The 214,678-nt window shown below is 37.1% G+C and overlaps 1 protein-coding gene across 3 annotated transcripts; it reads right to left on the bottom strand.

The window, feature by feature from the left end:
- Positions 1-1,422: 1,422 nt before the first annotated feature.
- On the bottom strand, positions 1,423-169,355 carry PTPRZ1 (protein tyrosine phosphatase receptor type Z1). Of its 3 annotated transcripts, XM_068549373.1 has the most exons (31): positions 168,942-169,355; positions 117,470-117,535; positions 82,382-82,561; positions 80,084-80,235; positions 76,711-76,806; positions 76,173-76,239; positions 69,195-69,352; positions 68,877-69,027; positions 59,590-59,774; positions 58,243-58,369; positions 51,888-51,934; positions 46,697-47,696; positions 39,068-39,212; positions 32,608-32,699; positions 29,540-29,625; positions 26,962-26,982; positions 26,697-26,793; positions 24,055-24,137; positions 22,588-22,722; positions 21,899-22,033; positions 20,911-21,074; positions 19,168-19,303; positions 17,238-17,384; positions 14,127-14,220; positions 13,730-13,803; positions 11,510-11,638; positions 10,911-11,057; positions 9,158-9,300; positions 8,223-8,358; positions 1,691-1,777; positions 1,423-1,498 (listed from the first exon to the last, which is right to left on the bottom strand). In XM_068549373.1, exons 1-31 carry the CDS (start codon positions 168,997-168,999, stop codon positions 1,490-1,492), a joined length of 4,347 nt encoding a protein of 1,448 aa, XP_068405474.1. In that variant the 5' UTR covers positions 169,000-169,355; the 3' UTR covers positions 1,423-1,489. The 3 variants fall into 3 exon arrangements, with proteins under 3 accessions (XP_068405474.1, XP_068405475.1, XP_068405473.1); XM_068549374.1 differs by lacking the exons at positions 1,423-1,498; positions 1,691-1,777 and adding an exon at positions 5,965-6,622 and having other exon boundaries at positions 44,132-47,696; XM_068549372.1 differs by lacking the exons at positions 1,423-1,498; positions 1,691-1,777 and adding an exon at positions 5,965-6,622.
- Between the last annotated feature and the right edge of the window lie 45,323 nt (positions 169,356-214,678).

The raw sequence follows: 214,678 nt of genomic DNA, 5'->3' as shown, positions 1-214,678 counted from the left end.
GAACCCACTGAGATAACATAATAACTAGTTTGGGCTTTAACTGAGTGATAAAGGGGGTATGATTGAAGGGGGGGTGTCTAACGTTAGTGCTAGAAAAGGAAACGTCAGTAAGCTTGAGTAAAGATATACAGAGTGAAACACTGCATTGGCTCTCAGTAACAAGTTTTCTACCAGAAATTTCAATAGTAAAGGTGGTGGTGGTAGGATCTGGGTATGGATGGGTAGATTATACTGGACTTAGAAGCATATGGCCCCTGAGCTACAGTTTGTGAATCCCTGGTGTAACCAGTTTGGTAGACTTAATGCTCACATCTTCCGGGTCTTTCTGCCTTTTTTTGGCTTCCTCCAGATAATGCTGATATTTATATTTCCAGCTTTCCTCATCCTAGACTCATGAGACACTTAGAAGTTTCTCTGAGAAGCGGTGTGATTGGTTCTACAACATACTAGCTGTTTCCTTTTCCATAAACTGAGGACAACAGTAATTCACAGCATGGTTATAAAGTTTCTGAGAGAATGTAAGAGAAAAGCCTGAAACCTAGTAGATGTTCAAAAACGCTAGTTTTTTATTCTGCAATAACTCTTTTGCAATAACATTTTTGTTTGAAGTTTATGTTAAAGATAATGCAATTCTACCTTTGAGGTTTTTTCAATCTTTTGGATACACTTGGAAGACTCCTCAGGATCCATGCTTCTCAAACAAGCCATTGAGATATCTGCTCCATAAGGAGAATTGTAAAGTGATTGTAGGGAAGAAAGGGCCAAAATTATCATCTGGCCAGGCTTCTGACTTTACAGAAGAGAAAATATGCCTCACAAAGTTAAATGAAGTGAATAAGAAGTGTTCTGGTTACTCTCACGGTGGAACCAGCTACCTCAAAATGTAATGGCTTAAAACAACAGTTATCTATTTGTCCGTCAAGCTGCAATTTGGGCATGGCTCAGTGGGAACAACTTGTCTGTGTCCCCCACAGTCTCACTTGGCTGGGAGATGGGGGATCCACTTAAAGACAGCTTGTTCCCATGCTTGCAAGTTGGTTCTAGCTCAGGTGGGGCAGTGGACCAGGACCTTGGTTTCTTTCCACATGTATCTTCCATGCGTGGGTTTGTCAAAGGATAGTGGTGCTCTTCTAAGAGTGAACATCCAAGGGAATAAGGCAGATGCTGTGTTGCCTTTTATGGCTTAACCTCAGAAATCACGTAGCATCACTCATTGTAGTCACAAGTCCATCCAGATTCAAGGCAAGGGACCATAGATCCACCTGTCACTGGGATAAGTTTCAACAAGTCACATGTGGGCTGAAAGCTGTTGTTGAGCTATTTTTGGAAAATACAATCTGCCACAGGAAGGCACCCCTGAAGGAGAGTGGCATGTAGGTGGATTCTGTGAATATACAGTAAATGACCCCAGTTATCAATTTTTCCTCATTGGCCTTAGTTATTTTCTAACCATTTCATTTTTTTTCTCCAGGTGGTTCTTTGAACATTTTTATGTATCCTGTGAGATTAGAACGAGACATACTGTATAAACAAAATGTGGAATGTTTTTCATTTACTCTCTAAAAAGCCCAAGAAATGTGCTTTTAACTTCCCAAGTCCTTTAAAACACTTACCTGAAGTAAAGGTGCTATAAGAGACTTCTTTAATAGCTTTCGTTAGGAACCTTAATGCTATAGTTTTCAATACATACCTTCATTAAACAAGTTAGCAGCAAGGAAAAAATTACTTGCATCGGTTCATTTCTCCACGTGGATAATTCAGAGCTAAAGCAACTCCCCTAGGATTGAAGGAAGATAATAGGAATCTGAGAAAGTCATGTCCAAAGCTTCAGAGGAAAGGCTTACAAATTAGCATATTCGGGAAGTTTTTCAAAGGTCAGGCTGTGCGTCTTGAGCTGCTTCGAATGCGTCCCAGGTGACAGGCTGATTAGGAGTTTGTTATTGTGTACGTAACAAGAAGTTTCAATCTCACACACAGTTTTTCTTACTCCCACTTCCAAATCTTATTTTTTCTTTTTAAAAATGATTACCTTAAAAAACTTGTTAACTTTAATGCCAAGGATGTCCAGATTTTTTTATATATATGTAAATTTATTTATTTTTAAAAAAAATTTTTGGCTGCGTTGGGTCTTCGTTGCTGCACGCGGGCTTTCTCTAGTTGCGGCGAGCAGGGGCCACTCTTCATTGCAGTGCCCGGGCTTCTCATCGTGGTGGCTTCTCTTGTTGCAGAGCACAGGCTCTAGGCGCGCGGGCTCAGTAGTTGTAGCACGTGGGCTCAGTAGTTGTGGTCCACAGGCTTAGTTGCTCCGCGGCATGTGGGATCTTCCCGGACCAGGGCTCGAACCCGTGTCCCCTGTGTTGGCAGGCGGATTCTTAACCACTGCGCCACCAGGGAAGTCCCGGATGTCCGGATTTTTAAAACCAGTGTAGTGTGTTTCATTTATATGCCTTAACATTTAATACCACCTACTCTAACGCACCAATATTGTACTAAGGAGGAGGAACCCTCTAACATACAAGAATATTTTGCAATTAGCCAGTGAGTGGATGATAATCAATCATGATTTATAATAATAAAAGTGTTTTTGTTTATTTTGACAAATGTGTATATTTTTCCCACTTTCCCTAAAAAGTTCATTTTAATTCAATAAATACTTAGTATTTCTGATTCTACGTGCTATTTATGAATGGAATTCAATTCTAAGAAACTAAAATGTATCTGCTTATAAAGGGTTCTTATTTTCTAAGTTTTGTCTATTAAAGTCATTTTAGACGCTAACAAAGTAGGGGCTTTCAGATGAGAAATGTGAAAATTAAGTAAGAGCCCTATGGTGTAACATTGAGTAGAACATGCACATATTAAATATTTGTATTAATTTGATATGGAGATGCAGCTGCCATAAATTCTCAGGTAGTATCAGACTGAGAACTATGATGGACTATATACAGTTCCGGTGCATTTAGCTAAATAGATGGATCATGCTTGTCTTTAATACCTCTCTGCAGATTGCAGAACCGCTCTACGTGACTTAATATTGGAGATAAAGTCTGTATAGAACACCATTTTTCAATTGGGCTAATTTACAAAGGTGCTACAGAAAAAGAAAATGGGTCAAAATTGATACGTTTATTGTATGTTGAGGAACACTACCAATAGAGTGGCAGGTTTCCCAGGATCATTAAAGAGCTTTTTTGTCCTAGGTAAAACAAAACAAAACAACCCCAATTCATTCATTAATTCACTCCTTATTCATTCATTTATCTAAAATGTAGTGAGTGTTTTTAATGTGCCCAGTCCTGTTCTAGGTGTGGAAATACAGAGGTTTACAAGAGCCAAAGCTCCTCTCCTCATGGAGCTTAGATACTAATGGGGTGGGGGTGGGGGGGGACAGACAACAAATATAAAATATGTCAGGAAGCAAAATGCGCTCCGGAGAAAAAGCAGGGTAAGGAGATGGGAGGTGTACAACTCTTGGAAAGCCAAAGGGTATTAAGACACATAAAAATATTCATACAATCTTCTCGCCAACTGGCACTTACATGAATTGGTACTAAGGAAACATCCTAAATGTGGTAAAAGGCTTTTACATACAGAAATGTTTACCATAGTTTTGTACTTTAGGAAGAATCTGAAAAGAGCCTAAACAGCTGACATCACGAAAATGATCACAAGAGCCCCGGTACATCATGAGGGCAGGTTCCTCCACCCTGGTACCACCGACATGCTGTGCTGTACGATTCTTCGTCGCGAGGGCTGTCCTGTGCATTTCGGAACGTTTAGCAGCATTTCTAGCTTCTGCCCAGTAAGTGCCAACAGCACATCCCCTTCAGATGCGAAAACCAAAAATGTCTCCAGACACTGCCAAATGTCCCCTGGGGCGCAATACTATCCCTGTTTGAAAACCACTATACAAGATAGAATATTATACAGTAACAATGATAGGTTTATAAATTATGTGTAATAAAAATGCCTACGTAACAACATGAAAGGCAGCATAAAAATATATTCATAACAAGGCCACAATTATGTAATAAAACAATGTGTGGATAAAAGCTGTGAATGCAATAAAACTATATGAAATTTTGGTAAAGGATGTAAATAATTGGGTAAGACTTACGAGGCTTCATTTATTTTCACTTCTCATAATTGATTATTGTCTCAGAGTTAAGCTTCATAAGATGAGGAAAGATGGCTATATCTGACAGGATTGTCTTTTTTATTGGTTTCAGGGTATTTTTATTAGAATTTGTCCATAAAATATTTGATTATCATACCTGCATTTGCAACATTACTTTCTCTTGGAAGAGACTCTACAAGGCACCTCACTAATTAAAAAAAACCATGACGGAAAAAAAATTCTATATCCCCTCAAAGGCCATTTGTTCCTGGGACAAAGGCAAATGGAAAAATAGAAAAAATAATTGTGACATGGACTCCTTGTTCAGATTAGACTTTGTGGGTTATGGGGAAACAAAACTGTAAAACAAGAGGACTAGGAGACAAGGCTAGAACAGCAACCAAGGAATCAAAATTAACCTTCTGGCCTTCCTCCCTGGGAGGGTGAGAAAGAAGCATGTTAATTTTTTTATACCCTGTAGGTCAGTACTTATCAATATTTTGTGATTTGTGACATTATTTGTTGGAATTTTTTTCTATTTCATAACTCTTCATGACTATTGCTTTAAAAGGAAAGTTAAAAAAGTAGAAACTTATAAATTTTGATTCTATTTTAAGGATTTGGTGAAATTTTCCTGATATTGCTTGAGGAAACTGGAGGCTCTCTGAATTGTTGTTGCTAAGGACCAGTGGTTCTCAAACTTTAACTTGCATTAGATTGCTGAGTTCCAACCTCAGAGTTTCTGATATTTTAGATCTGGGATGGAAATCCAGGATTTGCATTTCTAACAAGTTCCTGGGTTCTTCTGATGCTGCTGGTCTGGGAACCATACTCTGAGAACCACTGGTTTCAACAGAACTTCTCCTGGCCTCTTGCTGTAGGCACTGACCTGGGCGTTTCTTGGGGACTGGTGCCTCCTTTCCGGGCAGTGTTCTAAAACACTCCTGGCTGAGGCAGGGGACTGCTTCCAGTATCAGAGCAGGCTTGTTACCCATGATTCCGTGTTTTCCTGCCCTTCACCTCCACATAGCTCTTAAATCCTGACAATAGGATTGTCACCTAGGACGTCTTACCTTCTTCCACTCTGGGAGTTAGGACCTCCTGGTCCTTGTCCATTCACCCACTTGGCTCCCAAACCAGCTTTTAGCTTCTCCCTGGCTGGCAAATCTGCCTGTTTCTAACTCCCAGCTTGGTTCTAAACCAGTTTCCCAACATTTCTTGGTGCATCATGCCCTCAGCTTCTGAGTAACATTTTCATAGCTCCCCTAAACCAAAGGAAATACATAATGGTTCTGTTTATTAAGTAGTTAGAGCCAGATAATTTAATAGTAGTAATTGTGTAGTGTCAGTACACATTGCTGTGTTGTCCTCAAAAATGGTCAATTTTGTGAGTTTCCTGTGTGCCCTAAGGCACGGTTTGGGAATCAGCTCTATACACTGTCCCATCCCATCAACCTTCTTTCATGTCCATAATCTCAGAGGGAGCATGTCCACAATTTTCTGCTACACATGCCTCAGCACTCCACAAGCAAACACAAATTGATGGCAATATTTACATTTATTTTTGCAATGTCTTGGATAAAAACCATTTAAACAATGTCAGGTAAGGTGTTATTCTCATAAAAACATCTTCTTTCAGAACAAATGTATTTTTATTTTCCATAAAAGTTAAAATTACATGCTAAAACAGAGTTAATCACAACACAAAAGAATATCAGACGACTCACAGAGTAAGACCAGATGATGGGTTGCAACGTTAAACTAAACAATTACACAGAACTAGAAAACTGACTCAGTAGTGAAATATAAAAGTCTACAATTATAAATATAAATTTGGTCCATGGAGATGCTAGAGCAGTATTTACAGTAAGTATCAGATTATTTCTACTTTAGGTGAATACTGTGGTTGTAAGATGTTGAATATCATAGGGGACAGAGTGTTTTATTTACAGTAGACTATATTAAAAGTTGTATTTCTAGCAAACCTGATGATTGCTACAAATACAGCTACAAATTTGACACTAAAAACAAACATGTTTTCTGTAGTTGGGAATTCCTAACATCTATAAGTTGAGATTCTCTGTTAAAGTCAACATGAAAAAAGCGATACCACGATTCCATTCTTAGAAATACGGTAAATTTCAATCATTTTAGTTCCAGCACAGTAAGGGAATCACAGCAAGTTTTGCAAAAAGGCACACATTGTTAATGATGTAAACTTGGCAGCAGAATCCTATGTCATGGTAGTTACTGTCAGGTGGCGTGAAGTAAACAGGTAACAGACGAACTGGACTAATTTTCCTGTCTCATTTTAGAAAGAGGAAAGCGAGGCCAAGATGTGGACTCTTCTCACCCTTTTCCCTGTTAAACTAAAGACCCTAAGCTCTCGGCTCTATTTCCGTCAGGCAGCGCTGCGCCATTACTGTCCGGAGAGGTGGACGGATTCTCTTCCTGTCTCGTGCTCACAAGGCTGAGGACTGCTTTGTAGAGACACCGATACTGTTCCTGGAGAACAGAGGACGGGAGGTCGGAAACAGGAAGCTCACTGAAGACGTACGTTTGTAAAAAGAAGCAAGGTTTTCAGTCACCCTTTGCCACTGCCGTAGAAAGGCGTTGTGTTAAGGGCTCTGTTATAATCAGCAGAGGTACACCGTCCACGTTAATGTCCCTTTCTGATGAAATGTTAAGTGGCTCTATAATTAGCCAACATTCACTGACCGAGAACACTGGCCCGCTACATTTGCCAGTGGCAAACACTCCATTCTGATTCATTTACTTCATGGAATCAGAAGGTGATGTGATAAGGTTCCGACACTGATTTATCAACTTGTGTGTAAACCCTTTGGCACTAGGCTCCCGTAACCCACTACGTTGCTCACTTTCCTTTCTCCTTTCGTTACAAAACCTGTTGGGTTTGTCTACTTATGAAGAGGTCTCAGGACTGCATTGTCAGCCCAGGAGCTCATGAGGAATGCAGGCCTTTCACAAGACCCACTGTTTACCAAGTATGCTTCACACTCTACCAGCCCGACGGGTCTTATGTCCTGCCTGGTGAGAAGGACAGTGTGTGCCTGTGTACCCTGCTGTGGTCTCACGGTAGAGACACACAGAAGAATAAAGTAGTTGTTCTCTTACAGATGCCAGCTTGGGGATGGTGAGGTGGGGGAAGGTAGTTGCAAAGAACACGAGAACAAGTGGCTGGCTCCACAGCAGAAAATCATTAGGACCGCACGCCTCATTAAATGCACTTGTGAAACTTGGGTACAAGTTTAGTCCGCCGAAAGCAATTTCACACGAGACAAGCTTGATACAACTCAACTCTCCTGAACGAGACTTTCCATAAGGGCTCCTCGGAAGTGCATGTGCACAAGGGTTACCTTACTCTCTGGCCAGCTGGTCTGGGCTAGAGCTTTGAAGATGGACTCTTTATAAGGCCCTTACACATATCCAGGCCAGGAAGCTGGAAGTGAGCCTATGACTTCTGCATCCACCTAAGCTTCTCCCACTGGGGCATGTGCACAAAGTTCCCTATTGTCTTTCTGGCCCTTGTTTCTATAATTAAAAAACTTCCAAATTACTCTCAGAGTTGAGACTTATCTTTCCAGATGTGCTATGCTCTTTCTGGATTGTACGAGTGTCTCTCTCTCTCTCTCTCTTTTTAAAACTACCCCCAGAATTACCTGCCTCTTAAGTTCAGAAAATGAATTTGCCTTGAGAGAAAGGTGAACAGCTGAAGTCTATCTTCCGACTCTTCTTTGAGGTTATGTAGAACCCTAACCCCGGGAAAATAACTATTTATTTTGTTGGATATATCAGATTAGTTGGTGCTTCTACGGAGGATATTTTTCAGAATTACAGTAAGTCTTGCAAAAAGGTACACAATGAGATTTAAAAATTTTGATCCATCAATTTTCTGGAAAATAAACTTTAAATGCTTATTGTTCCAGTTCTATGGATTGCAAACTGAACATAATTCAGCTTGAAAACTACATGCTAATATTATCAATGTGATCTTTTTTGATACAGGACAAAACGATTGTGGTAGCCTCTAGAAAGTAACTTGTGCTCTAATGAGAAAAGTTTGGTTCGCTGCTTTATTACTTACAATGTCAGCAAAGACTCCTGGCCTCATCAAATTGATCATCTTGGCTACCTGGTAAACATCCACTGAATTTTCTTTTTCTAGTTGGTGCATGAGGGTTGTCAGAGCACAGAGAGTTCCTGCTGTCACTCCTCCATGCCTGGAAACAAATGGAAGGGACAAAGACTCCATTCAGATGCATCAGATGTTCCCATTTGGAACTCACAGAGCACATGGCCTTGATAATTCTGCAGTAAGAACACTGAAATTTCTAATAAATTGTCTCATTACTTTGTAGTGCATGGAACTGTGGTTTACTTCTAATCACTGGGGAGTGTTCATGATATTAGTAATGAGACACTTTATAGAAGTTCAATATTTGGTGATACATTTCTTATTTGTATACTGTGGAAGGGGTTGGCAGTAAATCAAAATGATCTGACTGAGGTTATAATATATATTATGTAATATTATCATATGCATCATATATAATATGTATTGATATATAACATGATTCCAGCATATGCATTTTTTATTTGTTCACAACTGAAACTTGGAAAGACCTATTGGATAAAAATTCCTGTTTCTGGTAAATAAAAAATATATCAATTTTACTCCTATCCCAGGAAGCCAACGGCTGAGAGACGCCTCGCTGGTTAGCACCTGAAAATTCAGGTTCTAAAACACTGACTCATTCACACAAAGTGTTCTTAGTGTAGAGTGCAACAGCAGACGCTTGTGATCGTGCACACATTTTCTGCCTTCAACAGGAGCTCCCAGAGAAGCGGAAAAAAACCCCAAAACTATTCTGTGTTAACCCTGTCCATGAGAAGCAGATAATCCACCCTGGCTGAACAATTCACGATTGGTCCAAAGTACTAGGTTAGTACAAAGACAACAGAAATATACATACACACAGAGAATGTCAGGTGTGAATTGATTTAAAGTGTGGAACTTACTCATCATGAACAATCATGGGTCCATCCCTGGTGGCAGCTTCTTCTTTGATCATACTTATAAGTTCAAAAGTTTTACTAATGGGGCTATCTGGATTTGGCCATTTGGGACACTGAAAATGCCGCACTTCAAGTACATAATCATCCTATAAGAAGAGATAAAAATTACTGTTTCAGAAAGTGTCATATTGGTTGGTGAGTAGATGAATTGAGGAAAATCAGGACTTATAGGGAGGCAATAAAACCAAAAAACACGCTGAGTGAGCAGCAGTAGTTGCAGCCTGTCCTCCATCATGGAAGGGAGAAACTGCCGCAACACCACATTTGCCATGTACAGAGGTGATCTCTTTTTTATTCAGAAATAAAACCTTGTTGGTGGGCTTATCTTGCCAATCAAATCATGAACAAAGATGTATCTGTGCCGATAAATTTAAACTTACAAAAAGAAATCTTCAGTTTTAAAATTCGTTTTAAAAATAGCATAGACTTCTTCCTTTAAAAATTGTGAATCACTATATCGTACACCTGTAACTCATATAATATTGTACATCAACTATACTTAAATTTAAAAAAAAGAAAAAAGAAAAAAATAGCATAGACTTCTTCAAATACCAGCATTACTCAGGTTTAACTAAGGGAAGAATAAGATTGCTTGACACGGTGTGGGAAATACGGAGGATGGAGACGCGGTTTCCACTGCAGTCCCAGTTCTGATCTTTGCTTATTAAGTGACCAAACTAGGTTGTGTGACTTTAAGTCTCTTAAACCTCTGATCCCCAGTTTCCCAAAGTGGCTTATACATATATAGAAATTTGATTTATGACTGAACTGGTATTGTTGATCTATAAATGATGCTGGAACAATGGTTATTCACACAAAAATAATAAAATTGGACCCTTGACTCACAAAATATAAAACATCAGTTTCAGGTAGGACTATAAAACATTTAGAAAACAATGTATTTGCATTATCAATTTTATAAGTTTTGGTCAAATATTCTAGCGAATACTCAATCTTCTTATGTACCCTATATGTTTTACCAGTTTCAGAATTAGGGTAAAGTGAAACATTTAAACCATCTAAAACATGATTTATTTTTTTTCTGATTGAGAAAGTCCTCTGAATTTCACATGCTTTACTCATCATTATTAGCATCTTTCAGTCTTTCACAGGAGATGTGCAATAATTTATGAACTGTGCTGTAATCATAGAAATAGTTATTGACAAAGAATTCAAATTGGTGCCTTGTAGATAATCAGGAGTCTAGTAAGGCAACCCTAGTTCATTGCACTGCATGTTTTCAAAGCAGTTCTTCACTTAACAACCCTCTGTACATCAGTAGAGAGCAGTAAGCTTATTTTGGTAGGTAATATTTTCCCCGTTTTACTTAGGAGAATACAAGGTAAGGACTTGCCTTAAAACATGAGAATTAGGATTAATGAAATTATTTTTTTACTCTCTTTATTTTCAACTTAACTTCCATCAGCAACTGCTTTGGAGTAAAAGAGAAATCTTTGACTTCTTGTGTGTGTAGAAGTCGGGGATGGTGGAGTTTAGTGATGGCTAATTGTTTAATGATTCTATAAGATTTTGAAAATGAAAATGACGAGTGAGGTAAAATTTATTATTTGGGTCATCTGTCTCAATTTGTAAGAAATCAGATTCCTTCTTTTTATTTCTAGGAGAGATTCTTCAATTGGCATATATTTAACATGTGCTTAAGATGAAAAGTTTGTCATTTAAACTAAGTCCATACCTGGGTAGCTTCTAAGATAAAATCTTGCATTATAAGTTTTTCTTCGTTAGACAGACATTTGTGTTCTTCAGCCATAAGAGTGACCTTAAAACTCTCACAATTTATAGGCTCATCCTTATTTGGCCAGTAAACAAATTCATCTTCTGCCTGGAGGATTAAAAACCAAAGAAGATTCTAGATTTTAATAAAATGTTTAAGTCAGGCTGTGAAACGAAATTAACTGGTTGCCATAGACAACTCAACTCAAATTTTTCTTTGAATCTCAAAATTTACTCTTAAAATATCCTAACGAGTTTAATTTAAAAAAATGTAAATAGAAACATATGGACTGACTTCCTTCATGATTGCAATTCTAATTTCCTTAAGCAGCGTAATAAATACTTAAGTTGATTTCAACCTACTTTTATTTAAAACTGTCATTCAACAATTTCAGACCTGGGATACTGCATCCAAACCAGGTCCAATAATAGACAAGGTGCAACTTCAATATTAGTTTATTGGTTGAAAAAAAATACATTCTTTGTATGCTGGACTCCTGGTGGTTGTGACTTGATACCTACCCTGTAAAGAACATGCCAAGAATGACCTGAGGGACTTACCATGTTTTGACCATCTGGAAGCATAACGACCAGCTGGGCATTATGGTCCCATATCATCCTCCAGAAATCCTTGATGGTATGGAGAAGGGGATGCTGGGTGATGATGAATTCATTGCTCTGATAATAACCCTACAAAACCAAAGAGAAGATAGACAGAGCCTTGGCATATGACTTTAAACATTCAAAAAACATTTATAGATTAATGGGTACTGCCTTTTTATTTGTAGGTTGTGTCTATAAATAATAATGTGATTATTATAGCCAATGTTACAGACACCTCCTATATGCCAGGTATAGCACTAAACATTTTCTTCCTTTATTCCTCACAGTAGTACTATGAGAAAGGGAACGTGATCTTCATTTTATAGGCGATTAAACTGAAGCTTAAGAAATTAAGTGCTGTGCCCAAGCTTACCCAGCTATCACCTCTAGGAGGAGACAACAAAAATGGCTTCTGGACTATGTCTCTTACACTAGATAGAACGGAAATGTAGAGATTTTATATTTCTTACTTTTCACAAGTCCCAATGGCAGAGCGCTGAATTTCACACCTACTGGCAACCGGATACCTTTACACCCTGGCTGCCACTACAGGAGAGGAGCCGGGGGGCACCTTGCAAATGTTGCTGCAGAAACCTGAAAGCTGGCGCCATTGAATTAATCATGATTTCCACGTTACTGCTTACCAAAATCATGGCTCAGTTAGCCCCTTCTGCAATGGAATCTCTCAGATCGCATTCTTATCTCCCACGGGCTCATTTGAAGTATGGAATATTTTCATTTTTTATTTTTTAAGCTTTATCTTCATTTATTCGTCAAGTAGAATTCTACTCAATTTACTTTGTTTTGGTTACAATCTTGTTTGAGAAGCAGAAAACTTTAAAGTTCATATATTCGGATTTGAATGAACAGGTTGTACATAATTAAATGTTTTTCTGGTTAATTGTAGATTCTTTGGATGGGAAGAGACCTTGAGAGGGCCTCTAGTTTATCCTGCAACTTCAGTCACTATCCCACTTAAGTCATTCCAGGTAGATAAATATTCATCCTATTTTGTAAATCTTCAGACATAATGTGGCAAGTTTTGTAGGTAATATTTTCCAGCATTTAATTATTTTCTTGACAAGAACAGTCTGTCTTCTATCTAACCAGCACACAATGCAATATTTATATTTGTTCTCTTAACCCATTCTCGATTTTCGAGTAAAAATATCTGCTTCCTGAAACTTGGAAAGATCTATTGGATAAAATGCCCCCTCTGCTCAGCCAGGGTGGATTATCTGCTTCTCGTGGACAGGATTAGCACAGAATAGTTTTGGGGTTTTTTTCCGCTTCTCTGGGAGCTCCTGTTGAAGGCAGAAAATGTGTGCACGATCACAAGCATCTGCTGTTGCATTCTACACTAAGAACACTTTGTGTGAATGAGTCAGTGTTTTAGAACCTGAATTTTCAGGCGCTAACCAGCGAGGCGTCTCTCAGCCATTGGCTTCCTGGGATAGGAGTAAAACTGATATTTTAAAATAGGGGTATTAAGATGCCCCTATTTTAAGTGTGGCATGCTTTTAGATGCCACCTCCACACATCTCCCTGTTTCTTGCATGGATATACCTTAGTATTTTCTAGATAAACAGAACAGTGATTTTGGCACGGGGATTAGGACCCTTTCATCTGAAGGCAAACTCTGTGATTGATTGACCTAAAATGGAAATGAAGGTCACACAACAGCTACTAAAGCACTCATCCCTCTGATAGTAGATCTAAATGCAGAAAGAAAGTATTGTACCTTTAGAAATCCAAGTCCCCAAATGAGCCCGGTTTGCAGGGTGAGAACCACGCTGCAAACCTGGAGTGGTAATGTGAACGAGACTGGACTTTGCTAAAGCTGGTGTATCCCGGGTATGCAGGGAATCTGCTTTGGTGAATGAAATGGAGCTGCTTAGACGGGCGAGTGGAAGTTTTGTATCTGCTCATGGTGAGTTTGGTTCCCACATCTACTCGTTGTCTTGATTAAGGGTTCTCCAGTCCCAGCACACATAAAAACATCAAGGAATGCTGTGATTCCATTGCTGCTGTGGGCTGTGAGCCTGCAGTCATCAGATACGACTCATGTCCACCCGTGGTGCCTCCCGTATCTGTCAGTCACTGCTTTGGGCAGCCCACTCTGGTTTTGATTCTGATAACACAAGCTGCAGCAGTCTCCCCAGGGGCTCTCTGACTTACCATGATGTAGGAGGCATTGATGTAGTCTGTGCCTTCCCCACTCACGGATGAAATGCCAACCCTGGATCTTTCCACTGGGAATACAGAACATTCATCATAAACAAGTAAGCTCTTAGCACTGTATCTCCTCCCCGCCCCTGCAAATGGCAAAACATAGCTGCATTTTGCAAGTTGAGTGTCTTTGACTTTTAGGCTAGTTTTTCTATGTATTTTGCACTTCTAGACGAAGACTTCAAGGTTTAAGAGTCCTTGTTAACTTATATTGTCTGGCATGATTAGAAAAATATGAGTGTATTGTTTTTGTTCCAAGATGTACAAATATTGTCAAATTATCTACAAGGCTTCTATTATTTAAAAAGTTGGGGTTTTTTTTCTTCCAAAATTCAACATAGCTTACCAGGGATTATGGAAGACGTTCTGTTCTTTTCTCTGTTGCATTGCTTTAGGGCTGTGGAATAGTCACTCTGCTGTATATTTGATTGACTCAGGAGCTGAGAAAGGGTGTCAAGGAAAAATACAGATTATTTCATTTAAGCCCCTCAAATAAACACACACACACACACACACACACACACACACACACTCAGATACACAGGAGACTCAACAAAGATAAGATACTGAATATAAATATATCTGACTTATTTTCCAAGAATTCCTTGAATTAAACTTGTTCTGGGGGACTCCCTGGTACATCTATGTTCTATATTCTATACCAGGAGGGTTGGAATAAGCAGAGAACACTTGACGTCTAGTTTGACTTTCAGCATTAGGAGCCTTCCTCTACGGTGTGGGCCCTCCATTTTCTCTACTTAAATCTCACACTGCAGCTGGGAGATAAATTGCATGTGAGTGTGTATGTATGTGTGTGTGTACATATATATGCATATGGTTGGATTTTATTCATTATTTTAGTACTCAGTCACACGAATTATCCACTTGCTATTTATCTATTCCCCAGTTAGTGAATGTTTGGGTTATTTCCAATGTTTTGCTATGTCAAACTTTGTAGCAATGAATATCCTTTGTATATTTCTTAATGTGCACAGGTGAGGGTTTCTATAAGGAATTAGGAGTCACTGGTGTTTAATTTTTGACAGGCTAACAGATGAAAAAAGTGTATCCCGGTTTTGATTTGCATTTCCTTACTTATTGTGAAATTGTTGATTTTGGTTACTTCTTCTTTGATGACTGCCTTTTCATATTTCTACTTCATTGCCATTTACTAAGTTGTAGGGGGTTTTGACTATGAAATGTAAATCTACAGTCTGCTAAGAAAGTTGCAAATGTCTTTGTTCTCTTTAATCACACAGACATTTACAGCCAATTCAGTTTTTCCTTAAGATTTCTGTAATTTAACATTTTAATTTAAGAAGTCCTTCTCTACCCTGAAGTTCTCAAGAGATATTTTCCAATATTTTCTTATAATAGTTATAAAAATTTGTTTTCATCTTTAGATATTTAATCCATCTTGAATAATTTCAGTGTTTGAGGTGTGGTGGTAGGGACCTAACAGTACTTGTTTCTACATGGAGATTGTCCTAATATCATTCATTGATTAATCCATCTTTCCTTACCAATTTGTAATGTCATATCTGTCATATAACAATTTCCATACGCACATGGCTCCTCTAGTTCATTTGTCTGTTTTTCAATATTAATTATTATATTTGCATAAAAATTATTATATTTGCATAAAAAGTCTTTCATATACAGTACAACAAATTTCTATTCTTTATTTTTCAGTATTGTTTTAGTGTTTTCAATTCTTTACTTTTTTTTTTAAATAAATTTTTATTTATTTATTTTTGGCTGCATTGGGTCTTCGTTCCGGTGCACGGGCTTCTCATCGTGGTGGCTTCTCTTGTTGCAGAGCATGGGCTCTAGGTGCATGGGCTTCAGTAGTTGTGGCACTCGGGCTCAGTAGTTGTGGCTTGCGGGCTGTAGAGCGCAGGCTCAGTAGTTGTGGCCCACAGGCTTAGTTGCTCCGCAGCATGTGGGATCTTCCCGGACCAGGGCTCAAACCTGTGTCCCCTGCATTGGCAGGTGGATTCTTAACCACTGTGCCACCGGGAAAGTCCTGATTCTTTACTTTTCAATGTTGAGGTGGGTTTCTGATAAATATTTGTTGAATAAATAGACGTGCAATTCATTTCAAGGACATTTTTCTATGGGTAAACTTGAATAAATACCTTTTCTTTTAGGACAGTATATACACCCCCCTTCCAAATTTCCCTAGTTAGGATGTTAACAGGAAACAGAGTCAAATGTCTCTGTTTTTAATTAGATTCTGATCTCATAACTGATATTTCCATTTTGATCCTGAATTATCCAGTATAAGCGATATCAATTCTTTTATTAATTTAATTGTGTAGGGGGTAAATCATATTTAAATAAGAAAATGGGTAATAGATGTATATTTTTAACTTAGAAAAAAGCCATCCTAGCAACATCATGTTAATGCTTTATATTTATTATCTGTTTCTGGAAGCCGTACTGTGCACTTTTTCTTCCTTAAAGTGTTCCTTTATGACTCACATAAGCTTGGCTGAATAAAACATTTATGCTTTCCTGTCTGCAAGTTCTAGGTTCAGCTTCCACCCCTCATCTGCCTCTTACTCCTCCCAAAGCACAAAAGGTGCTGAACGAGAAGGTAAAAAGTCAGAGGGAACTCATGACTACCTCTTCTATGTTATAAGCTGCGGAAAAGAAAGAGAAAAAACTTCAATCTGGAGGTTTGCTAACTCTCCTGGGTTTTTCCAGGGCCTTCTGAATTCTTCCTAGACATTCCTTTTCAGCAATTGGCCCTGTTTCTCTAGCAACCCTGCGAAGTAAGAGGTTAGTATAGAAATAATGGGGAACAAAATAACAGAGCCTTCATTCCTCTGGAAGATGACAGCTCTGCAAATCCCCCTATCTCCGCAGGCAGGTCTGGTAACAACTGCTTTCTGAATTCTTTGCTGACTGGTTTCTGGAAGTCAGAGAGCTAAGCTGTGAGAGGTAGAACACTGAACAAAGCATGCTCCCCTGTCTAGCTGACTGCCTCGTGACAGGGTGGGTGGGAGAAACTGGGGTTGAAGAAGCTATTCTTGTGGGGTGGCCTATTCTAGTCTGGGGGCTTCAAGTGAGACCGACTCTTCCAAAAAGCAGCACAAACAGCCCGAGCCACGGCACTCGTGGTTAAGTGGGCTGGTTTTCTCAAAGCGAGAAGAGCACTTACACTGTCTGTGTTAGAAGTTCTGCCTGTTCCTTCTGTTCTGTTCTGTGCCCTCCTTTCCTGGACCACGTCTGCATTTCTAGGGTTTCTGAGAACTTTCCCTCTCGCTACTCAAAATTAAGGTTCTTGAACTTTGCCAAGTGGCTTTGTTGCCTGTTGTAAAGGACACAACAAAGCCACTGGGCCAACAGAGCACTCAGCCTGTCCACACGGCTTTGTCCACTCAAATGAGGAGATGCAGGAACATTCCAACCTGTGGTGACACCCAAGAGAGGGGCTTCCGAGAGAACTTACCTTGAATTGTTTGTCTAGCTTTGTTTTGCCTGTTGGTCCAGGAATGAGGAGCCCGTTAACATAGGCGTGGATGTGGCTGTCCGGGACCTCAGTTTCTTTACTAAGTATCGCCTCGACCAGCGCGTCATGAATGAAGACATACTGTTCCTGGCAAAGCAATGACAAACAGGGATATCACCTCAGGTTTTCCTTATAGGTATTGAGGTACAAAAGTAGTATCTTCCACTGATGGACAAAAAGCGTTTTACAAAATGGAAGGGAGGACCCACAGAGATTGCTTACCAGTCCTGGCAGGAAGTCAGATGGAGGAAAAGGTGGTCATCCAGAAACAATACAACTCTTTCCATCCCTCACCTCTTTATTTCTTGTGCATTGGCGTTTAGGGAAGGAGATCACTGGAAGATTTGGGGAGGCAAAGCAATGCCCTCTCTGCTCATCCTTCAAACCTGAGACCCTCTTCCACATTTTGCACTGGCTTCTCTACTTCTGATGGGTCTTCCCCTCCTGCCCATTCTAATTCTCCTTTTAGCCGGTCATATATAACTTAGCACAATTATCTATACAGTTTTTAATAGTTATCTTCTATTTCATGTATGGGACTCTTCCCTCGTCTTATCTGACTAGAATGTCATTTCCTTGACGGAATGAAGTTTGGTTGGTTTGGTGTGGAAGCCCCCTCAGTCATATGTTTCTTATTGCTTTCAAGCTGCCATACATAGTTTTCAATTTAAATCCATTTTTATTTAGAAATAGTGAAAATAAAATACAGGTATGCAGAGTTTGTCCCGTGTCATATATGGGTAAATGATCTGGGCTTAAAAAAGGGAATAATTTGAGCATAATTCATACTATTTAAATATGAGAATGAATCCATTCATTCATTACATGCAGGAAAAGCTTGAGGATTCTGCAAGAGGAGATGAGGGTTGACTGATCTACTTACTCTTTTTCTGAATCTTGCCTGTGGCCAGCGTCATTTTAAAGACATTCCCCACTTGGTCATAAAATAGACAAAATTTAGCTGGTCCATCCATGACTTATGTGCAAGTACCTGGTGTTATAGTTTGAATTGTGCACGCCTCCCGCCCCCGCAGAAGATATGCTGAAACCCTAACCTTGCAGTACCTCAGAATGTGACCTTATTTGTAAATAGAGTAGATGCAGATGTAGTTAGTTAAGATGAGGTAGGGACTGGTGTCCTTATAAGAAGAGGGAAGTTTGGACACAGACACGGACACAGAGGGAAGACAGGTGTGTGAAGAAGGAGGCAGTTAGGCTGCCAAATCCAGGGAAATATGAGGCTAACAGAAGCTTCAAGAGACAGGGAAGGATCCTGCCCTAGAGGATTCGGAGGGAGCATGGCCTTGCCTACCCCTTGATTTTGGACTTCTATCCTCCAGAAGTAGGGGACAACACGTTTCTGGGTTTTTTTTGTTTTTTTTTTTAAGATAGATGCTTTTTTTTTTTTAATTAATTAATTAATTTATTTATTTTGGCTGTGTTGGGTCTTCGTTTCTGTGCGAGGGCTTTCTCTAGTTGCGGTGAGCGGGGGCCACTCTTCATTGCGGTGCGCGGGCCTCTCACTATCGCGGCCTCTCTTGTTGCGGAGCACGGACTCCAGATGCGCAGGCTCAGTAATTGTGGCTCACGGGCCCAGTTGCTCCGCGGCATGTGGGATCTTCCCAGACCAGGGCTCGAACCCGTGTCCCCTGCATTGGCAGGCAGACTCTCAACCACTGCGCCACCAGGGAAGCCCGTTTCTGTTGTTTTAAGCCACCCGGTTTGTAGCACTTTATTACAGGGAGCCCCATGGGACTAACGCACCTGGTAGTGCGTTAATAATACACCTGGTAATACAAACTCTGGTCTATCCAGCATTTTAGGGACATTTCCAACCCTTAGATAAAGGAAATTATCCTTTTTATCATACCTCGGTTTGCACCAAGTAGTTTCTTTGTGAACGAATGTGTTTTAAAAAGCCGAATATGTTGACGGTTCCTTCGTGTTGAATTTGCTGCAGCATACTGTCTAGCACGATATATGTGCCTGTTCTTCCAACGCCAGCACTGAAGAGCACACAGAGAAAGAGACTTCAGTGTCAACATAAAATACATTTGACGATTGGTCACTCCTGGCTGTCTTGTAAACTAATATCCTTCTCCAAGCAAATGAGCCACTTAGTAAGTAATTCAGCAGTCCAAGACAGTAAGCAGCTTAGGAGTTAAGCATAATGCTTCAAATAACAAAGTTTTCTTTTTTCTTTCTTGCTTACAGGTCAAACTCCAAAGCAATCTGATTATTCCTGTTGGAGATTTTTTATTTTCAATTACAGTTATTATTCGTTATACGTTATACAGTGGAAATATTATGTATCAGAGTATAGCAAATAGACATTTAATTTGAGAAGAATGAAAGCATCGGCCTCACCAGACTCTGAAAAGACAAGGTCTCTGGGTCTGTATCGTCAGGTAAACATGTTTGTAAAGGTTTCCGCGTTAATGGAAAAAAAGAGTTTGCGAAGGCTTTCAGCTGAAAATGTCATTTCAGTGAGATGGTGAGGAATAAAGAATAACTTCAGTCATTTCTAAAGGGCCATTATCTAACGACTTCTTCAAAGCCTCTACTGGAGGGACAGAATTCAGAGACAGGGATTCTTTTCAAATGCTCTGACGAGTAGGAAGTACTACAGTGAAGAATTAGCACCCGCTCTGCACAAGGCTCTGGGCCTTTTCCATTCGCTAGGAAACAATCCCTGACCTTCACAGCTATTTTTCCTGCATCTTCCTGTTTCCCTCAGCTTATCGTCAGGCTCACAGATAAAAAACTCAAGATAGGTCTCTCAAACTTTGAGGATAACTCCTGAGATAGGTAATTAGAATGTGTGAGATACTCTGCATATCAAAGGAAAACAGTTTTTTCTGTAAAAACACAGACGCTGCTTTGACAAAAATACTCCACATAGAAATGAATTTGACTTTTGTGGTCATAAAGCTTGGCACAGAAGTCAGCACGCAGTAAACAGTAACTGCTATTTTTGTTTTAACTGAAAAATATTAAATTAAAGCCTCTAACACATTTTTCTTTTTCTCTGAAACATCATTATTTCTATTCACTCACCCAGTCTTGGAAATTAAAGTACCTGGGCAACGATGAATTGATTACACGTTCAATAGGATATATTAGACAGAACTCAGGAAAATGAGAACGGGGTTTTGACCCCAAACTGTTTAAAAACAACTTAAAATATTTTGCAAAATTCCCCATACTTTGTGCACTTTGGTTTTTCTAAAGTAAACCTGGCGTATTAAGTCTACAATAGACTATTAACTCCTAGGAACAGGGGTTGTGTCTTAAGCATTTTTATCCCACGACATTATGTTGTAATAAATGCTTGTTTAATGACAAAACGTTGTTCTGCCTGCTTCACGCAGTTAATAAGCTGAAATCCAATTAACCAATCAAACAGAATATTATACATCATAGAAATACCTGGTGCTTTGGAATATTCAGCAATCCAATTCTGAGTCTGGCATACTCACTTCCCAGTAACCAACGTTTCATGCCCCTCAGCTTGTGAAATCATTCCCACTTTGGCAAAGCCTTTGTTCCACTGATTCCCTCTTTGTTAGCATAAGCAATTCTATGGGTGTGGAAACCCGGCGCTGAGACTCACCTGCAATGGACAACAACAGGCCCTACTGCGTGGCGCTTGGCACGGGACGCCTTTCTCACAAAGGTCAGTACGGGCAGCGAGTACTCTGGCACTCCCATGTCAGGCCACTGAGTGTAGTGGTACTGGGTGACCACGCGCCCACTGGGTCTTCCTTTCTGGGAACCCTGGAAGAGACCAGACAGCTAATCAGCTAAGTATAGGAACATGCACACACGGGGTCCTTAAACATCATCTCTGGATTCATAGCTTGATGTTGGTGGTTCATAACGAAGCTAAAAAAGTACACTGTCATTTGTGATGGTTAATTTTATGTGTCAACTTGGCTAGGCTAGGGTGGCCAGTAGTTTGGTCAAACACCTGTCACACCAGATGTTACTGTCAAGGTATTTTTTAGATGTGATTGACATTTAAGTCAGTAAGACTTCCAGTAAGCTGGATTATCCTCCATAATGTCAGTTGAAGGCCTTAAGAGAGAAGACTGAGGTTTCCTGAAGAGGAAGGTATTCTCCTAAAGACTGCAACGTAGAAATCTTGCCTGAATTTCCAGCCTGGAGTCAATTCTTAAAACACCCTCTCTCTCTCTTTAAAAAAAAAAAAATATATCTATATACACACACACATACATATATATCTACATACAGATATATGTTTTTCTAAGGAACCCTGACTTATAACTTGCTCTTTTTCTTTTCCTCCCCTTTTTCAGTCTCCACTATTTTCAGTTGGATGTGCAGTTATCACATGGGGCAGGAACTTTTGTTCCTGTATCACTGCAACCATTGGCACCATGACCAATGTGGTGCTAAAGCCACATCTGGCATTAAGAGACTTGGAAGAAACTTTTGGGATTGAGGTGTAGCTGTGATAAGAACTCTTAATGCCTTTAATTATTTGTATTTTTACCCTGTTTCGGTTATACCACCTGTTTTCTTAAAAAAGGATCGAGATGTATTACTCAATTGATGATAGCCATCATTTGTGGGCTCACCTTTTTGATCTTTGTGTTTCTTAGAGTAAAAGTCCTCACAGTGTAATATGCAAGCATCTGAACACTCTTTTGAGTGACCAGAAAGTTCCCATACTCTTCATTCCCATCAGCAGGCCAGTACTGGTCACATTTTCTCTGCAAAAGAGAAAGTCAAGATGCTCTTTTCATATTTCAAATGCTTAGTGTAAGTCATCCCTGAAATCAGTAAAGATTTGATACCGTGACTCCCTCATTCTTCTAAACATGTTCTTTCCGTTCTCAGTGATTGCAGATTTGTTGTAGAGGAGAGCAGAGAGAGAATTACAGGGCTGAAAGAGACTTGAGATGACCAGATGCAAACTCCCCCCTTTCAGATGAGGAAAGTGAGGCCAGATGTACTGAGTTGCTATAAAGCCAGGACTAGAATCCAGCTCCCATGAGTTAAAATCTACTTCACTCTGCATCGCTTTTCAATGAACCTCATTTGCTTTTTCTTACGGAATGAAGAATGCATTTAAATAGCAGGTAGCTTGAGTTACAGTGAAACTTTTTGACCTTTAGCAGTTTGCCTTTAGCTGTCATACTTACTTGAAAGGAATCCTGATTAGCTTCCCTGACTTTTGCTGCTTCCTAATGCTGACTCTATCAAAAGCAACTTAAAGCATTTCTAATCACTATCTCGGGGATGGCATAATAGATGACCTTCATACCCTTCCTTTCTCCACAAGGTTTGTTATCATGACAATAACTTCCACATTATGCTCCCATATCATTCTCCAGAAATCTTCAGCTGTAGATTTCAGTGGGCCTTGGGCAGCAATGTAAGCTTTTGGTCTGTTGTAGCCCTGAAGAAACAAATGACAAATGTTTCTTACTAACAAATTTGTATGCCATTTTTAGCTGTTCAGTTCCTAAGATCAGGAGATTTTTGCTATAAAAGAAAACCATAAAAAAAAAACTTCCAAAGCTAGAGAAACTTACTAGTACTAGCAAAGACAGCAACTCTTCTTTAGTTCTAATTTTTGTAAAAAAAAGAGTTCTTTTTGCACTGACACAACCACTATTCTCTGCACCTCTAGTCTAAGTGCATTTAATCCAAGTCTGTTTACTGTGCTTAACATCTGGTGCTTAATTGTGCTGCTTTGAAATATGTTTGACGCATTAGGGCTCAGTTGTCTATAGTAGTCAGGAAACCTTTGGTGTTTCCTCCTTACCCTCTCCTTGGTGGCACTGAGCAATGCTAATCATTAATAGCTATCCTTCACTTATTACCCACCGTTGGCCAAGATAGTTTACAAACATTAACCTTAACCCTTAATTTATATGCAAAATGGAAGCATCATCCCTGATTTGGAGATAGGAAACTGAAGTTCAGAGGAGTTAAGTGGCTTTCCGAGCTTCCACAGTTAGCCAATGGCAGAGCTGGGATTCAAAACCAGTTCTAACTCCAAAGCTCATATTCAATCTGACATACACACTTCCTGCTATGGAAGCCTGAAGTGGTTGCCTACAACAAACCTACGGTATACTTATATTTGGTACTCACTTCTTTGAATTAACTGTTCCAAACAGCATAAACCTGAAGGCAGCTAGACTGCAAGGTCAGTGTCAGGAAAATAACTGAGTTCCATTGGCATTCAACTGACCACAGGAAGAAAACCAGTAAGTTAGTCAGTGGTCTACAGTCCCTGGAGATCTCCAGTAAGTTTCACAAAGCTGGGTATCCTGTGAAGGGCCCAAGGTTATAAAGCCTGGTAACTGGTTTAGAAATCATGTGTTTGCCTTTTAGCCAGTACTACCCTGAGAATTTTTCAGTCAAAGTTTATCTATCAGCTGCTATCTACATAGTAATGTGCTAGGAGCTATGGGACATTCCAAATAAGCGCTGATCCTACCCCTCTTATTTAAGGAGCTATAGAACTATCAGAATATATACATCCTACCTTGAATGTAATTTCTCAGCCTGAATTCCCTCTCTCACCCAGGAGATAAACCAAGTACAATAGCTTGAATGCCATTCAATCTGAAAACCTTTAGCTACGGGATCTCTTACTACTAATTTGTATTTTTTATTATCTTTCATGTAATACTTATTACTATTCTATGTACAATACCATGGTATAATAAATTCATAGTTTAACATAATTTTCATAAAATTTCAGTTGAAACATGCTTACATCAACATAATTGGCATTGATGTAATCAGTCAGTTTGCCATCCTTTTCAGCAAGTTGTGCAAGCTTAACCCTACTATGATCATCTGTAATTAAAAAAAAGAAAATATTTCACTATAGCATGAACTGCTTTTCAGCATAAAGTTCATTTATATTTACATAATAATTTATCAAATACAATTAAAATCAGTGCAAACATCATTGACTTTAGTCAGCTTTTGGAGGATACAGAGATGACAAAAACAAAGATAAATACAACAAAATCCTCTTTCAAGGCTTCCAATGTGCAAGGTGAGAATGGACATATACACAGAGAGGAATGTTCCGGTGTCAAGAGAGAGGTGCAGAGTCCTAGAGGGACACGAAGACAGAAACTGTATTGGTTTGGGATGAAAATAAACCTTTTCATAGAGGTTGAATCCTGAAGTTGGCATCTTAGATGGGTTTCTAAAGGCGGATACTGGGGCTGTGAACACCGCAGAGCCAGTGAAGGGGAGAGAAGAGTGACGGGGGTGTCGGAAAGCTCAGGAAGGATGGCAGCATGCATGTTCTGAACAGGAGGTTGATGGCAGAAGAAGAAGTAGAGAAGGAAGCAGAAGGGGTCTAGAAAGTTTCCGTGAATGGTTAGAGCAAACAGCTCTTTCAAGGGAAGACCTCAAAGAGGAACTATTGCAAAGGGAGGCAGGGCAACAACTGCCCCAGAACGGAGGACAAGGATCCTGTACTGTCAGTGAAGAGGGGATGAAAACCGTGGTAACTTATACATGGTGCACGGTCATAATTAAAAGTGTTGAAATGAGGCATTTGGGATTAAATTCAGTTCTACAGAGAAACTATATCTGGAGGAACTGCATAATAACGAAAGTGTCACTAGAAGGACACTTGGTGATTTCACTGGGCAGACTATTGTTTTTTCAAGGATGAAGAAATGAATACAGACCAAACTATGACAAGTTAAAGAGACGTTCTGGGATAATAATACTTTGGTGACATCAGCAGCTCGCAAAGATGCAGGAAATGTAGGCAGAAATAGACGTGTGGCCATGGAAAGATGGGTTTGGATGCCAGGCTACTTTTGCATTTTGGTTTTCGGATTTTCAGAAGGGTATTACTGGGTAAGTTTTCTGGGTTGCTTTTCTTCATCTCAAAGTAGGACTGTCATTACCTCTATCTTGCCAGGTTATTTCAGGGATGGAATGAAATGACGAATTCACAGTGCCAGGCACATAGTAGGTGTTCAACAAATGTTAACCTCTATCTGCTTCTTAATTAGCTGGTGGGTATTTTCTATTTAGCTTGTAGAGAGAATGGTCTAGCAACCACTTCACCCTGTCCAAGAAGCAACTGAGTTTTTATGTGCAGCAGGATAGCTGCTTCTGTTGAGAAAGACAAACATGAAGCAGAACTTTCTATCAAAATGGAAAGACTGGTGTAGACCTTGTGGGAAAAAAAGACAGCATCCATGCAAACTACTTAGAACTGTGATCGTAAAAATTCCCATTCCAGAAACTAGAATGGAACCAGAATTTAAATAACCAAGCTGGTAATACCATGTTCACATGAATCTAGGAAGGCCCACTGAATATATAAGAAAGGATATAAGTTGAAGTTTTGGGGAAGAATGAAGATGAATTTCAAGAAATGGAGGGGGCTATAAAGGAAAATAAAAGGGAACAGATGTAAATGAGAGGTGCTGCAATAAGACGGAAGAAACATGCTAATTTCATACCAAAAAAATAGGTAAACTTGTCCTAAAGAAAAGAGCCAGAAAGCTGCTCATGGAGGAGAAAAAGAGAGGTCAGCTAAGGTAGTAAAGGGAGAGAAGAAATAAAAAGAATGAATCCAATTAACCCTTTATCAGACCCCAGGGGAGAATGGCAAGAGAGGAGGGAAAAGGGTAGAAGGAAAAAATAGAGTCTAAAGAAAATCCCATTTCATTAGTAAATTCACATCAAGTAGGGGGATCTCAAGTGAAAATAGGACTGTGGAATATAAATAATGACAGAAAACCATAAGAACAGATTTACAGGCCATGGGGTCTGAAGAAAGGACTGGATTAAAATATGAGTTTAGGGCTTCCCTGGTGGCGCAGTGGTTGAGAATCTGCCTGCTAATGCAGGGGACACGGGTTCGAGCCCTGGTCTGGGAAGATTCCACATGCCGCAGAGCGACTAGGCCCGTGAGCCACAACTACTGAGCCTGCGCATCTGGAGCCTGTGCTCCGCAACAAGAGAGGCCGCGACAGTGAGAGGCCCGCGCACCGCGATGAAGAGTGGGCCCCGCTTGCCGCAGCTAGAGAAAGCCCTCGCACAGAAACGAAGACCCAACACAGCCAATAAATAAATAAATAAATAAAATAAATTAAAAAAAAAAAAAAAAAAAAAGAAACAGATGTCATTAATTGCAGAATGTATTTAAACTGGAGTGGTAATACACTCCGTATTATCTAACGCAAGTAATTGCAGAATGTATTTAAACTGGAGTGGTAATACACTCCGTATTATCTAACGCAAGTCTCATCCCCTGATGCAAAGGTCCTGAAACAGCTACACCGAGGTCTGCTGTCAGAGGACTTCAGGACATTGAACTAAAAGCACCGCAACGACAATGACAACAAGTCAGAGTTGAGTGAAGGATATACTTACAGGCAACAATATTTATGTATCGGTTCTTGTGCTTATTGTCAGGGTGATTGGAGCTGTCTGCTGTGATACCTAAATCAACAGTACAGCTCTGCACCTCCTGTAAAGAAATTGTACGCATAACGTTTTAACACACATCCTTTCTTCAAAGTGCCTTAAAATATACTACAGAAGACAAAACAAACAAAACAATCTATCCAAAAAATTTTTTTTTACATGTTACAACTATTTCTTGGCTAAAAGAAAATGCAGTGAAATAATGCCTTACCTGGTAAAACTCTTTCAGTGTCTAATGAGGGAATGAATGCCAAAAAAGTAAAGAAATCAAATTCCACAGCACACGACAAATGAGAAAAGAAAGTGTTCATATTAGGTTTACAATGGAAAACCATGATCATGCAATAAATACATTTGTCAAATACTAACAAAACAGAATGTTTCAAACAGTTGCATGCAAATCAAAACTTCTAACAGTTTGGAACCTTAACATTATGTAAAAGGAAAAAAATAACACTTTTAAAAGGGGACAGTGGTATAATAGTATGATGAATTTTAAAAATGCTGATGAGAAAAACCACATACTTGATGACACATTTTAACATACTAGTCAGATTTACTAATATTCAAATATAATTGTATTTGATCATGATAGAACTATTGAAAACTGAATTAGTAGTACATTTTTTTTGTTTGTTTATTTTGAGTAATTTTAAAGAGTAAACAGTTTCCTATTAGGTGGTCTGTAGAGCTGTCAAAACATTAGAAATCTCCTGAAATTTTTTTTTATCATATATACTATGTCTTTTGAAACAAAATTTAGATAGTACTACTTTCTACATATTTAATTAGTAGACCTCTTTTTAATTAAAATAAAACTTCAATGGGTAGAGAAAAATTACTTCTGCCATTTCTCTTTTAAAATGAATTAAAATCCTTCCCAGGGATGTCTTCTATCTAAATATATTAGTTTGGAATTTACAATTATTTAGTACATATTAAGATAATAACATGAAAGCTTTATAATTTTTGAGAACGTATATAACTTAAATATAAATCTGATTCATCAGCAAAATGGCTCAGCCTTTCACTAAACAAGCTTTTAAGGCCTCTTCTGGAGCAAGTCATTCTGACTCTAGATTTAAAAACAATTTAATATATGAACCACTGAAAAGGTGTAGCATTATTAGTTATTCAGCTAACTATTAAGTTAATGAAAAGTTTTCTTCAATCAGACTGTGAGTTAAAAAGCAATGGAATTAAGAAAATACTTTTTGAGTAACAATGTGAGGTTATTTTATTAATTTAATCATTATGAACTGCTTAATAATATTCAAAATGATTTTATAGCTGTGAAAACTGTGAATCTGCCTTTGTATATATGCTTATCAGCAACTTTTACAATAAACTGTCTATTTTTCCTTATGGCTTTTAACATCTGGAAGATTAGACACACCCTTAGCATTTTCTCCCTTTTGCAACTATGATTTTGTTTGATGGATGCCTGACAGTTTCTACAAGTCAATACTGCACCACCCAGTAACCTCTATTATGGTAGGAAAAAATAATTTGATGTTTTAAAAATATAATTCTTCATATTATTTCACTTTACTTAGTAGTCACTTCACACTGCTTTCTTATTCAATGTAGCTATGACTTAGACTTCTTTTAAGATTAAATTAGCTGATTCCTACTGTTTTTAATTTAGTGAAAACGTATATTTCATTTCTCTTTCCTTTGGTTTCTTAAAGCTTTCTGATCTCTGGCATTTTGCTTCCGTAAATACGTTCTTGTTGATCTGATTCGTGGGGAGCAGTTTCTGCGTATATTAGGGACGGTGGTATATCCTCTGATCAGGATCAGACCTCAAAGGGCTTCAAAGAGGGAGGTCAACTGAGCACTTGGGGCTGAGGTGAGGAGGCAAAAGCAATGTGATGCTTCCTGAAGGGGAGAGGCTGGGGAAGGGGTGGGGATCCCTCGATTTCTAGAATGGAAAGGACATGAGTGTTAGGTTTGAATCCCAACCCTGCTATTTATTAGTTGCTAATTAACTTCTGTGGAAGTTGATTTCATCAGCAATATGAATAGAAATAAAAACAAATGACTTCCAGAGTTGGGTGAAGGTTGAATGTAGAAGCATCTAGTACAATGATCGGCATATTAGGGAGTGCTCAATAAGAGTAACTTTGTGTTTTGTGGTTAGTATTGTTAACTGTTGGTTTCTGGCACCCTATTTTGAAAAAGCTCCTTAACTGACAGTTCAGTGGGCCATGATAAATTTGCAGTAAATTTCTCTGCCCCTACCATCTAAGAGTGTTTTACAGAATAATACTAGAAAAATTTTCACTGATTGTGAAGTTCAAATGTTTTTTAGAAATGCATATTTTCTTCAGAAGATGGGGTTTTACCTTGTATAATATTTATTATGTCTTGTATAATAAGTGCTTCTGCATTTACACTGTTGTAATCCTTACAATTAAGAGCTTGTATGTACTTTGGCTGAAAATTATGAAATTTACTAGTTTACTATAATTTATATAATTTAGGAAATTAAAAGGAATCAGTGTTACTAATTCAGATTAAAAAAAGAATACTAGCGCTCTGATTTTATGGGAGAGAATTAACAATGTTTTTGTTTTTTCACTATTACAACTTGAATTTTAAAATGGAAAACCAATTTTCTAAATTGTATGATAACCATAACACATATCCTAAACACATAATTGATTATGGAACTAATAATCTTGCTAGAAGTGAAAATGGTTTCAATGTCAAGAAATAGCCTATTGCTGAATTTTAAAAATTTACTATTTTCCATATTATTTAAAATAGACATATTAAAATCATACCTCAAATTCTTCAGTAAACCCACTACTTGCATGTAAGTCTGCAACATGCTTTGGAAAGTGCTTTACTGGAATTGCTCCAACATCATCTAAGTGAATAAAAAAAAATCAGGTTGGAAAGGATAATTCAACAGAAATAAATGTGCCTCTCATTTATAGAGATTTATAAAGAGCCTTCTTCTAAAACAACTTCAAAGTTCACCTATTCCTATAATCCTGACTGAATCTATGTTCAAAGAAACATTCAGCAACAATTACCAATTTTCTCTGTATTTACTTTCAATCATAACCTGCATTTTAGAATTCTGATTTGATCAGGAACCTCTTTTCCTTTCATACTCTAAAGAGAAACTTAATTTTCAATGTTAAGTTATAAATAATACCACAGCCTCACTTCTTATCAATGGAATGCATCTCTTTATGGATAACTTTCTTTAACATGAGTGGGAGTTGCCTGCAAATTCTGGGAAAAAAATGCAGAAATAATATATTTTCAATTTTACCCTGGACTAAACATAATATATAGTGCAATTTCAGTTTTATAAAATTGTACAGTTTAATGCCTCTCCGTTAAATAGTCAGATGTTTACATTTGAAAACATTTTTTTCCTTCTTTCTATAAACAATAGAAAACATTTATATGCAGACTATTCATTAAGGATAATGTCAAAAACCTTTGGGACTTTTAATCTGTAAAATTTCAAGAATTCTAACTTGAAAATATGCTATGTAGACAAAGTCATTGGATCTGTTAACTAATTGTGAAGGGGCCAAATTATTTTACCTGGTTCTGTTTTTTTCTTTTTTTTTCCTGGAAAGACTTTCTTAGATTAAACATATTACTAGTTCACAGTGTGCAATTTCACAATTTCCTTCCTCTGACAAGGAAACATCAAACACATTTCACTAGAACCAGTTATTTACATCAACAGATGTTCAGCATCTAGGCCATTTAATATTTTTAAGCTTCAGTTACCAAGAATTTGTTGATTTAAAAAAAATTAGAATCCATCTGTTCTCTTTTAGATGAGTATACCTGAATACTAAAATTGAATTAGCGAGTTAACCTTAAGAAACACTAGACAAAGGTGTAATTCCACCTTCACACCTACAGAAGGATCTTGCCTAGAAGTAGCTTTTATAATTAGACAAGAAAACAGAAATAATTTGTCACATTTAAATCGTTAGTTCTCCTAGTAAAGCTTCGTCAAAACCACGGATATTATCCTGCACAGCTAACCTCTTTCCACAAGCAAACTGACTACTTCTCATTTGCCATCATGTCTTTTGGTAATTCTTTCACGAATTGGTCTGCAAGTAAAAGGAGGAGATGCCCTTGATCACCATTCTTCTAAAAAGTAGAACAGGGAATTCTGGATTTCCTGGACAACCTGATTTTGGATTATTTTATTTATTGTTAATAATAAACTGTGTTGGACTTTGGATAATGGTATAGTTAATTTGCATACCCACACTGACAGGATATGTAGAAGAGGTATGTCTGAAAGTGAAGGGAACTAAACACAACAGATAACCAAGATCAATTGGTCTCAAAATTCGAAATATGTTAATGAGAAATTGTGCTGTACTAAAAGAAATAGAAAGAATTTTAATATAAACTAGAAAAACAAAACAGTGGTGGTTAAAGACACAGAACTGATAGAGTTGATAAAAGAGGTAAAAGAGCAAAACACTTCTCATTCCTATGCCTGTTGCAAATTACAAGGAAAATGCTTCCCTTCTTTTTGTTTTTTAAATCGTGAGACTTCAGAAGATAACTTCATGTAGAATTTGGGCCTCAAGCAATAACATATGGCATCTCAGACAATTTAAAAAGAGGCTTCTGTACAAAGATGTAGAGTGGAATGTTTCCATTTGCTTTCCCTGGTTTGGTGACTCTCCATGTCCTTGTCTCGTCCTCTGTCCTCCAGTTCTGCTTCCTTAATTCGCACATTTCTAGAAAACTTTTTTTTTTTATTGTTACCACTTTTCATTCTGAAATGTTATAAAATGTTAATTCAGTAAGTGTCTGTGACCTTAGTGACAGTGTGAACTCTAGGGTCAGTAAGGGTCTTAAAATGACCCTGGTTAATTCTTGAATATTGTTAACTAGGTAAGTTCTGCTAAAACAGTTGATGTTTTCCCAGGGATACAACTGACATTTTTACTTAAAGTATTTCCGGCAACCACACATTCTTTGTGCTCATGTTTTTCTTGTACCCTCACCACTTTAAAATTTCTTTTTTTTCCCGTAATGTAGTTAAGAAACCTTTTCACACATACACTCAGATAATCAGAAGGGAACTAAGCTTTATCCTTATTTCTGTGGTTTTTGTCCTGTCCATCCTTACTGCAATGATTTAGTCTGACTTTTGTTGTTTAGGTTTCCATTGAAGGAATGCAAATGACTGAAAGTCAGCATTATTCCTTACTGATATTTTATTGCTATAAATATTTATGTTCTTTAACATATAACATCTGAACAACTATAAATTATTTTGCCACATCACCTGTATGGTTAAGACTGTTCAAAACATTTTTTTAATTAATTACTTAAAAAAAATTAATTAATTTATTTATTGGCTGCGTTGGGTCTTCGTTGCTGTGCACGGGCTTTCTCTAGTTGCGGCGAGTGGGGGCTACTCTTCATTGCGGTGCGCGGGCTTCTCATTGCAGTGGCTTCTCTTGTTGCAGAGCACGGGCTCTAGGCGTGCGGGCTCAGTAGTTGTGGCTCACAGGCTCTAGAGCACAGGCTCAGCAGTTGTGGTGCACAGGCTTAGTTGCTCCGAGGCATGTGGGATCTTCCTGGACCAGGGCTCGAACCCGTGTCCCCTGCATTGGCAGGTGGATTCTTAACCATTGCGCCACCAGGGAAGTCCCAAGAGTGTTCAGAATTAACAAGAACAAGTTATAAACCTGAATGCCTGATACATAATATTTTGGGCAACACAAACATTTACTAATCTACATTACAGCCATTTGCAAAGTACTCCAATAAGGAAAAACCTTCCAACATCATGCTTTTCATTTAACATCTACCAGCTACTCAGGGTCACACTTTAAGCTATTACCTGAAATTGGAAAGATAGGTGTTGGAGGTGTGGATATTACTCGAGGGGATGTACTGTCCTCTAAGTAAAAGTGTGCAGTCTGGAAACATTTCCTGAAAAGAAGAGAAAGCAATTTATACTACTAGCTGGCATGGTCAGCAAGACAACTTCCGAGATGCTTAAAGATTATGACAGAAATCTCCAGAGTTAAAACATAAGTGGAAATCATCTACTTATCACCTACTTTTACAAAACACAGTTATTAGAGAATTTTATAGCCTCCAAATTTATCTCAGCTTTACCTGTACCAGATGAAGAAGAGTGAGCAGATATCAGACATGGTATAAGCAGAGATGACACTTGAACTTGGCAGTTGGTGCCAAGGAGTAGGACACCTCCATGCCCTAGTTACTCTTCCACTGTTGCCGTATACCAGGATGTCCTGCCATCTTGGACAGGACCAGAGTGGACAAGAAAGCCTGTCCAAAGCTATTTTCACTCAATATTTAAGGGACCATGCCGTTCTGAGGATATTCAGCTGCTAGCAAAAGGCAGCAAGCTGTGGCCATGTAGAAATGAAATTCTACTGTGGTAACATTTTGATGAAAAAAGAAGGCAGCTTTATATTATAAGTATGATAATGCAGTAATAACAAAACGAAGTGAGGAAATAGTGAGCATATAACCAAAAACGGGTGATTTTCTCGCCAACAGATGCTAGCCTTGATGAGAGTTTTGAGAATGAATATATTTGGAATCAATGACAACCATGACCTAAAATGTCACCTGAATCTATTTTCATTCAGATAATAAGAGTAACATCTCTCACTACAAACAATTGAGAAGAGCAAAGAACCAACTGCTGCTGTAAACTAATGCAAACTATCCTTAATTTAAAATTTTTTAAAATTAATACTGCTAATGACACTCTTTGATGTGGGTCATTTAATTTATTTGAAGCATTACTCATGAGTGGTTAAGTTTAAATGGAAAGATCTGTTTGAGTGAAAATGCCATCTCATTTTCCATTTAAAAGATCCAAGCAACAGGATATTTATCCTAATGAGCTTTAACATAACATTTGTTCTTACATGACACACTTCAATTTGTGATATTTTTTTCAATAATCATTTTCCTGCATAGAATTCTTCAGTGGCTTCCCACTGGAATTAGAATGATATTCCATTATTTCAGCAAGGGCTGTAAGACCCTCTGCCACCTGGTCCCCTCGCACCCCAGCAGTTTCACCTCCTATAACTCCTTCCTGCACCCACTAGGCTCTAGCCCACCGGTCCTTTCTTTCTCCTTCTAAGAAACCCTACCAGGATCATCTCAGGGCCCTGGTTCTGGATGTCCCCTCTGGCCACTTGCCTCTTTCCCATCATTTATGCATTGGCTAAAATGCCACATCCTCTGACAGTCCTTCTCTGACCACCTGAGCTAAAAGTACCAGCCCTGCCAGCCAAGTCACTATTCTTCCCCCTTTTGTTTGCTTTATGGCACTTATCACTATCTGAAATACTTTATTTATATATTTGTTTATTCATGTTTCATAATTTTAGTTGGTCCTCCCTCACCAGAATGTAAGCCCCCAAAGGGCAAGGTACTTTGTCTTAAGGCATTGTTAGTCCTCAGTGCTAAGAATAATGTCTGGCATGCTGTAGGTGCCCTGAAATATTTGCTCAGTGAATTCACTGCTATAATTATGAATAGTACAAAATTATATAATGTCACAAGCCAAAAAAAAAAAAAAAATTCAAAGGTGACGATATGCATAGCAAAAAACTAGCCCTCTGCTGTGATGGTATAACCTTTAATAATCAAGCTTGTGAGACCATAGATAACTGACAGAACACAGGAATGTCTTCAACAGAGAAGAGGTGATGTAGGAGGAAGAAGAGTGGAGGTAGAATCAACTGCAATGTGGGGTCAAAGGGACCCTGAGCGAGGTTCATATCCTGGAAAGTGGAAAGAGCATGGCAGACTAATGAGAAATGGGAAAGATGAGGTCACAGGTCTCATGATAAAGAAACTGTCCTACTGAAAGTCCACATTTGAGCAGAATTGACACCAGACTGGAGCAGGAACTACAGGGAAAGCGTGGCTTACCTGTGTAACCACAGATGCAGTATTTTCTGACACACTGATACGAAAACACTGGATTTGATACACCTGCTTTTAAGATCACTGAATTAAAACCTCCTTGATTCCTCTAAAATATGGTTACACAAGCCGGTTGAAAGGGTTTCTATTTATTTTTCAATGAATCTTAAAGTTGTAAAACACCTTAAGGGACCTAGTGCAATATCACAGCTGACACAAGAGTCCCTTCCCTAGCATCTCTGACATATTAAAAAGACCCAGTTTGAATACCTTCAGTGACAAGGAGCTTACTTCTTTATGAACCATCTTTAGTTACTAGACATTTCTTGTACTAACTCAAAACTCATTCCCTTGTAAGTATCTCCAAATGGTACCCAAAGAGGAGACCCTCCTGTTCCAATGTTATGCCTCCTACTGTTGATATTTTTTTTGTATTGAGCCCCAAATCTATCTCCCTGTTACTTTGACGTATTGGCTCTCGGTCTGTGCCTTACAGATTTTTAGATTATAGTACCCCAAATCTTTTAATACCTAAACCCTACCTATCTGTGGTCCAAACCTTTTTTGACTTTTCCCCTTGAAGTTTATATCCAATAACACAAACATGTTGTAGATCATTGAACATGTCTTTTCCTGCTCTAACTCAGTATTTCTCCTCCCTGCTTTAAACATGGTTCTCCTTCTGACCAAAATGCCTCAGTCACTAATGTGCCATGCAAACACTTCCTTTTTAAAGACAACTCAGTGGTTTCTTCTTTGTGAAACAGCCTCTCATTTCCTAAGCAGACTCTTGCACTCCAGTTTCTGTTTCTACTGTACCCAACGCAAATCTCCATTCACACTCACCTTAAGACTGCTTTGAAAAGCATGCTTAATTAATCCAAGGATGACCTTCACTTCCTGGACATTATTCTCCATTATTTTATTTTAAATATTTTAATTAATTGCTGGTTATAGTATTTTGCAGTATATTTGTTGTGTGCTTTTATCCTCATTATGTTTTTTTTTTAAAGATGGGGCCATATCTTTTGATTTATGTAGACTCAATTTTTAATACAATGCCAGGAGTACAATAGGTATTAAGTGCTGAATGATTAGATGGATTTCCAGTAGTAAGTAAATTCCACCAACCATAAAGTATTCGGCTGCATCCTAGACTCTCTTGCCTACCTGAGCCTCAAATGAGATTAACCTAAAATTTCAAAACATTTGGGAGGGAGAGGTGGAATACATAGCTAGAGAAAAATGAATGGATAGACGGACGGATGGATGGATAGAGGATGTGTCTGAGAGAATGGGAAGAAGGTAGCATCTCTTAGAATAGGAAAAGGTAAATTAAAACATATTAGTATAGTGGTTTAACATGTTGCTAATATTCATCGTAGTATCTGGGTATATACCAGCTCTATACTTTTGAGCTATGTAATCAAACATTCGTTGGTTTTAGAAAATAAGTGGTCTTGTAATGTTACTTGCATTAATAAGTAACAAAAGAATCTTATAAATCATACCAATAATCTTAAAAGTGGGAAAAATTAAAATTAAAATAGTACAGGATAAATTCTGGATGAAGATCATCCGTACATGGCTTAGGTACACTGTATAGTACAGTCTTACCTAGGAAGTGACATTCCACTTAAAAGGCAGCATGGTACTGGGAGGCCTCCGTTCTGGGTTGGTAGCTACTAGTGACCCACAAATTTAAATTTAAGATCAAGAGAGAATTCATATTGCTTCTCTTCCCACTCTCCCCAGCCAGAACAAGTGTTGTCTATGGAGAGTTCTGTTCTATATAGCTTTTGATGGAGTGCTGTTTTGTTGAATATAGCCTTGGTATTTTTCAGATTCTAACTATTAAAAAAGCTCTCCAAAATTTACCCTTTGTTGTCTTTAAAAAGAACTTTTTGAAAATATTCCTTATGGAAGTAATTTCGCATTTTAAAAGTTACGATTTGGCTCACATAAATTATACCTTAAAACATCTGGAAAATAATTTCAAGGCATATTATTTAATGTATGACAAGACTCAATATCTATGGTCCATCTGTTCTGTATCAGCAGTGAATGTCTTCACGTCCATGTGCTAAGTGTTGATAACTATGTCTCCTGCTAATTATCACTCAGCCATGAGGAAAAAAAGTGATGACTGTTTTAAACTTATAGACATAGGTCCTATCAATCAATGTTAATCTGATTATTTAGTTTACACCTTTTCATCACAGTATTTAGAATTAAAAGCTAGAAATGTGTAATTATGATTCCATTTTTTTTGGATCCTTATACAAATATGAAACAACATTCATCATGCTGTATTCATCACAGAGACCCTAAAGAAAGTCTGACTGCAATCTTAAAGATGATCTTTCTCCCCAAATGGTAAAAAGAGGAAAGTTTCATTCCTAGATGGGAAGTGACTTGCCCAAGGCCATATAGCAAATGTCAGGAAGAACTGGGAAAGGGATCCAGATTTATCACCTCTGATTTGTTCTGTCTTCCTGCTACGACATGCTTCTTCTCAAGGTTTACACAAAACATGAGAGACCGAGTTAGATAAATTAGACAAAAGAGAGGATTTATTATACCACTTTGCGACTATTTTTTCTCCTAAAGAATTAGGTCAGAAAAGTGTTTTAATATATAAACTGGAAAAACGTATAAGGACCATACACCTATTAGGACTCTTGTTGGTACGCCATTCGATTTTTAAACCTTTCTACAGGCTGTAGTTTCCACAAAGGTCGAAAATGTTTCCATGTTGGATAGTGAAATCATACTGCTCACAAATGCAGCTACACTGGAATTTGAATAATTCACACAAACCTTGAAGAATGCACTAACATTGTCATTTTGTAATTCAGCAAATAATACCCCTGGTGTATTCGTGTTACTGATCTAAAAAGTTGTATTTGGAAGTGAATCAACTTCAAATGGTTGTGAGTTGGACAGATATGTGAAATTTGTAAATGGGTAAGTAAGAGTAACAAATCTTATCAGGACATTTGATAGTTAGATATAAAATATATACATAAAACCCTAAGAGTGCTCATATTTTAAACTAACACTCTGTACTCAAGTTACGTAAGACCCTGCCTGGAATGCCCTTCTCCTTTAGCTCCTCTTTCTGAATCCTATTCAGCTCAAGCCTGACATTTTACATTTACCCTGCCCATTCTGGCTTATCAAGATCCCTTTTTCTCTGACCTCTCTTAGCATCAGAGATTTCAGCTGCCATGCATACACTTTTGTGTAATTTTTTATAAATTTTGCATGGAAAATTCTTTCTCCTCAATAAGCATAAATTTCTTGACAGTGGTGATTCTCATTCATTCATTCATTCCTTCTTTTATACTTTCCCATAGTAGTTCGCAGAGTACTAGGCACATGGGAAACAGTCAATAAACATACTAAATATTTTTGAATAAACTGAGAGAATATATTTTGGAATAAAACAAAGAGTGGTGATATGAACTTACAGACAGAGGTTGCTAAAAAAAAAAGAAATTGATTATAAATCTTCTGGACAAAATTCTCTTTTAAAACAAAAGTATAAAGTACTAAGCTATAGCCTTTCTTAGTTTACAGATATGATTCCTTATATCATCATAAAGTCCTTGTTTTCCAACAGACACAGTTATAACAGTTATACTGATTTACATTGTGTCCCTAGTAAATTTATTACTTTGCAGTGTGTTCTGCTTGCTGTAGGATGGGAAGCTTACAGTGGGTACAATTTTCCTTGCCCTTTAAAGGTTTCAACAGATTATTGATAAGAATGAAGCTGTATCTCATCCTCAAGGCAAATTATAATGAATTTAAAAATCCCATCCATCTTAATATAGTCATTTACTTTATTTTCAAATTATATTTAGACTTTAATGCTTAATTTTTATTTTTGTGTATGGGTTACCATTTTTTGTATTAGTATGCAATTGATATGTATCTTGTACAAAATCTGCTGCTATAAAAGTATATTTCACTATATCAAAAACTATGTTTTCTAAAATAATAACTTTTAAAGTTATAACAGCTGGAGCATTTAACTGAGAAGCTTAGATTTATATTAAATGCTATGATAATGTTTGAATGCTAATTAGATTAATATGAAAGTGCAACTGTCAAAATACTGTATTAAATATTAACTGAAGCCAAAGTTCCTCCATTTCGCCTTTAATTGTTTGACAGAAGCATGAAGAACAGTCAAATCTGTTATTATTATGTCTTTGGATTCACAAATTCACCTTACTCATAGTTACCTGGAGAAATTAATGGTAGCTCTCAAGTAAAGGGAATTTTGCATATGCTTTGAAAAGCATTCAGGTAAAACACAGGCAAAATCTGAGCTTTATGAAATGCATATCCAAAATAAACACTCAACTTACCTCCAGTAGATGAGAATACCCACAAGAACCACTAGACAGATAAAAGTCAGGGCTGACACGATCACAAGGGGTATAACTGCCTTCTTCTCGGATTCCAACCCCTCAGCTAGACCAATACGAGACTCATGGCTACTATTACTGGCCTCTGTAGTCGGAGAAAATTGAGAAAGTTGATATTTAAGCTTAAGGAAAAGCGCAACATTTTTCAACCGAATAACTGCAATCTTCATTGCTGTTTGCTTACCTTTAAAATTTCGACTCTATGAGACAACAAATGTCTATGATCATAAGCTAATTTAAGTAACACAAAGCTTAAAAAGTAAGGCAGGCTATCCAGTTGCAAAATAAGTGAGTCATGGGAATGAAATATACAGTGTGGGGAATTCAGTCAATAACTATGTAATATCCTTGTATGGTGACAGATCGTAAGTAGACTTATTGTGGTGATCAGTTTGAAATGTACAGAAATATCAAATCACTATGTTGTGTAACAGGGACTAGCATAGTGTTATAGATCAATTATACTTCAAAAACAAACTAATAAACTCACAAAAAAAGAGAAAAATAAAGTAAGTCAGCCTATCAGAGCTGAAGAACTATAATATCCCAACAAAGACTGGCACCCTGGAAGAGGTGCCATGGCAAGAAGTACAATATTGCCTTGAAAAGCTTATTAAAAGGGAAATGAAAATATTAAAATAAGAAAACTATTCAGTTTTTAAATAAAATGATCAAGAAAAACAGTGCTACTTACTGAATCACCACATATAATCTTGATTTCCCAAAATTAATTGTAATGGAAATATTTTTAATCCCACAGTTAGGTAAATAATTAGGAGCAACTAATAATTTCAGGAAGAGAGACTCTTAGGATAACCCTCCTTACATTAGGATAACCCTTCAATCCAGCAAACTATTTAACATTTAAACGTAGGTTGCTTTTAAGATGTTATTTTGAATGCCCTTCTTACCAACTGTTTTTATCAAAAATAAAAATACTATTGCATGTAAATTGAAGAAATGCACAGGTCTAAGAAATTCTTTTTAAATATGCAAGTGTAAATTATGAAAAAGTCTAAATTCTGTCCTTTGGTTAATTTTAAAAGATGGCAAATAACTATTTTTGTGACCAGTCAGGTACATTATTATTCTAGCATTTTCAAAATCACTGCAACTGAAGCTATCATTCTAAGTTGTTAAAAAAAATCTTCAGAACTGCAGGGTGTCAGTGGCCAGTCACAATTCTTCCCTTTTACTTTGAGGTGTGTGCAGTGCGAAACCAAGATGATTGAACATTAGAACCATTCTACCAGGATGATATGCTGACACTGCTACAAAGTAACAGCCCTTATCCTGTCTACCTGTAGAACTTCTGGAATAACTAAGTTTAAGCTCCTCATCAGAGTCTACATTGCCTCCTATACATTTGGTATGTTTGGTGCTTTTATATCAAGTATCTTACTCTTAGTGATATGAGACAACAACAATCTATTTAACTGAAAATATTATCAATTTAGTTGAAAATATTTGAGAATAAATTTGAGAGTCACGAATTCATAAATATAGCATTGAAATATATCTAACTGGAGAGAACTTAAGAGTTAAAATGACAGCTTCCTTCTGTAAGGAGAGATGATGCAGAAAGGGTCAAGAATTTAATCCACTCATATAGGAAATGCATCTATAAGTGACAACCAAATGTCCCAAGATGTTTGTTTTTATAACTATGGAAGGATTTGCTAGAAAAAAGCAGAATTCAGAGTTGTGACTAGAAATAATAAAGCTGTATAAAAAGTGGGAATATTGTAAGTCAACTGATCCCTGAGCTGTAGTTAACGTTCTTGTGAGAGAAGGCTGAACTTTACCTTTTATTATGTTAATCATATGCTCTGGTCATTACATATTGTAGGGAGACTCATCTAGAAGCCTAAATAACCTGACGGTGAATGTATCGGTATTTTTAAAAGAAATTTAGGAAGGCATCTTGCTTTATACACAACCGTCTTTACATTGTTTCTATTGTAATTATTGTTACCTAAGTAGAAAGTTTGTGGTTAACAAAGGAAATAAGCCACTTAGCAAAGTCCCTGGTACCTAGAAATTACAAATGGAGGTTAGTATTATTGTCTATTTCAGTCATACTTGAAGTGTGTCCCCCAGAATAGTGGCATCGGCATCACCTGGAACTTGTTAGAAATGCACGTTTTCGGCCCCTCTCCAACCATCCCAAATCTACGGAATCAGAAACTCTGCGGGTAAGACCCAGCAATCTGTGTTTTAACAAGTCCTCTGGGTGATTCTGATCCACATTAAAGTTTGAGAACCAATGATGTACATTAACTTACATACAAAGTGAGGTTATATAATTATACTGGTCTTCAATGACCACAAATATTCACTGCAGTATGTATATAGGTGTATGTGTATATATATATATATATATGTATCTAGATACATCCATATCTCATTTATATTGATGTATGTGCATACATATATATGAGATATGTCTGATCAAATATGTGATACATATGTAAGATATATAACACATAAAATATATAACAAATTACCACATATATATCATACACTCTATATACACGCATTATACACACACACATGCACACACACAGAGTCCTGTATATAGACTTCTCTCATAAGTTCTCTGGGATGTCTGATTTTAAAACAAACCTTTTAATTAGGGAGTTAGAATGATAAATCCATGGTAATTACATATAATGAAACTTAGATATTTTATATAAGATCAGATACCACATGAAAGTAGACAATCCACTGGCTGCTTTGTATATACTATAATGAGGAACAACTAGTTATACTGATTTTTATATTCATTAGTTGACACTAAATATCTTTTTGGATATGGCTCCGTAGTGTATATGAGCTACCTAAATGATATGACAAAAATGCGCTAATAGACAATTAGAAAAAAAGAACTAAGATTAATATTTTAAAATTCACTTTGAGAATAAAACAGTAGGATTTTGGTATTACAAATTAAGCATTATACATATTTTATTGTTCTCAATCATGAAAACGTAGTCCCTAAGAGACAGACACCAATGACACATGTTTCCAGTCTCAGTTTTTTATTAACTCCCTATGTGACCTAGATCAAGCAATCTAGTACCTTTGGGACTCAGTTTATGCAATCATAAATTGCAGATACTAATATCTGCCTTATCTATATTACTTTGATAAGCATGTCTTGTAAATTATTCTACATTCTAGAAGTAGGTAATAAAATGATAAGTTTCAGAATTAGTCTATATGCATTTGATAAAGAGGCATATTCAATTATTGGATAAGACAGACTACATATGATTTTTTTACAGATATGTTTTAAAAATAGGCAAGAGTTTCCCCCTAATCCTGTATGATCTTATTTACTTCATTAATTATGTTACTTGCTGCTGTTAGATGTTATATTTGTATTTTCTCCTCATCAGTGGGAGAACATACTCAAATTAAATAAATCTAGTTAGTGCATTGAAGAGAAATTGCTAAGTTTTAGTCAATAATTTAAGGTTTGGCATTTTACAGTACATATAGTTTTTCCATAACAGCATAATCTAGCAAGAACATACAGATGATGTCACTACCTAAAAAGAAAGAAAAATGGATGGATTCCTGATTTTTTTTTCTAAATAAATCTAATAAAAATTAAAAAAACACAAGAACTATATTTGAAGCCAGATAACAATTCATATACATGGCAACACTAATGAAATATGGTGATTCACGAATTCCTTACTCATTTTCACATAACAGAATGTAAGTGTTTAAACTGGAACAAAGTGTTAAACAGGTATCAAGTCAGAATGTAGAAAAACTTCTCTATCAAAGTGTACAAACTTTTAATTGCTGCTGCACCGAAGGAAAAGTAGATAACTAATTCAAAGGACGGAAATAACAAAGAGGAAAACTATACTAGTGAGATTGTTGTCTATGTTCTGGATTTTAAATACCTACTTTTATGCAATAAGAGTGCAAGATTTACTTTAGCTTATCTTTTGACCTACTGTTGAGATTTAAATATTTTCATTGTTGATTTAAAAAATGCCTTAAAATGTAATAAAAGCAAATTATAAAACTCTTATGATCAATGCAATGAAATTATCTAGTATTTCATATTCTTAATGGTTTTGAATTTCCCCTTTTCTCCCCCAGTGGCATCTAAAGCAAACATCTGTATTTTATATGCTGCAAGTAATCTGCTAGAAGAAACATCTGGCTGATAAATTAATTTGCATAAAATACATTAACAAATGAAATGCATTTCTACAGAAAATGTTCTAGTGTTGTACATCTTGTCATACAATACCTATACATACTATGCATATTAATGGCCATTATTTAACTTCTTAGAAAGGTGTATAACAGCAAGTATAAAGTAGAATGTATTTTGTTAGTTCACACTGCCCTCTTTAGGCAACATTAAGGTAATCAAACAAAGACAATTTTTAAAAATTAAAATCTTAAAAAAAAAATCTTACCATTAACTCTCAAAACTTAGCAACAGAACATTTTTTAGAGCCCCCAAGCCGATGTGGATGTGCAATTATCTAATTCCTTTCCACTGGGTGGGTCAGAGAGAGGTGGTACATATATCGTATTATTATGAGTTTATAATTCGTTTTATAATTCAACAGAATTAGTTGACAACTTATTTTAGAATATGAGTAAACATTAAAATTAAAATCATCTAAAACACACTCCAATCTATCATTTAAAAAGCAGTGTACTGAAAATGTATTATGCACACAATAATTGGTCTCACATGTAATAGGTATCTTGCAGAATACGAAAAATTGACAATAGATAAAATCACCTTATCTATTTTGGAGAGTGTTAACTTAAGGATCAAAACACGTTGAGTATGCATTTGAAATAATGAATAAAATCATACTTTAAAAACTGTAAATTGATTTGTGAATATCTTGATTTTAAAAAATGATGGCCATTTTACCAAATTTCTCTTCCCATGATTTTTCTATTTTTTGAGGCAGAAGGCCACCACACCTCAATCTATCCCTTGGATCCATAACTAACCTGCCTCTGAAATGCTGAATACTTCTGAGTGCCTGCTAGTAACAGGCGGTGTTGAGGACTGTGGGGATCCAGGAGTTATTTCTGAGTCACCTGCTTCCAGGACCCCATCACCATCTTTTTCATTAATATCTGGAAAACTGAAATCTGTGGAAGTCTCGTTATCATTAAGGCTATCTGAGGTACCTTGCCCTGATCCACTCTCTTCATCACTTGTAGGAACTGCCCAAGCTTTAGATTCTGGGCTGAAAGGAAGCAGGGCATTACCAGTCTGAATGTCATTTTCCTGTTTTCCATTATTGCGCTTGTGGGGTGGCACATGTGTTGGTGGTGATTTATCAGGACTTCTGTCCATATCAGTCTGACTGTCTGATATTACACCTGTGACTTTATTTCCTTCTTCAGAATTCTCAGACAGTGAGTATGAGACTGGGTTATTCTGATCCACAAGACTGTTTTCCTGGGTGTCTGAATCATTCATTACCTTTTCCTGTGATTCTCTATAGGAGGAGCACGACATACAGTTATTTATGGCTAAGCCATCTCTATCTCTGCCATCATAATCATCATCATCATAATCATCAGTATCACCACCGTCACCACCACCCACTAAATCAGCATCAGATCTGGCACTTTGAGTCAGCTCAGAAGTTGTTCTAGAAGGAAACAGCAACTTGGTTGTGGTTACAGAACGATCTTTGTTGGGAGAAATAACTGAAATGGAAACATACGCGTTTCCTAAAGGGACAGAATGATCAGCAGTTACAACTGTATCAGAAACAACTGTTGGGATACCAGCCAATACCTCATCAGACATAGAACCCTTGGCAGAGGTGAAGACTTCATCAGAGTAAACAAGCTTATTTACAAGCGTATCTGGTGGTGCATCAACTGATAAAACAGGAGTAGCAAATGCATGCCTTCCTTCTGGGGGGGCGGCCTGGTTAAGCTCCAAATTGGCAGTTTGGAATGACTCATCGTTACTGTACAATGAAGGTACCGCTTGCTGGGAACTTTCGCTTTTAAGCAAAACTGGTTCAAAATATTTCTCACTTGCGTAAGAAATGGTTAAACCTTGAAGTGAAGCAGCGTGCATATTAGAAGTAGGTGATACATCAGAGACTGGTACAGATGTAGCGTGCAGTGTGTTTTCCCTTGAAGTGGAATTTGATGCCATGAGATGCAATATTGTAGAACTAATGTGATCAACCTTGGGGGTTTCAACCAATATTGGATCACTAGGCACAGCTGGAAGAGCAGTTTTAAGCAACGTGTCAACATCAGAAGCCTGAAAGGAAGGTTGCAGCAATACTTCAGTATTAAAAGAAGCTGAGGGCTCATGAAATAAGAGCTGAGTTGAAGGAGATAACATTTCACTAGAAGCAGGGTCAGAGGATGCTGGCTCTGAGTTTGCACTAAGCACAGGTTTAAGCGAAGTATCACCAAATGCTTGAGATACAGCGAGTGAAGACTGAACTGGAAAGTTATTTTCTGGAACTTGACTAATCTCATGAGCAAAAACCTTAGTAGCAGTAAAAGCAAGAAGCCCTGGGAGGATGCCCTTTGTGCTAGAAGTGCAAACAGGGGATTCTTGTAAAGACGCATTCAATTTATTTACATTATCATACAGGTCGGGCATGACTGTGCTTTCAGAAGGGTAAATCAGCTCACTGAAAGAAGAAATGTGTGGTTCCGTCTCATTTCCATTTATTATGTCACTTTTAGAAAGCAGCTTGTTATTATCCCCAAACATAGATGTAAATTCAGCTACAGAAACAGGTGAAGACACGTTAAGGGCTGTCAGATCATCTGTGTCAGATAAAAGAAATTCACTATCAGAGGAGGCTCCAGACCACTCCCCATCACCAGAGAGGCCATGAGTAGGCTGCAGCAACGGTGCACTTGGGGTTACTAAGGGAGACTCAGGCATCGGTACGTGGTTAGGGCTGCCAAGTAAGGAACCCTGAACAGACTCATGCACAGGTACTGCAGAACTGTAAGAAACACTGAAGAGGTATTGGGAGCCCTCGTCATTAGTTAAGGCATAAGAAGGTTCAGGCCCTGAAGAACGTGCATGCATCATGACATCACTGCTGGACGGTTCAGCTTGAGAAAACATAAGCGTTTTATAAAGCACACCAGGTTCACTACCACCGAATTCCAAGGTCTCTGAGGCAGCATGAGTAGTGGTCTGATGTGACACCACATCAGAATATGGAGCAAGGCTGGGCTCTAATAGCAAATCACCCCCAGCCACTGGCAGAGAAGCATGCAGGGACACCTTATCACTCTCAAGAGCTGAAGTAACTTGTGGAAGGATTTGAGAAGCATGGTGAAACAATTCACTACCGAAGGAAGCAGAGGAAAATGGAAGCAAAGGCGCATCATCATAGGAAGACAGGATGGATTCAAATGACACACCGACACTGGGAAATACAGGCGTAGCATGCAAGGCCGAATCACTACTTGAAGCAGCAGGGGTAGTGTTGAGGATCTGATTGTCAAGCAACAAAGGGGTGACTAGAGGAAAGACTTCACTACTGTAGGAAGGTTGGAGAGGTGTCTCACCATTGTATACTGGTTGAGTTGTCTGCGGGTGTACCAGGTTGACGGTGGGGACCGAATCATGTTGTCCAGAGGATGGAGTAAAAGCATGAGGTGTTACCTCAGTTGGGAAGTAAGCAAAGGTAGAATAATGTGGCATTTCCACATCTGTGACCAAGGGACCCTGTGACGCCAGTGGGCCTGGAGGAGAGGACTCAGTTGTCTTCTGAGATTCGTCAATATCCATCTCGGTGTAATTAGTCTGGAGAAAGCTCCCTCTACCTGATCCAGCATCGGGCAGTGTTGTCACATCTGTAGTACTAGGAAACCACACATTTCCATCAACGGAAGGATCCTTTAGAGATTCTTCCGAACCTGAGGAGGCTGAATCTTCTGAAGCATTTCTCGTAGATTCTGGTATAAGGACATCGTATGTGACTGCCTCTGGGATTTCTGAAGAAAACACATAGCCATGGGATATGCTCTCAGAAACGAATGGCACAGCGGAAGTTGCAGGACTGGAGCCTGAAGAATCATCGGCTTCCGTACTGAGCTTGAAATTGGTCAATAAACTCTCTTCCCCACTGATATCAGTAGATACCTCTTGAGATTCCGTTACAGAAATTGTATTTGAATATTCCACAGTCCCAGACAAGTTCATCTGTGGAAATCTGAGAACAGTTTTAGAGCCATCACTTAAAGAGGCTGAAGTGCCTGCCAGAGTGAGAGATGGTAGCTGGGTCGCAGTCTGTGAAGTCAAAGGAACATCTTTTTCTGGGTCTAATTCAGTGACTGGTTGGGAAGTGGAATCTAAGGGTGTGTTGGGAATATCACCCTTTCCAGAGAATTCGCTTCCTCTTGCTGGGGACTGGTTAGTCTTGGCCTCATTGTATTTCGTCGCTACTTGGTTGTAGTTTGTTGTGGTAGGAATCTGGGGTTCCTTTCTCCTGATTTGGTTTGTGGTACCGTCTCTACCAGGATTCACAACAGTGTCTTCTTCAGTGTTCTTTCCCTCTTCTTCCTCCTTTGAAAAACAAATAAGATTTAATGGGATATAAGGAAATAAGAGAAAAATGAAATCTTAATAATATCTTATACTGCATTATGTTGTGAATCTTCACTTGTGGGATTTTGGGAACTTCTCATAAAGCACCACCCCGTAGAAGCCATGACTCTATCCTATAACCATTATTATCCACCCTTGAGGGAGAGTAACTAAACTTAATGAAAACATCTTATTTATGGCTACTTTATTTTATTTTTATTTTATTTGATTTGATTTGATGAAAGGAAGTAAATTAATAAATACTACAACTTTGAAAAGAAGACACATTGTAGTGGTATTTACTTACTGAGAGTGTTATTTAACACAGTATTTATTTTCTTGTGTTTATATTTCTCTGTTCAGTTCATCTGGCAACAAGCTAAACAGCAATTAGCTTCTTGTATTGTGAAATGGCAATGAAACAACTTACTTCAAAGACAAAAGTAGCTGTATATTCAGAATATTTCATTGTATATATTAAGGATAAATCACAATTTTTAAGCCATCATAAGAGGAAGGTTTAGGACTGGAAGAGGTTTTTCGTTTTGTTTATTATTTTGTTTTAAATACTTTTCCCTGAGAATTTCATCTTAGACGGAGGCAGACATTTTAAAGACAACTTGTCAAAATATGGTTCTAGTACTGGTCATTAAATTTCGTGTTTCCTTTAGAAACACTATTCAGGTGACCCAGTCTTTCATGAACACTTAATCACTATAATGGCCCAGGAGTTATCTGGCTAGAGGTCAACCAAAACCCGTGCTTTCTTTTTTTTTTTAAACTGTGCATTTTATAAAACATCTAATCATATGTTTAGAAAACTAAATTGCCAAACGTATCAAGATATGATATTTTTTGTCCACATGGGACATGATTTTGTAAGTTTGTTAGCACTGCCATCTATTAGACCTCTTAAGGCCATGTGCCTTAAAAAAAGAAAAAAGCTACCGAGTACAAATTAGTCACTGAGAACGTGACCAATATCAGGAGAAAGAATCTGAACCTTTAACCACGTGTGCTCATGAGCTTTTGTCTCATACACACAGAAAGAGGCACTGTATGAAACACAAGCTTTCAAGCTTAATGTCTGCATCATTATCCAGAGCTTAATTATTTAGTTGGTTTTAAGTATTTTTTTTAATTTTAAGGCACATGTGACAACCCTGAGAAGTGAGTCATTAAAAATGGATATTCTCTTAGATTCCCCAGATACATTTCCTCACTAGTGGTATTTCCTGATAAAATTTTGCATTCTGTTTGATGCCTTGTTCACAAGGACAACCAGGAGATTTTACCAAATAATTTCCTGAATAAATATTCCCCTAATCTTCAAGCCCAAAAACTTCATGTAAAAGGAAATAAGAATAGTTTGCCTTGACTCGCTCTTGGTGAAAGATACTCTTCTTTCCTTAGAAGTTCTCACAAACATTTGTTTTATAATCTGATCCAGAGTTTCTCTGAGGATCAATGTTAAACTTAGCAATATGGAGTTTCTGAACTCTTCCTCATTTTTGCAAATCTGGATATTTGCCTAGTTTTCTGGTATCACTCCACACTCTTACCCTTTATCAAGACATTCAAACTTTTTTTCTGCTCTATTCCAATCTCCATTTCCTTCTCTCCTCATTCTCAGCAGATGGCTTTCCTGGTTATAGAGAAAGTAGAAGCCACTAGACAAAAACATACCTCTTCCTAATGTTAAAACATCAAAAACCGGGACCAACAAAATCCACCCCTGCCCCTCTCATCCTGTTGTAACTGAAGAGATGTTCCCCTTCCTTTCTATTTCCTACACTTGTGTTCTAATCCATTCTCTATCATCTTCTCGGGAACTGAATACAACTATTTCCCTCAATTTTGTATTTTAAATTTTTTGCTTTCTTGAATGGATCATTCTCATCAGCTTTAAACTCAGATCTCTATTTAAAAGGAACATAAAGAAAAATCTCTAATTCAACGTCTAGTATTCATTTTACCTCTCCCCTTCTCTTCACAGTAAAGTTCCCAAAACACATGTCATCTATCTTCTCTATATGATCTGACAATTTCTATCAAATCCCACAATAACATTGCTTCTCTTCCTCTTTTCTTAGATTCCCACACAAACCTCCTTTATCATCCTCCTATCACAAGCTATGTAGATGTCTATAAAACTGTTCTTAAAACATAATGCCACTCACCTTTTCTTCTATTCGATCATTTGGAAAAAAAACTATACACACATTAAACACACATATCCCTTTCATTGCTTTCTTTTCTAGCAGATTTTAGACTGTGAGGTTCAGATACCTCTTAGAATCTGATGAAAGTAATGGACCTTTCATTAATCCCACCCAACTAAGTCTTGTACATCTCTATGAGGTCATATTATCTCATGTCAACATTTCAAGAAGAATATATGATTCATGTTCTATGATTACTTTATACATATCTGAAACCACAAATATTTTAATGGACACTGTTTCCTATAACTTCTTATGGAGTTATTGTGAATCTCTCTTTCACTATGGTTTTGATCTGGATCACACCTGTTATCCTTCACAACTTCTATTAAAATTTTTTTATTGTAAAGCCTTGATTGTGCTGGAGATACTTTGTCTTTCAAAGTCATGCATTCCTATTGGAAGAGAATTTGAGGAACATCTCCCAAACTATTCATTTCCATATTCAAGCTTAGAACCACCATCGATACATTCCAGATGTTTGCCAACCTCTATCATTCATTCCTGCATGACTCGATGAAAGTGAATAGTGTTATGAACTGTGTTTGTGTCCCCCCTAAATTCACATGTTGAAACCCTACACCCCAAAAGTGATGGTCTTAGGAGGTGGGGCCTTTGGGAGGTCATTAGTATTAGATGAGGTCATAAGGTGGAACCCTCATGAATGGGATTAGTGCCCTTATATTAAGAGTCATGAAAGATTGCTTCTTCTGCTCTGCTCTCCACCATGTGAAGACACAACAAGAAGTCTGTAGTCAACAATCCAGAAGGGGCTCTCATCAGAACCCGGCAGTGCTGGTGCCCTGATCTCAGACTCCCAGGTTCCAGAACTGTGAGAAATAAATGTTTGCTGTTTACAAGCCACTTAGTTCATGGTATTTTGTTATAGCAGCCCAAACTGACTAAGACACAAACCAATGATTGTAAAGATAATTTCTTTTTCTTGCCTTTGACTTGATTCTGGTAATCATTTCTAGGTATATTTATATCCACATGCATGTGCACACGTGTGTGCATGCAAACACACACAGACACACAGAGGTATCCTTAGCTGAGTTCTGTGAACTCTTGATGAAATGCGGACTGGTCATTTTGGTAAAATAGTCCTTTGTAAGAGAGAACTGCCATAAGATAAATAAATTATTGAGGTAATTATATCTGTGAAAACACAACTTAATTGCTATTTATTACGAGACAGTAGAATTAGTTTTCACAAGTTACCAGCTCATACATACATATGCACTTATGGACAAATTCATACTATCATTAACAATAGAACCTGGCTTTAACATCTAGTCTCAGTTATAATGAATAGCACATTTGGGCTTAGGATGAAATATTGAATATAAGCACAAACAGTCATTTTCTCTCTATTTCAAAAATTAAGACAATGTTAAAGTTTATAAATATCCTTAGATGCCCATTTACTTAAAGAACCTTGTGTTAACAACAGACATTTATAATATAAGTAGTCCAAACAAAAATAATCAAATTAAATGGGCAAAAGAATATATACAATTTATACTTTGACTCATATTTATTATCAATCTGTCAATCATTGGTTAAGTTAGTTAAAAATAAGCTGTACCAATATTAAGGATTGCTTAAATATTATTTTAGTCTTTTAGAAACATTTGAACATGAAAAAATTCCAATTTGTGGCTATAGTTCACAGCTGTCATTATTTTTAAAGTTCACTGTTTTTCTAATTATCAACAAACCTTTTCTATCTCCTTTTAAAAATTATACCAATTAAAGTCTTCCAACTTCTTCATAAAAAAATCATGTATATTAATTACATGTCTATCTACAAAGCTCAGCAACTAATCCCACAAACAATGAATAATGCAACATGAACTTTTTATTAATGCAACGTCTGAAACCTAACCGGTAATTCAAACCAGACTTTTTAACTTTAAAGCACTTGAATAAAAAGTAGCTATGATACCTTAATTATTTCTTCAGTTCCAATTAATTCAGGAAAGAGGTCAAGTTCTACAAAATTGAAAACAAAATTATTAACATTTTTATTCAACTATTTCAGCCTTATGGGTCAACCGTTGGATGGAAAGAGGGAAAAGGGGAAAAAAAGACTGTTAGTTTGGAAAATACAGAATTGCCCAAAATAAAAATTTTGAATTTCAGTTTTCAAGACTACTGAATGTTACATAACACAACACTACATAAACGTACAGGAAACTGCACTCAAAACCTTCATCTCTATCCTCCAACTCCAACTCCCTTCCCTATTCTCACCCTAACTGCGATTGAAGCTAAGAAGGGAGAAGGGGACAGTGAGGCTGATATTACTGGGTGTAAAGAAACCCAAGTAATTTTTCATCAGTGTATGTAGACTTTCATTCTTAGCTGATAAAAGCTTTCATTCTTGCTGATAAAAGCATAGTTGGGAAAATGCTAGGGGAGAATTGACGGATTTGTTTTCTTATTCAACTACTTATTCCTCAAGGTCCACTTCTGACTGAAGATCAAGTAGGTCTTTTTATTCTTCAGATTTGGGCTCATTCGTATTTGTACACAGGGTACTGCACCAGGTAAAAGGAAGAATGTTTTCCAGCAGGTCCAGCCTGGATTGGCAGCAGGAAGGACTGACCGGGGTTAGCCCCACACCTTCTTCCCAGGGATACTCAACTAATGCCATCTATGCGAGGAATATAATGACCAGGATCATTTAAGTCTGATTTTCCCAATTGGCTAGAATCAGCATATTTCTAGTCCTTGGCTATCTCAATCCTAAAACAAGACCCGTCAGTAAATGTTAGGAAAGATAAGGAGCTGGTTCCCTCTCTCCAACAAGGAATGTAGCCCCACTGCCAAATTACTGAGGAGCTCGAGGACCACTTTTCCTCACTCTTCATCCAAGCTGCATCAGGAAGATGGGAGACAGGGTAACTGGGAGGGCTTGAGCATTATTACAAAGATGCCCTTCTTATGCCTATTATTTTAGAGAATCTCATTCCATCTCCAAAGTTTATGCTCTTCACTATCCTAAAGCTGCTTATATTCTATTTTTTATGCCTCTATAGATCCTCAAAGGAAATGCATAGTCTATAGAATTTTCAAAGGCATAACTGAACGAACATTAAATATTTATCAAATCCAGGCCTGTTTTACAATATAGACTTTCTTGAGTTTATTTTTATGATAAAATTTCTAGGTATTAAGAAATGTAAAACTATAAAATATAGTTATGTGCCTGAATTCTATGTAGACGAGAACTCAAGTAAAACATAGAAGTAAGCAAGCCCAGGCCCCATGAAGATTTAGATAAAATAAATACTCTTGACTATTTATTTTAAAGTTACTTACCCTGAATAATTTTCGATGCTATAAAAATGAAAATATTCATGGGAAACAATCATAGTCTTAAATCTTAACTCTCAATTATTATTTTTTTCTTGTTAAAAGAAGGAATTTGAAAACTTTCATTTGGATCATGAGTGTTCTCCTTTTTCTATTTTTGTCTCTGTGAAACCCTTTCCCACCCTGTTTTTCATGCTCTTTATTCTTTATATTTTTAAATTAAAGCGATTTCAATAGTCTGAAACTGTGTCTCTATAACCTCCAAGGAAACCAAGATATGTGAATTTTAAAATCGGTTGCAACTAAACTGTGAGAGAGAAATAAAAACAACCTTTAATATGATTTTCTAAAAACTACAATTAGAGAAGTTCATGCATGTAAAAATCTCCCATTTCAGCATGTGAACAATACATAATTTTATTGAAAATGTTTTTATATGGAGTCACTCCTTTTCATGTACTTTTAAAATACTTTAACATTAATAAGGGCAAATCATAATCAAATGCTCGTTAAGTGATATGTATATTATACAGTAGATTTTTCTCTGTTAAGAGGCTACCGAAAAACATCTCAGCGAGAGTCCATTCTCTTCAACGTTCTTACAGAAGTGTTTTTAAAAACTGGTCTAACTTCACCTAACTTTATACTTTTAATGAGCAAAGGTAATTCTCTTATTTATTGTCAGGGTTGGGGTGGGGTGTATATAATTATTACATTGAGGACTGATTTTCTTTTCTTTCAGTACTCTCTGTGTGTATTGCATTTGATTAATTTTTATCGTTTGACCAGAGCACAACTTAACTGTATAGATTATGTTTCGTATTAAGTTAAAATACATAATTCTACTCAATCATATCCTCTAACGAGTATCAGGATCAGTGAGTTCTACTCTAACTGGCTTTGCTGTTTACCGCAATAAGAAGTAAGAAGTTTCCTTTGGGCCCCTTCAGGCCCTAGGGGCAGAACCTATGGGTCCAAGCAGCCCTTCGATCCTTCTTTATTTCATGGCACACTCATGGGTGAATACCCCAAGTATGGGTGCCTTCGTGTTGGTACGTAAAAACCCACTTTGAAGGATCTTCATTTTGGTTTCCTACTAGACTCAGATCATTTGAACTGACCGAAATTCTGGGGTTGCCCAGGAACACGTTAATAGCCCTGCCCAAAATAATCTAGAAGTCTTTTGCTGAGCCTCTTCAGAACAATTTTGAAATAAGATAATTTTGAAAGGTTGTTTCTATCTCCCTGGAGAATCCAAGCCATACTCCTGGGTCTGAGAGCTCATAGCACTCAAGGTCTAGCGCTGCTGATTGGCACAAGGTCTCAGAATGGGTACACTTTGGCCTGCTGTTTTCTTGCAAATAATAACTAATGTTTTAGTGGCCACTGGTCTGACTCAGGCACTGACTCAGGCACATATATTAAACAGTTCAAAAATTATATTGGTTTACAGAATCTTTTCACCTCATCAAAAGAGACTCCATGAAGGATACAAAAAGTCCAGTAGTGAAGATTGTCAATATATTTTTTTGACTGAACACTTAAAATTCACATTTACGTGATAATAGAACAAAACCTATTGGTTCGTTCTGGTTTTGTTTTGAGGCACATGCAATGTTAGATCTTCTAAAAGAGCATGTTAGTCACACATTAACATGCCATAACACAAAAAAGCAACACTGATGTAGGTTGGCAAGCAAGGCTTATTTAATTGTTTGAAGGTTTTAAGCCAAGTTTCATAGTGCAAAAAGGCAAAAGCAATGTAAACTGCAATCTCTTTAAAGTGTGATTTCAAAATATCATTATATAATAACTCCTGTAGTGTAGTATGGTACAGGCTGAATAAGGACAATGTATAGTGATTTAACAAAGACAATTGTTATACAAATGAAAAGCACACAAAACAGGAAAATGTGTTGATCTAATTCACCATGCATTTAAATTTAACACATACAATTATCAAGGCCCTAAAACATGTACTTAAATAATGTCCTCTATAACTATATCATAATTAGATCTACATTATAGAAACGAGCATAATTATTTTAGTTACAACCAAAAAAAAAAGAAAAATTTCTAAAAAAGTTTTTAAAAAGAATATCCATTTTGTTTAACCTTAAAAAGATTTCCTCGACAAATTTAAATTGTTTCTGAACATGAGTTTATGCATTTATCTTAAAATAGAGATTTATAATAAATTTAATGGACACTAACTTATGGTGATACTGTTGTACATAACAACAAATGTAATTAAAATGCACAAGTGATAAATTAATCAAATTAGCCAAAGTTAAATGCACAATTTGGAAGATTGAGTTTTCCTTCACAGATATTGATTAGAATATTTAAAATCTGTGACTGAAGGAATGAGGGCAATTATAAGTGATCTCCTTCATTCCTTTTAAACAAAAGTAACAAACAGTACAGTATTTAGGAAACAGCTTATCCAAAATAATAGAATAATTCAATAGCGTACATTACAATGTTACTAAGGTAATGAAACAACATGATTAACAGGATGAAATGGTACTAATAAAAACCATGAAATAAGTAGCAAACTCAAAAGCCACTTGCACCTATATTAGCCACATAAAACATAAAATTTACAAATCTTGTAGGTACTATCACACTAAACCACAGGACAGTACTGCTGTCAAGACTTTTACTGTGATATATTTACCATAGAAACAATCTTTAAGGTAATGTAATTTCAATAATGAACTGAAAATATATGGGCTGAAATGCCATTGTAGTCTTCACAATCAGAAAGAATGAGTTCTAAGAAAGTACTAATATTTTCTTTATAAAAATAGGAAGAGCCCAAACTTTGGGTAAATTGGTTTTTGACAAAGGACTTTTTGGTAGAAATAACTAAAGAATAAACTAAGTTTTTAACCCTTGGCTTTTAAGAGTAATATCATAGTAAAATATCAAATCAAATACCATCTTTTACCAAAACATGTACAAAATGCTCTAAGGGACTGGGATATCCATGGAGATTAAATGATGTGTCCAAGCTAGCACCTCATTAGTTCAATGGTGTCCCGATCCTTTGAACAAATAGAAATTAAGTTATAATACGTATTATTTTGTACAAATGGTGTAAGTGCTACAAATGATGCAAGTACGTTATACTTTGTGCCAGTATAGACTCAGTCTAAAAGGATCACTCAGAAATCACTTCTGTAGAAAATAGACATTTGATCTGTTTTTCCATATGCAATAAGCTTCTCTCTCAAAAATAAAAAACAAAAAAATTCAGAAAGTCTAAACTTTTAGCATAGTGGCTAGAGTAAGAAAGTGTACAACATAAATAGCTAAAATTATTTTTTGTAAACTCCTGGGAAATTGTTTTATGTTCAGAAATTAGAGTGGTATAATCAAACCAAGATAGTAAAGTTAAGTGAATGTATTCAATATAATTCATATCCTAAAATACACAATAGTATTAGAGGAGATTCTTATATACCACATTTAAACAATTCACATATGATGTTGGCCAACATGGTCAATGGCGCACTGCTACAGATGTCATTTTGGGCGTGGATCAATATGGGGAACTTTGGTGAAGGATGACATTCAATGGAGGAGCATGATATGGTACAGTGAAACCACGGTCAGTTAATTTGATACTCACCTTTCAATAAGACTTAGAGCTCACATTCCATTAAAAAAAACCCCGATTTTGAAAAATAATGCTAAATAAAAGCAATAGGAAAGATGGTTATACCCAGGACATGAGGCAGATCATAAGAAATATTATTAAATAATGATTTTGCCATCATGAAAGTAGTAATATTCATTAGCCATCAATGCTCTAACTTGGGAAATATCTTGGCAAGTTTTGTAGCCTGTGGTTTGGAAGGATCCATAATCTAACATCGAATGCTCTGACATATATTCTTTAACTTAAAAGTTCAACTAATGAGAACAACTATGATGAGGTAATCAATGAATGAGCTTGTAATAGATTAAAGCCCTGCTATGGCATATAGACCACAAAGGCAAATCAACAGACATCAGTTTTCCTTCCATATGTAAAAGTGAAATATGCTACAATTAATATCACTTGTAACCATCGCCATTAAAAACTTGTGAAAATTTCAGTGAGTAGCCTCATGATAGGGATGACCAAAGAATATTTATATTTATGTATGTATGTATGTTTGCATATATTTATGAACATGCATGTGCATGATGTGTATGTGTATATATATATATGCGTACACATATATGTACATATATAATTCCATTCTATCACTTTAAAAATGCTTATACTAACAAAAGGAAGGCTTTAATTTAGTTATGTAAATTTGGAAATTGTCAAATTATGACGGTCAGCACTTCATTCAATTATTGCATATGCCCTTGAGATCAAAGATTTTCCTGTAATACTTAGAGAAGATGCATGCAAATGAAATACAATTAGAAACAACTTTTTTGTTTGCTTTTAGGGAATAATACTGGCAAATCTAAGAGGAAAGCTCCCCCTCCCCCACCAAATTATAAAAAGTGGATTAAAATATCTAAGATAAACTTTTGAGATGCTTTGTATAGATATTTCAAAGTACCTCACATGATCCTTGAATCACGTATATACTTACTACAAAATGCTTTGGGGGCTGAAAGAGGAAATAAACACAAATGAAACAAACTCTTTATTTTCCAAAATCAAAGTCTTTATACTTACTTAGCTATTTTCATTTGGTGGCCAGTACAGACATTACCATAGGTTTTGCTGTTCTTATTTTACAAATAGAAAACTTCAGTATTAAAAATAAATTTACTTATTGTGCTGCACCATATCTGCTGAATGAAAAATGAGTTCCATGCTTTACAAAATTACCTGATGATCCAGACTAAAAAGGAAATCATTTTGCCTTTTGGCCAAAAGAATATAAAGTCAGAGAGAAAGCACCAATGCATTCAGAAATTAAACTAGCCTCGTTTATTTAGATAAGGCATATCAGGGGGTCACTTACCAGGGTCATCGGAAGGCATGTCCACAATCAGCTGGTCGCTGTATTTTCCATATAAGCCATTAGTGCATATGGCTACTATTTGAAGAACATAACTCATATTGGGTAGTAAATTATTAAGAATAGCACCCTAGAAGAAAGGTGGCAGTAATTATACAAATGTATTATTCTCATAGGAGTACTAACATACTAGACATCGGTCCTTAGAAAAGATTTTCTCATTTGTCAACAGAAAAATTTATATTTTATTAACCTGAGAAAAAATTCTACGCAATGCTGTTAAGTTGAACTTGTGATATTTGTGAATTAGGGAGATACTGGAAAACTACACTATTTTTTTCTTTTTACAAATCAGATCTAGTATTAGAAAATTTCATATTTTAAATATTTATTTAAAATTTCTATGTAAATAGAATTATTATCTTCTTCACATCATTATGAAGTGAAAAATAGTATATTCTCATAAATTCCACAACTTTCTCAATTCATAGTGTCTTTGTTCTAGACATCTGAATTAAAAAGTTGTTACAAATCTCATTATTTTGTTTATATGATATTCAACACCAGCTTTTGTTTAAATGCAGGTTCCTAGGGCTTGAGTGACACCCCAGTGAGTGTCTGTATTCAGAGTTCAATGTCTTGGACCTATACTGGGGGCTTTCTTGAGGGGTTTTCTCAGCTATACCCCAATGCCTCCCTACCAGGGCAAAGTTTAATACTGAGATGTTCAGGTCACAGAAGGAATCTGTACTTTATTTTCTTTAATTCTTGTGCATGGGTGGGGAGCAAGAGGACGTGGATCCTTTCCTAAGGATTACCTGCCTCATGTCCCAGAAGTTCTATCTCAATTGACTTCACATCTGTTACTTGGAAATTTGATGCAAAGAAAAGGACTTTCAAGACGCCTACTCTATTCCCTACTCTATTTCCCTTGTGCTGCTTCAGTATGATGGGGAAACAACATACGACGGTATCGGAGCACTGACATTCCAGGCCCAATTCTTTCCCCAACGGTGAGAGCATAAAGTATTTAACTGTTCTTTGAGTCCTTTTCTTTGTAAAGAGAGGCTGCACTAGATGATCTCCAGTTCTAAGTCTTCCATAAGTGTCTACTCCACAATGTTGCTGTTGGCAAAGTTGTGGTCTCCATGTAATTCAAAACATTAGTAAGAACCTAGTGTCAACCACTGTAAGTTCTGACATAGTTAAAATAGCTTCTGTGCCCCCTTCACCCCACTAGAGAGCTTCATACAAAGTCTAAAGTCACGAAAGGCAACAATATACAATCATTTTAAGTTCTTACCCTAAAAATTAAACTACAATACACGAAACAACTGATTTTATAGTTACCAAGTCTTGATAGCCATCTGTCAAAAACTCATGCTTGGTTTGGTCTTCTCCCTCTAACTGCTGGTACAGAACTGCGAACTTCTCAATCATGGTATCATAAACTACTCGAGGTCTCTCCCACGTAACAAGAAGGCTGGTATAATTCTCTGGGTCAGCTTGAACATTTTCTGGTTCTGAACTACAAACTTCAGAGAAAAAAAAAAGTACAGTTATTGATACACCTGTCACCCTCTAGGATTTCAACAAGTGAAACATATTCTATGAACATTTTTGTTGTATTTTAATAAAGGGTAAAAAGTTACACTTTCCCACTGTGGCACTTTTGTTCATGCCATTTCCTGTATCTGGGATACTTCTTCCTTCCTTCTGTGAATGAAAAATATTGCCTGCTGTATTAGTAAACAAAGGATGTTGCAGCCATCAAGCCATCACATTACAGCTGCCCCAACAGTGCACCCTGAGGACACTCAGGATGACAATGTACAGGAAACTGACCCGATAGCTGAGGTGCATATCAAAGGAATGATTTCAGTGAGCCCAGACTCGTGCATCTTCCGATACATAGAAAAATGCTAAATTCCTTAACTTGAGATAGCTGGTTTTCTTTAATTAATGGTAGGTAATCTTTTGATGTTCTGACTACCTGGTCCTTGTTGCAAAAACTCCTATATATCCTGGCTCCCCCTTTGCCTCTTCGGAGCAGTCCCTCAGAGTGATCTGAGAGTCCTGTCTCCTGGGCTTGAAGTGCTCAGAATGTCTGCCGAATAAAACATAACGCTCAACTTTTAGGTTGTGCATTTTTTTTTCAGTCAACACCTCCTATCTCTATCTGTTGACGTCTGATCTTCCCACTCGGGAAATGTCTTGATCAAGCGCAACCTTCTCTGTTATGCACGCTTTGATCTCTGTTGAAGTGATCTCTGTCATTTTCAATTGTCTGTTTTGTTTTACCACTATTATTTCATTGCATGATTGCCTGTTCTATTATATATATTTTTTCCGAATGGGTCTTAACTTCTTTAGTAGATTATAAACATAAGAACCAGAGCTTCATATTTCTGTATTGCCCAGAACACTGTCTTGAATATATCTGGCATACTGATTCATTTTCAAAAATAAAGGAACAAAGGATATCTTCAAGTTTATGGTGTCTTTATTACACTTGTTGGGTACCTGACAAATATGCTTAGCTCAGGATGAGGAGAATTTCAATGATAAAAGATGGTCTATTATCAGACGTTTTATTGTTTGAAAATCCTTAAAATAATTAAAAATTCCCTATCACAGAAAACCAGAGAAGAACAACTAAAACTATTATTTCAATATTTTTCAGACCTGCTGACAAAAATCCCACTTTGGCATCATAAATAGGTTAAGCAATTAATTTCAGGGAATTAGAGGATTTGTTTGTCTCAGCTGAAAAAATATATTGAAACTCATTCAGGGACTTCTTAAAATGAATTGAAGCCCATGCTGGGAATCATGCCAAAAATGTAGTCCCATCAGAAAGAATACTCTGATACTTTCTGAAATACATTCATAATGTGATAATTTGGACTAACTGTGAGGATAAAAGTTACAAAATTCATGATACTGTGCTAATAAAGCAAAGTAATGAATATAATCTCTTCATAGGCCAGAGAGATTTGCAAAAGAGAGGGAGAGAAAGGTCTCTAAGGCCAAAGATTATGCTCGCAGAGCATATTATGCTCACATACTATGCTCACAGAATCCAGGCTTTGCTTTAAAGGGATACCAGAAGTTACACACCACTAGACGAGACCACGCGGTTTACTTAAGTCAACCAATCATCACTGCTACCAAAACTATTTCCAGGACCCAAAGAAAACATGCAAGCAGCAGAATATGACCAAAAAGCCTTTTTGTCTCTATCCGTCTGTAGTTTTTCTCGTGAACACGGGAGGGCACCCAAAACTAACAATTGACCTTATAAATTGAAACAAATTTTATTACAGTACTTAATAATAGATATTTTGGCATATGTATGCTATGCTAGCAATGGTATATGAATGATTCAGAGAAACATAAATATATATAAACATAAACATAAATATATATACACATATACTCTTTAAATCAATATATGAATAACTTTATATGAGTTAGAGACAGAAGTTTTCACTGTTAAAACTGCATACTATTTTTTGTTTATCGAGGATGTAGGGTGGGGTGTTCCTTTGGGAATAAGAGGACAATTCCTCCGTTATCAAAAAACGCGAATTCAGAATAAGAAAATGTATTCTAATTCAGGTCTAGACTCCATCATCGTTACTCTATCTAGTGACAATTCTACTAGTGTCCGCCAGATGGCAGAAGACCACCAAATCATCTCAGAAGTGAGCTGCTAACATACACTATACAGGTGGAGGAACAGGATTGCCTCAGCCTAGATTCTGATGAATCCCAAGTCTGTTTTTAAAAGACGGAAAGTGATTCTGGACAATATCATTTGCAGATTTTGTTCAAAAATCACTCCCACTTTGTATAGAGTGAGAATGGTTTAAAGTGAACTATCTCTTCCTCAAAGATGAAACTATCTTAAAATGCATCACAGTTTTATGCATGTACACAAAACATAAAACTCTGAGAAACTGAGAAAAACATAAAATTATTAGCTGCAAAATACCCAAAGGACTACTTCCTAAATAGTGCAAGCAATTTTGGTCAGACGTCTATGTTTATCTTGCCTTAATAGCAGAAATCAGTGGGTACTTCAAATAGTAGAAATCAGTGGGTACTTCATCAGCATTAATATAAAGTAGGACTCTGAAAAGAAATTCACATTCCTTGCCACCAGGCTTTTATTCCTTTGCTTTCTTCTTTATATTTCTGTAAAAGCTTATTAGTAATTTGTTTGTTTAAATTTACATTGTAATTAGAAATTTATTTTTAAAACACTCCTTTTGCTTATCAATAATCATAGCTTAGTAATATGTTATAAAGCTGCCACTGAATCTTATCTTTAGATGCTGAAATACAGAATTTTATGGAAAAAAAGATATATACTTTAGAATGTATTCAAGAGAAGGACCAGTACTTCTGTATATAGTCTATGACCATGCCAAAGGATTGCCCTTCTATAAGGTAGGACGGGATCTTTTAAATAACAATCTAGTTAATTTTATATACACTACTTGGTGTTCAGACATAAAGCTGCGTAATGACTATGGAATAAGTTGTTAATTGGCACTAAATTTTCTAAGTTTTCATTATATTTTGTATTGAAAATAGTTTATCTCATTAGAAGGACATACACTCCATAAAGCGCATTATCTGGATTGAAAATCAAGAAGTGTCTTCCAGATCAACATATATTCAGACACCAAATACAAGCTACCAATAAATGTAATAAAATAGTAACAAAAATATAATTTCCTTGATTATGGCGAGTTCAGAACTACAATATGTTGAGGTCCCATTTCCTTCCTTAGGAATGAATCGCATGCGTTGGTTCCTTTCTACAAGCTACATGTGATCTGGATCACAGTGACTGATCCTTTAAGGAACACTGGCCAAGAAGGAGAATCGGGTTTCTGCAAGCTTGTGGCTCTGAGCCAGGCTGTGACAAATCTGGAGTCCACGTCGAGTCACATAGAATACAAGTAAGCGCTTCAGTTCACATGCAAGGGATCCTCACATATAAAGAATGAGAATGTGGTCTCCATTTTAAGGGATTGGTAAGTGCTCTTACTTAAAAACTTATTTTTTTAAAATTTTATTTTATTTATTTTTAAATTTTATTTATTTATTATTTATTTATTTATGGCTGTGTTGGGTCTTCGTTTCTGTGCGAGGGCTTTCTCTAGTTGCGGCAAGCGGGGGCCACTCTTCATCGCGGTGCGCGGGCCCCTCACTATCGTGGCCTCTCTTGTTGCGGAGCACAGGCTCCAGACGCGCAGGCTCAGTAGTTGTGGCTCACGGGCCTAGTTGCTCCGCGGCATGTAGGATCTTCCCAGACCAGGGCTCGAACCCATGTCCCCTGCATTGGCAGGCAGATTCTCGACCACTGCGCCACCAGGGAAGCCCCAAAAACTTATTTTTAACATTCACTTCTCATCTACTTGGTTCCAGGTACTCTTGTACATACAAATAAAGATGGTGCCATCCTTGCCTATAGGAAACTCATTCCTCTAATCCTTAAATTTAGTAAGGTATTAAATGTAATGGGTGCTTTTAGTTTCCAAATCCTAGGCTCCATTTACAGAGGAATGCAAAATAAACTTAAAAATTCTGCCATTTAGACCAAATTAGGTTGTGCTTTTCAAAAGTACACGTTTTTATCACTAAAAGTTGTAAAAGCTTCACAAATTTAGCTCACACGAAGTCCTTTACCTTCTCATCACTTAAATGAATGGATATGGAGAGTGAATACCTCCTACATAGGAATGCCAATGCCTTGCAGAGCAAGTTGCAAAAGATTAACAGGCAAAGCGCTGAGTGTCATGAGGAAAAAGGAAAAAAAGTGGGAAAAGAAAAGGAAATAAAGGAAGGAAAAGCACAAAGGAGGAGAACATGACAACTCTTTTCCCTATGACATGTCTCGTGATCACGAAAGTCAGTGCCGATGGTCGAGGGGAGGAGATAGGAGTTTCCTTCTGCCTTTGCTGTTCTATATGCCCACCCTGGGAGAAGGGACACATGCCCTAAGGGAGAAGGCCCAGTCTCACCTCCACGGATTATGAGTAAAAATGTAGATGGAAGTGAAAAGACAGCGTGGTGATTCTTGGGGAGTGGCAGAGAAAATGTCACTATGTTTTTACCCAGTATTTCCCATTGTTTGAGGTTTGGTACAGTTTAACACAGCCCATGGCAAAAGTACTTCCGTGAATGCACACTGATAAATCCACCACATCCTTGCTTGAGGTTTATGAGCCTCATTTTAAAAAGTATTGAGACAGGTAGTTTGATGACTACCACGTGAGGAACTTGAAGACTGACAGACTCAGAAGACAATCAATATTAAGGTTGTGATTTCCCCTCACGGAGTAGCAGATCTTAATAAAACGAATGTAAAGATTGCCGCAAGTGTTAAAAATAACTAGAAATGATCTATCACTGCTTTGCACTTCTCAATGATTATATGCCATTCCCTTTAGATAAATAACCAAAAGAAATTTTTCGAATTCTACCTAATTCAGTCAATCTTCTCTAGGAACACACAGCAACTTCGTCAACAGTTCAATTTGTAACATATAATCTTCCAAGAAGTAAATAATCTCCATGTCACTTTTCTGCAGATAGTTAGAGCACAGAGTTAATGTACATGTGACCTTAATGAATGCTATTTACAACTACTGACCTTCAAGAAGGTAGGTCTACTGATGCATAATGCATCATGACATTTTTCAGGAAATTACAGAAAACTTCTCATAGCTCAAATACAACATTAAGCTATGAAGGCACTCTTTTCATGCTACCCTGCCTTGAAAAGCATTTTATATTGTATGGTTTTTTTAAAAAAAAGTTTGCATTAAATAATATTACAATACTAGCAAATGAGATTTAAAGTGCATTTATAATTCTACTTAACAAACAAAAGCCTTAAACATGGAAAACTTGAATAGCACGCCATGCTTGTGAGAGCTTGCCCTCTTCTATATATACAAATATATAAATGCATACACACACATATATACATGAGTGTATACATACACACAAACACATACACTACAGTAATAGGAGCTATGGGTCTGGAGCATATTATGTTCAAGGGAATGGACTGCTTTGCAAACTTTAGTTTATTGAAACCTCACAACAACCCTACAAGGTGGCCATTTTGAACTCACATTTTATAGGTGAAGAAACTGAGCTCAGAGAAATTAAATAACTTGACAATTTTTATATAACGAATAAGTATTTGCACTGCGGTTTGAAACCAGAGGTCGACTGGGCTTTGAAAGCCCCAGCTCTTTCCTACTGTGCTTCAGGAGGGCCCTGCTTCTAGGTGGAGAGCCTTGCTAGTGGGATAAGGGGGCAGCAGGGAGGTATCTGTTGCCTGGAAGGCAGGGGACAAAGCTGGACTTCACCTCCTCTGCACGCACGTGATGCTTGTATGGTTACTGACACATATTTCTCATTAACTAAGAGACAGCTTTTACTAACTCCTTCAAGATCAGATGGTTCCATTAAATTTTGTGATTCTTAGAAGAGCCACCGCCCATTCCATGAAGCCAAAAATAAATGCCTTTTAATAAATGGCAACGCTACGTAAAAATGCAAAAACAGAGGACTGAAGTTCTGGTAAAATATGGATTCACTCACAAACATTGAGTGCGTTTTCCTATGAATGCAAAAATGAATAAGGCTTGATTTCTACCCTCAAGAAGTTTGCATGGATATGCAGACGTCTCATGGTTTTTGAAATTACTTGTAATGTATTGATATTTTGCAAAATATGTTTTTCTACAATGCATTTACCAAGAGCAGAATTCTGACACTTTTCATGCCACCTCTTACTTTTCTCTTGGTCAAAATGAGGATGTTCGATATTTATAATAGCAAAATATATAAATATAATCTGAATGTCCCAAACTGAGAAACTGATTTAATAAGTTGCTATGACTATACAATGGAAGAGTACATAAAATTAAGAATGTGATTAATGATATATTTACATCATTAAGTAAAGCAAAATCAATAAACAGATAAGTGTGGTACAGCCTGACTTTTGTGAGATATAATAATATAGTTTTAATTTAAGAGATAGACCTAGAAGGATATTCCTCAAAATCCTCATAGCAGTTATCTCTGGGTAATGACAGTATAAGGCATTTTTATTGTCTTCTGTGTGCTTATCTATATTTTCTCCTTTTTTACAATGCTCATGTAATAAAAACATTTTCAGATTAAATTTAATAAAGATTAAATCCTGAAAATACATGCAATCCTCAATTCTTATTTTCAAATTCAGTTCGAGAAAGTAGAAGGGCGATAGTGTATCCATTAAGGGAAAAAAAAAATCACAGGAATATGCACATGGAAAATACGTGCTTGGTGAATGCAAATACTCATAATGGAAAAAGCAAGAATTCAATTGTTCTAGTTTTTGAAAAGAGCCAATACTATTTTTAAAAAAGTTTCATGTCATTAAAGTCATCAGTTTTTATTATAAAATTATGTAAGCATAAATTATGTTCCCTTATAAAGCATAGTGGAGAGAGCTTCGAAAGTCTTTAGAATTAGGAAGACCTGGGTTCAAATACTGACTCCAGCCTTTTACAGTTCCATGAACTTGGGTGAGCCACTTAATATCAGCTTCCCAAACTATAAAATGAGGAAAATACGGCCAACGCTTGGTTGAATACACTGGTCTATTACTGTTTTTGTTATTATTATTTTTAGCCTTCATCACTTAACTGTGAAAAACAACAATGATCTACATTAAAACGGAACTACATAAGGGTTTACACGTTAAACGATGCAAGAGGCACCCACTGAGCACAACCTGCCATATTTTTATTATATATGCAAATGGATTTTTTCAGTCATTTGGTGACTATTTGATGAATGAGAGCTTTACTTTAGCCCAGCAAAGGAGGTAAAGTGATAAAAGACTTAGTTACTTCCTTCTTGGAGCTCAGATGGTGGTGGGGGACAGATAAGTAAACAGACAATATCATACAATGGCAACTGCTAGGAAGTGTGGTTGCCCAGCGTATAGGAGCTCCTGGGCACATTGCACACCTCCAGACGAGCATCATTCATCTTGTACCCTATGGGCACGGCACCTTCACGAGGGCACAGTCCTGTGCCCCCGGGCCAGAGCCAGGCTTGGTAGGGGTGGAGGTAGAGTCAGAGTTGGCTCCCCAGTGGAGGCAATGGTCTACCTGAGTCTTGAAGAACACAGAGGAGACCAGCAGGGAAGAACACGCGACCTGGGAGAGTGTGGTCTGCCGTCTTCAGGGACCTCACAGAGGTCAGGATGAGGGAAGGAAGCTGGCCAGGGAGGGGTAAGCACTAAGGCCAGTAAGTGCTGAATAGGACCTACCATGTAATGACAAACTGTTTGGATTTTATTCTAAAAGCAATGGGAGCCACTGAAGGGTTTTAATAAAATATAATTAATAAAAGTACATGACCAAAAAATCGTATTTATTTACTTTGTGATTTGGTCATTTGCATTTCGGTAAAGGAAATGGGTAAATCTGTTTCTTTTTTCTAATCAACTGTGTATTATTTACCAGACAGGAAGTATTAGTATTTACTATTTTTGGTAGAAACATAATTAAATTTCCTCACTTTGGGGCAATTTAATTTGAAACAATGTCACATTAAATGCAGCTATTCATCACTGTTGTCTTGTGCTCTGTTGTTATTGTTGCTGTTAAAGGATAAACAATTCCCACAAATATCACATTGAAACAATAAAAGCATGCTGTTTTAATGCCCAACCTTCAAAAGCAGACGATTATTGAATTAATATTATACACGGCCAAAAATTCATTGCAGGACGGGGATCAAAGAAGACCATGTACTTGGAAAGGTATTCAGTCCCCAAAGCAAAGGCCACTTCAACTCTTTCTTTCATGAACCAGTGCACCCTCAGCGTGAACTGAAAAGAACAAGTCCGTAGATGCAACTGATTGTGTCCTCTGGACACTTTCAAAGGCTTCTGACTGCTGTGTCAGCTTCAAAAGACTCAAGAGACTTTCCCTCCTCTCCATCGCCTGGGCTTGACAAGGACAAACTTCTTTTCGTTCAAAGAAAGAAACTGGGGGAAAGACTCCCTTTTTATTCATTAATAATTCAGTGCCTTTGGTTTCAATCCTTACTAGGTACTAGGCTTCTCTGGGAGCTGCCAACACAAGGATGAGTACTTATTTAAAACCCAAATCACACATCAAGACTCAGGTCAAATGCGGTTCTCCCACGGAGATTCCCTAGTCATTGCAACCAGAAGTGATCTCCCCAAGCTCTGAACACCTCACGCCTTATTCATCCCTCTCTTATAGCTGTTAGCTCAGGCAAATGACACAAAGAATGTGGAGGTGTGTATGTGACTTTGCCACCTATTACTATGTATTTTAGAAAAATTACTTTCCTTACTGAATCTCAGTGTCTCTTGTCTGCAAAACGGGGTTATTCAGGTTGGAAAGAACAGATATTTTTAATTGCCATTTTATAAAAACGGCAACTGAGATTCAGAGAAGTTAAAGTGCTTACCTAAAGCTACAAGGCTATAAGCAAAATATTTCCAAAAATCAAAGGCTTGTATATTTCCCACTATACCACAATTACCTCCTACAAAATTATATTTCAATACACACCTGCCTCATGAATCTCTTCCTTTCCAGTATATGAGGAAAACACCTGCCTGGAGAACTTGTACTGTTGTTCTCGAAAATTATTTTGTAAGTAGTCCATCAGCATGACATAACCAGACTGCTGCATTGTAAGAACTTCACAAAAAACAGCCAGCTGGAAAGAAGATAATTTAACATATAATAACACATAATTTAACTGTGTATCTGCTTCAAAGGCATATCGGCAAATGCTTTAAAACAGATATTCTATAGTAAAGCTTAGAAAACAATTCTTTCAAAATTGCTTCAAATTACTTCATTTGTTTGAATTTCCAAGATTACCTGGCTTTCAGAGATGCTAACTGTATCTTTAAAAACAACCCAATCAACGGTGTCTGTGCAGGGAGGAGATGTCAGGGAGCCATTGTAAGTGTAATACTTGTCAGTTGAGTTTGGCAGAAGGTTCAGCAATGTGAACGGATCCAACACAGCCTGTTTCCCTACAAAGGAATCACACACATCTCAGCTGAAATCCCAACAGTGGAACTTAGCTGCTCAAAGCCCCTATGAAACAAAGACATATGCTTTGGTATGTATTTAATCAGAACTGAAATTTTAAGAACATTTTAGATTTATTTCAAAAATGGTGATAAAACTGGCATACTCTAAATTTTCTTGCATATATCCCTACATAGTGCTAGGTGCTTTATCATTACATGGGCAAGATGCTGGAGAGATTATTTTTACATATGAAAGATATTCAGAAATCATATGGCCATCTGAATAGATACAGTAAAACCATTTGATAGGATTTAATACCAATTTGTGGAAAAGAAAAACAAAACCTTATTCTGATGAAGATTATCTTCAAAACTCTATAATAAACATCATATTTAAAAATGACTTATTGAAAGTTTTTCCCTTAGTGATAAAGAATGAGACAAGGAATCCTTCTACAATACCACCATTTTTATCTAACATTGAACTGGAGGACTGGGACCATTTATTTACTTTATTTATTTACAATAATGTAAGAAAAAGAAAAAAAGAGTCATGAAGATTGGGCAGGAAAAAATGATGTCATCATAATTTTCAAATAACCTAATTGAGCATGTGAGATATTGAAAATAATTTATAAACTATTAGAACTAATAAGTGTGTTTAGCAAAGTCACTGCATGCAACACCAATATATAAAACTTAATTGTACTTCTATTTACTGGTAACAAACAATAGAAAATGAAATTTCAAACAATATAACATGATAGCAACAAATATCAAATACAAGTAAATCTAACAAGTGATGTGTAAAACATCTACACTGAAAATTTAAAAACTTTGAGAGAATTAGATAAAACCTTAAAATGGTGGGAAATATCACGTTAATGGGACGATTCAGTATTGTGAAGATGTTAATTTTCCCCAAGTTGTTTTATGGAGTCAATGACATCTTAATCAAAATTCCAGATGGGTTGGTGTTGGGGTGTGTGTGTGTGTGTTTGTGTGTGTATTAATTGACATTCTATTTTTAAAATTTAAATGGAACCGCAAAAAAAGTTAAGACAATCTTGAGCAATAACAGAGGTAGGGATACCAAGTAGGAAGACCTACTATATAAGGCCATAGAAATCATGATAGAGAGATATTTATGCAAAGATGGAGAACTATGGAAGAAAATAGAGAGTCCAGACACACACATATATGGTTACTTGATTTACGACAGAAAAATTACTATGTAATGAATGATTAACCTTTTCAATACGCACTGCTGTGTCAATTGGATATCCTTATGGAAAAACATGAATCTTTATTCCCTACTTCACACCATGAGCACAAATCAGTTCTAAATAGAGTGTGGATCTAGATGTGAACAGACTAATAAGGCTTTTAGAGGAAAACATAGAAAATTATCTCCATAACCTTAGGGTAGGTTGAGATTGCTTAAATAGCATGCAAAAAGCGTTATTCACAAAGGGAAAAATGATGTACATGATACTCAAGATCTATTTATCAATAGTCACCATTAAGAGAGTAAAAAGGCAGTACAAAGAGTAGAAAATATATTTCAGATTTTATATATATAATAAAAATATTGATTTATTCCTGCTATATGTACAAAGATATATAACTTGTATCGAGAATACAGAATTCCTACAAAAAATTGGTAGACCTTTCCTAAGTGTTCCATCTAGCCTTAGAACCTTGAAACAACCCAGCTAAATCTGTCTCCTTGAAGAGTCCCATTTTTGATCTTGCATCTTTCCAACAGCACTTACCAATGGCACTGCCTTGGCCATTTTGTTCTTTGTGTACCAGTCCTCACTCATATGGGCAGCAATCTGCTTACCAGTGAGATCTGTGTTTAACTTACTTTAACTTATCTGTATTTAACTACCCAGTCCAGTACATGTCCTCTGCTCTGTCTTGTAGATTTAGGTCATTAAGAAATAGTCCCTGACGCCAATTTAATCTAGCCTAAGTGAGATGGTACAGTACAGAGTAGCAGTATATGAATTATCTGGGGAGCACTAAAAAAAAAAAATCAATGTCCCAGACCCCACCCTAAGCTGTTTTAGTTTAAATCTCTAGTAGTGGGACCTGAGCATCTATATTTATTTTTAGGCTATAATTTTAGGTGCGTCTACATTTTTAAAAAAACCGTCCCCAGGTGATTCAAACATGCAGCCAGAGTTGAAAACCTTAAGTAGAGTAAAGCCTTTGCAAGATTTTAGTCTTCTTGAACCCCATATTCCTCATTACGAAATGAAATAACTGGACCGGATGATTTTTTTTTTTAACATCTTTACTGGAGTATAATTGCTTTACAATGTTGTGTTAGTTTCTGCTGTATAACAAAGTGCATCAGCTATACATATACATATATCCCCATATCCCCTCCCTCTTGTGTCTCCCTCCCACCCTACCTATCCCACCCCTCTAGGTGGTCACAAAGCACGGAGCTGATCTCCCTGTGCTATGCGGCTGCTTCCCACTAGCTATCTATTTTACATTTTGGACCAGATGATCTTAATAGTGCATTACAGCTCTAAATGAAATGAAGATTGGACATATCCAGAAAGCCTCAAGGAAAAAAATTATTTCCATTTAAAAGTTAGTTATTGAATGTTACTTTTTTCTGCAATACAGAAACTTCTTCAGGAAGAAAGAAGCCTGCTAATAAAGTTATAGATAACTGCTTCCTGTCTGCATTTAAGACTAAATCTTAGAAGTAAAAACCTATTGACAGAATTGATAGTGTCATGTAGATACAACCTAAATCGTTTTAATCCATTAGAAAATTCAAGTTACATTAGGTTTAATGGGTTAATTGGTAACTTCTAAAAGTATGTCTTCCTCTTCTCCAATGTCAAGACAAGATTATTTAGAATTCAGACTCAGATTCAAGTTCTCAGAAACTAAGGAAACTATTTTGAATACGTGAATATTTTTCTATTTTCAGATTTATGTTTCTGATATCTAGAAAATCTGTGATTAAATAACCTCTTTTTTAATCACCAATGGACTACAATTCTTCCTTTTTCTGATGAAAAAACTTATCTTACAAATGTTCCGTGGAAATGTGGACCTACAGAATACTAACTAAGTAAGGAGCCAGAAATTGACTCCCTGCTAAATTAGGTGGGAAATTAAACAACACCAGGAGACCTAGAAGCCAGAAAAGGAAAAACAGAAGATATGAATAGGGATGGTGAAATAGATAATTTTCGTGAAATTGGAGAAGAAATTAAAGGGGAAATAATTAAGAGCAAGGGAAAGAATCAGAAGAAAGTTTTCAATTCCTCCTTCCCTCATCCCAGTATAGAATCCATTCTTCCTTCCTCTGCACTACAATACCACTTATCTAGTCTCTGTTATGGACACGTTAACTATTTCGTACCTTATTTTTTTTGTTACTTGCGTACATGTCCTAAGTTTCTTTCTGCTATCACAAGACTTTACAATTACAGTAGTATTTTCCAATTGCACCATCATCTTATGAGAAAAGTGGACTAAAGTGGGTTTTTTGTGGCTTGCAGAAACATGCACCTCATCTGAATAACCTCACTATTGCTAACATAAGAGAGAATCACACCTGAGCCAACACTGCTCTATTTGTGATCAGTCATTCACTCAGTGATCCTCTTCCTTTGAACATGAATTAATGGTTAACAAACCAATCAGATCCTCCTTCGTGGGAGGCTGATAGTAGGAGGTGGAAAGATGAGGAGGGTGAGAGACAAGGAGATAAAGACAAAGACCATGGTCAGGCCCAATGCAAGGAAAGAACCATTAAGTACTTAAAACCAACTCTTATCACTTAGGACAATGAGACTTAGGATGGGGCCACATCAACATTGTCATATATACACCAGAATATTACTCAGCCATAAAAAGAAACGAAATTGAGTTATTTGTAATGAGGTGGATGGAGTTAGAGTCTGTCATACAGAGTGAAGTAAGTCAGAAAGAGAAAAACAAATACAGTATGCTATCACATATATATGGAATCTAAGGAAAAAAAAAAAAAAAGGTCATGAAGAACCTAGTGGCAACACGGGAATAAAGACACAGACCTACTAGAGAATGGACTTGAGGATATGGGGAGGGGGAGGGGTAAGCTGGGACAAAGTTAGAGAGTGGCATGGACATATATACATTACCAAACGTAAAATAGATAGCTAGTGGGAAGCAACCGCATAGCACAGGGAGATCAGCTCGGTGCTTTGTGACCACCTGGAGGGGTGGGATGGGGAGGGTGGGAGGGAGGGAGATGCAAGAGGGAAGAGATATGGGAACATATGTATATGTATAACTGATTCACTTTGTTATAAAGCAGAAACTAACACACCATTGTAAAGCAATTATACTTCAATAAAGATGTTAAAAAAAAAAAAGAGCTTTACAGCAAAAAAAAAAAAAAGGATTTTTCAATATACAAATTCCTGGCCTGCATTTGTGATTAGGAAAGCACCACAAATCATTCTGATGAGAGCTCCCATTTGAGAATCACTGATGATTTACCTGGGGTGTGTCTCCTTCTTGCAACTTGAAGGATTTCGACTAACAGTTTTTCCTTTTGTGGGCTCTGCCTGGGGAATATTAATGCCTTATCTCTGATTGCTGCAACCGCACCCCCTCTCTCACCACTCCACGTGAGAGCAAGGTCTAACATAGAGTAGGTGTGATGGAAGGAAGGAAAAGAAAAAAAGGTAAGAAAGAGGGAAGGAAAGAGAAATGGGTTTGTCTCTTAGAGAGAAATATAGGAAATGAGCGACCAGCCCACACTGTAACAAGGCAAACTTTATAATCTGAATGATGGTTGAACAGTGTTGATTTTTTGTGTCACTCACATTATATGGAGAATATGTGGCAGGATTTTAGCTGCATATTCTCCATATAATGTGAGTTTAGCTGCAGTTCCTGAGTCACTGTCTAAAGACGAGCACTGCCTTCAAGTTCCCAGCAGCAATGGCTGGCAGCCAATGTTGGGAAGCCTACCGTTTATGGGGCACCAGGGGATTTTTCTAGACTCTGAAATAGGACTAAATTTAATCCAAGAACTCTCAAACATTTAACTTTGGAAGGACTTAACTTATTTAGTTTGGACAGATCATATCTCACAACCATTCAAATCAAATTGACAGGTGTTTCATATGTGCTCTGAAACATGTAACTAATATAAATCTCTACAATATATTAGAACAAACTTTTTGGACAGACAGGTTCTAAATCCTGGCTCTACCACTTACCAACTGTATGGGCTTAGGTGTCCTTGCTGAGTACATGGAAATATTAAGTATCTAGTAGACGGGCTGATAGGCATGGAGGATTTTTTTTTTTTTGGTAAAAGAGGAGAGAAGAAGTTGGTGCTTGGGTAGAGAGAGAGAGAAGATAGATAGAGGGCAGACTAGTATGTGTTTCCAGCCAGCCCAGGAGACCATTTGTTCTGCTTCTGAACTAAGAGTCAGGACAGAGGCAGAATGCTGTTAGGGAACCCATATCCCCAGGGAGGGTACTAGGTGACAGCAGGCTCTGATGAAGCATCCCGCTCAATGGCTTATAGACAGTAGATATTAAAAAGAAACTTTAGTCCAAGAACATGAGCAAATTGGTTCTTAAGATCATACTACACCTTCCTAGAGACCCCCAGAAACAACTGACGAGGCCTCAAGAGATTGGCCAAAGTGCCACAGTTGCACAATCAGGACTAACAACCAGTGTTAGTATCACTTTTGTGGTCGCCACAGGCTGGTGCAAGGCCTGGGAACATTCAGGTTCATATTTTACATCATTTTAAGTTTAGGAATTCAAACTAGCTGCCTTCTTGCAGTCTGCATAGACTCCACTTTCTGACTAAATGAGGGAAAAATTAAGTGTGGCTTGTGGCATTCAATGTTGAATTCTGCAATCTAGGTGGATGGAGGGAGATAACTAACAGCTTTATGCCATTTGATTGCACCTTTCAAAAAAAAAAAAAAAAAAAGAAAGCTGCACTGCAGGAGCTCACATATGCCTGACTTCTGAAAAGTTTGGTCAATTCAAGTTCTCACAGATAATTGACAAAGATGAATCAACCCTAGGCCAGATTTCTGCTTTCAAGAAAAGGATCTATGTGAGTTGTGTTTCTGATTTCAAATTTTGCAGCTTCCCAGAGAGGAATAATCCTCCTTTATTGATAACTCAGGACAACATTAATACTCTGCTTAATAAAAATAAAACAACAATAACAACAGGTTTGCTGTCTCTTGCCAATGTTGTCAAAAGCATTTGCTGTGACAAATTACATGATCCGTGAGATAGCAGGCAGAACAATATAAAAGTATAGTGAACCTTGTTCTATGTAAGCATTCACCTTCCCAAAATCTTATCTCATCATATTGGTAAAGCAAAGGACTTATCAAGGAAACCACCAGGGAATACATTTGAACTTGAGTAACAATTCCCTTTTCACTTTAAAAAATAAAATTTTTATAAAATTAACTGGTTTCAGATTATAGAGTCTTTTACAGATGTACAATGCAGAGACAGAATAAAAATACGTTTAAATGCATAATGTGATTAGATTATTTTCAATAAAAGAATTAGAAAACTTCCAACTTCCTACTTACATTAACGTTTTATGATTTTATGTGACAAAAATTTCTGATAAATTGTTCTTTAGTGAGAAACGTATAAATTGTCAAGTGTAAGATGTGAGAGATTGCTCCTCTTTACAAATGTCTGCCCTTCTTCCTTGGAACAAGTGATTTTTATAACATTGTAAAAATTCATATGCATCCAAAGTAAATCTGGAAGAAAGACATTTCTCCAAACAGCTTACCGAAACGACTAACACTCTCAACTCCATCAATAATTGCTTTGTAATCCAAATTTTCTTCTATTCCAACCTGTGAAAGAAGAATGATGTTCTAAAAATTGCATAAAATATTTGACTAATTATTCAATAAAATGTAAAGATTAGTAAATTCTATTTTAAGTATTCAAAAGTAATGTCCTAAATGCACACTTTTTTTTTCACAGCAAGTTAAGAATAAACCAAACAAAAACCAGATAATTTTCCATTAAGAAAAGGACATTTAAAAATGTTACGATTCACAGTTACTGCTGTATCATGCTGATGCTTTGCAAATAAGCAAATCTTGTAGTGTACGAGTGCACAGATTTGCTCCAGCTGGAAGTGACATATCCAATTGACAAATACAAGAGTCCCCTTTTAAACACACCAGCCAAGAGGTTGTTCTCTTTGAAAATGATCACCAGTTATCATTCCACTTATGAGCCCTTCGATTTGTTAAAAGTTGTGTTTTGATATTCCCCATGATTGAAAAGTTAGTGCTAAATCTCTGTATAATGATTACCTCAAATAAAATGGATAAAGCTCTTAACTTCCCTTTTCCTTTAACGGCTTCCTCAAAACTTGAAAATCGGTCCGCATCAAAGCAGTAGATTTGCATCTATAAATGTAACAAAGATGGCTTTATTACATACAAAGACTTCACAAAAAAGTCAGCAAAAAGACAATAAAATAATTTATCAGTTCATTAAATTCTATTTAAAAAATTCTATAAACTATATAATTCTATATTTTGTGAATTTTCAAAATATTTTATCAATTATATGTATACACAACTATCACTTATCCTTCAATGAAGAAAGAAATACAAAGTTGGACAGATCTAGCTCTGAAATTACCACTTTGTGATTACCAGGGGACACTGAATAATTTACTAGAGCAATTATCAAATGTAATAAATTATCAAATGTTATTTTCACTATTTTGATGGAATTCTTTCAAATATGGTTTCATTCTTTCCTGAATGGACATGCCTCTCTTGATGGTCTGAGCTACCAGTTTTGGACATTATTGTATTGTGCTCTACTAATAGTGAAACTCTCAAGAACTCTCTGCTTCTACCTTAAAAATACCAAAGGAGTCATAAATTCCGTATTTTAAGTCTCTCCCCGCTGGTGCGAGGCTATCCCTTGTTCTTTTCTACTTCAGTCCACACATCTATCTATAACAGCCTCCACTCTCACTTATAAGCTGGTGCTCCTAGTGTCGTGGGCTTGGAAATTTGATAACTCAGGTAGTTTAGACATATAATTAAGGGAAGAGCAGAAAGTCTGAAAAGATTAATGTGTGGTTAGGGCTATGGATCAGAGAAATAGCAGGTGTGAAGCAGAGGAAGGCAGTGGCTCCTGCCTTGGGTGGTCACCAAAACCTTTTCAGAGAGAGGATTTCAAGTTGACCCCTGAAGCATGAGTGGCTTTAAAGCTGACAGATGAAAAAGCAGAAGAGATGAATGTGTGTTCAGGTCAGAGGGACCGGCTAGGAAAAGGCCTACAGGCAAGAAAGTATGAGAAGTGTGGGAAATGGAAAGTAGTTTGTTAGAAGTTCAGTTGAGCACACGTGAGAGGAGAAGAGAGATATGAGGCTGGAGAAGTAGGCAGGGGACACACAGGCAGTCCCAGCAGTTTGGGCTGGAGGGCAATAGAAGTCCTTGATGGGAAGGGGGCAGGGCTGGGGAGAAGGGGGGAGAGAGAAGGGATTAAGACTGGAGAGAAACTAGCTGCAGGGACTTAGATACTCAAGTAAGAGACAAAGGTGGTTTGAACCTTTTTCTGACCTCCCACATCATTTAGGGGCAGAACTAAGGAGCCGATTATAGGATGTGAGAGGCCAGAAAGAAAGAGCAGGTCAAGCACACCCCCCAGTTTCCCTGCTTGCACAATTACGTGAAGAGTGTTTTGAAAAACAAACAAGACGGAATTCCCTGGCGGTCCAATGGTTAGGATTCCGGGCTTTCACTGCCATGGGCCCAGGTTCAATCCCTGGTCAGGGAACCAAGATCCCGCTAAGCCACGTGGCACGGCCAAAAAATAAAAATAAATAAAATAAATAAATAAAATAAAAACCATGAATGTTTAAAAAAAAAAAAATAAAAAGCAAACAACAAACAAATGACATCTCTGAGAGGCAACTTGAGGGGCTTTTAAATAAGAAAAATACATGAGGTTTGGTACACAGATTCTATATAATTTATTTTGCTGAATCACAGCTTTTGTTATTGTTAGAGTTTTCCTTGATTTTCACCTTTGTTCTAAGTAGTACTGTGAGAGAGCTAAACTCTCAGAATTGAGAATGTTATGTGTTTAATGAGTTAACTTTCGTATTTTTAACAAACCAAATTTGATAAATATGCTTTTCTTTAAGGATATTTAAAAAATTATGTCATAAACTTGAATGTGCTTATCCACATTAAAATATTTTTAATCCTTTATGAAATAACTAATTTATCTTATTTTTATTCTCAATAACTATTTTGGATTATAAAAGTAATACAGATTTATTACAGGTAATATTGAAAATATGGCAACTTTAAAGGAGAAAAGAAAAGGCACCTATAATCCCATCACCCAGAGAAAATCACTACTAATGTTTTCTTGGTTTCCTTCAATTATTTTTACAATAGCAATAATTCAATCTTTCATTTAATCCTCATAATAACTTTACAGAGATGTGCTACTACTATTATGTCAATTTCACAGACCAGAAACAGAAGCTTAGGGAAATTAAATAATTTTAACAATGTCATGTCATATAGCTACTAACTAGATGGTGAAGCCAGTATTCAAGCCTCGTCCGTTTGACTCAGACTGTACTCTCAGCCACTAATTAGTTTCATGTTTTACAAAATTTGGAATAATAATACTGTGTATACGGGTTCAAGCCCTGGTCGGGGAAGATCCCACATGCCACGGAGCTACTAAGCCCGTGCGCCACAATTACTGAGCCTGCGCTCTAGAGCCCGCGAGCCACAACTACTGAAGCCCTCGCGCCTATAGCCCATGCTCCACAGTAAGAGAAGCCACCGCCGTGAGAAGCCTGCACACCACAACTAAGAGTAGCCCCCGCTCGCCGCAACTAGAGAAAGCCCGCGCGCAGCAAGACCCAATGCAGCCAAAAATAAATAAATAATTAATTAATTCAAAAAAAAATACTGTGTATACTATTTTACATTCCACTTTTTAAAAGCACTTATGATGAACTTTTTTTGTGTAAATCGTTGAAAAACATGATTTTTACAAGATCTATAATAATCTATCATAATGTATTTAATCATTTCCTTTTGTTTCAATTTTTATTATTGTAAATAAGTCTTTGCACATAAATTTTTGAGTATGTCCTTAATTATTCTTCAGACTAAATTGCTACAAATTGAAATGTGAATATTGAGAATAAAACATTTAAAGTTCTTGATAAAAACAAGTGAACTGCTTCCCAGAAAGTCTACCAATTTATACTTTCTCCAGACATGTATGAAAGTGTTTACATATTTCACTGCACACACACTATTTATTATAATTATATTTATTTTGCCAGTTTTAAATCTGAAAATTTTCTCATTTTAATTTGAAGCTTTTTGATTCTCCAGTATGTTGATAAAATTTTCCCCTTTTATTCCTACTGGGCTATGGAAAGAATTTCATTCATTCACTCATCAGTATTTATTGATCATCTATAATGTGACACTCTGCATTACCAGGACGTGGAAAATCAAATATGGGTCTTATTGAGTTTAGGCTAGTGAGGAAGGCAGATATTAACCAAGTAAACAAAATATAGCTGTATAAATTATAAAGTTGATTACAAATGAATCAAATTGTATGCTAAATAAAATCCCAATGATTTAGAAAGTGAAACAGTAACTAGTGGAACTATTGACTTACCTCCAGTGGAAATTTTTGTCCTTCTAAACTATGTTCTGATCCATCAGATGACATATTGCATCTTCCCCAGTGAAAAGTTATCTTGCTTGCTTTGAACACCGTTTCTGAAACTCCTCCACTGAGACGGTAGTCATTAGTGAGATTAATTTCCACTTAAAAAAAACAATAAAATTGCATCTAAGTTTCTGAGAATCAAAATTGCAAATTTAACTAAATTTTCATCTATTAAAGTACATTAATAAAATCATTTATTTGATAAATTTTAAAAAAAAGTTACCATTTTGGAAGCTGAACTTTGTAACTCTGCATAGTATACTTAACGTATCCTATTGCCACAAACGTAAAATAAACCTAAGACCTTAACTGCTATACAGCACTAAAAGCAGGAGACAGGCAGTCCACCTGCCCTGTCTGTTTGGTGTTCCACGATTTGTTTGTTTGGTGTCCAAAGCCCTGCTCCCCTAACGCATCAGATGGTAGCGAGGGGACAGTTAAAGGGAGAAGGAACAGAGGAGTGGAAAGAGGAAGTCTTTTCCTGGGGGTACCCCCAACCTTCTCAAGGTCAGCCTGTTTCTACTCTTTAACAGGCTGCTGCTTTTGTCCCATCTCCTTATGCCTCCAAGAGTCACTCCAGGCTTCATCAAGCTTCAGAACTTCTGTCCTAGACTGTGGCAAGGAAGGCAGGAGACCCATTCCTATTGAAGGGGTTTAAGCCATCTCATGTTTGAACCCTCGGTTGCAAGTCTCAGAATCTTAAACTCTCCTGTTTCAGTTCCGTAGCAGATACTATCTGACTGTACTTTAGGAGTCATCTGGAGATTAATGATTCTCTAGAGACCCTAATGCAAGATTTCAATGTCTCTCTATCAGATTTAAATAGTCTTTGTTCTATCATGCAGAAACCACTGCTGGCATTAGGAACAGAATCCAACACATTGGCCAGTATAAAGTCTGCCAAATAAAACATAATTCTTAACTTTTAGGCTGTGCTTTTTTTTCCAGTGGACACCAACCAGCTAGAGATATAAACTTTCATGAATAATAACAATAGCAACAAACACAATAACAATAATGGTCAACATTTATCACTTACGACATGCCATGCATTACACTACTTTACATGTATTAAATATCTGATCCTCAAACAACCCTAGGAAGAAGATACCATTACAATCCTTATTTAACAGATAAGGAAATTGAGTCACAGAGAGGTGAAGTAACTTGCTCAAGGTTCCACACTGTGCTTTAAATGGCCAGTAGTGAACCTAAAAAGTGTGGCTCTAAAGATCAAGTGCTTTACCACATTCTCCTAAGAAAAATAAAGCAGAGATTACATGCTTCACTGCTTTGTAACATCCTTTAAAACTGGTAATTAAAATGTCAAGATTTGGGACAATATACTATTATGTATTAAATTAATAATATATTATAACATGTAATAATTTTTCAAATTATTCATTCAGCAAATACTTACTGAGTGCTTATTATTTATCAGGCACTGATGTTGAAAATTCCTACCCTCACGGGACTTAAATTACCACATTCAAATAATTACATTACCAAAATATGGAAAATAGAGAAAAATACCACAAATGATAAAACCACCCCAACATAGCTACTATTATAGTGAATATTTTTTCTAATCTTTTTCCTATATTTGTTTTTACATAACTTCCTGATGTACATACGATTTCATTTAACATATAAGATCAGAATAACAATACTGTTCACTTTTATAAACTAGTTTGTCTATCTGTTGTTTACTGGAATTTTTTATGGTATTATATTTTGCATACTAAGAAAAAAAACTTAGAGAGTGCTTCCTAAGGATGGTACATAATTTTAAACTTTCTAATAGAAGGGCTAGTAATTTCTTAAAATTCAGTTAGAGTAGATTGCTTTTTTCACATCCAAATATTGAATATAGCACAAGGCTGAGCAGACAAGGTCAAATAAAATGCCCAAGAAAAAGAAATCCTGATTGACTAAGTGATTAACCAGTGACAGAGTTATTAAATTACAATAGCTATATATTATGTTATCTTTATCAGCTCTTCCAGTGGAGGCATCTTTATTGTTATATTACTGGAGAACATGATATTATGACTTTGGTCATTTAACTTTTTGTACACATTTTCAGAAGGTCTAAACTTCCAATTTTCTATTTGACTTCTTCTACTTATAGTTTCTATCCAGTTCAGAATACATCATTGAAAGGAAAATAAAAGGAAAATAACCTAAACATACTCTAGGTCTGATAAACATACTAACGTCAGAAACAAAATGCAAATATTTTACCTGTTTTCCCAGTGTTATGAATGAATGTGTTTTCCAAAGATGTTTTATCCCAACCCTGAAATTTAAGTTTCTTAAGATTCACATTTACTTGTGTAAGATCTTCATCAATATTGATAGGAGATTGTTTGGGGCTATTACATGTTGGATATTTCTTGCCCCAATTTTTTTGATTCAATGCTCCTAGGGGGAAAAAAATGTAAGAAGTTAGTTTTTAAATTACTATGCAAAAGCTAAATTTTATATTTATAAAGTAGTTAATATGTTACATAAAAATAGACACAATAGTAGGGAAAATTGGGACATCTTTAAACCAATTCTTAAAATAATTACAGTTGGCCCTCTGTATTCACAGGCTTCACTTCTGCAGATTCAACCAATCTCAGAGCAAAAACATTTGGGAAAAATAATTCCAGAACGTTCCATAAAGGAAACTTGAATTTGCCAAGCGCTGGCAACTATTTACGTAGCATTTACGTTGTATATACAACTATTTACATAGCATTTACATTGCATATACAACTATCTACATAGCATTTACATTGTATATACAACTATTTACATAGCATTTACATTGTATTAGGTATTATAAATAATCTAGAGATAATTTGAAGAATATGGGAGGATGTTTGTAGGTTATATGCAAATACTACACCATTTTATATAAAGGACTTGAGCATCACAGATTTTGGTATCCGAGGGAATCCTGGAACCAATCCTTCTCCAATACTGAGAAACAACTGTATGCCTAGATTTAGATTCTGGGTTTTAATATGATACATTATAAGAAGATGCTTATAGAACAAGTGCAGGGTTCAACAATGGCCTTGTTTAGCCATCACGCTCTTCCAAATCAACAGAAAACCTACTTGTCCTATCAGATGGTTAGTCTTAGCTCAGGGTTCCAGATTGAAGCATGTCCAGATGAGAGGAGTTAAGTTCTGACTTCCTTAGTACTCTCCACGGCGATGGGGTGGGGGGAGGCCCCTTTAGACTTTCTCTTATCCCTGCGTTGAACGATTTGGTTCAATTTCCATCTGCTCAGGGCTTATTTATAAAAATGTAATCACCAGGCTCTCCTTGAAATATCTCCTTCATTCCCCTCTCCCCCCTCCCCCTTTTTTTTCCTGGTTATAAAACCTAACTGATTTTATGGTTTAACAATAGAAAAAATAAAACAGGGCTTTCTCTAAAGATTTTTGCTTACAGTGAAGTGAATTTTCATCTGTTCCACAGAATGAATAGTCCTCTAAACCCAAATTGCCCTATGTTGCCTTTATTTCACCACTACCTGAAACCACAAACCATCTCTCATAACTTATTTCACTGGACATTAACTTAGCTAAGCACCCAAGCAGTGCTAACAATGGGTATGTTTTATTTAATGTTCATCAATTAAAATATATGCAATGTTGTGGGTCCAAGTCTCAACCTTTTCTCTGGCTAAACTCTAGCATTTCTGCCGCCATTCCATGAAAGAGCAGGTAGCCACACCGTTTTCAGCTCCTATCCTTTCAAATGCTTTTCTTTCAGAACATGAGTATGGGTAAGGCCAAGATTTCACATGGTTGATGTTCAGAGAAATTATAAGAAAACATACACTCTGTACAACTCTAGTCTATGCCATCTTCTTTTTGTGATAAGGGAATCAGTGAGGATCGACTTACATGCAAGCTCTCATGATGTGATAGAGCTAATTTTGCATAATTGAACCCAGGAAAGAAATAATAATTAGTCGCACCATGAAACTGCCTATATAGCCAGGGAAAATTTGGTAATTCATCTCCTAGTGAGGCATCCACCAGAATCAATAATAGGTGCTGAAAACTTATTTTATTTTAAAATCTAGCTCTCTTTTTAGAGAGCGCTTGAATACAATATGCTTGAAATATGCAGAGTGATGCACATTTTTGCTTCTGGGAACAGCTTTAACAATTTGAGTAATAATACGTTAATTTCACTGTAAAGAACACTGGCGTGGGGACAAGAAAACACTGCTTGTTTTACTAGTGTCAGTGCAAGAGAAGCAGAGAAAGAAATTGCAGTACGAATCAATAAAGCTCTTTTTATTGCTTACATTTTTTCAAACAGTACAATAAATTCTGAGCACACTTAGGAAGAGTCTCATAGTTGTGGTGCATAGAAACACAAAGTTTTAAGTCTCTAGAGCACTGAATATGATTTATAACCTGTTTTGTCCACAGCATTTAGTGCTCATCTCTACTTGGATTCTAACTTAGCGTATCCACAACTGAACACTGGATTTCAGCCCTACAAGTGCCTCCTATGATCACTGCCATCCCCTAAACACAGAAGTCATCTTGGTGCCTCTGTTTCCTCCTCAGCAAGTCCTTTTGCGTCTACCTTCAAAATATGTCCTTAATCAGATCATTTCTCATCTCCACTGTTAGCACCCTTAGCCCAAGCCACCGTCATCGCTGGCCTGTAAGTCTTGCTGTTCCACATGCAGCAACACCATCACCTAGGAGATTGTCAGGAGAGTCAGGCCTCCACTGTAGCCTTACCAAGTCAGAATCTACAATTTAACCCAATCCCCAGGAGATTCACACACATGTTAAATTTTGAGAAGCAACGGCTTAGACATCTCCAGCGCCTTCTAATTAGTCTCCAGCTTCTTCTCTTGCCCCTTTCACAATTTTGTTCCCCACTTACCTGGTAGGCAGGATTCCGAGATGACCCCCCAAATTCCCACACCCAGTTGTACACACCCTGTACAATCTCCTCCACTTGAGGGTGGGCAGGACCTCTGAATATGATGGGATAGTCATTTCCTTGATTAGGTGACACTGGACAACAAAGGTGATGGGGGTGATTATGTCATGTTATAGAAGGCTCTGTCTCAGCAAATTGGAAAAAGAGAGAGAGAGATTCAAAGTGTGAGAGATTCTCCTGCTGCCTTTGAAGAAGTAAGCTGCCAGGCTGTGCGAGGGGTGCACGGCTAGGAACTGAGAGCGGCCCCTAGCATCTGAGAGGGCTTCCCCAGCCCCACCCCGGCAGGCTGACGGCCAGCAAAATCAAAGAATAAACCAATCACAAAGAGGCAAATACTGTATGATTCCATTTAGATGAGTTAGCTGAAGTAGTCAAATGCATAGGGAGAGAGATAGCAGAATGGTGGTTGCCGGGAGATGAGGGGAGGAGGGAAAGGGGAGTTGGTTCATGGGTATAGGATTTCTGATTTGCAAGATGAGAAATTTCTGGAGATCTGTTTCACAACGATGTGAGTATACTTAACCCTACTGAACTGTACACGTAAAAAGGGTTAAGATGAAAAATTTTATGTGATGAGTTTTTTTTTTTTTATCACAATAGAAAAAATGGTTAAGGTGCTAAAAACAAACAAACAAACAAACAAAAAACTGGGGACCTGGACCTCAATCTTGGAACCACAAGGAAGTGAATTCTGCCAACAACCTGCACAAGCTTGGAACGGGACCCTGGGCTGCAAATGAGAACACAGCCCAGCTGGCACCTTGATGTTAGATGTGTGAGACCCTGAGCAGAGAGCCTGGCTAAGTAGGCCCTCCTCTCTGACTCATGACCCATGTCTAATGTGAGATAAGAAATATGGGTTGTTTTAAGCCACTAAATCTGTAGAAATTTGTTGTGTGCCATAAGAAAACGAATGCAATCTGTAGTTAAAGTCATCTTTTAAAGCACCTATCAGATTGCATGCAACCCCTTGGCTCAGGTCCTTCCAATACCGTTTCATCTTAGAATAAAATATAGACTATTTCCCAGGGCTGACAGATCCTATATGATGTCACCACTCACATCCACTCTGATCTCACTTCCTACCACTCTGTGGTGATCACTCTATTCTAGCCACACTGGCTTCTTTTCTGTTCCTTAAGCATGCAAAGCCTTGAAGCTTACCACTTCCACTTGCTGCTACTCTTTCTGGAATCTTCTGCCCCAACTGTCTGCAAGGCTTGCTCCAATCAGGTCTCTGCTCAAATGCATCTCATTGGAGAGAGGCTTTCTCTGAACAATCTGTATAAAATACACGTCCCTCCCTCAGTCATTCTCAATCACCTCTCCTTACTTTATTTTTCTCCTCCTAAGATACTACTTATGTTTATTTGTTTATTGTTTCCACACTCTAGTGTCTAGAAAAAAAGCCTGGCACATAGTAGGTATTCAATAAACATTTGTTGAATGACTGAAACAGACAAAAAATGATGATGTCTTTCATTTTATGAGTCTGAGCTCACAGGGGTCTAACATAGGATGAAAACAAGAAAAAAGAAAGAAGGAAAACTGACCGCCTAAAGAAACATTTCTAAACTCAACTGCAGATCACATCTGACTGTTTGTTATATGGCAATTTTGTTGAGTAGTCCCCACTAAACTTCTGCTGAAGGATATAAAGAAAGATCTCGTGTCCAAATTGTATGTTGTCTGACCTTGTACAACACAATGATCCTGAGTCACTGGATCTCTGAAGCGTATGAGTGTAGACTCAGTTTAAAATACCTACTAGATCATGATGTCAAGTACGGTATAGGTTCAGGAAGCCTCCTTAATTTCTGTGATTAACAGGCAACATAGAAGAACCAGAATAGGCAAAAGGAAATTTTTTAGTGAAAAGGCTGTAAAACAGAAAAAGTCCAGAAAAATAAGACCTTGATGTTCTTTTTGCAGTGAACTCTAAAAACAGGATGCTTCAAACCATCATAAGTAGAGAAAGTAAGTTAATAAAGTGTTAAGATTGCACACAAGGACGAAACATAAATCAAAGAAGCATTAAATATACTTTAGCTGTTTTTAATAATGAACCATTAGGTTAACCTTACGCTTAAACATTATTTTTAAAATTCTCAAATTAATGTTTTTAATTTTGCAGTTGGAGACCTCAGTCCATGTCGTAATAAAAACCAGGATGACATACCCAAGAGTGCAGGTGTACAGAATTCATTAGAACTATATTGTATCACTTGAGTGTTATTAACAAATGTTGAGAAGGAAGAAATTAGGATATGCATTGTAGTTGCAGCAGAAGATTATCAGGGTAATTTACCCATCAGGAGGACTGCAGAGTACTAAACATCAGCTCTAGAGAATTAAAATAAATTATTCATTCACGTATTCATCCATTCTTTAATCCATTTATTGACTCACCTGAACTAGTACCACTCCTATAAATTTCCTGTGCTCACCTGTATTGGAGCACTTCACAGACTGTATGCTGTTTGTCAGCTTAGCTATCGCATCTGTATCTTATTGCCAAACTCTGAGTCTGGCACATAGTAGAAACAAATTAAATGCTTGGAAAATAGGCTTTGAACACCAAGTGAATGTATTCAATATTTACATCCTGTGCACTCTTGATTCCAAGCAGAATGGAAAGTGATTGTAGGCTCTGTAGGAGATGTGCATGAGTTCAAGTTTGTTTGCTTGCTTGTTTATTCTTGCATCCCAGAAGGTTGGGGGCACGTTCAAGAAAAAGTAGACAAATGCCTAAAGGAGTAGATGGGAAGAAAGAAGGTAAACGTGGATATCAAAGCACACAATGCAGGCCTTGAGGGATGGGTAGAATCTTGACAGGCAGAGGGGAACTGAGAGCATGTCTGGTTGAGCGATGAGCCTGAGCAAACTCATAGCAGCAGAGAAGTGCGGGCAATGCTCAGAGAGAAGCAAGCAGTCCAGCTCGGCCCTGTGAGCAGAGAGTGAATGCCGAGGATTTCTACAGAGGGAGATGAAAAGGCAGACCGTGATCAGACATACCTGGGGAGGCCAGTGGGAGGCACTGAGGCTTTGGAAGGCTAAGGAGCTTACTGCTGCCTTATCAGAGAGGTTGAGCTGGCAGGAATGCAGGATGAGCAGGGAGAGGGAGGTTGCATAATTAGTGGACATTTCCCTTGGCATCTTCTATTTGTCTTCATCTGATTTGTACATAATCCCTGTGCAATGGACTGAATGTTTATGTCCCTCCAAAATTCGTATGTTAGAATCCTAATCCCCAATGTGATGCCATTTGGTGGTGGGGCCTTTAGGAGGTGATTAGGTCATAAGGGCTCTGACTAACACAAAGGATTAATGCCTTTATGAAAGAGATGCCAGAGAGATCCCTCGCCCCTTCTGAAATGTCAGGTTACAGTGAAAAAATAATGGTCTAGGAAGCAGCCCTCACTAGATACAAAATCTGCTGGTGCCTTGATCTTGGACTTCCAGTCTTCAGAACTGTGAGAAATAAACTTCCGTTGTTTATAAGCCACTAGTCTATGGTATTTTGTTATAGCAGCCTGAATGGCTAAGGTACCTTGTATTTATTTGAACTCCAATATGTCTGTTTCTTATTTGTATCGTAATTCCGGAACCTTTCTTAGAACCTGGCACTTAAGCATTAAATAAACATTTCCTAAATGAATAAATACTTCAATAAAATATCTACAGTTACCTACACTTCAATATCTTTGTACTACACACCTTCTAAATAGGAACACATTCTAAAAAACATTCTGTGTAGGGAAGTATTTATTACTCCACCAGTCTCTAACATAAAGATATCAACTGAGGAAAACTAAAGTTTAAAATAAAGAAGGCATGAGTAAAAAAAAATACCAATGAAGATTTTTAATATTTGAAGAAAAAAGTGAGAAAATGATGAAAATGAAAGTCAAAGAAAAAATCATTCTTCCTCTCTCTTCTTTGCATGATTCCTGTTGAGTCTTACCTTCCAATATCAGAAAAATGGATAAAATAATTATAATACAGTGTAAGGTATTCAGCAGACATCCACTGAAAATTCATTTAAATATGATCTTTTTTTTTTTTTTTTTTTTTTTTTAATTTATTTTTGGCTGTGTTGGGTCTTCGTTTCTGTGCGAGGGCTTCCTCTAGCTGCAGCAAGCGGGGGCCATTCCTCATCGCGGTGCGTGGGCCTCTCACTATCGCGGCCCCTCTAGTTGCGGAGCACAGGCTCCAGACGCGCAGGCTCAGTAGTTGTGGCTCACGGGCCCAGTTGCTCCGCGGCAGGTGGGATCTTCCCAGACCAGGGCTCGAACCCGTGTCCCCTGCATTGGCAGGCAGACTCCCAACCACTGCGCCACCAGGGAAGCCCTAAATATGATTTTAACGTCCCACTAACACACCACTGTAAAGCAATTATACTCCAATAAAGATGTTAAAAAAAAATCCCAATATTTATTTTTCAAGGTTATCATAAGTTACTGATATTTAACAAGCTTTGAATAACAGTAGACTTAGAACTGATTCTTTAAAGGCCAAGATATCGTTAAGAAAAATACATACTGCTTTTAATCTTAATGAATTTCTTGTCTAGTCCAGGTTTTGATGTAAGAAAATGTTTGTGTCTCTACACATTTACATATAAAAATATTATTATTATTAAGAGGCAAAAATAAATGTAATACTGGAATGTAGACTGTAGTAATGATTGTGGCATTAATTGCAAGTAATTGCTTTGAATAAACTCCACTCAAGATTCCATATACCATAAATCAAAGCTTTATAAATTACTCTGGACTTGTTTTATATGTGCTAACAAATATACCAAAAGCCAAAATTTATGTCACTGAAATAGCATAAAGCTATCAGCAGTGAAATGTCTTGGATTCAAATTTCAGTTTATTCAAATACAAAAATGAAACAAATCAGTGTTATTTTCAATAAAAGTATAGCATATAACTTAGTACTCCAGCAAACTGTATATATATACTTAAGTATACACTTTTCAGATAAGGCAACCAGCTGCTTGAGAAAGGGAGCTTCCTCAAAGATTAGAAAATAAACCCCTGAAGTACTGAATAACAGTCATTGAGTGATTTTATGTCACACCAGTAAGTGTCATCACATAATTTGAAAGCAAAGGAAGACAGATGTCTGAGGTAACTTTCTAGGTTGAGAACAAGAATGAGGATGTATTTTTACACGCACAAATCAGTGTGCCTGCTTATGGTTTTGGTTGAACAGAGGTTTTAGGAGCTAGAGAGAGCAAAGCAGTTGGCGAATATAGATAATGGCTGCTATTAAAACTGCGCTGAAAGTAGATCAAATGCAAACAATTTCAGCACGGGAAGCTGTTTAGTCAAGACTGCATTTTCCTTTATTATCTGTCCTAATGGGACACTCACATCAGGGCAGCAGAAAGTCTTTGCAAGCCTGGCAGATATATATATCCAATTGACAGAGGGTTACAAATGTCAGGGAAGGTAGTTATCAACTGATTCAGGAAAATACAAGCACAGAACTTCCTTAAGCACTATGATATTGAAAAACATTATTAATTGAAGTTCAGTATAAATAGAGAGAAAGAGCGATCAGAAACTTACTTCAAAGTTCCTGTTTAAAATTTTATGACTTGGGGCTTCCCTGGTGGCGCAGTAGTTGGGAGTCCACCTGCCAGTGCAGGGGCGTGGGTTCGAGCCCTGGTCCAGGAAGATCCCACATGCTGCGGAGCAACTGGGCCCGTGCGCCACAACTACTGAGCCTGCGCTCTAGAGCCCGCGAGCCACAACTGCTGAAGCCGGCTCGCCTGGAGCCTGTGCTCCACAGCAAGGGGGGCCGCCGCGGTGAGAGGCCCACGCCACAGCAGGGAGTGGCCCCCACTCGCTGCAGCTGGAGAGGGCCTGCGTGCAGCGGCGAAGACCCAACGCAGCCAAAAAAAATAAATTAATTAAATAAATTAAAAAAAAAAAACGTTTAAAAAAAATTTATGACTTTTTCAAGTTGGAAAAATCCGAGGTAAACAAATAAAAACCTTAGAAAAACAATAACAATAAAAATTACTGCTCTACAATGCAATAAACAACTTAAGTTTTTACAGACCACGGGGAAAACAAAAATAAAAACACAAGATGAAGAAGATCTAAGGACACCGACATAGTAAAAAACTATTACTCTGAAGATAAGTAATTACAACCTGATAATATGCGGTGGGTACAAATGAAATCAATGAGCAGAACAAGTAGACTGGTACTCCTAATGGTTCACAATTAACCAGTGCTTTAATCAGAAAATGAAAGGAATCCTATAGAGAAGTATAGAAGAATTGAATCAAGGCAGGGAATTTGGGGGGTACAAACTAACACAATAGAATTGAAGACTAAAAGTAGGACGTCACTTCAAAGGATTTAGGACTGTTCAAATGATTTTTATTTGAAAGTGAGAAAGGGATATAGGCAAAGGATGACTCCCAAGATCCTGACTGGAGTATACCTGGGAGTATCATGGTACCTGTTATGTTGATAGAGAGAATGGATAGAAAGAAAGACTTTGCATCTGGCTGTGAGCCTACAGACTGAGATTTCCATGGAGGTTCAACTTGCAGTGCAACAGAGAACAGTGACAGTGGTGGTGACAGTGACACCACCATCATATCTGCACTCAAAGCTTATAGCCCACATACTTATTATCAGTATGAGGCATAACAGAGGCTCTGTTTCCTATCTTTGCTGGGAGGACCAGGGATTCAGAGTTGAAGACTGAGACACAGATATAACTGAGATCTTTCTATAGGTAATAGGACTTCTGATAATTTTCCTACAGTGTTGTTTATTGTTTCGGTTAAAGAACGCGCTGCCTATAAGACCAAAGTTTCTGGTTTAATTCCTAAATAGAACTATCAGTTCCTCCTTTCTTGGTACACTTATCACAAAATACTGTAAAATCAGATCACCTAGATGCATTCTACTGGCCACATGCAAGGACTAGCAAGGAAGCTGTGAGTGAGTATCACAAATCCATTGCTGCAGCTAAGAATACTAACTTTTATATTATCTTCAGATCCCATCAAAACTTAATTCCATTAAATACAGCTTTTACCTGTTCATTTATTCATTCCTTCATCAAATATTTATGGAGTGCCTAGTGTGAAACAGAATAAAAGTCTAGTACAAAAGGACCTAGAGACTGTCATACAGAGTGAAGTAAGTCAGAAAGAGAAAAACAAATACCGTATGCTAACACATATATATGGAATCTAAAAAAAAAAAAGAGAGAGAGAAAAAAGGTTCTGAAGAACCTAGGGGCAAGACGGGAATAAAGATGCATACCTACTAGAGAATGGACTTGAGGATACGGGGAGGGGGATGGGTAAGCTGGAACAAAGTGAAAGAGTGGCATGGACATATATACACTACCAAACGTAAAATAGATAGCTAGTGGGAAGCAGCCGCATAGCACAGGGAGATCAGCTTGGGGCTTTGTGACCACCTAGAGGGGTGGGATAGGGAGGGTGGGAGGGAGGGAGATGCAAGAGGGAAGAAATATGGGGACATATGTATATGTATAACTGATTCACTTTGTTATAAAGCAGAAACTAACACACCATTGTAAAGCAATTATACTCCAATAAAGATGTTAAAAAAAAAAAAAAGATTCAAAGACAAAAAAAAACAGCATCCCTCATCAAGGAACTCAGGCTCTACTGAGGACCCCAAGACATAGCAACTGTTAATTATAATACAGTCTATTAAGGATAAAAGCAGAGATATGCATGGAATATTTCAGGGACATAAAAGAGTTGTATCTAACCCAGATGGGGCAAGAGATAAAGAAGGCTTCCTGAATGACAAGATGCCTGAGATAAGTCTGCAGTGATGGGCAAGTATTACCAAATTAAAGGTGGGGAAGATATCTAGGGCTGAAAGTACCCAAGAAGAGAGAAAGGCATGAGCACAGAAGAGAGAAAGAATGGTTATCTGAGAAGAACAGCCGGAAGTTTTATGTGCTGATACGTAAAAGGCAAGGCAGAGAGGAGAGAGGAATGGGTAGGGGTGAGCGGACGCTGAGGCTCTGAATGCCACGACAAAGGGTTTGAACTTTTCTAGGAGGCTATTGAAGGGATTTAAGTTGCAGGTGGCAGAGTCATATTTAAGTTTCATGCAGGTAACTACGGTTACTGAGTTGAGGAGGACAAAACTGATTTTAGGTCAGTTAAAAGTTTGAGCAACAGTTTAGCTGAAGAATAGTAAGGATCGAAACTAGGGGAGAGAGAAGCAGGGAGAAAGAGGGAGAGAGGGATTTGAGAAAAAGGAAAAAACTCAGGGCCAGGGAGTTGATTAGCGGTAGGAGTTAGCAAGAAGGGGTAGTGAACGGTTGCTTTAATGACTCTGGCTTGGGTGGCTGAGGATGGCAGTGCTAGCAGTCAAGAGGCAAGAGTTTCTATTCCCCCAGGGGACTGCTTGCCAAGTCATTCTCTCCCATGTTATCCGCCATGGCCACTGTGCAACCAGGCATTAGTTTCAGGGGAGGGAGAGCCACAGTTTTCTATGGTCTACACTACAGACTTGATAATCCCGGGGAATAGCATGAAGATGGCCTAACTGAACTCTTCTGTGGGTCAGAGCTCTGCCATGGATGTCACTAAAGTGACACCATTGATTCCAGGCCCTCACAGAGCATGGTGGCTGGTTTCAGGGAACTAAAATCACATAAAAATTTTAGACTGGGCTTCCCTGGTGGCGCAGTGGTTGGGAATCCGCCTGCCAATGCAGGGGACATGGGTTCGAGCCCTGGTCCGGGAAGATCCCACATGCCGCGGAGCACCTAGGCCCGTGAGCCACAACTACTGAGCCCACATGCCACAACTGCTGAGCCCGCACGCCTAGAGCTGGTGCTCTACAACAAGAGAAGCCACCGCAATGAGAAGCCCGTGCACCGCAACGAAGAGTAGCCCCCGCTCGCCGCAACTAGAGAAAGCCCGCGCAAAGCAACGAAGACCCAACTCAGCCAAAAAAAAAAAAAAATTTTAGACTGATGATTCCATACATGAGAAATTTATCTTCACCTTACTCCCTTTGTTTGCAAAGTGCCAATAAAACATTGGTCTCACCAAAAGCAACATAAAGAATAATTTAATGGTAGCAGATGCCTTAAACATGTATATTGCTGAATAATAATAAACATTATGTGACATCAGTGATCATTCTGATTGCTCTTTATAACAAAATACAACCAGAAATGTTTCTTAAAATAATAGAAAGGGTTAGAATTGAAAAAAAATCCCCCAAAGAATTGAAGGTCAGTTTGCCTTTTGCATAAATCTACCTTTGCTCAGTCTTCCTGTTATATCACGGTCCTTCCAAACAAGGTAAATGTTCTATAGACAGACACGCATATGGCTACTACTTGAGGGAAATAATGATAACGAAAATCTATTTTTTCACGAACAATTTGAAATAAACTGTCCGATGAAAACTAACAGAACCTGTGAAATATAAAAGAAATAGATGATGAAACATTATTACCCAAATTTAAAGCCTAAAATGAGAAAATAAAAAGTGTTTAAGTGATAATGAAGACAAATTTCTACTTAAAGATAGTAAATTTAATGCTTGGTTTAAAAAATCTTAAAGTTGACTCATGAATTATAATAAATTGTTTTAATGTTGCAATAAACAGCTTGTGAGAACAACATAGTCTACTGCTGCGTCTCTAGCCTTTCTGCTTTCTGAATCTCCACTTATTTTTTAATTAGTCTCAAGTCAGGAAACTCTTGAACACAGACAAGTCTGAACACTGGTTTTTTCATTTTTTTTCTAGTTTATTTTTTAGTGATGTTTAAATGTAAGAGTTTTTGAACATGAGTAATTCCAGTATGTGACAATTTATAAATCAGATAAAATGAGGTGGTAATCAATTTACACTACAAAGAGATTTAGTGCAATAGTCCATTAAACTAGCAAGTGCCTCTACTCTTTATGAATATACATAAAAGGCTAAAGGCTTTAAGCTAAAATGGCTAGAGGCTTTAAACTCAAATGTTACAAGCCTCTGCCAAAGGACTATCAATCCCAAATAAAGAAAAAATATTAAAATTGTCATGCAAGTCAATTATATTTGATTTTTAATAAATCAATTCTTCAAGGCTTTATCATGTATGCAAAATAAGGATACATTTGCATGGATTCAAAGGTATCTTAACTTGTGTCTACCTTGTGTCCAGATCAGTGAAAGTTTCTGTAACAGTCTTTTCAGTAACTATAGATATAAGTAGGTTCTCTTCTTGGACGAGCAGGTTCCCTGCCCCTGCATGATTAAACAAAGATGGTGTGACAGGAAGCTGGCGCAAAGGAAGCGAAGCAGGCAGAGAAGGGAGACCCCTTGAGTAGTTACAGAAAGCTTGGAGAGAGCTTAGGGCTTCCACAGGTGGCAGAACTTGAGGGGATGAAGCAGCAAGGCTGGCTTTTAAGCCAACATAGCTGGATCTTTGAAAAGTTGGCAGGCTCCAGCTGACATCTGTTTTAGACATCTTCAACTAATTAATACTGAAGAATGCCAAAATTAAGAACAAGGTAAAAGTCAACAATGCATGTGCAGAACAGCAAATTCCTCTGTTTGCTCTGGTTTAGTTAATGTGGTATCCATGCCTTTGCATACACCATTAACAAATAATAAACACCACATTTCTAAAAGGTGTTCAAGACAGTCAAATTAGGAAAACGCTTCAAATAAGTCACTCATTTTCACTGCCCCTAAACAAAGTTTAAAAAATTATGCTAATAATACCAAAAGGTAATGCAAACAAAGTTTTTTTTTTTTTTTCTTCATTGGTAGATAGCTGAGGTTGTAATCATCTCAACTCCAAGAAGTCAGTGTTATCTTTTGTTTAAGAAATCTATCCCAAATGTTGGGAGTTTCAAAGAAGCTGACCCTAGACCATATCTCTGTAAAGATCGACATATTGGCTTAGCACAAAATATTTATTTTCAACGAATTCACTGTGATTCTGTTTGGTAGATCTCTAGAACAACAAATGGAGAAAATGTTCCAAATCTAAGATGTAATTCCATCATAACTCATTATGGTTTTCATTGAATCGCTTGGATTTTATAATCTTCTAAGTCACAAATATATTTTATGAATTAGTCTTCTGATTTCATGTTCAAAGAGCACATGTCAATGACCTGGATGGGTAACTGGAAAGTGAACGCTGGCCACAAACATGTTATGTTTCTAAATCCAACTTCGACTTTCTGATCTATTCTCTGGACGTGTAGGGGTCTACTACTGGTTGTCTCTGTTATTCTTTTTTTTTTTTTTTGGCAACACTTCTAGATCTGAAAACACAAATATAAGTTTTTCTTCAGTGAGTCTAGGGTCCAGAAGGAGAAGACATATGGATAAACAAATCAGTGCAATGAGAATTAAAGGTAATTTAATAAAGACATGTTTACATGGTCAATTCCCTGGGGTGATATGATTTGGTTTTGAAATGTAGAAAGCTGAGTACCTGTTCACTAAGACAGGATTACTCCTGCTTTCTAGCCTAAGCCAGATTACTAGTTCCCTTGAAACTAGAGAAGAAAATGGGGTTTTGGTATTTAATTGCAACCCTGCTGTCTGGGATCTTACTTTGCTTCTTCACCTATATCTGGTATCGGGGTTCTATGCTGTGCTCTGCCAAGTCTGACTCTCCTGGCTTCTGACTATAGCTTATCCACCATAGAATCTTAGGAATGGGAAAACCCACCCTGGTTCAATTATCCAATCATTGCTTGAATCCTCTATACAACACGCTTAATAATAGGTTTTTCTGCCTAGGCTTAAATATCTCTGACGTTAGAGTCTATTTATCTCTCCCAGCATAGCTTATTCCATTTGGATTGTTTTCAATGTTAGAAAGTCATTTCCTCTTTCAAAATAAGTTCCTTTCCAAAAGTAATTTCTCTCCAAATTTTATCTACTTGGGGTCATGTGAAATGTGTAGTTATTTTTCCTCAGGATGTCCCTCTAAATATATTAACACTGATACTGTAGTCTCCTGAGCCTTACCTTTTTCATGATAGGGTCACACTTGCTTCATATATATCAAGACTCTTTACCAACCAGAGGGTCTTCTTCCAGAGTCTCTACTTTGTCTACATTCTTTGTAAAGCCTGGCATCTATAGCAGGGCACAACATTCTTTAAGCAATGAAATATGGAAATACAGATGAGTTTTCTAAGCTATAAAAGATAACTAAAACTTTATCATGATAATAACAACAGTAATTTACATTTGTATGGTGCTTTCTTTGGGAAATAGCATGAGAATAATGTTGGAACCATGGGTTCTGAAGTCAGACTTCCTGGGTGAAAATCGTGTCCTCACCACTATCAGATGACTAATTTTATAGGTAGGACTCTTCACCTCTCTGTTCCTCACTATTACCACTTGAAAATATGGTTCATATTAGGATAAGCCTCACAGAATTAAGTACTATGAGGAGTAAATGAGCTAGTACAGGGAAAACCATCAGCACAGTGTTTAACACAAAATAACGGGTTACGTACTCTCTTCATTTTATTACCACACTTCACTCTTTCTCTCAATCACACTACTCTTTTTTTTTTGTCTCAGTGCCTTTGCACTTACTGTGCCCTTGCTTGAAAAGCTGACCCGCCTCCTCTTCACTGGCTGTCTTCTCTTCCTTCACATCTCAGCTGAAATGTCCCCCTCTTGGAAAGGCCCTCCCACTTCTCCTAAACTATTGCCTATCACATCACTCTGTTTATTCTTTTGACAATACTTCTCACACTCTGCCATTATCTTGTTTAGTTATTTGTTTTTCTTTCCCTAATAGAATGGAAGCTTAATCAGAGCAAGTACCTTATCTGGTCTGTCAACTGTTATATTTACAGAGACTAGTAGTGAATAAATAAATTAATGAGTATCACCTACAATTATTCTTGTTATTGTATTTATTAGCATTTATCATTTCTCTTAGTTCTCATGAGTGCTCTCTGAAGCAGGCAGATCAATGAATTCACATTTTTGGAATAACTAAAATGTATAGCAATATGTATTTCACAAATGTAAGGGGAAACAGGGCCACTAAAATTAATAAATCCACTAAAACTCTCCAAACATTTCTAAGCAGCTGCAGAGAATTCAGTTCAGTGGAGCATGAAACTCCATTTCCTGTGCCCCAGTTTGCCATATTAGGAAATTTCAATATGTGTATTAAAAGGAAACACTTATTTAGGACCCAGAATGGTAATGTTGCCATGACATATCTATTTAGTTTAGTCTGGATTTCGCCTCGCAAACAAAATTCTAATAGAGGCTAAGTAACAGAATCTTAAAGAGTTACAAAACAAATTTTCACTGCAACATCCTACTTTCATTTATTTCAGTTAGAATTCCTGGCAGACTTGAACAAAGGGACGCTCACATGAAATGATGTATTTCTGAGGGCCCTGTATTATTTTCTAACCCAAATTATTTCTATACAAAAATCGTTAAACTCGATGTAGAATTACCAATTGAATTTTCAGTTAAAACTAGAGGTAATTCAGTAGTTGAAACTAGTGTAATCACATTTCTGCTCTGGTAGGCGTATATGTGTGGGCTCTGTGATATTATCTTTCCCTTTTTTTCTATTAAACAATTAAAACTTCCATGTATTCTCAATGTAAAGAGCAACACATACAGCTATAGAGTAAAATAGTAAAAGACTCCATATTAAGCTTCTTCACCTTTTATTCCTCTTTTAAAAAGTTAAGTCTTGTTAACTAGTTGGTGTATACAGTTATCCCCCAGTATCCATGGGGGATTGATTCCAGGACCTCCTGGAATACTGAAACTGATGGATGCTTAAGTCCCTTACATAAAATGATGTAATATTTGCATATAACCAATGCACATCCTCCCATACATTTAAAATCGTATCTAGATTACTCAGGATACTGAATACAATGTAAATGTCATGTAAACAGTTGTTAGTACAATGTAAATGCTATGTAAATAGTTGCCAGCACCTGGGCAAATCCAAGTTTTGCTTTTTGGAACTTTCTGGAATTTGTTTTCTGAATATTTTCAATCTACGGTTGGTTGAATCCAACATTCATATGTGACATTCTCCTTGTATCAGTAGGTCTCTGATTCCCTGTGCCAGGCCATCATCTGAGTGGATGCCTTCTTCATCTCAATTAACACCTGACACTCTGCCTTGGTAAGTCCGCCTTTGGTTGACCATTCCACTGGCACAAACATTTATTTTGCTTGGCCTCTCCTAATGGCTTAAAGACTGAAACATTCAGGAAGAAATGAAATGAAAGGGAAATGAAGGGAAGAGGAAGAAGAGAGGAAGTGCTCCAGTTCTTTGTCTATGCATTTGCATTTGTACGTATGTGCATATATCTGGAATCATTTTTCTTCTTATCTTTCTACATAAATGAGAATCATGTTACACATGTGGGTATGACTTTCTTGTTGTCTCTAAACAATAATGTCTTGGAGGTCATTCAATATCAATGTATCTAATTCTGCCACATTTTAAAAAGTGGCTGGATGATATTCCACAGCATGGATGTACTATAACTTATTTACACACACACATACTTGCATGCACACACACACACACTCACACACTCACACACACACGTATAGCTATTCACTCTCCTATTCCTGGACAATAAGGTTGATTCCAATTTTCTTTATTACAACCAAAGCTTCAATTAACATATTTGTACACCTATGTTTTTAATCTCACTATAGAAATCTCATCCTATTAAAACAGAGTGACAAATTTTAAAGAAACTATAATGCAGTCATAACTTCTTTGATTTATGGCTTCTAGAAAGCTGTTAAAGCATGAAATAACAAGCAAAATGTTCTTTTCTAATGAAAATGAAACTATTCTTTTATCTGCTGTGATTTGAAGGACATAAAAAGGCTTGCTGACCAAAATTATCTCCCTTACAGACTGACACAGTGCCTGCAGTTCTCATGAAATTATTCTTTTGAGGATACAACCTATAAAGGCAGTGTGATAGGTAAACACGGTCCCTGAGAGGGCTCCTGTGAACTCATTTATTCCTATTACTGTCTCGCAGTGCAGTTCATTAGATCAGGAAAACAATATTTGAGAACAAGTACTTAGAGATGAAGTTGTCAAGGACAGACAGCTACACGTTAGACTTCAGATGAAAGGTTGATAAACAGAAGAGAAAATGACTGGAAAATTCCTAAGAATGGGGCGCTACCTGAAAGGCAGGTCCTGTTGGGAAAAAAAAAGATGGCGCTCAGGGTTGTGGTTGGAGTTACGTGGGCAATGGCTGAGAACCAGGGCTGCTTGGGAGAAAGCACGCCCAAGGAGCAGTTGCAGAGACCCACTTTGAGTCAAAGCACACCTCCTCCATAGTCTCTTAGGGAATGGAGAAAAATCACAAGTTTGAAATTTTATTTATTTATTTGAGAATGAGAAATACATTTAAAAAAAATTTTATTGGAGTATAGTTGCTTTATAATGTTGTGTTAGTTTCTGCTGCACAGCAAAGCGGATCAGTTATACATATACAAAAGTTGCACTTTGCTTTCATTGGTTAACCATAACTGGTTTATTTTTTAAATGATCATTCTTCTATTTTAACAGCTTTGTTATATAAAAATAAGAAATTATGAAATCAAAGAGAATAAATATAGTTGACTAACCATGGATAAAATATAATTATAATCTGGTATTCTTCAGTAATGTTACTTGAATGAAAACTTCACATTATCAGTTTTGTTAGTGCAGTGCAGTCATAAGTCATTTTAGAAACATTAGGGTGCTAATCCCAATATAATATATAAGAATATGTCATACATCATATCATATACATTATATAATATACAAGCAGATGTCATACATCATATATATATATGATATATAAGCAGTTGTGTTAAGTAATATTTAATGAGTGCTGTGATATCATTCTGTTGAGATCTGAAAGTAATACAAGATTTTTAATTAGATGAAATTATGCCCTTGGCAAGGCAATTCTGTTAAGTAACTCTAAATATGTTTAAAAGTAGAGACATCTCCATTCTTGAAAAATAATTTTACTTCAATTTTATCTCTTCTTTTTACAAGAAAAATTGTATAGAAAAATATTAATCATTATGTGCTCTTATAAAATCCAACACCCTTTAAGAATGACTTAACCAAGGCAACCAGGCTATCACAGTTGTAGGGCAAAAATAAAAGCATCGTCTTACTCTAAATTCCATCAGCTAATGAGGGGTGGGGTGAGAATCAGTAAGTAACAAAGTTAGCGAGACACAGGCAGGTAAGAGGCAAGAAACTGACCTGTGTGTCAGATTATAGGGATTGAGGCAGACATACAAGGAGACTAGGGTTAGCAAGGATGAACATCTAAAAAACGGAATGAGGTTTAAGCAGGTTAGACTAGGCTCTTCACAATCAAAGTAAGGGGATCATGTTTCCTTGGCAGGCTGGCAACAGACTCTTAAAGGAGTAGAAGGCCAAGCCAGTATATGTATCCAGAGCGCTGGTAAGTGGTAAGTGAGGTATGCAAGATGGGCCTGGCTGTGCTGATGCTGAGGGCTGAGACTGCAGGCTGAAGGTTTGGGAACCCTTCAAGAATAATGCCATCTGTCTCACTAGGTCCCTTTAGTCTTTCAGTGGCCCCTTATCCCCCAAAGTTGATTTGGCTTGTAAAGATAAACCTGATTCTCCCATTTCTCAGAGGTCCTAGGAGTTCTATATGGGAAATACTGAGTTATCTACTAGGACCTGGGGACTCTTTTGTCTTGAAGAACCTGAGTCCTACAGACTACCACTCAGGGTTAATCCCCATTTTACTCTGCTGGGTTAAGGTGGTCTTTCAGTGTGTAACCATTTTACTATATCCCAACTCTACTAAGAGAATACCCTTAAAACTTGGGGACAGCACCATTTCTAAAGGAGACTCTGTGGAACTTTTCTGTACCTTGTTATGTTCAGTCTCTTTTCCAAGAAATGATTGCGAGCCATGGCAGCTGATTTTAGGATTAGTGTAGAACACTCATTAGTGTAGAAACAGCGCCTACATTCCACAGGCTCCCAGGAGGGAGGCTTTGAATTCCCTGTCAGACCCATATTCTCTCTCATCATGTCCTTTGGGCTATAGGCCTTAGAATCCAGAAGAAGTTCCATTAGAACTACTATGACAGGGGCCATCACTACACACAGGAATATGGGGGTTGGGGATTGAAAACATCCTCACATTGCTGAACAGTGGCTCTTTACTGTTGAATAGTTCCTTAGGTTTTTGTAGGTAGACACACTAGGTCCTTTCCCCATTTCTGTGACTAGGATGAAAAGTCTTATTGCAAATTCAGGACCTTCAACAAGCACTGCCCACTCATAATCAGACTGGAGTCCGAGTGTTCCTCAGGCTTCTCTGTCACTAATGACCTAGATTCCTGATCAACATCTAATAGTACATGCACGGTGGGTGGGATGCAGAACTTTTAATGAGTGAAGGAGATGTCATAATCAGGGCATGGTCCCTACTGAATTCTATTCTGAAGGTACTTGACTAGGCTTAATGATAAGAATTTGACCAAAATGACAAGCTGCTTCTTCCAAACTTTTGAGAAAATGACCCTGTCACTAAGTCTAACATTCTTCTCAGGGTTCTGGAGAAGAAGGTGTCTTTAACCTCGGAGGGATATTCCATGGCTAACAAGGGAGAGAGAATTTCTTCTCCCTGCAATGGACATGGATTGAGATGTTATGCTTGACACACTGCCACCAGGGTGTGGATGAAGGGAGGTCCAGAACGCAAAGGAGGAGTAGATATGGCTGGTTGCAGATATCAGTAAGAACTAGGTTGTGTTCAGTAGTTTTTTAGGAGTTCCCAACATTGACCATGTCGCTACTAGGCAGGGCTTAATTGGGACTTTTCATATCACCTGGAGGTATACTGTGAATCCTCCCAAGCCAAAGGGCAAAACTGAGTCAAAAGGAAATTTAAAAAAATGTTTCCCCAAACTTTCAATTTAAAAAATTTATGAAAAATTAATATTTACTTAAAATAAGACAATGTCTTGGCCTTACAAATTTTGTAGTTATTTATTTACTTGAATAAATATAATCCCTATAATTTTGGAAAGTCTCCAGAGGATAATAAACTAAAATGACTGTACTCAGTGTTCATGACCATACTTATGCAGCATAACTTAACAGGTCACTAGGAGTCATTTCCTTTACCTACAGATGTTTGTTTTCTGCTGCCAGATAAGAAGTGCTCATTTAAAAGGTGTTGAATGAATGAATAAGTGAATGAAGTGATTATCCAACAAGTTCAGGCTCTATCATCCACTGTAAGATTTTCAAATAAGTTTTCTACTAGAATAATGAGATCTGACAGATGTTTTTTTTCTCAATTTCTACATACAGCTATTAAAACTTTCAAAAATATCTCCCAGGGTGAGAGACTAAATTCCAAGCAAAATGCAGCCCAGTGATGGAAAATATGATTTGTATGTGTAGTAGTAAAATAACTTATCCTGTGGAGTTGACATTAGTGACTTGAAAAGTGACAAATACATGAGTTACTTAACTCCAAACAGCTACTGAAGAAAGGAATGAATAACAATGTTTACTTAAAAAAAAAAATCCGGAAAAATTTCAATCCTATTTTTCAACTTGTGAAGGTAGCACTAAATTACATTACCAACAGCCAAAAAATTTAGGAGGAAATTGTCATTAACAGTAATAGTTTAGGAGAACTGCAAGACTGGAATTTGGATACTAAAAAGAAAAGAAAAAAGAATCAAGGAACTAATAATACCATTTGGATAGCATTAGAACACAGGCTCTTTTGGAACCAGGTCAATAAAAAATGATTCTTGAAAGGTTATGAAAAAGAACTTTCCTTGGCAATTGCTAGAGATAAATGTGTCTACAGTAATTCAAGGTAAAGATAGCTTGCAGCCAGACTCACTAGTGAGGGATTCCCACTGGACTCACCCAGGCCAAGAACTTCCTGATGTACGTAATGATGCCCTACCTAATACCTAAACCAACAAATTAATGGAAGTTGTGTTAAAAACTGTTCAAAAGTTTACCTTCTCTCTTTACTGATGCAGATAGCAGGTTTTGAAAATAACATTTACAATGTTATTATATGTTAAATAGAAGCAATAATAATATTTTTTCATGTCAATATACTACATCCAGAGAACTAAAGCACTTCCATGTGGGTAAATGTATTCACACATAGGCTTTCTCTTTTTTACTCTATCATTCATTCATTCCCCAAATTAAGGCAATATAAGTAGAGACTGATCTAGATTCTGGACACTGCAAGATGAGGTTCCCCAGACTAACAGCAGCAGAATCACCTGAAAGGTGTTAGGTATTAAATTTACCGCCTCCACCTCAGATTTACTGAATCAGAAATTCTCGAAGTCAGACCCAGCAATCCTACTTTAGTAAGATTTATTTAGTAATATTTAGGTAATTCTGATGCACGCTAAAGTTTAGGAAACACTGATTTAGATTATAAGCTCTCTATTTAATGCTCTTGTTACGCTTTATCATTATACTTGCTCCTTTGGCAAATTCATTTTCAAATAAGGAGCAAAATATAAAAGCTTAGGAAAAATCCAATTAAGAAAATGGAATTCTTGGGCTTCCCTGGTGGCGCAGTGGTTGAGAATCTGCCTGCCAATGCAGGGGACATGGGTTCGAGCCCTGGTCTGGGAAGATCCCACATGCCACGGAGCAACTAGGCCCGTGAGCCACAATTACTGAGCCTGCGTGTCTGGAGCCTGTGCTCCGCAGCAAGAGAGGCCGCGATAATGACAGGCCCGCGCACCGCGATGAAGAGTGGTCCCCACTTGCTGCAACTAGGGAAAGCCCTCGCACAGAAACGAAGACCCAACACAGCCATAAATAAATAAAATAAATAAATAAAATTAAAAAAAAAAAAGAAAATGGAATTCCATACTAATCCAGTATTTTATTATTTTTTAATGTTATTTAAATGCGAAGGAATTTCACAGTCACAAAAGTTATTTTTAGTTGATGGATCATCACATACTGTGAGCAAAAATACACTAATCAACTGTGATAATTCAGCATGAACCTTAACATTATTAAACATATAATAAATAACTTCAGTGATAACCGATAACATACAACCCTCCCAAGATGTGTGAATTTCAACGTCTTGTTATCTATTCTAACGTAGTCCAAATATGGTGAAAAACTTGTGTGTGTGTGTGTATACACACACACACACACACACACACACATTATATATATATATAATTGACAAAGTTTAATAGTTATCTGACCAGTAGGTGCTTGCTGTTGAATTGCTTAACATTAGGAAATTGGAAGGTGACGAGACTATTTAATGCCAAATATTAATTAGCATCAGATAAATATAGTTCCTTAGATCTCTGTGGTATCTAATCTATATAAACATCTTGCAGTGATAACCCATAAATGATTAAACAAAGGTCAGACACATTAGAGGAATTTGCATCATAAGCCCGAACTTAATTTTCTACTCAGTTTACTTTTAAAAATGTTGATGGGATAAAAAAAAGTCAATAAGACTTGGACTTTAAATCAAATCTTCTTCCTTGTGCTGAAGAAGCATAAAAAAGCAATCTCAATCACCATAAATGAAAGGCATAGAACAGTTATTATAATTTACCAAAACATGTACTTTGGGGGGGGGGGGTAAAGGATCATAATTAAAAGTCACAGAATCTTCTCCCCAAATCTACTCTGAAGCCACATAAACATATCCCGAACTGGCTTTCCTCACTATCTCCACAGAAATTAAAGATGTAACTATTCTGCTAAAAGGAAACCATAGACGCTGCACTCTGAAGATGAACTGTTCTCCTTTCAAAAGAGAATGAACTCTTTCATGTCAATAGAGGCTCACTTAGAAAATGGGGAATTGGAATGGGGGATCCTTTGATCTACAGGTCAGCAACAATGTGCAAAAGAACGTGAGCTCCAATAGGGTGACTTCTCTAAAGCACATTCTGAGAGCATATCAAGGCTACAGGTTCCCTGCATAATTGTTCTGACTTTTTAAAAAACTATACTTTCTGGTAAATGATGTAGAAAATGTGACTGAGCTGGCAGTGATTCAGACAGTCAACTATGGGAAATTGATTCTCACTGAGCTAGGATAACGATCCCGATTGTGAAACGAATGCAGAGGGAATATACTGCACTACAAGAGAGAAGAAAATCAAGTTGTGTGAGACTTTAAGTGCACTCAATGGAATCCTGGCTAGATCGAGTCTGGGTGAAATGCAGGTGTATAATGATATGGCCATCTTTCTAAGAGAACAGTATCCATTTCCACACTAATTACAATTTATTACCTACTTTTTAAGGATATAGATGACTACTATAGTATTTTCAACTTTATTGATCAGTAAAGAAGTTCACCTGCTACAGCCAAGTAGGAAGAGACCCAGATAAGAGGCCCTCAGATACATAAACCATTAGATCATTATATGAAGTAAGGAAATACGCAGAAGCAGAAGACTTTCCGTGACGCAAAACAACTTGTTAATCACACATAGAATAAAAATTAATTTAAATAAATTTATATTATATTAAATAGATGTTTAAGCCCCGTTTGGTTATAAAACAAATACATATCTAGTGTAGACAAGCTAGAAGATATGGACAAGCAGAGATGAAAATAAAAGGCACCCACAATTCCACTTTTCAATAAAAAGACACATGCATAAAGCAAAAAGACCATACCAAACACGATGGCTTTGGAACCAGCATTTTTTATATCTACACGATAATTAAAAACTCTAACAGCTTTGTGTTGTAACCCACATCACTGAAACAAATGACTGAGATGTGGCCATAAGGAGTCTCAGGAAGAGCCCTGGGAGTCAAGACCCAGGTTCAAGTTTCCAGTCTGCTGCTCAGCTTGTGACTCTGGGCAAGTGACTTCATCTCTCTTTCTCCATTTGTAAAATGAAAACACTATCATGTCTCAGCTTTATTCATTCATGGCATAAATACTTGCAGGGTACAGACCACGTGCCACACTATGCGAAAGGAAAGATGAATAAAACACGGGACCTGCCACGTCCTTGTGTTATGTGCAACAAAGACGAGGGCACAGGGATCTGCACTGGCCTGGGGGCAGCAGGAATCAGGAAGGCCTCACTTCTTAAAGGAGGTGCAGAGGTTTGGAATTCTGGTAAAACAGTGAAGAATGATTAGAATCAGAGAGACCTGCTTTTGAAAATGCTGGCACAGCAGAAGGCAGGGGGAAAGATAATTATGGGGGGCGGAACAGGATAGGTGGGCTGAAACGAATCACGAAAGTCACTCTATGCCACACTAAAGAGTCCATTTTTCATTTTGTAAGTGATGGGGAGCAACCGAAGGGATTCAAACAGGAGAATAATATAATCACATCTGTACTTCAGAAAGAGAACAGTGTGATGGATGTTAACCTGGTACAAAACAAGTCCTGAGTGTTATGGAAAATGGATCTGACTTTAATACCTTTATTAAGCACTTTATATGTACTGGGCACTGTTCTAAGTGCTATGAATATACCGACTCATTTAATCATTGCTGCGCACTTTGAGGTAGGTACCATTATTAGCTCTTTTGACAGATGAGGAAATAAAAGAGGCAGAGCCTATGAAGCCCATGCTGAAGCTAAGCAGTTAGATAGTCTGACCCCAGACCCTGTTACTTATCAGACAAAATAGCAAAGGAAACCCCACTAAAACCTGCTTCCTTAGACTATGACGAGGTTCATCATCTTTATCTCAGCTTGCACTCCCTGTGAAGTCATGTGACATGGTTAGTCCCGTCTCCTTGACACCCTCTCTCATTTGGATTCTGTAAAACCCTCTCCCTCCCCCTGCCTTCCTAACATCCCCCTCTTTTGGTCTCTTTCACTAGTTCCAGTTCCCTTAGTTTACTAACTAAAACAGTGATGAAAAATCATGCCTAACATCCCTTAGTACAAATAGGTCAATAACTAAAAATTTAAGTTATTGCCAATCAAAGTATGCTATAAATTTTATTATCTAGAATTTTGGATAGGATAGCAGTTAAACCAGAATTAATTCATGGGGCCCTAAGAATGTTCTCATCACATTCCTAGTTTTCTGTCCAGAGAGGAAGAGTACTAGAGAGGCTTGGGCATAGCGATTTCGATTTCTCTCTCACCCACAGCTTAGCACGGCCGCTCTCTTTGCCTGGAACAATCTTCCACCCATGTTGGCTTAGTTAGCTCCTACTTATGCTTTATCTCAATTTAAAGGCCCTTTCTCTCGCTCTCGGGAGCCTCCCCTGAACCCCTTAAGCTATGTAGGGGCCACAGACCTGTGTCACCACAGTCTACTACTGGGGCATTTGTCACACTTTGTAATCTGTCGTTGGCATGTGATTGCTTCTGCATCCCCGGAACCTGGGAAAGTGTCTGGCTCATGTCATACATCCAGTAAGTACTGGTTCATTAAACTAATGATCTCAAAACTTTAAATTTCGCTTTGTCGAGGAGTATATAATAACATCCAGGTAGAAGGCAAGTCAAGAAGTGATAAGAACTCAACTCCTTCACATTCTAACACAGATTAACTGAACCTCAGAATCTCCTCAAGGATATATGGGGCGCTATAGGCATGGGTGCAACTTTGGGGGTTTTAGAAAAGAAAACTCTATGTTATTTATGAAAAAAGTGCTGCAAGCAGCTCTTACTTCATAGAGATACTCATGAAATATGAAAGGAAACACACATGTAAAAAAGCTAGATTAGCCATTAGTAGCTTAGAGATAATCCAGTTCGGCAGGTGCCAACTTTTGAATGTGCTTTGATGCTGATTCTGGGTGGCTCTGCTATTGTTTCAGTTTCCAGGTGGCAAAGAGCTATAAAATACAGCTTTTCTTGTTTTCCAGTTCTTTAAGATTTATAGCTATTTTCTATAAATTCCAGCTATCATATACATTTCTATATAAATTTATTTAAATTTTATATATATATTTAAGATATTTACATAAATATATTTATAGGTAAAATATTTATAAATACAATACATTTATATTATATTTATATTGTGCTTATACATACTTATATTCATAAACATAAATACATTTATATATTTATACATAAATAAATCTGCACTTACATATAAATCATATATATATATATGATTTTTCTTAAATGAACGTGTGTTGTTTTTATAATGAGAAATAAGTGATTTTCATTTTGGGGGAAACCATATACCAGACCGTTACTCTTGATACTCATCAAGATAATGGCTCATTGACTTTGTCACTGGGGGAAATAACAGGAGCAGAGAAATGATCAGAAAGGCATCTACAGTCTTATCACACTCAGTCTCCTCAGCCCGGGTACGGTCTCCTCTTTCTCAAAAAGTTGTCATCAAAAATTAATCTGGGGCTTCCCTGGTGGCGCAGTTGTTGAGAATCTGCCTGCCAATGCAGGGGACACGGGTTCGAGCCCTGGTCTGGGAGGATCCCACATGCCGCGGAGCAACTGGGCCCGTGTGCCACAACTACTGAGCCTGCGCGTCTGGAGCCTGTGCTCCGCAACAAGAGAGGCCGCGATAGTGAAGAGGCCCGCGCACCGCGATGAAGAGTGGCCCCCGCTCGCCGCAACTAGAGAAAACCCTCACACAGAAACGGAGACCCAACACAGCCAAAAAAAAATAAAATTAATCTGTTAAATTAGAGCTGGATAGCATCTTCTAAGGGACTAAAGTTTAGCCTAGGTAGACAAGAATCTGATTTTAAGTTCAAGGTTGCTGCTCCTTCCTAGAGACTGTCAATCACCTCCCTGGCTATGGGCAGCTGCTGGATGGGACTGGATGCCTGCACTTCGGCTGGCTTGCCTGTGAGTCTGCCTGGGAACTCCCAGGGTGGTCTTCTCATTTCGGGCTCTTTGAGAAGAAGGCCACAGTGGAGTTGCTTGAGCTCTTTGTTTCCAGGACAGGGCACACAGGCATTTAAGAGTGAGGGGGCCTCTGGGTGGGGAGCAGCCCCGCAAACAGGCGGGAGCATCACAGGGAACCTGGAAGCTGGTCCCACTGATGCCAGGCTCCACTCTGCACTCAACCTCTGCTGCCAGGTTTCTTCCTCAGTCACGATAATTATTTCTCAGGGGCTCCCGACTGCCTCTCTCAGTCCTGGCTTCCTTCAAGCCCACCTCCCTAGGTTATTAGATACTACTCCGAATCTACCTCTAAATAGGGTTCAAGTTCGCTTCCCTCCCCATGGAACCCTAGGTATATACAGTTTGAGGAATGAATCTGGGCAGCTGTTAAGTGTCCCAGAATATTCTGTGGTAGTTAAGATGGTCCCTGCACAGTCTATAACAGTTTGGAGGCTGGTTTGCCAGAAGCCACAAAGAACCTCCAAGATCCTCTGCATTCCAGCCAAGAAAAGTCCTAGCTCTGGCCCAAAGCATCTCTTACCTGAACAAAACATACTACATGGTTAAAACAGAGACCTGTATTCATAGGTAGCAGGATAGAGAGATAGCCATATACATTCAATATACATTCAATGGATAAAGGGGAAGAAAATCAGTCCTAAACATATCTGAATATATTTCAAAATAATTTTTTGTATCAATAATTCTCTGCTTCAGTTAATAAGAAATCTTTCTGAATAGAAGAAATGAGTCATTTACATATTCTTCATCTTTTTGCTCTTTGAAAATCCTCGGTTTAAAGAGTCAGAGTTACCACACAGAAAACAGGAAACTAGGTAAATAAGCCTTGCACTCAGCCTTTACTGATTCATAAAATAAGAAGGTGACATAGGTCAACTTAAAATAATTGCAATGGTATTTTGCCTAAATGTTGAAAATATTTACATGAGTTCTGTGTGATTACACAAACTGTGGTCTGATCTTAGATTTTTTTTTTTTTAATTAATCATGTAATATTCTCTCTCGGTGTTTGTTTTTTTTTTTGCTGAAAGATGAATTTTATGAACCAGGGCACTTCAGAGTAAACACAGAAAGTGAGATAAAGGAGGTCCAGAAAAGGGAGGGAGAACAGTACACCCAGCCACTAAGCCCAGACATTTGAGCACAGACAGAAGGAGAAACAGCCAGATGTTCTCATCTTGAGCTGCTAAGGGACTTGTCCAATCCATTCAAGACTACCAAGTATAGTCAGCAGGGGTGGTTATGAGGCTGGCCTAGAGAATCTGTGCAATTTTAACTTTACTCACAGGGGAACACTACTGGCATATTGTTTTACTCTTAGATACATTCAGCAATGATTATTTAATTGTAATGCTAATCTGTAGCCACACCCTTATTTTTTCAGTTCTATACTAAAGTGATAGTTGCAGAAAAATAAATTCTAAGTTTTAGATTATTTAACTGAACCTATTCAGCCTTTACAATGAGGCATGCTCTACTCATCACATTTAGCATAGGGAAAGTCTGCTCAGTCATACATTTTAGCTAAACTTTTAAAAATGTACAATGACAGGAAATACCTGTCTATAATATGCATTTAAACAAACCCTTCTAATCCTCTTGTGAGATTATCAGATACACCCCGACTTGTTTAATCTGTTTGCGCTCAAGTTAAGACACTGTCATAATAATCACTTGGATTTGTAGCATAACTGCTCAAAGAGATTTCCTACAACAATGTGGAACACTGATTTGATTCATGCACAATCAGGTAGGGCATTGTTAAAAACTATTTACTGAAAGAAAACTGAAATACAGAGCAGTTAAACAGCCTGGTCAGTCTGAATGTTAGTGATGACCAGACAGCCTGACTCTACATGCCCTCGTGCTCTGATTAGATGTCTGTGGCATCCTCTCACTGCAGCTTAGCAGGGACTCTACATTCTTACTGGTGAAAATGCAAAGCTGTGGTCCTTTTCCAACTACCTTGTCCTTCTTAGCTAAAACTAAGAGAAGCAAGTTGAAAACCTTTTGTTTCAATATAGGTGTTTAAACAACTAGCGAAATACGAATAGCATACAATAAGATGTGATAGTCTCCTGCCTCCTATGGCCCTCCATAGTCCCGTTCTTCAGGGGTAACCACTGACAACAGGGTGGTGTGTATCTTTCCAGGCCTCTCTTCTATGCCCATATAAACATATAATATTTTACAAAAATGAGGTAATTCTATACATGGAGTTCTAGAACTTGCCTTTTCACTCAAGTTGGAAATGAGAAATGAACAGTCTGTTTAAGATAAGGAGTGATGATTCAGAGGAAAACATAATATGTTAAAAATGTTTTCAGATTCTAGATGTAAAGAGAGGGCTGGATGAGCCAGAAATCAGTCATTATTCAAGGTAGATTTAAATTTTCTTTCTGAGTTACCTTTGGCCTACTTTCTCCTAGGTTAAGAGAAGTAAAATTATTAAACCTAACTATGGTCCAAAAATAAATGCCAAACATCAAACCAGACAATACACAACCTTATATTATGGTTCTTTTGTTTTCCATAAGTAGCATCTTCTAGTCTATATACGTGTTGGAAATACTGTTTAGACAGGATACTCTATTTAAGGAAGCAGAAATCAATTCAGCATTCAGAGACTTCCTCCTTCTGAGGTATTCAGTCAAGTGTCTAATTGTGACTCCTGTGTGGTCTTTCTAACTTGTACCCAATGCAACCCTTTAACTAAAACTTTAAAGGTGTCTGGGTTTAAGAACACTTGAGAATATGTCAATACAAAATTTTCAATTTCAAGTTGTCTTAAGGTATGGTGAAAAAGAACCAACAGAATATTTTTTTTTAATTTCCAGGAAATAAAGACTACATTTCAATAGTGACTACTTCTAGGAACGGAGCAGTGAAAGTCCATTCATTTCTGATGATCTCATCATTGCTTGAAGGTGAAAAGGTCTAACAACTCAAACAGAAGGAAGATCTTAATCTCATGTGATCATTATGGGCTATGTGTTCATGATATTAAAAAAAAAAAAAAAAAGACCAAATGACTTAGTTTGGTTTTTTTTTGCATTGAATTGTCTTTGTTCAGGCATTGTTATAGAAAATTTAAGGTTAACAGAAAGAAACCTTATGTGAAACCTTCAGAAGAAACCTTTATGAAACCCTTACATGAAATGAAGTTACTAAGGAAAGAACTGGATTTTAGTGCTGACATTCCCAGATTTACAATTCATTCTTTCATTGCAGAGTGACAAACGAACTTTGCTCACCTTCTTGTAATAACTTTAAAAATGGGACTGGTGAATATATTTACCAACCCTGCCATTTCTCAACATAATTACAGAATATATCCTGAATAGAAAAGTTGTTTATGACCTATGTTAAAAAAAACACAGCTGAAAGAGTAATACCTTCTCCTCCCCTTCCACCCTCTATTTCTCCACCCATTTGGTAGCCAGCAGGGATTTTTATTGTTTCTTCACATATCACAATTGTGTAATCTTTCTTAAACAACCTTAGCTTAAATGATTCCATTTAAATCATGTTTGATGTGCCATATGATATTTTTAAATGGCTTATGGTGAAGCAGTGAGCTCTCTTACAGACAGATGTTATGATGTTCTTAGTAATTTTTATGAATAGAATTCTATATATACAAACATTCAACGGTAGGTCTTCTCTTCTGAGATTGCAGCTAATCTGACAAGCAGCTCAACAAGATAAGCTGCTGTGAACAAAACTAGGACTATGTGTGGTCAAAACCAATTTACTTCAGCCATTCATCAATTACTTAAATTTAAGAATCTTAAAATTAATTTATCCTGAAATTTTACACAGTTAGCACATATAGTTTTTCATTTTCCAGGCGGAATAATAATCATAGAAATTGAAAAGACTACCAACCTTTATCTACATTTGAGGTAATATACTTAATAGTGAATAATCCACATTTAAAATGCTTGGCTTTGGTGTGATTTGCTTGGGAGAGATATGTTTATTTAGATAAAGGCTTTAGTTTGTTTTCTTTTTGACGCTCTAGGAGTTCAGACAAAATAATCAATCCACACTCAGCTTGAGCGAAGCAGCTATAAAATGTCCTCAGCTGAAACTCTTTCTAATCTCTTCCTAGGATCCTCTGGTAAGCTTCCACCCTCAACCTCAACTCTGGAACATTCCCTTTTGAGACCTACCACCCCTCCTCCCATAGCAAATGACACTTTTTAATGAATCTATCCCTTTGATCACCAGACTGTCTCTTAAAGGAGCTAAAGCCAATAGGCCTTAAGTTATGACCAGGATGATGCAACTGGATTATAAAGCAAAGAACTGTGCATGGTTTATGCATAGATCCATCCATGAAAGCCTGGCCACTCTTCAGGTGCCACGTCTACATGCAATTAGCCCATTAAAAGAAAGAGCTCTGTGGCTGCCTCCTAAGATAACAATATATGCATGGTGGTATTTGCCAGAAGCTACTGGTAAAACTGCCATCTTCTTGTCTTCTCCTGCCCTGAGGAGGCACCTTCAGGAACCTCAAGGACCTCAGGCTGCTGGAAACAGGCAGCATTACCCCTCATACACCTGCCCTTGCTTGGGGTGATGAGAACTGTAACCCTCTCTCTCCCTAGGCTACAGGTCCTCCATTTTCTGATTCTAGGTTTAGGGAGAATGAAGGATGCATTAAAGCTTGTTTTTCATTTGTAAATATATGAGTTCTCTGTTTAAAAGTTCATCAGTTAAAGTAAAATAACCTGCTTTTAGTTCCCCCTCAAACCAGGAAGGTAGATGTTAACAAAACTAAACCAGCTGATTTTTATTCTATGAACATCTTTATGTATCAAGTTTTCTACAACAGTTATATATTATTTCTTTGTTCTTGTTTAAGGATTGTTTTATTGTTAATATTTATAGCTCTAGTATTATTTTAATAAGGTCAGACTAAAGGAAAGTATTTTTTCTCTTATGTTTACATCCTTAAATACTTAAAAAATACCTTAAATATAATATAAAGATACTTAAAAGATACCTTTTACTCAAAATAACTTAGTTTAAAATCCTTACGTTGTATGAGTTATGTATATAATAGAGAAAAATTGGTCCAGCACCTGGAATTAAATCCAGAGAAACCAGGACACAAATTTATTCAAGTAGAATGTAACACACACTTTTACTGAAAACAAAAGTGAAATTGTTTAGGGTAAATAAATGGATTGTTCATTTTTTATAGTACTTACTCAGGTGTACCATTCTTATTCACTTAACCATTACTTCAGGTAGTACTTATTTACCATATGTCCTCCCAAAATCCTAACCTAAACCCTGTTATTTGGGGTAATTTAAGAAATTAAGTAATCAGATAAAAGCAAATTAAAAATGGAATTTTACTTTTTGTCAAACAAGTTGATCAGATTTTTAGAATTAGTGTGAGTAAAAATGTGGGGAAATGGATAAATTAACACAATTTTCTAAAATTTGACCATATTTATTTGACCATATATATTAATATTAAAAACAGTAGGCACTTTGATCCAACAACTCTCTTTTTGTTAAAGTCCATTTTTTTCTGAAAAAAAATTGCTCAAGTAAATAGAATTTGAGGATGTTCATTACATTAAGTACATAAGAGCAAAACATAAACAAAATTTTTAAAAAAGAATAATTACTTTAAATAATTAAAAGTGGACTAGAGTTATGGAGAATCTTTGTTTTTATATATTTCTCAAGATTAAAAAAATTAAAAATAATAAGGCAGAATTCGTTAGATATATAGGTCATAATTATAAATGGGTAAATTAAGAGCAAGTCTTTCTATACAATATCATACAGAACAACCACATGTCCATCTGCACAGTAATCCACAGGCTAGATATGCCTTAATTTGTTCAATTTTTCCTGCTTTGATGGATATCTTGATGATTTTCCATGTTCTAATTTAACTTATTTCATAGAAAAGGTGATACAAATGACTAATAAAAATTAAAATCCTGACTTCAGCAGTAATCAAACAGAACAAATTAAAACAAAATGTCATTTTTTAAACATGTCAAATTGGTGAAGATTTTCAAAATGACAGTCATTAAATCCTGGTTTATTCAGCGGGGTAGTCACTTACCTATACTATATGTAAGCATATATATGTTCTCTAGAAAGCAATTAGGTCATGTGTATCAATAATTTTGAAAGCATTTATTTTCTTCTACTCAGTAATGGTATATCAAGGATTCTCTAATAAAAAATGATAAAAATATAGACATATCTATTCATCTATTTGCCACCATTTCTTTAAACAGTGAATAGCTTGAATTGGATGATTAAAAATGAAACATTTATTCAATGGACTATTAAGTACCAGGATCAACAGGAATTGTCACTGCTCAAAACTAATTTCCAGAATAAATTGGATGCAAAACTCTATGTAAAAAATATATAAACATAATATAATAAAAACTGGCCTGAAAAGAATATACCAAATTTTCTAGTGGATGTAACTGGTGGGAGTAAAAAGTGATTTCTATGTTCTTCTTTGTGTTTGAATTTTTTTTTTTTTTTAAGTTTCTACTTCTAAAGTAAGAATAAAAAAAGAAAGAAAATGCATGCCTTGCTACAAAATTCATCATGCTTCTGCCCTTCATCTATAAAATAAAGTCCAAATTGGCTAGGCTCTTGTTGAAGCCCTTTTAATTTGATCCCGACTTATCAACCCAATCTTATTTCTAATGAGTACCCAACTCTACTACTCAGCTTTATCTCAGATGGTCATGAGGCATGTCATGTTCCCTCTAGGTTCCATCCAGGCTCATCTGATCAGGCCTAGAGCTTCTCTTCTTTCCTAACGTTTCTGATCAGGATTTCTGGATGTAACTATTTTAAGCCAACTTCAGCTACACATGATGCTCAAAGCCACGTCTGGTAATCATACAAAATCACGTTAGACCCTGATTCCAATTAACTCAGCACAGTAATTCAAAAGGAAACCACTTTTGAAAGCAAGATTCCCGTCAATATTTGTTAATATTGATCATAACAACAACTGTGATCATAACATTTATTGAGAATTTTCTATTTACAAGGAGTCTCTGTGCCAACTCCATTTATCTCATTTAATGCTCAGAAAAACCCTCCATTTCTCAGATGAAAAAACTGAACCTCAATTAGGTTATGCATTTTTCCCTAGGAGACATAGCTATAGTGCGGATCTGAGATTCAAATCTAGCTCTGTCTGAGATCAATATACTCTACACTACCAACTTGCTAATGGAAAATCACTAGAAATCACTTTGCATATGATATATTTTTAGTGATTAATTGCATACCCATGTAGCTTAGTTAAAATGATGTGTGGAGCTACAAAGTTTTCTTTTACATATAAAAACAGATACAAAAACAATAAAATTTTCCACTGAATTTCATTATATTCTAATATATTTACCTGTATAGGACCAGCCAATCTCTTCAACAAGTTTTCTCTGTTGTCTGTAGTATCCATAAGCCCAATCTACAACCAAGAAAAACCAATTGATCAATGCATAGAAAAATATATGTGTGCAAATTTAAAAAAATATAAGATGCCCAAAGCATCATTCATACCATAAATGGTCCTTGATTACTCTCTTCTATGTCACCTTCCCAATGTCTCCTCCCAATTCCAACTGCCACCATTATAGACTCCACTGTCCATGCTCTGGTAATTAGTGTGAGTTTTAGCAGGGCACATTTAAAAACTGCTAAAGTTCGGACAGAGACGAAGAAAATATTCTGTGAAAAGCAGGAGCAACCCAGAGGGTTTCATTCCAAAGTGAGACTGGGGTCAGAAAGGACAGCTTGTCCTATCTTCGGACTTTTCTTACCATTCCCTAAGTTGAATACTTGAAATCCTATAGATTAGAGATACTTTTAAGGTTACAACCCAAGTTTTATCTGTAAATGCTTCTAGGAGACCCAGAGGTTACCACGTTTTCAAAATTTACTTCCCTACAATGCAAAACAAAATTAGCTGCCTTGAAGAAATGGAAATTTAAATGTGTGTGTGTATGTTGGCGGTGTAGGTGAATTTGTGTCTTGGAGGAACAGAGATGCCTGATGCCTGATGAGGTAATACAGTGGGAAGCCTGGAGTACCATAAAAGCAGTGGATGCCTCATGACCTAGAGATAGAGGCTCTACATCTTGAACATGGGACAAGGGGTACAGAAAAGAAAATGGATGGAAGGCAAAGTCTCACTCCACACAATTCAAAATTTTGGCTGGGGTCATTCCTGTACCCAAGAAGCAGGTATGTTATGATTCGTCCTCCTCCTTCCCGTGCCATCGTGCTATTGTCCCCTTTATCCCAGCCTGTGTTAACCCTCGTACCCCATTTCAGCTACACTGTGGGCAAAATAAATCTTTGTGAACTAGGTTTGGAACCTGATCAGTGTTGCCAAAACTATTTCTGCAGAAAAGGCTACAGGAGTTCCCTGGTGGCCTAGTGGTTAGAAATCCCGGCTTTCACTGCTGTGGCCCGAGTTCAGTCCCTGCTTGGGAACTGAGATCCTGCAAGCTGCATGACGTGGCCAAAAAAAAAAGAAAAAAGAAAGAGAAGAAAAGGCTACAAATAGCTAGTTTACAAATGAGCGTGTGGAACATTACTTATTCATAAATTGGGGTTCTGTCAATATAGCTCTCATTTGAATGTGAGGATTTATTTATACCATACCATACCATATACATATATACATATTATATAGATAGATAGATAGATAGATCTTTCTCATCAGCTGGGAAGACAGACTCTATTTCCTCTTATTCCCTCTACACAGGTGTGTTTTTCTTTATTGACAGCTCCCAATTTCAAGGAGGCAAATACCTCAAGGACATTTCAGAAATTATTTTTCTCTCCCATGTTATATACAATCTGATTAGTAGAACATGGTAATACACACTAAAATATTTTATAAAAACTTAAAAGCAGGCCAGCTTCCAGAAATACACATTCTGAATCCACAGATTATTCAAAATCAAAACCTAGCTTGGAGAAAACAAAAAAAATTGTTTTAAAAATTTCATTACCCATAAATATAGGTAAATATTCTTCTACTGGCCGTGGAGCACATTTCAACAAATATTTGTTTTTATAATAGCTTTACTGAAATGTGATTTACACATCTTACAATTCACCCATGAAATTTAATGGCATTTAGTATATTCACAGAGTTGTGCAATCATCACTACAAACAATTTTAGAACATCTTCATTATCCCAAAAAGAAACCCCATACCCTTTAGCTGCCACCCCCTACCTCATCTCTACCTTCACTAAACTACTTTATAGATTTGGATATTCTAGATATTTTTAAAAACAGGATCACACGATACATGGCCTTTTGTGACTGGCTTCTTTAACTTTGCATAATTAACCTTTCCATGTTGTAGGCTGTATCAGTACTTCATTCCTTTTTATTGTCTAATAGTACTCTATTGTACGGTGACCAAGATGGCCTTAAAGTTCCCCTCAGCTTGACTAAACTTTAGACAGACTACTTCCTAGCTCTAGGCTCTTGACCTCCCTTTTCTTCCAGCATTCAGTTTAGAAAACTTATAAATTTTCTCTCTATTCCTTTAAGATGTAAATCTTTTTTATTAGCCACATGCCAATTTTACAACTAGGACTGTACTTCTCAAGAATATGGGAATTGTCTCTCTGAAATGTAACCATTGAAGGAAATAAGCACCCTTATCTCCCATTTTCTGTGGGAGGGTAGGAGCCTAACTTCCAGAGAGGCGTCTTGCTCCAAGTTGCAAAAACTACCTCCTGTCATAATGATATGAGCTTATTTTTCCTTTGAATAGAGACAATTAGCAAATGCAGATGGCCTATGACTTCCTCTCATGTCCTGCATTACTTTTACACCGGGGCTCAACCTAGCTCGTAAAAAACCTTACCCCCTCTGCCTCATCAGAGTTGAGCTCAGACTTGATTCTGCCTTCTCTCCCCTATTGCAATAGCCATGGAGAAAGTTTTCCTTGCCTGTTTAATTTTGTATGCTGTAATTTTTGTTTTGACGCTGGCTATGCCACATTTCTTTTAACCATTCATCAACTGAGGGATAGTTGGGTTGTATCCTCTTTGGGGCTATCATGAATAATGCTGCTTTGAATATTCATGCATATATTTGCTTTTCTACTTAAAAAATAATCATTAGGTTCATAATTTATTTTTTAAATAGAGTTGTACCATAAAATGCTAGTCATTCATAATTTATTTTTTAAATAGAGTTGTACCATAAAATGGTAGTCATTTAAGGTTAAATTCTGGGGACAAGTGTTTTTTCATGATCCAGGAATATATACAATTAGGGCCTCAAAGGTCATTTGATCCAGACTTTAACAGACTACAAAAAAACAATTCTTGTTTTAGAGATAAGGTAATTTTTCCCAAGGAAATGTAAGTGGTTTGTACAGGCAGAAAGTGACAAAAACGGAATCAATAATCCATGGCTTCTGCCTCGTACTCACTAAGTCTTCCACAATATCAAGGATTCCTAACAATCCTGAGCTATTGGTTACTCTCTTAAGTGCTCTGCCTGAGTAGGAACCTCTTCAAGAGAAACAAAATAAAACAAAACAATACACTGGGGTTGAACTTTACCAGCAGGAATTACTTAGACAAATAAATTAGAGCGAATTGGGACTTCCCTGGGGTCTAGTGATTAAGATTTCGCCTTCCAATGCAGGGGGTGAGGGTTCGATCTCTGGTCGGAGAGCTAATATCCCACATGCCATGGGGCCAAAAAAACCAAAACATAAGAAAAACGGAAGGAATAGTGTAACAAATTCAACACAGATTTTTTAAATGGTCCACATCAAAAAAAAAAAAAATTATAGAGAATTGACTGTATACCTAATCTGACCTGACCATCAGTTGGAATTTTCCTCTGAAACTTTGCACTGACCACAGGGAAAAGATTTTTTGTCATCTTTTATGTTTTGAATATAAATATTTTTAAAATGTAAAGACATTTTTGTCACATAAGTGCATTTTGATGATTTCAGAAGATCAAATACCACACAAAACTTACATTGAACAAGTATTCTGTTGAAACAGATAAAACAGTAAGCTCTTGTTTTAATGATTCAGGCTAAAGGATGACAGCAAAGTATCAGCAGATTTAGCTCTCCTTGTAGGGCTTTATTGTTACACAATCAGCATTTGTGCTTGGTTTTTAATTACTTACGTTAAGAAAGCTTTTTTCAATACAAGATTCCCAGGTGTTGGTAGCTCTCTTCAGTTCCTTTTTGTATTGTTCCCTTAATTATTACTTCAAATAATCCGTTACACATTCATATGCTAATTTCATAGTCCTTGGGCGTGAGAGAGTACCCCACTTTTAAAATTCTACTTAGAGATCTGATAGATGAGATGTGATAGCTCCAATGAACAAGAAAAAAAGAATCTAGGTTCGCTTTTTTTGTTGCATTATATACTTTGAAAACCAGTAAATCCTATATAAAGTAGAATCTATCAAAGTGCTTACACATTTTAAAATCAATTAAAATAATGAAATATAGAATTTTTTTGTTTCTGTGTATTTTAGTTTCTTTAGTTTTTATATTTTGTTTCTCTCTGTTCAAAAGTATCTTCCAGGTCTGCTTTGGTGTGAGTGTTTTGTAGGGATAAAACTAAGAAATAAATTTCAGGAATGAATTGTACACATGATACACAATAAGAACATATACATCAGTATACCTTTTTAAAAGGTAACTCTAAAATTTGTCCTGAAAAATTATTCTTCATGAAGTGGCTACCAAAGTTGAGAGAAATTTGGTTTATACTATTTTAGGTAACCTTAAATGTCTCTGTTTCAATCTATTCCATCCTGTACTTACCTTGAGCACCTACTTATTTGCAAACATGTATATGCCACATATTCCTTTATTTTTCTTTACACTCAAATGGAAACCAAAGTTTTGATAACTACCACATGGATGATGTAGATAAATTTAGCATTTTTTGCTCATGCTTTTTAAACCAAAAAAAAAAAAATCATGTTGCTCATTTTCCACTAAAAATATCATTATAAATATTTTGAATTATACAAATGCCTCTGATTTTGCCCTAAATGCCTAAAGAAAGTCTCTGCTTTATGTTGATCAACAATTCATCACCTGTATTCTACCATATAATCTAGCAGCAGTGCTCTGACAAAATACACACACACACACACACACACACACACACACACATATTTTAATGCTATTAAGAGGCCAAATATATGACAGAGAAGAAATAGAGTGGTCCTCAGAAAAAGAAACTTCAGGTAGAAAATAGCCACAGTTATAAATTTGAAGACTGGGATCCTAAAACTAGATTTCTCAAAGTAGACTTTTCCAAGATAAATGATACTTGCATATTTCACATCCTTTAAAAATATCACTAAGGAAATTCAGAGGAGGGGAAAAGGAAGTCAGTTGATGGAAGAAATCTGGAAAGGCAGAGAAGAAGGAATAGAATTATAGATGAATCTTTAAAGTCTTTGAGTATAGACTTTGATTGAGGGAAGACTTGGGGAGAAGGTCTAAAATGTCTCAGGTAGAGGAAGGGCATTGGGCAAATCATGGAACCAAAGAATTGGGAAGCCAGTTGGGCTCTCCTATAGGGTCTGTGTAGGTCACTAGGGATTTACTAGGGACTTGGTTATGGCTCTCCATGATACAAGGGTCACATCAATTTTCACTTTTTGTTTTCATCCTATTCTCTCCTCTTATCTAGATTTCTTTTAAAAGCGGAAAAGAGATAATCTGCTGAGCTGACTGAAAAATTGTTGAATACATTTTGTATACTGAGCATATAAAGAAAAATAGTAAATAAATAAACCCACAAACAAACAAATATTTCTAATTGAAGTGAAAGAGGTGGCGGGGAGTGAGAGAAGAAAGGTAAGTGGCTGGTGACCACTTAGAGAAGAACCTGGAAAACCCTGGAAACAGACTAGTATTATCAGAGTGATTATTACCATCCCCTAAATCATTTGGCAGTCAGACATGCATAAGGCTGAAGTGGCAGTGATAAAAAAGGTTGATGGTTACAGTAGTCATAACTATCAATTACTGAAAACAAAATAATAGCAGTCCCCTCTCAGAGAAGAAAAAAATAAAATCAGAAATGAGTTCCTTTAAGGAGAGAATCAGCTTTTGATTAATGAACACCTGTGAACACATCATCTGGCTACAAAAGTCCTTTATTTCTTCAGATACTCTATTGTAAATATCTTTGTTTGATAAGAAAGCTGAGTTTATGACCCAAGTGATCTAAACCAAAACCTTGATTAGCCAACTGAGGCAAACTTTCCAAGTAAAATGAAATCTGCCCATGAGTATAGTATAGAGTCTATCATATCATAATATCATACATGGCAGGTTTTATCTGTGCATTTTCCTGTCATTCAGTGTTTGCTGTCAAATTGTGTTAGCACATACCCTATCTTTACCTATCTGGAATATAAACTTGTATCCAGTATATATGCAAAGACATTTGTGAAACATAATTTAGTTAATTATGGTAATTCAGATAATAGGCTTGTTTAGGATATATTTATAGTTCAAACACTGTACTTACTGTTAATCACTTCAGATGTAACTTTAAAAAACACACATATATTATTTTCCCCCAAACCATTTGTCTTCCAATTTCAACTGCTTTCCAGGGTTAGAAAAAAAGAATACCATTAGTTTTCTCCTCTCTGCAGAGGTTTAAAAATGCAAGTACTTTTTACAATTTCAAAACTTAAATTGCAACTTATCACCAAATAGGAGGGCACATGAATTCATACAGTTAAAGATAGGAATTCTGGAAAAATGAGTTATTAGAGTACAGGTGACCTCTTTATTTAATGATAAGGTTAAAGAGATGAAAAAGTAGATCCTTGAGGCACTATACTAAAAAAAATCGAATGGTAAAACTGTAAAAGGAGATGGAAAGATTGAACATAATGGATAAGGTAAAGAACAGAGGGAGCCATTTCTTTCATATGCTTGTTTTGGAGGTCAGACATCCAATGAAATACATATTTCTCATAGGACTTAGGGAAGAGTTTGGAGGTGAGCAATTAGATCTTATTGTTCCTTAGACACTGAGGACTGTGTATGCTTTCCCAGAGAGAGTTTGTACCTTGGCAATATGTCTACCAAATCTATTCAATGAAAGCTCAAAATATTCACAGGCTTGTCTTGGAAAGTCACCAGAGTATTTTCTTACACTTAGATAAACGCGTTTAATCTAATGTGAATAAAGTTGAGGTATTTACTGTTGAAAACATATTCATAATTTTATCTTTACCACATAAGTAATAATACCTGTTTCAGATAGCTTAAAAAAATAAAGATAAGAAAAATAATTTTAAAAATCACCTATAATCCCATCTCCTACAGAAACTAGTATTTACAATTTCGTGCATGTATGTTTTTCTAGGCATTATACTATGCAATATAATAATTTTATACTTTACATTAATTGAATTACACTATTTCATTATTTGGTGACTTGCTTTTTCTACATAATAATAAATCACTTCCCAAGTAATAAATATGGTTTTATAGCACCATAATAGTTCACCTGAAGCATTCTTCTACTTTATGGATATTAAAATAAAAAGTTGTTTTAGCTTTGGAAAATTTATTCCTTGGGCTTAAATGACATGAGTGATGAAATTAAGCTACTTTGAACTATCTGTATAAAATAAAATCTGTAGGAAATTAACTGTCACTTTTTCTCCCCTGTCAATCTTCTTCTACAACACCAAGAAAACACTAAAATGGAAGAAACTCATTGTTAGTGTACAGTGCTACAAACATTATAGCTACCTTGTTTCCATAACAGTGAATTTATTCTGCCTTAAGAGAAAAACTCAATTGTTGATGGAACAGTGATAATGGGAGCAGAGATAGAAATAACATGTGTAAAAATAACTAATAGAAGAAGCTAAAAATAATATTAAAAGTGGGAAAAGAACCAAATCTGTATAAGAAAAGCATATGAAAGTGGGAAGAAAGCATGGAATTCATCAAATTACAAAATATAATGTGTTTATTATACTTGTGTTATGTATTATTATTATGCCATTATATACTTTCATATTATTATCTGTACAATAATAATGTGTTATTATTCAACAATCTAAATAATGGTTCTGTTGTGAAGTCTTATGCCCGTGCGCTCTTACTGAAATCAGGTGTAGAGCAAGAACGCCTGCTATGTTGCCTTAGGATTAGGATTGGTCGGGAAATTCTGGACAATTGACATCTTAAAATAGCCAAGTAGAGAATACAATGGGATTCCATTCACATCTACCATGGAAAGCATAAAACACCAAAAATTGCATAAAGAGATGAACTATTATTAATATAAAAAATGTGAATAAATTAAGAGACCTACTACATTGTTAAATGGGAACATTGAATTTGGGTAAATTATCAGCTGTTTCCATATTAATAAACAGTTCAGGTCTCAATGGGGTATTTTTAACTGACAAATTATTCTAAAGTTCATTTAGAAATATAAAGGGAAAATAATAATTGATAAGAAAAAGGGAGAAATAATGGGGGCTTGGTTAACCAGTTACTAAAAGATAAATTGACAGGCTGATCAATCGAACAAAGCATATGGCACTAAAATTGGACTCAGTATAGATACAAGTTTAATTCATGACAAAGAAACATCAGATAAGAAAAGTATGAAAGTTCAACCCATATTGGGAACACTGGCTTTTTGGAAAAAGAAGTTAAATCACACTTCACACATAGACCAAAATACATTTCAAGTGGATTAAAGAATGATTTAAAAAGGTTATATAAAAACTATAAAAAAAAGTGAGTGAATATTTAATTTATTATAAGATGGGGAAGGCCTTTCTATGCAGGAAAAAATAAATCATAAAGAAATAGTCACAGTTTTGATTATATAACATTCAAAACTTGCACAGAAAAATGTTTAGTGAAATGCAAATTACAAATATTAAGCTATTGGTAACTGCTAAAACACATTGAACAAATATAATGATATATTTCAAACATATAGAATTCTTACAAATCAATAAAGGCAAATATATGAACAGAGAAGTTTTTAAAATGCAAAAATAATAAAGCTATAAAGAACTATTAGACTTCAGTAGGTATAAAAGAAACAGAAATTAAAATAACACCGAGATATCATTTTTCCAGCTAAAAAATTGTCAAAGGTATATTATTTTAATTTTTTAAATATTCAATGATGCCCAAAATATCTTAAGATATTCTTTTATGTACAGGTGGAAGTATGAACTAGTATAAACTTCACGGAAAGTAAGCTGGCAAGAGTTAACAAGATTCTTAAAATACTTCATATTCTTTGAGACAGTAATTCCATTCCAAGGAATATATTTTCAAAGATTAACAGAGATGAGAACAAAGTGCCATGTACCAAGATGTTTACAGCACTGAAACTAACAGTGAACAATTGGAAAATATGTTAATGTTCAAAAAGTGGGGGAAATTTAAATGTTCATAATGTGAAATGATGTGAATCCATTAAAATTAAGTTTCAAAAAAATTTATTGATGTGAAGAAATGTACATGGTATAAAACATTATCAAGTTATGATGCAATTTTGAGAATATCACATAATATCCAGAAATGTAAATTTCCTCATGTGTTGCCATTGGGAGTGATTTTTACTTTTTTATATGTTCTTATGCTTTCCATGTATTTTATGAGTTTGTATGAGTGAATATTTTAAAAATTTAAAGTGTATATGCACTTCTGAAACAGTATCTCTGATTCTACAGCCAAATAGGTTAGAGACAAATATATAACTATGCTTTGAAGACTGGGTAAAAAAAAGGCTTGAAACCCATTTTTCACTGCTTATTTTGGATTTTACAGTAAAATCTTCTCCTTACTCACAAGAGCCTGCATGCATTAGCTAGTGTTAACCTCATGTTTAAGTTAAGTTTAGGAAATCATAGCCAAGTCTACACATGGCAAGCAATCTGAGCACTTCAGCTACCAAGAAAACTAAAAACAAGAGCCATAGCAAAATAGCAATGCAGTAACTCACAGATCATCTTATTGGCCATAATGATCACGTTGACTGGATCATTTATTTTTGGGTAGACCTTGAAACAGCCTTATTTTAATTTGTGTCTTACTTCTAATAATACCTTTCGCTTAGATTAAATTATGTCCAAACATAAGAATCTATCCATTAAGTGGGAAAATCTGGCAACTTGGAGATGGCAACCTCTTCAGAAATAGGTGTGGATCTTATGTTAAAACTGCTGCCAGTGTGTTGACTGATTCACCATGTAGTTATGTCTGGGCAAGGCAGAAAGATTTTCTTGACTTCTTTCCAGAATATTGACTAAAAATTCATTTTTGTCATGTTTTTCATTTTTTACTTTTTCCTAGAAAAATGGAAAGCTTTTATTCATGAGAAGCATATTCATTACAATAAAAGACAAATACTTTCAATGGATTTTTAATGATTGAAAATATTTTTGATATTTAAAATATTTTTGATATTATAATGATTTAAAATATTTTTGTCAATATATTTTATAAACTTAGTAAGTCACATTAAGTCTGCTTAGGCTTGGGCAATATTTCAAAAAGAAACCACAGTGAGCACACTGTAGACCTACCTAATTTAAACTATAAACATATATCAATATTTTGTGCCTCTTTTCACTAATTCTTAGGGTTAGAAATATAGGCTTTCCCTTTGAGTCCTGACCTTGGAAGAGTCACATGTCTTTGCTTGTATTTCTACAATTGTAAAATAGAAAAAGGTATCTCCTGTTTATTAACAAGGATGCTACAACAAAAGATATGGCATATATTAAACCATTTTGAGTTCTTTGTAAAAAATGTGTTTTCAACTCACATCATTTCCTGAATTTATTTTTCAAGTATTTAGTTTTTCCTTTCAATAGTGAAGCAAAAAAAAAAAAAAAAAAAAAAAGTGATATATCATGAGCACAGCATGATAGCATGTGCTTGTTCAGTCACAAAATTATTCATTTGTTTACTGTTGCTGTTTGATTTTTAGCCTAAAGTATTCTTTAGTCTTAAAGATAAGTATGGACACAGTGCAGATGGAAAATACAAAACCCTGTATTCAAATGTTGAACTGAGTCCCACAAGAACAATGTGAACACTGAAAAACATAATATTTACTTTTAATTAAACTTAAAGGGGCTATCCTTATCTAATTTCCTAGCTATATTCCAAAATGAATATATTTTAAAAAGCAGGATTTTTAGAACATTCATGCTTTCTTTGTTTCAGAAGGACTTACGGGGGTTTAAGATCATTATTTATGTAAAAGTTCGCATTGTTTACATTTTAAAGAAGTTCCTCATTTTAGAGCCGCTTTCCCCACTAGCAGTTTTAAAGAATTAAATGCTTTGATGACATCCTTAATTAGTTGGCTTTCAATTGTTAACAAGCACCTACCAATATTAGTCACTGATTTTGCTCTTAATTGTATAAAAATGATGACATCTATTGTTTTATTGGTACAGATGTTTCATTGCCACCGGGCTACCAAGAGATAATTATCATTCATCATCTTATCTTGCTCTGTTATAAAATGTATTTGAAGTAAGTGGAAACTGCTCAAACCTTATTGGCTCAATTGATTGGAACAGTACAGTCCATCTGGCTAGCAGAATCGTTTGATTTGATTTCTTCTGCCTGATACTTTTATGCATCCCGCCTCCCCAGCTCTATTCCCCCCACAATGCCTCTACTCTTTGCAAAGCACCCCAGTTGTACTCTCTTATCTTTCTACTGTAGATGTATACATTCTCCATGGAACTTGGTGGCTCCGTAATGCTCATTCTGTGAACCCACATCAGTTCAATCATCAATCACAACACACTTATCTTCAAGTCTTGCGTTGGTGTCTGATCCTGACCAAAGACAGCAGTGGGTCTTACTGGCCCACTGTTGCAAAAGTTTTTCCTAACTTCTGCCTGAAACTTGAAAGCTCTCTGCAGTGGCAGATGCTCAAAGATGCTCATTTAGGTTGCCTAGATAAGCCAGGTTTATTGCACTCAGAGGAAGAGTACCTAAAAAGCATTCCTGTTCAGTACATAATTAATAGCCTTAGAGAACAGTGCTCATTAGTTACTTTTTACACACAATCACAAACGGTTGGCCAGGGGTTGGATATATTTATTTTGGAATAGTTAACTCAGTTGGAACAAATATGTTTTCTCTCCAGGTTTATCGTTCTGTTTGCGAGGATGTCAAGAGACTGAACAAGGTAATGCAGTGTTTTCAACCTGGATTGCAACCAGGATTCTGCTGGCATTTTCCCCTTGAGTTACTGGGCCACTGGGACACCTCAAGATAATTAACATATTCCTGCAGTGTCTAATATGACAGTGGTGATGGTTAAATGCAAAAGAGCACCTTACAGCAGACCAAGGGTAGCATCTTTGAAACTCAAGGGAAAAGAAAAGGTGTTTTTTTATGAAAGGATTTAGGCCTTGCGCTTTATATATAATATATCATGAAGACATAAGATATTGAGATAGAACTTATGTTTTCTTTAATATCTTTTTAAACGTCTAAGTGACTTCACACTTTTCTGAAGTTTATGCTTTTCCCACTGATTTCATTAATGGCAAATATTTTTGGTGGAAAATGTTTAACTGATAATCTATCATACGTCTAGCCAAAACCATGTTGATTTAACCTTGGAAATACAATCTCATAATACCCATTTGGTGCTCAAATAAATGCTATTTTATTGATGTTTTGAGTTCTACAATAAAAGAACAAAGGAGTGACTGAACAGATCTATGATTAAAAGAAATGCTAAAATCAGCCCTCCAAGTATACTCTTAAATATAAAAATAGTGAACTTTAGATTAAAAATAATGCTCTTCTCTTTTCCCATATTTATTCTTTAAATGGTCATACTGACTGAACAGAGATTACAGGACGAAAAGGCAAGGGCTAGATGCTTAGAGATGTTATGTCTTTATATTTAGCACTAAGATCTCACTAAAAGAGTTCATATTCATGTTATATGGTTTACAGCTACTTGCCTCCTACAGTGGCTCAACTTCTCCAGTCAAGGGTGCTGCTCACAAAAAAAGGAAAGCTAATTTTGATTTGTGATACTTTGAAAGGCTGTGTATCATAATGGGAAGAGACTGGAACTAGAGACGGAGATGACGGAGACAGAAGAGCTAGGAATGTAAATCCTGGCTTTTAAACTTCCAGTTGTAGACCTTTAGGAGACTCCTTTGCCCCCTCAGAGCCTCAGTTCCTCTATTTGAAAAATAAGTCCCTCCTATACTGGTGAGGGGATTTGGGGTCCAATGAATTAATTCATTTGAATGTGTTTATAAACACAAGCAATTATGCTTTCATCTGGGAAGAAAACTGAAGCTGATTTACACATTCTTTTATAGAATGAACAGTGGTTATTTAATGCATTGTGTAGGACAGGAACTTTCTCTATCCATTCTGTTATGTTCCATGTGAGACATTACCCAATTAACATTGCTTAAAATGCCTGTTGGATTGCTTACTAGCTCTCTGGGCGAGTCAATGCTTCTTTCTAAGTTTCAATTCCCATATCTACAGAGTGGGTATAACAATCACTATCAACACATGCTTAGGATAAAGCACACATAGCTATTAGTCTATAAATATATATATCACATTTAGAGTTTCATCCTGCTATTGTTTTTTTTCAAACTTCAGCAATTTCACTGATTCTTTATCTTCTTTGCAAAACAACAAACTTAATTTGCCAACAAATGGGGAGTGGCAAGTCATTTTACATGAAGATCTTTTCAGAAATACATCCACTGAATTTCAATACAAGGAGAAGTACACATTTTCTACCTATATTTTATAGTCAGTTTTACTCAATAACATACTTAATCTAATTGAAAAGATCCAGAGGAGAACTAGGCTATCAATAATATACAAATTTTAATTTAATTTAACTGAAATTGATTCATTTAAAAAGCTGAATAGCTACAGAAATAGCTTCAAAGCCAATGAGTACATAGAATTCCCTTATATTACATTAGCAATATCCAAAGTTCAGATTTTGGCATCTTCAACATACGTGAAACTATCATGAATCCAGATGAAAGTAAGTCACAAAAACTATGTCACAGTAATGGACCTAATATAGACAACTGGGTCTAATGTAAAGAAGAAAATCTGAGGCAAGAAATTCAAATACCATCAAAAAGTTTCAGTAGATAGTTGAGGAAGTTGACCAAACCACCGTTAAAAATCAGAAAGACAACCTCAAAAATAGTAATGACTTATTAATGATGTGAAAAATGGCTCTCATTCTTCAATAGTGTTTTAAAAAATTATTTCCGATAAGAATACTGATATAACATTTAAAAAGCTAAATTATATGAAAAATATTTTCAGTAAGGTAGAAAAACCCATTTATATTTTTTAGATTTCATCAAAATACTGGGGAGATTTTAAAATAAATAATTTGTGCTTCAAAGGATGTATTTTAGTTACTTGAAGAATTCAGTTCTGCGGAATGCCCTTGCATCACAATGGTGCCAAATGGAATGTTCGAGTAGAATTCATTTAACAGTCAGTGGCTTCACATTAAACTCCATGCACTAGGGATGCACAATGTAAAACAGGGCCTCTTCAGGGAGGTCACAAACTAGAAGCATAATGCCTCAAGTGCTTTAACATGTCATTCAAGGTCACTGGCAAGCTAAGAAAATACTAACTACTGAAATACACATTATTTTAAACTACCTTTTTTTTAACCCCAGGAAAAATATCTTACAGAAACTGACAACCCTTTTAATTTTAACTGATATCTATGTACCTCCAACTAACTGAGATGTTTTGCTTCATGTAATCTTTAAATGAAAGAAATGTTTCTTGTGAGGGTAGAATTCCCAGAATCCTCTCTGGTGTCAGAGTGAGGAGCATTGCTAGACTTTTCCCAAGAAGATCCCAGCTAGAACCTTAAGGCTCTGCACTCACTTTCTACCTGAACACCCCTAGGCAGTACAGTAGCTGGGGGACGCACTGTTCCCCCCTGAGCAGGGATAGCCTGCTGATTTGGGGTGGTGTTCCATGCCCGGGGAGTAGGTGGTAATGCCATGCCCTGCCATGGCTTTCCCATCTCACACAGAGCCCCTGTCAGTCAGCAAGAGCATGCGTGCAGTATATTGAGATGCCCTAGTGAGCCTTGCTCATCTATCGCTCCTCAGAGGGAGAAAGCCCACCCCCATTTCCCTGGCACGTCCAACAAGAATTAATGTAGTTTAATCAGCCTCTTGTACAATGCCATCCTTAATTCCCAGTCCACCACATTATTTACGGGAAACCTAGCAGTGCTTTTGGATGTAACCAGAAAACCCTGGAACGTTTTCATCTGTAAAACCAGCCTGGCACATGAGTGAATAAATGAATGAAAGATATAAACCTCATACTGTGTTCCGCTCCATACTCAGGAGAGGTATAGCAAGTATCCACTAAAAACTCTTCAAGAAGAAAAAGCACTGAGGATTTTATTACATGGTCTTCAACAATCTTTTATGTTCTGATTTTAATCGTATTTTTCATTTTGTTCTTTAAAATACCAGTGACCACTAAGGACATTTCAGAAAAAAAAGATTAATAGATGATTTACGATTTTAATGAACTTGATTCTTCGCATTCAAGGCACATCTTGAGGATTTTTCACAAAAACAATTGATCCTTTTCATGGCTTAATGCCACTGTAACTTCCTGCACACAGCCAGCAGATTGCCATGGACACACATTTGATGCCTTTCACACTCTCTAGTCGCCAGGAGTTTACATTTGGGTACAAGAAGAGCGAGCAGTGGGATATTTTCTATGCATGAAGCTTACTTAGGACCTGAAACAATATGCACTTCTTATGTAAGTGATGATACAAATCACTACCAGAAATTTATAGTATGCTAAAAAATTTTCTACACAAATAAAAAAAGTCATGCTTTAAAAATTCAGATAACATCAAGCAACCACAAACCGATGATTTAAGACAGTGGTAAACACATATGCTTTCACAGAGGTGTAACAAACCACAGCTAAGAAAAGCAATGCCAGGTTTTTGCTTCTCTGGAAATAGGTGCCGTATATAGAGGTAAAGAGGATAAGTATGCAATTTAAAAAATATAGTCAGTGGAGTTGGATAATTCCAGGCAACAGTTCCAGTTTTCCCCAGAAACTAAGTTGGATTATTTTTGCCTGAACTTTATGAATGATTTCCTGAATTGTTTATTTAATCTGTCTGTGTAAGTACATTAGGAATTCTTTTGGTTAAATATTAAATAATTTGAAATTCCTCTCAATCTTATTCTATTGTACTGACAGTACTCAATTAAAAAGAAATGAGAGAAAACTTTCTCCCATATCAGTCGTCTAAGATAAGAGAATCGTCCCAATCTCTTTGTAAGCAACCCCAAGGTAAACTTTCATTTTACACACTATCGGTTGGTTGGTTTATGATATTTATAAAATTAGCACAGGTTAAATGTAGCATCATTTTATCATCATTTTATCAAATACATACTTGCTAAATAAACGAATTAATTCAAAGATTGTAAACATGAAATGTAAAAACATCTAGAGATATGCCAAATTTGGGGTACCACATAAGAGCTGAGCAGATGAATATCGGACACACCTGTCACCCACTAGAGGCACCACAGCACGAAGGGTGGGAAGCCCCGCCCTGCCACCCTCCAGCAACTCCCTCCCCAGAGCCTTTGCTCAGCATTTCCCTGCCTGGATATCTCTCCTCATTCCCTTCTCTGCCTCCTTACCACGCTCAGTCCTTCTCATCCTTCATGTGATATCCTAACACCACTTCTTCAAAGAAGTCCTTTCCATTATGACTCTTACATATTCTTTCTCACAAGTATAACTGAGTATTAAGTTGTGTAATAATTTTTTGATATTTGTTTACTACGTGAGGCTCCGAACTCCTTGAGAATTGGAAATGTGTCTATCTTGTTCTGCTGTGTACTCAGCACTAACCTAGGCACACCGTAGGTATTCAATGAATATTCACTGAGTGAATAAACTACAAATTTAGGATTTAAAATCTCAGAGGACTCTTCCCTGCCACGTTCAATTTATTTATCCTTCTCTGGTAATCAACATTTTCCAGACCGGTGATTGTGCTAAATCTCTGCATTTATTGTTAGGAGCTGACTCAACATTCTGCCACTGCCGAGAAAACAGAAGCCACTGCACAGGAAGATTTGCAAGTCCCCTCCGCTCCACCTTTTAATCACCTTTTATCTTCACTCATAGACCTCTTTCAACCCTTGTGTCTCATACAGAAAGTGTTTCCACATGTTCCGCTCCTCTGACCTCCTCCAGGATTTCTTGGGGTTCAATTTCTCTCTCTACACTGGATTGCGTTCTTAGGCTCTTGCAACTCACTCAAGCCTGCTAATCTAAAACTTCCCCTTTCTTTGACCCATCTTTACCAAATGCACTAAGCATTTCTGCATCCATACATTCTTCTACGTATGGCAGCTGTCATTCTCCTTCAGTGAATATAGGCTTGTCTGACTCCCTTCTGTCCGGGGTTCATTTTATCTTCATTTTTATTTTTTATTCTTTTTTAACATCTTTATTGGAGTGTAATTCCTTTACAATGGTGTGTTAGTTTCTGCTTTATAACAAAGTGAATCAGCTATACATATACATATATCTCCATATCTCCTCCCTCTTGCGTCTCCCTCCCACCCCTCTAGGTGGTCACAAGGCACCAAGCTGCTCTCCCTGTGCTATGTGGCTGCTTCCCACTAGCTATCTATCTTACATTTGGTAGTGTGTATATGTCCATGCCACTCTCTCACTTCGTACCAGCTTACCCTTCCCCCTCCCCGTGTCCTCAAGTCCATTCTCTATGTCTGCGTCTTTGATCCTGCCCTGCCCCAAGGTTCTTCAGAACCATTTTTTTTTTTTTTTAGATTCCATATATATGTGTTAGCATATAGTATTTGTTTTTCTCTTTCTGACTTACTTCACTCTGTATGACAGTCTCTAGGTCCATCCACCTCACTACAAATAACTCTATTTCATTTCTTTTTATGGCTGAGTAATATGCCATTGTATATATGTGCCACATCTTCTTTATCCATTCATCTGTTGATGGACACTTAGGTTGCTTCCATGTCCTGGCTATTGTAAACAGAGCTGCAATGAACACTGTGGTACACGACGCTTTTTGAATTATGGTTTTCTCAGGGCATATGCCCAGTAGTGGGATTGCTGGGTCGTATGGTAGTTCTATTTTTAGTTTTTTAAGGAACCTCCATACTGTTCTCCATAGTGGCTGTATCAATTTACATTCCCACCAACAGTGCAAGAGGGTTCCCTTTTCTCCACACCCTCTCCAGCATTTATTGTTTCTAGATTTTTTGATGATGGCCATTCTGACTGGTGTGAGGTGATACCTCATTGTAGTTTTGATTTGCATTTCTCTGATGATTAATGATGTTGAGCATCCTTTCATGTGTTTGTTGGCAATCTGTATATCTTCTTTGGAGAACTGTCTATTTAGGTCTTCTGCCCATTTTTGGATTGGGTTGTTTGTTTTTTTGATATTGAGCTGCATGAGTTGCTTGTAAATTTTGGAGATTAATCCTTTGTCAGTTGCTTCATTTGCAAATATTTTCTCCCATTCTGAGGGTTGTCTTTTCGTCTCATTTATGGTTTCCTTTGCTGTGCAAAAGCTTTTAAGTTTCATTAGGTCCCATTTGTTTATTTTTGTTTTTATTTCCATTTCTCTAGGAGGTGGGTCAAAAAGGATCTTGCTGTGATTTATGTCATAGAGTGTTCTGCCTATGTTTTCTTCTAAGAGCTTTATAGTGTCTGGCCTTACATTTAGGTCTTTAATCCCTTTTGAGTTTATTTTTGTGTATGGTGTTAGGGAGTATTCTAATTTCATTCTTTTATATGTAGCTGTCCCAGGGTTCATTTTAAGAGCAGAAACCAGTAAATCCTTAGATCCTCTCTAGTACAAGGCACAGAATAAGTGCTCAATACATATTTAACACAAAAATGAATAAAAAGGGTCAATAAATACAGGGTGATACAAGACAGTGCTAAACACATTATCAACTTTATAAAAATCTCTTGTTTTGGTTTTCCATACTTGACTGCTCTAAAACAACAGTGGATATGGAAACAATATTGATAATGAAATGCAAACTTTGCCTTGTCATTATTTTCATATAAGATGGATACAGCTCAAAATAAATATATGAAATATATTTCAAACTCTCTCCTGAATGGTTTTTTAAAAAATCTAATACTTCTATCAATTACTAGATTTTTAATTATACATTAGCCCTTTATGGGTAAAAGAATCTGAGTTTTCATACTACTGGAAAATATTTCATCATAATTTTCTATTTTGAATACAACAGGGAAGCTGATGTTTCCTTTTTCATAACAACTCGACTTTTATGAACAACTCCTGAATAGAACTTTTATGAATTTAAATTAAATTCTTAATTCTTAAATTAGAATATTTCATAGACAAGACAGTGATGGTTTGAGTCTGGGTGGAGACAAGGTAAGTGGAGAGAAATGCCATTTTAAAAGAATCTTGTTTTCATACTATGAATGTAAAATCTTCTATTATCTCTCTAAATATATTAATTACATATTTAATAAAATTTCACTCAACTTTCTGCTTTGTCTCAGTTTCTTCCAAGTTTCTTTTTTATGCTTGTTCATTTGTTTTGATCACTGTCATGCTGGAGACTTTGCTTTAATATCTGGTCATCCTCAACTGACCCTTCTTATTTATGAGTAACACACAAAAATACAGAGCAGATCTATTTAGTGAGTGGAGTTTGTCAAATGATGTGTTTCACTATAGGGTGATAATAAGATAAATTTTTCATTGTAGAGTTCCAAATACTCAGATCTGTTTTCTACATGCTTTTGGCATTCTGGGGCCAGGACACAGGAATGCACCTGAAGGCCTCACATCTGACACTCAGACTGTCTGTTAATTCCCCTATTTTTACCCCCACGATTCATCCTTATCTCTGCTATGCCTGGGTCTCTAAGGCAAGATGTAAAGGACAAGATGAAAGTTTAATTTGAAAATAGAAGAGCAAGCAAACTGATTCAAAAATAACCTTAGCACACATACACAATATATACATAGAACAATCAGATACGTCACAACAATACTAAAGCCTAAACATGTCTGCAGATACCCAGCAAATCCTAAATAAATTTCCATGAAATCCTCAGGCACCAATGAATATTCTATGAAAAATTTAACACTATAGATTTTTTTTTCCATGTACAAAAATAATTCTCTCTGTATTTACAGTTTGCCAATTCTTATCCAAGATATCTGACATTTATTTCAAAAAGATTAGTAGCGCTACCACTGCAGTGTCATACATGATGTTGTTCTAGCCTGAAAACTGCTTACTGGGAACATTTTTAGGTTCTAAATGGTTATTTGGTGACCTATTTTAAAACCACAATTCATTCAAGTTTCTAATTTTTAAGAGGAGGATACCTAAAGTGTGGTTACTTGTAAGTAAAGGAGAGTAGGGATACAGAGAAAATCATTACAGAGGTATAAGATCCATTCCAGAGCACAGGAGCTGTAAGACTGGAGAGTACCAACATCTGAAGCCCCACAGGAAGGCTGGGTAAAAAATAAATATGATGCAGAAACTAAAATACAACACAGACAAAAAGAAACATAAATGTTGGATGCATCAGCATTCTTAAAAGGAAGATAAAAAACAGAACACTAACTAAGAAATACAGATGTTGTGCAGTTGATATTCTTTTCTAACACAACTGAAGCACACATTTGATAAAATTTGCTATTTCTGATGCACAAATTCAGCTGTTGAAGTAGTTGAACTAGATAGACATGCAGTTGAATATCAGGGGGCTAAACATATAAGGTTGTGATTACATTGTCAGATAATAACTAGCTAACCAACAATACATTTCACCAAAACGCTGAAGAGAAATTACTCATAATTGTTTTATAGGCAAATGATTAACCATTCCTAATTTAAAACGTGGTGTCTGTCCTCTTCCTCTACACTTACTTGACAACAGTTGACACATTTGGTTAGAGCTTGACGTGACCAAGAGCAAAGTCATTGGTTCAATTCTCACATCAGCTATTAATGTCTCCCTGTTCTGTACTTGAAGATTGAATATCCAAATTTGGTTATCATTTTGTGATTGGGCAGACACATGAGTAGATGAATCCATTTAAACTAAGAACATATAATCTTCAAATGATGACTCAGTTTTATTTCATTACATATTTGAAAAAGAAAAGTACATGACATTTAATTACCTTTAATCTTGTGAAGTTTATAGGTTGAAAAGTTAATATATTTGAGACAAATTAGATTGTGACAATGTGCTAATTGATATATTTTAAAAACAGCTTGACCTCAGGCCTTTCCACAGATTTTAATGTATAAACACTCAAAATCATGAGAGAATTGAGGCTATATTCTAATCACTTAAATACTCTCTTAAACCTATGATTAAAAAAAAAAAAAGCACGTGAAAAGTTAGACAGATATTGAGATCCCTCTTTAATGTATGGTCCTGGTCCGTCACCAACAAAATGTAAAAACATTCAGCATCTACATGCCTCCTAATAAAATTATGGGAGACTTCAAGTTTTCATTCATAAAGTATCTGTTCTTAGTTGTCCAGCCAGATGTAATAATGGAAAATAAATGCCTTGGAGTTATTTTCCACATTTAATTCATTTTGAATACATGTAAGCTGTTTCTTATGATGTGAAGTTCTTTAGTACAAGATTTTTAAGAAACATGCCACTCTGTTTAAAAATTATTTTTAGACCTGTCGCTGTACATTTAATAATGGCAAAACAGTATCATTCCAGTTTTTATTGATGTGATATTTGTAAATAAAATTGTATAACCTGTTTTATTCTTACTTTCATCCTTTTATTGAATAGTCACATTATTAATTATCAGTGAAATTGAACCCCTGTGAATAGTGTTTATTTAGGTAATATTTAGATAAAATATTCACAAATAAGAGACATTTAAGTTTTAAATTCTAATATCTGCACTACAGCATTAAAATTGGGAAATCATTAATAGAAATAGAGTCACAGATGTAGAAAACAAACTTATGGTTACCAAGGGGGAAGGGGGGGAGGGATAAACTGGAAGATTGGGATTGACATATAACACTACTATATATAAAATAGATAACTAATAAGAACCTACTGTATAGCACAGGGAACTCTACTCAATACTCTGTAATGACCTATAGGGGAAAAGCATCTAAAAAAGAGTGGATATATGTATATGTATAACTGGTTCACTTTGCTGTGCAGCAGAAACTAACGCAACATTGTAAATCAACTATACTCCAATAAAAATTAATTTTAAAAGACAAATAAAATAAAACTGGGAAATCATTTTGGGGAAAATCTCTCTGCAAACATAATACAGAAGTATGCCATTACACATTACATCAAATTGTCATCCTAAAAATGTGGAAACAATATTCTCTATGCATACTACATATAACTCAAGTTTAACTTCCAAAAGTATGGATTATATACTTCATTTTTTAATAGTGAGTAAAACCTGCAAATTCACTACTTTTATTGATATCAGGAAATGAAGAAAATGCAAGCTACTCTCTCAATGATGTCCAGCCAGTGAATGTCTTTGATGTGCTTTGACAAGTGTAGTCAAAACCCTCTGCTACTTCCCATGCCCCACCCAACACCTCCCCTTGAAACGGAGGGAAAAAGCCAACCACCTAAAACAGCTTCAAACCAAACTCATTTTTTGAAAACTCGATACTAAGTCAGGCATCCAACAAACAATAACAATGTTCAACTGAATTATAATTCTTTGTAAGCCAAGAAGCTTAATTTGAACTATGGAAGCCCACCTCATGACACTGTACCTAAAATATTGAACTAAATTTCAGACTGCTGAGATAGAGACTGGATTGAACAAAATGGACAACAGTTTAATAAAAAAATAAAATTCCTTTTATTTAACCTCCAGTGCATTAGTAAGAAGACAATCCACTTAATTTTATAAGTAAACTGCTATTAAGTATAAAAATAACCATGTTGTACATCATCAGGGATTGATTAATACTCATCCACATGCTGCCTTAAATCTGAAATTTATGTTTTGAATCCAAAGGTTCACAAGACAGAAAACATTCCAGATGTAATCTTTCAAGCTCTGATATAGTACTTAGTCAATCACAGACCCTGTGCTTTTAGAATAACTGCTTCCTTTAAATAGAGGAAGAGCCTTGTTTAAACTGCTATTACCAGGCTAACTTCTAAGACCAGAGATTCATCAATAGATGTTTACTAAAAAAATGTACCACTGAAACATTACAGTCAGGATAAGAGTATTATCATATAGACAGATAACCATAACTTTTTTTTGTGGTGTCTTATGTAGCCAAGGTCCTTGTGCCCTTTGTGTAGCAGAGGCAATTGAAATAGGAAGGAAACCACTTACACTATGATCAGCACCTCTCGTAAATCTGGCTAAAAATCTAGGAGAGGGATACAACAGGGTGATGGAAAAAGAATAAAAGGGAGAGGTAGTGATAAAATAATTAGGAGAACTACCAGAAAAATAATGCAGATTTACTTGTGGTAGGACCACATAGAAAAGCTAATGTATTTTCAAAACAGGTCTTAATGTGAATTCATATCACAGATCCTTGTTTTTCTTCACACTTTGTGTGTGTGTGTGTGTGTGTATAAAGACTAGAACAAAGAAATCGCCGCATACATTGAATATATTTATTTGCAACTCTCAGCAAAACCTTAGATTTAAATCTTATGGCTGTCAATTTTCACTTCTTTTTTTTTTTATTTTATTTATTTTTGGCTGCATTGGGTCTTTGTTGCTGCTTGCAGGCTTTCCCTAGTTGCAGCGAGCGGGGGCTACTCTTTGTTGCGGTGTGCGGGTTTCTCATTGCAGTGGCTTCTATTGTTGCAGATCACGGGCTCTAGGCGTGCGGGCTTCAGTAGTTGTGGCACACAGGCTCAGTAGTTGTGGCTCTCCGGCTCTAGAGCGCAGGCTCAGTAGTTGTGGCGCACGGGCTTAGTTGCTCCACGGCATGTGGGATCTTCCTGAACCAGGGCTCAAACCCGTGTCCCCTGCATTGGCAGGCAGATTCTTAACCACTGCACCACCAGGGAAATCCAATTTCCACTTCTTGCAGAAAGCCCAGACCTTCCTGAATGATTATTATGGCTTAATCCCATATTTACATGACTTTGTTGTAGGCTTAAGTCAGGGAGTGGGGAGAAGCACCCTTACCATAGGGCACTGTATGGGGCAGATGTCCTTGATAAGTCACCCTACGTCTCGTCTCTCTCATCCAGGACTCTCCTCACAAAGGCTAGGAAGTACTGTGAGGGATGCCGGGGTGATGGCTGACTGTGGTAGAATTTGTTCTCTTCGTAAGTCCTGGGGAGGGTGCTGCCTCCAATTGTCGGAGGTTTTCCATAGAACATGGAACTCTTAGGTACTTTGGTTTTCATCCCAAGACAAGTATCAGCAATTCCAAGGCAAAAGGAAAAGTCCTCCTCATCACCATATTGCAGAATTAAATTATCTATAATTTCTTTGGTTAAATTAACATGTAAAGCATATCCTGAGGTTCAAATCAGTAAAAGAACATTAAGAGTTTTAAAGGTAGAGATAGATCTACATAAATATAGTTCATTAAAAATCTTTAAATACACTGAATAACTTTAGTAAATAGCAAAAATGAACATTTTTTGAATCTGTCAAAGTCAAAGTAAGAAATCACCTATAATTATTAGGTCCATATAAAAACTGAACTATGATAGATTATGTATGTAGTTACTTTTCCAGGTAATTGAGCAAAATTGTGCTTGCATTTATTAAAGTATCACTGACAAAAAAGTTATATTTCTATCCAGAGTCATATTCTCATTATTTTTAGAAACCAAACCATAAATTCTGGAAACTACAGAAGTTATTCTTTCAAATTCTAGAAACTCTGGAAACTATCCTTTCAAACTTATTGTACAAAATTATCTGAGTGTCTTCTGATTATAGGCCCATTCAAATTTTATTAATAAAGAATTAAAATACATTTCCTGCTTCATGGGAATGGTGACACAGAGCTAAGACTATTTATTGTGTCAAAATGGAATAATCAAAATGTTAAAACTCAAAATAATTATTATATCAATTATGGTCATCTAAGAACATGAAATCAGCACATGAAGAAAAATACGATACACAGCTGATGTTCTCTAAATATCAGTTAAAAAAAATGAATGAATATATGATAAATGAAATAAGCAGAGGAAATTAAATCCAAGGATTTGCTAAAAGTTAATCTGAATATATACAGGACTGTGTCTAAATCACAAAAAAACAGTAGGTGTTTGCACCTTAAGAGTTTGAAAAAAGAAAAAAAAATGAAATTCAAGGGAAAGACCTCCTTTGAATATAAAATACTTTTTTCTGTATTATTCTGCTAAATAAGTATGCCTTGGAGCTTTCACTGACAGATCTCCAAATACTTTCCCATTGTGGTTGGGCAGGTGTTTAGCAAGAATGTGTGCTGATCTTCCACTTCCTTCCGGAGTAGGGGACAAGGGGATTGGAGGGCCAAGGGAGGGTAAGCCGTTTTTCAGGTATCCCACTCAAGAGGCTGATAGCCAGTTGAGGACACCCCACCCAGAAGGAAGAGATTGTGGGGTGGATCTCTGGTGGTGGCGAGGTCTGAGATGGGCAGAAGACGACAGTCTGGAGCCAGGTCTCCCTCGTCAGGGATCTGTGCCTTGGGGAATGTGTCTGGGGCTCACGCAAAGAGAACAACCATGTGCCCCCAAAGAGACTGAGCTTTTGGACCCTCCCACGGAGGGTATTATCAGAGGGTGAGCAATGACCAGAGTAAGCTCTTCTTTTACTTTCCTGCATGACTCTCAAATGAGAGGAGTGTTTAAGAGGGAGGAGGGAAGGAGCCAAATGGCAGACTAAGTTTCTACACTGCAAGCTCCTAAGGCCTGAGCTAAGGGATGGGTAAAAGATGAGGTCTAAGTTGTCTGAGATTGATTTTTTAAACAGAACTGGACTTTTAAAAACCAAGAGCGACCAAAAAGTTGCAGAATCTGCCAAGGATGCCATTCCATGATGAAAAAGTGGAATTTGACATCACCTGATTGGACACTGACTGAGTCAGTGCTCCTCAATAGTTGTAATTTTACTCAAAAATGAACAACAGGACCCTTGTTTTTCTTTCACTTGCCTTAAAATCTAGTAATCTTTAACCATGCGAAGCAGAGAAATCAAGTGCTTTAACAACAGAAGTCTATAATAAAATTAGACTCTACCATTTATCATTGTTAAGAAATGAACATGACAGTAGCTTTTTAAATAAATAAATTATATTGTTATTGATAAGTTGCAACTAGAGAATTCCCAGTGAATTCATACCTAGCAGGAAAAATATGCATTTTTATCAAATTAAATAAATTAATTTTTGCAATCAACATACAATACAGTATATGATACTTAGCCACAAAGAGCAGTTGCCTGATGTTAACTACGGGATGCTATAGTAATTAGCACTGCATTAGCACCAAGCCTGTACAACAGCAGTATCCTATGGGGGCAAGGGACGGGACAGGCTTGTTCTCCTCTGTGTTGCCACAACTCAGCCAGCACCTGGCACATAATAAGTGCTCTGTATTGAGTGAATGTTAGAGCATTCAAGATACAGAATTTGTGGTAGGCAGCTGTCACCTCTGGTTTTTCTTTCTCCTACGTTAATAAGGAAGTTTGCTGATTTTCTACATTTTTCTACATAGCTACAGAATCCTGAGGAAATACAGAAAACAATATTCTAAGGTTTTTGCTTCAAGTGGGCATAAAAGAAGAATATTACAAATAAACCTTCAGAAGTGAACGAGATAAAGAAATTAATAATAACCTTTTTATGATACTGGATTATAATAGGTAAAAGAAAATTCTGGATAACAAATACTGGAACTAAAGAATCTTTTGTGCTCTGGTATGCATTTATGGAATAACTCCTAAAATCACTTCAGTAAATAGAGTCAAAGGCTAAATAATCAAAATTTTCTAAGAACATTCTCCTGCAATAAAATGTCAAATGTAAAATGTTAAAAATAATTAAATTCTGGTTTGACTTGTGAAATATTTCCTTCATCAAATTTTAGAATATACTAACCTATAAAATCATTTTTTGGTAACTATATAATTCCATAATATTCACTGAATCTTTTTTTTAAAGTGATCTATGTTTTTTCTTATATCCGGGAATAAATATACAGAAAAAATTTTAAGGCCTCATTGTTCTGTTTCCCCAACTAACCATTTTAACAAAACACATCTTTTTTGCAATAATATTTACCTAAATTTAACTTTTATTACATTACTCAGGAACTTTATATCACATTGCCTGAGTCCTATTTTTAGTTTTATTTTCTCACTTTGAGTAGGTTGTGAATATGAAAATGAGATTACTGGCACACATGTCTTTGCCTGAATTATGGAAGGGACTTCTTAAAATATTGCTCTCTGCTACTACTTTCATTCTCAAGAAAGAGACACCATTAATCAGAATCTAAGGGCATTCACGGTGGTAACTACCAGAAACAGAGACTTGGGTACACACACAGGGGCAAATACTACTGAGATCCTCCCTTTTCTTTGGGCTCAGACACTTTAATGCAAGTTATTCTACTTACCAAGTATATGACATTGGGCAAATTTTTTGACCTCTCCATACTCCATTTCATTTGTAAAGTGGATGTAACAAACCTTATGGGGTTGTTGTTAGAGCTAAATTACATGAAAAAGAGACAACACTTATCAGTGCTTAGGACGCAGGTCATGTACAAGAAACAGTGGTCATCATGCCCCATACAGACTTCACAGGTAGGGATTTCACCATCTTCATTTTGTACCCAAACACCGATCACAGTGCCTATCAAAACTTACACAAACAACTTCTGGCTCCAGGTACATCCTACGTCTTCGACAAATGTAAAGATTTAAAGCAGACAGAGAGAGGTATTTGAGTGAATTGGGGCAATATGACTTACTCTAATTTATATCCCAGAATGAACCAATACAGCAAGGCTATTTGGTTGTTTTTTTTCTACAAAGAGATACAGGCCCTCAAGATCTTTTTGCCAATTCAACAACACTTATATGATCTATGGTAAGCTAGCCTTTGGCATCAAAGAGGTCACAGACTAGAATGGGAGAAGAAATGTATAAACAATTACCATACAATGGATGCAGGCAATGACAGAGACACCAGAACAATCTGGTTTCATGGAAGAGAGAGTGGCCCTCTGGAGCAGTAAGAAAGGCATCAGAGATAAGGTGATGCTTGTATTCTGTCCTGAAGGGTGAGAGGCCTCTCCTGGGTTGACGGGCGTCCTAAGTTGCCAGGGCTTTGACCTTGGCTCATAGTTATAACTATGTCCTTGGCATCTAGTTTCAGTTCACCCTTTCTATTTAGCCCCTCTGTGGTCATGTTTCTTACTTCTTTCCAGCTCCCAAACTTGACCTCTCCATCCTGAAAACCAAAAATGATTCTTGACACCTGTATCTCAGGTTTCAATACCTGCTCTGTGTCCTGTTCTGCCTCAGTCAACGGCTGACTCAACTCTGCTCAGACTTTGGTCATGAGAGTATCTACTGACTGGGTCAGAATATTCTTCAGGAAATGGATCTGGGTCTCTTCCAAGAGCAACGAAGGCCCCAACACTTGCCCACTGAGAACACAGTTATCGCTTCTGCTACCCATCTAGATCCTGAGTTACAAATGATAATTCCAGAATTTGCCTGTACTTTAAAAACTCTCTGTTATCCGAGACCCCAAGCTTGGTCTTCAACAATCTATAAAGGCACCCTCAATCTGTACACTCCATGCAACCCTGCCTCAGGGGACCTAGCAAGCTCCAGCTGAAAGCTGCCCCAAAGTCCCAGCCTGGCCTGCACAGGCTGTAGAGCCTTCCAATCAGATCTGGTCCTGGCGCAGGCCTGAGGTCTGGTCTCCTGTCCACAGCCACCCACCCTGTCCGAGCCTCAGCTCTAACTTTCAAGAGGTCCAGGATCCACGCTTTCTCAGGAGGGAGAGAGTCTGAAAGAAACTAGGTAAAATTCCTAAATGATCATTCTGTTAAATGAAATCTGAGCTTTCAGTAACTTTAAAGATAAAAAAAAAAAAAAAACTTCTGATAACATAAAAAACAAGATATGAACTTGTACAGATGGCAGAATTTATCTTTCATATATTCAGAGTGTTACATGAAAAAATATTAAGACTATAATGAAGGGAGAAAGATGCAGAAAATGTATTTGAGAGATCTGGAAAGCATATATGAATACATCTCCAAGGATTAGAAGTTAGAGACATTTTGAGTCATAGCTGAAAATAAATTAATCGATTTGAATTGGGACGTGAACGGCAATGCCTAGTAGGATTGGCAAAGAAGAGGAAGTAAATAGAGACAGGCTCCCATAACTTTTGTTTCAGTCCAGTATGAGCTGTTAGTACTTTTGGAGCTAAGAAATTTTTAATATCCTGGGACTTTAATGCTAAGACAAGCTGAGACAGAGAGAGAGAGAGAGAGAGAGAGAGAAGAAAACGATGGTAGGTTTCTAATTTAGGAAAGTTTTAAATATAGCAATAATCTGAGTCTTTATGATAATAAATAAACAGAAGCATTAGATAGAATTTGCTGGGTTCTCTATGTAGTGTCACCTCATATCAATTCCTCATGCACTCCCATCATTAACTATTCTGTTTTATGCCTTCTTTTACTTCTCACAAACACACTCTGCGTTAGTTTTCCCCTGAAGTTAATCAACCTGAACTGCTTACTAAGAGCTCCCCTGCACTCTTTGGTAGCTTACAAGTATAGGAAAAACTTCTCTTTGTAGCAAGATGTACTTATTGTTAGGGTGGCATCCACCTTGTTCTGGTGTCTAAATCAGCAAAGCATTCAGCAGCACTTCTTGGGCAGAATTCTCAGTTTACTCACATTCAAGATTATTCCTTCATCTATTCAAAGTGTAGTAATATAAATGAATTTTCCACTATCCTTGCAGGAAACAACAGCACTGTTTGTTTTTTTGTAAATCTGTAGGGGTTGACAGCCAACTTCAGCTTCTCATGCTCTAGAAGTACTATTTGAATATAACAGATGATACCTATTATGTTTATACTATAGTTACCCAAAACAGCAGATGAAAGACTTCCAAGAAATTCTTTTAATAGCAGAGACACCTTCTGAATTGCATGCTACAACACTGTTTTTAGACTGGGGAAATATCTATGTCCTACTTCTTTTGGATTCTTTTATACTGCCACCATACATAGGACATGAGAAAGACCATCCAATTTTTTTTTTCCATTTATTTATTTTTGGCTGCGTTGGTTCTTTGTTGCATGGGCTTTCTCTAGTTGCAGCGAGCGGGGGCTACTCTTCGTTGTGGTGCACAGGCTTCTCATTGCAGTGACTTCTCTTGTTGTGGAGCACGGGCTCTAGGCACGTGGGCTTCAGTAGTTGTGGCACACGGGCTCAGTAGTTGTGACTGGCGGGCTCTAGAGCACAGGCTCAGGAGTTGTGGCTCATGGGTTTAGTTGCTCCCTGGCATGTGGGATCTTCCCAGACCAGGGCTCGAACCCATGTGCCCTGCACTGGCAGGTGGATTCTTAACCACTGCGCCACCAGGGAAGCCCTGACCATCCAATTCTTCCATGGTTAGAAGAGATCTTCCCGGAAGAGAATTCAGTGAGTGTGGTGAGATTTACGAAGGCTGCACATATTCTTGGATATCTTCAAAGGCTTATACGGTTTATTGTTTCAGCACCAGAAGGGGTCATACCTCTCGCTATACATTTTCAGGTTATCACTTTCTGCTACGACAGCTTGAACTATACCACCAATGGATGTGACTTCCCTACTTTACTGGGAAAAATTCCTCTTCTTCTTCTCTTTCCTCCTCCACCACTTCCTCCTCCTCTTTGCCATCTTCTTTACTTAAATTAGGTCAGCCAATAGACCATTATGACATCATCAGTTTTTAGAGAAAATAATGAGTGCTCAAAACCCTAGTTAAACGACTGAATGAGAATGAATACAGGAAACGGATAACTGCATTATATACCATCATGCTCCTTGGTATTTCTGGCTACCACAATCACTTAGTGTTTCTTGATCACCTGCTCTCTTTGCCTATGGAGAGTAAATGTATCCACTGCATGCTGCTTTGGGAGAGACGCACAGAAAGTTGCTGTGCACAGGAAGACCATGGCTCAGGTTTCCCTCTTAGTGGGGAAAGTGAAGAAGACTTTCCAGCTGGTGAAAGGGAACCCTCTTGCACTGTTGATGGGAATGTAAATTGATACAGCCACTATGGAGAACAGTATGGAGGTTCCTTAAAAAACTAAAAATGGAACTACCATATGACCCAGCAATCCCACTACTGGGCATACACCCTGAGGAAACCATAATTCAAAAAGAGTCATGTACCACAATGCTCACTGCAGCTCTATTTACAATAGCCAGGACATGGAAGCAACCTAAGTGTCCATCAATAGATGAATGGGATAAAGAAGATGTGGCACATATATACAATGGAATATTACTCAGCCATAAAAAGAAATGAAATTGAGTTATTTGTAGGGAGGTGGATGGACCTAGAGACTGTCATACAGAGTGAAGTAAGTCAGAAAGAGGAAAACAAATACTGTATGCTAACACATATATATGGAATCTAAAAAGGAAAATAAAAGGTTCTGAAGAACCTAGGGGCAGGACAGGAATAAAGACACAGACATAGAGAATGGACTTGAGGACACGGGGAGGGGGAAGGGTAAGCTGGGACGAAGTGAGAGAGTGGCATGGACATATATACACTACCAAATGTAAAATAGATAGCTAGTGGGAAGCAGCCGCATAGCACAGGGAGAGCAGCTTGGTGCCCTGTGACCACCTAGAGGGGTGGGATAGGGAGGGTGGGAGGGAGGGAGATGCAAGAGGGAGGAGTTATGGGGATATATGTATACTACAGCTGATTTACTTTGTTATAAAGCAGAAACTAACACACCATTGTAAAGCAATTATACTCCGATAAAGATGTTAAAAAAAAAAAAAGTTTGAGGATAATGCCATCTTCCTCCCCATGTTATTGTTCAGAAAACCAAGCTAGCAGATGGCTCCTAAAGGGAAAAAATGAAACCAAAATTGTCATGTCCTTTAAGTAATGAAGGAGTACAGTAGTTTAAGAAACCAAATAGAGGCTGATAAAATCAGATTGTAAACCACTCAGGAGGCTCATAGTGAGAATGTGCTCAAGGGCAGGGGGAAGGGATTAAGGATTAGGGAAAAGTTTGCCACAGGCTAAATTTGCAAAGAGAAAGGTGATCCTGGACCTGGAATTATTACCACCTTTATTTTGGGACAAATCCCAAATGCCTTATCAGAAAGATTGGATTGTTTTCTTAAAAGGCACTGCACGAAATTTATATCTATATCTATTTGTACTTATAGATATAGACACACATGCACATGAGAAATGCTTGGAGAATTCTGAAATATATCAGGCAGAATGAGTTGCCCTTTAAACGGTGAAATAGGAAAGCCAAATTTAAAACTTGTGAAAGAGTCACGTTAAGTACTACGGTTACAAGTACATGCTTTTAATGTATTTAATTATTTTGACTATGGAGAGAAAACTGATACATTCTGTAGGTCTAATGTCTCAACCAACGAGAAGTCTGTGTCCTTTTCTTTTACCAGGCAGGCGCTGCATTTTGAAGAAACCAAGATATTGCTCCACTCCCAGCACGCCTGCCTTTTTTTCTTCTAGCCATTAAATATGTCAATTCTGGCCGAAAAAAGTTGCCTTGGGTGAAATGTTCCACTCTTTTCTCAGTAACACTCAATGCCGTAATATTAAAAAGCAGAGCCCACGTATTTTGTAAGAAAAAAGGTTGTGACCAAATAATTTTATGTCCATCCAGGTTGTCTTTCCCAGGTGAAGAAGAAAAAGACTTTTAATTTGTCTTGATACAGAAAATGGGTCACGTAAGTATGCTTTAAGCAAGTACTTCAAGGAGTAACCCAGCCAAGAATGATAAAATTCTGGCATAACACAACATACTATAAACTCTAAAGCATAAAAAGTTATCCATATATATCTTAAACAGCTGGTTGCTGAACTAATTATGAATCTCCAAAGAAAAATGTAAAAAATAATAACAATGACAACGTTCTCTATTTAAAATAACAAACCTTGGCGCGAGGGGAGGAGGGAAATAGGTGAGGAAGATTAAGCGGTACAAACTTCCAATTACAAAATAAATGAGTCAGAGGCACGAAATGTACAGCATGGGGAATATTTTCAATAATTATGTAATATCTTTGTATAGTGACAGATAGTAACTAGATTTATCATGATGATCATTTTGATAGAGAAGTATCGAATCACTGTGTTATATACCAGAAATTAACATACTGTCAATTATATTTCATAAACAACCAAACAAATGAACTCACAGAAAAAGAGGTCAGATTTGTGGTTACCGGAAGGGGGTAGTTGGGGGGACAGGGAATTGGAGGAAGGCAGTCAAAAGGTACAAACTTCCAGTTATAAGACAAATAAGCACTAGGGATGTAATGTACAACATGATAAATTGAATTTACGCTGCTGTACTGTATTTATGAAAGTTGTTAAGAGGGTAAATCCTGAGAGTTCTCATCACAAGGGAAAAATATGTTTATCTATTTCTTTAATTCTACATCTTATATGAGATGACGGATGCTCAGTAAACTTACTGTGGTCATCATTTCATGATGTATGTAAGTCAAATCACTGTGCTGTACACCTTAAACTTATGCAGTGCTGCATCTCAATTATCTCTCAATACAACTGGAAGAAAAAAAAAAAAATAACCAATCTGTATTTGCAATACCAAGTAACTGGAGAAGCTGGAGGAAGCTGGTTGGTGGACGGTAATGCATTTCATGTCTGCTGTAGTGAAGGACTCAAAGACACAGCTTCCTTCTCAACAATTAGAGAGAAAAGAAAGCTTTAAAACATTCTATTAGTTAATGATAAGAAAAATCAGAAACATGGCCAAAAAGTAAATAAATGCAAAGACTAGACAGTGCATAAAGCAAAAACCAGAGAGTATGTAAAACAACTAGGATGCATATTTATGAAATCATAAAACAAGATGCAGGAAAGATGTTGAAAAAATACGCTGATTTCAGATGCCAAAAATTGACTATACAATGTTTCAAGGATCATTTAATGAAGAGTTACATGAAACGTCAAAATTAAAAGGACAGCTTAAGATAGTCACGGCAATGCAAACTAAGGAAAGACATAAACTAGAATTCAAAGAAAATCAAACTAAAAATGCAAAAAAGGGGTTGTTTTATTTATTCATTCATTCAAGAAATATTTACTGAGCACCAACTATGTGTCAATCAGTGTGCTGGGGACTAGGCTAGAGAGTGAACATGCACACAAACCCACATAGGGCTTATTTCTAATGGGGAGAGTCAGAAATCACATAATTTAAAAGCACATGTAAGTGATAAGCATAATGAGAAAATTGGGAGATGAAGGGCATTTGGGGGTGGGAGGTGGTTACAATTTCACAATGGTGTGTCCAGGAAAGTCCTCAATAAAAAGGTAACACTAAGCAAAACCAAAGGAGGTAAGGTGGTGGGTCATAAAGAGTTATAAAAGAAGGGCATTTCAAACAGAGGGAATGGCAAGAACACAGCGTGGAGGAGAACGTGCGAGGAACAGCAGCGCACCGAGGTCAGTGAGGCTAGAACAGAAGGAACAGGGGAAGTGAGGGCCAGAGGAGGCAATTAGAGAAGTAAGAGGAGGCCAGATCATTCAGGGCTTCAGGATAACTGTAGTGATTTTGCTTTTCATTCTGCGAGAAACAGGAAATTGGGGGAATGACATGATCTGACTTGTATTTGCACAAATGAGTTGGGAAGCTGGTGCAATAATCCAAGTAAGAGATGATGAAGGCTTGAATGGATGGTGGCAGTGGTTGGAGATGATAAAGAGAAGATAATCCAGGAGAAGTTTGCTGAGAAGTCGAATGCAGGTTGTGAGAGAGAAGGAAGAATCAAAGATGACTTCAAGATTTTTGGCCTGAGCAACTGGAGGGGTGAAGTTGTCATTTACTGAGATGAAGAAAGTGCAAGTTAGGAACTGAAGTGGGAGCAAGAGTGGGACACATCAAGTTGGAGAGATGTATTAAATATATAAGTGGGCAGTTGGGTATACAACTCTGGAGTTCAGGTAAGAGTTCTGGTTTAGACCTATAAATTTGGGAGTCACCCGGGTAGAGAATATAGGGATGAGATAGGCAAGTAGCGTAGCCAGAAAAAAGAAGCATCCCAAGGAATGAGTCTTGAAGACTCCAGTTTTTAGAGGTTGGAGATGTAAACGAACCATCAAATGTGATTGAGATCACCAGTGAAGTAGGTGGTCAATGAGATATCCAAGCGTGGTGTTACAGAAGTCAAGTGAACAAAGCTTCGCCAGAAAGACGAAGTGGTAACTGTCAAAAGCTGCTTGGAGGCCAACAAAATGAGGGCCAAGACCACTGACTATTAGAGGTAGCAATGTTGAGGGTGCTAGTATAATTGATGAGGACAGTTTTGTTTTGAGTGGTGGAAACGGAATCCTGTTTAGAGTGGGTTCAGGAGTAAACGGGAGGAGAGCAAATGGAGATGGAAACACTTTACAAAGGTTTAGCTGGAAGGAAGAAGTGGGACAGAAGCCAAGAGACATTTTTTTAATGGCAGAGCTAACAGCATGCTAAGAAACACCCATCATTTGAACCACATTTACTGATTAATTTGTATTATCATATGTGAAGCTAACAATTTGAAAGAAAACACCAATGATTTAATTATGAATGGATAGAACGCCAGAAACAAAATTCTGCTGCTAAAAATGTGACCTTTAGCTGTAAGCATTTGCACAGAGCCTTGCTTCAGGATGGAAGTTCTTCCAAATCACTCAGAGAACTCTTATCTACATTTTCTAATATCATATTGCCCCTTCTGCTTTTGCACAGAAGATAACTTCTTATCAAAAGCTTCTGAAGTCACAGTAAGCTTTTCCAAAAACACAGACTACTCTTTATGACTAATATTGCCTCCAAAGAACCATAACCATAATGGCTGAATTTTGTGCGAGGATTCTCATACCGAACGTTTAACTCAGGTCTCATTTTAAATAACTAAAATAATTAAAGCCTCTTTAAACAACAGGATGGAAATAGTGCATCCCTTAAAAATTAATGTTAAATCCACACAATTCTTCTCTGTGCTCAGAATTTTAAAAATTCAACAAATTAATTCACTCCTTATATAATTGTGTTTTAAAACCTGATTTTTCCAAAGTAAGTCTCACAGGAGCCTTAATCATTGCTTACAGCTATTTGTCAGTTCTTCATCAGATCAAATACTGCTGCTTCCAGCTATTATATAATAATAGTTTTTTAAACTTCTAATAACCTAGTTAATATTCTATCAAGCATCACTATTTATTTAAACAAGTCCTCTGTTTTTTTTCAGTGTCTTTTAATTAAACATCTGAATATTATAATTATTTTCCTCAGACATTGTTTTCTCTTAATTTTGTATTTCTTAAATTTTAATGATTACATTTTATCCTGGACACAGTAAAACATACATTTTGAAATAATCTCTTAAATCATCTATTATTCAATGTTAGTACAATTCACCCTAAGTTAAAACTAACTGTTTTTCAGTATAAGTGATTATGTATCTTAGTGGGTCCTTTGCCTACTCTAACCAGGATAAGTTTTCCTGAATTAGATTTTCTTATCATTGCTGTTTGCAATTGGGAAGTTAAAGAACTCTGCAAATAATTTCTATGTGCCTGTTAGCCTCATAAATATTTAAACTATTTTTATTGAGCAGAACACTAACTTCTATAGTATTTCACTAAACATTTGCCCCATCTCGACAGACTTTTGTTTTTAGCAATCTGTTTTTTTTCATAATCTCTTTGTGTTTCCATGTCTTCTTGCGGACTCTCCAGCTATGTCGTAAACAAGGTCAGCAGCCCAAAGAAAAGATACTCTGATTCTTGTCACAAAATGTAGTTTTAGAATGTCCCTCATAGCCCCTCGAGCAGGGCCAGGCATAATTCTGCTATTCTCACATTTTTAAAGACTTTCAGGTATCAAGAATACTGGCTTTTCTTTTCCAAGAAAAATAGCTTTAACTCTACAAATCTAAAACTTAGGCTGCTCAAAAATTTTAAAGCACTGGAGCCATGATAAAATGTTGACAATACAGCTATTGACAGCAACAGGTAACCAGTGGCTGTAAAATATACAGTGTTTTCTCCAGGCTTGAATCAAACAGGATCTCACATATCTCAGATCTTGTTCTTGGTTTAAAAAAAAAAAAAAAAAAAAAAAAAGATAAAAAGAACTGAGGGAAATGCTTTTGGCTGAAACTGCCTGGGGTGTTGGAGGGATGAGAAGGTGTTAGCAAGAGGGATCTGGTATCTTTTTGTTTCATGAAAACCCTAGCTTGACAGGAAATACAGGGAAAACTTAGCCATAGAAATGGTGCATCCGCTGTGCAGGCCAACAAGTATATTCTCCCACCGCTACTTAGAATAAAGAAACTTATAGTTCTCTTTCTGTCCTGTTTCTGGCCACAGTCATCTTTCTTCCCTTTTTCTGCATTCACTATTGTACTCTATTCCAATCACTTAATTTTCTTTCTTAAAAGTCTGAATGCCAAGAGTAAAAAGCCCTTAGGAAGTTGTCCATGATCGTTTGCCAATTCAGTTCAAAATCTATATAGACTCTTGGACCTGTTAAAACGAGAATGTGATTTGATTGACCTACTTTTAGTTTAGTTTTTTTTTTTTTTTAAATAAGAGGGATTGAGTGAATTTGAGAGTGAATTGAATTCTAATTCTGAATGCTGGGAATGTGATCCCAAGTTTCTTACCCTGCCGAGGAGTGCACTGAATGAGTTGAGGTGGTGGCAATATTTCCATTGGACTAGACAGATTCTGTTGTATTTTCTGTTTTTAGAGTGACTGCTTTGGAAGGAATTTCACTCAATGACTTATGCCGCAAGTATTTACTGAGCACCTACTATACGGGCCAGGGGTCTTTAGAGTCTTGAGACCAGACTCCTTCAAGGGAGGGAGCTATGGAAACAACTGAAATACAGTATGAGTGATGTGTCCCCCTGTCTGGCTGAGAACAGTAATGTGTCAGAGAAGGCTTCACAGCGGAGATGAAAGATAACTAGGAATGCAAGGGGGCACAAGTCACCAAAGAAAAAGGAAAAACATGAGCCAAAATGAAGGAGAACAGGTGAGGAAGTTCAGGACAAGCTGGACAGGGAGCCTGAGTTCAGGTTTTGAAGCACCCTGCATGCCCTGGTAAGGACATCACGTGACATCAGGAGTTACATGAACCTATGGGTCCTTCCCAAAAAGGAGTAGGAGCGACTCAAAATTTGATCTATCATTTCCTCAATGGTTTCCAGTGATGGAGACCCTCATTCCTGTATTGTGTTTCATCACTGAAGTCAGATTCAGGAGAATTTCTTTCTGAGAATTACAGAAACACAGTCTGTTCAAAGGAAAATCTTTCTCCTAAGATGCAAGTCCCTACAAGCATGCCAGTATCCATTCTACAAACTTGCAAAAGGCCTTTTTAACATTGGCCTTCAACAAAGCAATGATTTATGTCAAGTAAGTAATGACTGTAGTGTGCTTATTGAACTGTATACATTTTGGCAAGAGAGCAGGTTGGTGAGGATCTCCTAAATTAATAGGAGATGCATTTGTTGCTATTTTCATGGCTCGTGTGTGTGTGTGTGTGCGCGTGCCTGAGAGAGAGAGATTTAATATAGTGGAACTTTCCAGATGTGTTTTGATCAACTAATATGTGTTTGGGATTCATAAGTGATGGAGCAAGAACATATGCAATATGCAAAAAACTTTTCATTCTTTATTATTGAATACCATATAAGAATCTTGAGAAGTTTAATCAGTGGCAACTTAAACTCCAGGCTACAAAGTCCTAAGTGAGATTATGTGAACATATTTTCTCATTGGCACTTGCATAGTCTGGCATATGTAGCAGAATGTAGCAGAATGCAATAAACAAGCATAATTACTTCCACACAGAAAAGTCTATATCAATCTTTTCTTGATGACCTACTTTCAGTGAGTTTTCTCCAGTAATGCAATCACCCAAACAAATCTCCAGCAGACTGTGTACTACAGTGTCAAAGCCTCACATTGAAAAAAGTCAGCACTCCCCATGTATTTAAAAGGGAAAACTCACTACGTGGAAGTACACGTTCTCTGCCAGTATTCAGAGAAGACCCAACCCATCTCACAGTGAAAGGGTTTATATGCCGTTATCATTAGCAGAGAGATTATTTGGCTAAATGTTTTCTTATCTTCACTTGCCTGAATGCCATTGTGTCTAATATAACTTAATCTCTCATCATGTTTGTAAAAACTAACAGTTGTTTTATTTTTTCAAATAGACACTGTAAAATTCTAATTTTAAAATGTGGAGATGTGGGGGGGCGAGGAGAGGGGGGAGAGGAGAAACCAGCCACCTTGAAAAGCTCCCACCAGTAGAGAACGGGAATACTTTCATACGGATGTTTAATTGTTTTGGAAGGGGGTGGAGGGGTTGGTGTAAAATTCTGAATACATTATTGAGGAACAAAGAAGCGTCTTGTGTGTTCTTGACTTCTGCCGAGAATACTAAATAGCTAAAATATAATGAAAAGTTAGGAAGAAAATAAGTTGCAATCACAGGCAAGAGAGAAGCATTATGGGATATTCTCTTGTGAGACAGATGATACCCAGATTGTGCTGTACTGTAAAGGATTTAAGGGCAATATGTACTAGCCATACTGGCTAATTAAAAATGATTTCATTCTTTGTGCTTCTTTCCAGGAATCCGTTTTGCAGATAGCATTGCTATCTATGTCCAAAATTCTTGCCCCATTCTGATAGACTTTTAGCCAAGAATCATATGCATATCAACTCATTCTTTGAAATTTTAGCACCAAGAGTTTACCTTTGTCACAAAATAGCAGCTGTCACCACCAAAAATTTAGCCTCAAATTGGGACAGACTTAACTATGGAAATTATGTGACATTTTCTTAGCAGTAAGTACGTGTTAAACAGAACATACAAGAAGAGTGTTTTAACCTGCACGTTTTGTCCACATATTTTGCTATTTACACTATCATTTTGAATGTGGTAGGGTAGAATATTGAAGGGGACACAAACGATGCTTAAATTACTGAATGAAACAGTGAACACTCCATGTTCAAAAAGAAGAACTGCTGCTCATATGCTCACAGAGACATTTTTTAAATGAATTCACATCTTTATTTTGTCTCTTTTTTTATGACTTTCCACAGACTTAAAATCTGATTTATACAATCTAACATGTATTTCATTATTCTCTATTCTGGTATGCTCCCACCAGGGTTCATTTTATATCTGTAACCAGATTAACTCCTCAAAGAGAAAAACTATTAAAGTCAAGCACAGTGATAAGCACACAGTGGCTGTTCAATGAGGACCTGGTGAAATGAGTTCCATTGATCTCAACCGGACTCAACCCCTTTGGCGAAGAACAGCACTGTATTCAGGTCACAGGAAAAGGCAGACCTTCTTCCTCTCCTTTCTTTATGCTGGAGGCAGGAAAAGTCAGGCTGAAAATATCCAGGACAATTCCCATCATTAAACTTAATGATTTTCCCATAGGATGTAATCTTTTAATGCTCAAAATAAGGCAATATCAGTTTTGAGAAGCAGGAATACATGAATATATATATATGTATACTTATTTATTTATTGTGTATATATATGCATATATACACAATATATAATATATGCATATTACATATATTTATATATAAAGTACTTATATAAATATATTTTCTATATATGCGTATTACATGTTATTTTCCCACTCTGAAAACCATCGAAGGAAACTTGACCATAACCAAGTATTACTCATGAAGAATTCATTCAGTCATACTTCTTAAATACAAAAGTCTTGCATCCAACTCATATAGCATAATATAGCTATGTTTCTTCATTACACAAGAAAATGTGCTTACATTTCTACCCTTGACAGCTGCCACTTTATCCCTTTCTGAAACTTAATGATTCATTAATTTACAACTTTGTGCATCCTTAATATATCGTAAGAGACAAACAGATAAAATCCTATTGTATTTTTCATGAATTAAAAGAAAAAGCTTGCTAAAATCAATTTTAAAACAAATTCTGGGAAGCCTATTCTTTGGATCATCTTCCATTGCACTGTTTTTATGTAAAACACAAGCTGCAAGCAATATACAAAGATATTTATTAGCTTATGTGGTAGGAATATGATAGCCTTCAAGCAATCTGAAATCATGGATATTAAGAAAGCCTACTTATTGGCAGACAGCTGACTGAAATGTCCAATATACCTGTGCTCATTTTAAAAAGGACAAATATAAGGGTTTACAAGGTGAATGAAGTAAAGAGTTTTGATAAGACTTGATAAAATTAACCTGACACTGTGAATATACTCAAATCCTTCCTATCCTTAAGAAAACAAAAAAGCTTTTTTTAAGAGTTGTGACTATGATCTCTACTAAAATCGATAAAGATAGATCATTTTAAGCAGCACCATTTCTTCTTATTACTTCTCAAGGCACTGAGTTAATCAGTTCAGAGGAAATGTTCACCGTCAATTCCTATGTCTTGAGGTAACAAATTTGGAGTTCTACCATTCAATACATAAGCAGTCTTCATGCTACCTTCCTCTATTTCTCTCTCTTCTTTTCTTCCCTTCTAATTATCAAATTCTGTATGTATTTGCTGCCTCCACTTTTCCTTCCTGGATATTCCTCTGACTCTATACGGTTCTTGCTACATCTTCACCTTCCCAGGGAGGGCGTTCCCTTGAGGACCACCAATGACTCACTCTCCAGAGAATGGCACCAAGTCCTAGCAATTATACCAATTACACTTATATCATATGAGGCAATGTATTTGAAAATACTTTTAAACATTAAAGTACTATTTAAAGAGGATGGTATTATTATACCTCCAAATGATCTATCAAATTTCCACTTTGACACAGTGTAATAGCCTTTTAACTGAGCTTCCTGATTCCCGGTCTCACTCTGCTCCAATCCATCCTACACTCTGATACACTGGAGTTACCGTCTTAAAGTAGAGAGATCTACTCGAGTCATTCCACTGCTCAAAACCCTCCACTAGCTCCCCATAATATACTGGATGAATTCCAAACTCCAAACCCTTCAATTAGCCATTGGAAATCCTACCTACTATTTGAAACTTTTCCACTAATACAAACCCCTCCTAATTTTTTTCTTCCCTCTAAACACCACATTTTCAATCTTATTCCTTGCTTCTGTGTATGCCATCTTTTTTGCCCCTAATACCCTTCCCCTCAACAGTGGCCCTTGAAGACCTGCCCTCCTCCATCCAGGGTCTCCATCCAACCCATCTCCTCTTAGAAATGTTCCCAGAGGTGAATTTAGCCTACTCACAACTCATGCTTTCATATTCTGCAAACTCTGCCATGTATGAGAGCTACTTATGTATGGTTCTTTCTCTCTTGCAAAGGCTTAGCAGACCACTAGAGGAATATTCTCTCTAGGAGAATATTTATCACAAACAAGGTGCTCAATAAAGAGTCAGTGACTTGTGTGCTTGTGTTCTCACCATTTAATGATTAAGAATATTAAAATAGTTGTTTGGGCCATCCAAAAAAGTTCTTTGTTAACTTTTAAGCGGAGCTATTAGTGCTTTTCAAATACAGTAAAAACAAATAGCCGACACCTGGTCAATAATGAAAATGTAATCTTAAAAACACACACACAAAATAAATTGCTGAAATGAAAAAATACAGCTAAATCTTGTATCTACTACATAACAGAAAATAATAACTATGACTAGAACAAATTATGCATGGAGAAAGAAAATAAACAAGACAAGGGAACAGTAAGAATATGTATCGTTGACAAAACGAAAGATATTATGTGCCCATGTCCTGATAAATGCACCTGTGTCTCCCATCTCAGAGTGGTTCAGTAATCCTCCCATCTGCTGATAGACTTGAATCTTTGGACCAACTCCAAGACTGTCTGGCCTCCTGAAGTTCCTCTGGCTTTCAAAGACTATGAGGTCAACCATTATAGTCCATACTCCTCCTTCTAGGGTTACTCTGAAACTGAAACTGCCTTAAGAAGAGGAGAGAGGGATGGGACGTTTTCCAGGGCCTTTGTCCTGTGGTACTAGCTTTGTTTGAGAATGGCATGAAACTTGCCAATATATCTACCTTAAGAAAAATGAACTAAGATTAGTAGTATCACAAGGTTAACCTAGATCTGTCGTTTTAAATGCTGGCTGTACTCTGTAATCACCTGGGGAGTTTTAAGAAAACGTTCACGTCTGGGGCCCACACCCACACATGTACTTGATCCAGGGTAGGGCCCAGACATCGGTATGTTTTAAAAGTTCCCCTGTTATATAGTCAGCTCAGGCTGCTATAAAAGCAATACCATAGACTGGTTGGCTTAAACATTTATTCTCACAGTTTTAGAGACTGAGAAGTCCAAGATCCAGGGGCTAGCAGATTTGGTTCCTGGAGAAAGCGCTCTTCCTGGTTTACAGACATCTGCCTTCTCTCTGTGTTTTCACATCAGAAAAGAAAGAAATAGAGTTCTGGTCTCTCTTTCTCTTCTTCTAAGGACATTAATCCCATCAAGGGGATTCCACTTTCATGACTTCATCTAAAACTAATTACCTCCCCAAGGTCCCACCTCTAAGTACCATCACATTGGGGGTTAGGACTTCAACATAGGAATGTTGGGGGGATACATTCAACCTACAACACTAGATAATTTCAAAGTGCAGCCAGGATTGAGAACCACTGACCGAGATCAATGGTTATCAACCTAATTTCACACTGAAACAAACATGACAAGGGTATCACGTGTGCAAAACACACCAGTGGGCAGACCAAGATTCTGCACAATTCTGTGTGCCAGGTGAGATGCCAGCCTTATTACCCTATTCAAGAAAATGTGTCAGAATGCAAGGGCAAAAACGTCATTACAGAAATATTTTTAATCTGATGACCAGGTGACTGAAAACTTTGAGAAAATCCAGAAAGTTCCTTATATCTGGCCAGCATTTTGTTATTCCAAGCACACAAGCAGGACTCTGGTGGTGACCAGGATCTCTGCAAAAAGAGGTCATTTTAAACAGCAACATTTTCTTTTATTCCTACGCAAGGTACTGAGTTAACCAGTTCAGAGGAAAGGTCTAGTATCAAGACCCATCTTTAAGTAAATATGTTAGAGCTCTAGACATCAAGAAATAAGCAGTTAGTCAGTGACAGTGAAAGAACAGAAAAATTATGGAGTAGATGGGGAAGGCAGAGAAAAAGAAGGATAGAATGATGCTCCAAGAATAGAAAGGTACCTGTGGACATTGTTATGAATATTTTAACAGAAAATCCTTCTTTCTTACTAATTAATAAATTATTCTTTCCAAATGTATAAAGACTATATTTCCAAGGAATCTGTAAAAAATTTATCTTTTGTCAATGTGTACATAAATTAATGCATGCTTATTGAATGAAACCAGAAAGTTCACATTAACCAGGACTCTGAATAATCACATTTACTCTAATATCTGCATAAGTATCAGAAGCAAAAAAAAAGATAATCTGCCCATTTTAACACATTAGAATTTTTAGGCAGAAAGATATGTTAACACATACTTTTAAAATTATGTTAACTACAAAGCTCCCCAAATTATATTAACACATCAAAAATATTTTAAAATAATGGTATCAAATAGTGTCAATCTTCTTCCTATCATAATCTTCATCACAATCTTCTTCCTATCATAATCTTCATCACAATGCTGAGCAATTTTGAATTTTTTTTTAAATCTTAAACTCGTGATTAAAGGAAGTGAGGTGAAAAGGAAATAGAAACCAATAAAAGAAAGGAAGGTGAGTGAGAAGAAAATAAAGCAAAGATCCTAATCGAAGAGCAAATCTTGTTTCTGTTTTTAACTCCTGTGAAAATTTCTAACTCATCCCCTGCCCTGTTCCATCTGAATTTAACTAAATTCAAATATTTGCTGAACATCCGCTATGTGCAGGGCTGAGCCACATGCAGTACCTCATCTCTGAGATTAATGATAAAACTTCAGACAAATTCCAAAAGCATGAATATCCACATAATGTAACTGCACTTCCTGTCATTTATCTGCTTTCCAGAACTGACTTGGGCCACCACCTCTTATGGCCAGCTTGACTACAGAGCACTTAATACAACATGATGGCTTTTGATTGACAAAAAATACTGCCTTCGTGGTATCAAGATACTTCATTTATCATTACTGACCATCTCCCACGCCCACTGCCCTCTTCTCCCTAACAGGGAAGCATGCTTGCATGTGCACGTGCACTTATATACACACATACACGCTGGCTTAATGCCCTGCCCCCGGGACATATCCAAGCTTCATGGCTGCCAACTCATCTAGAATTAAATGTTCACTGAAAACTGCTCCTGCCACTACACATGCAGTAGCTATCATGGGGACTATATTTTTCATGCACAGATAGGATCTAGGTGATGCTTAGGTGCATTTCTGGGAGAATCAAAGAAAGCAAAGGTCTGGTGCCAGAAGTGGCATTAAAGATGGATGGCTAGAGGTCAGTGGTGACCTAACTCTCGAATTGAGATTAGAATCAAAAGAAGGAAAGGCCAGAATAAACTGGCTGATCGCAACAGCAAAAACCTACTGCTATCTAAGAAGCTTCACAGTACTGTATTAAAGATTTATTAAGCACCTACTATAGGTGGTAAGTCCAAGAATGCTAAGTCCAAGGTTGAATGAAATACATACAGTCTTTGCCCTCAAGGAGCTCGTCTAACTGGGGAGAGAGAGAGAGACATTGCAAAGCAACACAGTGAATGCTAGAACAGGTACAGAAAATGAGTTGTGGGAGCTCTCACTCCTGGACCAGCAGCTAATCTCATCCATTCAACCCCAGTCTCTAAAGGCCACGAAGTGGCCATTTAACTTTCTTCATCTTTTGCTGCTCTACCTCAGGCCACCAGAACGTCTCTGTGATCTCTGCATGGCTGACACAACACAGGCCAAAAATAACCAACATACATCGATACTTCAAATAATTTTAATGACTCTAGGAGTCTTTTTAGTTGAGTTGACTTCTCATCAATACTATCAATCAATACTTTATCAGCTTTTGATTCTAAAACAGCACTTTTTAATAGGCTTTCTGCAGTGATATAAATGTTCTATGTGTGCACTGCCCCATGCAGCAGCCACTAGTCACATGTGCCGACTGAGCACTTGAAATATGGCTGGTGTGAATGAGGAACTGAATCAATGTATTAAATAAATCTGAAATTAAATAGCCACATATGCCTAGTGGCCGTGGCACTGCACAGCACAGTTCTAAAATATAAGTGTTTTAAGACTGTGCCATATGATCAAATAATTTTTCTCTTAATTCCTATACATATGTTATACATGCCTCTGAAGAATTAAAAACACAGATAAAAACTGGTTTCCTTCTGTAACCTGTGGTTGCTGCCAGGAATTACTCCCAACAAGACACTAAAAGTTAAAGCACAATCGAAACGTAAATATGTCATGTTTAAATTGGTTCTGACTTTTACCAATGGCCTTCTTGATGAAGTGGGGAACATTTAAAAATATTTAAAAGTTAAGATATTTAACACATTAAGAGATATTTGGGAAAGACTGTTATTTTCAACTAGTTCTAAAAGAAGAAAACATCTTCCAAGTGAGATTTAAAGGAGGTTTCAATGTGGGGATTGATTCAGAGCAGCTGGAATGTAGGTATCATGAGTATCAGGACTCTGTATGTTGATGCACTGCTTAATTATTAGTGCCTAGCAGATGCTGCGCACTTAGGAACCTGTAATGGAAGAGTAGTTAAAATAGTACGGATGGGAACATTCTGTATCTGGGTCATGGTGGTTGTTACCTGACTATATGTATTTGTCAAAACTTCCCAGATGGTACACTAGAAAAGATAAATTATGCCTTAATTTTTTTAAAAAAGAAAAGGGGGAAAAAAGTAATATGGGAGCACATGGGAAAAATCATGAATGGATATCTGCAAGAAAGCAAATGGGAACGTGAAATGTAGCGTCACATCTCATGTGAAACGAGCTAGTATATTCCAAACAGCAAATTCATCTCCCAGGAATGAAAGGAGGAAAAGGCTCAGGCTTGAGAGTCAGAAGGAACATATAGACTGAAAACAGGCTGTGCGATGTTAGGTAAGTCGTCTAACTTCTCTGTGCCTCAGTTCCCTCGCTGAAACATGTGTAAAATGAAACACCTATCTGAAACAGTTTTGGGGAGAATGAAATGAGAAAATGTACATAAAATGTCCTGCAGTGGGTCTGCACCTGGCAAGCACTGAGTAGATGGTAAATGGAAACAAAACACAAGCTAATCTTCTTAATCAAGGCCTTCCTCTGAGGTCCTCTGGTCCTGAATGAGGGGGTTCCATTTCCATACTCCAGTCTAAACAGTTGGCAAATGAGTGGTCAAGCAACGCTACCGGGTTAGACAAAACTCAAATCTCCTTGGAGTCAGGGGAATGAGGAAATGCAGTGCATGCTTCCAGAAAAACCTGAAGTTTTGCCAGAAGCAAAATTCTCACAAGAAATTTTCAGCAAGTTCCCAAATGTCTCATGCAGACATGACAGCATAAATGAATTCATCAATGAAATGATTTATCCTGGCAAACTTCCCTGAGTGGAAGCAGCTATAGTCTACATAAAAAGGAGAGAGAGATGAAATAAAGAAAATTCCTATTCTGCAAATCAAAAGTAATTAATTTTCTGAATGGAGACTAGTTATTATTTGGGGGAAAAAGGCATGAATATTTTCTATTCCTGGTTACAATTTGTCTTTGGAAGGTAAACAGACCAAGCTGAGAGTCACAACATACTGGATTCTACTGATTCCGTACTCAAGATAAATTAAGCAATTAATTCTTGCAGAGGAATTGGGTATAATTTGTAGTTAATGTGTCCTTTAAAGCAATAATACATGACTTAAAAGTTCAGAATTTGATTCATTACAAATTTAACAGTAATATTTAAACATACTAGTTCAGCGTACCTTGCATGACTATAACTCAATTCAAAGATCGTGAAATTGACATATACACTAATATGTATAAAATGGATAACTAATAAGAACCTGCTTATAAAAAAGTAAATAAAATAAAATTCAAAATTTCAAAAAAAAAAAAAAAAGATCCTGAATTCTCATTAGTTGAAAGAAACTATTCCTCCTTAAAAGCTCTTAAAACACCTACCTCTCCTCTATGACTCATAGTTAAGCCTCCTTACAGGAAGCCACTGCAGATTTTCCCATTACCTGTTCAGTGGGTCACAATTAAATAATAACTAGAGTTATACAGTCATTACATTAGTTCTCCACCTAGTAGAAAACCTCTCAATTATTTTAGAGAAGGTTCAAATTCTCTTGGAGTCCTCTTTATTTTCTGCCTCTCTGATTAAGAATCTCCTTCAGCTGAATAACATTAAATGTTGTGTTCCTCATGTGATTTTTAAAATTAATATTAAGTCAGGTATCAGAAATCAAGTCCATGGTAAAAACTTGTTAATAATCCGGAAACTTTACTGACATTTAAATGTCAAACTAGCTCAGCAGTTGTCAAAATGTGGGCCTAGACCAGCAGCATCTGCATATCCTGGGAATTTGTTAGACACTGAGATCCTCAGCCCCACCCCAGAACTACTGAATCAAAACTCTTCAGGGTGGACCCCACAATCTGTGCTTTAACAAGCCTTCCTGGTGCCTCTGACGTATCCTAAAGTTTAAGAACTGTGATCTAGCTAATTCTGGCAAAAACATTTGAGGCCTCAGGCTAATCTTGATATGATGATCCAAATGGATGAACTCACAGATAGATTTAACCCCCTCCCCCAAAAAACCCATAATGTTCCTCTTTAGTTTCCAGTGATCCCTAGCAGTAATGTGGAAAGGAAGAATTTGTTTCACTCCAAATAATCGAATGAGGATTTTTGTGTTTGGAGAGTTACTTGAAAGAAGCAATTGGTCCCTATGTCCAGTTCAAAATCATCAGGACATTTTGGACACAAAAAGTGATAAGGTCATTATGACATTGCTAACGATGAACACCTTAGTGAATTCTACACCTTGTTTCTGGATAATGGTAAGGATGGCAGCCTAACATTCAAATTGTATCAGAGCTGTCACCCTGCACACTAAGTCTCAGTGGGCGGACCTTTCCTGAGCATCCATTATATGTGCCAGCTCAACTCACTGGCTCCAAAGACACTGAGAATGAGTAGTAAACACATTCACAAATACAACAGTAGATGTTGAGAGTAAAATAATTGAAGTGGAGACTGAATTTTTCATTGGTAGATAATGTGCCTCAGTTTTTCAAAATGTCCTATCTGAGATCAGGTATTCATTCCATCTGAGGTAGCCAAGGCCCCTAGGTCAGTCTGCAGGCAACAAAGTAAAAGGCCAACTGTGTTAAAATGGGAAGGGATACAAAAGTATTCACCTGCCAGTCTCAAAAAACCCACATTCTGAGTTCTAATACAAGCTCACATTCAATATCATCACATAAACTTGCGATGCTCTTAAACAATTCATTTAATCCTTTCCAGTTAAATGTTACATCATCAAAACATTAAAGAAAATGTCCAATAAACTGAAATCTATAAACCCCAAGCAACAGGCTACTAACAATGCTTTATTGAGAAAAGCCTTTGCAAAACATGGTGTATTGAAATGGAATAGCATTCCGTCCAAAAGGAATGAAGTACTGATACATGCTACAACATGGATGAATCTTGAAAACATTATGCTACGTGAATGAAGCCAGACACCAGAGGCTACGTATCATACGATTCTATTTATATAAATGCTCAGAATAGACACATCTATAGAAAAAGAAAGTAGACTAGTGATTGCCAGGGCTAGGGTCAGAGAGAATGAGGAATGACTGTTCATGGAGTTTCTTTTGGGGGTGATTAAAATGTCCTATCATTAGATAGTGGTGATGGTTCCACAACTTTGTGAATATACTAAAACCCACCGAACTGAACAATTTAAAAAGATGAATTGTATGCCATGCAAATTATATCTTAATTTTAAAACTTCACAATATACTCAGGGAATGTGGTTTAGGTGGCATGCAAATCAGTATCCTCTGGTTTATTTTTATACTACAGTGAGATTTTCTTTAAATAATAATCTAAGTACCAGGAGGACCTGGCTTTGCTATTAAAACAGATCTATAACAGAGACATAAATTCAACAGGTATGTATTTGATGACCACAGTACTTTTAAAAAATGTCTTCCCCTCTCCAGAATCAATTGTTTGGTTTTAGAGAAAACCAGGACCAGATTCCTCGCAAGTCGTAAATGTCAACCGTGTGCATCACACCACCCCTGAGCACTTTCATAAAGCTTTTAGAATTTAAATTATGTGCATATATCTGGCAGGCTACTGGCAATTATCACCATATAGCAATGCAATGCCCATTAGTTACAACACAGAAATGATTTCTTTTTGTAAAGGTTACTGTGCCAAAAGCAGCACCATCTACTGGATAAAAATATAAGTTAATATCTACTTTATTATGAACAATCTATTAGGATCCTCTAACTGTAAAGAGTATAAAATATGTGCGCTCACAAACGGAGGTACATTTTCTAACTTTCGGGTTAATGGCTCCAAACCTATTGTATGCCATCATAATAGAACATCTTCATGAAAGAAAAAAAGACATTTCTTTAATAGAATACAAAAATCCAGTCTTACAATCCTTCCAGAAAATGCCCGGAACACTTGAATCTGCATCCCAGGTAAAGATTCTAACTGGCTCTTTCAGAAGACAGTTTCAGTATTAAATGTGTAACCTGGAAAGTGGTGGGTAAAAGATGAATCCTTGAATACCTATATCAACCTGCAGCTCTCCTCTGACTTTGGCAGCAGGGGCAGAATGTTGACAGAATTTTTGATTGAAACTTTTTTTTTTTAAGTAACTGCCCAGACTTGAATGTGACTAAATTAAAAGTACTGAAAACACTGAAAAGTCAGGTTGGTGCCTGTTCCTGTTACTACCTTTCGGGCGTGTGTGTGTGTGTGTGTGTGTGTGTGTGTGTGTGTGTGTTTAATTCGCATCAGACACGTGTATTCCTCATTCAAGCCCATAAATATCCGTAGCATGAACTAAACAGCAAGAATGCGATACAATACGTAGCCCCGCACCAAGGGTGCATTTATCTTTTTATGGATATCTAAAAGGCTCTTTTCCACACTTCGCAAAGAGGAGGAGAAGAGCTGCGAGGACAAGAGGCGTGACGGGCAAGCCCCCCTCTCCTGGCCGCGTGAGCAGCGTCCCCGCGGGCAGGTGAACTGTGGCGGAGGTGCGAGGTGGGGAGGGGGCGCGTTCTCGTCGTGCCGCCGCGACACGGTGGGCTCCCCAGTCCGCCGTCCCTCTTGCCTCCTTGCTAGATGGCGGCGCGGCAGCAAGTACCGAAAGCTCTGAAATCCCCCCACCCGTGTCCCAAACGATCCCACAGGGGAAACCCCGCCGAGGTCTTAACACTCACCCAGGCGGCAAACACAGAGGAGCTGAATACAGGCGAGAAAGCGCTTTAGGATTCGCATTTCCAGACGGTCCGGGGGCTCCCACCGCGCGGCTCCTCGGCGTGACTGGATGGAGAGGGAGGGAACGCGAAGGAAATGTCCTCTCCTCCAGTGTATAGACTGGTGCGAGGCTGTGTGTGTGTGTGTGTGCGCGCGAGCGCGCGCGAGAGTGTGTGTGTGTGTGTGTGTGTGTGAGAGAGAGAGAGAGAGAGAGAGAGAAAGAGAGAGAGAGAGAGAGAGAGAAGGACAGAAATAACCTAGGGGAGGACGCGTGGTGCTCGCGGGCCCGGGAGCCGCTAGCCGAGGCGCATGTCGGGCGGGCGGGACTCGGTTTCCCAGAACGGCGGCGGTCGCGGTCTGAGCTCTCGGAGCGCCAAGGCGCCTGTGTGCCGGGTGCGCGCTCGGGCCGGGCCGCGCGCGCCGCGGTGCGGCGGGGGCGCGGGCGGGGGCGCCGCGCGGCGGCAGCGCCGCGCGCGGGGGGTGGAGGGGCGTGGCTGCCGTTCGGGGGCCGGGTCCTGGGGTAGCGATTCACAGAGCGACACCCCCTCCCCCCTGGCCCCTGCTAGTAGCTTCGCTGCCCCGGAGTTTGTGGAACCCGCTGGGGTTTAGAATCTTCGTGGAGAAAATGTCTCTTCATTAAGACTCCTTCATCCCTTTGGAAGAGGAGGCCCGACCCCCATTGTTCCGCACGGCCAGAGATTGACCTTTGGGGTTCACCCCTGGAAATGTTTTTCATTTGATTGTTTCCCTGCCCGCATATGCTAAGTGAGTACAATCAGGAAGTGGTGGAGTCGCCTGGGTAACCTGGGTTCCCCTTTCCACTTTCTTTCCATTTTCCAAAGCACCAGAGTAGTTCCAGACCACATTTCCTTCAGGGCAGTTGACTGCCAATCATCTCTGGCCCTGATTGTGACCAGTCAGACCCTGCCCCTGCCCCGGACTCCAATCAAATTGTCCTGCTGTGCACAGCTGCCGGGAGGAACTTTCAACTCTGCCGTGGTCCTTCCGGACGCACCAAACTACCCAAGTGCCTCCTTGCACAGAGTCGCAAGGGAAGGTTTTTTAATCGCTCGATTGCAGGATATACAAAAGAGATATAACACATGCCTTGTGCTGCCTCAGAGCTGGAAATGTCACGTTGTACGTGCTTGTTTCTATGTGCTTTCTATTTGTATACTTATATAAGACCCCGTTTGTCGCCTTTCAGGAGTCCACTCTAAGGCACAGAAAGTCAAGTTCTGGAATTATCCCTGTATTCTCAGCAATCATTTGATGTAGGTTATCTGTACAGTGTGTACTCCTGTGTCCTGTACTTGTCTCAAAAATAGTATTTTAGCTTTAAATTTTTAAAGAAAGCTTATCACATACAAAATTGGGTTCTGAATGTATTTTGAGGGTTACTACCAGTTCTCCCTAATATCCACAGCCTCTGAACACTAAGTTAAATATGCAGAGCTAATGATGCAATTTGCTGTTGCTTCAGAAATTGATTACAGTCGTGTAATAAATTTCAAATCTACATAGAATGTTTATTCAGGAATACATATAAATATTAAGAAAGTGACCCTGGATCTTATTCTTCCTGCGAATAAAAATAGAAATGCTGCAATTTTTATAAGAATTATGATCTTTTATAAGATTGATGATTGCTCACGTGAGTTTCCACTTCGGAAGAAAAATTTTGCTTGCATAGCAAGAAGTGTATATATAAACTAGAAATGCACTGAAAGGTCAGAGAAAGTGTTTAATATGGACTAGAGTAGGCAGAGAAGTTTTCCTAGAGATGGGTAGTTAATCCAGAAGGACTGGCTGGAAAACAATTGATGTCAGGGGGTGGAGACAAGAATGAAAGAAGCAGATGTTTCGTGCTATAAAAACTACATGAATTAAATTTGAGCAGATTGAGTGGGGTCAGACCTTGGGAACTTTGATTTCCTAGTGGAGGAGCTTATACCTGAAATACTAAGCAAGAGGTAACCACAAAAGACGCTTCCAAGAACTTTGTTTAGAAGCTAGGTAGGTTTGCTCAGGGGCATGTATGGTGTTCTAGGAGGTCTCGATTATCAAATCTACCTCACTAGACTGCCAGAATAACCCAACAGTAACAAAATTTACCCTAACTCCCCTCTTACTTGGCCCCAAGTCACACCACTAGTCACTTTTTAAAGTTAGATCATGAAACAACGACATTGTTGAAATAAAAGTTACTCTGATAAAAAGGGCAGGTAGATCTTGTGGTTTCTGCTAATCCCATCCTCAGAGTTAAAAGTACTGTCATTTACCTGGGAAGGTACAAAAGCCACCTTGAGAGAGTAGTCAAGTTGCTGCTGAGGTTTGTATGGGGAGCAGGATGGAAACCAATTCTACATGACTGAGTAATAGCAATGGAAAACTGATTTGCAAGACCAAATCAGTGGATCTAATAGTCCTGAGGAGGGCAATGGAATAGGAGGCTTAGGAGGCTCATCTATCTCTATTTCTATTGGTTCTTTAAAATTCATCCTTGACATTCATTCATTCATTCAACACATTTCTATTGCGTATCCATTATGTATCATGCATTGCTTTAGGTGATGACCATCCAAGTATGAATTACTCTATTCCCACCATAAACGAACTCAGTATCAGATAGGAGAGGAAGACATAACCACTACAAAATGCCATTGTAGAGGATTGCCATATAAAATACAGGATGCCCAAGTTAAATTTGAATTTTAGATTAAACGGTGAATAATTTTTAGTACAAAATAATGTTAGTGCATTATAATACTAAATTTAATGAATTAAAATGAATTAATTAATGAATAATTTTTAATATAGTAAATAATTTTTTTTTAGTACAAAGTAACTTTTAATGTACTCCCATGCAATGTTTGGGACTTACTTCTATTTTTAAAAGCTCATCGTTTACCTGAAACTCAAATTTAACTGGATGTCCTGTATTTTTATTTGCTAAATCTGACCGTCTCCCTTTTGTGTGTCTGGGAATTGTCTGATGTCAGGGCTAGTCATTTGTGGTTGTGTAATGTCCATGGTTTCCCATGTGTCCTTACTTGGCAAATTATTTCCAAAGTGTTCCTAACATGAATAAAGATAGAGGCAGATGGTGGAAGGGGGGTGTTTTATCTGCAGAATCTGTTTGACTCGTAAATTCAGTGGAAGGGCTAGGAAACTACAGAATATTGTAGAGTCACTGAATAAAACATGGACTTAAAGGGGAAGTAAAATATCTGTACTTCTTATACTATCACAGTAATACGTTGTTCCCGTTTGGCTCACATACATTATTGCTTATTTTTATCCATTGTCACTGACAAATGTATTTGAGCAGAAATCATTAGGTTGGATCAATTAAATATTTACACTTTGAAAAATTGTTATTTTTTTAGAAGTAAAATACTTCTTAGTTGTCAGTAGTATTAAGATAATTGTTAGTTGTACTAAGACAAATGCGTTCTCTAGAATGGAAGAGGCGATTCTTCTTCTACATTGTGCTGGTTATAAGCTAATGACTGATATTTCAACAGCTACACATGCCGATCCCTTTTCCCCACCCCAAGATCATCTCTATTATAAAACATAATAATCATATTTTTCTTTTCCCCTGACAACCGTGATCTGAACTCCATTATTCAAAAAGTTCCAAAGGAATGTATCCTCAAATTTGTATGGCATTAAAGAGATCCACATGGCCAAATTTAGGTTTATTGCTACTTTCATTTCCTCGCCATTTAAAGGTGAAAACGCATTTCTCCCTGTTCTTTCAGAGACAAGCATGGGATTTAAAGTGTTCCTACAAGCTTAATTTAAAATCAATATTTACCTGCTCTCTAGGACTTTGAAAAATGTCCAGGATAGTGTTAGACTAGAAAGCAAGTGTGTAAAACAAATTCTACAAACCAGAGAATCAGCATTGGACTGGGTCATTGGAATGAGCTATTCTATCTCAAATGCATAAACATTCCTGATAAATGGTCACTTGGCTGTTTCTTGCCTGTCTCCAGTCAAAAATAACATACAGCCACTCTAGATGATCCATTACACTTCTGACAATATTAAAAATCATTATGTTCACCTTTATTTTTAGTCAAAATATTATCTCTCTATAACTGCCATCCATTTGATTTTAGGACCAGAACAAATCTCATCCCTTGTAGAAAGAACTGCTTTTCTCTAATCCCAGATAATGAGGTTTCCCTTTTCTGGCTAAATGCTCATTCTTCCAAGCTTGATTTGAACCCCCTGACTCTTCTGGAGCCAATGGTCCATCATTTCTTTGAATCTCTCCCTCCTGATTTATTCTTCTCACTAGGCTATTAAAATATTTTTCCATTAAAAAAATCTTTTCTTGACCACACGTCTCATTATAATTATAGTACCGGGTGTGTCTTCCTTCATAATCTTCGTGTAAGAATAGACTATAATCATTATCTCCACTTCCTTACCTCCCATTTCTCTCAAACCGCTAACACTAGGTTTCTGCCTTCCTTATTCCATTTATAGAGGTCTTTAAACGGTGTAAAAATCACATTCTAATGGTCTTGCAAGTACATAGTACCCGAAACTAAAAACTCATCATTCTTCCTAAGCTAGCACTTTCTAGAGTCCACAAAATTTTAGAAGTTTCCTTGACCTCTCCTTCTTCACCACCCCCATCTAATCAGTCACCAAGTCCTACAGCTTCCTCTTAAATTCCATCCTGTCTCTACCATGATTTCTTTACATAATCAATGGGCCTGGCATATATTCTGTACTTAATTAATGTTTAAATATATGAACTAATTTATCGAAAAAGGGCTGCTGTCAGACCAGTACTACCAGCTACTTCTCTTGCCTGCTTATAACAAGGTTCCAGAGAGCTCTGTGATGTTTCCCTGTCAGTTCCTAGATACTAATTTAGATCCTCAGACTCAGGAGGCATCCCATCTCTCTTGACTTACTGGCTGGCTTTTTTGATTACAGACGTAGACAGCTCCTGACATATTTGCCTTAACTTAGAACTTACTTGGTGGTTTTTGTTCTTCAGCTGACAGCACGGCTAGCAGGCCTAGAACCCCTCCCGTGCATTCCCAGCCTACTATGATCTTCTCTCCCCTTCCTGCACAATTAACCACTCCTCCACTGATTCCATTCAAGCAGAGAACAGGCTGGGCCTGAGAACTTCAAACTTTCCCTATTGTTTCCAGCGGCAGTATTTGGCCATTAGTTAATTTAAAATTTTGAGAGTTAAGAAACATCTGTATTTCTGGGCTGTTACAAAACCTTGACGTTTGCCATTGGCCATTCTCTCTAAGTCTCTTCTTTTACTTACATTATATCTAGACAGCTTCTCCTGTTCCCTAAAGTAGGAATAAAAGCTGAGGAGGCCCAAAGCCCTGGAGGATTCTCTCATTAATTTCATGAGAAATAATATGACTCAAACAGATAATATAATTGAGAAGCTGATATAAACCAAAGTTCTAGAAAACTAATTAATGATCATCGCTTTACTGTATCTCTCATCATAATAGTGATTGTAGACACATGTACAGGGCAACTATTAGGTACCAAGCATTGTTCTAAAGATGTAGTATGTAATTGTCTAATCCTCCAGCAAATCTATGATGTGCATAGCTTTACCATCTTCCCAGTCTCATGGGAAAACTGAGGCAAAATGATTTGTCCAGTCACACAGATTGTAAATGACAGACTTTGGGTGTGAACCCATATATCTAATTATAATGTACACTGCCTCTCCCTGAAGACACTTAAGAGATTGTATACCAATTAATCCCTAACCAAACTCAGTCCAGGTGCCTTACATAGTTGGACATGTGTTCCTACTTTGCTTTCCTGACACATAGTACACTTTACAAGCTTATCCCATGTCAAATGTCAGTAACATGAACAGTGTGTGAAGTGAGAAATAAATACCAACCCAGGAATTCAAATGTGCTGCCTGCCCAAATAAGATTATTATTATCCTGAGAATAATACTGGCTTGGGTTTCTCTTCAGTTACCTAAGTAGATATATTTTGGAACAAACAAACCCCTAGCAGGATTTGGGAAATCAGTATAGTTGAGCAGAAGTTGACATCAAGATGGAGAACAGAGGGATGCCTTAAGACCCTTGTTTTCTTCCCTGAATCCTCCAGCACCTGGTGAATTTCCAAAATCTTATCAAGAAAACAGCATATGACAGTAGTAATATTTATCCTTTACTGACTTGACTATCAACTCTATGCCAAATATTTTTGCATCTGTTATCTTTAATCACTCCTAAACTCCAAATTAGATATATCATTTCTCCATTTCGCAGATGTTTCCCAGGGCTGAAATAGCTTAGCATTACTCAGGGTCAAAGAACTTGTGTCGGTAGAATTGGAATTAAAAACCGAGTTTCTCTGATTTCAGTGTGTATGCTCTTCCCATAAACATACCTTGAATTTAGTCAGCCAGAGGAAGGCATCCTTCTCAAGCAGCAGTAGCTTGGTACTTACCATATCCCCTAGTGAGCACCACAGTTCAAACTGAATTGACACGATTCCTGCTTGCTTTATATTCCAATGAAACTGGTTCTTCATAGCATTTATGCCTGTCTATCTTTGTATATGTACACTTGACAAATTAAAATTTGAAGGCCAATGAAGCATGTTTAGTAACATGAAGAAATGCCTAATGATATGGGTAAATTAAAATAACAAAAACCAAAATGGGGAAATACACAATGAAAAGCGAGTATATCAGGATGGGCTAGGGTATACTGCAGTTAACAAAGAAAATTAAAAGATCTGGGACTTGACCAGACAAAAAGTTTCTTTCTTGATCACTGGAAGCCAGTTTAGCTGCCTTGAATATGGTTGGTCAGGAATCCAGGCTGCTTTGAGCTTTTGGCACCTCCTTCTCAACATGCGTTTTCACAATTTCAAGGAAAGAGAGTGCTTGGGGGTCCTGCACTGTCAACGGAAATATTTCCACACAGATATGACATATATCACTTCTCTTCCAACCCATTGGTTTTCCAAAGTGCCTAGAAGGAATGAATTGGGTAAATAATAGATGAAATAGAGAAATGAATATGGGTAAATAATAGATATGTCTTCTATACAGAGTGAAAACGAGAGAGAGAGAGAGAAGGAGATAAATAGATGAATAGAGAAGTGAATATGGGTAAATAATAGATATGTCTTCTACACAGAGTGAAAACGAGAGAGAGAGAGAGAAGGAGATAAATAGATGAATAGAGAAATGAATCTGGGTAAATAATAGATATGTCTTCTGCACAGAGTGAAAACGAGAGAGAGAGAGAGAAGGAGAGTATAGAATAAAAGGATATAAAGAAACTCAAAATCAATAGGGCACACTGTTTCATGACTGCATAATGGTCTGATAATTGTTTTGCTATCTTTCTTAGGTTCTGAATGTTAAAAATTATTCTAAAGTCTTTCAGAGAAAAATACCTACGTAAATCTCCACTGTCAGAGTTGGAGCAGCTCACAGAATTGTTAACCCACACCCTCCATCAATCTTTGGGGTGTTGCCCCAACCCAGAAAGCTTCTGTACAAGGTTGAAGACAGTGGATGGATAAGAATGAAGTGGCTGACTATGACAGCAAGGCAAATAGCTTGTATTACAAAAGAAAATCACTTCTCTGAATCTTTCCTACCTTTTTTTTTTTTTTAACCTTTGAAAGGAAAAATGTTGATTACATTTATATACTTTAAGATCATGAAGGCATGAACTCATTTCTTGTGTTTATAATAGCACTAGTCATTCCAGCACTGCTTAGAAAATGAAAAATGATTTTACCACTTTTAACTTGAGCCATATTTCCTTCATTTTACAGTAAGAATATAGTTTTTAAAAGAACTATTGCTGGAAATAAGTAAAAGGCTGGAGGAAAGAACATGGTCCTTCAGCTCAACTGAGGGACATCGTGTTCCTGTCTGTTACACTCCTCAGAGCTAATGTAATCTGTTACATACAAATCGAATGGGCTTTCCAGATTTTCACATACCTGTAACAGGTTATTGAATAATATAGACTCGTAGAGGTAAAAATATGAGTTTACATTTTTTTTTCACTAACTGTCCTTAATAATTACTATGCTGTAAACTGCTTTTCCCATCTCTTATTGCACCTTGGCTAGAGTCTATTCATTTTTCAGGCACTTTTGTCTATTAAAACTCTATACTCGGGGCTTCCCTGGTGGTGCAGTAGTTAAGAATCCGCCTGCCAATGCAGGGGACATGGATTCGTGCCCTGGTCTGGGAAGATCCCACATATCGTGGAGCAGCTAAGCCTGTGCACCACAACTACTGAGCCTGCGCTCTACAGCCAGTGAGCCACAGTTACTGAGCCCAAGTGCCACAACTACTGAAGCCCGCACGCCTAGAGCCTGTGCTCCACAACAAAAGAAGCCACGGCAATGAGAAGCCTGCGCACCGCAACAAAGAGTAGCCCTCACTCTCTGCAACTAGAGAACAGCCCGCGCGCAGCAATGAAGACCCAACGCAGCCAAAAATAAATAAATAAAATAAATAAAAATTCTAAAAAACCCCACAAACTCAACACTCAAGTCTACAACATCAATATTGTATGGATTCAAAGCTCTTCTTCTTCTCCAGGGATAGATAGGCTCAAGCAGCTTGGTGGTGGTGCATTCTTCTTACAGGATTTTCACTCCTAAATCCTCTAAGAGCTCTGACTCCTCGGGGCTTGGGATAGAGCTATCAGAGAAAAGCGGCAAATATCGCCTCACTTATCAGTATGATGACACAATCCTCTTCTTATTTTTCTTACCACTTCTCTGACTATCATTGATTGGCTGTCAGTGCCTTTCGGAGGGTATTCAAAGACTAACTCTTGATCTTTGGGCAAACATATGGATGGTTTGGAGCTTCTCCACCACAAAGTTTTCTGATGTGCACGATCCAGTCCCGGACTGTGTCATGTTACATGGCAAAGGGGAATTAAAGTTGCAGAGAAAATTAAGGTTGCCTATCAGCCTCCAGAGGAAGTAAATTTCGGTTGTTCATAAGCCACCCACTCTATGGTATTTCTGTTATGGCCATTTGAACAGACTACAGAACCTTCTAATTTTTATTCTCTCTCCTACCTTTTTGTCTTTGCTTCCTGGAAGACTTTTCGCAACTCTTCCAACACATCTATTGAGTTTATTGTTTCTCTTACCATGTTTTTAATTTTCAAGAGCTCTTTTTGGTCACTAAATGTACTTTAAGAGCAGTATCTTGTTCTTATTCCATGAATGCTGCATTTTACCATCTATTTTACACTCTTCAGAGACTAAAAGCTCCTTTCTCTACCCAAGGAAGAAAAATAAATGTCCAATCAGTAATGAACAACACCATAGAGATTTCAGTACAACATTAACATTTGGGGGAGGGGGGAGGAGATAATGACATGGAATATTCTAAAGTCCATATAATCTAATTTTCTAAGGATTCTCATTGTAGAGAGATCTCAGAGCAACTATGCTCATATGGGATATACGGCACAAGTAGTTTCTCCTTCCCCCAAAAATAAGACTAAATAAGCTAAAATTTACATGAGAAATCAACAGCTTAGGTGATCATGATAATAATAATGGTGAAGTTTAACACTTTTTCAGAATAGGAAAGAAATTTAGAAATTCTTTTATATTTCAATAAAACTGAGATTACTCAGAGATCCAATATAAGCATTTATTTACTTAAATGACTAAATTACTAAGTAATCTATCTAGTTAGTAAGAAAACCAGAACTAAAACTCAAATATATTGATACTTAGTCCTCTTTCTACAACACCAGGCAGCCAATTCTATTATTTACGATTTCTTTGTTTGATAGGACTTTGGAATATAGTGGTCATTGGCAAACATTCTATTATTAAAATAATAATAAATATTTTCTCCAGAACACGTTATTTCTAGAAATTATGCTTCCTTAAAATATCCACTGATCTTATACCTTGTGCCTCCTTGTCTCCTCTCCACCTATCTAATTGTTAAAATTATCCTAGATAAGATCAACTGTTGATTTCCTAACAGTAGTAACAGATCCTATGGATTATCTCCCTCAACATGTATTCCAATCCCTTTTAGCATGCAGAGACTGGAAAGCTAAAAAAACTACATTTCTCAGACTCACTTGAAGCTAGAATTCCACCCATCAGATGACGCAGGGGAGACCTATTTGGAAGTAAGTGCAGTTAGGCATGGGGAACCCCCTTTTTTCACTGGTGCAAATAGCAGTAGAGGTGGCCTAATTCTGGGGCTGGCAGCTGTTTTGGAAGTTCCTCATTCTACAGATTGCTTATTGAATCAGAGGCAGCATATTTGTGTACTTTACAATCTAATTGTCATAATTATCATGTAGTATTTGCATGCTATTCCATTTAATATCCAAATCATAACCTTAATGAATGTTTTTCCTATTATGGATTTTTTATTGATGGCTTCCAATTTTTACTATTATAAATAATATTGCAGTGGAAGTCCGAATGCATAAAGTTGTGTCCTTTAAATTTTTTTTCTCCTAAGGATAACTAGAAATGAGATTATGAGTTGAAAGTCATCCTCACTTTTATACGATCTTATTATGAAGATATTCCTGATAAAAGGGCCTTTTCTGGACAGAGGGCAGAAAAATGGATGTATGAACAAACTGGGAGAATTGTTAAGTCATCCTCTGAGACCAGGGAGCAATCGTTTTGTCCTGATTTCCTCTGCAGACCTACAGGCTGAGAAGATTCCTCTTTATGGAATCATGCCAATCAAAAGTAGGTGCAGGAAGGATAGCAGAAGTTTGGGGAACCCTCTCTTTGGATGGAGTAAAAGTGAAGAACAGAACTTCAGCCTGGCTTCTATGCATCCCCCAAGAAGGGAAATTAGGATATACAAACATAGTTACTGGATAACCTTTATAGAACTGTAAAAATGAGAAATTTCCCCTTGTTTTAAATTGTTAAACTTTATCAATTTTCCTTAGTAATTTTCAGTAAAATAATTAATAAGGATGCATTTACGATTGGGAGCACAAGAGAGGAAGGAAGCAAGTGACTATGTTATTCATCAGAACCCCGTTGGAGGAGCACAACTTATTGTGGGGTGCTTAGTGAGGTGAGCTGGCTGGGCCCTTCTTATGTGTGAGCCTGGGTTCTAATGCCGCGGTCAAGATGTGTCTGGAGATGGAAAGCTCTCTTATATGAACAGCCAAAGACCACAATGGTGTCTAAGTGGTATACCCAATAGGACTTAAAATCAGTTAACAATATTTTCTTTCTTTGTTCACACTAGTGTTCTTAACTGAATGGTTGAGTTATTTTATGTCTGTCTTCATTTTGTTCTTGGCAGAACTAAAATGTCTAAAATAATATTTAGCATTGGGAACATAAGTAAACACAATCATAATATATATCTCTAACCCAGTTAACACAAGAAGGCCTAGCAGTGGATAAAAACCTATCAGATTGAGAAAGAAACGTTTCCATAGGCACTGTCAACTCAGTTAAAAGTAATTATTAACCACCTGCTTTGTACATTGACACCATGGGGATGCGGGGTGTTCGTAGGTACCAAGAAGCATGAGAAATGTCTGTCCCTGATCTTGAGAAACTGTCAGGATTCAATTTAATGAATACTGGTTGATACTAGACAGTCGGACATTAGGTGAAACATATATATGTATACACGTTACATTTTGTTCTCTGTAAATATAGTAGAAAAATGAAGTCTTTAGTGCAAACATGCACACATACAAGCAACCCAGTCTCCTCTTAAGCTATAATTCTTATAATGCTCTTGTGTAATATATTTTTTAGAAATGACTGTTGGATATACCCAAGAATGTACTCTTTATTATGGAAATGATTTTTGATTAAGGATTATGGGCCCTGGGCTTCCCTGGTGGCACAGTGGTTAAGAATCCTCCTGCCAATGCAGGGGACAGGGGTCCGAGCCCTGGCCTGGGAAGATCCCACATGCCACGGAGCAACTAAGCCCCTGTGCCACAACTACTGAGCCTGAGCTCTGGAGCCAGCGAGCCACAACTACTGAGCCCACATGCCACAACTACTGAAGCCCGCATGCCTAGAGCACATGCTCTGCAACAAGAGAAGCCACTGCAATGAGAAGACCGCCCACCGCAACGAAGAGTAGCCCCCGCTCGCCGCAACTAGAGAAAGACCGCGCAGCTACAAAGACACAGTGCAGCCAAAAATAAAATAAATAGAATAAATAAATTTATTACAAAAAAAAAAAAAAAGAAAAAAGAATCATGGGCCCTCTACTATCCTGTCTGATGGGTTGATTTTTCAAGCTGTCATTCAGGATGGGTGAGTTGAAAAGTACAATGAGGCAACTCATTGTGGGTGAACAAGAACAAACTTAAATGTGTGTTGAAATGATTTTGGGGCAAATTTCACAATGTTAATTGTACTTCAAAGCAATCTCTCTTGTGAGTCAAATCTAACCAAAAAAATTGAATGTCATCCAGTTATTATATAAAACAAATGTAAACTAGAGCACGATATAGTACCATGACATAGGGCAATACTGTACTTCAAAGCAATCTCTCTTGTGAGTCAAATCTAACCAAAAAAATTGAATGTCATCCAGTTATTATATAAAACAAATGTAAACTAGAGCACAATATAGTACCATGACATAGGGCAATACTGTACTTCAAAGCAATCTCTCTTGTGAGTCAAATCTAACCAAAAAAATTGAATGTCATCCAGTTATTATATAAAACAAATGTAAACTAGATCACAATATAGTACTATGACATAGGGCAATATTGCATAAAATAAGTATACACATCTTTTGGATAAGTTAGACTATGTTATATAACACAAATATATAAGTTAGACTATGTTATATAAAACATAAATGATTATCATATCATTATCTTTCATAAATATGGGAAATTTGGCAAAATATGTAATAATCTTGTAATATCAAATGAATTAAATATTCATTTAATCTTATAAGTGAAGATAGGTCCATGTTTTTAAAATATATTTTCCTTACGTGAGATATAAAATAAATGTTATGCACTTTCATCATATATGTGGAGGAAACAATGATATTGTTTAAAATTTGGTTTTTATGCATGTCAGTATATTTTATACAGATAAAGCGAGAAATCTCATATGGTAAGATTATTTTTATAAAACAACTGTTATTTTGTTTAACAAAAATTTATATGGGAAATTATCAATTAACTGTGCCAATCTGCTATTTATTAAAATTTTTAATTTTAGAATTGTCTAAACTATCCACTGAAAATAGGCCCATCTGGTAAATAATAGTATTCCTTTAATTCATTGTACTGTTTTTTCCAACAAATACAAAGTGCTTTTAAGCTATCCTTAATATAGTAGGTTTATCATGTAATGATTCATTTTTTAAGCAATGATACGAATTAAAAACAATACTTGACTTGAGCAGAAATTGCATTGCATCCAAAATTAATTATCCCTAAAGTAAAGTTTCCAATTTATTTTTGTATTTGTTATTATTGAGGCTTTAATTACTTAGAATTAGAATGAAATGAACAAAACTAAGCTTTAGTGGAATTATCCTATGCTGAATGTGCATTTTGTGGCTTGTGTCAATTATGATTTATTATACTGGCTTACTTTCGCTTTTGAGAAAAACTGAAGAACATGCCAAAGATGGCAATAAATAAGTGCGGATTTATTGTGGGCAATCACTGCAGTTTCAAAAGTTTTTACACCTTCTGTATCAGCCTACACAATATCTCACAAAATGAGAAAATAAGTCATTATGCCATAATTTAGTGGTATTTCATGCCTTTAAAAACAAAATTTGTACTTACGTGATAGTTTTATTACTAAAGTAAAAATAACAGACTCTTAAAATTATTATAATATAGAGTGAAGAGAAGAGACATTGTTTATGATTTTATACACAGACCAAAGGAAATGTAAGTTATCCCCTGAGACTAGGAGCAATTGTTTTGTCATGATTTCTTCATAGACCTACAGGCTGAAAATTCCTCTTCATGGAGTGACAACAATTGAAATTAGGGGCAGGAGAGGTGGTGGAAATTTGGGGAACTCTCCTTTTGAATGGAGTTAAAGTGGAGAAAAATTTCTGAAATGTTTTGTGAAAGAAGAGATCAAGTTCTGAAATGTTCTGTAAAAATAGCTTACTGTCTGTATTAGCTATCTATTGCTGCATAACAATTTAACCCAAAGCTTAACAGCTTAAGGCAAGTAACATAATTATCTCACACAATTTCTTAGGATTAAGAATCCAGGTGCAGCTTTACTGGGTGTTTCTGGCTCAGGGTCACACATGAGATCACAGTCAAGCTGTTGGCTGGCGCTCCAGTCTCTGAAGACTTGAGTGAGTCTAGGGGATCTGTTTCCAAGCTCATTCACACAGCGGTTGGCAGGAAGCTTCAGTTTTTCACCATGCGCTGCTCATGACATCCAGTGCAAGTGATCCAGGATGGAGGCTGCAGGGTTTTATAAACTACCCTCAGAGGGGCACACCTTCACTTCCACTGTAGTCTACTGGTCACACAGACCAGCTCTGGTGTAATGTGGGATGTGACTACACACGCATGTGAATACTAGGAGCTAAAACTCATTGGGAGTCATCTTGGAAAGTGGCTACCACACCATCCTTTGTTCAGTAATTTGTTTACACATTCATTCATTTGTAAACATTCATTAAGCCCCCGTTATGTGCCAGAAACTGTTAGATCCTGAAGATACAGCAACCAAAATAGACATAGTTCCTACTCACAGAGACAAAGAAGTACCAGATATTTAGAGTGATTAAAGCTATGTTAAGGAAGGCCATAGGCTGCATCACAGGCTCCCACAGTACCTCGTATTTCCCCAACATGGTTCTGGTGCTTGTTTGACTTCATGTGTGTAGGGAACATTACCACACTAACTAATAAAATACTTCCTCTTCTCTGATAATCTTCATTTACATTCCACCTTACTACCCACTCCATGCAGACCATGGAATTTTTCTTTATCTAAAGCCTCCTCCCTTCCAAAAGAACTAATTTAAATAATATTTTATTTTATTTTTATTATTTTTTTCATGTGGACCATTTTTAAAGTCTTTATTGAATTTATTACAATATTGCTTCTGTTTTTATGTTTTGGTTTTCTGGCCATGAGGCATATGGGATCTTAGCTCCCCAACCAGGGATTGAACCCATACCCCTGGCACTGGAAGGCAAAGTCCCAACCACTTCCCTGGACCAACAGGGAAGTCCCAAATAATCCATTATTTAATCACAATTGATAGTCCCAACTTCCTTATTTAACTAATTGTATTAGGATTGTGCTTCAACGCTATTAAGACTTTTAGTCCACTTATCTCCATACTTTATTCACATCTGTCAGACTTCTCCTGTCTTGTCTCCCCTCCCTATCCTCTTAGTCTCTACAATCCATCATTTTAAGTTTCCTGTTGCCAATATCCCAGATTCACTTCCCCTTGCTTTGCAAAACTTCCAGCTAGGAAGTTATCTGATTATCTGATTTCTTTATGCCTTTAGGTGACAGCTAGAGCACTGCAAGAAAATTCAAAGCAGGGTAAACGGGTTTCACTATAAATTTTCATCATCAAACTCAAATGTATCCCAAGTATTTCAGAAACCTGATCTCATTTTCCAAGTCAGCTTGTTTTTCCACTATATACCACAATGATTCATTTCTCTTCCACTTTCCTTAAGTATCTGGCCCGTCTCCACCTTAACACCTCCAACTCTCAGCAGAAAAGTTCCAAAGAGGAAATAGATGCCACCATCTGGAGCTGCCTCAACTTCCCTCCACTACATTTCCAAACATAATTCTAGTTACACCCATTCCGGCTTCCATCTCTCTTCATTTAGTGAAGGAAATGCACTGCCCTGTTTCCATCAAAGACTAATGCCGCTACGCGCACATGCATCACATCCTCAGTCTAGGGTCACACACACATCAGTGATCACACACATCATTTCTCATCTAGCTTTTTTGCTTCTTCCACCAGATGCTCTTTCTGACATGTTCTGAATGACAAATTATAAATTTTTATCTCTATCCTGACATCTCCTCTGCCTTCCAAAAGCCTGTTTTAACTACCCGCCTGGGTGTCCCGTAGATACGTCACACTGAGCTTCTCATCTTATTCCCTATACCCACTCCTCCTCCATTATTCCTCACTTAAGTATATGGATCTACCATCTACCTAGTTGCTCACTCCAAAAGACCGAGAGTCTTTTTTGAGACTTCTCTCCTCCTTAGCCCTTAACTCCCATTAACCTACCCCCAATATATGTTAAATGTATTCTAACCGTCTCTATTAATACCATGCTAAGTAATTTCTCACTGACTGCTACAATAGCTTTTTACTTGCTTTCCACATTCATTATTTTCCTCCTTAAATGATTCTCTGAAAACTAAGATTTAAATAAGATTGTGGAAGCCTTCTACTTTCAATTATGATAGAAAAACTGGAACCAGACTTACTCTCTTGCCATAAATGCATACTAGTCAAAATATAGGAAGCAATTGTTTTTAGATATTGAACAATACATAACACAATACTGTGACCCCTGACATAAGGACAACAAACTAGGTTAGGCCTACCATAATCCTGGTTTTGTGTCTAGAAACATATCCTGGACCATAGTGTAGGAGAGGAGCATGGTGATCCTGTTGAGTTGGAGATCACAGTTTTACGAGGCTGAGTGGCCAGAATCTTGGGGGAAAATTATAGGAGAGAGGGGAGCTCTTAAGAGAAAGAGCTCTAGAAATCTGCATAAGAGTTTACTCGACTCTGTGGGTTAGAACCAATGAGCCTGGGCAAAAAGAATGAGAGAGCTATAAGCTGAAAACTTCCAGAGCTTCCCCATGGCTGGGAGACATTCAAGTTCAATGATACAGAGCTGAGATACCTCGAATATTTGTAGTATTCAGTAGAGACTCCAAAAGTCACATTTTACTAGTAATGTTAACCAATCCCCCAAATAAATGCTGCTCTAAACTCACTCTAGTGAAGTAAGAAACAAACCTCACTAATGGAAAGTGCAATGTGTAATGTGAGTATATAACAAAGCTGCCTAACCTCATTTGAGGGGACTAGAAAGGCTTTCCTGGGACATGATTTAAGCTGAAATTTAAATATTGAGTTAGAGTTAGCAAGTTGAAGAGGTAGGAGGAGAACTGGACATTCCAGCACATGCAAAGGCTTGGAGGCAAAGAGGACTCAGGTGAATTTCAGAACAGAAAGGACAGCATGTCTAGAACATGGGGAGTGATGGGAAGGTGACCCATACTGACACTAGGGAGACTGGCAATGGCTACAGAATTTAAGGTCTCAGAAACAATATTATGGAGTTTATTATTTCATACTGTGCCCTAGTTGCTTCCCTACTCTTTGGGTGCTAGTGACTCCAGACAACTTCTCCCAGGAATCATGAATGAGACGAAGGAAGAGAGAGAGACAGGACAAAGGGGATATGGAAGAAAGAGGGAAGAAAGCACAAAGGCTGTGGGAGCAGCTTAGACATGGAGGAAATGTTAAGAAGGAAAAAAATAGGCTCTCACTATGTTTCATAATTTTTAACTAATAATAATAATTAAGAGAAAATTAATTGTGACTGGAATATCAAATAAATGAAGGACAATAAATTTTGGCACAAAGAGTGATCTTTCTTAATTTGGTCACATGAACTAAATATTTAAGATGAAAATGATAGAAAGTCATTAAGTAGAAATTGCATGTTGGCACTGATAAGTCATCATCAGGGAGTACCAAGAAAGAGGTTATAGGTTTTCTCTCTTCAAAATATTTTCTCTAACAGAAAATATTACAGTTTGTCAATGTCACGGAACAATAGAAGTGGGACTTATGCTTTACAATGTACACAGCCAATTTTATGTTCAACACTTCTGGCATGTTTCTTACCATTTTATTTTCCCCAACTGTAAAATTACGTGAACAGGGTAGGTGATGGTGGCAAGGAAGTAACCATGTCCATTTTGGAGATTTGAGTTTGAGGTGTCTGAAAGGGACTGGAATATGTGAAAAGGCAAACACTCTTTTGGGATAGGTTGAAAACAATATTGTAAAGATGTCTCATTTCCCCAGATTATCATAAATTGTTATGAGACAAAAAAAAAAAAAAAAAGAACTGTATTTGGAAACTAGACAAGCCAAATTCTAACATTCATATGAAAAAAAAAGTTGTTTAGGAATAACCAAAAAAAAAAAAAAATCTGAAAAAGAAGAAGAATGAAAATGAATTAACCTTACCAGTTAACCTTACCAGTTTACAATTAAATGTATTATAAAGCTACATTAATTCAATAATTTTGGTACTGACATAAGAATAGATAGATCAATGGAATGGAATTAGAAATTCAGAAATAGACTAAATACATATGGGAATTCAACACATGATGAAAACGGCATTTCTACTCAGTGGTTAGTTATCCAGTATAAGAAATTAAATTCTTGGCAGTGGCAACCACTAGCACCAATGTCCAAATGGTGGGGGCAGCCCCCAGGGATGGCTGCTGCCAGTGTCCATGTCCCCAGGGTAAGCCTCAGTCGCCCCCGCCCCTCGCCCGCCTCTCCAGGAGGCTCTCCAAGACCAGCAGGTCACATCCAACACTAAGAGGCTATATAAATACAATCCTCTTCTGCTCCAGAAGTAGAAGAAACGTGAATACTGAAGAACAAAATAACTGCCACAACCAAGCCTCTCAAGATAAATGCCACCAAACCTTTCCATGTTACCCAGAAAGGAGATCAAAAGGCATTGTTCTGGATTCCCATAATAACTTAAAGGGGAACTTTCACAAAGCCCTGAGCCCTTGATGCCCTGCAAATAAAGGAGCAGGATGTCCTCACATTTCTCGCAGCAGGAACCCACTTAGGTGGCACCAACTTTGATTTTCACATGGAACAATCATCTACAAAAGGAAAAGCGATGGCATACCTCATAAGTCTCAAGAGAACGGAGGAGAGGCTTCTGGCAGCTTGTCGTGTGACACAGCCTCTCCTCGGCGCCATGCGCAGATCGCCATCATCCCGGAACAACAACAAGGGAGCTCACTCGCGGGTCCGCCGTGGCAGACGCTGCCCGGGGAAGTTCCGCGCATGCCCGGCACCGTCTCCCGAGACCGTCAGCCGGATCTCTACTTCCGCTGAGACGCTGACGAGACAGAAAAGCAAGATCAGTGCGCTGCTGGAAAGGCTGTGACCCAGGAGGAATTTCAGGGTGCTCCAGCTCCCAGACCTCCTGCTACTCCACCCGAGGTCACGTCTGAAGGTGCACGTGCTCTCTGTGCCCACCCAGCAGTTCCCTCCTGAAGACGGAGCCTCAGCCCGGCCGGCATGGACCCATCTGGAGACCCCACCGCTCTGGCCACCGAACGGGTAGGAACAACAACTGAGTGGTCTTAAGCTGTTCTCTCACAGACTCTTAAACACAAAATGGAAATACGGTTGACAGAAAATAATTTCTTTAAAACCAACCTACAAACAAATGAAAAAGAAATGTAATTCTTGGTTGACTAACGTTTACAAGCAAAAAAATTACAGCATAGAAGTATTAGATGAAATGATAATATAATTACTTTGTGATTTTGAAAATCAAGATCCAAAACTCTAGAATCTACCCAGTGAAGCTAAGTACATTTCATATTAATATTGTTAGTTAATTGTTATGGTTAATAAGTATCAGAAAAACAAGATGGGAGAAATATTCACAACTCATGTAACATTCTAAGAGTTATTTTAAAAATATATACAGACCTTATTTAAATCAATAAGAAAAAACTAAGAACTCAATAGAATATTGGGCAAAGGATGTAAACAGGTTTAGTCCAAGCTCTAAAGCCCAAGTGGCCCAGTGGACCGGAGTTGTGGGCCAGAGGCCAAGGGAAAAATCGTTTGGATGGAATCAAATTCTGCCCTAGATCAAGCATAGCGAGGGTTGAGGCGAGGCCACTGGGCATTCATTTAGGATGTCACTGTTGACCTTTGACCCAAAAGTTTGGATGGGCTTCCCTGGTGGCGCAGTGGTTAAGAATCCGCCTGCCAATGCAGGGGACACGGGTTTGAGCCCTGGTTCAGGAAGATCCAACATGCCGCAGAGCAGCTAAGCCCGAGCGTCACAACTACTGAGCCTGTGCTCTAGAGCCCGCGAGCCACAACTACTGAGCCCGCACGCCACATCTTTTGGAGCCTGTGCGCCTAGAGCCCAGGCTCTGCAACAAGAGAAGCCATGACAATGATAAGCCCCTGCACCACAATGAAGGGTAGCCTCCCTCGCTGCAACTAGAGAAAGCCCACGTGCAGCAACGAAGACCCAACACAGCCAAAAATAAAAATAAATAAAATAAATAAATTTATAAAAAAAAAAGTTTGGATGGAGCGTTGGGGAGTAGAGCAGGATTCCAGTGTGCTGATGAGTGTAGCAGAGTTACAGAGGCGGTGGCAGGGGTGTGGATGACTGTCAACAGTTTCAGAAACATCAGGAAGGAAGGAAAGAGCAGGAGACAAGAGGGAGGCATGGTTACTAGAAGGTTTGGGGTTAATTTTTTTAGGACAGGAATTATGAAGCAGTTTTGCAGATTGAACAGAAGGAGTCACTGGAGAAATTTCTGAAAAGAATGGATAATTAATAAAGCAAGAATCTGGAGGAGAGGAATAGAAAAACCTTTGAGTTTTAGATGAAGATGCTATAACTTTAAAGCTCCCATTATAAGTTAGAGAGTAGCAAATCCATGCTTTAACCTAAAGAGATACAACTAAATAAGTGCTCCTGCTGTGTTCCCACAGCACCCCCTCCCCATGGGTTCCCCTCTTTCCCCTTTATCCCTGTGACTGTTTCCAAGCCTGTCTCCCCAGCCCCCTGCATCCCCTATCCAGGGGAGGGCCTGAATATTTGAGAAATGGATGAGAATCTTCAATATGGCTCAAGCCCTTAGCATTTGCCCAGCTTAGGAGGCCAGGTTTTATAAGTAAATGAAGTTTTAAAGGCTCTGGGAGGAGTCAACCAAAATGATACCGTTTGGGAAAATAGAAACTATGTAAGATTAAAAAAAAATTCTAAAAGACAACCCCGTCATTCCTCCTCCCCCCAATAACCAACAATGAAATAAGGGAGAAATAAGTGAGAAAACAAGGAAATCAGTCTTCAATTTCAGAAAGTTAGTGAAGTCAGATGTTTGGTCCCTCAGGAAATATTTTCCAGATTATTAAAACCATCCCCCTCTATCCCCGTGAGAGGGTTCCTCCTCTTCTTTAGCAGAAGTCTTATAAAGATAATTGCTACAACTTTCCACGTGTGATTTCATAACTCTGGAGTCAGTTTAAAGAAGTCTTATGGATCCCATTTATTCTTCAGTTGTATTATTGATTTTTCTGATGGAAAAATAGGCTCAGGAGACACATGAGAGGTGGATATTTGATGACTTATAGTTATCTGTGGTAGTGGATTTGTTTTAACTTTTTATTGCTTTTATTATTTTTTTTTATTGTCTTGGAGTGAAATGGATGGGGAACCAGAGTTGAGCTGAGCAAGCCTCTTTTTCATTCTGCTGTTTGTTAGTGGGTGCACGTGTGTGCACACGTGGGTGTGTGTATGCATCCAGAGGACAGGTTTGATTACTTCTTGCTACCACATTTCTCAAACCAGCCCTTTACTTTCTGAATTTCTGATGTAAGACAGTTGATCAGCATTAAAATATAGAGTTAGCAAAAGCACAATAATAAGAACTATTAGGCCCACTTAAAATTGAAGTGTAGTCGTAAAAGGCTGACAAGATCCGTTGAAAAAGGCAACATGATAAAGAAACATGAGAAATAATGAAAAAAAGTGGAAAGCCTGGAAATTCACTTAAAATAAGACAAAATCGCAGTGTAATCAGTGAGGGTTGTTTGAAAGTAACTGCAATCCAGATCAGATCCAATGAAACCTTGGATGCGTCAAGTTCTAAAATGTTTGATATGGTGCATACTTTTATTACCCATTGAAGAAAAATGCCCTATTGTAAACAAACAAGATTTAATTGAATTATAAGTAATAGTGTTTTCAGTGCTTGATTTTATTTTTTGTTAACTGATTTTACCTTTTCTCTAATATTAACATTTTGAAACTTAAAAACTTTGTTCTCTGTCAATAAATCCATAATCAGTGCTAGATTTTCACACACACAAAAATCATCATATGGTAAGTAATGAACCATTTTAGAAACAGTATGAGTAAAACTTTGAAAACTAAAAAAGTACAGAGTTGAACTCAGGAAAGACAGGTAAATTTCAGGCTCCCGCCCCCATCCCCAGCCAAAAAGGGAGAGAAATCAAAGCAAAGCAATAAACAGGTGCTGATAGCAACATGGCTTGTGGGATTTAGAATGCAAAAGGCTAGAGTTTTAATGATCACGTGGGGAAAAGAGGGCTGGGAAGAAGGTGAGCAGGGAGTGAGAATTAATTATTCTCTAAAGCCCACAGTCTCTAAACACAGCCCCTACTATCTCAACCCTGTATCCAGGAGGAACCTAGTACCTATTAGAGTGATTATTCATTATATTATGTAAGATAAAGCAGTGACAAATATTAAATAAATATTTTCTTTCCAGAGGAGAGGAAAGTAGTTCAATTATATGGTCTTCACAGCAAGGGTAGATCTCAATGTAAGGCCATATTTACCCCATGAAAAAAATGATGAAGTGCTTTCTTCCTTCTTCCTTCTCTTCCTCCCTCCCACCCTTCCTCCTTCCCTTCCTTCCTTCCTTCCTCCCATCCATCCATCCTTCCTTCCATTTTTTCATTCTTTCTTTCTTTTTCAGAATAGTACGTATCCCTGGTTGAGGATTATAACCCAAACTTAATTCCTGTGTGGCACAAGCTTGAACATAATTAATGATTAAAGTCAAAGGTGAAGATAGTGATGTTATATATTTAGCAACTTAAGGTACAGCAGGAGTGACCCCAGTAGAAGATTAGAAATCAGAAGGAAATTAATATTGAAAACAGGACTTAAGAAAACCCTGGTATATGGACATTTCCATAACTCAGGTTCTTTGAGATTCTCTCTCTCTCTCCCTCTCCCTCTCTCTGTCTCTCTGTCTCTCTCTCTCTCTCACACACACACACACACAGACTTTTTATTCTTACAGTTAAAAACTACACACAACAGAAGAAAACAAACTGCTATAGATTATAGTACTATGCATTATAGGGAGGTTTCTATGACTCCACTCAGTAAGAAAACCCTCTGTCTGCCCGGCAGAGTAGGATCCTATATATACCATAACCACTTATGGAGGCTTAAGGATGGGGCGGGGGGAGGGGGAGGGGCGAGGTGGGCACGGTCTAGAGATATATCTATAAACATAGGCCAGAGCAAAATGGGAGTATTCTCTGGAAAACTGGCTAGACTTGTGGATGGTTCTATTGTGCTACAGTCATATGACACTGCAGTGATGGTCACAATGATGAGTGAAACAAAATCTTCACACTCTCTCTTCATACCTTTGGTGGTTGACAGTAGACAAACAGCTACTGCAGCACGTGGAATTCTCACATACTCTTAGAAGAGATGTTGGTTCCTCTGAAAAAGAAATGGTTACAACCTAATCATCAGGGAAATTAAAATCAAAACCAGGATATATCCCCACACATTTGTTAGAATGGCTACCATCAAGAAGATAAGAGAAAATAGGTGCTGGTGAGGACATAGTAAAAAGGGAATATTTATACACTGTTGGTGGGAATGTAAATTAGTCCAACCACTACAGAACATGATATGGAGGTTCCTCAAAACATTAGAAATAGAGCTAACATATGACCTAGAATTTCCACTTCTGGGTATATACCCAAAGGAAATAAAAACAGGATGTCAATGAGATATATACACAATTATGTTTATTGAAGCATTATTCATAATGGACAAGATATGTAAACTACACAAATGCCCATCAGTGGATGAATGGATAAGCAGTGTGGTACATATACACAGTATAATATTTTTTAGCCATGAGAAAAGAAGACATCTTTCCATTTGTGACAACATGGATGGACCTTGAGCACATTATGCTAAGTGAGATAAGTGAGGTAGAAAAAGACAAGTACTGTATGATATCACTTATATGTGGAACCTAAAAAAGTGAGAGCTATAAAAAACAGAGTAAAATGGTGGTTACTAGAGGAAGGAGGTGGGGGACAAGAGTGAAGGTGTTTAAGGGCACAAACTTGTAGCAAGTAGCAAATAAGCCATAAGGATCAGTATAACGATATGGAGAGTAACATTGTACTATAGGAAGAAAAGAAATGGTTACAAGTGAATAATAGATTGGTCAATTAAACATCTCTTTCCAGCTGACTAGTTTTATGAAACACAGTTGCTTTGTAATATTTTGCAGTAGAGGATGTTGTAGCAACCTGGTGTTGTAGCAAACAGTGGAGCTTTTGTAGTTCTCTTGTTACGTGATATTTCTTGGGATGAGTATTGTTGAAGTCATATCATTAGAAGTAATTGATGGAGAATGCATTAACATAATATATGCACCCCAAAAATGTCTTCTCATACTTTACATTTGCTGGATGCTGAAGCACCAAAAAGTTGGATTGTTAAAGTTGGAAGTGTCTGCAAACAATGTAGTACATCAGGATTCCTCCCGTAACAGTAAAGTGGTAATGAAGTTCACCCAACAAAATAGTCCAGGCCATATAGCAATGAGTAAAGGAAATATTGTCAGATAAGCCAGACATTATTTACTGCTTTCTGATTGTGAAATACAGTCATACAATCACCTTGGAAAGATAATTTCATTTCAATTTTTAACATTTAAAAATTTCCAGAGATAAAGGTATCAGCAAGATAATATTAGATACTGAAGACAACTAAAAGAAAAATTTCTATATGTCATTACACATGAACAGAATCCTTCAATACCATTTTACAGGAGGTTTTCAGTGTATTATTTTGAACAACTACTAAAGGTATGGTGGCTGAGATATGACTGCACTTAGGCATATAAATTGTAAGATTGATATGTTTAAAAGTGTTCATGGATCAGTACTATTTTAAAGACAACGGTTGCTGGCACTTGGATGGTCACCTTTTATTCATTAGAATTCTCTGTGAAGTCTGATTTTATTACAATAGCTATAAATGGTGATAAAAGGTACAAGTTTTATGTTGCGCTATGGGGTTCCTACTTACACAACTAATGAAAATGACTAAGTCATTCATATAAATAGAGGAGAACTTGGACATGGTGCTCTGACAGATAAAGCTTTATATACAATTATTCACGAAGATTTTGTTTTCAATGAAGAATCACATTTGAGTTCCTTGAATCAAATGGGTTATCATCTATAGAAGTGCACTCCAGTAGAACTCTCTGTGATGACTAAAATATTCTATATCTGTGTTGTCCAGTATGGTAGCTACCAGCCATATGTGGCTCCTGAGCTCTTGAAATGTGGCTAGCATATCCAAGAAACCGACTTTTTAATTTAATTTATTTATGTTTAAACCTGAATTTAAATGGCCACATGTGACTAATGACTACATTATAGGACAGTGCAAGTCCACAGCATTGACCTATACTGGACGTAAAGAATTAGTGAATGCAGGGGTTCCAACTTCATCTGCTCTTGCAGGTGTGGCAATGTGATTAATTAATCACAAAACAATGGTAAGAAGGGTAAAATAGATGATCATTTGTTGATAGAATTAATGGGATTTGAAGATTAAAATGGTGATTTTAATCTTCAATTAGTTGATTTCAATAAGGGAATAGCTGTAATGCATCCCAACATTAAATTTCCAGGGACACCAGTAAAATTTTAATGGAAGCCATTCAACAAGCCTCAATAGTAAAGAAGATATAGCAGGCAATGAACAAACAATTCAAAGCCTTGAGCATCTAGAAAATAAAACAGACCTCTTGGAGAAACTGTACAGATTCTATTATCAAGGATGATCTGACTTCCTTGGACAGGAAAAAATATATAATTTTTAAAACCTCAGGTAAAAAAGGGAGTAACTATTCATCAGTCTAGTGAAGAGACATTTTCTTTATTTGCATGAAGCGAGAGACTTCATTCCTAATATCTTTAAAGATAATTAGGGGCTGCAACTATCTGAAGGAATTTACATTAACACAGTAACTGACATCGAAAACACCAGAGTAATGATAAAGCTGTATCCATGCATGATTGTTGTATTACTTCACACTATCCAGCCTGGCCAATCATAGTTTAAGTATCTCATTGTCCTACAATTAGAAATTGGCCAAGAAATCCAGGTGAAAAAATTTGGATGTTGTCTGGCTGGAGAAAGAATGAAGCATTATTATAAAGTAATTAGGTTTTCTGCTGTAAGTCCTGTCAAAACCCTAAATGATAAAAGTATAGGCATATAAGAGGCATTTCCTTAGTTATTATTTAATTCTTCTTCCCCATAATTTCTTAAATAATTATAGGGTAGAATTCACCACACCAACAAAGACAGCAACATTTCAGGAGTATGTTCTAGTGTATGAATTTATATATAAAATAAATATATACTAATATTTTATTAAAAGTGAAGTAGAGGGAAAAACAATAATAGAAACGAAATGAAGGACCTAGGCAGTATGAAAATAGAACAGAAATATTTGAAATATAGCAATGAATTTCTACTGGAAAATATATCTGAGGAAATTTCTGAGAAATTAACACAGAACTAAAAGGATGAAAAAATATGAAAGATAGGCTAAGATGAAGATAGGTTACAGATTTTCTTGGAAATGATGCATGCTCATCTAGAGTACAAGTTTTTTTTAACATCTTTATTGGAGTATAATTGCTTTACAATGGTGTATTAGTTTCTGCTTTATAACAAAGTGAATCAGCTATACATATACATATATCCCCATATCTTCTCCCTCTTCTGTCTCCCTCCCACCCTCCCTATCCCACCCCTCTAGGTGGTCACAAAGCACCGAGCTGATCTCCCTGTACTATGCGGCTGCTTCCCACTAGCTAGCTATTTTACATTTGGTAGTATATATAAGTCCATGCCACTCTTTCACTTCCTACCAGCTTACCCTTCCCCGTCCCCGTGTCCTCAAGTCCATTCTCTATGTCCGCGTCTTTATTCCTGTCCTGCCCCTAGGTTCTTCAGAACCTTTTTTTTTCTTTTTTAGATTCCATATATATGTGTTAGCATACAGTATTTGTTTTTCTCTTTCTGACTTACTTCACTCTGTATGACAGACTCTAGGTCCATCCACCTCAAATAACTCAATTTCATTTCTTTTTATGGCTGAGTAATATTCCATTGTATATATGTGCCACATCTTCTTTATCCATTCATCTGTCGATAGACCCTTAGGTTGCTTCCATGTCCTGGCTATTGTAAATAGAGATGCAATGAACACTGTGGTACATGACTCTTTTTGAATTATGGTTTTCTCAGGGTATATGCCCAGTAGTGGGCTTGCTGGGTCGTATGGTAGTTCTAATTTTAGTTTTTTAAGGAACCTCCATACTGTTCTGCATAGTGGCTGTATCAATTTACATTCCCACCAACAGTGCAAGAGGGTTCCCTTTTCTCCACACCCTCTCCATCATTTATTGTTTGTAGATTTTTTGATGATGGCCATTCTGACTGGTGTGAGGTGATATCTCATTGTAGTTTTGATTTGCATTTCTCTGATGATTAATGATGTTGAGCATTCTTTCATGTGTCTGTTGGCCATCTGTATATCTTCTTTGGAGAAATGTCTATTTAGGTCTTCTGCCCATTTTTGGATTGGGTTGTTCGTTTTTTTGTTATTGAGCTGCATGAGCTGCTTGTAAATCTTGGAGATTAATCCTTTGTCAGTTGCTTCATTTGCAAATATTTTCTCCCATTCTGATGGTTGTCTTTTGGTCTTGTTTATGGTTTCCTTTGCTGTGCAAAAGCTTTTAAGTTTCATTAGGTCCCATTTGTTTATTTGTGTTCTTATTTCCATTTCTCTGGGAGCTGGGTCAAAAAGAATCTTGCTGTGATGTATGTCATAGAGTGTTCTGCCTATGTTTTCTTCTAAGAGTTTGATAGTGTCTGCCCTTACACTTGGGTCTTTAATCCATTTTGAGTTTATTTTTGTGCATGGTGTAAGGGAGTGTTCTAATTTCATTCTTTTACATGTACCTGTCCAATTTTCCCAGCACCACTTATTGAAGAGGCTGTCTTTTCTCCACTGTATATTCTTGCCTCCTTTATCAAAGATAAGGTGACCATATGTGCGTGAGTTTATCTCTGGGCTTTCTATCCTGTTCCGTTGATCTATATTTCTGTTTTTGTGTCAGTACCATACTGTCTTGATGACTGTAGCTTTGTAGTATAGTCTGAAGTCAGGGAGCCTGGTTCCTCCAGCCCCGTTTTTCTTTCTCAGGGTTGCTTTGGCTATTCAGGGTCTTTTGTGGTTCCTTACAAATTATGCAATTTTTTGTTCTAGTTCTGTGAAAAATGCCATTGGTAGTTTGATAGGGATTGCATTGAATCTGTAGATTGCTTTGGGTAGTATAGTCATTTTCACAATGTTGATTCTTCCAATCCAAGAACATGGTATATCGCTTCATCTGTTTGTATCATATTTTATTTCTTTCATCAGTGTCTTATAGTTTTCTGCATACAGGTCTTTTGTCTCCTTAGGTAGGTTTATTCCTAGGTATTTTATTCTTTTTGTTGCAGTGGTAAATGGGAGTGTTTCCTTAATTTCTCTTTCTGATTTTTCGTCATTAGTGTATAGGAATGCAAGAGATTTCTGTGCATTAATTTTGTATCCTGCTGCTTTACCAAATTCATTGATTAGCTCTAGTAGTTTTCTGGTAGCATCTTTAGGGTTCTCTATGTATAGTATCATGTCATCTGCAAACAGTGACAGCTTTAGTTCTTCTTTTCTGATTTGGATTCCTTTTATTTCTTTTTCTTCTCTGATTGCTGTGGCTAAAACTTCCAAAACTATGTTGAATAGTAGTGGTGAGAGTGGACAACTTTGTCTTGTTCCTGATCTTAGAGGAAATGGTTTCTGTTTTTCACCACTGAGAACAATGTTGGCTGTGGATTTGTCATATACGGCCTTTATTATGTTGAGGTAGGTTCCCTCTATGCTTACTTTCTGGAGAGTTTTTATCATAAATGGGTGCTGAATTTTGTCAAAAGCTTTTTCTGCATCTAGTGAGATGATCATATGGTTTTTCTCCTTCAATTTGTTAATATGGTGTATCACATTGATTGATTTGTGTATATTGAAGAATCCTTGCATTCCTGGGATAAATCCCACTTGATCATGGTGTATGATCCTTTCAATGTGCTGTTGGATTCTGTTTGCTAGTATTTTGTTGAGGATTTTTGCATCTATGTTCATCAGTGATATTGGCCTGTAGTTTTCTTTCTTTGTGACATCTTTGTCTGGTTTTGGTATCAGGGTGATGGTGGCCTCGTAGAATGAGTTTGGGAGTGTTCCTCCCTCTGCTATATTTTGGAAGAGTTTGAGAAGGATAGGTGTTAGGTCTTCTCTAAATGTTTGATAGAATTCGCCTGTGAAGCCATCTGGTCCTGGGCTTGTGTTTGTTGGAAGATTTTTAAGCGCAGTTTGATAGAATTCACCACTATACAATTTTTAAGCTGCAGTTCAGAAGAAAAAAATGAAATGAATCAACATTTTCAAACAAGGAGGAGTTAACTAAATTTATTGTGTCAATCATTTCACGATGAGTCAAACCTTTATGCTGTACCCCTGAAACTCATACAGTGATGTATGTCAATTATATCTCAATAAAACTGGAAAAAAACAGAAGAAGGAATAAGCTACTATGAACAAGAATCAGTAGAAAAAACAAACAGCAAATCTAGACCCTCAGGGACCTAGATATAGTAACAATCAGAAATGGATTATAAAATAACTTATGAATAAAAGTTTAAGGAAATTAAAATATAAAGCCACCAAAATAAGCAAACAATAAGATTTAAAATACCAAAGTAAATCTGAAGAACAAAGTAAATCAGAAATTCAAAAAAATTCACTGAAACTGAAAGATAGATCTAAAGAGATTATAAGAATTCAGCAAAGAGACACAAAGAGAAGGAAAAAAGAAAAGACAAGTTAGGATATAGGAAGGCTAGAATGAGAAAGAGTAGCATACACCTATTCAGAGTTCTGAAAGGATAAAAATGCAAGAATGGGAAGAAGTAATATTTGAAGAGATAGCAGTTGAGAATTCCCAAAATTGAGGAAAGACATGAATTCTAAGGTTCAGAAAGCATTTCAGATCCCAGAACAATAAATAAAAATAAATCCAATTAAAAATTCCAATTCAAGATGTATTAGCTGACTTTGAAACTCCAAAGCTAAGAGATTAAAAAAAAAAAAAAAACCTAGAGAGGAAAGGTAACTTACCTATAATGCAATGTCAGTTAGATTCACTGCAGGTGTCTCAGAAACAACAATTAAAACCAGAAGATAATAAAGTACTATCTTAATAAGGCTTGGAGAAAAGAACTATCAACTTAGAATTATATACTTGGCAAATTATCTCTCAAGATGAGAAAGAATTCTTCAAACAGAAACAGATTTATTACAACTACACACACTTAAGATGAAATGTTACAGAAAAAAGATTTAAAAAATCTATCTCAAACTAAGTCAGAGATACAAATAGGAATAAAAAGATTAGAAATTTAAAAACACGTGGGTTATCCACAAGTTATCAACCACAATAATGTCTAATTTGTGGGGTTAATAAACAACTGGATAAAACTTGTTTCTGGACAAAGTGTTACACTAGAAAGGAATTGTGTATAGTCATTGAAGCTCTATATGTTAAGTGTATGTTAAGAAGAAGGTAGGCACTGATTATTTTTGACTTTGTAAATTAAACGTGCATTTTTTTTTTTTTAGAATACCAATTCAGAGTAAAAATAGAGTATGTAACATTCAAGTTAGTAATGTAGGCAAAAAATGCAATTAAAAAATGCCACTAGAAGGCAAGGAAACAGGAAAGAAATGAAAGTTGAATATATCAGTACAAATACATGTAAATGGATTAACCTTCGCTTCACTCCTACACACAGAGCTGAAAGAGAGAGACTGCTGGGTCGTAGGTTGCCTACAGAAGATACATATAAAGCATAAAGACAGAAAGTTGAATATACTTTTCAAGATGACCATGTAAATTCAGATATTTTCCTTTTTTTTCTCCTACAAACGATTCAAAAGCAATAAAGAGGGCTTCCCTGGTGGCGCAGTGGTTGAGAGTCTGCCTGCCAATGCAGGGGACACGGGTTCGAGCCCTGGTCTGGGAAGATCCCACATGCCGCGGAGCGACTAGGCCCGTGAGCCACAATTGCTGAGCCTGCGCGTCTGGAGCCTGTGCTCCGCAACAAGAGAGGCCAATAGTGAAAGGCCCGCGCACCGCGATGAAGAGTGGCCCCACTTGCCACAACTAGAGAAAGCCCTCGCACAGAAACGAAGACCCAACACAGCCATAAATAAATAAATAAATAAAGTTAAAAAAAAAAAAAAAGCAATAAAGAGAATAAAAGCTAAAAATACAAATGCCAGAGTATTTTTTGTAAAATTTGGCAGTAACGAAAATCTTAAACCCCCAGAGTGGTGAGAGTACTGGCCAAACAGTAGCCAGAAGAGTAGAAAGCAGGACCTCACATCTGCCAAGCTCAGAAAGTGGTAAAGAACACATCCTGTCCTAAATCCTTTGTCTGCAGCAATTGAAATGTGCTACACGAACTATTTTATGACCTTTCTTTGATTTGATTTTCTTCCAAGATGGAGGAGTCAAGGCTAAATCAGGAACCACATAATGAAGAAGCCTCTTCTCTAGGAAGCAGAGTGGCCTCTCTAGCTGCAGTGGGAACGCCAGTATTATAAAAATCCTACATTGTTGTCCATGTCCATTGGGGGTCATAAAGAAAATTCTTGCTAACCTGAAACACTTCCCTTCCCTTCCCTCAAAAATGTGAGGTCTTTTGTTTAGAAATTATTAAAAATTTTAAGATGGTGACAGCAGAGCATTAAATTAAGCACAGAGCCCTCTGTGCAAAGGACCTTGTACAAGTGCACAGGGTGTGTGTCCACGAAGCCTGTTTCAGTGGAATTCTCTTCCCCAGAAAAAAACTTGCCTCCTTAAAATATGAAATAAGGAAGAATCAGAAGAGCGTTTAATTGGAGATACTACAAGAAAATAGAAGGGAAGAGGAAAACAAATTCACAAAAGCAAAACACCAGAAAACGTTGCCATGAGACACTGGGAAATTGTCAAACTTTCACCATGAAACATAGAAAACATTAAAAAAAAAGAGAGAGAGAACTTACTGAAGCATTTGCCTCTTTGCAGAAGAGTACTGAAAGAAATGATGAGACATCAGATGATGAGAACTGAATTGGCAGAATGCATGAAAACAGTAAAATAAGACACCATGTGAATCAGTGGTTCTCAAGCGTGGCCATATATTAGAACCACCTGTGGAACTCTTAAGTCATACCAGTGCCCCAAACCTGTGCCCATAGATTTTTCTTTAATTGTTCTGGGCTGGAGCCTGCTCAATGGTATGTTTTAAAATCTTTACAGATCATTGAATGGGCAGCCAGTATTTATAACCACACACAACCAAATGAAAAATTAGAAGGCAGGGAAGGAGATGATATAACAAAAAAATGTAGGAGGCAAAGGAGAGAGAAAATGGGAGATGGTGTAAATGCAGCAATTTCCTTATTTTTACTAGCTGGAGATAAAAATACAAGACTGTAAAATCAATTAGTATAGGTATAACTATACTTTTCAGCACAAATGGAAATAAGAAAGATATTAGATATTAGAGGTAACTAAAATCAGGTAGAGAAAGAAATGAGTTCAGATAAAATGGATTAGTATTTTTAGAAGGAAATTTAGAAATGTATTGACCAAAAATAAAAAAGATAAATTTAATATATAAGTTATAATTATAAAGGTAACCAGTAGTACAGAATATAACACTTCTCAATTTTCAGAAGAAACATACATCAAAAACAAAGAAAACAAAGTGAATAATTTTTTAAGATATACAAACAGAAGGTATCAAATAATTTAATAAGACTAAGACTATTCATATCTGTCATATTGATAAATGTAAATTGTTTTAATTCACCTATTAAAATAAAAATAATTGCTCTTTTGATCACACAGAAAGCCCCAACTCTATTTTATACATATATGTACATATATATATACACATATATATGTATATATATATATAAAGTGATTTAAGAAATTAAAATTGAAAGGATGCATAAAGAAAAACTAGGCAGCTACAAACAAAATGAAAATAAAGATTTTTCAATAACAGACAAAAGTTAATGGAGGTGGGAATATATTTAAAATGTGTACAATTTATCTGAAGAACTATAAAAACTCTTCAGAGACTTACATATCCAGAATGTCTAGAATATTTGAACAAATGGAAATGTTCTACTGTGTTCTAGACTATAAAGATACAATTCATAAAGATGCTCATTTTCCCTGAGTAAATAGATAACTTAAATAATAAGATACTAATAAAAAATACCAAAAGGTCTCTGTTCACTCATGGTAAATGGAACCTCCAGATCTGCCCATTGTAGCTACTGGTCACATATACACTCTCTTTGCCCCCACCCCTAAACCCCAAGGATAAAATATAGTCAAAGATCCAATATTTAAAAATACAGACCTTTAATGAAGCCACTATTATCTGAAAAAAAAAAGTAAAGCATAGAAGACTAAATAACGATCAACATTGGATAACAAGTTTGATTGTTTACCTCCACCTCATAGAGTAGGACAGCTAGGGCATTTTATGACACTCTTTTACTGAGGTTGGGTCAGGTTTCTAAAAACAAGTAAAAATACTAAGATAATTTAGAATTTTAAAAAGTAGGTAAATAGGTACATTAATAGCTTGACATTATTTTATATGCTAGATTATAAAAATTATATTTGTGTGAGGACTTAGAAATCAATAGACTTTACTGTCAAAGGACTGAAGGAAAAAATTAAAGAAAATGATTATAATGTTTAATTTTATATATTGTATTCTTTGATTGATTTTTATGCAAAAATGTTTAGCATAGTTTTAATTTTTTTTTCATTTTTTGGGTTTACACTGGTTTTCCTTATTATTTATGTTGTCTGTTTTAGTCATTTTTCTGTCTACACATTTATTCAGACATTTGCAGAGAGTATTTTTATTCTCATGGAGTAGGGATAGTAAGAGAAAAAACAACTATTTCTCTCCTCACAACACTTACAACCCTAACCACTTTGAGTTAGTGCAGACCCCACAGGTTAAGGGCTCAGTCTCACAAATTGGCCCTCACTTCGGGTGACAATCAAAAGTCCAGGCCTCCAGTATTTCTGACTTTCTTCTGGCTATAAATCAAGGGTTTCCACAATGCCCCCTTTGGGTTTGATAATTTGCTAGAACAGTTCACAGAACTCTGAAAAGTACTTTACTTACTATTACCCATTTATTAAGGGATGCAACTCAGGAGCAAGCACACGGAAGGGGTGCATAGAGCAAGGTATGGGGAAGGGGCAGGAGCTCTGTGTCCTCTCCCCAGCGAGCCACTGTCCCATGTGTTCACCAACCCAGAAGCTCTTTGAACCCCTTCATTTAGGATTTTTATGGAGTTTCCATTACAAAGGAATGATTTGATCAAATCATTGCCCACTGGTGATTAAGTCAATCTCCAGGCCCTTTCCTTTCCCTAGAAGTAAGGAGTTGGGGCTGGAAGTTCCAGCTCTCTAATCACGTTGTTGGTTCCTCTGGCAGCTAGTCTCCCAGCTCCAGGAGTCACTCATTAGCATAAATAGGGGTGGATCAAGACGGGCTTATTATAAATAACAAAAGATGCCTCTCTCACCCTTATCACTCAGGAAAGTCCAAGGGTTTTAGGAGCTCTGTGCCAGGAACAAGAGGCAGAGACCAAATATATATTTCTTATTACGTCAAATATAGTTTAAAAATAAATAAAAGAAGGTATGCCTTGTATATTAAATGAACATATAAATTAATGGCAGAGGATGGGATAGTTAGAGAATGGAGACAACAAACATGAAACTATTGACAACAATTTAGAATCCAGAAGGAACTTACTCTTCCATTTAGATTAAAATGCACATGCATTAGAATTTATACATCATTTTTAATTTATTTACTTTAAAAACACATTTAATACAGTCTTTACAGAATATGCTAAAATTTTTTTCTTAGATTAAAAAAATTAATTAGTAAATTTGACTTCCTTTTTCCAGTACCTAAAATGCAATCTGTTAGTTTGTAGGTGGAACTTATTGTTTTATTGTGTCATACTCTGACCAACTGTTAATTTATATTAAACCAGGTATATTTATATAAAAAGAGCAAATTATCTTAAAAATGATCAGAAATATTCCCTATTCCTTCCAATAAAATTCCATCCTAGTGCTTTCTGTTAATTGCCCCTGGCTTTGTATAGGACAACAGATGGACTCCATGGCTGAAAGGAAAAATTCATGCATTCTAAAGGAAAGTTTAGTAGAAATTCTCAAAGAAAAAAAAGGCATAAAAAGGAGTATTTGAAGGCAAAATCATATGCAATTTATACATTATTCTCTGTAGGCCAGACATAAATATTTTTAAAGTACGTAGATAGAAATACAGGTTTCCCTCGCTACACCTAAGTAGTACGTTCCTATGAAAACTTTCATAAGCTGAAAAGGTATAAAGTGAAGAAGCAATTACCTCAGGACACACCTTGCTAACAGATGCACAAAATAAATCACAGATGCTCACAGACAGAGTTCAAAGCTTATGGCTCCTTGACGCTGAGATGCTGCCGAGTGTAGGTCCTGGGGAAGGAGCTTGGCGAGGCCACTCACTGCTTGGGGTGCGCTGCCTCTATAAGAGCTTGATTGCAAAACAAGTACTAATGCTATTTGCATTTTTCTCCATTTTTCATAAAAATGAAAATCCTCCTTGGATTTCTTTTTGTTAGCTAAAACAAGCACTAATGTAGGTCTTTCATAAAAACGAAATGGAATAAAGTGAACTTTTGAAAAATGGGGAATACCTGTAAATACTTTACAAAACACTTGATAATAGTAGGGAAAGACAATTTTTAAATTTATAACTTATCTATAGTTCCATGCTTTTTAACTGCATCATATTCTCTTTGTTCTTAGGTTTGATATTCTGTTAAAAAAAAAATATTTGTTGAGCTGCATATTTTTCTCAAGGTTCTTGTTCTATGTTTGAGGGAAAAGGCCCCCCTAGTGCAACCTAACACTTTTGTATTAAAGGATGACTAATTACGTCCTTCTTCTCTTGTTCACACTTTTCGCTAGTCGGATGAAATGTTTTGCAAATTTAGAACATATGCACCATCTGGCTTTGGTGTACATAATTCACACAGTGAAAGGCAGTGTAGTTACATGACTAAAAGGAACCAATTTGAATCCAGAGAGACCTTCTTTTGTCCTAGGCTGTGTGAATATGGACTAATTATTTACCATCTCTGGTTTTCAGTTTCCTCATCTATAAAGTGAAGACAACCATACCTACGGAGCTGTGATATAGATAAAATGACATAAGTATAGAAAGTTGTTGGCTTAAAAACACTACATACATCTTTTAGAATTGAACAGTCACGAGTAATTGGCTAAATTTTTACCTATGTATAAAGAAAATGTAATCATTAAACAAAATCCGTCCTTTCGAAAAGAGAATTTTTTCCCTAGTCTAATATCTTTTATGAACTGGTAGCAGCTCATACAGTGATGATTAGAGGAGCAAGTGTTGTGGGACACAAAGAAGGGGGATGTCAGTTTGATTTTTGGAGACAATAAAAGACCTGAGGAAATATAGAGATGTTTCAACTGAGAAAGAAAAATAATTTGAAAAATTTACTTAATATACCAAATATTTGATGATATGGACACCAAATCAATACAAAGGCCATGCAATCATCCATTTTGGCTGCCCATCTATCTATCTATCTATCTATCTAAAATTTTAGGCCCTGCCCCAGCCTCAGGACAGTTCTCCTGGTTCTGGAGGCTCTGGGCAGGCTCCTGGAACTCATAGAAATCCTGCCAGCCCTCAACTGCCACTGTTGCCACTCCGACTCCATTTAAACTGTAGAATCCAGAAAGCTCTCTAATGAGAGTAAGAAAGCATGAGTCCAACATTCAGATAATTTTATAGTTTTGTGTGTTACTTTTTTTTTTTTTTTTTTGGCCATGCTGCAGGGCTTTGCAGGGTTCCCTGACCAGGGATTGAACCTGGGCCACAGCAGTGAAAGTGCTGAGTCCTAACCGCTGGACTGCCAGGGAATTCCCTGGTAGGGTTACTCTTGGTCTCTCTCCTGGAATAGAAGCCACCCTGAAGAGGGAGTTGACAGCCGTGGTCGTTTCTCAAAAGTTTCTGCTTTTATTCAGACAAGGGGCACTCCAAGAAGGCTTGTTTCCTGCATCTGTTGAATCTCAAGTATTTCTTCAGCTTAAATTGTCTTTATGCTAACCATGGGGTTAAAGGGAATGTTTCCATACAATGAATTCTATTCCTGTTTTGAGATGTACTTGTGATCCCAGGCCCCCAAATCCCAGATTTGGGGGTCTGGGAAAGTCGATGATCATGTCCATCACCTCAGTTATTAAGGACCCTTCTTTCCTGAGGATTATAGCAGTACTGCCTATGTTGAGGGTCATATTTTGGGTGACCAATGACTCTGCCTAATATGATCCTTATATATTCTCCCAGCAGAAATGTCTCGTAGGCTCCATAAAACGTACAAACTGGGCCAGGCAAAAGAAAGAAAAGTGATTTGCTCAGAATTTGCAGCTATATTGACTATTAGCTATAGCTATATAGACCAGCACTATCTAATAGATACACAATGTGAGGCACATATAGAATTTCAAATTTTCTAGTAGCCACATATTTTAAAAGTAAAAATAAACAAGTAAAATTCATTTTAATAGTGTATTTTATTTAATACAACATATCTAAAATATCATTTCAACATGTAACATATATAAATACCTTACTGAGATATATTAATTCTTTTTTCATATGACATCTTCAAACTCAGGTGTGTATTTTATATTCATATTGCAAGTCAGCTCAGAACAGCCACAGTTCAGCTGCTGATTGGTCTCTTGTGGCTTGTGCCTACCATATTGGACAGTAGAAGGGCATGTGATTAATCTGACTTAAGGAAAGATGTGGTTACACAGGGAAAGATATTCTCATTCTAGAATTCATGATTAAATTTTTATTTTATTTTTCATTGACGTATAGTTGATTTACAGTGTTTCACGTGTACAGCAAAGTGATTCAGTTATTTAAGGAATATGTAATCTAGCACACAATAAGCAATGAGTAATCTAGCACACAATATTTCACCTCTTTAAGATTCAAAGTATGACCAGCTAGAGATCCATAGCATTAGGACCAAAGGTCAAATATCAATGTAATTTCCAATTGAAATTGATCAAAAAGGAAAATTCATATCCTAGACCTGAGAAGACTCAAGAAAGGCGCATAGCTGTCTTTCAATATCTGAAGGAGTCTCAGAAGACAACCAACATGAATAAATGATCTTTGTTCAGAGGAAACTAATATTTTAAATGTATATTGAGAACTCCTTTGTTGTCATTTGAATCTGACGGCAGAATCTCATTTCTGCTGAGAACTGGCTTCCTATATTTCCATCCTGAGGAGAAGCTTCAATGTACCCAATTCCCTCATTCTGCAATTATAAGTCTTGTGTCTCAGCCTCCTTCTGGAAAGAGCCCCCCACCTAAATGTTAGGAAGTCATTAAGAATTCATCTCCATTCAGTCTTACGAATTTCTGCCAAGATTGCTAACAGAGTGCCAAACAGCCCTTAGTTGCTTGCAGATCGGGGCTGAGCTGAGCAAGCAGGCTTACACTGAATCTTTATTTCCCGTTACTGATTCTGAGTGATCTGACTTCCTATCAGATTTAATTTTGATGGCTTCTATTGGTTTTATTAGTGAAAACAGTGGGAAAAATGAATAATAACATATGAAAAAAGTCTACAGTGGAATCACATTACTAACATGGATATTTCATTCCTTAATAGCTGTCCTGGGCACAATTTGCAACTCCCTGTCAGCTGGGTATTGAATTGTTCAATAAATACATGTCTCTCTTTTGTGAAATTAGCTTACTCTACTTCTTTTTTTTTTTTTTTTTTGTAATTGTCTTCAACATAAATATGGAAGCATATAACATATGGTAGTTTTATTTCTTCATCAATATGAAGATGTGTGATATCAGAGAAAAATTGAACAGTTTGTGTGTCAGCACAATATAGACAATTAATTGCTATTAAGATATACTAGGGGATAGTTTTTATTATAAGCAATCTCTGTGTTTTCCAGGGTTTTGAAGAATTGTATCTATGACCATGTATTATTCAAAATATAACCATGATATCCTCCGCTCTGCTTTATAAAAATCAAATCATTACTGTCAAGCAGTGTTTGCCCTGTGAGTTTATCAAGCCACATATACCTAATGATAGTTGACCTAAAGGAGTGACAGTGCACTTTATAAAGCTGTTTAGAGTAAAAAATATACAGTTTACTACAAGTGATTACCTGATCTCCTTTTACTTCCTATAAAGTCGCAGCATAAAAGTAGCTTGAATAAATGCCAGAGGTGCGTAGTTTGAGATGACATTTACTAAAAATTTTTACTTTTGAGGACTGCAAAAAGTAATGACTATGGAGATGTCTTTTATAATTAGGAGAATATCTTTCATTGAGTACTTATATGCTTCTTTTGAATAGTCCCTTTCATCTTATATGTCAAAATAAAAGAAATGAAATATACCTTTCTACCATATCAGACCCCAGAAACTGGATATTAAGTGGCATATATATACATACACATATATATATATACACACATACACACACACACACACACACACACACTCTAGAATATACTAGTGATTTAAAAAATGGAACAACTAGTTTAAAGTTGCACTTTTCTTGCGGTTCTTTACAAAAGAGAAAAAATAAGTCATTGGATAAAAAATACAAAGCCATTTAAAACACTCAACTAAAAATGGAAACAAAGCCATATATGTATATGTGTATATATTAAAGGAAAAATCTATGCATGTATTATATATACATATATATAATACATAATACCTCCTCTCCTTTAAAGTGGCATAAATGATGCATCACCAGCCAAGCTGGGCGCTTCATGTCTTGTAAGGTCACTTTTCATGCAGATTACTCGGAAGATTACTGTTTGCTTCTCTTGTGTGACTTCCATGAAGTCATCATTCAGTAAGCCTGGCTTCCTGGCAAACAACGGAACATTCAGCTTATATGTGGGGAAAGAGACATCTCCAATGAGAAGGGAGGGCAGGGAGTGGGAAAAGTGGCAAGTCTGGCACAAAGGAGCAAAGAACTGTGATTCATAAGGAGGGTGGGAGAGCCAGGCCTGCCACAGTATAGATTCCACAACTGGCACTTACTTGGCGGATGAGCCACTGGGGCACTGACCTTGGCAGCTTTACAGAGATAACCTTTATGTGAAGAGGAACTGTTCTTCAACAATATCTCCAATATGCTTGCCACGAATTTTTTTTCCCCTAAGAGAAAGGGGGCAAGGCATGGAAAAGCATATTGGATTTTTTCATTCCCCATTTACCCTTTGTTGCAGAGGCAACAACATTCATGGTTCATTGTGGAAAATTTCCTATATGCCCTGTGTGTTCTTCATCGTCCTTAAGGACATGTAAAGGACAGTTAATTAGAGGACACAACAGCAGTGGCTTTTATTAGTTCACTGCATTTTCCTTTTAATTCAGGGCCATACAATAGCTAGTCCTCACTAGTAACCTTTTGTATGGGTAATTCTTTTAGTCCATCTCATTCCCAGTGGGGCAGTCTCTACCTAGAATGTTGCCTTCTGTCCTAGTGTCCCCTTCTTTCACCCACAGACCACGTTATAAAAGTGGCTGTGATGGTGGCCCTCTTGCTTCCATTTATGTGACTATTAGTCGCCTGTAATTTGTTTTTCTTAGTACTCATGTACAGACAATCAGAGGTGCCAAAGTATAGGGTACCTTGTGTTTGAGAAAAAGAAAGCCCTTGCTTAAGAGAGTTGGAGGGAATTTTATACTCTCACAGTTGAATTCAGTGGGAGAAAACAAAAAAGAATAACTAATCTTGTCTTTTGATGAATATAGAAATACCAGGAACTGTCTCCATACTGTAAAAAAAGGTATATTTGAAGAGTTTACATGCCTGTGCATGCATAGTAGGCTGAGACTGGTGGTAAGCCCATTCGGAAATTTCAAGTCATAGCTCCTTCGGGAATAATGTGCTATTGTGCCTGCTAGCTCCAGGCCAGAAAGGGCTTTTTCCCTTATAGCTGGCATCAGGCTTCGTGATGAATCACTTGCCTCTTGATATTTATGCTCTTCTTATTTTGTTGGAGATTACTGGCCATGATTGATGGCTCCACGCAACTGATAAAAGCAGAAAATAGCTGCTCTAGAGTAAAACAGGAAGAAAAAGGCCATACTATACTTCTGCCTGAGGTTTGCAGCTAAGCTAGTCAGTTATGCTTGCCCAAGAGTGGGAATTTAATTTCCTATTTTGTCCCTCAGATATTATAGTCTTTACTCATAATGACCAGATCATGCTGTAAATAAAGAAAAATAGTGTCTTCTAAACTAGCAAATACTTTTAAGCTAGACTGAATATGGCTCCATTTTGAAAGGGTGTTTTGGATTATAAAAACAGTATCATCTTACATGTTTACTTTCTATATATTGGTACTGCATTATGTACTTTTTAGTATTTATCATAATTCTAATTGATCAGCTACTTATTAGTCATTTGTTTATTGACAGTCTTACATGCTAAACTAAGCCTCAGGAGAATAGGGACAAATCCATCTTGGTCATTACTTATACCCATCACCTACACATATGAGGTGTTCAATAAACATTTTAAATCATTGGATGAATAACTAATATAAAGATGTATAATGTAGGGTCTCACTATATTATGTACTTTGTTATGAAAAATCAGCCAAATGTATACATTCCTATGAAAATACAAGGAAGAGGTAAGAGTAACAAGATAGGATGTGATACAGAAGTTTGTGGGGGGGGGGGCATTTACTTTTTTGACTCAGGAGAGATTAGAGCAGGTTACAAGGCAAGGATGGTGTTTGAAGTAGGACTTGAAAACAGAAGAGCAGTGGAAAGTTTGAGGGGCTGAGAAGCATCAAAGATATTTGGGTAGAACAGATTGAAGCAGAGGGCTGATTTATGGGAGTTGTTGGAAATCATGCTGGAAAAGACAGATTAGGATCAGTTTGTTAAAAGGTTTGTGTAACAAACTGGAGGATTTAGTTTCCATTTAGTCAGAAAGGGTGTCAGCGAGGCTTTTCAGCGAGTACCATAACCAGAGTGGAAGGTTCCTGCCCCACATGGAAGACTAATCTGAGAGCAATGGGAATGATTTGTTTGCAGTGTGAAGAAGGAACTAAGGAGTCGCATTAGAATGCTATCATTATTGTCTAGAAGGTGGTGAAGGAGGAGCACTTGAACTTGGGAGAGTGATGACTTGGAGGTTAGCAACATCAGTTAACAAGCCAGTCATGGCACTGTTACCAAAAATATGAAAAAACAAATGATGAAAAAGTTTGGATAACAAGATGAATTTAGTCCTAATCATGTTAGGTTAGAGGCACTGATCGGCCATGTTTAGAAAGTTTGACAATGCAACTGGAACTTCAGAGTTTAAAATCTTAGTGGTAGAGCAGTGCAGGATAATGGAGAATACCAACATGAGGAGCAGTGGATGGATTAAGCGGATTGGAGGTGAAGGTCATTGGGTCATCGGAGGTAAAAAGGTGAGGTTCTTTAGTGGCAAGTAGTCTGGGGGTAAAGGATGAGCCAGAAGAGAAGACAGATACAAGAGAATTACTTGTTTCCCAGCTCCTGGGATCTGCTTCTAGCTGTTTATCTAGAACTATGATGGGGACTACAAATGAAATATAATACCACTAAATACTTAACTGAGCCTTCACTATGTGCCAGGCATGGTCATAGGCTCTGAAGGGATAGAAAGAAGTATAATTCATAACTTCCTCTCATAAGAGGTTTATAACGTAGCCAGCAAGATGTCATTTATTTAATTACTAATTATTCACAAGTGTGAAGTAAGCCCCTATGTTGTACTAGGTATAGCTACTCTTCTCTCCACTCAGAAGTCTCTCGTCCAGGCTAGATATTTCAGTTCTTTCTACTACTTTTAAAAACATGCTGGCAAACCCTTTTTCCTACTCCTATTCTCCCTTTAATTTATCAACATTGCCCTTAAAGTGTGCTATCAGAAGAACTGTGCGCAGAGGTAAGCTGATCTGCAAAAGTTGGAGTGTGGCCATTATTTCACAATGGTAGAATTCCCTGGATCAGGGTGTTATCTTTCTATTAACGCAAAAGCAAAGACTGCTCTCTTTTTTTTGCCATTTTATGAAAATAATATAACATTTTATTATATAAGCAATTTATATTCGTTGTAAAAAAATTAGGAATTAGAGATAAGTGGAAAAAAAGAAGGAAAAGATAAAAAGGAATTCCACACTCCCAAACTCCAATTTTTCCACATGGAATAGTCACATCTCCATTTAACTCAGTTATTTGTTAACTTCTGTGTCCAGCAGCTACATGACTGCAGGACTGTTTCCACTCCTTTCTGAGATTCCTGGGTGGCTCCTCCTACTGTGCCTTCTTAGTCCATGAGCTGCTACTGTGCCTTTCTTTTCACTTTGCCCCAGGTCTTAGATCTGACCCCTCCTCTCAGATCTAGGCTGCTGCCCTGTGGGCACTGACCTACTGCTTAGAGCTCACTGATGTTGCAGGGTCATTTCCCTGCATTGAAGAAACTGCCTACAACCCTTTCCTAGGGTCCCATGGCAGTTGCTCTGTCTTCATCAGAGTTTGGCACTACTGCCACTCTTCTCTAGAATTTCAGTGGATTTCTTGTATACATCACATGCTACCCACATGGCTCTCAGGGTCATATGGTGATGCCCAAGCCATGAGAAAATGTTCTTAATGGAAACTGGCTGTACTCATTGCCATTACACAGGAAACCTCGGTGCCTGATACATGACTCCATTTGTCATTTCTAATTAATGCCAACTGAAACCTAAATCACCTTCTGGGAGACACTGACCTTGGGTTTTTCCTCTGATCACTTTCTTGCCTCAGGGTCTTCCCATTACACTTTGCCTCCACTCCCAGGAAGGCTGCTAGAGGCGTGGGCTCTGACGACCACCTTGATATTTCTGTCTCTCTTATTGGAGAATGTCCACCTCATTGGAGGTCCAGGTGACTCTCTCTCCCTTACTGGTGGGTGGGGCCAGTCATAGGGCACATCAGCATCCTTGATAGTGAGCTCAGAACTATAGTAAACTCTAGATTTACTGTCAGTTCACTCCACCATATCATCACAATACTCAGAGACATAAGAACCTGAAAACCCCATTCAGATAGGAATTATCAGGTAAAAAAGCTGAACATTCTGGAAAGCCAGAGAAACTGATCCCAGGTAGAGCTGTGTACAGGGACTCAAATGATAGCTTCAGGACCTGGATTCTCTCCGAACATCTGAGCTCTGTTTCCTATCGTTTCCACCTTCAGACAGACTCTCTCATACCAGTGGAAAACATGGCTACTGTATAGGTTGAACCAACACCCTCCCAGCCTCAAATTCAAGGAAAAAGAAGCCCTCCTAGCTTCCATCAGAAATTTAATATTAGGCTCAAATCACTCCTTTGACAATTCCTGAATTGATCATTATTGTAGGAGAATGAAAGTTACTGATTAATGTAGGCTGGGTCACATGCCAACTCCTAGAGCTGGGGATAGGGGTGGCCCCAGAAGAAACTAGGTCACTTTTGCCAAAAAAAAATGAGAAATGGATGCTTAATTGCTCAAATCAAACACATATCTACCGCAACTTCTACCTGCCATTGTTCCGTGGCATACTGGTGAAAATACCATGGAGTGGGATATTGTCAGTCTATACCTGGAAAGGTGCCCCATGTACGTACACCTGGAATCCTGAGACAACCTGTTATAGATGCATTTTTATTTATCAACGATGAGTTCATACTAGGTACTGTCTTGTAAAACGGTTTTTATTGTTTTATTTAAGGGGTATATCATGACCATCTTTTCATATGTATGTATATATATATATAATTATATATAAACACTTTTTTGGTTTTATAAGAATCTGTTGAAAAGATTGTCACCATTTATTCAACTGTACCCTTTCCTTATTGTTGAACAGTTGTTTTCTTCTAATTTTAAGTAATTATAAATAGCTCAGCAGTAAATATTTGTGTAGCTGATACTTAGGAACATATTCTTTATTGCCTCCTTAAAATGAACTACTAGAAGTGGAAATTTGTGACTAGGGTATACAATTTTTTAAGGCTCTTGTTACATATTGATAATGTGGTGTTATTCTCTCTCTCTCTCTCTCTCTCTCATACACACACGTACATGCACGCACACACATATTCATATTACACTGTTAGTTCATACTAAATTTGAGATCACTATTGCTTTTTCACACATATAAACTGCTGCTAAAT

This window comes from Eschrichtius robustus, chromosome 8 (assembly GCF_028021215.1).
Source record: "Eschrichtius robustus isolate mEscRob2 chromosome 8, mEscRob2.pri, whole genome shotgun sequence".
Taxonomy (NCBI): Eukaryota; Metazoa; Chordata; class Mammalia; order Artiodactyla; family Eschrichtiidae; genus Eschrichtius; species Eschrichtius robustus.
Note: the sequence above shows the minus strand (reverse complement) of the source record. Positions and strands in the feature narration are given on the sequence as shown.

What these genes read in the sequence shown, in the direction of transcription:
- PTPRZ1 (XM_068549374.1), bottom strand. Translation starts at nt 168,999, where the DNA reads ATGCGAATCCTAAAGCGCTTTCTCGCCTGTATTCAGCTCCTCTGTGTT. An exon ending in ATTCAGCATTTCAGAGGCAG is followed by an intron (nt 39,213 to 44,131) that starts GTTAGTTATGGA and finishes CTCCGACTACAG; the next exon opens with AGGCCAGTAATAGTAGCCAT. An exon ending in CAGGAGTCTTTGCTGACATT is followed by an intron (nt 6,623 to 8,222) that starts GTAAGTAATAAA and finishes TCTGTTCTCCAG; the next exon opens with GAACAGTATCGGTGTCTCTA.